The sequence below is a fragment of the Natator depressus genome, chromosome 13, assembly GCF_965152275.1.
Source record: "Natator depressus isolate rNatDep1 chromosome 13, rNatDep2.hap1, whole genome shotgun sequence".
NCBI classification, from domain to species: domain Eukaryota; kingdom Metazoa; phylum Chordata; order Testudines; family Cheloniidae; genus Natator; species Natator depressus.
The window spans coordinates 29,134,667-29,360,180 of record NC_134246.1 but is presented as its reverse complement, the minus strand read 5'-3'; the positions used below and the strand labels follow the sequence as shown (position 1 = coordinate 29,360,180).

At 48.2% G+C, this 225,514-nt stretch overlaps 3 protein-coding genes across 5 annotated transcripts; 1 reads left to right on the top strand and 2 right to left on the bottom strand.

Annotated features, from left to right (window-relative positions):
- The first annotated feature begins 15,197 nt into the window (after window positions 1–15,197).
- On the top strand, window positions 15,198–66,709 carry MYH7B (myosin heavy chain 7B). 2 transcript variants are annotated; one of them, XM_074970341.1, is made up of 43 exons: window positions 15,198–15,311; window positions 16,148–16,310; window positions 17,181–17,284; window positions 21,702–21,845; window positions 22,683–22,839; window positions 23,876–23,903; window positions 25,540–25,636; window positions 26,430–26,453; window positions 30,779–30,871; window positions 31,867–31,930; window positions 32,050–32,148; window positions 33,584–33,687; window positions 37,327–37,465; window positions 38,207–38,325; window positions 39,391–39,540; window positions 39,858–40,028; window positions 40,729–40,908; window positions 41,006–41,138; window positions 42,374–42,450; window positions 43,978–44,065; window positions 44,823–44,940; window positions 45,630–45,753; window positions 46,381–46,517; window positions 47,606–47,861; window positions 48,704–48,946; window positions 51,810–51,986; window positions 52,225–52,370; window positions 53,577–53,667; window positions 54,618–55,007; window positions 55,653–55,779; window positions 56,752–56,870; window positions 58,738–58,934; window positions 60,789–61,138; window positions 61,577–61,701; window positions 62,365–62,480; window positions 62,667–62,859; window positions 63,138–63,341; window positions 63,631–63,756; window positions 64,473–64,643; window positions 64,806–64,910; window positions 65,434–65,529; window positions 66,022–66,159; window positions 66,581–66,709. In XM_074970341.1, exons 1-43 carry the CDS (start codon window positions 15,213–15,215, stop codon window positions 66,590–66,592), a joined length of 5,994 nt encoding a protein of 1,997 aa, XP_074826442.1. In that variant the 5' UTR covers window positions 15,198–15,212; the 3' UTR covers window positions 66,593–66,709. The 2 variants fall into 2 exon arrangements, with proteins under 2 accessions (XP_074826442.1, XP_074826441.1); XM_074970340.1 differs by lacking the exons at window positions 15,198–15,311; window positions 16,148–16,310; window positions 17,181–17,284; ... (1 more) ...; window positions 22,683–22,839; window positions 25,540–25,636 and having other exon boundaries at window positions 66,581–66,707.
- Window positions 66,710–68,721: 2,012 nt separating this feature from the next.
- TRPC4AP (transient receptor potential cation channel subfamily C member 4 associated protein) lies at window positions 68,722–147,021 on the bottom strand. Of its 2 annotated transcripts, XM_074970339.1 has the most exons (20): window positions 146,890–147,021; window positions 121,009–121,137; window positions 120,604–120,720; window positions 113,379–113,436; window positions 112,330–112,385; window positions 110,318–110,446; window positions 108,661–108,862; window positions 103,273–103,461; window positions 99,729–99,871; window positions 91,199–91,330; window positions 90,676–90,734; window positions 86,594–86,695; window positions 84,473–84,556; window positions 84,069–84,159; window positions 83,407–83,547; window positions 82,749–82,857; window positions 82,213–82,325; window positions 81,775–81,981; window positions 71,674–71,848; window positions 68,722–70,898 (listed from the first exon to the last, which is right to left on the bottom strand). In XM_074970339.1, exons 1-19 carry the CDS (start codon window positions 147,019–147,021, stop codon window positions 71,711–71,713), a joined length of 2,331 nt encoding a protein of 776 aa, XP_074826440.1. In that variant the 3' UTR covers window positions 68,722–70,898; window positions 71,674–71,710. The 2 variants fall into 2 exon arrangements, with proteins under 2 accessions (XP_074826440.1, XP_074826439.1); XM_074970338.1 differs by having other exon boundaries at window positions 68,722–71,848.
- Window positions 147,022–162,718: 15,697 nt separating this feature from the next.
- Window positions 162,719–175,857, bottom strand: EDEM2 (ER degradation enhancing alpha-mannosidase like protein 2). The gene is made up of 11 exons (XM_074970336.1): window positions 175,708–175,857; window positions 175,206–175,316; window positions 174,390–174,429; window positions 173,271–173,376; window positions 172,088–172,213; window positions 170,876–171,087; window positions 169,475–169,616; window positions 168,847–168,971; window positions 167,927–168,071; window positions 166,571–166,692; window positions 162,719–165,624 (listed from the first exon to the last, which is right to left on the bottom strand). Exons 1-11 carry the CDS (start codon window positions 175,803–175,805, stop codon window positions 165,124–165,126), a joined length of 1,728 nt encoding a protein of 575 aa, XP_074826437.1. The 5' UTR covers window positions 175,806–175,857; the 3' UTR covers window positions 162,719–165,123.
- Between the last annotated feature and the right edge of the window lie 49,657 nt (window positions 175,858–225,514).

Genomic DNA, 225,514 nt, shown 5'->3' with positions numbered 1-225,514 from the left:
TTACACCCGTTACTTCCTGTCCTCCTGTCAGTGGACACAGACGCACAGTTCTCTTTCCCACAGGTCTTACCAGAGCGCTGGGGCATTCAGGTTGGGAGTGAAGACTCAGGGCCAATAAATGTAAAGCCCTGCACCGGGCAGAGGAAATAAAGCACAAAGCCAAGCAGCTGTGCCCAGCCCAGCCCAGCTTTTACCTGGATTCTGTCTCTTTCTGGCTTCTCCATGGAGTTAAGTACAAGAACCGCTGCAGGGGAGTTCAAGTGGGGAGAGCACCAGGGCGGATCTCCCTTAAGGAATGGTTTCCAGTAGGGAAGTGTGTGAGAACCAGTGCACTCCATCTGTATTTCGGGAGCTGCAGGGTGCTGGGTCACTGGGGCTGGTGTGTCTGAGTGGCCTGAGCAGAGGAGAAGATGAGATACAAGAGAGAACAGAAAAGGAATGCTGCCCAGATGGCTGTGTGCAGTCAGTGGGGTAAGGCCTGGCCGTGAGGAGGGAAGCACCAGTTCCCTCACAGCTCCCTACGGTGCAGAGGAGACAATGCAATCTCTCTGGAACACAACTGATGCAAGAGCAGAAAAAGGTAGCAAGCCACAACTGCGATGATGTCCTAACTACGGACTGGAGGCAGCCGTGGTCTGGGCCTTGGGTGCCTGTGGAGATCTGGGTGGTAATCTGAGCTCTGCTACTGCCTCGCTGTGTCCCAGGCCTCAGCGTCTCTAGCTGTATTATGGGGAGAGCACTGTTTAAGAACCGCGCCATCTAATGGCAAAGAGCTGTTACTAGGTGAGATTAATTTGCCCCAAGATCCTGAAGCAGTGACACCAGGTCATATTATCAAGTCCACGTGGCAGGCACCAGGCCCACTCCTTAGGGAACTGACTGTGTCTCCCACAGACAGGCAAACTGGCTCCCAAGGACTTGGGCTCCGCCTGATCACACATGCTGCATGGAAGCATCTCTGAGCCCTTATCCCAGAGTTGGCTTGATGCTGATGACACTCTGGAATGGCTAGATACAGCTGGGAGGACTTTCTGCTCTGGAGCCCGTGTCTTGCCCGGATACTCATCGAATAACACATGCGACATGGCCTAGGCCAGGCTGCTGCAGCTTTTGACGTGGCCCTTGGATGCACCCCACCGCCTGCTTCCTCACTCAGCACAAGGTCAGCAATGGGGGAGGGAGCCCCCGCCTCTTTGTGCTCTAACCTGCCCACTTCCACCTGGGTCTGGGCACTTGGTGGGGCACTGTGTGCTGCAGGCAAACACAAAGGCAGGATACTGAGTCAGGAAACCAAAGGCCAATAAGCAGGATCAGCCATGGGGGTGGGGGCAGCCCATCCCAAGAGCTCCATTGAAGTGGCTTTTGGGGGAGGGGAGGTGTCACAACTGGCTCACCCAGGGGGCTGTATAACCAGAACGGGGGCTGTGGCTGAACAAAGACTACCCTGTGCCCCACTCGGCAGCCCCGCGTTGGCATTGCATGCATGATAATCTACAACAACTGTATGTTTTACATGGATGACACCCGGCTGCACTCCTGGAATCTGACACGGGCTGCTATTCAAAATAACTCTGGAGAATGGAGACCTTAGAATAACTGCGGGTCTTCAGAACAACAGTAGCCCCAGCCGCAAGTGTCTGCGGCACATGCCTTAATTACACTGTCCAGACAGGAGTTTAAGGTGCTTAGCTGCCCTTCCCCAATGAGCAAGCAAGGCGCGTTAGAGGCTCACTTTCATTCAGTATCAGGTTCTTAAAATAAAGTTGATTGACCCCTAGCCTGAACTACCCAGTATCCCCCTGATCCCTGGGTGTCTAGCCCAGATGCCAGGCTTTTCTCTCTCTCTAGTCTACTTGAATTAAACACACTGTGGAAAGGAGAATTCCTTTAGCCAAGTTTAGAGTCCACTGGGAAGATCACATGGGCTAGAGCTGGACCAGAACCTGAGCATCACTGGTTCTGGCCAAAGACTGAGATTAGACCTGCTGCACCACGGGGTAGCTGTCCTAGAAACGGGACCAGAGTCTCTTCAAACAAGAGACTTGTTTGCATGCCCCAGAGTTCTCTTTAGTGAAAAGACATTTTAAAGAGATACTGTCAGCTTGGAATATAATCAGGTATTTAGAAACTGACCCGCACCTGACGTCGGGTCCCCCTGCTGAGCTTTGGGGTTTCACAATCACAATCCTGTATTTTTAAAAATGTTTCCTGCTCCCTGCGCTGTGTGACAGCCCCCACCCGGCAAATTCACCCCAGGAGAATCTGCCTGGCTGTAGGGGAAGCAGTCACACTGACCACACACCCAGTGCTGTCCAAAGAACAGAGTAGCTGGAAAAACAGAGTAATATACTGTCTTCCCTCATCTCTTTGAGATATAGCACCAGATCCTCCGCAGGTGCAATTCAAAGCAGCTCCATTTTAGTCATCTTGTAAAAGGAGCCGGTAACAAACATTTCAGACAAATGTGATTTTTAAATTCAGTTTAACATTACAATTGCATTCCCTTGGGAAAATGTTTCATGAAACCAACATTTGGCAAACTCCCCCTCCCCTGAAAGAGTTCACAAACCCCAAACACGCCTGGCTTCCCCTGCCTAATAGTCACTTTCTGGGATGCGTAGCTTAGCTGCCTCAGCTTCTAATGTCTCATAGAATTTCTCTATCTGTTTTCCCTGCCTGTTAAAACTAGGACATTTTCAAGGGCCTCGGTTTTACAGTGGAGGCTTATGTGTGCACCTACATTTATGTGTGCAATTAGCATGTTGTGCGTGTGCAATCACACGGACTGCATGTGTAAATGTAGGCATGCACGTGAGCACACAAAAAATGCACACAGACCTTGGGCTTCTCTTCTTTTAAAAACCCAGCCCTTATTGTGAGGCCCTCTGGGCCTATGGGGGCTAGAGCTGGGCATGTTTCTGGAATTCATGCTTGAACTGCTTTGTGCCTGACAGTAAAATTAACTATTTAAGGAAACAACCCCTCATTCTATTTAGCCAGGGTCTGGAAGTGTGGGTGCTGCTCACGCACTCAGTGCTGTTGTCATGGGAACACCGAGGGCAAGAACAACTTGTGTCTATTACTATTATTCTGCACTCTTGGTAGCACCTAGGGGCCCCACTTAGGATCTGTCGCACTTCTCCCCTCCCAGCCCCGCCCCGCCATCATGAAGCTTTATAAAGTTAACCCACGAATATACACACAATATATGGATCTCTTCTCTCGTGACCAAAATGCAGCCACCTCTGGGGTGAGAAGCAGCAGCTGATTAACAGCACACACCACCACCACCTCACAACAGCTAGGATGAGGAAAGAAAGGCACCTGCATTCTGCCAGAGTTTGACCTGGGGCAGGATTCCAGGGGTAGCACCCCCACAACACTTCTCTGGGAAGTGCCAGGAGATTTGTAATGACCACAGGTGATCTTCAATTTTACATTTCACCTCTGACAGCACGTGCCTCTTTGGCCCCATGCTGGGGCATTGCACCCCGCACCTCAGAGGGGCGGTACCTCTTTCCAAGACCTCAGCACTGTTTCCTACAGTACCAGTTGTCTGGCATCAAAGGACTGTCTCTGCCCAACCTTGCTTGGTTTGGGAGCTCCAATGGTCTCAGAGTCCATGCTGGTGGACCTGACTGTCCTGCACAAAAATCCACTTTTCATTCTCTCATAATCAAGAGCTTGGGGCCGATTCTCTTCTCACTCTGTCGTAAATCAGGCGTAACTCTGTTGATGTCAATGGAGTGACAGCAGCTGGGAAGATCTAAGCCCCTTATCTCTTATTTTCCCTCTGCCCCAGTTCCCATGGTCAGAAGGGGCAGGGACTATGCAAGGTGTATGAACGGAGCAGCCCCTGGAACTGGCTGCATTCCAGGCACTGTCATGCTGCGTTCCTGGAAGGTGGGATTGTGTCTAGGTGCACATGGGTTTCCTAGAAACCATGGGCTGAGGTTTTAGGGGGCATTTGGGGTTGTTGTTGTTTTTTGCAAGAATCCCACCTCCACCATCGCAGCCACACATTAGCTGGGTCATGATTCAGCCGGCTTGTTGTCAGCCTGGTGCAGCGTTGGGGAGCTATTGCAGGAATATGTCACCCCAGCCTTGTCTCCCTTGAAGTAGGTACTCTTACTAAATGGAAATATGCCTGAAATAGCCCCGCTGCAGATTGGGGCTATCTAATCAGCAGCCTTAGCACTTGCTCGCAGCACATTTCATGGTAGCTGATAGCAGCGACATGTTAAGTGTGGCACTCTTCAGAGAACTGCCCCTTCCTGCCGCTAATCAGAGATGCCTAATGGGAACTATTTCTCCAGCAGGGATTCGGGGAGCTAGCCCTGGCTCAGGGATGTCCTGGGAATTTCACGGGAGAGGTCATTCTTATTCCCATCAAATGCCAAAGTCACTCAGACACGAACTGTCTCAGAGGGATCAAAACTTATTTCGGGGCACATGGCAACTGAACTGATGGGAAAACACCTCGTTGAGCAGGGGCCAGTCTGGCTCCTTGCCACTGCCCAGTGATGCTTTAACTGAGGCTGGCCTCTTGTGGGAGGAGAGGATTGTGGGCCTGGTCATGTTCTGGAAGGAGAGGCCTGTTTCCTCCTGGGGGGGGTGTGGGGGGGGAAATAGCCCTGTACCATCCCAGTCACGCTACTGTCATCATCATGAACCACAGGCTTAAGCCAGGTGCCAAGCAGCTCCTGCGGGAGGGAGGGCCAGTCAGCTAAGACGTAGGGACACCAGAGCCACTGAGGAGAGCCAGGAGAGGTGAGCGAGAAGGAACTACTGTCTCCGGACAGGCTGCTTGTCCCAGGGACAAGCCACAATATCTCAAGTTCCTCTCCCCGCAGACCTGGAAGCAACGGGCCGGATTCCCCTCTGCATTGCCCCAGTGTCACTCTGCTGCTTTCAGTGACATCGCACCAGCCTGAAATGAGGGCGGTGCAGCGTCAGCCGCTTCTTTCCCTTCCGACTCCTGCTTCAGCCCCCACCCCGCTCCCCAGCCTCAGCAACAGGCCCCTACAAGCCCTCACCCTCTGGCCCTCACCCAGACCCACCCCAGGCCTGCTTTTCACCACGCGCAGGGCCTTGCCTGGGCCGGTGAGCTCTTCCCGGCCGCACATCGCCGAGTCCCCCACAGCGCCAGAACCACATCGCACCCCAAGCCTGACGCCAAAGGGATTCCCTCCCGCAGCTGCTGGATTCCCTTTCCCCTTCCCTCCTCCCTTTGGGCGGCCCAACAGAACGTCTGTGCGGCGGGGAAGGAACTGGGCCTGGCGGTAACAGCAGCAGGAGTCACCCAAAGCACACCGGCCTTAGCACTAATGCAGTGGAGGGGCTGAGCGGGGCTGCTCAGCCACTGTGCCTGTGCCAGGGGAGGCCGCAGCGCCTGGGGGAACGTGCATGGGCTGGGCTGGCTCCAGCCCTGGGTCGGCAGCTGACGTGCTGGGCGACCTCGCGAGAGGCACGTGCCTCCCTGTGCCTCAGCTGGCTAAAGCAAGGCTAAATGTGACCTGCCCGTGGGGGCTGGGCAGCTGGAGGAGTTAGCCGTAGGACAGCTCTTGGACCCAGGCTTTAAAGGGGCTCAGCCTAAACTCCAGCCGTCCATGGGATTTTGGTGCCGAAACCCCTTTTGAAAATGAGCTTTAAGCTCCTAAATCAGTTAGACATTGCAACGCTGAGCACAGCGACACCTAAATACCTTTCACTCTCTGGGCCTGTGGCTGTATAGGACCCGATTCTCCAGTGTAACTTCCGTGGTGTTTCACCCATGCTCTGCCACTGCAAAGTATCATCAAAGTATTGTCTCCCTCCCCTGCTCCCGCAGAGCGTAGCACACCACAGCAGCGTAGCCCGAGGGTCACTAGCCCGAGGTGGAGTCTGCCAAGGATGTCTCTGAACTGGGAGGGTGGAGAGACAGAAATGCATCAATAGGGAGATATGGGGCCCCTCCAATGTCTCCCACTTACGTCCATGGGCTGCGGGTCAGGCCCTTGGATTTTTAACAAATCGATTTTCACCCTGGACAGGGATGAACATTACCTGATGATTGGCTAAAGCAGAGATTCTGTGCTTCAGCCCATGCAAAGTGACCAATAATTAATCTCTTGCTATTATCATAGACCTCAAGCAGGGGAAACTGAGGTACAGAAAAACAAAGTAACCTGCCAAGGTCGCTCAACATACTAGTGGCAGAGCCAAGAACAGACCTCAGGTCTCCTGATGCCCCGTGCCAAACGCTATCCAGTTGGCCACACTGCCTCCCTAGGAAGAGGGCTGGATGCTCTCCCAGCCCAACCCAGAACACTGAAGGTGTTGGCTAGGGAAGGTAGATTCTTCTTGGTGTGAGCAAACTCTCAAGTGAACAGGTTATTTTAGGTTCCATCGCCGACACCTGGAAGGTAAAAATACCCAGGAAACTAGGGCCATTCCTTTTTTCCCACCCCCACTGGGTATATTCTGGTACCAGCAGAGGCCATATATGTATTAGAAAAGCCACTAGTGGTAACGTCCAGAAAGCGGAAATGGTTATCATTACTAGACCTGGCCATGCCCCCAGTCTGTCCAGCGGGGCTGAGAGCCCAGGATGCCGAACCTCAATACTCGACTCAAACCCCCAGTCTTAACAGAAGGTGTAAACAAGGAAGCAACTATTTCCCAAAGGTTCAGTGGTAATGCTGTCTGTGCCATGAGGGCATTGGGAATACAACCAAACCTGGCACAGGAGAAAAATCACATGGAAGAACCGCAGGATGTGAGAGAGAGAGACAGAAAGACGGGCTGGAGGCACTATGTGGGGAACTAGAGTGACAGCATAAGAAAAAGTGATAAGAAAAGAATCTCACACTGAAGAGTCTGAGATGCATTTTCTCTGTGTCCGATTATTAGAGTGCCTTCTGGATCCTCAGACAGGAGTGTTCGGAGAAGGGGGAGAGAGCTGATAAACATGTGGTCTATAGATTAATTTAAAAAAAAAGTCAGTCTAAGTGTGCCCCTTAGCAGAGACTACAATGGAGGGAGACCAAGAGGAACGGGTCACCTCTGGGATCAAAACCCCCCACCATATTCAGGCAAGTTATGGGCCTGCTGCCACCAGCCTTACTCCCCCTGAGTAGCTCTCCCAGAGGGGCCCACTGTGCATACTGGGTGGCCACTGTGAGTTCTGCAGTGCATTCCATGGCAACTCATCCTTATTCCAGTGGCTCCTGGCTTTGGGTTGGGCAAAGTCTGGGCACGGCCCCGCCACGCACACTCGTAGCCATAAATTCTGGGTTAAAAGAGGTCTGAGGGGGCAGCTCTGCTGGTATTTGCTGCTTCGGAGGCTGCTGCTGTTTGTTGTGCATGTGTCTGGGTCAGGGCCCATGTGCCCATGGACACACGTGGGTAAAAACGTCTTGGTATCAGCCAAGAAGTGAAGCTGCTTTGCAAACAATGCCCATCCTCTGACTTGCCAGAGGACGTGTCTGAGTGACAGATAGTGAACAGCAGCCGGCGGAGCAGCTGGATTTGGACCCCTGACTTTTTGTGACTAGGGCTGGATTACAAAGGGTGCTGCTCTTTGCCACATGACCGTGTCCACGAGCCACCATGGCTGTCTCAGAAGGGCCTGGCTTTGGAGGAGTGGGTACATTTCTCATGTGCTGGTATACAGTGGTGGAAACATGCCTATTCTGGCTTCCTTCTTAAACACGCCAAACCAAAGGTGCTAAAACCAGCCCAGCCCCCTGAAATGCTAAACGCTGCCCTGCTGTCAGCCCCACTCATCACAACTACAACTCCCAGCAGTGTCTGTGTGCCCCTCTTCCAGACAGTGCAGTGTGGCGGAAGCCTGTGGGCCAGCCTGCCAGCAGACAGCCACAGTGTGTGGGCCACGTTTAACTGCCAAGGTCCAGAAACAGACTCTGGCCTGTTCTGAGATTGGGATCAAATCTAGCAGACAGATCTAGCTCCAGCACTGCAGGTCAAGAAGCCCCACAGTCCAGGAAGGTGGAGACCTGACAGACTGGATCCCTACGCCCCATGGCTCAGGGGATGCCAGACCTGGGGGACTGGATCATAAGAATGACCATATGGGTCAGACCAACCGTTCGTCTAGTCCGGTATCCTGTCTCTGACAGTGGTCAGTGCCAGATGCTTCTGGCGGTTGGAGGTTTAGAGACATCCGGAGCATAGAATCATAGAATGTCAGGGTTGGAAGGGACCTCAGGAGGTCATCTAGTCCAACCCCCTGCTCAAAGCAGGACCAATCCCCAACTAAATCATCCCAGCCAGGGCTTAGTCAAGCCTGACCTTAAAAATATCTAAGGAAGGAGATTCTACCACCTCCCTAGGTAACGCATTCCAGTGTTTCACCACCCTCCTAGTGAAAAAGTTTTTCCTAATATCCAAACTAAACCTCCCCCACTGCAACTTGAGACCTTTACTCCTTGTTCTGTCATCAGCTACCACTGAGAACAGTCTAGAGCCATCCTCTTTGGAACCCCCTTTCAGGTAGTTGAAAGCAGCTATCAAATCCCCCTCATTCTTCTCTTCCGCAGACTAAACAATCCCAGTTCCCTCAGCCTTTCCTCATAAGTCATGTGTTCCAGTCCCCTAATCATTTTTGTTGTCCTCCGCTGGATGTTTTTCAATTTTTCCACATCCTTCTTGTAGTGTGGGGCCCAAAACTGGACACAGTACTCCAGATGAGGCCTCACCAATGTCGAATAGAGGGGAACGATCACGTCCCTCGATCTGCTGGCAATGCCCCTACTTATACATCCCAAAATGCCATTGGCCTTCTTGGCAACAAGGGCACACTGTTGACTCATATCCAGCTTCTCATCCGCTGTAACCCCAGGTCCTTTTCTGCAGAACTGCTGCCGAGCCATTCGGTCCCTAGTCTGTAGCGGTGCATGGGGTTCTTCCGTCCTACGTGCAGGACTCTGCACTTGTCCTTGTTGAACCTCATCAGATTTCTTTTGGCCCAATCCTCTAATTTGTCTAGGTCCCTCTGTATCCTATCCCTACCCTCCAGCATATCTACCTCTCCTCCCAGTTTAGTGTCATCTGCAAACTTGCTGAGGGTGCAATCCACACCATCCTCCAGATCATTTATGAAGATATTGAACAAAACCGGCCCCAGGACCGACCCTTGGGGCACTCCACTTGATACCGGCTGCCAACTAGACATGGAGCCATTGATCACTACCCGTTGAGCCCGACAATCTAGCCAACTTTCTATCCACCTTATAGTCCATTCATCCAGCCCATACTTCTTTAACTTGCTGGCAAGAATACTGTGGGAGACCGTGTCAAAAGCTTTGCTAAAGTCAAGGAACAACATGTCCACTGCTTTCCCCTCATCCACAGAGCAGTTATCTCGTCATAGAAGGCAATTAGATTAGTCAGGCATGACTTGCCCTTGGTGAATCCATGGTGACTGTTCCTGACCACTTTCCTCTCCTCTAAGTGCTTCAGAATTGATTCCTTGAGGACCTGCTCTATGATTTTTCCAGGGACTGAGGTGAGGCTGACCGGCCTGTAGTTCCCAGGATCCTCCTTCCTCCCTTTTTTAAAGATGGGCACTACATTAGCCTTTTTCCAGTCATCCGGGACTTCCCCGGATCGCCATGAGTTTTCAAAGATAATGGCCAATGGCTCTGCAATCACATCCGCCAACTCCTTTAGCACTCTCGGATGCAGCGCATCCGGCCCCATGGACTTGTGCTCGTCCAGCTTTTCTAAATAGTCCCGAACCACTTCTTTCTCCGCAGAGGGCTGGCCACCTCCTCCCCGTGCTATGCTGCCCAGTGCAGCAGTCTGGGAGCTGACCTTGTTCGAGAAGACAGAGGCAAAAAAAGCACTGAGTACATTAGCTTTTTCCACATCCTCTATGACCCTCTTGGAATTACCCTCCATGACCCTCTTGGCTTATAGCCACTGATGTCCTCCACAAATTTATCTAATTATTTTTTAAGCCATTTTACCTTTGGTCTTCACAGCATCCCCCCCGGCAATGAGTGCTACAGGTTGACTGTGCGGAAATACTTCCTTTTGTTTGTTTTAAACCTGCTGCCTATTAATTACATTGGGTGACCCCTGGTTCTTGTGTTGTATGAAGGGGTAAATAACACTTCCTTGTTCATCTTCTCCACACCATTTGTGACTTTGTAGACGTCTGTCATATCCCTCTTTAGTTCTCTCTTTTCCAAGCTGAATAGCCCTAATCCTTTTGATCTCTCCGAGTATGGAAGTTGTTCTATACCCTTAATCATTTGTATTGCCCTTCTTTGCACCTTTTCCAATTCTAATATGTCTTTTTTGAGATGGGGTAACTAGAACTGCATGGATTTATACAGAGGTATTATAATATTTTCTCTCTTATCTATCCCTTTCCTAACATTCGGTTTGCTTTTTTGGCTGCCAATGCACATTGAGAGGATGCTTTCAGAGAACTATCCACAATGACGCCAAGATCTTTCTTGAGAGGTAACAGCTAATTTAGACCCCCATCATTTTATATATATGTATTGTTGGGATTATTTTTCCAATATGCATTACTTTGAATTTAACAATGTTGAATTTCATCTGCCATTTTGTCACCAGTTTTGTGACATCCCTTTGTAACTCTTCAGTCAGCTTTGGACTCAACTATTTTGAGTAATTTTGTGTGGTCTGCAAATTGTGCAACCCTACTGTTCACCCCCTTTTCCAGATCATTTATGAATACATTGATCATCACAGGTCCCTGTACACTATTATGTATCCCACTATTTACCTCTCTCCATTCTGAAAAATGGACCATTTATTTCTACCCTTTGTTTCCTGTTACTGATCTGTGAGAGGAGCTTCCCTCTGATTCCATGACTGCTTGTTGAGGGACCTTGTCAAAGGCTTTCTGAAAGTCCAAGTACACTATATCCACAGGATCACCCTTGTTCAGATGCTTAACTCCTTGAAAGAATCCTAATAGATTGGTGAGGCATGATTTCCCTTTACAAAAGGCATGTTGACTATTCCCCAACATATCATGTTTACCTATGTGTCTGATGATTTTTTTCTTTTGCTATAGTTCAAATTATTCTTACCAGCCTGTAATTGCCAGGATCACCTCTGGAGCTGGTACAGAGGCTGATTTAAGCCATAGGTTACATACTAAAGTTAGTAGTTCTGCAATTTCATATTTGATCTCCTTCTAGAACTCTTGGGTGATGTCATCTGGTCCTGGTGCCTTATTACTGTCTAATTTGATCTGTTTGTTCCAAAACCTTCCATACTGATACCTCAGTCTCGGACAGTTCCTCACATTTGTTACCTAAAAAGAATGGCCCAGGTTTGGGGATCTCCCTCCACAACTGCTGTGAAGACTGATGCAAAGAATTCATTTATCTTCTCCACAATGGCCTTGTCTTCCTTTTTTTTTTAGCACCTTGATCATTCAATGATCCAACTGAATTGTTTGGGTGGCTTCCTGCTTCTGATGTACTTACTTTTTTTTCTGTTAATTTGTGTGCCCTTAGCTAGCTGCTCTTCAAATTCTTTATTGGCCTGCATTATTATATTTTTACACTTGACTTACCAGCATTCATGCTCCTTTCTATTTTCCTCACTGGGATTTGACATCTAATTATTAAAGGATGCCTTTTTGCCTCTGCTGTTTAGCCAAGGTGGCATTTTTTTGATCCTCTTACTGCCTTTCTTTTTATTTAGGGTATACATTTAGTTTGAGCCTCTGTTACAGTGTTTTTAAATCGTTCCCATGCAGCTTGCAGGCATTTCACTCTTGTGACTGTTCCTTTTCATTTCCATTTAACTAGCTTCCTCATTTTTGTGTAGTTCCCCTTTTTGAAGTTAAACGCTACCGTGGTGGGTTTCTTTAGTATTTTCCCCCCCGAAAAGGATGTTGAATTTAATTACATTGTGGCCACTGTTGCCAAGCAGTTCAGCTCTAGTGTCCTCTTGGACCTCCCGTGCGCCACTTAGAACTAAATCCAGAATTTCCTCTCTCCTGATGGGTTCCAGAACTAGCTGCTCCAAGAAGCAGTTGTTAATGGTGTCTAGAAATTTTACCTCTACATCACACCCTGAGCTGACATGTACCCAGTCAATATGAGGGTAGTTAAAGTCACCCATTATTACCGCTTTTGTAGCTGTCAGGACCCGATCAAGGACACTTCTTGGGACCAAGCATCAGAGCAGGATCAAACCTGAGTCTGGGAGTAGCAGTAAAGTGTGTCATCAGGTTCCAGACCAGGGTCACTACCAAGGGTCTAAGTCACGGTCTGGAGGCAAAGTCCAACTAAAGCCAAGGTCAAAGCCAGGGGCAGGAATGGTCATAGCAGCTACAAGAGAGCCACACTGTTACCCGGACACTTCCTGGAATATAGGGCAGGGGGCCAATCAGGGGCCATGGGGCTGCTGCTTGTCAGACCCCTTGAGGCGGGACTTCCCATGGTCTGTGTCCATTGTAAAATACAAGTTGGTTACAGTGGGGCATCGTATTGCCATTAGCTGCCTAGTAGCTTTACAAGTCTGGGGCTCGAGGGCTCTGTAGGGGCCTCTCTGTAGCTGCTGTAATCTCCTCTAGTATTTCACCGTCACTGTTACCAGCATAGGAGTGGTTGGGGATATATTCCTACTGCTGTACTCTCAGTATTCAAGCCTGGAATTTCTATCCCTAGAGATTCTACGGGATGGTTTGTTCTATCTAAGATTTTTGCCTTATTTGACTCTGTGCCATTTTAACACATGGTGCCACTCCCCCACTAGCACAAACTACCCTGTCCTTCCTGTATATTTCGTACCCTAGTATTAAGCGTGTCCGAATGACTATCCTCATTCCGCCGAGCTTCCGTGATGCCTGTGCTATCAATATCCTCATTTCATACCAGGCTCTCTAGTTCACCCGTCTTAGTATTTCAATTTCTAGCAGTTGTATATAAGCACTTGTACATTTTGTCAATATTCAGTTGCTTCCTTCATGCGTTATGTTTAAATGGGACACTTTTATGTTTGATTGTTCGTCACTGGCTCCTACCTGTACTTTACCAGCTTCTTTCCTATCCTCTTTACTAGGATATAGACTTCCTCCTTTAATAAATTCATCCCTAAGGGACGTCTGCACCCAGACCATGTGCTCTCCATACCTGTTGGCTTTCCCCCAGCCCTTAGTTTAAAAAATCCTCTAAAACCATGGGTGGAAGGTGAACCCTGGGCACGGGGAGGCTAGCCCCCAGCATGGCCCACCCCTTCTGCCCAAGGCCCCACCTCCCCTGCTGCCGCTAGAGCCCAGAGCCCCCTCTTAGCCCCGGGCCACCCTTAAGCCCCCAAGCCCTGGAGCTCCAGGCAGACGGGTGGCACAGCCCCCCTGGAAGTCCTGGAGTGCTGGGCAGGCAGGTGGCGTGGCCCCCCACTCCAGCCCTGGAGCGCCGGGCAGGCGGGCCGTGCGGTCCCCACCCCCAGCTCCAGAGTGTTGGGCAGACGGCCAGCACGGTGCCCTCTCCCCAGCCGCAGAGCGCTGGGAAGCAGGAGGAGGCCTGGGAGCAGAGTGTGGGCAGGACCACACAGGGCTGTTTGGGGAGGCACAGCCCCTCCCCTCCCGCCTTTGATACCTGCCACCCATGTCTACAACCTTTTTAATTTTACATGCCAGCAATCTGGTTCCATTTTGGTTTAGATGGAGACCATCCTTTCCCAAAAGGTTCCCCAGTTCCTAATAAATCTAAACCCCCCCATCCCTACACCATCGTCTCATCCACACAGTGAGACCCTGCAGTTCTGCCTGTCTAACTGGCCCTGTGTGTGGAACTGGAAACATTTCAGAGAATGCTACTATGTAGGTCCTGGTTTTCAATCTCTTACCTAGCAGCCTAAATTTCACCTCCAGGACCTCTCTCCTACCTTTCCCTGTACCTTCACATACCACGACCACCGGCTCCTCCTCAGCATTCCACATAAGTTTGTCTAGATACCTTGTGAGATCTGCAACCTTCTCACCTGGCAAGCGGTTCTCCCGGTCATCACAACTCCCAACTCTCTTTATTTCTAATAACTGAATTCCCCATTACTATTACCCAGCTTTTCGTGGTAACAGGGGATCCCAAAACTGGGGTAGTGGATCCCAATGCCCCACATCCCAGGGTGATCCCAGACCTCCGCTACTGGCCTGGACCAGCCCTATCATCTCCATTTGATATGGTTTTCAGAAAGTGCAGTGACTGAGCTGTACTCATTTATGCAGCTACCCTGTTGCATGTTAAATGTCAAATCTTTGTTTGTTAGTTACCCAGTGATCTGCTCTTATACGACCACCCAGGCTGTGTCAGGATTGGGAGAGCTTCAGTTTTATCAGCTAGACCTGGCCACACAGAACAATCCCAGATCCTAAGACCCCTCTGAAATCTGGGGCAGTTTGGATCCAGAAGCCCAGTTGGATATCAGAGCTGGCTGGTGTATCTCCAAAGGGCTGAGCCAACTCACGGGAGCTCATCACTATCAACAGTTCACATCTGGGTGCAAATTTCAAGGCCACAGCCCATCTGTACTGCAGACACTATCTGGGTGCATGGTGCTTTCATTCAACTGGCCTCACTGAATTCAGTGGGGTCGCCATGGTGTGATGGGAGATTTGGTCCCTTTTTCTTAAAAATATCACCTATGGCGATTCTGCTCCAGCAAGAGAAAAGGCACTTGGGGGTCTAACATTGGGTGCCAAACGTTCCAGAGTCACTTACCTTCCCAGGAACCAACCTGAGCCCTGTGAGAAGAAGGAAAGCAGAAAAGAGCTAAACCTACTGGTCCAAACGTGTACGCCTTCCTTAGCTCTGTGCCCATTGAAATCAATGGGAGCTTGGCCCAGGGAAAGGCAGAGGAAAAAGCTCGGGGCAAGTGTGGCTTCGAGATCAGTGTGGGAGCCGTTGTGCCCACCCAGGCTGTGCTTCTCCTGGCACTGAGGCGTGTGGCGAGACACAGACAATGTCAGGTGAAGGCAGAGGAGAGAGGTAGAGCCCTTGTACCTCTGTCCCCTGCAGATCAGCAAGGCACAGGCTGGCTTGGAGAGCGGTGCTGACTCCCAAGACTGGAGCCTCCCTCTGCCTTTGTACTCGCCTGACAATACAGGAGTAAAAATAACCAGCCCGCATTTGCAGTGAGATAAAAGCGAGGTTTGCCTTTTGTGTCTCTCTGGGCAGGAGGACAGCAGCACCAATGGAGCTGCGTGGACGTGACACATGGGAATTTCTGACATATCTCTTCCCACTCTGACCTTGACAGACACAATAAAAGGGGGCTTCACTGCACACCCACAGCCATTCAGTCCTATAACCAAGGTTGGTAATAAAGAGCATGTCTGTGTGCATGCTTCTCTGTGCTGCTAACCTGCTTCCCCGCCAGCAGGACAGGAGCTCCAGAGAGACAGGACTGGGTACTAACTGGGGGGTGTAGGGAGGGTGGGTCAGAGCAGCCTGTCTCCAAGATAGAGAGGGACATAGGGAAAAGCATATTTAATGAGATCTGGGAAATCTGGGAAGTTCCTGGTACCAGCACTTGTTACAATGTCTGTATTGATGCGGGGTTTCTCAGTTCTGTTGCATGGTGTTGTATTGTATGGAGGATAGGAAATAATGCAATAATATCGCTTGTCAGTGCAACTGCTATGGCAGCCACCTGGAAGGCACTCAAGAGCTTTCAGGGGTTAACGCTCTCACCCTTCTTTTTCCTGTTCTCCACTCCAGTATTAACTTTGGAGCAGGGACCCTTGTATTCTTATGGGGTTTGCAAAAGTGGTGCCTGCTTCAGAGGGGCTACAGAACAGGAACTGCGCTGCCAGAGGTGATCGTGAAAAGCGGGCTTCTCTTTGCCACCTTGGCTGCTGACAGAAATCCAAATGTGCAGTGGGTAGATTTCAACAGACTCAGGATCGAAGCTCAGTTTCCACCCACTAAGAGAGACAGGCGAGAGGTGCATTGCAATATAGATGGCAGGCGTACCGTGTGGTTAGTAATTACTTTGGCAGATCTGAGGCTGTTTATTACTGCTGTTATTCTCCTGGGCCCGCTTAAGTTCATGGTGTGTTTGAAAATTGTATCTGCCCCCTGTAAGCAGCCTGTGGACTGGCATTGTCTCTCTGGACTGACTCCTTGTCTCTACTTTCCCTCCTTTTCAGGGCTCACAAGTCTTTGGCTTCTTCTTTCTTTTCTGCTGCCCAGTCTTCTCCCTCCCAGGAGGCAAGATAGCCATGATGGACTTAAGCGAGTTCGGGGAGGCTGCTGACTTCCTCCGGAAGAGCTACACAGAGCAGCTCAAGCTTCAAACCATCGCATTCGATGGTAAGATCAGCAGCACCTTTGAGCATGGCACGTGCTGGTCACAGGGGCTCTCACATCCATGGCCTGGTTTGCAGAGTATTCCAGCTCCCTTCCCAGTGTTGTGGACCCTGGTAGGGTCTTGTAGCATCATTTTGTCCCGTGCTTCCCATATGCTCCTGCAGCAGTGGAATCCCCCCACCTGCAGCTCTGCTTTTGTGCTCACTGGTAAGAAGTCAGAGGACCAGAATAACTCAGTGTTAGTGAAAGGCGGCAGCTGCTTTTGGCAGTCACTGTGGTGTCTCCGTGTGGAGGGTAACAAGGTGGCTGTTTATCTGCGCCTAGGTAAAGTGCCCAGAAGGACTGAGGGAGCCAGCAATGCCTGTTCCACAGAAACAGATCTCAGCAAAGCCCTCTTCCCATTTCACTTTGGTGATAAATGGGGATCATCATAGATTTGGGTGACAGATTTTTCACATTATCCTTCCACTCATTCCATTATCATATTCGATTGCCATTGCTGCACAGCTAGAGTGTGCCAGGGATAAAAAAGCCCTGGGTTTGTGCCAGGATAAATTTTGGAGGGCTAATAAATAAATGGGGGGAGGGGGTAAATTTTGTATTCCCTAAAGTGTTTTCTACATGAGTCTCCAAAAATGCAGCAAACAACAGACGAAAGTCAATCTTAGCATTAATTGGGGAAAATTAAACAAGCATCCAGCATGAAAACTCCCAGGGAATCCAGGTCAAATGACCACAAACGCTGGAAGGAAAAAACAAATGTCCCTTAATATTGCTAGTTTGTGTTCTTACCTCTCTCTGAAAGCTATTGACAAGAGCAAACGGTTCCCTTTGCTTCAGACTGTTTTCTTCTCTTTTCTTTTGGACCTGAAGGAAAGAAACGAGCTTGGATCCCAGATGACAAGGAAGCCTATATCGAGGTTGAAATCAAAGAAATCTCTGGTGGCAAAGTCACCGTGGAAACCAAAAATAAAGACGTAAGCAAAACAATCTTGATTTTTGGTTTTCAAAGGGCAGCCATAGGAATGGGGAAAGAAGCACAGAGGAAAGGAATGCGGGCGGGGGGGGGGGGGGATGTGTGAACAGCTCATCTCTGAAACTAGACAAGTTCTTACTTAAGTGATCAACCTGGGATCAGTCAGCTCAGTAGTGTAAATGGCTTTTGTTACACCGTAATGTACTCGGTAACAATGTGCTATCTGACTTGCCAAACATGTCAGGGCTTCAATAAACCAGCATCAAATGTTCAGTTTCAAAAAGTCCTCTCTAAACAACAGACAGCAAGAATGACAGTAGGGCTTCCCCAGCCCCAGTGATCAGCTGGCATCTTAACAGCTGTAACAACAGCCAACAGGAGAAGTCTGCTCAGTTTGCAAACAGCCAGTTGCTCCCTTGGGCGAAATTATTCAGTCAATCCTGAGAGAAAACCATTCAAAGCAGGAATAAGGGGAACTGGTGCAAATCTAGAGTTACTCTGAATTTACACCAGTACTATAGAGAACAGACTTTGTCCAAAGATCAATATTTTAATGAACTAACTACATTGCTTAGAGGGATCACCATAGCACTCAGTGCTGCAATATCTGGGTACCTCAGTTTCATTATAGTGTTTAGATACATATGACTAAGAGGTTGTTAAATTGTTATACACATATAGCCAGATTCTGAACTCTGCTCCACCCATGTCAATCCATTGGGCCTGACCTCATTTACACCAGTGGCAATCAGGAGTGAGTCCTCAAAAATCAATGGAGTTACACCAGTATAGGGTAGCTGGGAGATCAGAATGAGACCCATGGAACTCAGTGGAAATATTCCAGATCTACACTGGTGTAAGCTCACAATCTGCTCCAGTCAATTTCTATTTACCAAAATAATATATGGTAAAAATAATTTCTGGGCTGGATTCTCCATTCCATTAGAACAGTTTTATGCCAGTTTTCAGAGTAGCAGCCGTGTTAGTCTGTATCTGCAAAAAGAAAAGGAGGACTTGTGGCACCTTAGAGACTAACAAATTTATTTGAGCATTTCCCCTGAATGCATCCGATGAAGTGAGCTGTAGCTCACGAAAGCTTATGGTCAAATAAATTTGTTAGTCTCTAAGGTGCCACAAGTCCTCCTTTTCTTTTTATGCCAGTGTAACACCACTACTCAACAGAGTAACACCAGTGTAAAACTGGAGTAACTGAATAGAGAGTCATGTCCTATGTACACAGTGAACTATGTATTTCTTTGTTTGCATTGCTATGGTGCTAGTCAATGTAATGAGCAATAGCTTACATCTGTCAAAATCTTGAACTGGTTGGAAAACAGATTTTCTGTCCCAGGGAAAAGTTTCGAGATTTCAAAACAACTTTCATTCTGAATTGTAACAAAAAGTCAAAACTCCGAAGTATTTCACAAAATGAAATGCCCTCCAAAACTCTTTCAGGTCAACTGAGACATTTTGTTTCAATAAGTTTCCTTCGATTTCAACCTTTTTTAATTTAAAAAAATATAAAATAAAGTAAATTTCAAAACAAAAAGGCATTTCAAAATGAAAAATCGAAATGGGATGTTTTGGTGTTTTCAAAACTTTTGTTTCCATTTTTTTCTAACTGAGACTTCATCAAAATCGATACAATTTAAGCAAAAAAAAAATCTGTTTCATTGCAATGGCATTTTCCAACAGAAACCTGTTGTGACTAAATTTTTCCAAGCAGGTCTATCTAAATCAGATCTAGTCTAAGCCTGCCTAAATTCTGCTTCTGGTTAAACCAGGGCTAGACTAGTTAGTACAGTGGGGTTGCACCAGTATATGCAAGAGCAGGATTATGAAGGGTCCGATTCTGATCTTGATTACACTGGATTTACATTAGTGTCATTACACCGACTCTGATGGCGTTTATCCTGATTTACACCAGAATAAATCAGAGGAGAATTAGCCCCAGGTTCTTCTTACAAACGATTCATGAACCATGTCACACCACCAGGCTGTGAAATCAGCTGATATTATTAGCCCTATTTTATAGCTAGTGAGACTTAGGCTATAAAATAGCGGCTAATAGTGGCACAGCTGTAAGCTCTCCTGAGTAGCCGCTCTCCCATCAGCATAATTAAACCACCCCCATAAGCAATGGTAGCTATGTGGGCGGGAGAGCGGCTCCCACCGGCATAGCACTGTCCACACCTCTGAGCGACAAAAGTTTTGCTGACAAAAGTGTTGATGCAGACAAAGACTGAGGCACAGGGAGGGTAAAAATGACTGACGAAGGGCCACAGAATCTAGGGCAGAGCCTGGATTAGAACCCAGGAGTCCTGAGACCCAGTTCCCTGCTTTAACTACTAGACTTTCTCTCTAATTCACCTAAGAGTGGCAATGAAACTCTCTTTTCTTCAACTCTGATTAACAGTGGCCTGTGCTAAATTCACCTTCTCCCAATCAGGCAGAGGGGCAGAATGTGAGAGCTATTCCAGTACTTAGATGTATAGATTTAAATGAAGACAGTGACAAGAGATGGTCTGTACATATCGGCCGTTTAACGCTCCCTGCACCATATTCTTTGAGATGAGACGTAACCGGACTGCCCCATGGGCCACTGCCCATGAAAGGAGTAAGGCCCATAGCAGCAGGAGCACTCAGCACTGAGCTGTACCACTGGATGGAGAAGAGCTGTTAGAGCAGCTGGGCCATGGGCCGGGGACCAGGGCAGGCCCATGCCCTAGAGCACACCTTCTCGTATTTCTGATCTCTCGCGGTGGGTTCTCAGACTGTGCAATAACCTTCCCCAAGAAGCAAGAAGGAGTCCGTGCCTGGGGGCAGAAACATGGCAATTTTGGCAGGGTAGTAGGGGGGTCTGGCCAGATGCTCATCACCAGGGTGACATGGTTGGCAGCTGGGAGGTCTGGCCAGAGGCAGACGGCACAGGGAAGGGATTGGCGGCTGGGGTGTGGACAGCAAGGCCACTTGTCCCTGGGGAAGTGGAGTGGCATGAGAGCTGGCAATGGCTGGTGGGGGAGGGTGAAATGCTGATCACTCCATGGCCCTCCCCGGTCCTGTGCCCGGTGTCCCTCCTCCACCCTCACATTGCTCTGCGCTGGCAGGAGCTTCACATGGCACCCCGGCTTGTCCTCCATTAGCTGTGTGTCCCTCTGGAAGAACCCTGCGGGGTGGGGTGGGGTGGCATGTTTGAGCAGGGCTGGCTGTGCAGGTTGAAAGGAGCAGACAGCAGTGACCACCCTGTTTTGCCATGTAGGCTCCCCTGTGCTCTGGCTCTGACCCGGGGGGAGCAGGTCTGCGGAGCCGGACAGGGCCAGTCACAGGGTGCATTCTCAGAGCAGTGCTGGGGACTCCTCTGGAGTGGAACGAGCTCACCCTGCAGAGCAGGTCTCCACTTCCACTTATGTCACTGAGGGGTGTGAAAAAGACTCCTCCCCCCACCAGCGACCACATTCCAGTGGGGGAGGATAGCTCAGTGGTTTGAGCATTGGCCTGCTAAACCCAGGGTTGTGAATTCAATCCTTGAGGGGGCCATTTAGGGAGCTGGGGCAAAAATTGGGGATTGGTCCTGCTTTGAGCAGGGGGTTGGACTAGATGACCTCCTGAGGTCAGGATTCTATGACCTAAGCGCTGTCCACACCAGCGCTATGTCGATGGGAGACGCTCTCCTGCCAACAAAGCATCCGCCTCTCGCGGAGGTGCAGTAATTACATGGATGGGAGAGCGCTCTCCCGTCAGCATAGAGCGTCTTCACCTGACGTGCTGCAGTGACACTGGTGCAGCCATGCCAATGTAGCACTTCTAGCGTAGACCTGCCCTTGGTCTCCAGCACAATTGTCTCCTGCCGGTGCCCTCTTGTGGCATGAGCTCAGGTGCCCAGCAAATGCCCCTTGCCCCCTTGTGTTCTGGATCCATATTAGGTCATTTGTGTCATTCTCCCCTTGGCAAAGGCCAAACTGCTTTTCCAAAGAGTTCCCACCGACGTATTCCGGCATTGAGCATCCTCCCCAGCGTGGGGGCACCTGTGCCCAACTGAGCAAAGACATCTCACTGCCTGCCCTCGGGAGGAAGGCAGGGATGGAGACCGGGCCGAGGGTGAGGGGATGGCATCAGAGATCTCCTTAGACACTGCCAGGGCAGCTAGAATCTGGCCTCAGAGAGTCACAGGAGGGCATGAGGCCCAGACATGAGACTGGGCCAGATGCTGCATCCCTTTACACTGAAGTGAATCTGGAGTGCTTCCATCATCAGGATTTACCTTAGTGTAAATGAGATCAGAATCAAGCCCTCTGCACAACAGATGGGAGCAAACAGCATGCTGCCCTGTCAATGCTAATGGCGACTGCAAAGCCTGGTGCCGGCTGGAAGGAACCAAGGACAAACTCAGGCTTCCCTGCTTTGCTTCCTCCCTGCAGAGCCGGGTTGTCAAGGAGGACGACATCCAGCAGATGAACCCTCCCAAGTTCGATATGATTGAGGACATGGCCATGCTAACGCACCTCAACGAGGCCTCAGTGCTGTACAACCTGAAGCGCCGCTACTCCCACTGGATGATCTATGTAAGTGAAGCTGGTGCAGGGCGTGAAGGTGACACGTAGAGCCCTGGCCAGCACAGTGAGAGGTCAATGCTGATTGAAATGGCACCAAGTCAAAACTACCACAGATTTCTCCCCTTGATTGTCCCAATTACTGGCTATCCCAGCCAGGGTCATGTCGAATGAGGACAGCTATGCCCTGGATTTGTCATGCCTCAGGAACCCATACCCATTCAGTATTCCTCGTGACATGGGAGTCATGTGGATGCATTAGAAATCCCCAGGCAGATGTAGGTAGATAGAGGTATAGATTTACGTGTACTGATTAGACTCACTTGGGAAACATATTAAAACGAAATAAGCCCCCAGGCTGATCTCGGGATGCCAGGTGAAGAGACTCACTCACCAGGGAGTCTGCAAAATGAAACTCAATTCACGATGCTTCCCAAAATTCCTAACGCTGGAAGGATTTCTAGATAAGGCTAAAGCTGGCGGCCCCGAGGACCTCCAGAGGAGATGCTAAAGGTGGCTTTCCAGGAGGGATGTCACTGACAAAGGCCAGCTGCCTGCGTGGAGGGGGTAGCGATGAATAGACCTGCTGCCTGTGGGGTGGGGGAGGAATGTCACCATTAAGGTAAGGTAGGTTGGCAGCACAAGGGGATGTCGCTGTTAAGGCTGGTTGCATCCCTGTTCTGTAATAGACTAAGGAAGCAGCATGGTGCAGACAGGTGGGCCCCACTGCGGCATCTCTAGCTCTGTGCTCCCTCACTGTATGAGCCCGGTGGCTTTGAAGAGTCTTTGTTCTGCTGTGTTGAGGCAGCTGTGTCCCTCTGCACTCACTTGCCTCCTCTCTGCTCTCAGACCTATTCAGGTTTGTTCTGTGTCACCATAAACCCCTACAAGTGGCTGCCAGTCTACACCTCCCCCGTGGTAGCAGTCTATAAGGGCAAGAGGAGGTCAGAGGTCCCGCCCCACATCTACTCCATTGCGGACAACGCCTACAACGACATGTTGCGCAGTAAGCGGCTATCTTTCCTCCCTCTCCTCCCTGTGCTCGCCCCCCAGCGGAGGCCAGACCTTGTTCAGTGGGAGGGGGAATGCTGCGGGGGAGGGCATTGGGGCATCGCCTCACAAGAGGAAACTAATGCACAGTAGCAGAGATGGGCCTGGATCAAACCCAGCTCCGGATAAACCCGACCGTTTGTGTCTGGACTGGGCTCAGAACGGGAGTTCAGGACCACTGTTAAAAACACTGATTACAGGCAATACTGATCAGTAACCAATAGACCTTTCCTCCAGCAAAACAGACTCTGGGTGGGTGTCAGAGCCTGTATCTCAAGGGATCACCACACACAGCCCTGGCATTTAGCTGTCCTGAACCAGCAGTGCCGTGTAACAATCCCCTAAAAGGGAAAATGATCCATAAATTACCTTAGCTGGACAGTCAGAGTGGTGAGGAGAAAGGGCACCTACCTGCATGGACCTTGGGCTGCTCTGGCAGGGCCAGGGCCTTGGCAGCACAGTGGGCTGGCTCAGGCTCATGCTGTGGGGCCAGGTCCAGAGAAGGAGGGGAAGATACAGCAGGATAAAAAGAAACACTCTAGAAATGTACAGACACCAGGATACTTCTTCCCAGGGGTGCCAGTCCCCTGGAGCCTGAGGGAACTCCTGCACTCACAGCCTCATTTTGGACCTTTCACCCTGGGAAAGCTTGGTGTTAATAAGTCAGGTGAACATAGTTGCTGATCCAGCCAGGAGGGGCTGTGGATGAAAGGGAATACCACGGTCACTGACCAGCCAGGAGGGGCTGTGGATGAAGGGGAATACCATGGTCACTGACCAGCCAGGTGGGGTTGTGAATGAGGGGGAATACCATGGTCACTGACCAGCCAGGACATGCTGTGGATGAAGGGGGAATACCCATGATCACTGACCAGCCAGGTGTGGCTGTGGATAAACAGGGAAAGCCCAGACCCACGGCAGGCCTGGAGAGTTCTCAGAGCGCCAAGCTATCTTGGTACATTTCAGTCTAACACTGGCTCTTTCTTTTGCAGATCGTGAGAACCAGTCCATGCTCATCACGTAAGTGACCCATGCTTCCCTTTGTTGGCCATTGTTCCCTGCCTGCATTGTACGTGTCTCTGGGTTAGGCTCCTGGATCCAATTCTCCTGCCCGTCACTGCAGGATACAAGTTGTCTTTAGGGTCCCTGGCAGTGGTTTATTCTCCCCTGTCATTTGGACTGACCCATTGACTGGTAGCCTTCCCCCTGTGAGATGTGATGCCCCCAGCTGCACCCCCTCACCAGCCATCAGACCACCTGGCCCCTCATGAGGCCCCCATCAGGCCTCGCTGGCTGCCACCACTCCCCAAACAAGTCTCCTTCACATCCCCACCATCAGCTCCCAGAGCCCCTCCAGGGTAGCCCGTCTGGTGACAGTGGCAAGGGCAGCTGCTCACCCTGCACTTGTTGCTGCTGGCATCACGGGGCAGGAATCTCCCAAATGGGCCCCTGGAGCAACCTGTTTCCCAGCCCCGGTGCTGGGGCTGGCCACATGCAGCGTGATGCTAGCCCACAGCTGGGGGAGCTAAGGCCTTGTCCCCAGAAGGAACATGCATGGTGCTCCTGAACAGGACTGGTGGGCAGAGGAGGCAGCCAGGCCCAGGAGGGTGATGGGGGAGGGGCAGGCAAGGTTAAGTTCAAGTGACATATAGATGAGGGCTATATAAAGTTCACTGAAGGGCCCTACCCTGCTGCCATGAGCCACTGACATTTTTAGCCTCAGCCATGGCCTAATTAGGTAATTGGCTCTTGTCCTGCGGCAGCTCCCCCCCACACTCATCCCTGCTCTTTGTGATCTGGGATTACAATAGAAGAGCAGCTAACTCTAGGAATGAAATCACTGCAAGGCCTTGTGAGCCAGTGCCAGCAGGCGGTGCAGATCAGGGCAGCAGGAATTGCCCAGCCCGCCTGCTAAAGAAGCCAGCCCCTGGGTCTCACCTGGACTCCTGGCCCTCCTCTGCAAACTGGAGTGGGGTCCCTGTGGGGGGTGGGGGAGGGCAGAGTACGTCCCACAGACCGTAGAAGCCCCTCGCTCCCCAGGGAACTGGGGTGAAAGTGTCAAAGCCTGAGCTGTAGCAGGAGGGGGCAGGCTCCTTGCTGAGCCCCCGGAGCACTGAAGTTCATACCAAGCGTGCAACAGACTAGGAGGAGCCTGGAGAGGGGGAGACTTCCCCACCTGATACTTCGTGGAGTCACTGGCCACGTCTGCAGTGGTGATTTGCCCCAGTGTCAGCCTTGGGGGGGCTGCCCCTGGTGGAGAAGCCCCATTACAGCCCCCTAATGCAGCCGGGCAAAGCCCAGACAAGCAGCGGCACTGCTTGTGCTGGGTTCACACCAGGGGAGATCACTCACTCCGCTGCAAAGGCCAGCAGCTTTGCCCGTCTGTTCAAGGGAATTGTGCCAGTGCAGCACCACAGGGGCTGAGCCCAGTGGCTGAAACCCCCACATTGCCCCCGTGCAGCGTGTTAGCCAATGGGAAGGGATCACAGACTGCCCAGGGCTGGGCAGGGCTGAACTCCTCCCTCGGTGTTTCACTTCTTTTACATGACACTGTTAGAGGGGGCTGGGCCGTGTCCTTAGTTTTCTGAGTCTCTGTGTAAAGGTTTTGCCTGACTCTGCCTCATTTTCTTGATCTGTGTATTTCTGTTACCCTAAGCGGAGAATCTGGTGCTGGTAAGACTGTAAACACCAAGCGGGTCATTCAGTACTTTGCCATTGTCGCAGCCCTGGGCGACACGCCGGGCAAGAAAGGAGTAAGACCCTCATTTGAAACACACTTTGGCTGTTTTCTTTTTCTTTTTTTCTTTCTTATTCTTTTTTTTTGTAACTTTTTGCATTTGGAAACATGTTTGGATCTGGCCCCTCATGGGCTTTGCTTTTCCTTTGACTTTTGAACAAGCAAGGCTTGAAACAATTGATCTTGGGGAAATGGAGTTTTTAAGTGGCTCACCAAACGGATCAGCCACACTGGGGTCTTTTCTTTCACCCCAACATATTTTCTTTTTCAGACGCTCTAAAGGGGACAGACCCCCCCCTCCCCATTTCCACCCCGTCTCTTTTAAGCCTTGCTTTTTGCTTTTTCCCCCCTTTTCTCTTTTTGGTTCTTGTGTTCATTTTGGTCTTTGTCCAGCTTCTGCTTTTTCTTGCTCTTGTTTTGATTCTTTCTCGCATTTCTTTGGTGTTGGTTATTTTTGAGATCCCTTGCAATTGCTTATTTCTTCTGGATACTTGATGCCCCAGCCTGCTTTCCCTTGCAGAAGCAGGCTGGCTGTTTCAGGTATTTGATAAGCAATTCTCCAGCATTGTTTTCCTTTCCTCTTCCCTGGGTTTGGATTTAACTATTCCTGCTTTTTGGTGCTTTTCTTCTTTTTCTTGAGCTAATCTATTTAACATCTTTTTGGTGTATTTTTTTAAATTTAATCCTTCGATTTTTTTGGACAGTTTTAGTAACTAAATTTTAACGCCCTGCTTTTTTAATTGATGCTTTCTGTGATTCTGACCTGTCCCTTCTGGAATTCTAAAGACAGTTTTCTTTCCTTTTTCTAGCAAGCTCCTGCCACTAAAACTGGGGTAAGTGTTACATGGAATAGGGGCCAATCCTCAAATGAGAGGCTAGGCTTGCTAAGCAGCACTTTGTTAACTCCCACTATGATGGGGAGATGTTGGGCCCTTTCTGAGCTCACTTATGCCAGTGCAAGTCAAGAGTAACTTGAGCAATGATGTCACTGGAATGGTAGCATTGTGAAACTGACATGAGATCAGAATCAGGCCCCTGTGCACAGGACTGCGTTTTGCTGATGGTGAGAAGGCAGTATTGCAGCTGGAAAGTGCTCTTGTGGTTGCTGAGAGGATCCAGGGAGGCTGCATGTCTCTTCGTAGAGCAGCTTCTCTCTCAGTGGAGGGATCACTGTCGCCAGGACTGGGATCTGCACATTGCAGGGCATTGAGTCAGGCTGGGATTTTCTATCCACTGCCCTGGGGATGGAATTTCTTTAGCTCCCAGCTCACTGCAAGCCTCAGTGGAAGGGGGCTGGAAGCTCTTGCCAGGCTGTGGCTCTGTGAGAGGCTGCATTGCAAACCAGAAATGTCTAAAAAGGGCCAGGCTTGAAGCAGTTACTCAGTGTCTGGTCAGGCCGAGCTCTCGCTGACTTCCTCAGGCATTGACCTGAGTATGGCCTTCAGTACCAGACCTTTGAGTCCAGATGCCAGTGGATGCTTGCTTTGGGAGGGTACCTCATTTAAATGAGAGTGACTGTTAAACTTTGGGGCCAGAACATTGAGTGGATTCACCCCGACCGCGGGAGCCTAGTTTCACTCTGTCACGCACATCCCCCGCTTTAAATCTGGATCGTTTGCCTCTGAGTTTTAGCAACAACACGTCCCTAATCCCAATGGGTAACAGTTTCTGTCCGTGGTGCTGGGGGAGGGAAGTGAGGCGCTAGGGCGCTGCATAAACAGTTACATTTACAATGGTAGCAGTACGTCGAAAATATCATCACCCAGAGCCCAAGTGGGTCCGCTAGGCAGTATATAACTCCTGCTCCCATGTTACACCTGCCCAACGGACCAGTGTGCTGTGCTCCAGAGTCCCCCAGTCCAGCTCTGTATCGGAGGGTAAAGTGCTTGTGAATAACAGTATTATGTAAAGAGCCATGTAATCAAAGGGCTGCGAGCCCATGGTGGGCTGCGGGCAGCCCAGTCAATAAGGCTGGATGAATCCATCCAGTTGGAGCTGCCCCTCCCCTCTCAAGGTTATACGTGAACTAGACAGCTGTTTTCTCTAACGTATCCCTTCAAAGGCAATCTTTGTTGCATCTGCTCCAATATTATCAGCCAGCTATCTTGGATTCAATGTGATCTCACAGCAACACAGAGAGGATGGGATGGGGTTAGAAACTGTGCTAGCTGGAGTTAAGGAAGTTAATCTGGATCAGAGACCTCAGGAAAATAACCTTCAGAGCACAGTGCAGCTACCAGAACCATCAGAGTTAAGGTTACATTCTGACCCCAAACAACCGTAAGGGCACATGCTGTGCACCCTGTATGCTAGGCAGAGGCGTGTCTATGGCCAGGATCGCTCTAGTTGACACTCAGCCCTGGAAATCATAGTGATTTGCCTTGGGATCCTGATAGCTGAGATACTTTAAACCCTGTACCTTGGTGTTTCATTGGTGGATGCAAACATCTGAAACCATGGCCCGTGCGGCTGAGACATTGGAGGATACGTAACCCAGTTGCAGTGAGATAAGAATTCAGCACTTCTGCTGGCTCAGGGAGCTGAGCCGTGTGGCTAGTAAAAGGTGCAAATGGCTGTCCAAAGTCCAGTGTGTGGTGTGAGGGCTGGCCAAGCAGGAGCTGGTCAGTCTTGGGCATGTGTATGAAGGGAAAGGGGAGGGCTATTGTAGATGGTGCCAGGCAGGGAGGTGGCCCATGTGTAGTGGGTTAATGGTGGCCACGGCTGTGTGCCTAGAATAGCAGTGCATTGGAGGCATGCAGCACTGGCGTACCATTGTCTCAGGAGTGGGGGCGAAGGGTGGCCAGGGGTACAGGTGCAGGGTTTAGGTTATTTGGGGTATTTTCCAAGAGTGGGGGTTGGTTGGGGTTTAAGCATATTTCCCAGTTTGCTGACTTTAAATTATCGCTAGAGATTTAAAACTTGAATTTCACCTTCTAGTTAGCAAAGTGTTTGTCTGGGTGTTTCCTATGGGGGCCATTTTTAACCCATGATGTACGTTATCACTGGCTTGGAAGCGACAGACTGGCTGGTCCTGGGGTGACAAGCGAAATCAGCTCACCCCTAGCCTCCCTTCTCCCAAGCCCCCCATCAAACAAAACCATCCAGGGTGTGTGGGCTGCAGCCTCTCCGCTCAGGGGCAGGTAGCACAGCAAGGACGCAGGGGAGAGGTCAGCACCCCCTGAGCAGTGCTGCTCTCTGCTCCTGCAGGGGGCGCCACCGAACATTTCCAGAGTGCCGGGCAAAGCAGGAACTAAGTCATAAGCTAATCTGCTCTCATGCACCAGAGGGTCCTGACTGGTGCAGTGTCCTAATAAATCCCCCAAGTTCTATAAGCGAGTGTTGCAGAACTTAGCTACCACACATGGGGATTGGGAGACCCAATTCACTCAGCTGTCTGATGTTCTTTGAGAGGAGAGGTGCTAATTAATAATAATTAACAAGGGATACACCGCCCCACGTGCAATATAAGGCCACATAGTGTGGGAGAGCTGCGAACAGGATACCCAAGTGCCTAGCTCCCAGCCCTCTCATCTGTCCACTAGAGCCGGCCACATGCTTGGGCTCTGCCCCTAGCGTTTATGGCTCAGTGCAAGGAGATGTAAGGGTCAGAAAAGACAGAGGGACTTACTCTAATGAGAGCCTTTGAAAAAAGAGTCTTTGGTCCAACCCCAAATACAAAACCTAGCGCCCAGCTTTGGAGTTTCCAGGCAATAGGGTTAGACTAACATTCAAACACTGAGATACACTTGTTTGAAAGGTGGGAGCCCGACTGTCCCAGGGATCTTTGAGGCTGGATGATATTAGAGAACAAACTGAAAGCTAGTGGCAGCTTTGACGCTGGAGAGCTGGCTGCTTCTCCGTGACATGGTCTTACCAGCACCACTCAGTGCTGTAGTTCTGGACCCACACCACCACCGGGGGAAGCTGCAGTAGTAGTTTAACGTGGCTAGGACTCCGACGTTTGAAGACACAGTGATGAAAACCACCAGCACTCTGTCTCCACTGCGGCTTCCATTGCTGGTGACTGTGGTGGAGCAGCACCCGTGGAGAATTACACGTCCTGGTTTCCTGGTGCAGGCAAGGCCCTGCATCCCTTTGGCATGACTAGGGTGTCAGGACAGCCTGAGCGTTTGGGGGGCTCTGCCTAGGTCCACCTGGGATAGTCAGCATACTGCTTGGCTGTATCTGGAGCAGTCGGTAGCAGGCAGATGATGAATCGAGTAAACGGACTGTAGCTTTCTGGAAACATTTGGAAAACACACCGTACCATATAGAGAGACAGTGGCTAAGACACGATGGTATGGTGTGGTACAAAGTTATAATGCCATGGTATAAAATTGCTAGGGCTCTGGGCTCTGTGTCAGGAAACATGAGTGCTAGTCCCAGCTCTGCTTTTTCTATGACTTCACCACTCTGTGCCTCAGTTTCCCCTCACACCCTTTGTCTGTCTTGCGTAGTTAGGCTTTAAGCTCTTGGGGCAGGCACAGTCTCTTCTGTGTGTTTGTACAGTGCCTGGCACACTGGGCTCCTAGATGCTACTGGCATGCAAATGTCATAACAAGAACATGAGTCTGGGGCAGAGGCAGTGCTGTGAAGAGGCCATCAGTGAGTTCTGAAGCTCCCCCCAGCCAGTGTCTATAACACTGTACCCCACACCACACCACCACTCTGGGGGAACGGTTCTGACACGCGTTTAAAGGAAAACTCACCTAGGAATGTTACAGAGGGTTGTTAATGTCTCTTCCTGGGCTATTTCCTGGACCCCTTCGCTTACAAAGGCAGGTTTTCTCAGTACCTCAAGCCCTCCTCTCCAGGCCTTTATAGCTATGGCCCTGTCACAGAGGACTCCCATGTACAGCTGAGCTATTAGCCCAGACCTTTATGGGCACCACTCACAGGGGAGGAGATGGCCACAGAATTCATGGCCTCAAAGCCCAGCTCTGTTCTCCCCAATGTTAATTAAAAATACGACGTGCCAGGTAGGAAGACGCCACCCTGGAGACTAAGGCCTTAAGGGAAGCGAGTGAGAGTAGCGGAGGTGCACAGCACTTCCCCCTGCCCTGCGTCCTGCTGCCCCTTAGCTGCATCTGTAGCAACAGAGCCACTGTTACTAATGCCACAGACACAAGCTGACCCATCCTTTGGCTGCATTTTCTAGGGTACCCTCGAGGATCAAATCATTGAGGCCAACCCTGCTATGGAAGCCTTTGGCAACGCCAAAACCCTGCGAAACGATAACTCCTCGCGCTTTGTAAGTATGCTAGGAGGATGTGTTTGTTAATACACGGGGTTTATATTTCTAGAGGCGGCAACGCTCAAGTTATCGATACCCATGCCTGTGTGAGGTGGCCACAGATATCCAGAGCTAGCTTTTACATAGGGAACAAATCATTGTCAGAACTAGCAACTCTCTCTTCTTTAGGTGGGTTGGATGTAGGGCCAAATCCTTTGCTGCTGTAAAGCAATGCCACTCCCTGGTGTTAACTGCCCAGGCTAGTTCACTGAGCTGTGCCATTTAATTTACACCAGCTGAGGATCTGGCCCTAAAAGGTGAGGCTGGAGTTAGGGGAGGCCCAAAGTCCGTCTCTGCTTGGATCAGGCTGTGGGTGATGACCGGCAGTGCCACGAAGGAGCCTGGCACAAAGGGAGAGCAGGGAGAGCTGGAAGTGCCAATGCTGGGAGGTGCCTCAGTGGACCGGTGGTGCAGTGTCCCCTTCATCGAACCCTGGCCCTGTGTTTGGCTCAACCAAACGCCTGGTTCCCATTTATCTCCATAATAATGTGCTGGAGGCCACAGTAGCATTCTTGGTCCTCTCAGGATTCCCCGATGCACCAGGGGCCTGGGAGTGTCATAGGGTCTCCTGAGCTTGATCAGCAGTAGCAGGCCATGACTATACAGGTAGTTTGTGCTGCAGACCCAGCATCATGCAGCTCTGCCCAGGAGCCAGGGGCTGTCAGGGGCCATCTGCAACTATCCTCTGAGTGCTGCACGAGAGCACAGCCGCATGGAGCAACGCTCAGGCGGATGAGCCCCCTCTGAGCCAAAAGGGACCAGCACAGGCAGAGAATTTCACCCAGCCACCTTGTATTGAGCCCCAAAGTTGTGTGACATTAGCATTTGGCGGAGAACAGACAGACCCTTAGCCCTCCCCCGCTGTCTGATTTGTAAGAGCTGCCCACCCAGGACAGCAGCTGTGCCTGCCTTAGTTCCTCTGTCCAGCCTAAGTATTTATCTCCTTCCCTTAGGGCAAGTTCATCCGAATCCATTTTGGCCCCTCAGGGAAACTGGCCTCCGCTGACATTGATATCTGTGAGTAAGCAGCCTTGCGCAGCTGCTAATTCAACACGCTCTTTTTATGCCCTGACACTGGATCAGCTCCGGAAAAAGCCCAATCTGGTTTTTGGGGGTTTTTTTCTGTTTGTTTCTAGACTTGCTGGAAAAATCCAGAGTGATTTTCCAGCAACCCGGTGAGAGAAGCTACCACATCTACTACCAGATCGTGTCTGGGAAGAAACCCGAGCTCCAAGGTAAGCAGCTTCAAAGCAACAGGCCCAGGGGAAACGACAGTGTAAATACATCTGGCCTGGGCAACCACAGCCCCCGGTGAAGTCAGTGCCCCGCAGGGGGAGGGAGCCCAACTAGATCCCTTGGAGGAAGGGTGCTGGGGGCAGAGCTGTCGTTACTCAGCACTGCCCTCTGGGACCTCGCGGAGGGCCCAGAAATGATCCCAACTGGCCCTGCCAGGCTCTGCCATTGAGCCACCTCTCAGGCACTGAGCGGGGCTGGGATCCAGGGGCCGCGTGACAGGAAACCTTTCCGCACTGGAGAGATGCTTGGCAGAGCCCCTGGCGTGATAAGCTTCTTGGCTGCCGCCTGTTGAGCCTGCTGCTGGATTGTGAGCAGCACCTTATTAGGCAGGTCTGGAGAGCCGGGGAACAGTAATCTTATCTGGGGGTCACGAGGGCATGCACAGCCACTTCTAAATCAGTCTCCAGCCCAGCAGCCTTCCGAAGATAGCAGAAGGGAGCTGGAGCTGCAGAAGAGATGGGCCTTGCGAAGGGCTGCCGGGCCTGCTGGAGTCAGCCCCACACGCCAGTCCCATCAAGGGAGCTAGAGCTGAGGCAACAGACTGGAATGGGCTGGGAGTCACACCCAGCCATGCTTCCCTCTTCTGCCCTCAGCCACCCAGCCCTCCCCCTGCCCTGCCCACAGAGACACAGCGTGCGCTGCTTAGCCGTGGGAACTGGGCACCAGCAGTACATGCCACGGCGCCAGGGGGCCAGTGCTGCAGTGAGGGGGCGGTATCCACAGCCATGCGATGGGCACAGTGTGGTGTGTATGAGGGCCTGGGCAATGAGACCAGGGTAGGGAGAGTGGCAGGGCACTGGCGTGCTGGGGCATTACCAGGACAGGTGGAGCGAAGGCAGAGTAGGGTAGCTTTCCACTGCTCTTTGGCAGCTGCTGCTCAGCAAGCTGCGGGAGATGGCAGCACACGGCCCGGGGCTCCAGCTGAGCCTCCCCAGGAGCAGTGGGTTTTGTGGTATGCGCCAGGGCTAGCTTCATGGCGCATGTTGCACTATGGGCGAGGATTGAGGGAGCCCGGGAGAAACAAAACATCCCACTGCACTTAGCCCCTGCCCGGAGCACTGCCCTCCACCCTCCCTGCGGCTCCAAGGGGCAGGGCTCCAGCCAGCCTCCAGCTACCTCCCGATGCCTGGGGTGTCCACCTGGGAGCCCAGCCCTCTGCCAGGTTTGCAGGTCCAGAGCTCAGCCAAGGGAGGGCATGTCCCACGGCAGAGCCTTGGTTACACTGGGCCCTAGGGCTCATTCCTGGAGCTGTGCAGAGCATTAGGCCCCTCTGGTCCTGTGCCAGCCTTGCCAGTGGAGTCTGCTCTGGAACGTAAGTCAGCAGGCAGAGGAGCCGACCGTACCTCACGCCCGTGCTCTCCCTCCTGCTCCCAGATATGCTGCTGCTCTCTCTCAACCCCTACGACTACCACTTCTGCTCGCAAGGCGTAACAACGGTGGACAACCTGGATGATGGCGAGGAGCTCATGGCTACAGACGTACGTACCTGCGAGACAGAGAAGGGGAGAGGCCTGGGAAGAGGGCAGAGGGGAGAACGGCTTCACATGCTCCTGGACTGAAATGGGGCCATGGCCCAGCTTTGCTTAGACACCGCTGGGCTCTGCTGATGTTTTATTAATAATCACACTGTGCACATCTCCAGCCCCTGCCCCGCAAGGGACCCCGAGGTTTGCAGACATTCACTCCCCAGCTGTCCCCCGCAGTGAGGGAGAGTGCATTCTCAGCCCCACTTATAGACTGGAAAGCAAGGCACAGCATGGGTAAGGGTCATGCATGGCAGTGTGTGTCGTTCCTATCACTACGCACCCAGAGGGGGTCAGTCCCATGCAAACGGCCAGTGAGACACATGGCCACCAATGATGCACACAGCCCTAGACATGTAGGAGTGAGCATCTCATTTTGAAAACCACAGAGGCTCAGTGACAGAACCGGGAATAGAACCCGGAGTCCTGGCCCCTGAAAAGGGGGCTGCTGGCGGGTGCTCTGCACCCACCGTTTTTCCCCTGTGGGTGCTCCAGCCCTGGAGCACCCACGGAGTCGGAACCTATGACAGATACCCCTCCAGGGGAGGGAACCCCAGTTTTAGGAAGAGATGGGTACTAGTAATAGTGGATTCAGTTATTAGAAATATAGATATTTGGGTTTGTGATGACAAGGAGAAATGCCTAGTGAATTGCCTGCCTGGTACAAACACCTAGACAGACTTATAGGTAGTGCTGGGGAGGAGCCAGTGGTCATGGTACGTGTAGGTACCAGTGTCTTAGGGAAATATAGGAGAGAGATCATGGAGGCCAAATTTAGGCCGCTAAGTAAGAGATTAAAGACAAGACCTTCATGGTAGCATTCTCTAAAATGTTTCCATCCTTTGCACAAGGCCAGTAAGGCACACAGAACTGCAGGGTCTCAATGCATGGATGAGACAGTGGTGTGGAGAGGAGGGATTTAGGTTGATTAGGAACCAGGGAACCTTTTGGGGAAGGATTGGCTTATAGAGGAGGGACGGGGCTCCACCCAACCCAAACTGAACCAGACTGTAGGCATGTAAAATTAAAAAGGTTGTAGAGGATTTTTTAAAGTAAGGGCTGGGGGAAATCCGACAGGTGTGGAGAGTACATGGTTTGCGTGGGGATGTCTCTTAGGAATGAAATGATTAAATGGGGAACTCTATATCCTAGTAAAGAGGATAGGAAAGAATCTCGTAAAGTACAGGTAGGAGCCAGTGAGGAAGAGTCAAGTGTAAAAGAGTCACATTTATATATAGCACCTGAAGGCAAGCAACTGATTATTGACAAAATGTACAAGTGCTTATATACAACTGCTAGAAGTCTAAGTACTAAGATGGGTGAACTAGAGAGCCTGGTATGAAATGAGGCTATTGATATAATAGGCCTCACAGAGACTTGGTGGAATGAGGATAATCAATGGGACATAGTAATACCAGGGCTTAAAATATACAGGAACGACAGAGCAGGCCGTGCTGATGGGGGAGTGGCACTATATGTGAAAGAAAGCAGAGAATCAAATAAGGTAAAAATCTTAGCTGAATCAAATTGTACCAAAGAATTTCTATGGATAGAAATTCCAGGCTTGAATAATAAGAGTATCGCAGTAGGAATATACTCCTGACCACCTGCCCAGGATGGTGACAGTGACTGCAAAATGCTAAGGGATGTTAGAGAGCCTAGAAAAGCAGAAAGCGCAGTAATGGGTGATTTCAACTATCCTCATACTGACTGGGTAAATGTCACCTCAGCGGGTCAAAGAGAAACTCCTAGACATCATAAATGCCTGCTTCTCAGATCAGCTAGTCCTGACACCCAGCAGGGGAGAGGCAATTGTTGCTTTCATCCTAAGTGGAGCACAGGATCTGGTCCAAGAGGTCACTCTAGCTGACCCACTCTGTAGCAGTGACCATAATGTAATTCAGTGTAATATCCATGTAGGGGGGATAATACAACCCCCCCCCCCATGGTAGCTGTTAACTTTAAATGCTTTCAGGGGAACTACATAAAAATTTGGACGCTTGTTAGACGGAAATTAAAAGGAGCTGCAAGCAGCATGTGGACTATTTAAAAACATCATCATAGAAGTTCACACTAAATGTGTACCCCAAACCAGAAAAAACGCTGAGAGGACCAAAAGACTGTCGCCACAGCTAAACAGCAGAGTAACGGAAGCCATTAGAGGTGAAAGGTGAATTTTAGATCCTAGTAAGGAAAATAGGGAGGACCACAAACTCTACCAGGTTAAGTGTAAAATTATAATAAGACAGGCCAAGAAAGAATTTGAGAATCAACTTGCTAAAGACACAAAAACTAACAGTAAGACATTTGTTAAGTACATCAGAAACAGGACCCCGCCAAACAGCCAGGGGGGCCACTGGATGACCCAAGTGTTAAAGGAGCATTCAAGGAAGACAAGGCCATTGTGGAGAAATAAATAAATTATCTGCATCAGTCTTCTCTGCAGAGGATGTGAGGGAGATTCCCACACCTGAGCCATTCTTTTTGGGTGACAAATCTGAGGAAATGTCCCAGATTGAGGTGTCACTAAAGGAGGTTTTGGAACTAAATGATAAATTAAACAGTAATAAGTCATCAGGATCAGATGGGATTCACCCAAGAATTATGACAGAATTCAAATGTGAAATTGCAGAACTACTAACTTTGGAATGTAACCTATGGCTTCAATCAGCCTCTGTACCAGATGACTGGAGGATAGCTAATGTGATGCTATTTTTTTTAAAAGGCTCCAGAGGTGATCCTGGCAATTACAGGCCGGTAAGCCTAACTTCAGTATCAGGCAAATTGGTTGAACCTAAAGAACAGAATAATCAGACACATAGATGAACATGATTTGTTGGAGAAAAGTCAAAAATTCTCTTTTGTGAAGGGAAATCATGTCTCACTAATCTATTGGCATTATTGAGAGTGTCAAGAAGCATGCGGACAAGGATGATCCAGTGGATGTAGTGTACCTGGATTTTCAGAAAGCCTTCAACAAGTTCCCACATCAGAGGCTGTTAAGCAAACTAAGCTGTCATGGGATACGAGGGAAGGTCCTCTCATGGATCAGTAACTGGTTAAAATGTTGGACTCACCCTACTCCAAGTGTTCATGTTGCCAACACTCACAATGATGTCATGAGTCTCTCAGTATTTAGTTTTTCTCTTAAAGCCCCAGCTCCTGGAGTCATGTGATTATGTGACAGTCTAAGCTTTTCCTTCCTTCCCTCCTTCCTTCCTTTCTTCCAAGAAGTGAGTTTCTAGCCCTCAAGGTTGCAGAGAAAAGATTGAAGATGTGTCCCAAGTAAAGGCTCCAAAACCAGACACCAGATGAAAATAGCCCCCAGTTTATGGTGTCTAAGGCAATCTCATGATTTCTCAGTGCCTGTCTCCTGATTTTTGATCACGCGGCGTAGGCCACGCTGCACAGGGGATGCGTTATGACGGGGCATGAGAACATGCTGAGCCTGCAGCACCTGGGACCACTGGGGAGTTTGGAGAGCCCCTTGTGGGTGCAAGTCAACTGCCAAACTTAGGTCTCTGTTCGCTGGTGGGGGGGGGGGGGTTGCTGTGACAGTGGCTAGGTTTACCCTCGCTGCCTGTCACCCCTCAGCATGCCATGGACATCCTGGGCTTCAGCAATGAAGAGAAGTACGGCTGCTATAAAATAGTGGGCGCCATCATGCACTTTGGCAACATGAAGTTCAAGCAGAAGCAGCGGGAGGAGCAGGCGGAGGCCGAAAACACTGAAAGTGAGTTTGCCCCATGGCCGAGTAGGGCTGGGGCAAGCTTTGCTGAGCCCAGCAGGGTGCGTGAACTCCTTCCACAGCTGTACAGGAAATCCCAGGGCTGGAGCAGTGAAACAATCCCCGTTAAGTTTCCCATTCATCTGCCCTCCATCCCTTCCCTTTCCCACATTCCTCTCATGTGGCAATGCCTATTGACTAGGGGCCATGCCTCCCACAGTGCTCAGAACTCCCCACAGCAGCCCTGTCTCTCTGAGCATCTGTTTGGTGCACGACACTTTGTCTGCTTCTGTCAAACCAGCTGCCCTGTGCAAAGATTTATTGTTCTCCCTTATTGCATTGTCCTCTCTCAGCACAAGAGGGCAGAGAAAGGGCTGTGCAGGGAACCTTAGCTTAGGCAGTTCCCGATATTTGAGCACAGCAAAGAGAATGTTGATCTAACACGAAACGATTCCCCTACGTCGTTAAGATGGAGCAAATCTTCCTAGACAGAGATTCTCTGGGTTGGTAATACCTCAGAGAGGCACATGTGCAAAAATCGCCAGATCCCAAAAGCCCCCTACAACCCCTGGAGAACACAATACAGACACTGCCCACTGGGGAGGTGGGCAGACTACAGAGCATTTGGGGGCTAGTGAAAGCCAGCAGAATTAGGACAGCATCATCTCAGCCACAGAACCCTATATTTTTTGTCTTGAGTATGCCCATCGCCTGGCTGCTTCCTCATGGTTTGATGATGTATTCCAGGTGCTGACAAGGCCGCCTACCTCATGGGAATCAGCTCAGCTGACCTCATCAAAGGGCTGCTCCACCCCAGAGTGAAAGTAGGAAATGAGTATGTGACAAAAGGTCAGAACGTGGAACAGGTGAGTGTGCTGGGACTGTAGTGTCCTGCCTGCATTGTTACCTAGAATCCCTTGGCTTTGTGCCCTACAGGAGAGCGATGGATTTGGGTGACGTTCCCAGTCCAGGGCCCTTAGGTCTGGAGTTCTCCCCTCTGGTGGCCCCACAAAGTCTGAGTTTGGGAGCCCCAAGGGCATGGTGTAAGCTGAGCCTGCTGTTGCTGGCTTTTAGCAGCTGTCTCGGTTATTCATTGCTAGTGTGACGTGGAAGCAGGGAGTGTGCTGGCTTGATGGCCAGATATTTTTGGCCATTGCATTTTACAGTGATGGGCCAAGGCTGGAATTTCAATTCGAACCCCTTCAATTTGTGGAGGGTTTCGGTTCAAATCCCTGGGCCCTGTGGTTTGGCCTGGGTTGGATTCACACACAAGAGGGGCCTAATTTCTGTGGTTCTTGCTTCAACTGCAGCCCCTATCTCATGAGTATGTTGGCTCAAGATGGTGGAAACCTCCCCAGGACAGCAGCTCTTGTGAGATTCCCACTGCCGAGGGCGGGAAGATTGCAAGCACAGCTCATGAGGTTTCCGCACCCTCAGCCACACACCCAAAGCTTGGCCTGGATTGCGCACCCACCTTGCACACCAGCCTGGGAGTCACATTTCTGATCATTCCTATCTGAGTCGTGGGCCTAGGTTCCATCTTCAGAAGTGACTTACGCACCAGGGAGCCTGGGGGTCAGAAAGTCCATGGGGGACAGGCTCCTAAGTTACTGGAGCACTTTTGAAAATGTCACCCTAGATCTCATCTGGACCCCAGCACATCCCCAGCACATGGAGCTTCAGGTATACTTAGTCAGGAAAGGAGGGCACAAGATAAATGGCTGCAGGAGCACAAACACACGGACTAATTCAATAGCTGAAAATGTGAACGGCCCTTGGTGGGAGCAGCACTTCCCTTGGTTCTGTCTGGCTATTCCCCTTCCTGCTCTGAGAGTAACAGGTCTCCACCACCTCAGGCTGGGTGTAGACAAAATGAAACTAATAGGGAGCAAGTCCCGATGTAACGAGCCCTTTCCGGTTTGCGTTGGCAGGTGGTGTACGCAGTCGGGGCCTTGGCCAAAGCCACCTACGATCGCATGTTCAAGTGGCTGGTGACGCGTATCAACAAAACCCTGGACACCAAGCTGGCCAGGCAGTTCTTCATCGGCGTACTGGACATTGCAGGCTTTGAGATCTTTGAGGTGGGTTGCAGGGGTGGCGTGTACTAAACTGACTCAGTGCCCTAGACGCACAGGCAGCTTTCCCACGGCTTCTGGCAGTTCTGCCATGAAGACATGGGTGTCTATGGAAAATGGAGCTCATGTGTCAATTCATTTACCTAGAGTACACCCACCACAGCCCCCTGAGGACCAGAGTGACGATTCAGTCCCAGCTGAGTTCTTTTCCGCCTGCTCTGGAATGGGACCCCAGCTGGGCCGGTCCACACGGGCTGGGTGGAATCACTGGGACCAAAGGACGCTCCCCTTTGCTTACACAGAGGTTTGGTTTGTGCCTGTAGTTTAACAGCTTTGAGCAGCTGTGCATCAACTTCACCAATGAGAAACTGCAACAGTTTTTCAACCACCACATGTTCGTCCTGGAGCAAGAAGAATACAAGAAAGAAGGCATCGAATGGATCTTCATCGACTTTGGCCTGGACCTGCAAGCCTGCATTGACCTGATTGAGAAGGTAAAGCATGAGGCGTGGAGATGGGGGTCAGTGACTCTGCCAGCCCGCTTGGGTGGCTCCGTGAGACAGGAGCGGGCTGTGCATACGGTTTGGCTGCATGGGCTCTGATAATCTCTGTAACCAAGCAGCCAGCTGAGCAATACCGTTTGGCGGATCCTTTTATTACAGGGGGAGGATAGTTGGCTGCCGCCAGACTGAGCTGTAGGGCTGAGGGCTCTAACCGTTCTAACCGGCTTGCTGAGCCCTCAGTGAGTTCTGGATTTCACCCTGGCCCTGACTGATCGAGAGGGAAATGAAAAACAAGTCCAGGGGAACGGGACGGCCTGCTGATTAGGGGAACCCCAGAAGGCGGTGGGCTGGAGGTAATGGGGCGGGAAGGGGCTTTCCACAATAGAGTTTATCCTGCCAGTTGGGATGTAGGGAGGGAATGAGGGGGAAATGCCGTCACAAGGTGGTGACAGTTTGTCCCATGGCACATTCTCCCAGCACCTCTCTGCAGAGGCCTGACTCTCCTTCCCTGGCAAGGGCCTCAGCACCTCCCCAGCCAGTAGTGCAGAGCAAGTCTCCCCTGCAATTCAGCTGCTAGGATGGCTGCATTTGTGCCAGGGATTGGTTGGGGGCCGGGATTGGGTGGGGGCCTTTCTTGTCCTTTCCCCGCTGTGCCGAAGTCTGAGCGGCTCATGGATATCCTTTCCTGCAGCCGCTGGGAATCCTCTCCATCCTGGAGGAGGAGTGCATGTTCCCGAAAGCCTCAGACATGTCCTTCAAGGCCAAGCTGTACGACAACCACATCGGGAAGTCTCCCAACTTCCAGAAGCCACGGCCAGACAAGAAGCGCAAATATGAGGCGCACTTTGAGCTGGTGCACTACGCGGGAGTGGTATGTCCCCCGCCGAGCCCTTCTCTTTCCCAGGCCTCTTGGGCCCTCTGTGCTGGGCTGCTGACCTGACCCGCTTCTCTTTGTCCTGTTGTGACAGGTGCCCTACAACATCATTGGCTGGCTGGATAAGAATAAAGACCCCCTGAATGAGACAGTGGTGGGAGTCTTCCAGAAATCACAGAACAAGCTCTTGGGCAGCTTATATGAGAATTATGTGAGCTCCTCCTCAGGTGAGCCATGGTCCTGCCCCACTTTGCCCCTCACCCACACCGTGACTTCGCCTGGGAACACCTCACGAGTTGCCCAGAACTGCTCTCTGCTGGCACCAGCAGGCCTGCAGCATGCCGTGGCTCTGACAGAAGGCCATCATCAGGGGCGGATTATGGTTTTGTGGGGCCTTGGGCCAGAGCAAGTGGGGGTCCCTCCCCACCCCTTCTGCCTGCAGTCCCCCCATGTTCCTGCCAGGGAAATAGGATCAGGGCATGGGGGCACCCATTTGCCTGGGGCCCCCCAATTAGCCGGAGCCCCTGGGCATGGGCCTCATTGGCCTAGTGGCTAATCCGCCACTGGCCATCCCCTGCTCACCAAGAGACCTAGGGTGCCACGCTGCACTGATTCCTGGGAGACCTGGATTTGACTCCCATTCACAACCTCTTGCTCCCTGGGCAATGGGGTGCTGCAGCTTAGTCCTGGGGAGCCCAGTGGGGGATGGTGTCATGGGAGTGAAGGGGAATCCCAACAGGGAAAGCTGGGCAACACCAGAGGGGAGCAGAGGTTTATCCCGGTCTACAGGTGTGATCCAGGGTAAGTGTTGCCATTTCCCCCTTAACAGAGACCTGGCGCCCGGTGCTGGCCCGGGGTTGCTAAGATCTGCATGATGGGGAATTCTGCCCAGGCCAGACTCACAAGCCACCTTCCACTCCCCAGTGAGGAGAGAGACAGGGGGACTCACACACAGCTCTGCCCCTTAGTTAACATGCTCACCGATCCTACACACACTTCCACTCTCCCTCCAACGTCTCTGCCCACACGCTCATAGGACTTCTGCCACCGCATCTGGGCCCAACACAGACCCCCTCCGCCTCCTGCCTCCCACACCCCTGGCTCCCGTGTCACACACCCCTTCCTCCCTCCTTGTACACCTTTCTCCCACCTCACACACCCATGTCCCGCCTCATGCACCCATTCTGCCCTCCTCACACACCCATTCTTCCTCCTTGCACACCCCTTCCTCCCGCCTCACACACCAAGTCCTTCCTCCTTGCACACCCATTCTTCCCCCCTTGCACACCCCTTCCTCCCGCCTCACACACCCTCCTCCCGCCTCACACACTCCCAAGAGCAGGCCTGTGGCTCATCTAGGTGCACTAACATCGGGACCCAGAGTCTTCCAAATGCAGCAGACACAACAGACCACAGATCAATACTTCACCGGCATCATGAATTTACCGTTTCCCTCCAACAGATGAGCCACCGAAGACAGGGGTCAAGGAGAAGCGTAAGAAGGCGGCTTCCTTCCAAACGGTGTCACAGTTACATAAGGTAAGAGCGAGACCCACACTCAGGGCAGGAGGGTGAAGACTCCCCTCCGAGAATCCATCCCAGCCCCTCACCCAGCCCGGGGGCATCTCCCTCACAAGCCCCTGACACTGTAAGAGACACAAAGACCCTACAGGGTTGGTGTTTCTTGCTGCATGGGCGCGACAGGTCCTCAGCCCTAGAGCAGGTGCTAGCTCTGTGCCGGGTCGGGAACAGTCTCAGCCCCCTGCTGCCAGCTCCTCTCCACGCTGCACTCGCTCAGCTAAGGACCCGTGGTCCCAGACGGAGAGAAAATGTCCCCCTTTGAGGTGGGGCTTGTGCCGCTGCTGAGCCCGCGATGGCAGTGCTGCCCAGCGCCCGGCAGCGTCTCCGCCTTTGGGAGAGCGGCAGTTAAGACTTGCAGTGATGTTTAGATAATGTATTACATGAACATCACTTTAAGTCTGTGCTACCTCTCTCCTCACTCTGAACTGCGGGAAGGACAGCCCTTGGCAGAAGACAATGAAGGTGGATCTTACGGGGCTCTGAACAGGGGAGGATTATGGAGCCGCCCTGCAGCTCTCCTGCCTTGGGAGATGGCTAGGACAGATTGCTAGCTCAGTGCAGCACAGGGCCCTGAACCCCGTTCACAGCACTCACTCCGGGGGTGTCTCTGTCTCTGAGGCAGCCAGGGGGACAGCTGAGAACCAGACCAGACTGGGGTTCATAAGCCTAAAGCTAGATCCTGCTGGAAGAGTCTTGTCCTGCAATGACAGGGGAGCAGCAGCTGTGCCAGTCTTCATTGGCTCCAGCGTCAGATGGGGGGGCTTTCAGAGCTGAGGGTTCTGGGTTCAACCCACTGCGGGGACACTTTACTGGCCTCCTTCCTTGTGCATTGGGAAGGCCTATCTGCCTTAGAGACACGCTGCTGTGAGTGGGTCAGTCTAGCTGCTGCAGGGTGTCTGCTACCGAGAGCAGGGGGCTGCCTGGCCTAGGAGAGGAGGCAGCTTGGCATGGCACAAGGAAGGGCAGGGCTTCTGGGTGGCTTGGGCCATTGCTCAAAGAGAAAGGAAGTCCCAGAAACAAACATCATGCATCACTCATGCTCTGAGTGAGACGGGGGGACGCCTCCCCCCCAGGTTGTGCCCTGTCCTTGCACTTTTCACAAGGAGCGTGGCTGGTGCGGGGGATGCCGGCGCGGCTGGCTCTTGTCTCCAGACTCCTGGGATCAAATCCATCCCCAAGCTGCAAGTGCAAATGCACTTGGTAGCCCCTACCATGCATGGCATACCCCCGTGGAGAATGGCACCACCCAGAGGCTGCTCAGGAGAGCCTCAAAGGAGTGCTGTGCCGAGCCCTCCCCCGCAGGCTGAAGGCCTCCAGGGCCCAGAGACCTTTCTATGGAAGCCGGGCTTAGGGTGTTGTTCCCACAGCCTTGGGAAAGTACAAAGACCCCTGAGGAGACATGGGGCAGGGTGATGTGAGGCGAGTGGTGACACCCGGCAGGGCAGAGGCAGCGTGTCCCGCCTCACCCTTGTATCTGCCCTACAGGAGAACCTCAACAAGTTGATGACCAACCTGCGGGCCACCCAGCCTCACTTCGTCCGCTGCATCATCCCCAATGAGACCAAGACCCCAGGTATGCAGCTGCAGGACTGGCCTGGCCCAGGAACGGGGCTGGTAGGACAGCACTCGGATTAATGGCAGCTCATCGTTATCTCCTCTGGGCTGCGTGTGCCACCTGTTCCCACCAGAGCTCTGAGGATCCCACCCCCCACCTCTAGTCACTGCTTCCCAGCTAAGGAGGCCTGACAGGTGTCTCTCCTAGGCCCATGAATTCCAGCTCCTGTCAGGAGGGGTCAGGGGAAGCACCCCCCTCCAGATGCACCATGTGCCCTAGGGCTGCCCAGAGGGGCCACAGGAGAGCTCCCTGTCTGCATGAGCCCCTTGGATGCAAAGGTGACAAGGACCTATACAAGGGGTCTAAACCCAGAAGCAAGTGGGTCGCTCCTCAGGAGCTGTGGGTAAAACACCTGCGCTTTGTGGATGCTGCTCCGACCCCTCCTAGAGTCTCCTGGCAGGAGCAGCAGAGATGGAAGGCAAATCCTTCCCTAGCTATGCTGCGAGCCTGTGTTCTGCCATTGCACAGGAGACACACATAGCACTGGCCACCCTCCAGAGAGCAGAGGGGGCCCAGGCCACAGCACTGGGTTTCGGTCCAGGCCAGCAAGTGGGGTAAACCTGTTATTAAAACAGGGGCCATGTGCAAAATCCAGGTCCAGCTGGAGGCTCAGCTTTCAGCTCCCCAGCCCCACTGGCCATGGGGGTTTGGTCCAGGCTATAGCCTGGTTGACGTGGGCCCTGTTGACGCAACCCCTGCCTTCTCTCCTCTGCAGGAGCCATGGACGCCTTCCTGGTGCTGCACCAGCTGCGTTGCAATGGTGTGCTGGAGGGCATTCGCATCTGCCGCAAAGGTTTCCCCAACAGGATCCTCTACGCTGATTTCAAGCAGCGGTAACGCCTCCCCTCTCTCTCCCCTGGCTGGTGGGGATTAGCTCAGGCAGACAGTAGATTGCCCCAGGCTCCGCTTTGCTCCCCAGCGCGTGGGGGTTCATCTGAATCCAGCATGTGTGTCACTCGCCTTCTGCCACTGGCCCTGCTGTGCACGGTGCCTTCATCCTGCTTCCCAGCGCAAAGCCGTCCGAGATTCCTGGATACACCTGGGCTAACGTGGATACATCAGGGTCTTGTGCTGCCCTCCCCCAAATGATGGTGTTCGGCGTGAGAGGCCGGAGCCCAAGGCAGAGGCTGAATGTCAGTCAGGGGCTAATGAGGCTCCCCGCATCAGATGCACAGAGCCCAGCTCAATTCCCTCCCTGCCTCTGTGAGCTGAGCTCGGAGCTGGTTAGAAGTGTAGGCCCAGGCACAATTGGCAGCCTGCTGGCCTGGCTCTGATCCTGGCAGTTCAGCCCCATGGTGCTTGTATCATGCAGATCCCAGCACAGAGGAGGCAGCTCTGAGCTGGCCAGGCATGCTACATACCGGTGCACAAGCCAGCACGCGACCTGTGCCATGGTGCTGCCGGTGTCTAGCGTGGCCACAGCACGTGTTGCACAGACATGTTCCTGGCTGGATCCCTCTTTGCGTGGGGTTAGGGGGAGCTACGAGCTCGGTGCTATGGCCCCTCTGCTGTGTCTCTGCAGCTATCGGATCCTGAATCCTGCTGCCATTCCTGATGACAAGTTTGTGGACAGTAGAAAGGCCACGGAGAAGCTGCTGACTTCTCTGGAGTTGGACCACACCCAGTACAAGTTTGGTCACACCAAGGTGAGAGGGGAGGGCAGCTGGGCTCCCGCAGGCAGGGAGGGAGCTGGGACTGGGTGGTCTGCCCTGAGGATGGGACTCCTCCTTGGAGAGCTGCAGGGAGGGGAAGGGTGAGAGCTCCCAGTGCTCTTCTCCGGCTCCAGCTCACTCTGCTCTCCCCAGGGCTCATCGCCTCCAGAGGTCTTGCTCCAAACCCCACCACCCCAGCGCTGTCTGGACTAGGCCCTCCCGCTGCAGGTCCCTGCCCTGCCTGCCTGCTCTTCCACCCATGGGAGGAGGCAGGCTGGGGGTGGCTCAGTGCAGCAGCTGGAGGTGGGTAGCTAGGGAAGGGCAGAGAGACAGGCTGGGAGGAGGTCCAGCAAGGACGCCCTTTCCCCAGGGTCCCATCACCCCAGAGCACGTTGTGGTATTTGAGTCGCTGGCTCAGAGCTCCCGTAGGCCCTGCCCTAGCAATCGGGGCACACGTCACCGAGCGGGCTGGGGAGCACTGGCGCTGTGAGTCCACACCAGGCAGCGCTAATGACACATACTCAGGCGCTGAAGAAATGGTGTCTAGGGGTCTGATGGCTGCTCAGAGAGGTTCGGGTGCCCGTTGGTCCCATAAGCTCACTCTTATTCCCCTCCTTGCAGGTGTTTTTCAAAGCTGGTTTGCTGGGCCATTTGGAGGAGATGCGAGACGAGCGCCTGGCCAAGATCCTGACGATGCTGCAGGCCAGAATCCGTGGGCGGCTGATGCGCATTGAGTATCAGAAGATGATCAACCGGAGGTAGAGCAGCTAGAGGGGCGGCCTGCCCTGCCAGCAGCGCTCACCCTTTGCTGTCCAATCAGAGCAGGCAGGGATGAACCTCCCACCACGCCCGGTTGGTCAGACACGTCCAGGGGCGGAGCTGGATGGAATTCCAATGAAACCTTTGCCAATCAATCAAAATGGAACCGTTCTGTGGAGATGGTTTGATGCTGCTGAAGTTCCAGCAGAGCCCTGCCTGGTTTCGGTGCAGCTCGCCTGCCCAGCTCCCGGGCAGCCTGCCTGGAGGGCTGATGGGGAGCCAAGAGCCTAGAAGTCCCAGCTCCCAAACTCATGGCTCTGCGGCAGCTCCGCCTGGCAGCCTGCCTGCAGCTCCGTTCCCTTTTAAGGAGAATTTCATTCCAAATCAGAATGAAACCAAATTTTGAAATACAACATTGTTCCATGGGACAGAATGCCCTTTCCCCTGCCCTGCTCCACTCAGGGGGGTCACTTCTCCCATTGCTGTACAGGCAGCAGTGCCATCCATGGGCGTTATTACTCCTGGTGAGGGAATGGAGACTGTATAAGGCAGATCAGTTTCCTCTCTGGGCTGCTCAGGCTGAGCGGTGGTGGATTTTCCAGGCGGCAGGCAAGGAAAGCATCCCAGCATGCGTGTCAGCTGTATTGCCCAGGGAGTGTTTTTCCATGGCTTGCATGACCTGCAAAGGGGGACTGGGAGGGGCCTGGCAGCAGGAGACAAAAAGCCACATCCCCATATTTGGGAAGTCTCTTACAGTCAGTGTGGAGGGCTCGCTAGGGATGCACCGGGATAGAAACCCCTGGGAGGGTTAATGCATTCCAGGCCATGGACCAGACCTGAGGCCATTGTTGACCCTTCTGTTGCTGTACATAAGCACCATGCAATGGTTGGGCAGTCCCGGCAATTGCTGCTGCAAGGGCCACATACCCCAAAGAGCTCAACCCCTGACATGCACCTGACATACTGAGCTGTTGTGAAAACCTATCTCCGCACCTGCCAGCCAAGAAGAAGGTGTTTGTGGGGTGGGAGCAAGCAGGGAGTCCCTGAGCATCACAGTTTGACTGAGCCTGCCCTTCTCGTGCCTCAGGGAAGCACTCTACACCATCCAGTGGAACATCCGCGCTTTCAATGCTGTCAAGAACTGGTCCTGGATGAAACTTTTCTTCAAGATCAAGCCTCTGCTCCGGTCGGCACAGAATGAGAAGGAGATGGCCACCTTGAAGGAGGAGTTCCAGAAGCTGAAGGAAGCTCTGGAGAAGTCAGAGGCTAAAAGGAAGGAGCTCGAAGAGAAACAAATTACCATGATCCAGGAGAAGAATGACTTGTCTCTCCACCTTCAAGCTGTAAGCCCCGTGTGCAGCTCCTTGGCAGGGGAGATGTGGGTGTGGGTGATGAGAGTGGGGGTAGGCATGGATATACCCCGCCAGACAGGTCAAATGTAATACCACAAGCGAGAAGTGTCCCTTAGATGGGAACCACTAGCCTTCTGGCCCCTTGCACCCGAGAGGGCTCAGAGAAGGACCTGACACTGTGGACAGGATTGTTCAAAGGAGCGAGGCTTGGGAATGGAGAATTTCTAGGTCACTGCTCAGTCTGGTCTAGGGCAGCCATGGTCCAGTGTCATCTGCTGGCCATTCAGCGGCTGGCATGAAATGAGATGGAAGGCCTTAGTCCAGTGCTGAGCAAATGCCCGTCTCACAAAAAGTCCCGTCATAAGGGGAACCCTTGTGTCAGGGCAGAGACTGAGGAATGAATGGGCTGCTCTGCAAAGGTGACCCCACCAGAACAGGCTGCAGCACATGGGTGGGAAGTGTGAGTGTCTGCTGGCCAAGCTGTGCCTGCTCCCTGGAGCGCGGTCTCCAGGCACTGTCAGTCCAGCACCTCCCACCACCCGATACACCTGAAGCAGAAGGGCCAGCATCAGCTTCGGCAACTCTCCTGTTCCCCTTTGGCCTTAAGGGATGGGAAGAGAAAGGATGGGAACGTGCCAGAAAGAAACAAAAGCTTCCTTCCATCTGCCTGAATGGCTTGTGCTTGCTCTCTACATTAAGTGAAGAGCATCAGCAGCTAGTGTCCAGGAGAATGAGGGTGTAGTGATCTCTGCCAGGGGCTAGGACCCCTGACTGGATGGTAATATTTCCTGGGGGAAATGGATGAGCATGTGTTTCCTTATGCACTCTCCCAGGAACAAGACAACCTAGCTGATGCAGAAGAGCGCTGTGACCTGCTGATCAAAGCCAAGATCCAGCTGGAGGCCAAGGTGAAAGAGCTGACGGATCGTCTGGAGGACGAGGAGGAGATGAACGCGGATCTGACCTCCAAGAAACGCAAGCTGGAGGACGAATGCGCTGAGCTGAAGAAGGACATTGATGACTTAGAGATCACGCTGGCCAAGGTGGAGAAGGAGAAGCATGCCACAGAGAACAAGGTAACAGGCACAGCATGTGAGAGGGGTCACTGTGCAACTGCTGCAGCCAGTTACCGGGGGCTCCACAGAGCTCTGTGGCTACACTCCCGATGGCTTCCCTGAGCGTTGTGACTGCTGTAGGAGCCCGGGGCCTACTCAGGGAGAAGAGGCTGCTGTTAGGGCGTGAGAGGAAGGGCTCAGTCTCTGGCAGGGCTGGCCAAAATGCAGCGAGGCTCTGTAGAAGGTAGAATCTGAAAGAGCAAAAACCTCCCTGGCCCCAGAGCATTGCACAGTCTGTGCAGCAATAAGGGAAGCCGGGGGTAATGCCACGACTTTCCACCTGCAAAAAATGCCTTCAGTTTTGCCTGGTGTAGCTGGTGAAAGCGTTGGAATAAGAAGCAAGCCCATGACAGACCTGCAAGAGCAATGGGGCTACAGGCAGTAATGGTGACAGTGACGGTGAGGATGCTTGACGGTGATGGAGGTGATGAAGGCGGTGGTGGGGATGGCAGTGGGTGTGATGGTGGTGGAGATGGTGGTGGTGCCTAGGGCAGCCCTCACTGGAAATGCCAGGGTCAGGACAGGCTGAAAAAGGAAGAGCAGATACTACCAAAGTCTGGTGGGTAACACTGAAGTACATTCATCAGTCACAAACTGTGCTTCTGATTCCCCACACTGGTTATCAAGAAGATTAAAAAAGAGAAATCACACAGCCCCCTTTATTGCATTCCAGTTCTCTGGCTCCCAATCGGCACCTAGGTCCAGCACAGTGAGAAGTTATTTAAAAACTCTGCTCACTATACAAAATGTTCTTCTGAACCCCAAAGGGCCAGCCACATTGCCAGGTCAATATTAATTTGGCTCTTATCCAAAATACCATGTTGCCAGCCAATCCTTTAGTGTCTAAAACTAAGAGTTTATTACAGGGGTGGGCAAACTTTTTGGCCTGAGGGCCACATTGGGGTTGTGAAACAGTATGGAGGACAGGGTAGGGAAGGCTGTACCTCCCCAAACAGCCCGGCCCCTGGCCCCCTATCTGCCCCCTCCCAGACTGCCCCCCTCAGAACCTGCGACCCATCCAACAGCCCCCTCTCGGGTCCCCCCACCCCTAACCACCCCCCAGGACACCACCCCCTATCCAACCCCCCTTATCCCTGTCCCCAGACTGCTGCGCCCCCTATCCACACCCCCACTCCCTTACAGGCCCCCCAGGACTCCCACCCCTATCCAATCCCCACTGTTTCCTGTCCCCTGACCACCCCCTCTCCCCCAGAACCTCTGCCCCATCCAACTGCCCCTTGCTCCCTGACTGCCCCCGTGGGACCCCCAGCCCCTTATTGAAACCCCCCGCTCCCTAGCCCCTTACCATGCTGCTCAGAGCGGCAGGAGCTCGCAGCTGCATGGCCTGGCTGGAGCCAGCCACGCCGTGCAGAGTGCTGGCGGTGCGGCGCACTGAGCCTGTGGAGGAGGGGGGGACAGCAGGGGAGGGGCCGGGGCTAGCCTCCATGGCCGGGAGCTCAAGGGCCGGGCAGGACAGTTCCGCGGGCCGGATACAGCCCATGGGCCGTAGTTTGCCCACCTCTAGTTTATTATAAGGAAAAAAGAAAGAACAAGAAGAGAGTTGTTAAATGGTAAAGCAGTCAGATACATACAGAGACTTCAGAGTCCATATATCAGGTTCTTAGCAGTATTGGTGAGTTTGCTGGCTGGAAAGTCCCTCTGGAACACATCCACAGCTTGGACAGGTCATTCAGTCCTTTGTTCAGAGCTTCGTTTGTAGGAAAGTTACTCCAGTGGGAAGCAGGCCTGAAGACAAAATGGAGATGAAGCAGTTGTCTTTTATATTCTTTTGCCATGAAGCTTGTATTTTCTGTGTCCCAAACACAAACTTCACAGCTGTGAAGCTTGTGTTTGGGACACAGAAAATACAAGCCTCATGGCAAAAGAATGGGGATGGAAAAAGCCTTAGAGTTCTTTGTCCATAGGCATGCCCCTACATTGCTTGCTGACTCATCAGGTGTATTCCCTGGCTTTTTCAATTGGTTTATTGTACAGGTGATGTCCCTTGATGGGCCATCAAGCTGGCTTAGTGCTGATGCCAATCTGTCTGGGGGTGTCACCCAGAAACACAGCACAAGATTGGAAATACAGATATACCCTACATATCTATAACTCACGATACGAAGGTGATACAAACATATAAACAAGATTATCATATTTGGCAAATTATAACATTTTTGTAGATACTTTACACGGCATATCTAGCATGATTCATTGCAGTTTTAAAATATTGGTATCCATAGTATCATTAAGTGTCTCCCACATTCCATACAGCATCGCACATGGTGGTGATGGTTAGGAATGTGGTGGTGATGATGGTGAGGAAGGCGGTGATGAGGGTGGTGGTGATGAGGGCAGTGATTGTGATGGTGGTGGTGGGGATGGTGAAGATGGCAGCGATAGTGATGGTGGTGGAGATGAAGGCAGTGGTGGTGATGGTGAGGATGGCAGTGGAGGTCATGGTAATGATGTCTGTGGTGAGGATGGTGGTGATGAGGGCAGTGGTGGAGGTGATGGTGAGGAAGGTAGTGGTGAGGATGGCAGTGATGGTGATGGAGATGAAGATGGTGGTGATGATGGTGAGGAAGGTGGTGGGAGGGATGGTGGTGATGAGGGTAGTGATGGTGATGATGGTGAGGAAGGTGGTGGTGGGGATGGTGGTGATGAGTGCAGTGATGGTGATGGTGGTGGAGATTAAGGCAGTGGTGGTGATGGTGGTGAGGAAGACAATGGTGGTGATGTGGTATTCTAGAGTTTAGCTGTCATCTGCCCCCAACCCCAGTCTCCTGAGGAGTTAAGCTCTCTTTTTCCTCTGCCTGCCTAGGTTAAAAACCTGATTGAAGAAATGGCGGCTCTGGACGAGATCATCGCCAAGCTGACCAAAGAGAAGAAGGCACTGCAGGAGGCGCATCAGCAGGCCCTAGATGACCTGCAGGCTGAAGAGGACAAAGTCAACACGCTGACAAAGGCCAAAGTCAAACTGGAACAGCAAGTGGATGATGTGAGTAAAACATGAATGCAAAGACCAGTGACAGCAATCCCATTGTATGGATGAGCCGTGTGCCCCCAGCGGAACCGCCCCGGTACAGAGGAGATGTGTTAGATGCCATGCTAGGTTTCTGCCAGCAATGGAGAAGGGACCTCTCATCAGAGGCAGGAGGATGTGGAGGAACAGGAGATGTCAGGGGCACTGGAGGGAGTATTTCCCTTCCGAATTTACATTTCTTCCTTCTCTCCAGCTGGAAAGTTCCCTGGAGCAGGAGAAGAAGATCCGAATGGACCTGGAGCGAGCGAAGCGCAAGCTGGAAGGGGATCTGAAGCTGACGCAGGAGTCTGTGATGGATCTGGAGAACGACAAGCAGCAACTGGAGGAGAAACTCAAAAAGTGAGTGCCAGCAGCGCCTGGGGAAATACCCCGCAGCCAACCCCAGCAGGCGCTGCTCCTGCCACTTGCTTCCTCCTGCACTGAGCACGCCCACAGGTGCAGGGGGCTGGTGTTCTCACTTCTTGGAGCTGTTTCCAGACTGGAAAATGCTGTTATCCTTTGTAGCATCTAGTGTCCCCAGCCATGCTCAGAACCCACTGCGTTGGGCACTACCCAGACACCCAGGGAGAGAGGGTCTAACCAGCCCAGCGCAGGAGGGGTTCTCATCCCCATGTTGCTGTGGGGCCTGAGGCTCATAGGGTGCAGTGACTTACCCAGAGGAGCCTGTGACAGAGGCAGATCTCCTGACTCGTGGTCCAGAACTCTACCCACCCCATCGAACTGCCTCCCAGCACCCCAGGCTTTAGGGAGCCCAGAAAAGCACTCAAAGCTTCAAGAGAGGCTGCTATGCAGAGCTGTCACCTGCAGCCCCCAGGGACTGCAAATGTAACCAGCAAGTCAGCAGGGTTGATATCAGCTGCCACATCCCAATTCATGGACGGGCTGTGCCCCCCTGGGAACCGCCCCGCTGCAGGGATGGGCTGTGCCCCCCCGGGAACCGCCCCGATGCAGGATTGGGTTGTGTCCCCCCAGGGGAACCGCCCCGATGCAGGATTGGGTTGTGTGCCCCGTCAGGGGAACCGCCCCGATGCAGGATTGGGTTGTGTCCCCCTGGGAACCGCCCCGATGCAGGGATGGGCTGTGCCACCCCAGGGGAACCGCCCCGTTGCAGGATTGGGTTGTGTCCCCACGGGAACCGCCCCGATGCAGGGATGGGCTGTGCCACCCCAGGGGAACCGTCCCGATGCAGGATTGGGTTGTGTCCCCATGGGAACCGCCCCGATGCAGGGATGGGCTATGCCACCCCAGGGGAACCGCCCCGATGCAGGGATGGGTTGTGTGCCCCATGGGGAACCGCCCCGATGCAGGGATGGGCTGTGTGCCCCCAGGGGAACCTGATGTAGAGGGGTTGTCTTAGGTGCTCTGCTACAGTTCTCCAAACAGTCTAGGTTGCAAGTACAGGTTCATTCATCCTTTGGTACAGGACAAACCACGAGTCACTAGTTTGCAGGGAAGTCTCCTACACTGGCCCCTGGGGGACAGGCTAGGAGGGGCCTGGCAGCTGTTCTCTGCCTAACCGCAGGCCTCTGTCCTGGTTCTGTGCAGGAAAGAGTTTGAGACAAACCAGCTGAATTCAAGGATTGAAGATGAGCAAGTGCTTGGCGCCCAGCTGCAGAAGAAGATCAAAGAGCTGCAGGTAAAGGAGTGTTGTACAGACAACACAGGCCTGGCGTTCCACAGTGAACCGCCAGGGGGCTGAGTAGGAGAGTGCCCCAGGGCTGACACAGAAGCTTGTCCCTGAGCGGGCCCCTCCCTGGGCCTGCTGCCACCTCTAGGGAGCTATGCGGAGAGGGCTCTGCTTTCCACCATCCCTTCCGGCTGGGCCGGTCAAGCTAGTGTGTCTCCCTCTCCCCTCTCTCCAGCCCTGGGGCCTCGATCCCAGTTCAGCTGGGCACGTTTCAGATCTAATGGAGCCAGCTGGCTTCCCCAGAAGCCCAGCAGCTCCTTACGTGCCCACACTGTGGGGGGGATTGTTACCCTGGACATGAGAGGGGTGTTCTTGTTAGCAGCGCTCTGAGCACGGACCTCACGGAGCCCAGCAGGGATGCCTGGGGAAAGCCAAGCCAGCACAGTGGGGCTGGTGCGCTCAGGACCAATCCCAGGCACGATCTGTAGGGGAGGCAGGTTAAACGGGGTTGGGTTTGGGGGTTTTTAATTAAAAACTCAAAGACAAGCTCCTGGCCTTTCAGCCGGGAGGGTGCTAGCCCTTTGCCCACACACCAGAACCTCAAATCCAACCCCCCAAACCCTGATGTCACAGTTTGTGAGAGGGGCCCAAAGGGCCAAACCAGAACCCCAGGGTCAGATCGCCCTAGCTGTGGGGGTGGGGCTGGGCTTGGAATCCTGATTCACAGCTGGACCCAGATTGGGTGGCTCAGGCCCAGCTCTCCAAAGGTTTTAGGGGTGATCGTGTTAGCAGAATCAGTGTTGGGACTGCTGCTAGCTCAGCCCGGGGGCCTGGGGCACTGGCTGCCTGTCCCACTGGGGTAGCTTGGTGCTGCAGTGAGACTCTCACTCCAGCTGGGACGGCGAGGATGCTAGGGCTGCCTGGCCCCATAGCACCTGCCCTGCTTTGCCCCCCGCCAGGCCCGCATTGAGGAGCTGGAGGAGGAGCTGGAGGCGGAGCGGGCAGCGAGGGCCAAGGTGGAGAAGCAGCGCGCGGAAGTGGCGCGGGAGCTGGAGGAGCTGAGCGAGCGGCTGGAGGAGGCGGGTGGCGTGACGGCTGTCCAGCTGGAGATGAACAAGAAACGGGAGGCAGAGTTCCTGAAGCTGCGCAGGGATCTGGAGGAGGCGACGCTGCAGCACGAGTCGACGGCGGCCGCCCTGCGCAAGAAGCACGCCGACACCGTGGCCGAGCTGGGCGAGCAGATCGACAACCTGCAGAGGGTCAAGCAGAAGCTGGAGAAGGAGAAGAGCGAGATGAAGATGGAGGTGGACGACCTGTCGTCTAACATTGAGTATCTCACCAAGAACAAGGTGAGGGACTGGGAAGCTGTGAGCAGGGCTGCCCCCCGCTGGGTGGAACCAGACCTGCTTGGGGGTGGGGGACTAGGGTGCCCAAGAGCGGGTGGAGGCCAAGGCAGGCTCTAAGTTCTAACCCAGCAAGTGTAGGTGGTTTGCGCAGGAGTCTTGGGCGCTGAACTCAGGTCTGATGTTCGTTTGGCCAAGTCACTAACCTCCCTGCCTGCAGCTGCAAGTGGGGATAACGACACGTACCTGCTCCGTGCTTGGGCCGGAGGGCTCTGAAGCTGCTAAGATCAGAGTAAAGGCTGGAGCTCTTGGCGTGGAAAGCCCTGGGTTCTATCCTAGATGCTGCATGTGCGCAGAATAGCAGCTGAGCTCTCTGTATTGAAGGCAGCTGCAGGACCTGTTCCTCTACCGAGGGGGACATGCAAGGGTCCCATACTAGGAGGGCTCTGTGTGAGAGCCTAATGGGAATCCCGTTTTGCATCACTCAGCTGAGAGTGGGTCAGAGAAAGGGGGATTTCCTAGTCTCAAACCATAGCCTAGGAGGCAGGACAGTTCCCGGGGAGGCGTGTGCAGCAGCTGAGCCCATTTGGAAGAGCAAAGTTGTCTAGCTCGGGGCTGCCGATCTGACGCTGCCCTGGCTGCTTGCTGCAGGCAAATGCAGAGAAGCTGTGCCGAACGTACGAGGACCAGCTGAGCGAGGCCAAGTCCAAAGTGGATGAGCTGCAGCGCCAGCTGGCCGAAGTGAGCACCCAGCGTGGCCGGCTGCAGACTGAGAACGGTAGGTTCAGAACGCCTTCGCCCAGCTCTGGGACTGGCTGAGAGGGGCCCCGAGGCTGGGCTTGCTGCTAAACCAGGGGACTGGGATCAGCCACTTTCCTGCCTCTCCGAGAGGTCAGTGTGCTCTTCTGGCAGGGAGCAGGTTGCTGAGTAATTACTGATGCCAAAGCAGTGCCCGGAGGAGCTGCAGAATGTACCCGCAGGGCCCACTCAGGGCGGGCAGCGCGGCCAGCCAAGACAGAACAGCGGAGGCAGTGAGAGGAGAGAGGTAGCGTCAGCCTCAGTGTGGCTACGGAATGTGCCATGACCACCAGTGTTGCCAGCAGGAAGCTCCCTGCTGGCAGAATTCCCCCTCCGCCCCAGCAGTGCAGCTGCTGCCTTTAGGTCCAAGGATGCCAGGCTGGAGAGCCAGTGAGGCTAGGTTCTGCCCAGGCTCTCCTGGGATCTGCGCTGAAAGGGCTGAGTGCATCAGGGAGCTGTGACATTAAGCTGAGATCCCTGCTGCCCAGGCGAGAGGTAAAGAGCCCCTGGCACGAGGGATAATAGGCCAATTGCCCAGGCCAACATCCCATCTACCAGCAAGCCAGGTTCTGCTACCCTAGACTGTGTGGGGACCATCCAGGGCCCAGACTAGTGGCTGGCTCCTCACAGCCTGGCTGAGAGCCAAGTCATTGCTTGGGGGATGGGAAGCGCTAGATAAAGTCCATTTCGACTGACTCCGAGCTAGTGATGGGCCATAACTGCAAGGCCAGGTCCAGACTCCTCTAGCTCTGCGGGAACTCAGAGATGGGCTCAGGCCTATTGCTGTGAGCGAGTGCATCACCTTGGGCCCCCTGGAACCGGAGGCAGTTGGGGGTCAGTTCTGCACGCTGGCGCTCAGGGGCCGCAGGGAGCTGAAGGACACGAGCACACGGCCTTGCACCGTTTCCATTTGCCCAGCTCCATTCCAGTTGTTTGGCTTTGTCTGCACTAGGGGAGCTAAGCCGGCTGCTGGAGGAAAAGGAGTCTTTTATAAACCAGCTGAGCCGTGGCAAGACCTCGTTTACCCAGACTATTGAGGAAATCAAGAGGCAGCTGGAAGAAGAGACCAAGGTAAGGCTGTGTGAGGGAGACGACTGGCTCTCTGGGGCCTCTCTCCTATGGGGGGGGGGGGCTTGTTGGCTAGCCAGGAAGGGAGTTGGGGAGCCCAGCAATGCGGATTTGCACCTAAGTGCCTAGAAAAGGATGGAAAATCATAGAGGCATAGAATATTAGGGTTGGAAGAGACCTCAGGAGGTCACCTAGTCCAACCCCCTGCTCAAAGCAGGACCAACCCCAACTAAATCATCCCAGCCAGGGCTTTGTCAAGCTGGGCCTTAAAAACCTCTAAGGATGGAGATTCCACCACCTCCCTAGGTAACCCATTCCAGTGCTTCACCACCCTCCTAGTGAAATAGTTTTTCCTAATATCCAACCTAGACCTCCCCCACTGCAACTTGAGACCATTGCTCCTTGTTCTGTCATCTGCCACCATTGAGAACAGCTGAGCTCCATCCTCTTTGGAACCCCTCTTCAGGTAGTTGAAGGCTGCTATCAAATCCCCCCTCACTCTTCTGTTCTGCAGACTAAATAAGCCCAGTTCCCTCAGCCTCTCCTCATAAGTCACATGCCCCAGCCGCCTAATAATTTTCATTGCCCTCCACTGAACTCTCTCCAATTTGTCCACATCCTTTCTGTAGCGAGGGCCCCAAAACTGGATGCAATACTCCAGATGTGGCCTCACCAGTGTCCAATAGAGGGGAAAAATCACTTCCTGCCATCTGCTGGCAATGCTCCTACTAATGCAGCCCAATATGCCATTAGCCTTCTTGGCAACAAGGGCACACTGTTGTCTCATATCCAGCTTCTCGTCCACTGTAATCCCTGGGTCCTTTTCTGCAGAACTGCTGCTTAACCAGTCGGTCCCTAGCCTGTAGCAGTGCATGGGATTCTTCCGTCCTAAGTGCAGGACTCTGCACTTGTCCTTGTTGAATCTCTTCAGGTTTCTTTTGGCCTAATCCTCCAATTTGTCTAGGTCACTCTGGACCCTATCCCTACCCTCCAGCGTATCTACCTCTCCCCCCAGCTTAGTGTCATCCGCAAACTTGCTGAGGGTGCAATCCATCCCATCATCCAGATCATTAATGAACATCTTGAACAAAACCGGCCCCAGGACCGACCCCTGGGGCACTCCGCTTGATACCGGCTGCCAACTAGACACTGAGCCGTTGATCGCTACCCCTTGAGCCTGACGACCCAGCCAGCTTTGTATCCATCAAACTGCCAATCATTGGCCAGACTGACACTGGGCCTGGCCATGCTCAGGGGCTCCCAGCCCAGCCAAGCCTGGCAAGGGGCTGAAGCCACTGCTCTGAGCAGGAAAAACATGTCTGGGAGGGTAGCTGTGCAGGGAGGCCTTGGCCAGCACAGGTACCGGGAATGGGACCCTGCGCCTGGTGCTGGGGTTGGATCCAGCCCTGATCAGTCGTGAGCAGTAGCTCAGCCCAGGCAGTGGCTTTCTGGGGCCCTCTGTGAAGGGAGCTGGTGGGTGTTGGTCTGTCGCCCAGTAGGCTGCTCTCTGCATCTCCCCACATGCACCCCCACCACTGCACAACTTGGCCCCTGGGGTCAGTCTCAGCAGAGAGGCCAGGGAGGCTGAATTCCCTTCTGCTAGGCTGCCCTACAGGGCCGGTTTGTGGCACACAGGAGGGGAGACCGGCACTGCTGCTGCCGGTGTGGGAACATGCCCTGCACAGAAAGCACCAGTCCCCAGGCCAGCAATCCAGCATCTTTCACTGGGCACTGCCCCAGCAGAGCCTGCCTGAGGGGGGAGAGGGGGTTCCGGCCTTGGGCAGCACTGACTAAGCGTGAAGGCTGACTCCCACCCAGGCCTGAGGGGAGCCCTCTGCCCATCTCGGCTCTCCTGCCTTCCCCTTTGCAGTCCAAAAACGCCTTGGCTCACGCACTGCAAGCCTCGCGCCATGACTGCGACCTGCTGCGGGAGCAGTACGAGGAGGAGGTGGAGGCCAAAGGGGAGCTCCAGAGGACCCTGTCGAAGGCCAATGCTGAGGTGGCCCAGTGGAGAACCAAGTACGAGACGGACGCCATTCAGAGGACAGAGGAGCTGGAGGAAGCCAAGTAAGTTCCAGCAAGGGTCATGCACTGGGCACTGGCTGCTCCATCCGCCTGCTAGGGCTGCTTGGGAGCAGATCTCCTGGGTGGCTGCTGGTCTCTGCAGAGGGACAGGGCAGCTCCTGAGCTGACACTCCCACGTGTATCTGCAGAGACACCTCTGCGTTCACACAGAGACGCGGCTGGCTCAGGGAACGCCCGTATGCTGGGCCTGGCCAAGCGATACATTGCCTATTGGCACTGTGTGAGAGCAGGGTGCTCTCTGCCCCAAGCTCCAACCACCAACGCTGCCCAGGGACTGCCCTGAATGTCCAGCATGTTGCTCCGTGGGGGCTTGTCTGGGGATCTGTGCATCAGCCAACATATCTGTGCGTGCACACACATCCATGTGCCTAATGGGTTTGCACGGGGGCTGGTGGCTGTCCAAGGGGTGATGTGGCATTTGTGGAAGAACATAAGAACGGCCATATGGGGTCAGACCAAAGGTCCATCTAGCGCAATATCCTGTCTTCTGACAATGCCAAGTGCCCCAGAGGGAATGAACAGAACAGGTAAACATCAAGTGATGCATCCCATCGCCCATTCCCAGCTCTGGCCAACAGAGGCTAGGGACACCATCCATGCCAATAGCTAATGGTGGACCTATCCTCCATGAACTTATCTAGTTCATTTTTGAACCCTGTTATAGTCTTTGCCTTCACAACATCCCCTGGCAAAGAGTTCCACAGGTTGACTGTGCATTATGTGAAGAAATACTCCCTTTTGTTTGTTTTAAACCCGCTACCTATTAATTTCATTGGGTGACCCGTAGTTCTTGTGTAAGTGGGGGAATGGTCCCGCTAGTGTGAGGAACTTTCCTGGCTTATACACTACCCTGGTGGAATTGGCTAGCGAAGGGATCTAAGTCCTTGCTCCCACTCCCTTTACCCAGAGAGGGAGGGCTCCACTTCCCCTCTCCTGTGTGGCAGAGTCCTCTCTCTGGGGCACCTGGACATCACAAACAGCTGTCTCTGGAATGTAAGGGAAGTTCATAGTCTGTCTCTCACATGTCCCAGGCCCTGGCTGTTCTGCAGGGATGCCGCAGGTTGGACACTTGCTCCTGCGGTGGCCACATGCCCTCGAGCTGTAGGTGGCAGGACCCTTCTTCCCAGAGTAGCGCCCTCTCTCCTCCCCCCTTTGGGGTTAAGATCCCCCTCCCAGTGCGGCCTGCAAGGCCTCTTGGCTGGGGCATCTCCCTGCACTGGGCCCTCTGCCAAGGGTCCCCCTTGCTCTCCCCAGCCGCTCACTGCACTTAGCTCTGGCCTGCTCCAGCTCCACTCTGCCTCCAGCTCCCTGGGCTGCTCCTCCGGCCCCAGCCAGCATGGCCCTGCCCCCCAGCTCAGCTCGGGCTCCTGCTCTCTCCTTAGCTCTGCCCCAGCCAGCTCCAGCTCACATGGAGGACAGGACCCCCAGCCTCCCTCATTGGCCTGCCTGCCCTGTCAACCAGGTTGACCTGGAGCATTGGCCTCTCCCCGTTGGCCCAAGGGACCGTCAGTCTCAGGGTCCTGATTTCTCATCAGCTCTTCCCCCTTCTTTTGGTACTGGGAGAGGGCCAACCTAACCCGGACTGAGTTTCATGACAGGCCAGCAGCCCCCTTACGCCTGGGCCTTCCTCTCCGGGTCAGGCCAGGAGAATCTCGAGGATGGGCTTGAGCCCAAGTCCATTGAGGTCAATGGCCAAGATTCCCCCCGACTCCCTGGGCTTGGAATCAGGTCCCTGTTGATGGAATTGGCCTGAGGCGCACGCCTGCCGGGCTCCGTGTCCACGCGTGGGGCCTGCTGTGCCCAGCCCCCGGCTCACCCTCTGACGGCGGTTGGCAGGAAGAAGCTGGCCATCCGGCTGCAGGAGGCGGAGGAGGCTGTAGAAGCAGCGCATGCCAAGTGCTCCTCCCTGGAGAAGACCAAGCACCGGCTGCAGACGGAGATCGAGGACCTGTCCATCGACCTGGAGAGAGCCAACTCTGCGGCCGCTGCGCTGGACAAGAAGCAGCGTAACTTCGACCGGATCCTGGCCGAATGGAAGCAGAAGTACGAGGAGACCCAGGCAGAGCTGGAGTCCTCACAGAAAGAGTCACGCAGCCTGAGCACGGAGCTCTTCAAACTCAAGAACGCCTACGAGGAGTCCCTGGACAACCTGGAAACCCTCAAACGCGAGAACAAGAACCTCCAAGGTACAGCCGGGCTCCGGCACCCAGCGCCATGTCCCTGGGGCTGGGCACAGCCAGGCTCTGGCACCCAGCTCTGTGTCCCTGGGGCTGGGCACAAGGCAGCATGGGGGCACCCCTGGGCCAGCGCCGTGCCCTGGCCTGCTGAGCACAGCTGTGTCTCTGGGCCCACTGGCCAGTGCGGGAACTTGGGGGGTGGCTGGCAGAGCCCCTGCCCAGCTGCTAGTGCCCAAACAGCCCACTTGAGGGTCTGGGCCTGCAGGTAGGGCTGGGAGGGGTCCGAATCCACATCCCCAGACTGCGAGTCTGGCCGTTTGCCATTTGTCAGGCAGGCCCAGGATGGGGGGAGGGGGGTCGAAGCTGGAGGCTTTGCTTGACAGTTGTGGGAAAGCTGGCGGTTAGGGGAATGCAGGCCCCCCATGCTCACCCTCTGTCACCCTCCAGAGGAGATCGCCGACCTGACAGACCAGATCAGCCTGAGCGGCAAGACCATCCACGAGCTGGATAAGGTGAAGAAGGCCCTGGAGAGCGAGAAGAACGACATTCAGGCGGCGCTGGAGGAGGCTGAGGTGGGTTTGGGCTCACGCTAATGAATGCCCCATCCCATGGCCTTGCACAGTGCAATGCCCTGTACAGCCCCCTCCCTGCGGTGCCCCAGGGCCGGGGCTCCAAACACAGCGCTCTCTTCTGGGTGCCATCAGCCTGTGAGAAACGCTCTCCGAGCCAAGCCACTGCCACCCCGACACCCCTTCACCCATGTTGCTTTTGGGCAGGCATCAGACACTCCCCAAACAACCCCTGCCCAGGGCGACAGCTGCCACCTGCCCAGAGGCCTCTGGGTTCGTGGGGGCTATGGGGCAGGACTCCTGGGCTCTGTCCCTGCTCCGGCACTAACGTGTTCTGTAACCTTGGGCAAGTCACCACATTTGGCCCATGGGCTCCCCATTTGCCAGGGTGGGGGTTGCGAGGATCCCCAGTGAGCCCGTTGCTTGCAGTGCAGCCGACGGCCACTCTTCTCTGTGGCCGAGTGCGCGGCCGGCCGGTTCAGCCTGCCCGCACCGGGGCTGGGAGAGGGTTACCACCTCTGACCCAGCAACTCTGCCCCTTGGTCTCTTCGCCCCGCTGCACCCAGAGCAGGCCGGGTCGAGCTTTTCAAAGGGGAGGCAGGGCCAAAGCCAGGAGAGGGACCCCAGCAATACGTGACACTAATGCCCATCTGCTGCTGCCTGTAGGGGGCACTGGAGCACGAGGAGAGCAAGACCCTGCGGATCCAGCTCGAGCTGTCCCAGATCAAGGCTGACGTGGAGAGGAAACTGGCCGAGAAGGACGAGGAGTTTGAAAACCTCAGGTAGCACCTGCCTGTGCCCCCCTCCCATTGCTATCTAGCCCACGGGGGTGGCTTGGCAGAGCTCTCTGCAGAGCTGGCATAACCCCAGGGTAAAGCCAAGGGCAAGGGGCCCACGCCGCGCCTGGGGCTGGCCCCCAGCAGTAAGCTTTGAGCACTGGAGGCGGATTAACCCCTCCCCTCTCGCAGGCGTAACCACCAGCGAGCCATGGACTCCATGCAGGCCACACTGGACGCAGAGGCCAAGGCCAGGAACGAGGCTATCCGGCTGAGGAAGAAGATGGAGGGCGACTTGAATGAGATGGAGATCCAGCTGAGCCATGCCAACCGCCAGGCCGCCGAGTCCCAGAAACTGGTCCGGCAGCTCCAGGCCCAAATCAAGGTCAGTGCGGCCCCGCACGGCGGGCAGGGCTCCAGCTGCTGCGCTGGGTGGGGGTGATCGCAGCGCTCTGGAGCTGTGCTAGCCCCCAGCTGAAGGCAGGGGTAGTGTCGGGTAGTGCCAGCTAGTGCACCAGCTGGCTCCCAGCCCTGGCCCCTGCCAGCCGGAAGCAGGGTTAGTCTGGCCGGATGCTCACGCCTGCCTGGGATGATGGCTCCGGGCCTGCATCCAGCCCGGTCCGTCTCCATCCCCCCTTGACTGCGTGTGTCGCTGCCGGGCAGGACTTGCAGATCGAGCTGGACGACACCCTGCGCCACAACGACGACCTGAAGGAGCAGGCGGCAGCCCTGGAAAGGCGCAACAACCTGCTGGTGGCCGAGGTGGAGGAGCTGCGGGCAGCGCTGGAGCAGGCCGAGCGGGGCAGGAAGCTGGCTGAGCAGGAGCTGCTGGAGGCCACCGAGAGAGTCAACCTGCTGCACTCCCAGGTGAGCGGGAGCCTGTGCAGGCCCAGCCCACGGGGCAGGGGGCACGCAGGGGGTGGGTTCCTGGGCCCCTTCACCCCGCACAGCGCAGCGCCCTGGGCCGCTGAGCTCCAGGCCCTCCCACACTGCGAGGACAGAGGTGACTGGAACCAGCCAGGGCACTGCCCTATGGGCACTGCCCTATGGGCACTGCCCTGTCCCCCCCACCCCCCCATGAACAGCCCACCCTGCTCCTGTGCAAACAGCCCCGTCCCCATCCCACGTGAATAACCCTGCCCTGTTGCTGCTCCAGAACACAGGCCTCATTAACCACAAGAAGAAGATGGAGGCGGACCTTGCCCAGCTGAGCTCAGAGGTGGAGGAGGCCGTGCAGGAGTGTCGCAACGCTGAGGAGAAGGCCAAGAAAGCCATCACCGACGTAAGGGAACCGGGGGTGCTGGCCACAGGCTCAGCAAGCAAGAGGGGCCCTCAGGGAAAGTGCCTGCGTGGTCACGCACCCTGGTGCTGGCATTCAGGAGGCAGCAGGCCGGTATTCAGAGTCCATGGCCAGAAGGGATCACTGTGATCCTCTTGTCTGACCTCCTGTATAACAGGCCAGAGACCAGCCTCACAACAGTCCCTAGAGCAGAGCGTGTAGAAAAACACCCAGTACGGATTCAAAACCTGCCTGTGCTGGAGCCTCCACCAGGCCCCTTGGCAATTTGTTCCAGGGAGCAAGTCCCCTCCCTCGTAAACACTTACGCCGTATTTCCAGTCTGCATGGGTCTAGCTTCAGCTCCCAGCCACTGGATCCTGTTTGACTTTCCTCTGCTAGACTGAAGAGCCCAGTATTAAATATTCATTCTCTATGCAGGTCCTTGCAGACCGTGATCAAGTCACCCCGAAGCTTCTCTTTGTTAAGCTAAGTTGATTGAGCTTCATGAGGCTCTCGCAATAAGGCAGCAGCTCACGTTGTTCGGGGCTCACTGCTGCCCTCCGTGTAGCACCTGGGGGGAGGGGGTGTCATGGATCAGCAGCCAGTGTGGGATGGACAATGAGCCTGCATCCCTCTCCCGCGCTCCTGCCAGCGGCACTGACTGACTGCATGAGGCCTGGCCCCGGCACTGACAGGCCCCCTCCCTTCGGTCCCCTCAGGCGGCCATGATGGCGGAGGAGCTGAAGAAGGAGCAGGACACCAGCGCACACCTGGAGCGGATGAAGAAGAACATGGAGCAGACCATCAAGGACCTGCAGATGCGCCTGGACGAGGCCGAGCAGATCGCCCTGAAGGGGGGCAAGAAGCAGATCCAGAAGCTGGAGGCCAGGGTAAGTGCTGGCAGGGACCCCAAGTGCAGAGTGGGCTCAGAGGGGGTGTCCTCTCCCAGCTCCTCCCACACTGCCAGGCCAGGGCCCGGCCCTCCCAGCTCAGCCTGACCTGGGCAGCTGGGAGCCCAGAGCCGACCATCACCACCCTGCTTCTGCCCACAGGTGCGTGAGCTGGAGGGGGAGCTGGACATCGAGCAGAAGAGGAACGCCGAGACCCAGAAAGGCATTCGCAAGTACGAGAGGAGGGTCAAGGAGCTGACCTACCAGGTACAGCTGTGCAGGGCTCCCCAACCACCGCACCCGGTTCCCTGCCTCCCCCTGCTTCCACACCAGGCTCCCTATGTCCCTCCCCTCTGCCTGCTCCCGACCCCTTCCCAGAGCTCCCAGCCCCACCTGCCTGCCCCCACACGGGACTCCGAGGCCCACCCCCACCCGGTGCCAAGCCTCAGCCCCTGCCCTGCAGGAGGCCCCAGTCCCTGGGCACAGTGCACGTCACCTGTAGGAAAGCCCAGACTCTTTCAGCCCTCCCCAGTCCCCTCCCCCAAATCCCTCCTGACTTCTGCTGCCCCAGGGCAGGCAGGAAGCAGGGGCTGAGCAGCCATGAGCCAGCCTGGGCTCCGTGGGGAGAGGGTGGGGTCTGTGGCAGTGGAGATTCACTGGGGGTCTATGGGGAGGGGAGATCAGCCAGAGGGGAAGCCGTGGGCAGCTGGCAGCCTGGCCAGGGGAAGGGTTAGGAGGCCGGGTGGCAGGGGCTGATGACTCACTAGTGGCCCTGGCTGGGCTCTTTCAGACCGAGGAGGACAGGAAGAACCTGGCACGGATGCAGGACCTAATTGACAAACTGCAGACCAAGGTCAAGAGCTACAAGCGCCAGTTCGAGGAGGCGGTAAGTGCCAGGCAGAGATCCCACCCCCCTGCCCTCCTAGGCAGGACACACCTGGCCCTGCTCCTGGGGGGCTAGAGCCTGGACTCCTCTCCTGCCAGGGCTCAGGCTGCTCCTGAATAGCTCGGGCTTCCCCATAGCCCAGCACTGGGACCAGAGCTATCCCAAGGCCCGAGCCAGCCGGAGTCCTTGCCACTTCTCCAGGGAGTCCTCCTTGCACTGGGGGTGCCAACATGCCTGCAGGGCAGGAGGGGACAACCCTACCAGCCCTGCCAATGGCCTGCTAGTCTGTGGATGAGGCCTGGGCTCCAGGGCTGGGATCCCAGCACGGCGCCTTGCCGAGGGAGATGCACAAAGCTGCCCAGGAAATGAGGGGCTGGGAATTCAGGCAATGACCCCCTCAAAGCAGAGGGCGCTGCTGGCACCTCAGTCCAGGCCACGGCTCATCCTCGCAGAGCCCTGCCCCCCTCACCCCCTTTGCACTGCCGGGTACAGGAGCAGCAGGCCAACTCCAACCTGGTGAAGTACCGCAAGGTGCAGCACGAGCTGGATGATGCCGAGGAGCGGGCCGACATCGCCGAGACGCAGGTGAACAAGCTGCGCTCCCGCACCAGGGACGTCATCACCTCCAAGGTAAGGCCTCAGCTGCAGGGCCTGGTTCCGTGGGGGAGTGGGGGGAACCAGCGAAGCCTGAACTAACCCTGACGTGGGCCCTCAGAAGGGAAGTGGGAGCAGAGAAGCTGCCTGGGGCTACAGCCAGCCCCATGTTTACACCAGCCCCATGGGCAGTGAGTCCCACAGCTGCAGGATTATCAAAGGGGCCAACAGACCCCACTGCCAGGCCCCTTGGGGCCAGGGCGAGACCAGCCACCAGCCAGGAGGAGCGGCTGCATGGGGCCAGGGCCACGCATGGGAACAGCATCCACTCCAGGGAGCGAGCCATGTACTGGGACTCAGACCCCTGCGGAGGTGCTGCTGTTGGCAGGAGGGTTGCACCCTGCTCCACCCCAGCAAGTCAAACGTCCCTGAGTCCATGTTTCTTTTCTGTTGCCAGCATGAGGAGTAGGAGCCACAGCGCCCGCCCCGCCGCCGTCACACCTGCCTGTTGTGTGAGGTGCAACTGGCTGCAACAGTCATTGTGTCTCTATGCTGAGTGAATAAACAGCTTCCAAAGAGCACAGGCTCCTTGCATCTGTGGGGTGGGAGGGAAGCTCTAGCGGAGCTCCGTGCAGCAGGGCTTGCATTGGCCCAAGAGCAGCTGGCTCCACGCCTGCAAGAGGAACGTGCCAAGAGCCAGGCAGTGAGGAGAATGGAGGCTGGGAGTTTGCTACTGGCTAGGACATAGTTACCCTTTGGGATCAGCCCCAGAGGGGGCTCTGGGGAGGCCGGGGCTGCCTGAGAGCACACATGGCTGTGCGGGGAGCAGCCCGATGGAAGACGTGGGAGCGAAGGACGGGAACATAGAGAGTATGGTACTAACAGTTAACACTGGTTTAGAATCGCACAGGCCAGGCCAGCTCCAGAACCCAGGTTTGTATCCCTGTGGCAGACAAACCCCCGCTGTCATTTAGCCCCTGCAAGAAGCACTGGCTGGGAAGTCCCAACCCTCAGCAGAACAGGCCCGGCTTTGGCAGCAGCTCAGCAAACTATGTTGGCTCCCTAGCACAGTGCTTCAGCCCTGCTCCTGAGGGACACGAGCCAGGGGAGGGGAGAGATCAGTTATTGGAGCAGGCCCCAGGAGGAGCCAAAGGAGTGGCTATTTCAGTGCAGAGCCAGCTCCATTGTCAGAAGAGCTCCTGCTACCCCTGCCCCAAGGCAGCCTTCATCAGGACACAGGAAGGCAGCGACTGGGGCAATGTGCTAGTATCTTAAATGTGTGACCCACGTTCACGTCCCCAGACTGCTTTTTGCAGCAAGCATGGCCTGACTCTGTCCTCAGGGCGAGGGATCAGCCCCGAGTGGCACTGGAGGGAGGGGGGAGGCTTGTAAAGCCTCTTGCCAAGAGGGGAACACAGGGCTGCTGAAGTCCCCGAGATGCAATTCCAGAGTCAGATCAGATATTGAAGGGGAAGCTACTGCAGATCACGCTCCTGTTCTCCAGCTGCAAGGAGTGGGGAGACGCTACTGAACGGGCCCTTTTCCTGGGGCTGCATGGACAAATCCATGCAGAGTAAGGGTGTGGCTATGCTGCAATAAAACACCTACATCTGGCCTGTGGCAGCTGATGCAGGCTCACGTTGCTATAAAATTGCAGTGGACACATTCGGGCTCAGGGACCCTGCTGCTGCTCAGGCTCAGAGCCTGGGCTCTAGCCTGAGCCAGGAAGTCTGACACAGGCCAGCCAGGGGCGTGATGTTGCAGTGTAGACATGCCCTAAGAGGGCAGGACTCTGGTCTCTCTTTCTCTGCTCTTGCAGGGCAGCTCCCAAGGAGGCAGCACTCAAAGGCATTTAAAACCCAGGAGAAACAGAATAGCCCTGCTAGGCTCCGCCAGTTTTCATGCTCCCCTGTGCCTGGAACAGTCCTTCCCCTATGTGTGAGGCAGCCTCCCGCTCCTCAGGGCTCACCGAGCAGCTGGCCTTACTTACCCCCATCTTTGCTCAGCCTCTCCCAGCACCCACCTGGCCGCTGTGGCAGGAAACTTTCCATGACAGCCGTTGCTCAGAAGCCCTTTCTCCTGTTCACAGCCATTGGCAGTTTAGACAGTGACCTTTTTGGGGTCACCACCCTGGCCCCTGCATGTGTACAAGGCAGTGGGCAGGTTTATGGTGCTCTATACAAGTACAGTCACTGCATAAGGCCCTGCCCACCAGTGGTTCAGAAATGGGGTACGCTGAACTGCATGCAGACTTTTCAGACCTGGTTTAGAGAACTTGTGCACAGCCAAATTGTGCAGGGGGACGAGCCAAACTGAGGTTAGGATCTGGTCAAACATGTTAAAGTCTGAAGCACTCACCCACCATCCAGCAGGGAGTTTAGACTTCAGCCGAGAGAGCACCCAAGGCACGGATGACCACCAGAGCGAGCAGAATGCCAGCGAGCCCATAGGCGTTTGGAGAGGACTGCAACATAAAAGGGAGCGCTGCACTCGAGCAGGGATGAGGCATAGATCCTATCACCACAGTAGGCAAGACCTCTATAAAGAAAGACGCCTCTCCACGCACTTCTTTTAAAATAGAGTTCTTTAATAGTTTCCATTTAATACGCTTGTTTGCAGTTAGTAAATTGGCAATAATCTGGGCAGCAAAAACCTCAGCAATGCATTTGGGATAGTGCAGAATTCCAGGAACATTAACCAGCTGGGATCCCACCGCCGCCCCCAACAGTCCATCACTTGAGCTGCTGGAAACCACACTAATGACAGCAGAGCAGCAGCGAGCTCTCTGGTCCATCACATTAACATTCCTGCCCTCGCACCATTCCTCTGAGACATCTTCACTGACAACAGGTTGCTACCACAGTAAGAATGAAGGACCGAGCCACCTCTGGCCACTTGCAGGGCAGGTTTATACGAGCGGCTAATGTGAACGAAGAGTTCCATGGAAGCCAAGAGAGCGTGAGTGTGAGCTTTAACCTCAACCTATTTAGTGCCTTAAAACAAAGCTAAAAAATTGTTAGAAACGTTCAGTTTATGAAGGATCCTCTGTCCCTTCACGTAAGTCAGACAGAACCTTCCTTCCAGGGAGGCCAGATCAGCTCCTTTGTGGGAGGAGAGATTGCTTCCTGTGCACCTGTCCGAACCAAGCCAGTTCAATCAGAACCAGGTGATGAAAGAGCCCTGGCTCCAAGATCAGTCCCTGGAGCTGCTAAAATACATGAAGAGGGGGATGTCTAAAACAAGGGCAAACACAGCTTGGCCCCTACCTGTAAATTCCAGAAATACACAGATCAAGTTAAGAATAAAATATATTCTCTGCAGATTTATAGCATCAATCTTTGGATGCAACAATTAGCTAGATTAGGGAAAAGGCATTCTTGTAACTTAAAAGCCTTTTCATTTGAAGCATTTATTTTAAGTGTACATCTATTACAGTTAAGAATAAGCAAAGATTCACCAAACCCACAAATATCCCAAGAAAAAAAACAAAACAAAAAATAAAAGGACGGATGGAAAAGAAATTTGCTCCCGCGGGAAAGCTGATGGAGAGTTGCAGCTGTCATGGCAAAAGGTTCTCCCAATGGGTCGCCTCGTTTTGGAGGAATGGCATCTGCTGGAGCTGTGTGTTTAAAAAAAAAAATCTCCCTAGGGGAAGGAAATCCCTTGGGGGAAGACATTAATAGCTCCTTATAAACTCGGTTAAAGCTCCAGTTGGATGCACTGGCTCAGCAGTTTTGGAACTTGTTTGCCCCTTGCTCCTCACACTCTGTTTTACCAGTCAGTCTGAATGTGAACTGCCCGGGGCGGACACTGAAGTGTGGATTAAGACTAGCCTGGGCATTGCAACATTCACTCAGTTCTAACAGCGTAGCCATTTCAAAGGCGACTCCAATTACAAACAGGTCAACACTCTTCAGAATCAAGTTTTTCAGACGGTACAATCTAATGTCAGGGGCTAAACATCTGCCCTGCACATTCAACCCCTGCTTCAGGGATCTAAAGATTTGTATTCCCTTTGCTGGCAAAGGTCCTACACATTCAGACAACCATTGTGTGTCTGTACCCAGACTGGCTACACAGTAGTTGCTCTCCCTTCCTTCTGGCTGCAGATAAAGTCTTGGGGAAGGAGGTACTGGTCACAGAAGGGGAGGACACTGCAGGTCAGAGATACTCTCACTTGCACTCACTGCAATATGTTTGAAGGATGTTTCCCATTAACTGTCTGAGCTACCAAATATTAGTGTAAACTTAAAACCTAAATAATTAAAATTCACAGGTAAAGTTTGGGGGAAGAATAGGAAAATGGGTCTCAGCGTAAGCCACAGAGGCATGAGATTTGCTTTAAATGCAGTGGCTCAACGATGCTTCGGCACTGCACTGACTTATTTCATTCCAAGAAATCTCGGGCCACATCCAGCATCTGGCCTTTGAACGACGTGGTCTGATGCTGTTGATTAGGAATCGCAAGCTCAGGCAAAGCTAAGCAAAGCAGTCAGATTTTTGCCAAACTTGTTTTTTTAAAACATAAATTACAAAATTATTTTGATCAAAGGTCTTTTATTCCCAGCATCTAGCACTGTTACTCTGATTAAAACAACAACTCTAGGAAAAACCTGACATCTCCAAGTCAATATTGCACTTCGAAATTATTGTTGGTATGTTGATTTAAGGTATTGAAGACTGCAAGCTTAGACTCCGGTGTTAGGTTTCCAGGCACAGCTGGTTAGCACTCGCCGTGTTCAAGAGCGGAGAACCTTGCAGCAAAAGCAGTGCTCCTGAAGGCAATTTTAAAACCAGATTAGTAACCCAAGAAGGGACAAGCCACAAGTTTAAAAATCAGTATATTTTAATCTATTAATGCCTGGTCAAGTCTAGGCCCCAGACTGCAATTTCCCCCTCACTGAAAGGTTGCTGCTCTCTGCAGCACTGAACACCACCTTCCGACAGGAAGGAGCCGCTGGGGAGAGCGGGAGCAGAGGTTACCTCCTAATGGAACAGCACAGACAGATGTGGGCTAAACAGATTTATCACCAAACAATCCAAAAGTGGATGGTAAAAAGGTGAACAGAGCTTCAGCACCCAGGAACTCAAAACCACAATCTAACCCACCCTGATCCCCACACCCCGACACACCCAACCCTGAAAAGATTGCTCCTAGTAGATGTGTGGGGGGCATCTGCATGCGTTTGGCCTGTCTGACCTTGGTTTGGATGGCCTGGGGCCTTTGCTGTGCTTTTTAACGTGCTAATTCGGGTGGCCACAAGGAGAAGCCACAACTAGTGTGGAGTATCCTTGTCTAGCCACACTGCACTGGGGGTGCCAGAAAAAAGGCTAGTTTTTGCAGGGGATTATTTTTATCCCCAAACAACTGGAAGCTCTGTCCCTGAATGTCGCCCAGATAGCTTATGAAGTCCTGTCCTTCAGAGATCAGAGGCGGGGGAAGAGTCTTTAACAAAGCAGTAACATCCATGGTTCCAAGCCTACACACACACACACACACACGCGCGCAACACACAACGTATCCCTGAAAATCCACCATCTGCCAGATACCCTCCAAGCGCTGTCCATTTGAAGCCAGTCTGAAGAATCACTCCTCAGTAAAATCTCTGTCAATGTCCATATACGCTTCGTCAATATAGCTAACTATGGCACAGGGCGATGTCTGGTCGGGACTAAGCAGTATAGACACAGTCTCTTTCCAGTAGGTAAAGCTAATACATGAACTCTGTGGGGAGAGAGAGAGAGAGAAAAGTCTAATTAGGTGACAGGCTGCAAATAACCCTGAAGTTCATTAGCGGGAACCTGAGTTGCCCCCAAAATATGAGCCATGAACATGAACCAGATCTCCCTCCTCCTGTGCACCAAGGAGAGAGAAACCTGAAAGTCATCTTACACTCGGGTCTGATTTGCTCATCAGGCCAACGTCGTAACCGTCAGTTTACCATTAATCCTGCTCGGCTCTAGGAAAGCTACCCCACACCATGGCAACGTATCCCGCACAAACCAGACAATGCGCGTATGTACGGAAGCCAGCCTGCACCAATGAGTCTCTGTAAAAAAGATTAATATGGGAAGCAGTTCTTTTTTTATAGCACCCCAAACCACAGGGCTCTTCCTTTCTTCTTGTCCCACAGCTGAGACGATATTTATAAACAGAACCAACTTCTCCTCCTCCAACCAGACAATGGTAGAGGGGATCCAGCCAAGGAAAGGGGAGAGGTGCAACAGTCCCACTAGATCTGCACTGAGAGATGGATGGCAAGGGGAGCCAACTCCACTGCCAGAGATCTACTGCAGGAGGAGGCATTAAGGTGCGGAGTAGGGATCCCTACAGAGCGTGCTCTCAATGGAGAGACCCATTGAGATGAACCTACCCTACTAAACTCTAGCAGGCCAGCAGTGCACCTTCTAGTCCAGGTGTAGGTGGGCAGGCTGAAAAAACATAGGGCCAGAGTGAGCCCGGCGGCTAGCTCCGGGTGTGCAGGACGGGCAGTGGGAGTCACGGGGCGAAGATGAATTGGACAGAACAGAGGGGTTACCGCCTAAGTGAGAGGTCTCCATGCGACAGGCCGTAGAGCTGCATGCAATGCATGGAACCTGCTGTCACAGAACAAGATGACAGGACTCTTCCAGGCTGCAGGAACAGCCGACATATGGCCCCAGCACTCTAAGGTCCTAAGCATGGTCCTGTCTCCTAAGTCCTGTTCGCTCACAATGGGGTAGCAGGCACCTGCCCCTGCTGTGGCTCAGCTCCATTCCCACTCCCTGGCAGGTCCGCAGCAGGGTAGGTGGGCATGAGGCAGAGGTGTAAGAGGGTGCTCCAACTCGGCCCACACAGGAAAGCCACGCAGGACTGGGTGCAGGGAGGTGATGGCACTGTCCCCTCATGCAGAGGGCAAGCCAGGGGAGGGCATAGGGTGGAGCACTGCTTCTGCCAAGGGCGTGACAATTATGCAGCCATGCGCACAGTGGAGCACACGGCTTCCCTTACACAGCAAACAGGACCAATCCTAAGAACTCCGTTTTTGTTCACATGCCCGATTTTTGCCTGGTCTCCGGCAATGAGCAGGTGCCACTGTGGTATCTGAGCCAGGAAGCTTGTGGCCGGCTACCCTGTGGTGATAACCAGTTATATGGTTCAAGCCCAGGCCCAAGGGGAGCTGAGACAAAGTCACCCTCTAGCTGAACAGTTGCGTATGCACAGCGCAGGCACTGGCTTAGGTGCACGTTTTCATTAACGTCATAGAACGGTCAGTTCCTTCACACAGCAGACCATGCACCAAGAGAGCAACGTAATGGTTATGGCAGACAATACCATTCTCTCATGTAGACGGCTCTCAGCTGGTGCCTACATGAGAGGGACCAGGCATGCCAGCATGTCAGTTTCAAGAGACAGGATGGACTGACAGCCATGAGCCACGCTGAAGTGGAACACAACAATGGCAGAGCGCGACATGCTATGGCAGTTTCAGAGATGTGCTAGCATCTCTAGCAAGACAATGAGGCACACAATGAGAAGCCGTCATTGGGTATTAACTGCACAAACAGATAAGACAATGCAGTGCCTGTGCATTGCAAAGAGCTCCATTGCGCACCGAGTAATCTACAGGCTCGAAGACTGGTTTTCGCTTGTCACTCAAGTCCAACAAGGAATGCCAAGCAGAAGTAAAGATCAGAAACTTCTCAAAGAAATCACAAGTCTGCACCTTGCATGCAGCATAAACTCTGCTCCTGCCCATCGCCGCATCCTTCCACTGACTCTCCCGCTTTCATTTTGTGCAGTTCAAGTGCCTCATCATCCCAGGCCCTTTTAGCTATGCCCCCTCCCAGCCCAGGCACATGGCTTTAGTGGTCTCACGTAAGGAACACAGGCTATTAAGCAAGCTTGCTAGCCTGCTCCTAGGATAACAGCTGTTTGGGAGGGGACTTGGGAGTGGAGTTAATGTACAGAAACCAACACTGATGGATTTTGTAGGGAAACCAACACAGCAGCATGTTGCAGGCTGCTGACCCAGACTCTTTCTGGCTCCTTGCATCCATCCCTGGCACTTCAGTGGCTAGATGCAACAGCCAACTTACTACTATAAAAATAATTAAGAAATAAGTGTCCTTACCTATGCAAACATTCATTAACATGGATTATATGTAAATATTATACCATCAATACTGGAAGTGAATTAGTATTATATATATTACACAAACCATGGGAAAAGAACAAAGACTGCTAGATCAAGCACTCAGGTTTGGAAGGGTTCCCTGGGTAACCCTAATTCAGCCCCCTCATGCATGTGTATTAGGACACAGATGAGGTGGGGGAGGGGATCTCTTATTGGACCAGGTTCTGGTGGTGAGAGAGAAGCCTTGGAGCTACACAGAGCTCTTCCTCAAGGCTGGGAAAAGCACACGGGGTACGTCTACACTAGAAGCGCTGCACTTCTGGTACAGATGCGCTAAGCCGATGCTCTAAGTTGTCAGCTTCATGACTCCACCTCCCGTGAGTGACAGCAGCCATGTTGGAGGGAGCTCTCCTGCCGACACAGGGCTGCCTACACTGGCACTTAGGTCAGTGTAATTTACGTTGCTCAGGGTGTGGATTATTCACACCCCTGCATGACGCAAGTCAAACTGAAGGAAATTCTAGCGTAAACAAGGTCCCAGCTAAATACAAGATTAAATGGATCGTTTAGCAGAAGTAGTTAGCATATACTCGAAGGGACCACTCAAGGTGATACAGACTAATTGCGTTTTTACTCACAGGACCCCATTCAGTGCACAGGAGGGACAGTGCGCACTGAATGAAGTGATTCCATCTTTTGATTTCTCATTGTTTAAGGTGGGGCCCAGGCCTTACTGGGCACTATTCAAGCCCTGCTCGTAAGACAGAATTATTAATTTCCTCGTGGGCTTTCTTAGGGCACTCATCAGTCTAGTAGTGAGTGCCTCAAACAGTTTATTTTCATAAAACACTGTCATCTGAGAGGGTGGTATTATCATACAGAAAATAAATATCCCATTTTACAGAGGGGGAAGAGAGACGGAGATTAAGATCAAAATTCTCCACGAATTGTGGATGACCAATTTGAGACACGGAGGACCTGACTTTTCAGAGTGCTCAGCGTTGTACAGCACTTAACGTCGTCAGGCTCCCAGTGACACAGCGGCAAGTGCCCAGGACTTCTGCAAATCGGGCACCAGCATTTCAAGTTGAGCACCCAGAAAATGACCCCCCCCCCATGACAGGTTTGATTTAAGTGACTTGCCCAGCACCACACAGGAACTCAATGGCAGAGGCAGAGAGAATATAATTCCCACTGCTTTAACCATGAGATTGGCCTTGCTCTTCCTGCAATGCCCAGTCTCATTCACTACACACCTTCTCTGACCCAAGGGCCTCTCGGTGCCAAGTGGCAGGGGCCACAGGGGTGCATAAGGCTTACAGAGATCCCCTGGGTCTGGTATTTACATACAAGTTTAACAAAAAGGGCCATGTATGGTTTGTGCTGAAAGCCTGTCACGATCATCTTAAATCGCTGCAAAGTGTATGTGTATGTATTATATAGAAAATTATGTTCTTAAAGCCGGGCAGTTACTGGCAGCTCACCCAGAGGTAACATGCCTTAAGACAGGTTCCACCAGACAGGAGACACTTATCTCCCTGGCTGACCATTGTGCATTGTGTGTCTTCCAATGGGAGTCTATTTGCACACTGAGTCAGGTGCTAAGGAGAGAGAGCTGAGATGTGGGGAGAAGAAATTAACAGGGGCAGTTGGGAATGATGATACTGTTTACAGGTGGCCCAGTATACCTAGGGGTGCAGAAAGATGCCCTGGCACCCTTTATTGGGGGAGGCAAGCTGCCAGCAGGGGGAGATTTATGAAAGGAGGGTCTCAGCCATCCAGGTTGAAAAAGCTGTGCGAAGGACTTTAGGTAAGCAGGATCTTATTAGACAAGAGGCATCTTCTCGGTCAGGTTTAGGCTCTAGAATGTGTTATTATTTTACTGTACATGTAACTCTGATGCCAACGTTTCTGTTTGCTATACTTTGACTCCCTGTTCTTTATTAAACAAACAGATTTGTTTATAAAGAAAGCAAGCGTCAGTGCTGCATGTGAAGCGGCGCTGTGTCCTAAGGTGTAACCAGTAAGCCGGGGTGTACTGTTCCTTTGGGAACAGCGGGTCTGGTAATTCTGTGAGAGTCCCGTGGAGCGGGGGCTGGACATCCCATGGGACACTTGGAATACTCCCGAGTTGGAGTGTGCCTGTTGCTTACCTGCACAGGGACAGCAAAGCCTGCCTAGGCTGAGAGGGGAGTGCTTGTGTTGCCTGCGGCTGGCGGAGACAGGGGGCTGACCGTTGGCAGGCACAGGCTAAGTCCTCAGGCTAAGGGCAGGTGGCAGCAAGGTGCCTCACAGCCCTGGGCCCCCCAGCATGCATCCCACCTTCCCAGGTCTGCAACAAATGAAGCAGGATCCCACAGACAACAGCCTCTTTCACTACACAACCCTGACTCATCCCCAGAGCAGATCCTGCCTCTGTGCTGAATGAGGCGGGTCCAGTGGGGGAAAAGTAGTATGTGATCATGTACTGAAGAGTATCAATGCATATGCACAAGAGGGCCATGTAAAGGTTGGACCGACAACCTTCATCCTGGCTTTTCCCATCTTCTGAGTGCTTGACTTCGCAACTTCATTTTTAAGCTTTTATGTGGATAATTTCCTACTTTTTTTTTTTTTTAATTAAAGAAAGAAAACCAAAAACCAAATTTCATGATGTGTCATCAGCCTGACAGCCCCAGAGTTCAGCAGCAGGGCTGGAGCCTTTAGATTCCCACCCAGAGTAACTGGGAGCAGGAGTAGTTTGTGGACCAGCACTTGGTGGATGGAACAGCAGAGGGATGGAGAGAGACTTGGGAACCTTGGGTTCCAATCTAGGCAGTGGAGGGAAGTGTGCTCTAGAATATCCCTTCTGTCCCAGTCCTGTCTCTTCCTCCACCCCGGCTCCTTGTCGCAAGCCAGTTCCAGTCTCAACTCCTTAGGCTTCTCAGGCCTGTTCCCAGTCTCCTTGCTGAGCCAGTCCTAGCCTCAACCCTCTATTCTTCTCCATCCCAGTGTCCTCATCCCCTTGTCCCCAGCCAGTCCCAGTTCCCTGTACCCTGGCTCCCCATCCAATCTGTCTCCCTCCACATACTCTGGCTTCCAGTTGTGCCCCCAACCCACATTTCCCCATCCCCACCTCTCTCATCCAATTTCCAGTCTTCTCACACCCTCCTTGTTCCAGTCTCTGCCCATCTCATCTGTCTCTCTTTCCCCTACTCGTACACATGGCTTCACATCTGATCAGTCTCCTTCCCCAGGCTCAGAGACCCAGACACCCCCCAGCTCCCTTCCCTCATCCCCACCAGCCTCCAATCCCAATTTTCACCTCCCCACTTAGATGGAGGCAAGAAGTCTATTTCCACCCACTCCCACCTGTCCAGCAAGGTCCTCTGCAATCTCAGGGCGGAGGAGGCTGCCTGATAACTGCCTGGGCACAGCGGGGGCGGGGGCGGGGTGGGATCATTGAGAGCACCAGAGAGGAAAGGCTTCCTCCCTGCTCTCAGTTCAGACGCCTGGAACTGGCAGGGCCCACAGAAGCCAGGAACTGCAAATGCAGGGGAAGTCCTGCTGAGCCCAAGGCTCAGGCATGCCCACTGTGGATGGACTCTTGAAGGATTATAGCTGTTAAAATCTATAGTCTCTACTGAGCATGTGTGAACGGATTTTTTTTCCAAAAACATATAACCAGACTTTGGTGCATTTTCACAGGAATGGCAAAAGGCACATCCCTGACACAAAGACCAGCCAACTGCCAAACCTCAAGTCCCTGCTCTAAAGCACGGGTGCCCTAAGCTTTTGAGAGAAAAGGTCACCGGAACTTTAACACAAGGAAAAAAAATTCCCCTAGGCTCATTCTCAGAAATGTCTAAACCTTTCTGGCTGAAGTTCTCCCCCCAAATAATCAGCCTGAGACAGGCCCCCAGCATGGAAAATTTCAGCCCAAACAGTTAAAAGTCTGGCAAAAAAAAGTTATGAGTCACTGAAAAAAGGGTCGTACAATAGGAAGTGTTGAACAACATGCCACCATGCTGCCAATAACACTAGCTGACATCCAGGATAGATGCCGTTTACATTTGTATCTCATATGAACAAGCAACCCAAATGGTCAGGTTCATATCTATTTATAGCCTGCCATTCCTAATCGGTTTCTCATTCACTTGCAGGAAGCGTGGATGCCGGGTTAGATACTACAGAGGATGTTTGCTTGTTCAGTTTCCCATTGGATTTTTTACTTCCTTTTCACGGAGATTAGGGCTGTTGATTAAACTGCAGTTAACTCACGCAATTAACTTAAAAATAAAAATCGCAATTTAAAAAATTAATCTCGATTCATCGCAGTTTTAATCACACTGTTAAACTATAGAATACCAATTGAAATTAAATATTTTGGAAGTTTTTCTACATTTTCATATATAATGTATTCTGTGTTGTAATTGAAATCAAAGTTTAAAAAAAAATTAAAAAAAAATAATTACAAATATTTGCACTGTAAAAATGAAAAGAAATAGTATTTTTCAATTCCCCTCATACAAGTACAAGTAGAAAGATTGCACTATTTTGTCATGAAAGTGCAACTTACAAATGTGGATTTTTTTTTGGTTACATAACTGCACTGAAAACCAAAACATAAAACTTCACAGCCTATGAGTCCACTCAGTCCTACTTCTTATTCAGCCAATCGCTCAGACAAACAAGTTTGTTTACATTTACAGGAGATAATGCTGCCCTCTTCTTATTTACAATGTCACCAGAAAGTGAGGACAGGCATTTGCATGGTACTTTTGTAGCCGGCATTGCAAAGTATTTATGTGCCAGATATGCTAAGCATTAGTATGCCCCTTCATGCTTCGGCCACCATTCCAGAGGACATGCTTCTATGCTGGGGTCTCAAACATGCGGCCCGCAGCGTTATTTCCTGCAGGCTGCCAAGCTCCCCTCCCCCCTGCTCCCCAGCGCGCTGCGTCCCTGATCCTCTGTCTACCTCCAGGCACTTCCCATCACCGAACAGCTGTTTGGCAGCACTTAGCGCTTTCCAGGAGGGAGGGGGGAGGAGCGGGGAGCTGCGTGCTCAGGGGAGGAGGCAGGGCAGGGCCAGGGATTTGGGGAAGGGGTTGGAATAGGGGCAGGGAGGGAGTGGAGTTGGGGTGGGGACTTTGGGGAAGGGGGTGGGAACAGGAGGGCGGGGCCTCATGGAAGGGGTGGAGTGGTGGCGGGGCAGGGGGTGTCAGTGATGCAGCCCCCAGGCCAAATGTACTAGTCCTCATGTGGCCCTCCTGGTGATTCGAGTTTGAGATCCCTGTTCTGTGCTGATGACGCTTGCTACAAAAAATGAGTTAATTAAATTTGTGACTGAACTCCATGGGGGAGAATTGTACGTCTCCTGCTCTGTGTTTTACCCGCATTCTGCCATTTATTTCATGTTATAGCCGTCTCGGATGATGGCCCAGCACATGTTGTTCGTTTTAAGAACACTTTCACTGCAGATCTGACAAAAACGCAAAGAAGGTACCAATGTGAGATTTCTAAAGATAGCTACAACACTCGACCCAAGGTTTAAGAATCTGAGGTACTTTCCAAAATCCGAGAGAGATGAGGTGTGGAGCATGCTTTCAGATGTCTTAAAAGAGTAATACTCGGATGCGGAAATTACAGAACCCGAACCACCAAAAAAGAAAGTCAGCCTTCTGCTGGTGGCATCTAACTCGCAACGAAAATTAACATGCATTAGTCTGCACTACTTTGGATTGTTACTGAGCAGAACCCATCATCAGCATGGATGCATGTCCTCTGGAATGGTGGTTGAAGCATGAAAGGACATATGAATCTTTAGCGCATCTGGCACATGAATATCTTGTGAGGCCGGCTACAACAGTGCCATGTGAACGCCTGTTCTCACTTTCAGGTAATATTGTGAACAAGAAGCAGGCAGCATTATCTCCTGAAAACGTAAACAAACTGGTTTTTCTGAGTGATTGGCTGAACAAGAAGTAGGTCTGAGTGGACTTGTCAGGCTCAGAAATTTTACATTGTACAAAAAAAAAACCTGCATTCAAAAATAAAACAGTTCTACATTTGTAAGTTCAACTTTCATGATAAAGAGATTGCACTACAGTACTTATTAGGTGAATTGAAAAATACTATTTCTTTTGTTTTTTTTACAGTGCAAATACTTGTAAGAAATAAATATAAAGTGAGCACTACATTTTGTATTCTGTGTTGTAATAGAAATCAACATATTTGAAAATGTATAAAACGTCCAAAAATATTTAAATAAATGGTATTCTATTACAGTTTAACAGTGTGATTAATCGCGATTCATTTTTTTTAATAGTTTGAAAGCCCTAATGGAGATATATCTATGGGTCTTGGGTTGGGTCAAAGCTGATAGACAAAGGCTGAATTTTAGACGTGTTTTGAACACTCCTCCTACCTCTCTATTTTAGAGGACTTTAGCTTGAGTACATGCTTTAAAAGAATCATTTACACATAGTGCTTAGGAAGAATATAAATGACATAGATGGCATGGAGGTTGAGAAGTGAGCTGTCGTACAAAGGGGCGGGGAAGCTAACATGAGACAAATGGAAAAACTGAGCACAAGGAAAATTAAGGCTTAATTTAATATTAGACTAAATATCAGGAAGACTTTGGACACCTAAAGTGGTTGAACCTACCCGGCATTTGATCCAATTAAGACAGAATTTTCTGTAAGTAAAGCTATTGAGATGGGGCTATTCCCTTCATACTGTCCAAGCTACCAATGACTACTGCCACCAAGGTGCACAGGACAATTCAGCTGTTTCTCCAGCCAGGGTATGTTACCTGGTACAGATATAAGGGGCAAGGAAGAGTTCCATTTAGACTTAACGGATCTGGACTTATAAGCCACCAAAGATGAGCATCATTTACTTTTAGTGTTAGAATTACATGGGTTAATATTCTAACACTGAGATATTGACAAGTTAGAGGGATTTAAGAGAACAGCACCATCAACAGATTAACGAGCAGGAAGGGCTGTGTTAGAGTGAAAGGTTAAGACCTGTATTTGAATCGCTTGGGTATCTGTGGGGGAAGCATGACCATGTGGGACAGACAGGTGCATTAGCATAAGTTAGGGAAAAGCTGGGCTGAATAGCATGAAAAGCTTCCGGATATTGAAATCTATGAAAATGGCATAATAGCTCCTCATACACACTCCTTGGGGAGGGATAAGTGGTAGAAGCCCATTGCTTGGGACACTTATGGCACAGCTCTGGAACAGTACACTTTCTAGGGAACAATTCTGCACTGCCTCCTCAGGAACCTGGCCAGAGTGCCTCAGAGGTCTTTGCCACCTCTGATCTGATCAGTGGATTGAACAGATCCAAGCCCTACAGTTGCCTCACGCTCTTCTGATCATGTGCACCCTGGCACTGGATTGCTAAGACACTATAAAAGCACTTTAGGAAGTTCCATTTCCTTACTTCCCTCAAAACTTCTCATTTCTCCATTTGTGCAGGCTGGGCCACTAAGACTACCATGGTTCTCCCCTAAGGCAGTAGGAGATCGAACACATACATTTTCTAAGCAGGTGCTGTCCTTGTCCTTGTTGAGGTAATGCTGTTGCCAGAATCGCAGGAGACTATGAAAGTTGTTCAGGATGAACCCTGGATATTTTTCCGTGTATTCCATCTCTTGCAGTGTGTGCAGGTAGAAGGGTAGCTTGTCTTTCCTTCGGGCCAGCATTAAGATAACTAAGCTTGTGTTCAAACAACTGACATTTTCCTAAAATAAAGGAGACATGGTAAATCAAGTTACAGAAAAATGCAGAGATCAAGTATTCCATGAAATGAACACACAGAATTCATTTAGGGTCCAAACCTATCCAAGAGAAATGCTTCTAATGCCTACCGCACAGTAAAAAAAAGCATGTCTTGAAAAGAAGTCAGACCCCCAAACCCATTAATACACGTAATGAATGATTACAGTGATCATATTTTAATGTCAGCTCTTTACCTGTGTGAGTGTCTGTACATGAATAATATTAATGAGGCGGAAAAGGAAGGACATTCTCATGGACATCTGAGACATGTATGATAACAGGCGGCACTCGGACAAGACTTCTGCAACTATAGGGAAGAAAACCAGATTATTAGGTTTGCAGAGTTTAGATACAAAAGAATGAAACCGTCATTCTTAAAAACTGGATGTAAGGGGAAGACAGTCATTCTTGAACCTAATGCAAGACTAGCCATCATATTCAGAGCTGCAGACAGGTTGTGCTTCTCTCCGAACAGAGACAAGGGAGACTTCTGGTTGAAAAAGATGGCTGTCCTGAGGACAGATTGTCTTCAGCCACAATGTTCTTTTACTGCTGGGTGGTCTGCAACTGAAGGCCATCCCAGCTGACAACGTGGGCAGCACAGAAAAAAGAACTGGTGCTCATACCCAGTAAGCACATGGGCCAAGTCATGCATCTGAGAGAGACACTCCTGCTAAGGATTTTAAAGCCAGATCACAATCTCTCAAAGAAATGCCAAGTCTTCCTTTACCTTTAATATCAGACTGGTTCTCAAATCGGTCCAGGGACAATGTAATGCAGCGAACCAACATGTTTGAGTCAACCAGTGAACTGTTGATCTGATTCAAAAAGATCTGAAACTAAAGACAGACATTTTAGTGCTATGTCTGCAAAAGCGATATACTCTATACTGGTAGGCACTTGTGGAGCAGAGTTTCATACACTTTGAGAGCATTGTATATGGTTAACAAGCTGGATATTACCCACGGCGTGAACAGTAATTAGGATTAGCTGCCCACTGCAGGTAGGTCTGCAGACAAGGCCCTGAGACAAGTACAATTATGTGACCACACAAATGGCCTTTGGAAAAGTTACTGCATAACTGTGCTCAAGAATTTGAGCTTTTGTTTTAAAGGACTAAATCTCTAGCCACATTGCTTGCAGTGATGCCAGGTCACATCCTGAACAGGTGTTGTGCATCCAAGTCTGTAGACTACCTAAAACAGTAGCTCGGAAGTACAGATGCCCTGTTCATTTCAGAGGTAACTATGAGCCCTCAACCCCCAAATTATAAATTGCTTCTGCTCCTGCCCAGAAAAAGGAAAGGGGCAAATTAACCCATGTACATCACAGCACTGCACCTGCTATTTGGCACAGAGCAGGGTGGCTGTTTTTTTGAAGAGATTTACCTTCTCATCTGTGTTGATATATTTGTTGAACCTCTTGAAAGCATCAATGTTGAATTTCATCAGTTCTCCCAGCAGATCGAAGTAACTCTGAAGCACATCCCGTGATTTGCACTCACTGTCAACAATGCAGTAGAGAATTTGCTGGCAAGAAAGAAAAGTGTGTGACCACCACATTTTAGCCTAAGTCACCAGAAAACTCAGATTCAAATGCTTGTGATCCAATTACTGCTTCAAAAAGTTTATCCAGATTTCATTCTTTTTAGAGTAGGTAAATCAGGTGATTTTTTCCATAGCACCCACAAGTGGAGTATTGAAGATAGATACAAATCACTTAGCATCTGGATACTGTAAGTAACTGTACCAGTTCCCAGAGTTAGATTGAACCAAACCTAGCAACTATAATCATGTACATTTCAGGTTCCTATAAATCACAGATTTACCGATCACCCCCTTAAAAGTTCATCTTGTTGTTGAAACCAGAGCTACACCTCTCAAAAGGTCTTGCATTAGGTATAAGATCTGCCTATTGCTGCAGTGAATTCTAGCACTTGTTTTTTAAGCTTCCTGGATTTTCTTAAAAATTAAGCCCACCAGTTCCCATGGAGACACATGCTAAGTTTGTTACAGTGTATTTGTGCCAGAGCAGTTATCTAGGTTATTACCTCCAAGAGTCCTCTCTTTAGCAGGAACATCTGGTCTGCATAAGAAGTGGCACCTCGTAGAAAACTCTCAACTGCCCTTGCTTGCCAAAACCTGAGACAAATATAAATTCAACTACTAATTCAACAAGGCTATAACTCATTGGGAAAAGTTACTTTACTACATACACCTCAGACTAAACTAAGTTTCCCTGTCCATTTAGTATCAACGTGAAAGTGAAGAGATGTAAAGAGATTCCATAGAATAGTAACTCTATTCCACTCACACTACCAGAGAAACCAAATCAGAATATTTTAAGTCTTCTCACGATGGATAATAAAATACTTCAGCTGCCATGAACTCTGAAGACTAGCAAGTCTTCCCACCCCACCAAAAAACCACATATACCAGTGTAAATGGAACCCACCTGAAAGAGGACTCAGCTGGTTCCTTCTTCATGACCTGTAGTAGCCTGGTCAACAAACCTCTTTTGCCATCGCAGACTAGACTTCTAAAGCATGTGGGGAAAAAAATTACAAATGTGCGTGGAAGGATGGCAAAAGCAGGTCACTACAGAGCGTACTTCTGGAGATCAAGCTAGATACTACTCACAAAGCTGAATATGAAGAGTCCAGTATTACACAGCAACGTCACGCATGAGCATTTCACATTGAAATGCTGATGACCACGTAGCTCTGATGCTGCAGTCTGCAAGAGCTGCAGCATAACTGGCTTTCAAGGAAGTTTCAAACAGCATTTTTGTTGAAACGTTACCAAATAGGAAAGAAACAGGAGCACTGTGACCAGAGGGAGCAGCAGGCCTGACAGCTCTGAGTGAGAATGGAGGGGGCTGGGTCTCACTGCACATTTGTGGAAGGGAGAGAGTTTGGTTCAGCAAGCACAACTTTTTGGCATCGAAATTCAGACCAAGGCAGCGGCCCAAATGAGTTAACAGTCTCCACAGGGAAAACCCATCAAACTGAAGCACACAAACATGAACAGCACCTTGACAGAAATGGCAGATGTATTTATGCAGGAGACCTATGCAGACATACTGCCGGAAAAATCACGTTATTCGGAAAGGGCGTGGCACCTGAAAACAAAGGCAGGAAATGGAATGGTTCTGTCCATGTGCTTAGACCATAAGCCAACCTCCAGGCGTAAGACAAGATAGTTTAGGGTGGGGATTCACTTTTTTGCTGTTCACAAAGATAGGCCACTCAGTTGGTCCATGCTGGTCACTGCTTGTGTACTGGCCAGCTGAGGTGCTGGATGCAGCCTGGAGTCTGCAGAACAGAGCTATTCACAAAGGAGGGCACTGGCTGCGGGATAGCTGGCTCCCCTTACTAGTGCCATCAGAAAATAGGGAAGGTTGCTCTGCAGATTACGCAGGATGGAAGAGGTTACCTGTGGCCTCACCCCTCCTCCTTCTAGCACACGTACAACACAAGGCAGTGTTTCCCTCTGAGTGGCTGAAGCAGGGCCAGAATGGCAGCAGTGCTCAGGAAGAGAGGATTTGGTCAACACCGGTGGTGGTTTCTCACCAACAAGGCAGATAACGAGGAAGCTGGCAACATTTAAGAATTGGGAAATCCCATTGTGTGCCAGAGATTCCTTTTCAAAGCCAATGGCACCTTCCCACTCACACCAGCTTCCTGGTCTGAAACATTAGCTGTAGGGTTTAGTGACCCAAATACGTTTGTTGGCTCTCTCTTCCGAGCCCTGCAGAGGGAGTGAGCTAGATTCTTTTGTGGAGTACATGAAGAGAACTGTTTACCAAGCACTTGTCTTCAGAAGTCATACTGATGTAACAAGATCAATATCACAGAACACCTTTGCGGGGCCACTCAAATGGGTTTACATGTGTTGTGTCAATTTAGCTTAATTTGGTTATTAGCCCTCTTAAATCGAACCCCTTTTGCAGGTATTCTCATCTGTTTCACTAAACTGATTTAGAAACCAATTTAGTTAAATTGGTGTAATGTGTGCGCGTAGGCCAGGCCTAAATCGCAACTGCAAAATATTACTGGTAGCTATTCATGAGCTAGAAAGATTCCATCTTGATTTACAACACGCAGTTTGTGAGGCTGGCAGTTAGAAAAGCATATAACAGAGATCATGGACACAAAACGTCAAACTCCATAGTGCCATTGTCATAGCCTCTTTTTAGAGTATAAAGTGCATTTTAAGATGTCAGCTAGTCCTTACCATGAAAATAGGGATAGCTATTTCTTCCTTTGAAAGATCTGGCTCTCCACCTGGCAGTGCAATGGCATTATAGAGCAACACTATTTGATACTGATGTGGCAATTTCACCTAGCTTCTTTTACATGTGATATATGGAAAATGCATCTCTTTGCATTTCTACAATTTCCTAGTGGTTTTGCTAGTGTAACCTATTGCTGAAGTTAAAGGAACGAGGCTTCATGAAGGATTTCAAACAGAGCAGAGAAAATAATAAAAAAATCTAGTGTAAGCACTTACCAAACTTTCAGAGTTTAAGAAAGCTTGAAATAGCAGGCTACAAAACCTATAGCTTCCTCCCTACCTGTCTGTGTTGACGACTGCATCTACTTCGGGGATGTTGGCTTTGAGGGAGATTGCACTCAGTTCATTAAGTTCTTGGCTGTTTAGCAGAAGATACTTGTTCCTGAACAAAAATCATTGAGAGAGAAAAGGGAAAATGAGGCCGGGCACATTCATTTGTCTCCTTAATTCATGACGTAGGTAAATGTTGCTAGTTATAGACACTGCAGCTGCAACCGGCAACTCCAAGCCGAACAAGACAGTGTGGCTAAGTTATTTGTGAAACTGGAAAGACGGGAACAGACCTTTATTTGTGCAGCCCACTACTGGGCTGTCGCCCTGCCTAAGAGTGCATGCTATCACATTGCCAGTCCTCCTGAAATTCAGTCCCTGTCGCTAATCAAAAAAGCAGTGCCAGGCTTCTTACGCTTGTCTTTTTTATTATACCATAACCATCCAAAAGCAAATTAGAGAAAAAAGATACAATACAAGGATTGCCTTTCAGCTCTTACAAAATAGAGGTATTTCATCTCCTATAATAGCTTCCAACAGATTAAACAGCAAGGACATTAACTTTCAAAAAAATAAATGGCAGCTTAACAGATTTCAGAAAATTCAGACAGCACAGCCTTCCAAGAATCCCTCAAAGAGTCTCTATGCTGCCTATCAATACCTGCCCAATAATATGAAGATTAACTAGTAACATTAATTTGTATAAAGCACTCAACTTTTCCAGTACTTGGTTACAATTTACTTGACTATGCTCCCATCCTACTCCTGGAAAGCACCAAAAAACATCAGGAAACAAACTAGAAAAACAGGGACGGGTATAGCAATGTAAAGAACTCACACAATAAAATATTTAGCCAAGTAACTATGTAAAAGAGAAAGTGTTTTTCCAATGTCATTCAAACAAACCTGAATTGCCCATTCCCCATTTTCGAGAACGCAAAAATCATTTATATACTCTATTCTACAATATTCACTGTGAAAGAATTTTTTTTTTTTTTTAAAGAAATGCATTACAAGAACTATTCTTTCAAATGCAACACACTCACTTTTGCTGTAAATCAATTTTAGTCTGTTTTAGTTGCAAGTGGCCAACAATGATTTTTAAACATAGTCCTGATAATGAAGGCCAGGAGGCTATCTAGCTATTTTCTAGGTCACACCAATTCCAGCCACCAGTTAGTCAAGGTGACTTCCAAGACTACAAAAGGCTTCCTTTCACTGGCTATAGTAACGATTGAGATCTCTCTCCAAGTATTGTTTAGCATCTGCCAGCACTTCTCCCCTACTTTAAGATGCTGGACCAAGACAAAATATAAATTGTTCCTCAGATGCCTTATTACTTTTAACACCTAACCCTGCTGATTAGCATCAGCTGGAGTTGCCACACGGTATCTCTGTTTCCTTCCAGGTCAACAGGTTTCTGCAACGGAATTCTAACATCTCTCACTATTAAAAAAAGGAATTCTCTGAATCCTTAGCCAGTAACTCAGGGATTTAGCTGAGTCTTCTCTCCCAGTACCAGCTGAGTTCAAGCACTCTTCAGTCTCTTGCTTTCATCAGGTTTTCAGGTAACTCAAGTTTATCAGTCATTTTACATGCCTTAACAGAGATTTTACTTTACTATTAATTTTAATAATCCATTTTCTTAAGCATGTCTGTTTTAGATTCCACACTTTCCATTCAGTTTCAGTGGATTCCAATGTTCATGATCTAAAGATGTTCAACTTTTAGATGTTTAACTTTATAATTTTTGTTTCAACCATGCTTGAGGTTTTTATAGTGATCGCTTTAATACAGACAGCATCTGAGGAGACTTACTGTACCATCTGGGAGTTGTTGCTGGGCTAATAGTGGCTGCAGAGGGAAAGTTTTTGATGGACTGAGATACAGATCTAGGTCCCAGCTTTCATGGCGCGAGATCTCTCAAGGTAAATGTGACACTTTTACAGCATAAGAATTGGTGTAAGAGCATTATTTACTGTCTAGTCCAGAAACTTCTGAGAGTGCAAGAGAACAGCATCTGGGTTCCCTCCACCTACCCCATTTTGACCTTTCGAGATGAGATGCATGTTTTTTCATTCTGAGCAACATATGCATGCTCTTAGGATAGTTTTGGTATTTTCTATCCTTGCATTTTTTCCCCTGAAACATTACAAACCAGTCAGAATCCAGTGCTATAGGTGTAATTTAGATCTCTCCTTGAAATGGGAATTACCTGCACTGTCTGTGTCTAGAAGTGAACATTTTATTTATCCTTGTCAGAAAGCACTTCCGCATTAGTTCTTATTAGAGCTCTACACCAGGCAGCACTTCCTTTCCCAGTCCCTATTTTCAGGAAATTACAAATTACAGATTGACATTTTTCATGCAGTGGGATGTTTGCTGAAAAGGTGTAAGAATGTAATTAACAAATGATCAGATAAAGGCAAGCATGACAGAACACTTCTTAATTTGCCCCACTACATGCATCCGACGAAGTGGGCATTCACCCACAAAGCTTATGCTCCAATACATCTGTTAGTCTATAACAGGGGTCGGCAACCTTTTAGAAGTGGTGTGCCAAGTCTTCATTTATTCACTTTAAGGTTTCGCGTGCCAATAATAAATTTTAACGTTTTTTAGAAGGTCTCTCTCTATAAGTCTATAGATTATATAACTAAACTATTGTCGTATGTAAACAAGGTTTTCAAAATGTTTAAGAAGCTTTATTTAAAATTAAATTAAAATGCTGATCTTATGCCGCCGGCCCGCTTAGCCCATTGCTGCCTGGGGTTCCGTTCACGTAGGCTGGCAGCGGGCTGAGCGGGGCCTGAGGCCGGGACCCCAGCTGGCAAGGGACCGGCAGCCAGAACCCCAGACTGGCAGTGGGCTAAGTGGCTCAGCCCGCTGCCGCTCGGCCCCGAGTCCTGGCAGTGTCCACATACAGTAGGTACCTACCTTCTCCCTGGTTCTAGCCACTTCCTCTCTCTGCACTGAGATGAGAGTGGGAGTGCACTGAGCATAGGGCTGGGGGTTGGGGTGCAGGGTCTGGCCAGGAGCTAGAATGAGGGAGGGGGCTCAGGGTTGGGGCAGGAGGTTTGGGTGTGGAGTGCTTACCTGGGCAGCTCCCATTTGGTGCGAGGGGTGCGCGTGTGTTATGTGCACGCGTGTTCAGGAACTCCCGTTTGGTGATCAGGGTGGGAGTGGGGATGTGGGGGGTGCAAGAGTCAGGGCATGGCGTATGGGGGGGCTGGGGGTGTGTGGGCTGGGGTCATGGGAGTGCTCCCCCATACGTCTACACTGCAATTAAAAACCCACGGCTGTCCATGCCAGCTGACTTGGGTTCACGGGCTGGTTTAATTGCAGTGTAGATATTCAGGTTCTGGCTGCAGCCCGGGCTCTAGTACCCTTTGAGGGGGAGGGTCCCAGAGCTCAGGCTCCAATCCGAGCCTGAATGTCCACACAGCAATTAAATAGCCCCTTAGCCCAAGGCCCGCAAGCCTGAGTCAGCTGGCACGGGCCAATCACGTTGTCTAATTGCAGTGTAGACATACTCTTAGAAAGACACTCAATTTTTGACATCCAATAAGCAAGAACTAGGATATTGAGACCACCTTCATCCACCTTTTGGAAGGAAAAACTGCATACACAGCACCTGAGATAGAACTGTTCATTATGTACCCTCCTGAAAACACTATCAATTTAAGCTACAGGAAGAAATTTAGGATGATTAAATACAATTCCCCAAGCCTGTGTTTTATCAGGACTAAATCCTCACTTGTGAAAAGTTCCATGGGATCCTTAATGATCACAAGTTGCCTAGCAAAATCAAGGTCTATCTAAAAAGACCTGCAGCAAAACCCTTGTGCCACACTACTGCACTGGCTCAGTACTCATTCTGAGGGAGGAGAGCCACCTAGTACTCATGAAACCTACTTTCACACTATTTCTCATTTACCAAAAAGCCTTTTTATATCAGCAGTGGAACATTTAAATACAATAGCTCGGGGCAAAGCATTTAAATACATTTGGGGTGCTCAATAATTTAGTTAAAAGGGAACAAGAGACACTACTAAATACAATTTACTGTAAGCTTATTTTTTCCATACTTACTCATGATGATCACTAAAACTTTGAAGAAGCCTCAAAAACTGTATCTTTAAAGTAATGTCCTACCAAAAAAAAAAAAAAAAAAAAAGGTGAAAAAACCCTTTAAATATGTATTATACATATTACAGTATCATCACTAATGATAAGCAGAGAAGAAATAGGTATCTCAGACTAGGCTGGAGTTGGACATCTTTCAAGACTGAAAAAGTATTCACAACATCCTGAATGTGACAAGCAATTGGAGTAAAGGAAGGAAGGAAGGAAGGAAGGAACTTCATCATGAGTTCCCCAAAACAGAAGAGAATGAAAAGGGTGACGGGATGTGTGCAGTGTACCATAAAGCTAAGTTTATTTAAAATAAAATAAAAGCTAAGTTTACCTCCACATTTCCAGGTATAAAGCAATGCCTCGTATCTGGTATCAAGGCTCTCAAATCAATGGACTACAGCAACTCCAAGGGTGGGGGAAATGTTCTATAACTGTAGCATCTAAATTACCATGCCAAATGTGAAACTAGGGTACTCACTGGACTACAGTCACAATTTTGATTATGCCCACGCAGAACAAGGGCTGATGCTGAATGCTTCCTCCAGATCAGTTTGTCAAACAGGTTATTAAGGCCAGGAATCAATTTGAATTCTGCTATCATTTTGTGAACCTGGACAAGAAAAGAAAAGTGTTAAACGTGTCTGGTTGTGTCTGGTACCTTCACAAAGGGGAAAAAGGCAGTTTAGAACACAGATGGGCCTGGCTACATCGTCTCTTGTTAGCAGAGACACTGAAATGCATTACTGAACAATGTGGGTTTTACTCCACACACAAGAAGTGGTGAATCCCAAGGGGAAGACTTCAGTCTCCTTCAAGAATTAATTCTGTCCACGTCCACTGAACAGAAACATTTGATCCAGTTTCTTTGGAGACAGCCTAAACTGATGCTTGAATTTATGGAGGTTCCTCTGAAGAATGAGCTAGGGGCAACAGCATACTCTGGAAGAGGAAATTTAGCACACTGAAGGTAAAGGGACACCCAACTATTTATGTATGCTGAAATTCTTCCTATAACATTTTAGTGCCAGTTCCCTAGTCTCTTTTCTGCTGATCCTAGGTCAGGCCACTGATTCTAGGGTGGCTCCTTGCAGGCAGGAATGAAAATAATGCCTGTGGCATTTTCCCAGGGTCCTAGCATGGGATACTATGTGCTGTGGAGAATGCTGTCCTGCAGCGCTAGCAGGGAACTGACCTGCAATGCACAAGCAGCACAAACGTTAGTCAGCAAACCAGTATGTTTTTCCTGATGCTTCCCACACTCCACCCCCTGTTCTTTTTTGTTTTTGTTTTTTTTAAAAAGAAAGAAAATGCAGATCATCTCTTAAACATGCCTCTGCCAGCCAAGTCCCAGATGTGGGACGCCATGTGACAAAACCAGAATGAGGGACAGTCAGTCATGCAGGAAACTTATGCTGTGGGATTTCTTCCTTCTGTGGAAAGGACTTCAATTAACACCTCAGATTCAGAATTCTCCATTTCTGATGTAAGTGATTTGGAGGGGGAGAGAGAAGGCCAAGTGTGTGTGAAATGTAGGGAGCTTTGGGACTAAAATGAGCAATGGCCCTGGAGATGAGGTGCAAGTCAGAGTTCTACTCACAAGCTTGACTAGGACAGTCTTATGAGTATTTGGCTCTGGTGAGGCCACATCTGGAGTATTGCATCCAGTTTTGGTCCCCTCACTACAGAAGGGATGTGGACAAATTGGAGAGAGTTCAGCAGAGGGCAACAAAAATGATCAGGGGGCTGGGGCACATGGCTTACGAGGAGAGGCTGAGGGAACTGAGCTTATTTAGACTGCAGAAGAGAAGAGTGAGGGGGGATTTGATAGCAGCCTTCAACTACCTGAAGGGGGGTTCCAAAGAGGATGGAGCTAGGCTGTTCTCAGTGGTGGCAGATGACCGAACAAGAAGCAATGGTCTCAAGTTGCAGTGGGGGAGGTCTAGGTTGGATATTAGGAAACATTATTTCACTAGGAGGGTAGTGAGGCACTAGAATGGGTTACCTAGGGAGGTGGTGGAATCTCCATCCTTAGAGGTTTTTAAGGCCCGGCTTGACAAAGCCCTGGCTGGGATGATTTAGTTGGTGTTAGCCCATCTTTCCTCAAATAGTTCAGCCGTTTAGATTAACCCAGGCAGCAGGTTTCTTAATTTTATTTGGATCAACCATTTCCATAGCTGGCATTTTGTTTAGCAGTCATAGTACTGAAATCCACGGATGGCCTGCAGTCACATTTTAACATGATCTCTCAGTAAATCAGGACATTTCCCTAACAGGGAATGTGGGATCCTGTTTCTGCAACCACACATGAAGTCTAACTCAGCAGTCCCAGAAAGTGGAATCCTCCCAACATTATATTTGCACTCTGTCCAACATTTCAGTCAGCCTTTTACCTACCCCCACCTCCGCCTTCACATGCTCCCACACGCCAAGAGCCTCCTGCACAGAGCAAGGGACTCTCCCAATCATTTCCAGAGACAGTTGCCAATACCTGTCCGCAGAAACTACTTTGGATGCACTAGCCCCTCACAGTGGCCAGTATGGCATAACTGCAGCAGGGTGAACTATAAAATGTATAAAAACTGCATGTGAAAATGCAGAACTTGCAGCTTCCCTGTTGTCTCCACCAGTGTTCACCGTTTTAACAACAAGAATCAGATTGTCATACTCCGTGCCTTTGTGCCCTGTGCCAACCAACACACCCCTAGATACTTTCCTGCCTTCTTAATATTAGCCTGCTGAACTGTAAGACCAAGCGGGGCTAACCTTTATATCCTATGACACCCATAAACCATAAGGGTTGCTTTCTAATTTCACTGTCCCTCCTAGAGACCCCATTTGAAATATAGCTATATAGTTCAGTTTAATGCCAGAACAAATCCTCTTTGGCATCTTCCCACTGCTGCTCAAGATTGTGCAGATAGTTTAATGCCCATTTCCAGTTCCTCATTATGCTAAACCCCATCACACTTCCTCTTAACGTGTGCAGCTTGGCCCCCCAAGAAAGGAGCAGGTAGAGCAGCAGAGTATCTTTCACCACTTAAGTAGAACCATGTAAGACAACCTAAAGAAATATGTGAAGTGACTACATGAGGGTGCGGTTATAATTACAGGGCATGAAAAGCCAACAAATGCAGTAAAGAGCCACTTCTCTACCCGAGTGTGATCATCCCAAGGGGGCAGTGAAGTGTGGTCACGGAGCCACTGCTAGCACTGCAGAGAAGAATTGAACAGTGTACAAAGTCACCAGGAAGAGAATCTAGAGAGATGCTTCAGTTTTGGAGAATTTAGTTTTTTTAGAATGTTCCCTTGCTGAAAAATTAAATGCCTATTTACATTTTTTCTCATAAATCAGTGATCCAAAAAGAGTTTTGTAACCTCCTGAGACAACAGCATAATTCTGCATGGAATTGCTGAAGCAAGATCTTTGGTTGCCCGAATTGGAAGACTGATGTCACAAACCTATGACCTTTAATCCCCTCAGCCTGGCAACTGCTGATCTATATGGTGGTTACCATGGCAGAAGCAGCAGAGGGAGAACACAGACAGCTGCAGCGGCCCAGGAGACAGCAAACAGAGCTGTGAACAGGGGAGTTTCAGTGGCAGTTCTGTTGGAGGAGAAGATTAACAGGGTTTAGGTGGGAAGGCTATGACAGATACAGAGGCAGCAGTGGGAGTGACCCATGTCGTGGAAGACACAATGAGGATGACTGGATGTGGAAGCTGCGGTGTGTCCATGATCCTGGAGGGGGTACCTGGTAAGAGTTTTGTCGGCATGAAATGCCGTCTGATAGAGCTGATGGAGGAAAAGATCCGAGGTTTGGAGATGCAGGTGGAAAGTCTGGTAGAGTTTAGGAAGGGGTTTGAGCAGATTATGGAGCAAAGACACGAGGTATCTGAAGGGAAAAGCTCAGACTTGCAGATGGAAGCAGGAATGAGGAATTCTGACGGGAGACTGCTAGGTGAGGAAAGTGGTCAGTGGAAGCATGTGACTAAAAGAACCAGGCAGAGGAAAAGATGGGCTAGTGAAGGAGAAATAGAGCTCAAGAACAGGTTTGCAGAGTTGGAAAATGAAGAAGGGGCTCAGCAGGTGGTCACTGAAGGTGGAAGGGCAAGAAGAGAAGAGAAGAGCGGCTAGTCCTATAGGAAAAGGGGAAGAGTCAATGGAGACCACACCAAATATGAGCCCCAGAAGGATACAGGATGGGTTGAAGAGGATTACAAGGGAGAACAGGAATGGAAAGAACTTGCAGCCAGAGGGATCAGGGGACAGACTGGAGAATAGCACCGTCACCAGGAAAAGGCAGGTCTATGTTATCGGGGACTCTTTACTGAGAAGGATAGACAGCCTGTAACCAGAGCTGATCCCGAGATTAGAAGGGTGTGCTGTCTTCCAGGTGCTAAGATACGGGATGTAGACCTGAAGTTGAAAAGGATCCTAAAGGGAGCAGGAAAGAATCCCTTAATTATCCTTCATGTGGGAACAAATGATACGGATAGATTCTGTCTGGAAAGTATTAAGGGAGACTATGCTAGGCTGGGGAAGATGCTTAAGGAAATCGAGGCTCAGGTGATCTTTAGTGGGATTCTGCCTGTTCCTAGAGAAGGGCAACAAAGGTGTGACAAGATTATGACTATCAACAAATGGCTTAGGCAGTGGTGCTATAAGGAGGGCTCTGGGATGTATGGCAACTGGGAGACATTCATGGACAGAGGACAGTTCTCTCGGGATGGACTTCATCTGAGTAGGGAAGGAAACAGACTTCTAGGATGGAGGCTGGCACAACTGATTAAGAGAGCTTTAAACTAGGAATTTGGGGGAGATGGTTGGGAGATGTCCAGGCAATCTCCACACCGGATTTTAGCATTGAGAGGGAAGAAAACGAAGTAAGAAAGGATACAGCTGTGGGTAGGAGAATGGACATAAGGAGAAAGGACAGTGTGGATACCAGTCTAATAGGTTATAGTGGCTGTAGAATGACTGTGCCTAATCGGGCACAGAATGTGAGCGAGGCCAAAGAGCAAAAATTAAGATGTTTGTACACCAACGCGAGGAGCCTAGGTAACAAAATGGAGGAACTAGAGCTACTGGTGCAGAAAGTGAAACCAGATATTATAGGGATAACAGAAACATGGTGGAACAGTAGTCATGATTGGACTATGGGTTTTGAAGGGTATGTGCTGTTTAGGAAAGACAGAAATAAAGGTAAAGGTGGTGGAGTAGCACTGTATATCAATGATGAGGTAGAATGTAAAGAAATAAAAAGCGATGGAATGGATAAGACAGAGCCCGTCTGGGCAAAAATTACATTGGGGAAGAAAAACTACTAGAGCCTCCCCGGGATAGTGCTTGGGGTGTGCTATAGACCACCGGGATCTAATTTGGATATGGATCGAGCCCTCTTTAATATTTGTAATGAAGTAAATACTCATGGAAACTGCATGATCATGGGAGATTAACTTCCTAGATATAGACTGGAGGACGAGTGCTAGTAATAATAGGGCTCAGATTTTCCTAGGTGCGACAGCTGATGGATTGCTTCAGCAAGTAGTTGCTGAACCGACTAGAGGGGATTTTAGATTTGGTTTTGGTGGAGTAGTGAGGACCTCAGAAGAAATGGTTTTAGGGGACAATCTTGGTTCAAGTGACCATGAGCTAATTCAGTTCAAACTGAACGGAAGGATAAACAAAAATAAATCTGCAACTAGGGTTTTTGATTTCAAAAGGGCTGACTTTCAAAAATTAAGGAAATTAGTTAGGGAAGTGGATTGGACTGAAGAACTTATCGATCTAAAAGGCAGAGGAGGCCTGGGATTACTTTAAGTCAAAGCTGCAGAAGCTATCGGAAGCCTGCAACCCAAGAAAGGGGAAAAAATTCATAGGCAGGAGTTGTAGACCAAGCATCTCAGAGAGGTAATTAAGAGAAAGCATACAGGGAGTGGAAGATGGGAGGGATCAGCAAGGAAAGCTACCTTATTGAGCTCAGAACACGTAAGGATAAAGTGAGACAGGTTAAAAGTCAAGTAGAGTTGGACCTTGCAAAGGGAATTAAAACCAAAAGTAAAAGGTTCTATAGCCATATAAATAAGAAGAAAAAGAAAGAAGAAGTGGGACTGCTAAACACTGAGGATGGAGTGGAGGTCAAGGATAATCTAGGCATGGCCCAATATCTAAACAAATACTTTGCCTCAGTCTTTAATAAGGCTAATGAGGATCTTAGGGCATGACAAATGGGAATGAGGATATGGAGGTAGATATTACCATATCTGAGGTAGAAGCGAAACTCGAACAGCTTAATGGGACTAAATCGGGGGGCCCAGATAATCTTCATCCAAGAATATTAAAGGAGTTGGCACATGAAATTGCAAGCCCATTAGCAAGAATTTTTAATGAATCTGTAAACTCAGGGGTTGTACCGTACGATTGGAGAATTGCTAACATAGTTCCTATTTTTAAGAAAGGGAAAAAAAGTGATCAGGTAATTATAGGCCTGTTAGTTTGACATCTGTAGTATGCAAGGTCTTGGAAAATATTTTGAAGGAGAAAGTAGTTAAGGACATTGAGATCAATGGTAAATGGGACAAAATACAACATGGTTTTATAAAAGGTAGATCGTGCCAAACCAACCTGATCTCTTTCTTTGAGAAAGTAACAGATTTTTTAGACAAAGGAAACACAGTGGATCTAATTTAGCTAGATTTCAGTAAGGCGTTTGATACCATGCCACATGGGGAATTATTAGTTAAACTGGAAAAGATGGAGATCAATATGAAAATTGAAAGGTGGATAAGGAAAGGGTTAAAGGGGAGACTACAGCGGGTCATACTGAAAGGTGAACTGTCAGGCTGGAGGGAGGTTACCAGTGGAGTTCCTCAGGGATCAGTTTTGGGACCAATCTTATTTAATCTTTTTATTACTGACCTCAGCACAAAAAGTGGGAGTGTGCTAATAAAGTCTGCGGATGATACAAAGCTGGGAAGTATTGCCAATTTAGAGAGAGACTAGGATATCATACAGGAAGATCTGGATGACCTTGTAAACTGGAGTAATAGTAATAGGATGAAATTTAATGGTGAAAAGTGTAAGGTCATGCATTAGTGATTAACAACAAGAATGTTAGTTATAAGCTGCGGACGCATCAATTAGAAGTAACGGAGGACAACGACGACCTTGGAATACTGGTTGATCATAGGATGACTATGAGCCGCCAACGTGATATGGCCGTGAAAAAAGCTAATGCAGTCTTGGTATGCATCAGGCGAGGTATTTCCAGTAGAGATAAGGAAGTTTTAGTACTGTTATACAAGGCACTGGGCGAGACCTCACCTGGAATACTGTGCGCAGTTCTGGTCTCCCATGTTTAAGAAGGATGAATTCAAACTGGAACAGGTACAGAGAAGGGCTACTAGGATGATCCGAGGAATGGAAAACCTGTCTTATGAAAGGAGACTCAAGGAGCTTGGCTTGTTTAGCTTAACCAAAAGAAGATTGAGGGGAGATATGATTGCTCTCTCTAAATATATCAGAGGGATAAATACCGGAGAGGGAGAGGAATTATTTAAGCTCAGTACCAATGTGGACATAAGAACAAATGGATATAAACTGGTCATCGGGAAGTTTTGACTTGAAATTAGACGAAGGTTTCTAACCATCAGAGGAGTGAAGTTTTGGAATAGCCTTCCAAGGGAAGCAGTGGGGGCAAAAGACCTATCTGGCTTTAAGATTAGACTCCGTAAGTTTATGCAGGAGATGGTATGATGGGATAACATGTTTTTGGCAATTAACTGATCTTTAAATATTCATGGTAAATAGGCCCAATGGCCTGTGATGGGATGTTAGATGGGGTGGGATCTGAGTTATTACAGAGAACTCTTTCCTGGGTATCTGGCTAGTGAATCTTGCTCATATGCTCAGGGTTCAGCTGATCACCATATTTGGGGTCAGGAAGGAATTTTCCTCCAGGGCAGACTGGAAGAGGACCTGGAGGTTTTTCACCTTCCTCTGTAGCATGGGTCACAGGTCACTTGCTGCAGGTGTCTCTGCTCCTTGAAGTCTTTAAACCACGATTTGAGGACCTCAGCAGCTCAGACATAGGTGAGAGGTTTATCGCAGGAGTGGGTGGGTGAGATTCTGTGGCCTGCATTGTGCAAGAGGTCGGACTAGATGATCATAATGGTCCCTTCTAACCTTAGTATCTATGAACACGTTTTTCTGCTGGCATTTCTCAGCATAGTGGAATTACAGAGAAGTATTTCCTTATAATGTGCCTCGATTTCAGTGGAACGCTTACTTCTCAAACAGCCATGCTTAACAAAAATAGTATTCAAATGGACACCTGTATGCAGCAAAGTTTGTGCCTTATGACAGCGAAAGGGGTTGGAGTGGGATAGAAATCGGAGGCAGCTTTTTGCAGCACATTCATGTATACTATGAAAGCTGCGTTCTTGCAATGGAAAAAGGCAGAAATGAAGTCTTTGCATTTACACAATACCCCCCCCCCCCAATCAAAAAGCCTTTCACAGAGTCCATGATTTTCTTGATCCCATAGCCCCAGCCTATCCATATATATTAGTTTCACTTTCTCTGTATGTCCTTGAACTATGAACTCCATGCAACAGAGACTGTGCTTTGCCCAGAAAGCAGTGAAGCGCACACTGTGTACTACCATGAACAATTCTTCTGTTCATTTTCATGTTCTTTTGTATCCGTACGTAGGTTTATAAAGTACCAGTTATTTGTGCTTATAGGATTGTACTTAAAATGTATATTTGTTTGTAGAACTTTCTTTAAATAAAAAAAAGTGTTTACAAACCTCACCATGAGGCCCAGAAGTAAAGGAACTCTAAACGGGAAAGTACTGAGTGGTTTCTAACCAGTGACTCCAATACAGCTTCACTAAACAAAAACTTGGAGCGCATGATGGTGGGTTCAGGTAGGCTAAACTGAATGATTGGATTTAAAGAGACAATGACTATTCTATGCACACATGAACATTTAGGTAGACACTCACCTGATTCCTCTGTCTCCCCATCAGCAATACACAGAGAACATACAACACCTCCAGCTTGTACATGATCTCATGCATGATCTTCATGGACTGCGGAAGCTGAGTTCTTGTTGAGGTGTTGGCTAATCCACTTTCATCTGAAGATTCTAAATGAGAGATCAGAGACATGAGCCTGAGGTAGTCCCCAAGGAAAAGGACTGGTTACTGCTTTATGTAATACCAATACTGCAGTACTGCAAACGTACGACCAGCACATTTGCTTGAAGATCTTCCTAGCAAAAATGAAGATGTGTCATGGGACTGAAATAAGCAATTCCAAGTTATCTGCAAGACGTTTTTCTCATTCTGGGAAAAACGCACCACTGAGGTTTAGATTAGGACAGTGTTAGGATCCTTACCTCAAATATTTTTTTTAAAATAGTTCACCTTCTGATAACAAGCCAAACAGCATTTCATACACAAAACTAATGGATTACAAATGTGAAATTCCTAATGACACTATGTCACTTCTACCCTTGTTCTCTTCTTTGTACACAGGAAATCATAAATTCGGGGGTGTGATTTTCATAAATGCTCAGCTTTGGCCTAACTCTCCTCTAACTATCTCCACTGGGGGGTTACAGGTAGGCCAGTGCTAAATGCTTCTGAAAATCCATTCTGTAAGTATAATGTTGAAGGACAGAGATAAAAATGTAACATGTTTGAGATGCAATGGAAGCCACGATATGGAATTATTTAGATCACAAAATTGACACACTTTAAATAAAAACAGGCCAGGATTTAAAGTTAGACCCATCATGGTGGCTTGACTTAAGGAGGTGCAAGTCATGCTGTCCCCATACTACATTTTTGTGAACCGGTTAAACATGCATGAGTGCTGGGAGGCATGCAGCCAGAGTCAGAGAGACACTCACATTGCCCAGAAGAGGAAGTTGCAGCCCTTATTCTGATGATCACAGAGATTATCCAAGATCAAGAGTTCTGTGAAATGTGTACTCCATTTCTGAGAGAGTTCTCTTTTATAGTAGCAAGCTTTTTCCACTTTACACCAAACCAAAATTGTGCACACATACCGAGATAACACACTGAACAGAGACAGTTCTGTGTGCAAGACCTACACTTAATTTTGTTTTAGTATATTTGCAGGATTTTTAATAAGAGTTTTTGCCACAATCCTGATCAAGTAGGATCAAGACGAAAGTTGCTCCTATGTATCTTCAGAAGCTATGTAAAATTTGGAGTTCAAGAAAACAACCTTATAAGGTCTACTCCACTAAGGAGACTACATTTTTGGGAGAGTAGTTCACCTCCTGTGTTATACAAGTGGTCAAACTAAGAAGATCAGAATGGTTTCTTCTGACCTCATAATCTATGTATTCCCATAGTGAAGGGAGTGTATATGCATTTTCATTACAATACTTCAGAGCTTACATAACACATCTTCAAAACAAACATAAAAAGGGGGAAGGAATGCAAGCAAAAATAGAGAAAGAATGGGTTAAAGAATATTTCAATAAATTAGATGTACTCAAGCCAGCAGGGCCTGATGAAACTCATTCTAGGGTACTTAAGGAACTGGCTGAAGCAATCGTGGAACCATTAGCCATTATCTTTGAGAGAACACATGGAGGACGGGTGAGGTCCCAGAGGGCTGGGGAAGGACAAACACAGTACCTATCTTTAAAAAGGGGAAAATAGAGGACCTAGGGAACTACAGACCAGTCAGCCTAAATTCAATACCTGGAAAGACAATGGAACACCTTATTAAACAATCAACTTGTAAGCACAGAATAATACAGTTATAAGGAAAAGCCATCACGGATTTGTCAAAAACAAACCATGCCGGACCACTCTAACTTCCTCTTTGACAGAGTTACTGGCCTAATGGATGGTGGGAAGCAGAAGACATGATATATCTTGAGTTTAGAAAGGCTTCTGATACAGTCCCCCATGACACACTCATAAGCAAACTAGCGAAACGTGGTCTAGATGAAATTATTGTAAATTGGGTGCACAAATAGTTGAAAGATTGTACTCAGAGTAATTATAAATGGCTTGCTGTGAAACTGGGATGGTGTATCTAGTGGAGTTCCATGCGGGTCAGTCCTTGGTCTGGTACAGTCAATATGTTCACTAATGACTTGGATAATGGAGTGGAGAGTATGCTTATAAAATTTTCAGATTACATCAAACTGGGAGAGGTTGCAAGCACTTTGGAGCACAGGATTAGAATTCAAAACGACTTTGATAAATTGGAGGATTGGTCTGAAAACAAGATGAAATTCTACAGTAAATGCAAAGTACTACATTTAGGAAGGGAAAAAAAATCAAATGCATATCTACAAAATAGGGAGTACTTGGCTGGGTGGTAGTACTGCTGGATCACAAACTGAATATGAGTCAACAAAGTGATGCAGTTGCAAAATGAGGCAATATCATACTGGGGTGTATTAACAAGAGTGTAGTATGTAAGATATGGGAGGTAACTGTCCTGTCCATATGGCACTGGTGAGGCATCAGCTGGAGTACTGTGCCCAATTCTGGGCGCCACACTTTAGGAAAGATGTGGACAAATTGGAGAGAGTATCCAGAAGAAAGCAACAAAAATGAAAAAAAAGTCTAGAAAGCCTGACCTGTGAAGAAAGGTTACAAAAGCTGGACATTTAGTCTTCAGAAAAGACTGCTGATGGGGAACCTGATGACAGTCTTCAAATACGTTAAGGGCTGTTACAAAGAGAATGGGGATCAATTATTCTCTGTGTCCACTGAAGGTAGACCAAGAAGTAATGGGCTTAATCTGCAGCAAAGGTCATTGAGGTGAGATATTAGGAAAAGCCTTCTAACTAAAAGGGTAGTTAAGCTCTGGAACAGGTTTCCAAGGAAAGAATGATGGAATCCCCATCGTTTGAGATTAGGTTGTACAAACACACACTTGTCAGGGATGGTTGAGGTTTACTTGGCCCTGTCTCAGCACAGGGGGTGAACTTGATGATCTCTCCAGGTCCCTTCCAGCCCTACATTTGTATGGTTCTAAGTTGTCTTAATTCAGTTGAAGATAGCAGATAAATGATTTGCTGGAACAATTAACAGTTTATCCGAATTACTTGCCATTGTGTGAAGACGAATCACTGAGTTGCCTGAGCATGGAGATGGATGCAAGAATGCTTAGATTCTAATCCCAATTCTACAGCCAGTTTGCTGTAGCTTTTGAGCAAATTGCTTAATTTGTGCCTCAGTTTCCCACATCTGTAAAATGGAAATAAAACTCTCCTACCTCTCGTGAGAGGGATTCAGAGGGTTGCAAGCATAACACTATATAAGGAGCTCTTTGGACAGCTGAGAAGTAAACTTCGCAATAGGATCTATTGGTAAGTACAAAAATCAAATCACTTTGCAGTAAAACAGGAGACAGATCTAAGCATACTGTGCTCAACATGTTGGTTTGGGTTTTTTTTTGGAAGGGGGAATGGGGAGGAGATAGAAGCGAAACCCAGCTATTCTACAAGCCATAAAGCAAAGCCATAGATTAGTAAATAACAACAGATACCTGTGCTGCTCTGCTCTGCCTCCTCATTTGCTACTCGCATCAGGGCATCAAGAACAAGTGCATTGTCCAGCCAGGTGTACCACTCCTCTAACTCCTGGAGAAAATTGGAAGTACCTGTTGTTTCTGATACTTTCCTTGTTGCCAGTTTGCATAATCGCTCAACAAAGCCTGGAATATTCAGGAGTGTAGCTACAACAGGAAAACACCACAACAAGTCAACAACCAACAAAAGACTCCATGCCAGATGGCAAATTCACTTTTCAAAATGCTCTTATCAAAGTATACAACAGTGTACACAACTGTATTCTATATAGCTGACAAGAGCCAAATATTGGCTTTTTTGATGAGTGCTCAACAGCAGCAAGAGGGATCCTAGACAGTTAGACCATGACAGGTTGGGTAAAAACGAATCGTTTTTAAAAAATGGATCTTTTTTAAGCCTAGAATGTCTGTTAAGTCATCATGAAGAGAAGGAAACAGCTACGTGCATTGGTTGAGAGCTCTTCTTGGTCAGAATATCATCAAGTTGCATCATCACTGGGATTCAGTCTGTTAATGTCCCACTTTTAAGTTCTCAGCCATTTTGACTTTATGAATTACACCCATGCAACAGCAAGGGCTTTCAGCAACTAGTTTCAAAATTAACATAGGCTGTTATAATTTGAGTTTAAGGCCTAAAGTTATTATATTTACTTATTAAAATCATTTAGGAAAGTAATTTAGTCTGCCATGTCAAGAATCCTAGTCCACTGTGATATCTGAAGTAACTCAACCAAACACCACCCTTACTCAACAGCTAATTAGAGGCAACAATTTCACTGGTTGTATGAGGAAGACTGCATAGATCAGGAGTCTCAAACACGCAGCCTGCGAGCCGCATGTGGCCAGCAGGGTTCTTTCGTGCAGCCCACCAAGCTCCCACGCGCCCCTCCTCCCACCCCGTGGCGCCGCAAGCCCTGCACCGCTCCCTGAAGCGGCCGGAACCATGCCCCTGCAGCCCCCGCCTCCCCAAGGGGGAGGGAGAAGAGGACTCCATGCATTACTCTCGCTTCCACGCACTGCCCTCCGCAGCTCCCGTTGGCCAGGAACAGGGAACCGCAGCTAATGGGAGCTTCGGGGGAGGTACCTGGAGGAGCAGCAGCAAGAGCAGCACACAGAGCTGTGTGCCCCCCTTCCACCTCCAGGGACATGGTTCCAGCTGCTTCCTGGAGCAGAGCAGAGCGGTGAGGGGCCAGGGCAGTCAGCGAGCCTGCCCTGGCCCCGGTGCGTGCCGCTGCCACTCCAGAGCCGCTCTAGATAAGCGGCGCTGGGCCAGAGCCTGCACCCTGAACCCGTCCTGCACCCCAACTCCCTGCCCTGAGCCCCCTGCTGCACCCCACACCCCAACTCCCTGCCCTGAGCCCTCTGTCGCACCCTGCACACCTCCTGCACTCCCTGCCCTGAGCCCCTGCCACACACTGCACCCCTCTTGCTCCCTCTGGGGGCAGGAAGGGGGCGGGCTTGGGGTAGGGACTTCGGGGAAGGGGTTGAAATAGGGGCAGGGAAGGGGTGGGGCCTCATGGAAGGAGTGGAGTGGGGGAGGAGCCGGGGGCAGCAAGGGTGGGGTGTCAGTGATGCGGCCCTCGGGCCAATGCACTAGTCCTCATGGTCATTTGAGTTTGAGACCTTTGGCATAGATGATGGATTACCTGGCCCAACTGCTACAGTTCTTCAAAACCATGCACAGGTCTATCACCAGTACATACAATAGCCTCAAACACCCTTCCCCTCACTGGAGCACCCAGTCCTCACTCACCACCTGCACAAATCTATACAACTCTCCCAGGACAACACAAATACAACCACCCACACACAACCACCACCAGCACATAAAAATAATCTATCCTCAACTCTGAACATCCGCTGAGTCAGTGTGAAGTGATGGAAACAGATACTTGTATGGCTGAGAACTCTTTGTTTAAAATATCACCAGATTCCATCATCACTGGGATTTGCGGTCTGTTACTGTTCAATTTTTAAAGTTCTCTGCCTTCTCTTAAAACAACAAAAACACCCCTACACCTCCCTTTACAGATTACATCTGTGCAACAGTGCAGGTTTTCATCTACTAGTTTAAAATTAAACTCAAATTATGACAACCTCTGTTAAGGCCTAAACTTACTATAACCTATTAAAATAATTTAAATAAAACAAAAACATTCACCTCAATCAATACATTTGCTACCGAAGTTTTAACGAAAGGCAGACCACTGAACTGGTGGAAGTAACTGGCTAAGGCCCTGGAACCAGCGTTTGTTGAATTGTTAAACTGGCTTTAACAATAGTTGCCTCTTCTGCAGATGCAAAAAGAATTTTTTTTCCCCATTTCACTTTATTCAACTAATTCAGTTCAATGACCAGCTCATTCAAAAGTTAAGAAATTGATTGGGAGTTGAAAAAGTAGGAAAGCTGGTTTTCTTTCTCCAATATATTAAAAGAAACTAAATGAGAGAGCATGGTATCTACTAGCTCAAAAATCACAAAGGACATGGTGCTCAAACAATCAGTATAATTCACAACTACAGATAATACTTCCTTTGTCTAATAAATCAGTTTTAAATGCACATGGTTTTGAAAAACCTTTTTCCTCTTATACGTATAGGATATTTAAGATAGCTTTATTTAATCAATAAAACAATGCTTTTGCATATTTTTAATTGAATTCCAATTTCCATCCAAATAGAGCTTGAAACAAGTAAAAAAACCATCTAATAAGAAATGCATTATTCACCATTTTCTAACATAACAAGGAAATGTAAAAATTAAGAATCTATATAACTGCTTAAATAAATGTAGAGATATAACGTATCCTTCTGGTTGGCAAAAAGTACCACCAAATTTAGCACAGAGACTATATTTAGTTGAAAATCAACGTTTTAATGATTACCAACCAATGGAGAATCAACTAAAGGAAAGTAACTAAAAAGCACAAAGGCAAAAGAAGATCAAAATTATTTAAATTGAGTTTTCCTGCTTGCTGGTTTAAATCATGATTAAAATCGGTACTTTAAATCCTTTCCCACGCAGGGTGGACTGATGTTGCTGCATTACACATTCGATTTGTTTTTGTTGATTCCTATGTCAACTTTGAATAAAAGCTGCACTTTGCCCTCAGTGTAAGGCTTTCACAAAGATACATAGTATCCGGTCTTCATCATCAAATAAAAACAGAGCTGTTAGATATAATCCTACGCTAAATCTTCATCCTTGTGCACTGAAAAGCCAAGGCCCTTAGTCCAAGTACCACCATTTTCAGTGGCTGCAATTCCAACAACAGCAGCATGTCAACCATGGAATTCTGAACTTAGAAAAAGATTAAGTTAACTTAAAATTATATGTGAAAAATAATATTTTAGGTTTATACATTTAGACCCGGACCCTGCAAACAAACGTGCAAATAGCTCACTTCAAGCATGTGCAGAGAGACTACTGAAATACTCAGATTTAAGCATTTGCAGGATCCGGGACATATTCAGTTAGTTTGCTTAAACAGCCTGAAGATTTGCACATTCACTTTAATATATTAGATGTCCTTGGATCTTCAGCCATAAGGGCTTATTTGCGGTAAAGAATACCCATTTGTCACCATCCAGTGGCACCACTCTCATGCATACATACTCTTTACAAAGAGCTTCTGAAAAGGCCACTCTGCTGCCCACAACCAGTGCAGAATGCAGCAGCATGATTGTTGAGAGGTGTGAGGAGAATCTTTTTGGCCAGCCCATTGCTTCATACTCTGAATTTGCTACTTGTAGATGTGGGCTAAGTTGAACATTTAGATATTGACATTGAAACCCCTAAATGGACTGGATCCTAATGACAAGAGCTTCCTGGAGAGTCTATATACGAAAGCCCTGGGCTCCTCATATTTCAAAAAGAGTTTCAGACAACAAAAGTGAAACCAATTCACCTTCCCTTTGCTGGCATTTTAATTGATTACATTGTCTGATAAAGCCTAGAAGGCTCACAGTGAAGTAGGAACTCAAGATAACATTCGAGTCAGAGGTACTCAAGGCAATAAAAAAAGCTCACACAGTGGCCTCAAGTTCCAAGATGCTGAGCACCTGCAACTACCAATGCCTCCCAAAAGGGCATCAGGCATGCAACACCTCTGGAAAAAAAAATTACAAACCATCAGGGACTTTAAATGTAAGCAAGGTCTATATACAGATCTCTCTGCTATTTGTTTAATTGAGTATACTTAATATGAGTCATCATTATACCAAAAAACTGAGGTCAAAATGTGAACCAAGATTTAGCCTAATACGATTTGAAACTGCTTAAAATATTAACTCCTCAACATTCAGTTTTATTCCAAAAATGCCAACTCAATCTGAAAAGCAGCACACGTGTTGCTTCAAGATTTCCAGCAAGAATTTAAGATTAGACAGATTTTGAAGTTTTGCCCAATATAATTTCTAGTTCAGACTTTGGTCTGGACTGTTCTCTTACAATGGTCCTCACCTTCTGATATCTAATATAAAAGGTTACTTCCCATAACATGGAAAATTAACTCCTGAAACTCTAAGGGAAGAGGTATTCTAGTCAGATCATCACACCAGAGAGTCTTCAAAAGCATGACTAAACGCAAGCTAGAAATCCTAGGTCCACAAATAGTGATAAATCCACACGTAGCTCTTACATAGCCCTTCACGAGCACAGCTCACTTGGACACTGACAGAGGTCAATGAGTTGGCTCACGGTCACAACCCAAGTTAGTTCAGGGACAGACACAGAACCTATGTCTGCTTCTGAGTGTAACGCTCTAATGCACTATGCTACCTCCTCACCAGTATGTATGAAATAGATCAAGAGTATCCCTCCCCAGGGAAGTTGTATTTTCCTCCACACTGGCATAGCAATTGGTAGGTGACTGGCCAGAACCAAAAACTGTATTAAACATTTTTTCCTTAATGAGAAAGGGGAAAAAGACTGATATATTGCTCTAGAGCAAGATATTAGATAAAGCCACCTGACACCAATGTAAATGCTTGCCTGGATAACAGACAAGCACTGGCTACACCTATGGTACTGAGACATTATAGCCCGTCATAGCATGAAAACATCTTCCCTCCACTCTAACCATCAATACCTACTCAACTAACTTCTAGGGTGCATGTGAATCAAACTAAACTGTTTTTTTTTTTTGTTGATAATGATAGTTTGGGTAAGAACCTACATGGAATGCAGAATTAAAGAAATAACAATCATAAATGCAGAAGGCTTACAATATCACAATACAGAAGCCTCAGACTCTTGACAGGATGGAGAGAAGGTTTATGGACTTCCTTTTTGATTCCTCTGCACCTGTGTTTAGAATGCAAGACTCTAGTAACTGGGACACTTTACCTTGATTAACTTCAGCTCGAGAAGGACCCAAATTTTTTTTCTGCTGTGCATTTTTAGCAAGAAGTGTGTGTTTGTCATCACTCCCTGTCTCAAGCTCTGAAATTGTGACTGCAAGGATCCTACAGAAATTAGCAAGTTGCTGTTGATCAAAACTGGATACTAGACTTGCAAGATTGGGAATATCTTCTAACTGTATCATTTCCTATAGAAAACAAAAACAATGCATTGATCGTTCGATGAAATAAACCAACAGTCTTTTAACCAAAAATCAACGTTAACAGAGGGAACATATAAAAATTAAAGAGCCTTCCCCAACAGAATTAAAATTGTTTTAAATTTAGTCAGACACAAGGGTAGATGGGTAGCAGAAATTCCTCAGAGTTTGAAAGGGGCTGTGAATCCCAAATCAAGGCTAAGATCCCATGTGTTCACCAATTCATAAGAGATCAAATTATTCTCAAGTCATTTTACTAAAAAAAACAAAAACAAAAACAAAACAGAATTGTGAAAAAATAAGCACTAAGCCAATTTTAGCTATTTTGAAATTTTAATTTCGCCCCCCAACTTTTGTTGGTTTGTACCCCCAAATTTATCGAAGTTAAATGCATCTAAAGATTGACTATGCTGTCAGCTATTTTTAAATTATAGTTTCATCTGTGATAAGGGAAGATTCTGAAAAGTAATCAGAAGGAAAGTTCAGACAGCGTCTAAGCATCCTTCAGCAAAGTTAATCAAAATATACAACTTAATAATTAGTCCGAATTTACATAAATATTGAATTTCAGGAAAACACAAGCCATATAACCCCCAAACCCTATCTAGGGGGCAGAAATTAGCTGGACACTGAAATCCAACTACTGTATTTCACCGCTGAAGAGATATTAGCAGAGGAAAGGGAATAATTAGGTTTGTAGCAGTGACACCCTCTAAGAAGGAATATTGGTTATATTATTCAGGGCTATCATTTAGAATTTATTAAAACAGTACTAGAGACATTTTTTAAAAAGGAGAGGTTTTGGCATTAGCAGGACTCACTGCACGAGAACCAGGGAGTAAAACTGACAAGTGTATTTTCATTGTTCCACCTACTATCTATGCTGTTTCAACTTTAATAGAACTTTTTCTCAACACAAGGAAGCTTGGCTACCAATATTTTAAATATTATATTCCTTTAAGGCAGAACAGTGACATTGGACAAAGTCCCGAACATTAAATTAGAGAAGACTAAAAGCCACCAAATGACTGACTAACTCAAGCAAAAAGGCTCCTTTTAGGACAATTTGGAAAGCAGTTTAGTCTGACATATGCATTCTTCAGTATTTAGCGATGAGAATGAAATTCCCAAAGACAAGACAGAGAAGTACATCTACCTTACAAATGCAACAGTGTCAAAAGATCAATTTACAACATTGGTCCCTGACCTGATTATAGCACATAATGTAGATGAGATCTTAAATGTATCCTGCCCAAGGTTTTACAATGGTTATATATCTCCAACAATATTTTATTTGTAACACTAAATGACATGTAACAAATGGCAAATTTTCTTCAATGCATGTTCACAAAAAAACCCCACTATTAACATAGATGACTTTTCCCCTCTAGCACACAACCCTGAACAGTTACGCAACCACGATTATAGGAAACATCCACAGACCTTTTTAACTCCTAGGATATCTTCAATAAGCGTTGCTGTTTGCAGAAATGTTTTTTTGTTTGTCATCAATGTAAACAGGAACAACACAAAATCATTTCTTTCTGCCAATCGTTTAGTGACTCCTTCAGTCTAGAAGAAAGCGAGGAACGGTAAAATACACCCAACAATGGCTGCACTGGCAAATCAGATGTGATAATCATATGTAGCAAGCCACTTTCAGACACTCTCTTGGTTACCTATTCGGCAAGTCCTAGAACTTGGTGACGTGCTGACCAGGAAGATCAACAATTCAGCTAATCCTCATGGGGCCTGCCAAAACTACAGGTCCCCGGGATGAAAAACTCCATTTTGACTTGAATTGTTTGCCTGCTTGGAACAAGATTAAAAGTTGCACAGCTGGATCCTGCGTTGCCTGTGGGCTTTAGCTCTCTATTGGAGCTGATAGCAGTTGCCTTAATCTCTCTTGCCTAACTGCTAACATAGTTCTCAGTCGAACAGAGTTTGCTCAAAGTTTCCACTGACTTCAATGGGGCTAGTATTTCACCCTGATCACTGGTAGGAGTAAGGTTGCTCTTTGGTTTAATTCAGTATTTTTTTTATTCCAGAAAATGCTACCCCAAATGCTTGAAATGCTGTCTGTTCAGAGTTCAGCAAGACTGACCATGTACTAGTGGCCGTAGCATAGAAACAAAACCTCAAGAGGTCATCGAGTCCAGGCCCTTATGCTGAGGCAGGGCCAAGTAAACCTTGACCTTCCCTGACAGGCGTTTGTACAAACTATTCTTAAAAACCCCTATCAATAAAAAGAAAAGGAGTACTTGTGGTGCCACAAGTCCTCCTTTTCTTTTTGCGAATACAGACTAACACGGCTGTTACTCTGAACCCTATCAATAAGGTATTGATCAAATGGATTAGATATCAGCATAGATATCATACCTAGATATAAAGAGAATTAGTCCAGAACTGCACCAAGACATTAGACAGTCTTACAATCCTGAAGAAACCCTCCACTCAAATCCATCCCAATAATCCAGAGAGGGCACTACAATTGAAATGAGTTAAGTCAGCCAGCAGCTATTCTATGGATTGCAAATGCGCTCGTCTTTAGATCGAATGCAGCTATCAAACTACCTCTATTTTTTCCCCCCTTAGGAGATCAAATAAAGAATGCTCAAACACCAGCCCTTGCCACTTTTACTGGGTCTCTGTATTGTTTTGAGAACACTGTGTACGAATACTTTTGTAATGTTAAGAGAAAGTCAGTTTCTCTAAAATGGCTTCAACTCAGTGATTACATGCAGCATTTCATTAAAACTACTGTATTTTAAATGTGCTCTCAGGCTTGTGATCATTTATCCACTGAAGGGTTATGACTAACTATACAATATTGAAAATACGTTCCTTATTGACAGTGTTTTAGTCATTAGATATGCACTTTAGGCCTCAATTTTTGAGCCAAGTTCTCTACAGACTTCTAACCTGCAGCCCTTCCTTGGCACTCAGGTTCCAGTGATTGACCAAGGATGTTCTGCATATGAATGGTCTGCAGGATCAGGCCCCTAATACCCTCAGTTGACTAGGGTATTGAACAGCACACAGGCAGAGATGCTCAAATTAATGGGCATACATTTTTCTAATTTTGATATTTATGTTTCTAAGTACAAGAGCTGAAAATAGCTCTCAGATGGGAACATGAATATGTAGACGAATGTCCACAATAGTGTGTCAGAATTACTGGGCACTCAGCTACTGCAGTAATGCATTATAGAAAGGCCTATAAATAAAACACTACTTAAACACCCAAAATACAGAGAGTGGCTGAATATAGTAGGTCCAGATATGTAACAAGACTTTGGAAAATGCTGCAAACTAGAGTTGCATTATGTCTTTAAATTATGTTTTAAAGCAAATATACTTTCATTCCTGGGGTATGTGCTGCCAATGCCGAAGCGTGGAACATGTTTGTTTGCCAAAGAAATGGAACAAAGTATTTTTTAAAAGTTAATACTTACACATATGCAAGTGTTGTACAATATGCTTAAGCAGTCCTTGATCAGGTCATCACTTACTACAAAGCAAAAATAAGACACCAATTCATTACACAGTTTCCAGAACACTTAATTTCTATGCTATAATCACAGAGCATTGTGTATGACATTTTATATATTCAGCTAAACAGCCTGAAACGTATATGCAAAAAAATTAAGCTGCAATTAGCAAGCAGTTAGAAATGATTAATGAGATACCCGAGCAGTATAGTCCAAGAGATTTAATGGCCCGAGGACATGTTATAGGGCATGCTAATTCTGACCTACATCCAACGAACATCAGTCTTCTAGTCTTTCCCTCCTCGGATTAACCGCAACCAACTAACATGGTTTCGAACAGGACACATTTTCCCAGCGTAAACAAAACCTTTGACAGATTTTATCTTGATATTTCACCTGTGAATCTCAGTTGCTTCACTTGAGAAGTGGGGAGGATATCATAATACTTGTCCTTCTCAGAGGTATTGCAAGGACCGGATAGTGTCAGGTAGATATGGAAGATGAAAAATACAAATATTGAGCCTACTGAGCTGCTCCAGCAGACAAAATGCTATTCTGAAGCACCTAGTTAGTTCACTTTGGCACACTCCCTTTATTATATAGTTAGGAAATTACTATTCATTACATGTCTGGAAAAATAGGATTCTCTTCATGACTCACTCAACTGCTCTGTATTCTAGGGACAGCATTCTGGAGGGATTGAATAGGAGCTATATAGGCACCAGTAACTTCAGTGGAAGTTTCTAACATTTGCGGACATGCCAATGCCTGGAAAACAAATTTATACACTGAAAAAAATACAGACACTAACAAACTAAGCCTTAAACACATACTGACTATAATTCACCCCCTCAAATTAGAACCACAAAGAATGACTGACATTAGTTTTCCTATTTCAGGAAAAGTGAATCATTTGTTTAGTAAAGAAAGGGTGAAAGATATAAATAAATGGAGGAGGAAACAAGGGAAGATACTGAAAACAGCTATTTAATCTTAAACCTTTATCTACTTACTTTTCGGTTTCTTTTTCTGTGTAATAAGTGTTGGTCTCATGAGAATTTCCACTAGAAGCTGTGAAAATAAGAGAATGAACTGAAGTGTAGAGTCATTTTAACAGACTCAATCAAAAAGACACCCAAGACCCATGTTTTTTTCTCTAAATAGCAAGCCCCAAATCAGTCCGATTTCTTACAGAGCTACAGATAACAGTGAGGGAACTAGTACAAACATGGCTGCTTCAATTTACCTCCTTTCTGGTTGCATGAAATATCAGGTGGCCTGCTGCTAAGCTAGTGCTCTGGTTTTGGAGGAAGTCAGGTACTGCACACGCACTTGTAGCGCTGCACACATTCCTACACCTTGCATTGTCCAAGCACAAAACAGCCGAGAGAGCACTTGGCACAATGGGATCCTGCTACTGGTTGGCCCTTTGGAACTGAAGTAATAAACATATTAAATGAAGTATTTCAAACTTACCAAAGTGTTTTTTGAACCAAGTGCCCTTTTCCACCCCTAAACAAAATCCCATTAACAGATATTCAAGGTCACAGATTGAAGTAATGCCTAGCCCACTAGATTTTAGCATCATTTCAATCCTACGGGAAATCACCCACAGCCATTGCCCTTACAACTGGAAGCAAAAAGAATTTTAGATAAAAAAAAGTTTTCCTTAACTGATTATGCTAGTTAGAGCAAGCGGATTCTCCTCCTTAACAGTGAACAAAGGTAACTAACAGGAGAGATTTGGAGGGAGTTTAGAGAAGGACCATGAAAGGCTTTCCTTCCAGGTTCTGCACTTGACATTTCAAACTGCTTAGTGATTCAACAGTGGCGGTGACCTGCTACACATGTGCATGTTCTCTTTCGTGCCTGAAGATGGAAGGGATTTCCTGTGCATAAAGTTCAAGTTGGTGGCTATGCTGGAGGAGAAAATTCCTGGATTGGAGCAGGAAGTAGGGATGTTACTGAGAATCAGAAAAGCTGAGTAGTTCCCAGTCAACTAGCTTCACAAAACATCAGTACTCCAGGTTCTGAAAGAATACTTGGGGGGGCGGGAAGGAGGGAAAAGATGTGCCATCAGAGCTGCTATTTCTCGTATTCTCCTAGCCAAGGTGACCACCACCAGGAAGGCTGCTTTCATTGACAGGTATGTAAGAGAATGGGTAGCCATGGGTTCGAAGGGAGGTCTAGTCAGGCTTTTCAACATTAGGTTTAGGTCCCATTTTGGGGTGGGATGTCAGGGTTGGGGAAAAAGGTTTACTATACCCCCAAGGAATCATTTTGTGGTTGGGTGCGATAGTACTGAGTATCCCTCTACTTCAGGGGTGGCCAACCTGTGGCTCTGGAGCCACATGCGACTCCTTGTATAGGCACCGACACTGGGCCTGGAACTACAGGAGCCAACTTTCCAGTGTGCTGGGGGGTGCTCCCTGCTCAACCCCTGGCTCTGCAACAGGCATTGCCCCCACTCCACCCCTTCTTGCCCCATCCCCTGATCCTGCAGTGCCCTCGCTCCTCCCACCCCGAGCCTCCTGCATGCCACAAAACAGGTGATCGGGAGGTGCGGGGAGGGAGGAGGAGGTGCTGATTGGCGAGGCTTTTAGTGGGTGGGAGGCACTGGGAGCGGGGTGGGGGAGCTGATGGGGGGCTGCTGATGTATTACTGTGGCTCTTTGGCGATGTACATTGTTAAACTCTGGCTCCTTCTCAGGCTCAGGTTGGCCAGCCCTGCTCTACTTGTTGGTGAAAGGCTGCTATAGCCACTAGGTGGACCCTGAGTGAACTGAGAGAGTCTCAATTTTTTTTTTTTTTTAAGAGTCACTACATAGCCTAGGAACTTTGGAAGAGTAGCAGATGTCGGAGAATTTTGTTGGGATTTACACCAAGTCTGAAACCGGAACCACTTTTGAAGGTAGAGTACGGAGTGTTGTGGATTTTTTAAGCATAGTAATACTTCTTGTACCTCATCCGAGCAGGAGCTTTCTCTGTGTTGGAACCATGAAGGAGCCAAGCCTTGAGGCAGAGAATCCTCAGGTTGGAACATAGAGTGCGTTCTTTGTTCGGCGAGAGCAGGCATGGAGCGGACTGGAGAGAGCTCGGTGAGCACATCGCAAGTTGTGACAGGTAAGGGTACCAAGTCTGTCTCAGCCAAGTGGGGGCAATCAGTATGACATGTGGGCCTTCTTATTTTATTTTTAATAGGACTTTCGACAGTAGGGGAAACGGAGAAAAGGCATACAGAAGGTCCCTGTCCCACAGAAGAAGTGTTGCGCATGGAGTATTGCCCCATCCCTGCTTTGGAGCAATGTCATGGACATTTCTTGTACAGGTAAGTAGTGAACAGGTTTGTGGTTGGTCCCGTCTCCCCCCACCGCCTTAATAGGTCATGGCTTTATCTCCCATTCATGGTCGTGTGGGAACTTGCGACAGACTGTGCACTATAGAGTTTTGCGTTCCTGGAAGATAGGCCGCTGATGGCGTGATGGGGGAAATGCACCAGTTCCCTAACCTTAATGCTTCTGCGTGGAGGGAGGGTGACCTGGCTCCTCCTTGTCAATATGTGCAATACATACATACTATGTTGTCTGTTAAGACTCATGTGTGTTCCCTTGATCAGTGGGAGGAAATGGGTGCAGGCATTCCTGACCGCCCTAAGCTTGAGGAGGTTGATGTGGGAGGACATCTCCATAGATGACCATTTGCCTTGTGTTGTAATGTCGTTTAGATGTGCACCCCATCCTATAAGGGATGCACTGGTGGTGAGAAGTAACGACAGGGAAGTTTGCAGAGAGATCTCCTTTTTGCAAACATTTGCTGTGGTTTTCCACCAGTCCAGGGAGTTTTTGACCTTGGTGGACAGTGACAGGGGTTTGTCTAGTCTGTCTATCTGGTCTGTAGACAGAGCTGAAACAACTCTGGAGACACTGCACATGAAATCTGGCATGAGGTATCACCGCTGTGCTGGCTGCCATATGCCCCAGGAGTTGAGGCAGTGTCTGGCTGATATTTGGGGGCTATTTCGTACTGTCTATGAATGTGGCCAAGGAGAGGAACCTTTGCTGAGACAGGAGCGCTTTGGTCTGTAATGAGTCCAGGTTGGCCCCTCTGAATTCCAGGTGCTGTCCCAGGGTGAGGGTTGATTTCTGGACATTGATCTTCAGACCCAGTTCCATGAACAAGTCTATTGCAATATTGGTAATCCAGCAAGCCTCGTTGAAGGAGACAATCGTCCAGGTAGGGGTAGGTCATGATCCCCTAGGAGTGTAGGTGAGCAGCCACTACTGAGCGGACTTTGGAGAATACCGTTGGAGCTATGATAGCCCGAAGGGGAGTACTCTGTACTGACAGTGGTCTTGTCCCAGGGTAAATCTGAGGAACCACCTGTGGAACAGCAGGATTGAGATATGGAAATAGGTGTCCCAAAGGTTGAAGGCCGAAAACCAGTCTCCCTGTTCCAATGATGGAATAATTGTTGCTAGAGTGGCCATCTTGAATTTTTGGGCTTTGACAAACTTGTTGCATGCTCTGATGTCTAGTACGGGTCTCCAACCTTCCTTCCTTCTTGGGTACTATGAAATAGCAAGAGTTAAAAAAAAAAAAAATCTTTGCCTCGTAGATGTCGAGATACTTGTTCTGGGGCTCCTAACTGGAGGAGGTGATCTATTTCTTGTTGTAGTAAACTCTTGTAAGAATGGTCCCTAAAGATGGATGGAGAAGTGTGCTGGGGACAGGGGTAGGTAAAATGGATGAATACCCCCATTGCGAATTATTTCCAAGACCCATTGGTCCGATGTTATATGTTCCCAGATGCTGCGGAACGTGGCAAGGTGGTAGTCAAATGGGTAGGATAGGTTGGTCAGCTGTAGTGGTTGAGGGGAATGGTTTGTCGACACCTTGACTGACATGTCAAAATTCATGTATGGAGGTGGATGGTTGTCACATGGAAGGCTGTGGACCTGATGGTTTGCGTTTGGAGAACCTAGATTTCTTTCTTTGAGATTTGTAAAAGCATTGAGTTGGGTATTGGGAGGTACAGGTTTTATGTTGGGGCTGTGGCCTAAATTTTCTCTTTTGTTCAGGCATATAGATCCCTAATGAGCAGAGTGGTCCTGGAATCTTTGAGGGTATGCAAGGATGCATCAGTCTTTTCAGAAAAGAACTTGGTGCCTTCAAAGGGAAAGTCTTCAACAGTCATCTGCACCTCTTTAGGGAAGCCTAAAAGGTGTAACCATGATGCATGTCACATAACCACTGCCATAGAGATGGACCGGGACACTTATCAGCTGGATCGAGGGCTGACTGGAGTGTTGTTTTGGCTGTTGTCACTAGCTGCCCCTCCTGGACGATAGCTAGGAACTGGTCACGCTGTGACTCTGGGAGCTGATCAGTAAAGGTGTTGAGTTTTCAATAACTAACAGTCATATTTTGCTGTTAAGGCTTGATAATTTGTGATTCAAAATTGCAATGTGGCAGAGGAATCGGCTTTTCTCCCAAAGAGGTCCAAACATTTCCCATCCCTATTGTAAGGGGATGATCTCATTTGGTGCTGGCGGCCCCGGGAGTTTACCGGGTCCACAGCAATGGAGTTGGGGTCGGGGGAAAAAGGAATTCCGTCTCCCTAGCCAGAATGTAATATTTTTTATCAGCCCGTTTACAAGTAGGCATCACCGATGTTGGGGTTTACCATACAGTTTTTGCAGGATCCAGGAGAGCCTCACTGAAGGGTAAGGCTATTCTAGAGGATGAGGAAGAGCGTAGGATGTCAAGGAGTTTGTGGTGAGTGTCCTTGACTTCCTCCAGGGGTATCTGCAGCATGTTTGCTACCCTTTTTGCCAAGGCCTGGAAGAGCTGCAAATCATTGGCTAAGGATGGTGGTGGAAGCATGATTGTCTCATCTGGAGAGGAGGAAGATATATTAGTTCTCGGTGTAACCTCCTTCTCATATCTGTTCCTCCATAATCTCCTCTGGAGATTCCGAGGTTCTGGATGCCATAGCCAAGGAAGAACGTCTCAGGGACTCACGGGTGAGGCTGGAAGCCCGAGAGGTGTGGGGGCGATATGCCACCCAGAGACCCCAGTAGGGTCACTCAAGTGGTGGGATAGAGCTTGGTGGTCGTGCCCATGGCTGGCCGTATCATGGTGGTGGTGCAGCAGGCTGAGGGTATGCCTGAGGAGCCTCTTGATAATGGGCATCATAGAGAGCATGGGAGGAGTGGTGGGAGATGACCTCCTCTGGCTCTCTGTCTGATTTGCCACTATACAGTGGCAGGTGCATGGCAGAGTACCGGAGAGGATTCCCACACTTGGAGAAGACTCAGTACCAAAGTCCTGGTGCTGACAAGAGGAGACTTTGGTTTAACAGATGTCCTGACATCTCCTGAGTGCTGGAATTCCCTGGAATTGAATCGGACCGATCCGGTGCTGTTGGTGGTACGGAGGGAGTCAGGGATCTTGCCTGCACCGAACGCTCCAGTGCTTGCTGGCTCACTGATGACAGTGCTGAAAGTACAGTGCGTACTGGAAGTGTCTTCTTACTGGTGTGCTCCCTGATCCTGTCTTTTGTCAATGCATCTGAAGAAGTGGGTATTCACCCACGAAAGCTTATGCTCCAATACATCTGTTAGTCTATAAGGTGCCACAGGACTCTTTGCCGCTTTCACAGATCCAGACTAACACGGCTACCCCTCTGATCTTTGTCAATTGTTACAGTTGGGGCTTGGTGCCTGTGCCCATCAGGTCTTTGAGCGTGTCTATAGTACCTGCAGCTCCAGACCCTCGTAAGCTATAGGTACCAGGCTTGGATGGTCTTGGAGCAGACACTACCGAGCTTGCTGGAGACCTTTTGCAGCTAGCTCACGGCTCACTCTGGAGACTCACTGCTCTCTTTTTTAGATGTACAAGAGGGGATTTCTTTGACCCATAGTTCCTGGATGTTGAGGCCTACGGGGGAAGACTCATGCCTTCTGGGGGACTCCTGGCATGGACCCAGGGAAGGTTGGAGGGCTGCCTCCATCAGGATGATCTTCTGTCTCAACTCCCTATTCTTTTGAGACCTGGGTTTATTAAACTGTTGACAGAGAACCACATTCTGCAGAATGTGGTTCTCCCCCGAGGCAGCCTATGCAGCGAGAATGTTTCTCTGCCACAGGGATGGCCTCCTTGCAAGGAAGGCACTTCTTGAAGCCTGGTGAGCTGGGCAAATCCTGTTAGAAAAAGGGGTCCCCAGTAAAAAAGGGGGGGAAATAAACAGTTTTTCTGTTTTCAAAGAGAAAATAAAGAGAAAAAACAATTAAGATTGAAGGAGATTAACTACTAAAAATGCTAAAGAAGTTAATCATCATGAACAAACTGCTAATTGCTGTGTCTCTAGCCAGGGGCAGCTGAGAAGGAACTGAAGGAGTTAGCTCCCATGTGCTGGTTAGCCTTGTGGAGGGGCACAAGGAGGACACTGCACGTGCAGGTCGAATGGAGAACTTTAGTAGTAGTGTCCGATCAGTTGCATAGGGACACAAGCACACCTACAGTGAAGCATCCATAGGGACACTGTTCAAGAACTTCTGGCCTCAATCCCCAATTCTGCCCCCACTTCCCTACCACATAACACAGAGATCCTTGGACAGAAGACACTTAAGGAGTGCCCAATACCATTTGATTAGGTTTTTGTTTTTCGGTTTGTTTTGTTTTTGGTTTTTTTGGGGGGAGGGGGGAGGTTTGCAGAACTTTAAGTATCCAAAGTATTGTTAGCATTTTCTTTTTTTTTCTTTTTTCTTTTGCTTCTTTTCATGTTATACAAGTTATGTATGTAATCAGAAATCTATTTTTTTTAAACTTAGTCTGGTATCTGTTTATCATTTCCAAGAATTTAGCTATTTTCTTAAACCCCATGGAAATATCAGGCAGCAATGTAAAAGAATATCATCTTTGTTATGTGCCCAAGAGCCCGAACAGAAGCTCACCAAGTATTTTTATACCACATGGAAAAGAGTCTCTTGCTTTTGAACACGTAATATCTTGGAAAGTACTTGCAAACCAAACTGAAAGCAGACGTAATCTTGTGGTGATTCTCTTATGAAATCAAACATATATGACAGTACAACCAAAGCTTCTAATGATATGTGATTTGCATTTATAGTCCCTCCAAACTGTTTGATTTAAAGACACTTCTCCCATTTACTCTCGTTAAAAGCCTCAGAGGGTTTCTCGACTATAGCCACGGTTAACAAAAACCCCAAACACTTACATCTACTCCTCCAAACAAATCAAATGTGTAGGTGTTTGGGAAAGTGGATTCTTGAGCAGCTTTTCTATCTTCCGTGACAAACGCCATGGCCTCCATTGAGAGAAGTGGAGAAATTTCCTGAGAAGAAGAAAAAAAATGCCACCACCACATTCAGTCAAAACACTAGCAATGTACAATTTCTGTAACTGCCCTAGAATAACTGGATGATCATCTGATCCCTAGTTGTGATTACATGCCTCTTTACTTATTCCACTTCACAGATGGGCATTACTCCATATGCCCGATTTCAAGGACTGAAGCTACAACTGCATGAAGTCAAGTTTCCCAACATGCAACAGTTGAAGAGACTGGCTTCCAAGAAGCACGGTGGTATTTCAGTAGAGTCAGTGACTGAGTATAGATTACCTTGAGGATGCTTTGGCACTGAGAGAAGTCGCTGTTCGGATGGCTGTTCTCATATAGTTTCTGCAACAGCAGGGGAATTCCATTCCATTTTGCTTGTTTATCCCTTTCCTTTAACAAGGCCTCAGTGATCTATGACAAGGGAGAATACCATTGGCTTTCAGACTAACATTTGCTTACCCCTTCCCCATACTGCATGCCACCATCAGGTGACCTCATGACTCACCATTGTTATGCTCCCAAATTTGGTGAGCTCTCGCTTATTTTACTCCATTTTAACCACTGAACGTTTCCATATAACACAAACAAAGGAATAATTGAAGGGGTTCTCTAATTTTAAGGTAAATAAACCATAAAAAGGAGAAAACAAGACTCTATATTTGGGTACCAAATAGATTATTCCAGCACAAACAGAGCGAGAGAACATCCGTATCAGAATACCCAATAGTAGAGATCAGCATTTCGCCTCTCAAACCACTGGTCCAGGACCAGCGTCTGAATAATCTTACTGATCCTGAAAGGTTCATACTGGTTTGCCAAGGTGTTGTAGGCATTACAGGATGAGAGATCTTTGTGCAAGGGTGTCACTTAGTATATTAAATATTTCTTTCCACACTTATGATATTGTCTATAAAATCTCAGTAGTTCCATTACATTTAGTAAGTTCATATTTCTCCCTGTGAGATTAGTAAAGCTTTGAGTCATATGTTGTTGCTGCCAGCATCATAAGCAGCTCCTGTTTCCTCTTTCAGGAATTACACTGGCCCAGCGAAGTGGAGAGAAGGTTGGAGTTAAAATAAAATTAGACATAAAGGCTCTACCAACAGCAAGTAACAAGGAAGAATAAATACTCCCCAAAAGTCCTCACCACCTCTTTGGCTGAAGTGATCCACACTTCCTCAAAACTCTGGAAGTTCCCTCCAAAATGATGTACCAACACTGCTTTGAGCATTGTACTTAATAGCCTTGGCTCAAGAGGTGGGAGGATCGACAGCCAGGGAGATCAATAGGAAAAGAAGGTTAGTGACTTGAGAGGCAGCCTGAAACAGTGAAGCTAAATTCTTGCCGCTGGAAGGTCCTTTCTATTTGTATAAGTTTTCTTTAGTCTTGTCTGAAATCTGATATCATAAGGCTCCCCTTGATTGTGGATACAAACAACTGTTTTTAATGTCAGAAGCAACACAGGACAGATCGCTTTGCAGATATCTACGGCTAAAGATTCATAGTGAAGATGTAAACAAACTACTGAAGTTTTGTGGAACTACGAGAGGTTTTCTAGTCATCGGGCAAGAAAAGTGACAAAAACAATCCAATGAAAAATTAAATTAAATGCCCTCTGTGCTTAAAAGATTATCAGTTACCATATTGCCTTCGATTCACCCTCTCCCCAGAAGCATTCAAGGGAACATGAGCTACTGAATGCTAGACTCATTAACACATACAGAGCGGAAATTTCAAGCTGCTTTCACAAAATAAAGAAGAGGCTGCTAAATTTATGCTGAAATTCAAGAGTGGGAGAGAGAGGATTCAGATAAATAGAGCCCTGCACGGATATAAAAATATGGATCCGCAGTATTTTACCTGTATCCACATCTGCACCCAGCAGCAGCAAGCCGTCTCAAGGGCTAGCGAATGAGAGGGATGGGGGGGGCGGGGTCTTGAAGGAAAGAGGCATCAAGAGGGTGGGGACTGGGAGTAAGGGGCAGCACAGGGGTGGGGTCTCGAGGAGACAGGACAGCGTGGAGGGAGGGCTGGGTGGAAGGGGCATTGCATCACATGCTGTTCCTGGGAGCTTGCGAGCGACACACAGCAGCAGCGCTGTGCTGCATCACAGTGGGACAGAGGAGTGAGGCACTGGGGCCCTGCCCTCTCCAATCCCTGTGGCTGGGGGTGGGCCCTACCGCCTAGGAGCTGGCGGGCCGGGCCCTGGACTGGGAGCACGTCCAATGTTGCCGGGCCGGGCCCTGGTGGGGACGCTGGCGCTGCCCGAGGGGCTCGAGCTGCTGGACAGGAAGCAGCGCAGCGAACAAGTGCTGGAGAGCCCCGACTCTGACCTGCCGCCCAGCCACTGGCTGTTGGCCCCAAGCACACTGTGCCCCCTGGGCTGCCCGAGTCGGACACCGCCAGGAAGAAGAGCCCTGCGTGGTTGTATCCGCATCCGATCCACTATCTGCAAAAATGGTCCGCATATGCGGGTATTTGTGGATTTGCAGGGCTCTTCAGATAAACTAGATAGAAAACAATGAGAGGTCACGAGAGAAATTTAAAACCATCCCAGGTGATGCTCAAAATTCCTTAAAACAATTGTTACAGTAAGTTCCTGGCATTAGTTTATGACTCAATATTTAGTCTGAGATACATTTAAAGACATCTATCAAAGGCTCTAGGCACCTTTGACCTATGTTTAACATACATACTCCAACTAGTACCCAAAACAGTAAACCCAGCATCCTTCCCAAAACCAGTGAGACAAGATACCCAACGCCCACACTGTACCCAAGAGACGGCCCTTAGCATACCCCTGCCTCTCCAAAAGCTCAGAAAAAAAGATGGACTTTGCAGCAAACCTAGGTTACCAGAATTAGGCTGTTATGGACTGGTTTACTGGCAGAAGGGCCACTGGAAAATGAATTCCAAAGCCAGAGGACCCTCAGATCACTCTGTCAGCAGTCCTTCAAAGTCACCAGTCCATAAATCCTAAAGTGGTAGGCCAGAAAAGCAATGCCCTACACTCAACTCAATGGCATTTCTGTTTGTATGCAATGCAATAACTTTGGAATTAATCACATGCAATTTTCAAAAGTTTCAGGCATGAAAGGGCAGAACTGTTGATTTTGATGGGGGCTGGGGGGAGACGAGAGAGAAAAGCCTATTGCCACAAAAACCAGGGGTTTTGATTTTCACTAACACCAACAACAATAGGGTTCTGACCAGAGAGAGGGGGGCCTTGCTATAGTGGGGGAGAGGGCCCAGCTGGCTGTACAGCTTGGCCTATATAAGCAATTACGTATTCAACCTTCTAGTAAGTTAGTGCTTTTCATGACCCATTTGAATACTGCGGTAGAGTCCCAGATTCTAAGCTGTTGTTTTAATGAGGGTAGCAATATCTTATACCTCTACCTATACATTGCTCTTTCTTTAGTGAAAAGAAAAGGAGTACTTGTGGCACCTTAGAGACTAACCAATTTATTTGAGCATAAGCTTTCGTGAGCTACAGCTCACTTCATCGGATGCATAAAAGCGGAAAATGCAGTGAGGATGTTTTTATACACACAGACCATGAAAAAATGGGTGTTTATCACTTCAAAAGGTTTTCTCCCCCCACCCCACTCTCCTGCTGGTAATAGCTTATAAGATAAGCTATTTGAAGTGATAAACACCCATTTTTTCCATGGTCTGTGTGTATAAAAACATCCTCACTGCATTTTCCACTTTTATGCATCCGATGAAGTGAGCTGTAGCTCACGAAAGCTTATGCTCAAATAAATTGGTTAGCCTCTAAGGTGCCACACGTACTCCTTTTCTTTTTGCGAATACAGACGAACATGGCTGCTACTCTGAAACCTTTCTTTAGTGAGTCACCAACATGCTCCTGTCCACATTGCGCAAGACTGAGCATTAATTGCACTTCAAGGAGTAGAAAAAGGGCCTGCTTATGAAATCAAATTTGTTCAGGGATATAAACTTCTTTTCTTAGTAGTTCCTTTTTGCTAGTTATGGCAGGAGGGACGATACTCAACAAGAGGCTGGACAGTGTTGATTGGTACCAACCGTGTCAACTTTCCTTTGTAGGAAAGCCTAAAGAGCATTGTAACCCGCTACACTTGAGTCAATTTACAGTATTGTGTAGTAGCTAGTCCAAAATAGAAGAGTGCTGTCAAAAATTGAGTCTTATATAAAGACCTTAATCCCAACAAACCAGAAATGGAAAGGGGGAGGGGAAGAACTGGAGATAACCCTATCTCCTTAATCTTGAAAGTCTATGAAGATTCTGAATGCAGTTTGATGCAGATTCCAGTAGGGATGCATAGCAGCAGAGAAAATACAGATCTTCCCCAGGGTGGACTACTTCCTGAGTGGATGGAGCGGGGAGGGGAAGTTCTTGGCAGGCTGTGAGGGTTTTTTAAACAGGGGCAGTGCCCCAAAATTAGACACACCAGGAAAACATCAAAGATCTCCCAACTTAAATTGGAAAAAGATGGAAGGATTTCAACAGTGTTTAGGTATCTCACGAACTAGAACCTGAAGAGTGGGGGGAATGGATGCTGAAAAGCATACATAAATTGCACCAAATGCACTCACTGTGCGAAACCTTCTACAGATTCTCATTTCTAAGTCTCTCAATTCCAGGAGAAGTATATGCCACAACAAAGAGCACTTGCTGGAGAGTCTGGAATGGAAAGAACCTTTACTCAATTCAATACAACCAGCTGTTTTTAAGAGAGTTTCCAGAGCCCCCCTGCCATGACCAAGAAGGAACTAGTCACAAAAAAGAGTAGGAAGCAAAGCTTCCTAGAACCTGGAAGCGGAGGACTCAGTATCATCCACCGCAATGTGGTCTGTGAATTACACCTTGCAAATCTAAATTACTGTATTGAGCACTTCCATACTACGACAGACACTAAAATTTTTACATACAAAAAACTACATTAAAATCTACCATAAAAAGAACATTACAGTTGCTAATTCAAGCACTCAAGTTACGAAATGCCAGAATTAAGGTTTCCCATGCAACCTTCATTTGACTCCCTTGTGTGTATGCATTATGATACACTCTAATTACAGGATCGTAGTCTATGTTTCCCCCACAGCACCTGTCTCATTCAATTCACAGGATGGACTGTGTTCAGAGGCTTCCAACCTGCTAACACTTATGCATATGCTCAACTTTGCTACCATGAGTGCTCCCACTGACCTGGGCATGTTGTGATAACTGGGCCTATAAATTTGCCCTAATTGTGAGCTCAGCCGTGAGGAGTATACATTCATAAAATGTCATAACCACCTATAACAACAAATGTTGATGGGAAAAAGTGAAAAAGCAAGACAGACAAACTGAATTAGTCCAAACAAAAAAGGCCTACAGCTATAACTCAAGGACTGTGTTATGGAAAACAAGAGAAGTGTAGAAACAGAAATCAGTAAACCAAAATTAGTGTGTCAGAAATTAGGCCTAACTGGTGGACACCATAGTAAGGGGAATGGGCTATTCCACCCATCACTCCCTTTAAGGACCCAAAAGAAAGACTTTAGGGAGAAAAATTGGCTACTGGAGTGAGCTTCACCATCATGACTTACACCCCCACCATCTCTTGAGACCCCAGGCCTTTGTTATCCTCATCCTGAAGGATGTCCTGACCAGACCAGGCCAGAAAGAGGACCCAGGTGACACTGCTACCTCTGCCAGCTCTGGCTGAAACCCAACTACTACCTGGGATGTGAGATTTCATTCCCTCCCCGTCCTTTTCCTTCCCAACCTTATTTCTTCTCTTTTCTCTCTCTCCTTTTGCCTTCTGTTTAATAAGAATCTGGCTTAGCCATCCAAGACTATATATTTTGCAACACTGCTGCAAGCCTGTGACCAGAAAGAGGCAGCTAAAAGCAATGCCCTAAACAGCCTCATCCTGGTACAAGTTTGCCAGGTCTCAGTGTGCCCATCCTAGACATTACAGGAATATTCCTACTGATACCCTTGCCAAATTTCAAGTTTTCTGTGACGAAGCTAGAGCTTCTCAACAAAATGGTTGTAAGATGTTTTTTTCCTAACCTCATTGTGAGAAAAAAGCTGAACTGTTTTTGCTGAAGTTTTCCAACAAAATTCAGCCTGAAGCAGACATCTGGTATGAAAAATTTCAGCCCAAACATTAAGTTTGGCTAAGTTTAAGCAACTGAAAACATGGTCTTACAATGGAAAATGCTAGGCAACCTTAACTAGAGGTGTCGCTACCAGCACGACCCCTAATACATTAGATAGGAAGAACAGTACAAAACGAAGCAGCTAATTCCTGAGACTTGCTGAAACTTTGAGTGTTGGAAGCTGCATGCCCGCAAAATTGTTAGTAGAAAGGTTTCGGCTCACAAGCTATGCGGATCTCACAACACTGCTGTGGGGCAGAGGCTTACCCTGTGTAAGGTAATTACAACCAGGTAATTGCCACTCAAATACTTCCTGAACCTCCCTTCCCAGCTCTCTATAATCTAAGGCTAAATCTATACTAAGGAGTTACATCAACCCAGCCACATCCCTGAGCAATATAATTACGCCAACCTAACTCCTGGTGCAGACAATGCAGTGATGACAGAAGAACTCTTCCATCAACCATTGTTGCCAAGAAGGCCAACGGCATTTTGGGATGTATATGTAGGGGCATTGCCAGCAGATCGAGAGACGTGATCATTCCCCTCTATTCGACACTGGTGAGGCTTCATCTGGAGTACTGTGTCCAGTTTTGGGCCCCACACTACAAGAAGGATGTGGAAAAATTGGAAAGAGTCCAGCGGAGGGCAACAAAAATGATTAGGGGACTGGAACACATGACTTATGAGGAGAGGCTGAGGGAACTGGGATTGTTTAGTCTGCGGAAGAGAAGAATGAGGAGGGATTTGGTAGCTGCTTTCAACTACCTGAGAGGTGGTTCCAAAGAGGATGGTTCTAGACTATTCTCAGTGGTAGCTGATGACAGAACAAGGAGTAATGGTCTCAAGTTGCAGTGGGGGAGGTTTAGGTTGGATATTAGGAAAAACTTTTTCACTAGGAGGGTGGTGAAACACTGGAATGCGTTACCTAGGGAGGTGGTGGAATCTCCTTCCTTAGATATTTTTAAGGTCAGGCTTGACAAAGCCCTGGCTGGGATGATTTAGTTGGGAATTGGTCCTGCTTTGAGCAGGGGGTTGGACTAGATGACCTCCTGAGGTCCCTTCCAACCCTGATATTCTATGAACCTAGCTACCACCTCTCAGGGAGGCGGATTAACTATAACAGGAAAACCCCTTCCATTGTTGTAATGAATGTCTACACTGCAACACCGCAGCTGTGACACCGCATTGGTATAAGGCCTGGTCTACACTACAGTTAGGTTGACAAGGCAGCTTACGTTGACCTATGTCAGTGTACACACTACAGCCTTGCTCCCGCTGATGTTAGTGCCCTACTACACTGGCAGGCATAGGGCTTATGTTGGTGTAGTTAGGGCGACACAGTGTCAACGTAAACACTGCATTATTTACATTCGCTGTGGGCAAGAAAGCCAAAATTGACAAGAAAGCCCTGCTCCCCAGCTGGGTTACTGCCGGGTCTTCGCTCCAAACCAGGCCGCCACCCAGGCTCCCCAGCTTGGGCTGCCCCCCCCCCAGTCCCGGCTTGGAGCTCTGCTTTCTTCCCCTCCCCCGCCCAGGCTGTATCAAGACTCCAGGCTCAGAGCCCAGCTCTCAGCTTCCCTGCTGGGAGCACGGTAGCTGACTAGACTCAGAGTGTAGCTCCCCACTCCCCAGCTGGGAGCGGGAAGCCCCAGGCAGCTTCCTCCCTTCTCCCCCCACCTGCGAGTGGGAAGGCAAGCAGCCCCAGATGGCAGCTTGGTTCGTGGTGGGTAGCTGCGCAGAGCTCAGAGCCCTGGCTCTCAGCACCCCACACTGCCCCTCTTCAGTCGGTGGAAGAGCTCCTTGTGAGGATGCGCCCCACCAACAGATAGAGGGCAGTGTGTACATCAGCCACCACAGTTATTACTGTGGTGGCTATAGGTCAACCTAACTTAGGTCAATTTAAGATTGTAGTGTAGACATGCCCTAACCGTAGACATAGCCTAAGATACCCATCTCTATGCATGGCTTCAGTCTTCTTCTTTTATACGGAAATAGCAACATTTATAAGTTAATAGGTCTGAAATCCATCTGAGGGCTTCAGGAACTGCAGAATACACCTTTGCTAATCTTCCTGGAAAGGAAAAGATGGCTCCATTAACTCATAGGGAGATGACTCTTTATCCCCACGATACTCCTTTCACAGACAGTGCACCTTTGGCCAGCTCATGAATGGCACCAACAAAACCACGTCCAGCCTCCTTCTGTAAGGAGGATCAGCATGATGTGGGGCACTGAAAAGGGAGACAACCTCTCACACAAAGAAAAGGGGTTCTTCAGTAGGATTATTCTACCCTCCTTCATCCCCCGCACATTCATACATACATTTAGACTGAGCTCCACAAGGAAGTTTGCCCCTGTTGTGTTGAGTCAGATGGGCAGTCCACTGCAGGAGAACCTGCTAAGAAATGCTTACAGAACAATGGCATACCTATTGTAATCAGAGAACACTCAAACCCAGGCAGAGTCCACCATCACATTTCAAAACACTCTGGAGTCTCTTTATCCTAGAAATGTAGCCTCTTGGACATCACTGTAGACCAGTAGTCCCCAAACTGTGGGGCATGGAGGAATGTTGGGGGGGGCACACAGCAGAGCCTGGACCAGCCCCCACAGTGGGCAGGGAAGGAGCAACACCCAGCCCCGCTCTGCCCTCTGCCCCCTGTCCCCAGCCCAAGCTCTGGTCCCACTTCCAGTCCCCTGGTCCCAGCCCCAGTTCCGGTCCCAACAGCGGCCCCTCGTTCCCAGCCGCAGCCCCCAGCTCCCGGCCCCTGGCAGGCAGGGGCGTGGGACAAGTAATGGGGGGGGGACCCATGACCAAAAAAGTTTGGGGACCATTGACAGATTAAGACAAACAGAAGTTCCAGGCTATGACTACCAGACTTTCCCTTGGGATGGGATTGTACTGCTTTCATCTGTTCTTCCAGTGAACACAGACATGTCTCAAGCAGGAACATTTTGGATTTTATTGTTTAATTGTACCCGAGGCCCATTATTCAACAATCCACTGAATTTAGAATACATAATATGCACGCACGAGCATACAGCCCCTCTTGAAGCTTGAGCTTTCATATCAAGTACAACACTTATCAGCTACATCTGGTCAGCAATTTTAACAAAGTGTTCTTTTCCATCAGAGAATGCTGATTCACCAGAAGTGAAATACCTGTTTCTCTGCTCCAAGATGGAATTTTGATCAACATCTGACACACCCACCCCAGAATAGCCACTAGTTCTGTGGTTAAGGCATTCACCTGCAATGTGGGAGACCCAGACACAAGACCAGTCTCTGAATCAGGAAAAGCATCAGGTAAAGCAGGGACCTGAACCTGGGTCTCCCACGTCTCAGGTTAGGGACTTAACCACTGGCCTATGGATATTCAAGGACGGGAGTCCCTTGTTTTCACAAAAAAATTCCAAGAGGTGTTGGTTCATCCTGATGCACAACACCGAGGTTTCAGCATTTGGCTTTGATTCACAAATAAGAATTTTTGCTTTCCACCTTGCCCTATTGTCAGCAGCTAATTTAGGCTTGAGCTCCTTTGGGCAGAGACCTTGTCTCCATCTGTATGCACAGTACAGTGCCAAGCACACTAACAGCACTTACCCAGCATGCTCTTCAGACAAAACAAAATCTTATCAAGCTGAACTGAAGCTCCTGAGATAGAAAAAATTCCATCTCTAATTAGAAATCCGACAGGCATTCGCTCCTGTAGATCGCCCCACACCCCCACAGTAGGGCTCCTTTCTCATTGAAGTACTTAACCCAAGGTAAGAAGCTTGTTCAAGAGGCTTACATTTCATGGCTTTCAAGCTCTATCTTTAGTTAACTAGTATATCAGAGCTGTGCGAGAGCTACAGTACAGACGCGTTTACACGCGAATCTGCTTATCGCATGGTAGCGCCATGCTTCCCAGTGCTACCTATTTAACACACGAGACTCGTTAATACGCGGTACAGGAACTTGCTATGTAGCGCTACAGATTTGCTCACTAACTCACGGACATAGAAATCGACAGGAAGTACAGAGCAGAAATGTGTTGTACATCTTTACCGATATTGGTAAAGACATATCATGCACGCTTAGTCATGGTCACGCTAGAGAGAGAGAGAGATTATATACATATATACACACACACACATATATATATATATATACACACACACACACACACACACACTCTACATTAGAAAATTTTAACCCTAGGCCTAATCCTGTATAATGGCAGAGGGCAAGCGTCAGCGTTCCTACACGGTAGAAGAAAAGCTAGCTGCAATAGATCGAGTAAATAGTGGAGAAACCCAGGTCAAAGTTTCAAAAGATATTGGGACTGCCGAATCTACTCTCCAAGGATGGCTAAAAAACTAATCTAAACTGAATGGCTTTGTACAAAATATCGATTCTGCCGCGGAGCTTAAGCAAAAACCTGTGCGCTATTCAGCAAAATCCACAACAGACAAAGCCATGTGCACGGGGTTTGCTCGGGAAAGTCTGAAAGGAATGCCACTAAGTGGGCCAATTCTTCAAGCCCAAGCGACAAAATTTGGAAATTTAATGGGGGATGAATCATTCCAAGCCAGCAAGGGGTTTATAAGTCGTTTTAAAAAGCGTCATGGCATAGCGCAGGTATCGATTTCTGGAGAAAGCCGATCAACCGATGAATCGGCCGCCAACGCGTTTCCCGCAGAGTTAAAATCTATTTTACAAATGAAGACTACCATGAAGAACAACTTTATAGTTGTGATGAAACATCTTTATTTGCAAAACTGCTACCTGATAAGACTTTAGCCTTTAATTACGAGACACAGAAAACAGCTGGATTTAAAAAGATAAAAGATTGTGTGACTCTTCCTTTTTGTAGTAATAAGACAGGCAGCCATAAGCTTGCTCCCCTTCTCATTGGCTACTTTCATAACCCTCGCTGCTTTAATCAACTCAATAGATCCAAACTGCCAGTAATATACGCTAACAGCAAAAATGCTTGGATGACTGGTTCCACAACAGCTTTGTTCCAGCTGTTCGTAAGCATCTGCGGTTGAAGAAACTTGAAGCCAAAGCACTTTTGCTACTTGACAATTGTCCAGCCCATCCTCCAACTGAATCACTGGTATTGAGCAATGGAAAAATTCAAGTGCTATATCTACCGTTCAACAAAACATCAAAAATTCAACCTTTAAACCAGGGCATTATTCACAATTTTAAAAAGAATTATCGACGGGAGCGGATTTCGGCGATCGTGTCATGCACATCTTCAGGCATTTCTGAATTCCTGAAACAGTTAAACATGAAGGAAATTATTTGTTTAGTTAAAGTTTGGGAAGGAGTAAAACAAAAGTCCATTGAAAACTGCTGGATGAAGGCTCTCGGTGATGCCTTTCCCATCAAAGACGGCTCAGACTCGGAAAACTCCAGCAGTGGCACTGATTCAGAGCCAGACTTCGAAGGATTTTCAGAAGAAGACGCCCTACAAACACGCACACGACCAAAGAGGATAAAGGAAAACTTCTCTTTCAAATGATAAAAGATTTTAGTTTGGATACATGGCTGGAAATCATTACCGAGTGAGTGGCTGGAGATGGATGAAGACTGCCTGACTTCAGAATTTCTGTCTGAGGAAGAAACGTTAACGGGCTGCGAGGCTACGTCAGACCGCGAAAGTGATGGCGAGGATGTCGTTGAAAAAGTCAAAATTTCGCCCACAGAAGCCCATAGTGCTGTAGAAACTATTGTAAGATTTGTGGAGGAGCAAAATGCGGAAATATCGAAATCATTCATCTGCGGCAAACGACAGACTTCATAAGAAAAAAAAAAATGCGAGCCAGAAAGAGCAGAAAACAACAGTGTTTTTTCTAAGTGAATCAGAGACACTTTTTTCAGCATGGCCCTCTTAACCCGCGGTCCATTAACACGCAGTCGTGACTGCTTGACTCCCGACATCCAAGCGTAAATGGGTCTGTACTGTACTTCCAAGAAGCCTGACATGAGTGGATACTAGCATAGAAGTAAGCTAGGAAGAAAAAAGTTTCAACATGTATGACGGACAAATTTGAAAACAGTAACCTAAGAGGGAACATTACACATTGAACAATGACAAGAGCTCACTTTCCTTTGAGGGGACAAACTTTATTTTAAAAAAATACATTATGCCTGTACACTGTGATTGCTTCGCAGAAGTCCAATAGACCTCATGGTAACCTATTTTTAAAAGTTACAATCTGATGGTGAATTTGTTGCTGAAAGGAGGGATTGAGGTAGACAGTCAGTTTACATTTGAGAATCACACACTCAGTCAAGCTCAGCACAGCAGCATGAAAGAGGAGTATTTTCACCATGAATGAAGAACACTCAAGTGTAACTGGCATGTCTGAGCTAACTGCTAGGGCAGCTATGCCAGGAATCTAGAGTTTGTGACACTGGCTGGATACTCCATGACACCAATGAAACAAATTATTATTTTCTTTAATAAAAGGGTGACACACTGGCAATAAACTCTGTAATGCTAATTATTATTAAATATTTGTAATTACAATTCAGTTTACATATGGTAAGGCAAAGTATACTTCTCAGTATGGTTAATAGTGTTAGGCCCCAAACCACTTCTGTCCAAGAATATTTAGTGTGACTGTAAAGCATGGAAGATACTCAGCAAAGTATATACAGCTAAGGAGATCCCTTTAGCTTTGCAAATGTTTCAGTTCTCCTGAGCAAATAGGGCAGTTTCACTTAATAGCAGAAACCTGACATTATCCTGGGAAGGTACAAAGACAAGGAAATGAAGAAAGAGGAAAGAGAAAACAAACAAAAAGAAAAGGAGGACTTGTGGCACCTTAGAGACTAACAAATTTATTTGAGCATAAACTTTCGTGATCTACAGCTCACTTCATCCCATGAAAGCTTATGCTCAAATAAATTTGTTCGTCTCTAAGGTGCCACAAGTCCTCCTTTTCTTTTTGCGAATACAGACTAACATGGCTGCTACTCTGAAACCTGTCAAAAAGGGAACAGAAAGTGATGCCCCATCCTCACAGTCACCATGGTTTGGATAATGGGAACTAGAAAGAAGCGTTCTTCACCCTAATGCCTAGTGGAGAGAAGGAAGAGAAAATTCCTCACTTAACTACAATGGAGTGGAGACTACTCCTTTGCATCTGTCTTGCAAAATGGGGAGAGGGCACACTCCCACAGTGGAAGAACCCTCAGGGAAGTCTTGCATGGTAGACGAGAAAGACACCAGGCTACCTATTACGTAGCTGCCAGAGGGCTTTCCCCCAGTCTAGTAAGCACCTAGTAAAGTGTTTCAAAACCAGCTTTTTCACCAATACAGTTGCAATATGCAACTGAACCAAGAAACAGATCATTTTTTCCATGCAGACAGACACTGCTTTAGACAGTTGTGGTAAGCTGAGTTGTTTGGAAAGAGAGGTTCTAAACTTCCTTGGGAATATACCAGTGGTGAACAAAAGGAAGTCCATATGAATACATCACTGTATGAAGGACACATGGCTAAGTAAATAACATACATAGAAAACATCAGAACTTCAAAGCTAGAAATCTGATACATGAAAGAGAATAAAACCCAGTGTACGCTAAAGTCGCAGTTTATCATTTTCCTTAATGTACATGCATCTCATGTGAAGTAGGGCTCACTTTAGAATAAAGCACAAATTGTTTTTCACCTGGAACAAAAGTTTGGGGAGTGTCCCAACTAGATATAAACCAAAGTAGTTTGTATATACTAACAGGCAATCAATTAACCCAAGTTAAAAAAATTCTAGCACACACATCACTGTGTGTGTGCTAGAATCTCAATGCACACGCATCACTACTAATAACCAGAGTTTGAAAAACGTACCAGCCATCTGTTGCCAGAGGACTACACCTAATAGGAACAGACCAATATCAAAGGAGGAGTCTGTAGCAAGGTCCAGGGACAATGCCCTGATATGAAGCCCAGATGCCAGCCTCCAGGCCATGGGAAAGGTGCTATAATGATGCCTAGTTCAACTCAGAAGACATTACTAACCAGACAAGCAATCCAAGCACTGCAAGGTATAAGGACAGATACCTCTGTCAAAGCATCTGCCCAGGACAGGGTTTTAATGTGCAAGAGGTTTTTACCCTGTGTCCATTAGTCATTATTGCCCTTTTCAGATTCAGTGATAGGATGCTAACAAAGGCAATACTATCTGTCCTCTTTCCTTGGGTAATAAAGTCCTCCCTCTTACCCCCCTGTCTCCCCCGACTCCCACACAAAAATTAACGGCAAGTTAGAACATAAGAACAGTCATACTGGGTCCGACCAATGCCCCATCCAGCCCTGTATCCAGTCTTTGACAGTGGCCAACGCCAGAGGCAAATGTACAGAATAGGGCAATTATCTAGTGATCCTATCTAGTGTCGGCCAGTCCCAGCATCTAGCAACAGAAGTTACTTCTGCTAATTTGAAGAAATCTCTCTAGCACTGCCCCAATATTTTGAAAGGGAGAGAAGGAAGTATGTGTCAATCTCTCTCTGGGTTTGCAATATGCTTTGGGTTTTCCCTTATCTAACTTTAGTTGGTGGTCCATTATTCTGTATTTGTTTGAGTCTACCTTGGCTTTGCATATTTCTACTGAGGTGATGTCATCTGCTAATGTGCAGATTTTGTACAAGCAGCTGCACCAATCCAGATTGCTGGCTGGTTCTTCTTTGCAGTTGTTTTGGTTTAGGTCTTGGTCTTGTGATTTTGGTAATAGCCTCTGGCTAATGGATTTCTAGTAAATGTGAAGTCAGCTCCCTTCCCCTGCCACTCCTTTGGGCTGCTGGAAGGAGATACAGTAACGCCTCACTTAACATCGTCCCAGTTAATGTTGTTACGTCGCTGATCCATTAGAGAACATGCTCGTTTCAAGTTGCACAATGTTGTCTGGCAGCCGCCTGCTTTGTTCACTGCTTGCAGGAAGAGCGGCCTGTTGGAGCTAGCTGGGGGGGGTCTGGGACCAGGGTGGACCAGCAGCCCACCATCAGCTCCCCTAAGTTTCCTGCGTGGTAGCCACCCAGCAGGCTATCAAGTGCCAGGCAGTTCAGGTGTCGCACCCCGCACTGTTGTGTGCTGCTCCGGCCCTCTGCCTTGGAACTGCTCCTGGGAGCTCTTGCTTGCTGTGCAAGGGGTGGGGGGGGGGGGAAGAGGGGTGCTGATGTCAGGGTGTCCCCCTCCCCCTGTACCCCATCTCCACAAAGCAGGGGGGTGGGGACATGACAAGGTTCAGGATGGAGGGAGCTTGCTGGCAGCAGCTGCTGTCTCAACTTGCTGATATACTTAAAGGCAGTGTACTTAAGAGTGGGGTCAACGTATTTAAATGGGCAATGTGCGCATCTCTCTCATACACACACCCACCCACCCCCACACCCCTCTGTCTCTCTCTCACATGCACCACCCAGCACTTTGGAAAGTGGAGGGAGTGGCGTGCTCCAGTGGGATAGCGTGGGTTCATCATCACGTTCAGTTTCCGCAGGGAACGTTCGCAGCCACTGCCACGCAACTATTGTGTCTCCTCCCTCCATTTGTGCTGCCTTGTAGAGTGTGAGGCTACATTAACAACGTGTTAATCCTTGAGGGCTCAGCCGAGTGTTAGTTCATCATTTAGCAGCGAGGCATTCCTGGGAAATATCCCACCCTCTGACTCCACCACCTCAAGCAAGCGTCACAGTCATCATTGCTGTGTACAGTATTAAACTGTTTAAAACTTATACTGTATATATGTGTGTGTGTGTGTATTATATACATGTCTCTTGTCTGGTGAAAAACATTTCCCTGGAACCTAACCACCCATTTACATTAATTCTTACGGGGAAACTGGATTCACTTAACATTGTTTCACTTAAAGTACCATTTTCAGGAACATAACTACAACGTTAAACGAGGAGTTACTGTAAAGCCCTCTCTAAGGCAACAGTCTACAGTAGTGACCAGCTAGCAGGTGTTAGTAACACAAAAGAGAACACTACCTTCTCCAAGCTCTTACCTCCCTTCGCTGGGGGGAGGTGCTTTAGCAGTGGGCAGGCTTCCGCCCGCCCACTTCCTGGATCCCAACAGGACTACTTTACTATAGCCATCTGGCCTTGCCCTATCACACCCCATATTGACTGGGTACATATCGCCTCAGGACAGGATGCAGAGATAAAGTTCCTTGACACCTTAAATGACTGCTTCTTGGAGCAGCTAGTCCTGGTACCCACAAGAGGAGAAGGTCCTATTCACCACAGATCTCTGTTACGGAATGGGTTTTTGTTTTGGTTATTAACCTATACTAGGTTGGACCTGTGAACCCCGAAAAGCTTATGCCACGAAAGCTTATACCCAAATAAATCTGTTAGTCTTTAAAGTGCCACCGGACTCCTGGCTGTTTTTGTGGATACAGACTAACACGGCTACCTCTCTGATATATGATGTGTAGCTTGAGATAAGAAGGTCCTGCATAGCAAGTGAATGTGGTTTCTCAGGGAGTATAACTAGACAAGACAGCATCCATTAAACTAGACAGTCCAATTCTCAGTTAAAGGAGCTATGACTATATCATGCTTTAACTGGCATTACAGAGGAAAGAAGTTTAACTGAAGTTAAAGCATAACTACACTAGATGAAAACTAGAGTCATCCACACACTATAATCACCAAGCTTTAGAACTTTTAAACACTTGTGCTAGTTTTAATACTGGGTTACGTACAGCGGAAGTATTGAAGAACCTCTCTCTCAAGGTACTATTTTGCTTTACTTTAGATATTACAAACAGACTTGAAGGTATGTGTAAGGATTTTCAGGTCTTCCATGTTTTTCATACTCTGCAGAGGATTTCAACCAGAAAGCAGACAACCTGCACTATTATGGAGGACGTCCCAACTTAATGGCACGTGCTAGGCTGAAAGAAATTCAAAATGGTCAGTTTTTATTGCCAGCTAGCTGTACATTGTTCTACATACCACACCTAATCAAATATTAGCTCTGTGTTTCCAGACAGTGTAAAACTGAAAGCATAAAAGTACAGCTTCATTTGAAAGCTAACAAGCAGAATATATTTAGAGAAGACTGTAGTTAAAACACAGAGCTATAAAATACCTCAGCCATACAGCCCACCCAGGACAGTTCATCATCATTTCCCTTGAGATCATTCCAAAACCTGATAACTCAGTCACGAAGCTTTTCCCCCACTATTTTGTCTAAATAAATCTATTCCTATGTTTATTTCTAAACTATGTTCAGCACCGTGTGCTTTCAACAGAGGCGTTTTAAGAACAAAGTTATACATTTCCTTTTAATTTCATCCCATTCTTCCTATTTATAATACCCCAAAGACTATCACTAGTACTTCCAGCTTTCAGATGATCTGAAACAGCCGCCCAACCTTAAAATATTTACTTAAAATCAAGCCCTTGATCAGCTTTGTTCCTCTTTCGGCACTCACTCCAATTTGCTAATGCATTTGTTAAAGTGCCCAGAAATGGATGCTGTATTCCAGGTGCAATCTGTCATATGGAGGGGATTATCCCATCCTCTGCTCTGTGACAGGGCCACTGTGTTTGCACTCAAAACTGTACTTTCTTTGCAAATACATTTATCTGACTGTCTGCTATCACCCTGTAGTCTCTTTCAGCCATTCCTGCTTCCCATGTTCTTCCCTTCCAGCGAATCTTTTCAGATTATCCCCCAGCGTCCCATGTTTGTTAATGTGCATTCCCTCCTTGTCATTTCCTATCCCTGCTTCTATTATCTCTAGTTCCCAAAAGATGGGCACCTAACCATCCTTTAACCATTACACCTTGCACTGGAGACTGAATCCTTAGGCCACGATCCTGAAACTGTAGCACTTGTATAAAAAAAGGTTAGTGTGGTAATGACGCATCAAACATAGATTGGAAGCCTTTTAGAAATGCCAAGTCTCCCACTTTTCCAGTATTTCACCTGTCAGCTTTTCAAACACGGTCTTCTACAAATTTAAGAGAAGACTGTAGAGCTGATGGTACTAATCAACAAAATTAAGGTTGTTTGATTATCTCAGATATGCTTTTCCATTCTTTAAAAATTCCACATTATTAAAAATAAGGAATCTTCAAACTTTTTGAAGGTTTGTTTGTTTTTTTTTAAACTTGATATGTTCTAAGCATTTTATCTGGAGGAAAAAAAAAGGGAATGTTGATGTCTGTGCAACTAATCATTTAAATCCTTTACTCAGACTAGTTAGTATTCCTTGGCAAGCACTCACTGGAAAACTGCCAGAGGAGTGCTATTCTTTATTTTAGGGAGTGCCCGGTCATCTCAGTTGATTTAGTTGTAGTTTTCCAGTCACTAACAACGACAACGTCAGCTTGGCTGTTTTTTCTCAATACAACTTTCTCTCTACAGAAAGAACTACAATTCGACTGAAAAGGTGAACAAGACCACCCACTTCAATTTACCACTACACATGGTAACAGAAATACTAAATCAGGATTACACAGTAATTTTCAGAGCAGTTTTAAGTGAACAGGGATGAATTGCTTGTCCATAAGTAAATGGTAAATGTTGCGATTACAGCAGAGATTATTGATAACGATATAACTGGGACTCCAGTAGGGCAGCTCAACCAACATATGAGAGCATTAAACCTGCACGAGACTTTCCAAATTCTGTTAAGATTACATGTAATATATCCTTCGGTCTTTTAAATATCAGAGGGGTAGCCATGTTAGTCTGTATCCACAAAAACTTAGTCTTTAAAGGTGCCACCGGACTCCTCGGTCTTTTAAAGAGTTTCATGTTTATAGCGCTCCATTAATTTTTACTATTACTTGAGAGGCAGCATGATCTAGTGGCTAGGGCACTGGACTGGGATTCAGGAGACAAGGGCTCTCTTCCCAGCTCTGATACTGACCTACTGCAAGACTGTTGGCAAGTGACTTCACCTCTCTGGGCCTGTTTCCCCTTCTACCCTTTGTCTGCCATGTCGATTTAGACTAATATCTTCAAGGAAGGGACTGCCTTTTACTACGTGTTTGTACAGGCACTACCATAACACAATGCTATATTTTCTTTCAAAAGTTACTTTACTTTAGAAAAGACTATGAAAAACCCCTGCCTCTCATGCTCTTGTATGCAGAACTGCCCATGTGTCCTATTCTATTGCATGTCAGATTCAAGATGGTGGCTTCTTACTTTTAATTATACAAAAGATTCTTTTTAAAACATTAGAAACGTACTTTTTACATTTACTTATACCGAAAGTATCATATTATGCTGCAGTTTTCATTATTATAAGCAGCTCAGTGCCTGAACATTTTAGGAGATTTCTCTTTTGCTGGATTGCCAATCACAGATGTGCCTGAGCTGATGCTAACCCACTATCACTGAAGAGTCTGCCTTTCAAGATGAATAATGGATCCAATATTGCAGCTGCTCCTCATGTGGAAATCCCACTAAAGACAATGGGGTTTGTGTGTGCACAGCAGCTACAGAATATTGCCCTTAATTACAGTAGCCTTCAGTATTGAGCAGACTGTGATAGTTTGCAGAAAAGGCCAATGATATTTAGACATTCTAATGCTCAGAACAAGGCAAGTATGTTCTCTCTAAAGAAAACAACCCCATCCATTGGTTAGTTTACCTTTCAATCCCTGACTGTTCTTTCACAGGATAGCAAAACTGGAAAGTTTACTGCCTTGAAACAACTTCCTGTGCCCTTTTCACAAACCAGAACTGTGCACAAGCCATGGCTCTTTCCGTCGCTGCAGCGAGGTCCTCCTTCAGACGGGGAATCAGCAAACGAGCAGGTGCTGCACTTCACCGCACTCACATATATTCGTGTCATTAGAGTAGCCCCATTTGATCACAGAAGGATCACAGAATACCAGGGTTGGAAGGGACCTCAGGAGGTCATCTAGTCCAACCCCCTGTTCAAAGCAGGACCAATCCCCAATTTTTGCCCCAGATCCCAAATGGCCCCCTCAAGGATTGAACTCACAACCCTGGGTTTAGCAGGCCAATGCTCAAAGCACTGAGCTATAGACTTTGATCTGCTTGTTTGCATGCACAGGCGGTTCAGGCATCGCCACGTTGACCAGTCTGTATCAGCCCCTCCGGGAATGTCCTCCTAGGGTTCCAGATCTATTTCAGCACATCCAATTGCGCGTAGTCTTTCATTCCATAACCACAGTCATGCCTTGCCAGCTGGCATATCCAAAGGCACTACACTGGCTATAAAACTCTTGTGATTTAAGGCATTTGATTGCTCCTATGTGACCGTATAATGGATGCCTTGGATCTTCCATCTGCCGTGATCTTTTCCTTTGGCTTGCTATCTTCCTCCTGACATCAGGTGGTGCAATGCCAGCCAGTACCGGTTATCCTTTGGTGTCGGCTTTAGACATCCTGTTATTCCATGACAACTATCATTTAGAACAGGGTCTAATTTCTTAGCATGGATGGATCATTCCGACACTGGACATGCATACTCTGCTATGGATTAGCACAAGGCAATAACAGTGGTTCACAAAGTAACTGGATTGGCTCCTCACTTTGAGGTGACCAATTTTTGGAAGATGTTGTTATGGGCGCCTTGAAACTGACTAAAGTTTTCCCTTTTTACTCACTTTTATGCATACTAAATAAAGTAAGAGTACTAACATCCAGCACTTATTTCATAGCACTTCTACAGCAGGGTATAGCCATCAGGCATGCTCTCCCTTCTGCCATACATAAGCACATCCCCAGGCTTCCTATGCCCACAATCCTGAACAGGCAGCAATCTACCAACAGCAACTGCACTGGGGCCAGCCAGGTCCTTTCACCAGTAGGAAGAGCAGCCTGAAGAGGAAGCTGTCAGAGGCCTCAGGCTACAGCCAAGCAAGACTACAAGGGAGTCTCAGATGCTCCTCTGTCTGTAGCCCGATCCCTCCCTTTTGCATGAACTTGTGTGAGGCTGTTGATTGGCAACAGAAATAGTGCTTTTTGAGTGGGTGAGGTGGATGTGAAGAAACTTCCCTTTTTTAAAGGGCCAATACTTGAACAGGGCTGAGAAGACTGTTTAGAAGAAAAAAAAATTGTAGGTGATGCTGGAGGGAGAGGAGAAGAGATTTGTACAGAGTATTGATAATATGTATATTTTTAAGGAATTAAACATTTTCTTTGGGAGTGAGGGATTTGATATAAGTGGATAAGAATGGCACTGTCAGCTTGGAGACTTTATTCCCAGGAGCAGCAGATCATACGGCATGGGTAGAGAATGGCCTTTTGAACGTCATTCCAACTGTTTCAGCTAGACCTTGACAGTCCTGCAGGGTTTAAGACCAATTTGATAGCCTGCTCTCAGAGACTGAGGGAGCATAAGTGTGTTGCCAATAGACCACCGTGAATGACCTGGTTGGACTTTCAATAATGATGGAAAAAATGTCATTGTAGAGAGGCCCCTAGGCAACTTGGTTTCACCCTCACATTACACCACTGTTTACAGATGATTTGCACCAGATAAAGGAAGAGGAGAGACTGTTAGAACACTGGTAGGGGAGTCTCATTTTGAGTTTGATCAATTGCAACTAAATGTTTCAGGTCTTATGCCATGACTGTACAGAAGGCAAATAAAGGTCTATTGGCAGAAGCTATGGTGGAGGAAGAGTTGCATAGAGTGGAAATGTTCTGATGGGTTGATAATTTATCAATGTTCCTTTACTTTGTTAGCACCCACTTTTTCTTGTTGTGAGGAATTTTTTACTCGAAGAAAACCTGTTTCAAACTGAGGCAAGACTTAAGACAAACACAGAGTCTTTTCTGTTTGAGTTTCTGGCACTACTTTGCTCTATGTCTCTATTATAGGACCTTATTAATGCAGCACAGTGGATTGACCTAGTCTCTTACTGGTGATTGGTGCCTGCCCGCATGAGGGTTAACTGGCTGAATCTCAATCCAGATAAGATGGAGATAATGTCAGTAGATTTGAGAAGTAGCCAGGAAGAACTGAAAGGAATTATATCAGCACGCTTGCTGAGAGAACGTGACACAATTTGTTATAGGATGTCCATAGTTCACGGGTCTGGCGAGACCCAAACTGCTGCTAGATATTAAGGTGCCAGCTGCAGCCAGACAAGCTTTTCCATCTGTTCCTGGTAAGACTAGAACTGTACCTTCCAGATGCAGATCTTGCAACATTTATCTGTGCCTTTGTCACTTTTAGACTAGGCCTCTATATTGTCTCTTATGCGGGGCTGGATTTTGAGATTGCCCAGAAACTGAAGCTAGTGCTGAATACAGGAATCCATTTACTAATTAGAGCTTCATGTGGAGACCAAATACGAGATGCTCAAGGAAGGTTACTGCCTGACTCTCAGGGTCTAGATGGAATCGGAGGTGTTGGTTTTGACTCATATAGCTCTAAATGGTTTAGGTAACCAGGTCCTGAGAGACTGCCTGTCCCACTGCTGTACTGCCTCACCCACAGTCAGTGGAGGCAGTTGACATGGAGCTTCTCTGCTATGAACAGGAAAGAATGACCCCTGTGCCATTATCCTTGACTTTAAAATTCATCTCCACTCTCGGGTTGTCAGAGCCCAGCTCAGTTAGCCTTCCATATACCTGCAAAGCCAACCATTTCTCTCAGGCATCTAGGAGTGGATGAATTGACCATCTGGGGAAGGGAGGGAAGGATAGTTGAGAAGCCTGCTCAGATGAGGGCTTAAGAACTAAATGAACTAAGAGTCTATTGGGAAATATTTGTAATACTTTGATAACATGGAATTTTAACTGATTACAAGGCACCTAAAGATTGTTTTTATAAGCAGTAAATAAGTGTCCAAACAAACAGAACAGGAGTCACACCCAAGTGCTTTACACATGGACTTCCCACAGAAACAGAGGAGAAACTCAGACGGTATATTAGAACAGTGATTACTCCCTCCCTCTGCCCCTGTTTGGTGAACTGAACTGTTTGGTGAAGTCTTTCACACAATAAGTGAAAACTCATGAGTTTAAAAGAGCAGCAACATTTGCCACAACACAAAAGAAATACATGCCAGGTTGAAATTATGACACTTGCTTGAGTATCTCCCAGCTCCAAGCAAGTGTACACAGGTACGTGGCATTTAACACTGCACCACTAAAATCATTTTTAACGCCATAGTTAAATTCTAATCCTATGCCAGTTATACAGTTCGTAACCTGTCAGGCAATTAAATTGCTCCCTCAATCCAAGTAATTTAATGAAGTGTTCTTGTGGCCACTTAAGCACTTGGAGCTCTCAGCCTTCAGCTTTAAGCCTCTCAATGCAGCCAAGTCATGCTGAAAGCATTTCAGAAAGTCAGTTTTATAAAAGGAGTGAGGCAGCTAGCAGAAAGATTCTGACCAAGTATTGTGGGTAACTGCACAGGTCTAGTCTCTCTCACACTCACACACACACACACTTTATACAAGCATTGACAACAAAAAATGCACTAATGCGGTCATCAGCACTTCTCAGCTATGTGCAGAGACAGGGGCTAAAGTGAAGCTGTACAGATATCTAAAGTGACAGAACACCTTACTGTGCATTCTCTTATTACATGCACACCTGAACATTTACTTAAATCTGTATAACATGAGATTAGTTGTGGTGAACACAGCACAAGGTATGACTCAGACCCCAAATGTATTACAGATATGAAACAATCTGTGGAAATAAAAACTCATTTTAAAGAAGCCATGTCAAGGTTAAATTAATATGTTAACAAAATATAAGGAAAAGCAAAAGCTGGTGAAAAGTCATTTTGCTCAGATTGGACAATATCCTGGACAGGTCAAAAGTGCCTAAACACAAATACCCGTTTCCACTGAAATGATCTCTCGTCCCATTCCCCTCCCAACAGCAAGGAAGTTAAGTGTAGAGGCCATGTCTCATTAACCAACGCTCAGTGAACCTTTTTTGCGGGTATTTCTACTTGGGGGAGGAGGAAGGGCTTGCCAGAATAGTATAAACAAATTCTCAGTCTGCAATGTCCATATAATTCTTCATATTTCCCTCCAAAATAAATGCTACTTTCTTTGTAGCAATAGCCGCTTGCCATCCAGCACCCATGCACAGCTTTCCAAAACAGAAGACACAGAGTAAGCAATGTCCCAGTGAAGAAACAGACGTCGTTCTCAATAGTCCACGAGACCAACAGTGAAAACAGTGATTTCAAACAGTCAAGATCAGTGTTATTTTAATAGAACACACAAACGGGCCTCCTACTCAACAGGTGCAGAACCAGAGTTCTGCTCAGCACTAAAGTCACCAGGTCATGTGCGCCAACTGAATCAATAATGGGCTTAACATATTAAATCATAATTCCATGCAGGGCTTCATTTCTCTTCAGAACAGAGAGCTACCCATCCCCACCTCCAATCAAAATGCTGCTGCAGAACAGCATTTCTATGTTGTGGGAAATTTGCCCTTCTCCTCCAGTTCTTTTACACAAATACCCTGGTGGCAGGGAAAGAGAAAGCAAGTCACAAAAAATAAGTTCATTCTCCTCGCTACAGGTGATGCTTAGGTTCCTAGTGCTGATGGCTTGCAATGCTAGACGGACCCAGAAAGCAGACAGGGGAGAAAACCTAGTTCCTGGAAGGCCCAAGAACTAATTAGAAAAGTGGTTAAGAGTTTGGGGACACGGAGGGTTGCTTCTTCAGTTGCTGCCACTAAATAAGAACTCAGCTACAGTTTTCACAAAAACAACAAGGAGTCCGGTGGCACCTTAAAGACTAACAGATTTATTTGGGCATAAGCTTCGTGGGTAAAAAAGCCCACTTCTTCAGATGCCTGGAGATACAGATGTCTCCCTGCATCTAAAGAATGGGGGGATGGATAGCTCAGTGGTTTGAACACTGGCCTGCTAAACCCAAGGTTGTGAGTTCAATCCTTGAGGAGACCATTTAGGGATCTGGGGAAAAAATTGAGGGTTGGTCCTGCTTTGAGCAGGGGGTTGGACTAGATGACCTCCTGAGGTCCCTTCCAACTCTGATATTCTGTGATCCCATGAATGCAAGTGGGTTTTTTACCCATGAAAGCTTACGGCCAAATAAATCTGCTAGTCTTTAAGGTGCCACCGGACTTCATTGTTTTTATGGATAAAGACTAACATGGCTACCCCTCTAAAACCTCTGATACTAGTTACAGTTTTGCTGTTCAGCAGTTGACTTTTCCTCTAGTTTCCACACAGACCCACTAGAGCAGCTGTGGTGAGGCCCTCCAGACAACCTATATGCTGAAGATATATAGTGTTGTCGTAGCCATGCTGGTCCCAGGATATTAGAGAGACAAGGTGGGGCAGGTAATACCTTTCATTGGATCAACTTCTGCGGGTGAGACACAAGCTTTCAAGCTTCCACCTAACTCTTCTTTACCCACCTTGTCTCTCTATACACTGAAGAGTCCACCAAGGGGGGGAACCAGAGGCCTCCCAGCCAGGCAAGAGTCTTCCAAGTGGGCAGATGTAAAGTAGCCAGGAGAGAATTTAAAAACCTACAGTCCTGGCGATGGTGAACTTGAATCCTGCATCCAGCAGGGGAATCAGAGACCTTCACTTCTGCCGCACACAAAACCGGAGCGCAAAGCCCAGGCTTCTCCCAGCCCAGGGGAGATTTTGCGATCTCCACCTTCGCAGAAGGTGCGAAGGCTCGAGGCCAAGCAGAGCCAAGGCCAGAGCAGCACGACCCCGGGCTGGGAGCGGGGAAGGAAGTGTCGGTGCCCTGCTGAGCGGCTGCTCCGGAACAGGCCTCCAAGGCTGGCCCTTGCGCCAGGCCAGGGACAGGCAACTGGGGAAGCTCGAGGCAGGAGGGCTCGGCTGGCCGCCGCCCCGGACCCCACGAGCTGGGGGAGCCCAAGGCCCCTCTGACAGGTCTCCAGCGGCGGGCCTGCCCCTCCGCCCGAGGCGGTTCCCCCCGGCCTGCCCCCGGCGCTGACTCCCTCCAGCGCCCAGCCGACTGGGCCCGCCCCGTGCGGGGACCCGCGGCCTCCTCAGCCCGCCGGCGCCGCCGCCCCCCACCCGGCCCGGCCCGGCCCGGCCCGCGGTACCTGCGCCCCCCGGGTCAGGCCCCGGCCGCTCAGCTGCCCGTGCCGGAGCTGGGCCAGGATGTTGGCCGCCCCCCTGCGGGCTCCGCGGCGGCCGCCCCCGCCGAACCCCGTACCCCCCGCCGCCGCCGCCATGGCCGCTCCTGCCGCTCGGCCTCGGATCGGACGGAGACAAACAGGAAGAAGCGCCCCCCGCCGCCTCCAGCGCTTTGTACGGAGCGGCGCAGGGCCCTCCCCACAGCGCCAGCCGCTGGGCCCCGGCCGCACTGCACGGCTGGGCGGAGCGAGGGGCAGCGCCCGGGGGCCGCTGGGAAACGTAGTCCCGACCCAGCCCAGGAGGGGACATGGCGCGCATGCGCACTAGGACCGCCTATAGGCAACGGGTGCTCGGTTGGGCAGGGGTCTGCCTCCAGATTCCAATCTAGAGCTGTAGGGTGGACAGTACAGGGCAACTCACAATGCCATCCTCACTGCAACACCCATCACTGCAATCTCACCCTCATTGTAACACCGCAACACCACCCTCACTGCAACAACACAATCCAAACCACTCTGCAATACATCACACAACACTGCAAGTCACTACAGAGCACTGCAGTACAGCACCCACAAACCATACTGCAACATAGTGCACAACACAACAGAATGCCACAAAACACACAACTCAGACTGCTGCACAGAACACTGCCTAATTGCAAAACCTCATAAACACTACAAAACAGTAAAATAAATTGCAACACAATACAGCCAGACCTTCATAACCACACTGCAACACAGCACACAAAACTGCAACACAGGGCACAACATGTCATAGCACATTCCTGCACATCACAAAACCACCGAACAACACAGCAACCCACATCACACGATCCTGGGTGGGGTGGGCCAGGGCTCTGAGGTGGCACCGAGCATTCTCTCTCTCAGGTGTTTGGTTGCCTGATTCTTGTTCACACACTTAGGGTCTATCTGATTGCCATATGTGGGGTTAGGAAGGAATTTTCCCCAGGGCAGATGGGCAGTGACTTTGGGGAGTTTTGCCTTCCTTTGCAGAGTGTGAGTGCAGGTCACTTGCCAGAATTATCTGGGTAGATCTCATTTAATCATCTCTGTCCCACTATAGGGGCCTCAGACACTGGTAAACTTTGTCCCCGTCTGTTCTCAGCTTGGGGCACATCACAGTCTAGGCTCCTGTGGGTGTTATTTACTTTGGGCTCATTTCAGCCATTGGGGTTAGTGTGCAGGTGCTGGATGGTGCTGATGGTCAGTGACATACAGCTGGCCAGACTAGCTGATCTAGTGGTCCCTTCTGGCCTTAAACTCTTAAGACTCTATGACATGCCGCCCCACAGCACCAAAGTACTACATAATAACAACACAACACAATGCACACAGCTACTCTCAGCCCATTCTGCCAGCATTAATATGAATCCTGTTTATTACAGTGGTGCCTAAGCGTCAAGAAAAAGTGGGGCTCATTGTGCCAGGCTCTGTCCAAACACAGAGTCCCTGCCCCGAAGCCCTTACAGTGTAAACAGTCATCGGGTGGGGGAAGGGGTAGAACACACCAGCAGAGTGAACAGTGTGACAGCAGCAAACGACATCTGGCCTGATTGAGCAAAGAGACTTACAGAACTTGTGTCAGAACAGCTCTTTGAGGGAACAGGAGGACAGCAGGTCAGGACTGAGGAAAAGTGTGGGGGCCCAGCCCAGGACTGGAAGAGCTTGGGGACCATAGGTGCTGACTCCATCGGTGCGTCAGGGCCAGAGCACCACAGAAAAAAAATTTGTGCTTAGCAGCCAAGTTAACCCCTTCTCCCCAGCACCTCCTGCCTGCCAGTGGCTCCAACGATCACCTCCTCCCTCTCCCTCCCAGCACCTCCCACCTGTTGCAATCAGCTGGGTTCTGCGGCATGCAGGAGGTGCTGGAACGGGGCGGGGAGGAGCGGGGACAGGGTGCGCTCGGAGGAGACGTTGGGAAGAGGCAGGGTGGGGCATTGGGGGAACGGGTGGAGTGGGGGTGGGGCCTGGAGCTGAGCAGGAGGATTGAGCACCCTGGTGGACAATTGGAAGCCAGCGCTTGTGTTGGGGACATGTATGAGTGAGTGAGGGAGAGATTTTGCCCTCAGATACATATATGCATGCAGCTGTTCTTGACTTCAGGGGAACCTTAGTATGCACATCCAGGGACAGAATTTAGCCCAGGATGTGGCAAGTGAGGATGGAAGTGCACTGGCAGAGCTACAAAGAAGCCTATGGTTGGTAGAAAGAGGAGGAGCTGCAGGTGCACTGCACAGCTACACCAGAGCCCAGGACTAGAAGAGCAGGGGATGCTACAGGCCAAGTCTACAATACAGTGGTAGAGTTATGTGGTGGCCCACTATTGGACTAGCAGAAGGTACTGAAGGTCAGGACTGAGGTGCATCATCAGAGCTGGGTGTGGAGTGGGACCGGGTCATGACTGGAGAAACAGACAATAGTGTTAAGCAGAGTGGAGTGGCTGAAGCTTTACCCAGTACCTAGCTACTCTATACTATGCTGCAATATGCTATAACCATGGCTATCAAGCCTCAGCTATCCTGGCCATCTAATTAACTCAATTAATTAAACCGCTATTTCTGTTCAGCTTTATATTTAATTATGTGAATGTGTGTTATAGGTGGAATTTGCAGCAATGCCTAGAGTTGCCTGACTCTTTCCATGATAAGAATCTGGTTTCAGTTGATTTAAACTTTGCCACCCTTCAACTATCCAGGCTGAAATTTTCCATACTGGGTGTCTGCCTTAGGCTGAACTTTTCTGGAAAGTTTCAGCTAAAATAGTTCAGCCATTTCTCAAAATGAGGTTAAGGAAAAATACACTGTTTTGCCCACATTAAAAAATTCTTACAGCCATTTCACTGAGAAGCTCAAGAGTTTCCATGCTTTGATGCAGAGACGTGAAATTTGGCAGAGTGGGGAGATCATCCTGGTGTCAGGGATTTCCCCAGGAAAATTGCTCAAATTTGACCAAGTTATAAAGCTTTGAAAAAAATCTGAGTTTGCACATGCTCAATAAAGACTTGATAGAATTTGGCATTTAAATTCTCTGAAGAGTCCATCAGCACTGAGCTGGCTTCAACCTGGGGTTGCAGGAACTGACTAGGACTTTCCCTTTAGTTGCAGCTTCTGCAAGGTAGGGGTCTATTGGAAAAAATAATTTGTGATCATATAATTAATGACTATCAAAATGCATCATCTGCCCAAAGAGGCCAACTTAAGGTTGCCCAAGGAACCTTAATTCTGGCAACCTTGAGTGCTTGACTTTGCAACCTTAACTTTCTTTTAACATAGTGCTTTTGTATGTAGTTACTCATATGAAGCATCCATTATGTTTCTTTCTTGACTAGAACTGGGTCAAATATTTCCAAAACAGTGTTCATAAACATTCCTTCCACTTCTGAACGGCTATTTGGTGCCATCTTGCGTCAAGCCTTTCATTAATTGCTATTTGCCCACATTTGCACAACTGGGGTTTGTTCACATGAGCGTTTGGGAAACAGTTGTCCTTTGTGCACGTACATGATCCCAGAGATTCACTATTTGTTATTCTTTATTTTTCTGTTTTAAAAGTTTCAGCTCTTGAATTGGGGAGTAGAAACAAAACCACGTGACTTACTTTATCAATCATCCACCACGCACACAGATACTAGTAGAAGTCATCATTTTACATCTATCCCACTGGCTGAAAATTGTTCAGCCTATTTGATGAATACTTATGAATAACCTGATAGATTCACACAGAGCAGATTGGGCTTTCAGATGATCTGCTGACAGATACACAAAGATTAACTTCATCAGCTAATTAATTCCTAGTGAATAACGAGGCCGGCACTATTCGAGGCCGGCACTATGTTACATGGACACTTTCTGGAAACTGTTATAGGGACATTCACAACATCTTAAATAAACCAGAGCAGGTAGTGCAGGAGGTATCAGTGGCCTGTAAGTCATTACAATTTCAGTTATGCTACTTCTCCACTAGTCCTCTTAGCCTAATTAATATGCCTCTGTCCAATGGCATGTGCCTAATAGGATTTATTACACTGATTACACATGTGGCACATTTCATCCAGAACAAATGTCATATCGAAAAATAGAGCTGGTGTCTCTTCACTCAGTTTGGATCCTGTTCTTCTCAGGAGTTTTATACCAAGCAACCTTGCAATAAAATGTTTGACTGCCTGGAGCAGCACAGCCAGGCCATCAGAGTCACTGCATCCTTCACGCTGCTGCCACAGGACAGGAGACGGACAATACTGCAGAGTAATGTCATGGAACACTAGTCAGAGATAACCTTAATCAGCCAGCCACAGCTCTGGGGTCTGATTTTAACAGAAGCTACCCTGACTCTGTTCGTTTTCTGCATATCAAGCCTCCTTCCAAAACACTGCTAGGTATATTTTGTTGGCATCCTTTTGTCTGCGAGAGACGGTGGGAATTGCAGCCTATGAGGTAGATGGTTTGCAATGTCTCATGTGACTGAATAGGCCAATCTGATCTTTGGCAGGTATTACAAATGTATGTATCTTGGTTGGGAGCTGCTTGCTTCCTACGGGCTCTTTCCTCTTCAAGCTGAAGGAGCCAGCTTCTGTCATGGACTTTGATACCCTGTTGGAGACGATGGCACCACTTGTTATGATCACTTGCCAAGATTTCCCATTGGTCAGGATCAATTCCAAATTCCTTCATATCTCGCTTGCATGAATCTTTATAGCAAAGCTTGGGACGTCCTGTTGTTCTTGTTCCCTCTGATAGCGCCCCATACAGCATGTCCTTGGGTATGCATCCGTCTTTCAACCTACTCAGATGGCCCAGCCAGCTCAGTCGTCTTTGCTTGAGCAGGGCTGTCACAGTTGGTAAATTTGCCTTTTGAAGAACCTCTGCGCTGGTGACTTTATCTTTGCCATTTGGTGTTGAGTATGCGGCGTAAACAATGTAGGTGGAAACTGTTCACCCTTTTCTCCTGATGAGCATAAGTTGTTCATGTTTCCCCACCATACATGAGAGTGCTGAGGACGCAAGCTTGGTACACTAGCATTTTGGCCTTGATGGTAAGCTTTGAGTTGTTCCATGCTCTTTTAGTTAGTCTGCTAAAGATGGTGGCAGCCTTTCCAATGCAAACATTTAGTTCTTCATCCAGTGAGAGGTTGGTGGTCACTGTAGAACCTAAATAGCTGAATTTTTGAACTACTTCTAGCTGGTTTGCATTTAAGGTGATTGTAGGATTGGTGTCCCTAGCCTCTGTTTCCCAGAAGCTGGGAATGAGCAACAGGGGATGGATCACGTGATGATTACCTGTTCTGTTCATTCCCTCTGGGGCACCTGGGACTGGCCACTGTCAGAAGACAGGATACTGGGCTAGATGGACCTTTGGTCTGACCCAGTAGGGCCACTCTTATGTTCTTATGATCTTGTGGAACCCCATGTCCTAATACAACCGTTTTCTTGATGCTGATGGTGAGAGCAAATGCCTGACAGGCACTTGAAAGGCAGTCCATGAGTTCTTGTAATAGATCTTCATTATGGGCTATGAGGGCATCAGCATCAGTGAATAGAAGTTCCCTGATTAGCACCTTTTTGACTTTGGTCTTTGACTTAAATCGGGACAGACAGAAGCGTTTCCCATCTGATCTTGTGTGGAGATACACTGCATCTTTCATGTCCTTAAATGCGCAGTTCAGGAGTACAGAGAAGAAGATTTCAAAGAGTGTGGGGGAAAGAACACATCCTTGCTTCATTCTGCTTTTCATCTTAAAGCTGTCCGAAGTGGACCCGCCAACCTGGACAGTTACTCTCATGTTGTTGTGGAAGAAACGTATAAGACTTAACAAGGTTGGTGGACATCCTATCTTTTCTAGTATTGCAAATAGACCTGCTCTGCTGACTGTGTCGAATGGTTTGGTTAGGTCCACAAAAGCGATGTACAATGGTCGGTTTTGCTCTCTGCATTTTTCTTGGAGTTGACGCAGAGAAAATATCATGTCTATAGTTGATCTTCCAGCCCTGAATCCACACCATCATTCAAGGTAGACAAGATTTGCCAGCTGTTGTAGTCACACTCACATGACTTTTGTGAAAGCTTTTCCTGCTACTCTTAGTAGCAAGATTCCACTGTAGTTGTTGCAGTTGCCCTTTTCACCTTCATTTTTATACAAAGTGATGTTTGCATCGCACGTCTCTTGTGGTACCTCACCCTCTTTCCAGCATTTAAGTAGCAGCTGATGAAGATATGGTAATAGGCTGTCTTTCCCGCACTTGAGGATTTCCGCTGGGATGCCATCTTTTCCAGGAGCCTTGCCACTAGATAGCAAATTAATGGCTTTGCTTAGCTCTTCTACAGCGGGCTCCACATCTAGCTCTGGCATGACCTGTAGAGCTGGTATTTGGTCCAGTGATTCACTGGTGATGTTTCTTTCTTGTCCGTAAAGCTCTGAACAGTGTTCAACCCAATGAGACAACTGCTTGCTTTTATTTGTAATGATTTCACCGCTGTGTGATTTGAGACGGGCAACCTTGTTGACAATGGGACCTAGAGCTTTCTTCAGGCCATCATACATGACTTTGAGGTTTCCTGTGTCTGAGGCTCTCTGTATCTCTTCACAGAGCTTGATCCAGTAATGATTTGCACAGCGTCTGCTTGCTTGCTGTATCTTGGTTTTTGCATGTCGAAGTCAGCCACAGCTCTGGGTCTGATTTTAAGAGAAGCTTCCCTGACTCAGTTTGTTTTCTGCATATCAAGCCTCCTTCCAAAACACTGCTAGGTATAACAGACACAGCAATCAGCGTAAAGAGTGCCAGAGAGAAACTAAAGTCAGTTTCACTGCAGTGGCATAAAACATTGCAAACGGCAGTTTGCTCACTGTGGGATACCAGCTGAGTTGATAATGGATAATGACCCACAACCCATGTGTGACTCATTTTGTCCATTCTCTTTAATATATCAGTTCAAGCCCTTACTACATACAGTCAAAGGGTCAGTAGACCAGTCAGTACAAAAAGTTGAGTACTGGAATTTAGAAAGCTCTGGTAGTTCAAGAGATGCATATCAGCTGTAAAAAGAAAAGGAGTACTTGTGGCACCTTAGAGACGAAGAAATTTATTAGAGCATAAGCTTTCGTGACACGAAAGCTTATGCTCTAATAAATTTGTTCGTCTCTAAGGTGCCACAAGTACTCCTTTTCTTTTTACGGATACAGACTAACACGGCTGCTACCCTGAAACCTGTCATATTTAGCTGTGATAGAATATCACAGGGTTACTAGTTCAGAGGCTTATGGAACAAGGACTAGGATCCAGAGTGCAGCATCTGAAAAGCATCTTGAGCCAATTGACATTAATTCTGAAGTAGTAACAAAAGAGCTGTATGAGAGGAAACTAGAGCAGGAGAAGTAATATGGCAGGAGTGTCACATGGTTATCACCCCCACCCACTCCCCAGCAAGCAGGAGATAATAACTGGACATTTTAAAATCAAGATTGGCTGTTTTTCTAAAAGATCTGCTAAAGGGATTATTTGGGGGAAGTTCTCTGGTCTGTTTCTACAGGAGGTCAGACTAGATTATCACAATCGTCCCCTCTGGCTTTCTAATCTATGAATGTATGAAAACAGAAGGTGGATGGCAATCTGCTAAAATAACAGTTACTGTCCTCACTAAGACCACACATCATAAAAACCCCTGAGGGTTAGTGAAGATACTGAAACCAAGTGAAAGAGGATGTTGGCTCTCTGTTTCTTGGGGCCATGCAGAATGCCTCTGACAGCTCTCCTGGGCAGACAAAAGTGACATGCCCATTGTCATGCTGTCTGGGGTGGCTCACCATTGAGAGCGCCTACCTCATTGCAGACTGTCAAAAACAGGGCAGACACCCCAAACTGATGACAGTCTTACCATGGAGTCACAGACAGTCCCCTTAGATTCTCCAGGCTAAGCAAGTGAAAGCAAGCAAACGTACACACAAATGAGTTACTACTATCTATGATTTCTAAAGATGACAAAGATATGGGAATCTGTCAATTCAAAATGTCTTTCAGGGCAGACCCAGGGGAAAGTCCTGGGGATCTCTGGCTTCATATAATGTCTCTGGCCCTGTGAAAGTTCAAACAGCAAAGAGATGAAAAATCTTCATGTCCACTATTTTTATTTCCCTCTTCCAGCCTTCTGCATATAATCCTCCATGGGCGGATGGGGCAATTAACAAAACTTTTGTCTTATAATGGCCTACTTAATTTTGGATAGTCCTTCTGGATGGGTGGGAGCTGGATGGACAATTCCCATGCCTGGGTTCACAAGTTCATAGCAAACATTTTCAAAGTTATAAAGAATAATTTACATATTTCCTTATAGCATGGAATACAGACACTGCAAGTGAGGTTAATGCAGGCAGCAACTTACAAGCATTTCACAGTCTGAACACTAAATACATTCGTATCAGACTACTACCTATTTTGAACAAAACTAACATACAGGTGAGTTTGTCTGGTTTCCAGCTATAAGTTTGTCAGTTCTTAGCTGACACCTATGGCCTTGGCCAGAGCTAGCACCTGTTTTACCAGCATCACACCCATCACTACCAACAGTGTAAACCACGAGAAGCAACAAATACCGGCTCCAGTAGGTGGATCCATGTCATTGGCTGAACAAGCCACTGCCAAAGAAACTGTTCTGAGACCAGAAGTGGCTCCATGATAAGAAGGCCCTTGAGGTAATATGTGCATTAACAGAGTGAACACGGCTTTCCTTTGTCGGAAGGGTCAGGTTATCTCCCCGCCCTCCATGCCAGACATAAATTATTGGGCTCTATTTGTTTGTGTCTGTGGGATTTGGCTTATGTTGCTCTGGGTTGGGTTAAACCTTGTTGTTATGGGTAAGGGGTAACTACTTCCTTACATTCAGGATGAACATAAGAACCTGACTGAAACCACAGCAGTAGCACCCAAAACATGGGCACCTGGAAAAAGCCTGAGAAGAAGCTGAACCATGTGGCCAGGGGGTTTCAAATGCAGGGGCTAGTGTTTGGGTTGGTGGAACTGTTTTTGTGTCCATGTGTGAGACACACAGCCCAGGCTGGCACACCTCAGAAGCAGAAGGAACACCAAGCAGCCACAGCCTGGTCGCATGGTGTGTGGCCCTAGGAGAATCCTGGAGAGATGCTTTGTGCCGAGGCGACACGTTGGGGGGAGCATGTGGGGTCACAGGCCCACCCCTACCAGATTTGTGGCTTAGCTTGTAGTGAGTATGCTGCTCACATGGATTGAGCATGCTCACTAACACTGCTGAAGCCTGCTGCCCTCACTCTGCCCCCCCACTATCGGTAGGCGCGGTTTATCTATGGCTTTGGGTCAAGGTGCCATATGGAAAGAAGCTTGGACCTGTGAGCAAGGAAACTGTCTTCCATTCTTGAATTCCTCCCATGTTCAGAGAAGCAGGGTTTTGTACATTCTTCGTAAATAAACACACTTGCATCAAAGAAATACCCAACTCTCACCTCCTAATTGGAACAACCTACAAGACCCTGAATTTTTGGCTCGCCGCTTGGGTCACAAGGGGTAACAATATTTTGTTTTATTTTCATTTGACGTGCAAAAGAAAAGAGGGAAGTTGAAAGAGCAGCCACTGGAGTCCATGGAGATGGATGTGGCAGGGTCGTTTAACCGTTTGTAACACTGGCCCGTGTCATGTGACTAGCCAGGAAACAAAAGATTGCTCTCTTACTGACACTGCAGCACGTCTCTGGTGTATCTCCCATTATGTGCTGTTTGTGAACAATCCACAGGCCCCAACACGCTCATCAAATCTATTAACCAAACTGTTTCGAATTTGTAACAATCATGATCTGCTGATCGACAATTTGCTCAAGTAAATTGTTCACAGCAAAGAGTTCAACCAGCTATAAATCTGGCACTGTGCAAACATGTCCTGGCAAGCTGCTCCTGAAATATTACAATAGTGTCTGCTTTGAGTTTCCTGCTTGTGGGGAAGAAGAGAAGTAACGACATTACAGGGGGAGTAGCCCTGGCCCCTATATTTAGTTTGTGGCACCTTAGAGACTAACAAATTTATTTGAGCATAAGCTTTCGTGAGCATCCGATGAAGTGAGCTGTAGCTCACGAAAGCTTATGCGCAAATAAACTGGTTAGTTTCTAAGGTGCCACAAGTACTCCTTTTCTTTTTGCGAATACAGACTAACACGGCTGCTACTCTGAAACCTATATTTAGTTTGCCTGTCATTGTCCATGAAAACAGTTCCTGCGAACTTTCTGCGAAGAGCTCTGCCAACTCCACAATTTGCACCAGGACTCTGAGCATAGCCTGGGAGCAAGGTGGAGCCTCATGGAAATCAAGTCAAGTTTGGCTGAGCTGTAAACCACTGAAAATCACCATTGCCCACCTGTGTTTCACACAGCATAGCTTGGTTTTGGCTTGCTGCCGCTATCCCTCGAGATTCTGTTAATGCGGCACATACTCCACCCTCTTGCCTGACTTCAGCAGTCCACAGAGCCAAACCTGTCCCCGATTCTGATAGCCTCTGACCTAGGGGAAGATGCACTGTACTGGGAACCAGGAAATCTAGACTCACTTTTTCAACTAACTTGTGTTAATAAATCTGTAGCCATCAGAACCCTTATTATGAAGAAGGCCTCATGGGTTACACGACCTGGGAATGGAACCAGACCATTCCCAATATGGCAGAACCAAGCATCAGCCACTTAATCTAATTGTCCCTCTGAAAGAGTCTCCCAAATACTGGTCCTTGCCTAGGCTGTCTGTAAAATGGTGCTACTCATGCACAGGTAACCTCACAGTTTAAATGTGTTATATGTCTTCCTCTAGTGGCTAGTCCACAGAGGATAATATTAGCCTATTGCTAATGCAGCTACCTTTTAGCTCAAGTCTGTGCTGCAGTGCTGGAAGTTGACAGTTCACACAGTGATGCTGATGGATTGAAGGGGTGACTGTTAGAGCTGCACATAGTATAATTTGCTGTTTCTGTTTTCTTTCTTTTTAAAAGAACCTAGGAAATTACTCCCCATCCTTCCCCCCGTTAAAACACTGTTATTAAGGCTGCAAAGTCAAGCACTCAAAAGTTAGGAAATGCCAAAATTAAGTTTTCCCCTTTCTTGTATGGATTACCCATTAAAATGTAGCCTGTAGGATGGTTTAGGTTAAGAAATAAGTGGAAGTCAGGTTTGGGACCTAAGTTAGCTGAAGTGAGGAGGAGTCTGGGAAACTGAAGCTGCCCGTGTGAGACGTTGGAGTCAGAGTGTTATGGGAGAGTAAGAGTTAGAAGGCCATGACCCAGGGTTATGTTACCCTTATGTTGTGGTTATAACTGGGTTAAGCAAGGTTTTTAATGAGAGAGCTTTTGCAGGAGAGCTCCAATTAACATCAGAAAGGTACTATTAGGTTCCAGGATTATAAAGGGTACTTCACTCTGTTGCTAGTGGATGATCACACCTTGATACACTATTTCATCTTTGAGTGTACAGGTAAATATAATTGTAGTATTGTGTTAGTAGTAACTGCATCCCTACTAGCTTAACTAATCATTATTCTTTTTAATAAAGTTTAATTATATTATTCCAAGTGTCACCTAGTGGTCCTCCACTAAATAAATGTTCTGTAACCAACCTAGAGGCTCAAATCAGAACACTAAGTAGGGTTTTATTGCACCCTTATTTTAACAACTTAATATTAATTGGGAACGTTTCACAGAAAGGTTACAAAAGGTTTACACAGGCTATAATTGCAAGATCTTATCCTATAGTTTCCACAATCCCTCTATCTCATTCAGTGCACAGGATGGATGGAGCTCAGGGATTGAGTCAGGGAATGAGGCTCCTGTTTGTAGGATAGTCCTGCTTCGTGTGTTCCAAAAGTTAGCAGGTATGCAGCAAACGAGGCAAGGATTGCAGGAAAAGGAAGTATGATCTTGGAGTTACACAAATGATTGCTACTCAGGAAAACTCAATTATCTTTGCCAAAGCTCTTGCGGGAGGCATTGTGTGTGCTTCAATTTCTGGATGCCCAACTTGAGCCACCTGTGTCCTCAATTTCAGAAATGCCGAGTGCACGTATCTGCAACTGAAGTGAAGAGAAGCTGGGACTGCTCAATATTTCTGGCAGCGGGCCCTGGTGGACTGAGCAGTGTTGGGAATTAAGAGATTATGAGTTCTGAGGCATGTTTTGCTACTGGCTCACTGTGCAACTTGCTGTTTTTCTCAGTTTCCCCATCTGTAAAATGGAAATACTCCTCTCCTACTTCCCTGGGTGGCTGAGGATCAGTTGCATCCCCTCGACACAGTGCTTAGGACATAGAAAAGTACTCTGAAGAATGAAGCCTGGTGTGCTGCAATCACTCAAGCATCCAAGATTAGTGGAGACATTTGCAAATTTTGGCCTTAATTCCTTTGTGCCACAGTTCCCCATCTGTGACCTGAAGAGAACATTCTGTCTCACAAGGAAGAAGTGAAGAGAAATGCAAAGAAATCCTGGCCTAGTGGTTAGAGCATTAGGTCTTGGGAGGCCCGTGTTTAATTCCCTGCTCTGTCACAGACTTCCCATGTGACGCTGGGCATGTTACTTGATCTCACTGTGCCTCAGTTCCCCATCTGTTCAACGGGAATAATTTCTCCTCACAGAGGGGCTGTGAGGAGAAATACACAAAAGATTGTGATGTGCTTTGAAATCTACTGACAAAAAACACGACATAAGAGCCAGGTATTAATACTTGTGAGGATGAGACATGGTGATGAGTGGGATGGAAAAGACCATGAGGCAATTAATATTCCCTAGTCAGTGCAGGGTTTGAACAGTGTGTAGTAAATAAGATATGGGACCACAGCTTGAATGTCAAGGACAAGCAGAAATATTGAACAATAGTCTCATTCCCTGAGAACAGCTCACTGCATGAGGCAGGGGTCCCGTGGAAAAAACTGTACATAATCATGCAGTCAGAGACTGTATCATAAGGCCTACCCACATAGGGAAGAACCTTAGTTCTGGAATGAGTGTTTCACTTTGCAACCTAATGTTTTAAAATAGGGTTTTTTAGTACGTAACATATATTTAGAGGGGATAATAACACTTGTTGTTACTACAATATGAGAGCACCTGCATCTCCTCCATGGGCAGGCATCTGCCTAATTCCAGAAACCTGGCCTGTTTTTGCTTCTCTTATACCAGCTTCTCTTACATTTCTGGGGGGATAAAAGAAATTGGGAGAGGGGGGTTTCTGGGGCAGGGAGAACTGGTAGTGCCAACCTGGTAGAGCCTGGTAGTTTCTGACCCTGCACCATGGAGGTCTATGGTAGGGTTTTCTGTAGGGCTCTGAACACAGTTGCAGGATGCTTTCCAACACCAGAGGCATGGATTCAAGCTGTGTTTGGGAAACAGCAGTAAGCCATTACAAGCATCGGTGTGGCCGGAAACTACGTGAACCTTACCCCACAGCCTGCTCTGAAGGGTATCTGGTCTGACCCCCTCTTGCCCAGGGATACAGAAACTCAGCAATACACTGGACTCCCATTCAGTAATAGACAGACCTATGGGGCCTGCCAAAATCCCACAACCCCTCCTCCACAGGCCGCTGAGCTGGTAACAGCATTCACTGCCCCATCCGCTAGAGCCACAGCTGGTGCTTTGGCAGCTGGAAAAGAGGATGTTAGTGGAAGCAAAGACTGAAAAACCAAAGCCCACATGTCCTTCTCCCACACCTGGGCTGCACACACTGCATTCTGGAATGACTCCAGGAAAAGGAGCATTATGGGAGGCACAGGAAGTAGCCATGGTGCATGGGAGGATCTGAGTTTCCTCTATCCAATGTCTAATTAGTGTAATCCAGTATAGCTCAGAGATGTTCCCATACAAACCCTACTCCTCCTGGGCTGCAGCCAGGCAGTCTTGCTGAGATGAAAATTAGCATTACAAAAGCCAATTTGGAGCCTCCCTCACTGATTACAGCCTTGTTTACGCCTGTTCCAGCTGGCTGGGTGTGAAGGCAGGTGACATGCAATTCCTTTGCTCTCTGTTCAAAAGTCTCCTTTTTTACTCTTTATCAGTGGTTCTGGTAAGAGCACTCTGTACAGTCACCAAAGAGGGCAGAGAATTGACTAAGCTCCCAAAACGAGTGGAGAAACTTTATAGGCATACAGAGAAAAGCATGCCTTTGTGTTTGTGGAGTGAGTCAGCAGGTGCAACCTCACACTCAAGTCATCAAAGCAAGCCCTCAAGACAGAGAATATATCTTCATATGCATTTCTACACCACCCTGGGGGCTGTGCCATGGACTATATGGGACAAAGGTGTTAACAGAGCAGTTCCCAAACTGTGGATTGTGACCCCAAATTGGGTTATGCCACCACCAGCAGATGGTGGTGGAGGAACATATGCTCATGGGCCCAATGGGCCAGATTTGGCCTGCAAGACAATACCACCTGTCCCGTCCCCGATCCCCCACACCATGTCCAGACCTGCTCCACAAATGCCACACCAGGAGGCTGCCTGTTTGACCTACAAAATGGTAGCCCCTACCCAGCATGACCTGGCCACCAGGCTGTAGATCAAAATAGCAGCCTTCTCATGGTGTGACCTCACACACACAGTGCGACGTCACACGTATGGTGCAGTTCTCAAAGACATTCTGTTCTGTCTCCCTGCATGGTCTTTTTGCAAAACTGTGTGAAGACCTGGGGTCCGATCATGCCGTATTATTATTCCACAATGAAGCTTGTTAGCTCTCAAAATGAAAAGTGCTGGGCCAATTTTCTGAACGGAGAGACGAGCTGTGTGCCCGTGCAATGGACTGTGAACAGAGTGAATGTGTTGATTTTCCTGCGTGCCTACAGGAAGAGGTGCCTTCTTGCCTTGTCACAGATGTATTTGGGAATCTGAATGAACTAAATACAGGTCTGCAAGGAAAGACTCCCCTGGCCCCCCCGTCCTTCAGCTGAGTCAATCAAAATCACAAGATTTATGAATTGTTTTCTGGAAGTATAATCTATTGAAGACAAACTATGAATCCTTCCTTCAGCTTTGCAAGTTCCTGGCTGACAATGAAATTATTCAGCCTCCTACACAGGTGATGGCCGAGCGTCTCAGCTGGCCAGAACAGTTTACATCCTTTCCCCCTGACCTGGACGTGACAAAGTATGACTGGGTGCGAAACCCTTTTCAGTACAAGCCTGACACCATGGAGTTGCCAGCAGCTGAAACTGAACAGCTCACTGAAATTTCCTGTGATAGATTCTTGCGAGGAACACGTGCTCAACTTTCTCTCTGGGAATTTGGCTCACTGTCACAAGAACGAATATCCTGCACTCTCAACCTGCACCTTCAAACTGATGGTGCCATTTGCAAGCCTGTATTCGGGTGAGGCTGGATTCAGTGCTTATGTCCATCAAGTCTCAGGGTTGATCTACTGTGGATGTCACAACTGGAGATTAGATGTGCAATTTCTACCATGCCACCAGACTTCAGGAAGCTGTGTCGCAACACACAAGCCCCTGTGTCACATTAGAGAGCATTAAATAATGTACTTCATGTGTAAATTCCTTGGTTGCTATGATGTGGTCTGGGGGCACTGGAGACCATAAGTCTCAAAATGGGGTTATGCTGGCAAAAAGTTTGGGAATCCCTGTGTTAACATAATCTAGTTACTGTTTGGGGCTTGGTATACAGAGACCTTAGCCTGCCTAGTATCATGCTAAACATGACAGTAAAAATCATTTGAACCTTTTATTAAAGATAAAGAAGGACAAACAGTTACAGTATTTGGAATGTAAAGCCTTTAATTTTAACAACATCCTTTCCCCCTTTCCCTTAAGCTGGAGAGTTTTTAGAAGGAAAACATCCTTGTCTGACAGTCTCTTAAATAGTATCAGATGGTAATAACTGTCCTTTTGGGGAAAAGAGAAGAAGTTGAAATGAGCTGGAGCCGTCGATGCTGTCAAAGTCTGATCCCATTTCATCCCAGCTAGTGTCTGAGATTCAGCTGGGGCCAGTACAGGTGGCAATGTCATTGGGGTCCCTCTCTCTGGTCCAGTCTGGTCAGAACATCCCTCAGGATCAGGATGCTGAAGGCCTAGGGTCCCAGGAGATGGTGAGAGTGGCAGCCATGATGAAGTTCCTCCAGAAGCTTCCGAGAGTTCTCTCTGTATCTCCCCTCCGCCAAAGTGTCTTTCTTCAAGGACCAAGAAAAGGGAGCGTTGGGTGGAATAGCTGATCCTCTCATGGTTTAATCCACCAATTTGGCCTAATATGCAACACGCCAACTTCAGTTCATTAACTTCTGGCTCCACATCATTTGTTTTTAATGAGCATAATTTCAACAGTCCTTGGATTATATCAATCATGGCCTTTTTGGTTTAGGCTAATCTAGGTTGTCTGGTTCTCTTGCACCTATTTACAATGTTCTTTATTGAAAATAACTTGACCTATTTTCCATGGCCAATTCTAAAACAGGCAAAAGTTATAGACCTATTGCCACACCAAGGCTCCCATTCTACTTAACACTGTGGCGCACTGCTGGCATAAAAATGAGTGTAGAGAGCCCCTGCTTGGTCAGCTTCTGCTACCCCAAGCAAGAACAGATGTATTGCACATGCAAAGAAAGGTAGAAGGGAAGCTAGGAATGGCTATATGGAATCAAACCATCAGGCTATGCCATCTGTAGCCTTGGGCAGTTTGGTTCCTGCTACATCAAAATGAAACTCTTGCAATGCACCTGGCCACCATGATAGAGGTGGGGACAGGCTCCCCAGGGGACTCTGGAAGATCATCTCCCCTGCTGAAGCAGAAGGGTCAGGGTTCTTTATATCTCCTGAGACTCACAGAGCGGTAGGGGTTGTCAGATCCCACCAACAGCCTGTTCATTCAGGAGCAAGGCTTTTCACTATTAGAAAGGGAACCATCATGGTTCGACTTCACTTTAAAAGAATGTGGCCATTAGAAACCCACCCTCCCCCACTTTTAGAGGAGTTACATGTCTATTCAGCCTCTCCTCTGTATTGAGGGGCTGGAGTATTCTATACCTCACTCTGAACAAAACTGGTGTTCTTCCCTGGCTTTGGTCCCATCTCCCCACCCCACACTACCCCTGCCCTACCAATGGGCTGCCTGCCTCATGCTGTGTGGATTCCTGCTGAATGCCACATTAGCTCCCAACAAGAAGGTCCACGCAGCTGTTAGAGGGAGATGGGTCATATTAGGCATTGAAGGCAGGGAAGGAGGAAGGGTTTTTCAGAGCAGAGGCAGGCAGAACACTTGGGGAGTCAGTCAAGCCTCGTCCCTTGGGGTTAGAAGGGTTTCTAATCCACAGCACAGTCCCTCCTTCCGCACATCACAGGCCCCAGAAAACTACAGAAATTTAATCAGCTTCTAGGTGACATCCACCCAGCAATCAGCCAGCCAGCCTCCTAAGGGACAGTGTCACACACAGGGTACTAATGAGCACTAGTGCTAGATGTAAGGGAATGTGTGATGTGAAATGTTCTATGACACAAATTAACTCATTTCCTGACACTTGACAGATCCTCCCATGTTGGTTTCCCCCCAACTGCCAGATGTACAGTTCATTTGTCCAACAGCCCAGCATGGAACTGAAAACCTGTTATCTGGAATAGAGGTTGCCCATGAATTATTCCCCATCTGGGAGCTCTGGGTGTTCAAGCCTGTGCCCACATGATCTCCTGGGACCAGCAGTAAAATTTAAGGCTAATCAGAGAAAATCTGCAATTTAAGGAGTAAGAGAAGTAGCTGCTAGTAATTCGCTTCTGTTCTTATGTTGCTACAGCCAGGTAGCTCAATTTCCTTTCTTTTCTTAAGCAGGAGGCACTGGAAACTCTGCATATGGTCGAGACTTTAAACGGCCTCAGAACATTTAACACAGCTGCAAATGAAACAGCAAAAGTCACAGGCTGCAGGCTCTTCCTTCTCAGAGATTTCTGCTTTCCAAACTGGCGACTCATTCTGGTATAACACTTTGAGCTGCGTTAACAAACGGAACAGTAACCCTGATTCACGCAATACAAAAGGCAAGAGTGCAAGGGGATCTAATTGTAGGATATTTTACATAACAGTGGAAATCCTGTTGTGCATTTTTTTCCACCACTGAAAAATATTTCCCACAGAATAAAAAGGTCCACAGAGTGCAAATCTAAGCGGATTTATTAACTTCAACAACTCGGACTCGTAGTGAAGGAGTCACGTGTTGTCTAGAAAGACCTGTCCCAGAACTGAAAGTTTGGAGGTAAAGGGCTGATTAGGGCAGCTCAGGAGAGGGATTCTCCTTTTGGTGTTCTTCTCCGGGTTCATTTCCACCCTGCTGCTCTCTGAGGAAGTATCTGCAGATGCTGTCTGGCTTTCCCTCCCACTATGGTCTGCAGTTCTCTTGAACGTGGACTTTTTGCTTTTCTTCAGAAAGTAAAACGCTCTCATTAAGTCTTCCACTTCCCACTGCTCTTCCTTCTGTTTCCTACAACAGTGCAGGGCAGCAGGGTCTATGGGGTGAGCTTCGGTATTGAAGACGTATCCGCCAGCACCAAGGATGCATTCCCCATAAGGCATAGACACCACATCAAAGGCTGACCCATCGTTGTGAATGAAGTTATCTGGGTCAAACAGCAGATATAAGTATTTCACTGTTTCAGCCAAGAAAAAGGATTCCATGCGATTATCCAGTCGGTGATCCCTCAGGTCTTTGATCTGTAAGAGAGCAGATCAAGTGGATTACATCTGTCCTGAACCCAGAACCTCACAGAGTACTCCAAGATGTCATGAACTTGGGAAAACAGTCAGCTTGGAATTCATCCCTACAGCTAAGCAATACATGGACTCACCAGTCCACTGCCAATCCTTACCCCGAGGAGTTGCCATTTGGCTTGATGGTGCACAACATTTAAAATTAATTACTTCTAACAGTTTCTTTTTGGCTGTTTTATCCAGCTGAAATGTCTGCCAGTCACTTGCTCTAACTGCTAATCAGGAGAGAGGAGTTCTGTGCTAAGGATTTCCCATGTGACTTAGTGACATGAAGCGACTTACCCACCATTTCCCAACCTATAAAATGGGGACTTATCTACTTCAGAGTTGTGAGGTTGAATTCTCAGTGTTTGTGCATTAACGATTCAGTGCGAGATCCTTGAATGGCAGGTGTTAGAGAAGTGTAAAGAAATCACTCGTACAGGCTCAGTTGTATCTGATCAGCACAGGCCCATGTCAGGACAATGCAGACCTGCACCATTCCAGCAGATCGCTGAGAGGTGCAGTGCCCTACATGCAGCGGGAACATGCCCTGGCCCTGCTTTCTCCCCAACCCCTTGCACCCACAGAGGCACCAGCAGGAAGTAGTTCCTGTGCTGAGGGCAGAGGGAGGTGGGGAGGCTTTTTGTGCCATCCCCAGCTCTTACCCACAGAGTAGCAGGGCACAATATGGCCCTAACTCCCTTACTGCTCTGGCAGTGGAGTTACTCCCTGAAGCATGAGCAGGGTTACAAAATTGAGTTTTACCACGGGACTGTTTGATTGGTCTTTAAAAAACAAGAAAACCTCCCCACAAGTGATCAGCCAGCCTACAGACATCACCCTCTTTGACAAACTATCAAGAGACCAACACTTGCTGGTTGAAAGCTGGTTTTCAGCAGATACTTACTGTTGCAAATCCACACTCCACCTTACTGATTTTCTCTATGGACTCCACAGCATCTCTCCCCAGTTCTAAGAGGGTGGGATCTCGTGTGGCACGGTACAGATACATGGCACTCTCGATCAGCTCTGCAAAATCCAGCAGCAAAGACTTTGTTACAGTGCACAGAAGACACCCCTGCAGTTTGCATAGATTCACCAATACAATTCAAGAGGATCAGATCAGTTAGCCCTATATATTGCCTCTGGCTCTCACCCATCTTCCCAGAAGACAAGCCAAATCTGAAATTAAACCGTTTGAATTGAGATGACATGTTAACTATGCATTTCCCGCCTCACATTTAGGGGATGGGAATGAAGTGAAGTTAAAAAAATTTAAAATTAAACTTGCCCTAAAAAAACCTAAATTTAGAAAATTCTTTGATACCGCAATTCTGCATCAGACATTTCAGCCCCATAAAAAAAGCTGTATATTTTATAAGCTACTGAAAGATAGGGTTTCCTGATGTTTAGATACAGGGATGGGTAATATGGATACATCCACGGCAGACATCAGGTGCACCTTCTCTTTTCCTTACTCTAGAAACATTGCTACTGTGATATTGTGATACATGCTAAGTTTACATGCCACATGGCGAATGCTGTTATGCTGCTGTAACAGCCATTCAGGAAACTCAAATTAACAAATGCATTTGCAGACCTACATGATGCAGGTGCACAAGTAAATGAAGTAGAACCATGTGTGTTGTAAGAAACGGAAAAGGGAAATCAATGGTTGTGGAACAGAAAAGGACAAAGGAACGAGGGAGAAATGTTATTTTCAAGTTTCACAGAGGATCTTACATCACAGGATCATTAACATTATTTGTGTTACTCAACTGCAATAAGGTTAATAAAACTGGAGGAATAGCAAAAGTCTGCTTTACTCTATGCACTTCAGTCAGCAAAACCAGACTGGTCTGTTTATAGTCAATTTCACTTTCTAGTTACACTAGTACAGAATTCATGTATGCAAGTGAACATTTACATTAAAAAGCCTTTTACTGACAGACTTTGAGAACACTTAATACTACACTTGATGCATCTTTTTCAATAGCACAAACCCTATATTTTGGGCCTAATCCATTTGACAGGGCCCCTTTAAGAAGTGGCACAGTGGTTAGGCTCCTTTAAAATGTAGTCCTACCTATAGTGAAAGTCAGACTCTTGCCGGAAATGGAAAATGGGAGTGCACTGAGAATGAAGTTATTATTGCAGTAGCGTAAGATCTTGCAGGTTAGAGGTTAGGTAACATTTAATTACTACACTAGAGTAAAAGCAGGACTCAGTGTCAACATGTTTGTTATTTGTTGGTTCTGTTTACCAGGTCTGAGTGGGTATCCTTCTCGCTTTTCCACTGTATAGCCCTGGGGAATGTTGTAAAACTCAGGCAGCCCACCAAACTGTTTCCAAACAGTGTAATAATTGAGGAATGTTCGCATGGCATTATTGATGTCCCCTATCAGGCTCTGGGGAAAGAAAAAACACCTAGTGAAGCAACACTCAGTTGGGAAAGAACAAACTACACAGGACTTAGCTTAAAAAAAAACACAAGCTTTCCTACAGTCATTAAATGAGAAGCCAATGGACTGCTCACAGAGTTTGAACATAGTCATATTCAGACAGGGTACCTTAAGAATAGCTGGAACTAACAAGGAAGCTGGTGACACTTTTCTGTTGGATCATATTCCATGTGATCTCTGAATTCATACCAAGTTTTCTACTCCCTTCTGGCTGATGTGGGTCTCAGAGTATTCATTTTAGAGCTTCCCTGACTCATCTAGAAGACACTGTTCCTTTCATTTCAGCAGCAGAGGGGCTGTTGCTGCGTAGTCAACTACAGGACACTAGGGAGTTGGAACTACTCAATAAGCAATTCTCATTGCAAGAAATAAACTCAAACATAAAAAGTGTTTAGGAGGAGATGGGGAAGGGATTTGGGTCTCTTTTCTTAGGGCCCCTCCCCACCCCAACTTCATAAGAACTGTGTTAGGAAAGCAGGTTACCATATGGCTGTCCCCATTCACACTTAATCTATGGTTCTGTATGTAGCACTTCTGGAGTCTAATTCAGCTCTGCCAAAGGCTGCAGGAGGTGAAGTCCATCTACACTGCGGAGCAGAGCCAGGCTTTAACCAGGACAGAAGATAAAAGTTATCATCATATGCCCTGGCACAGTATTTGTGGTGCAGATGGACCCAAGACAGGGAGGAACAAGATTAGTGTATGTTATTTCTCTTCCTACCTGTAAGCCTGGCCAGTAGGCCTCTAGGGACTGAAAGACAGGCATGGACACTGTCCCTTTGTACATCTGGACCCACAGGTACCAATCGTCGAATTTTGTGTAGTTCTTAATGGCTTTGTTATATTCTAAAAAGAAACGGAGAAAAATAATTTAATACAACTGAATTTTTAAATAGCAGAAGAGAAGCCCCTTTTTCCACTGTGGATTAGTCAAATTAACACTAAGAACATTCATTTCTCCCAAGCACTGTCATACAGAACACTCACAAATCTTACAAGGCCTTATTGTAACAAAAACCATCACTACAGGAAACAGTCTAGAAAGGAGTTTTGTCAGACTTAGCATCCGCTTGTTAAAAGGAGTCTAACACACCAAATGATGGAAAAAGAAATTTAGCTCCAAAAAGACACAGGTACTAGCCTGGCTCTACTGAGGTCAATGGGAGGCCAGAATTTCACCTACAGAGCTGAAGATACCTCAGAAGTGAGTCTGCACCATGGAGTTGCTTAAGGTCACATTTCCAGGGGCCTCTCTCTGCACATACAGATATCTGCAGGTGCACTTAAGGAGACACTTGAGAAAATCTGGTGAAAAAAGGCCCAGTCATCCAGGAGAAAAAAGCTCTCACCTAGGAACATGGACATCAGCTCTTCATCATGCAGCAGAATGGCTCCTTTAACAAGGTATTCAAAGTAGGAATCTACCCCTGCCCCAATGCCAGCATCTTGGGCTACCCATTTGGCAGTTACCACATCAATGTGGTTACCCACCTGTGGGAAAAGGAAGAGTTTAAAGAAAAGCCAAAGCTTGCCTGTTAATACTAGATTCCGAGGACGACCTTCTCTTTCTACCGTTTATTTGAAAGCCACGGATTCCAAAGCACTTGGCAAAGACTTTATGAACTACAGACACATATAGCAATACACCATTAGTATTGCTGTCCTGATTTTATGATGAATTTGCAACCTTCAAGTTAAATTAACTGTTTTCTGCATTTCACAACTACACCTGGTTTGTCAATAGGCAGACATGAACAATGCTATGGGAACCACTACTTTGCATTTTTTATTTGCAACATTAATGCCTCATTGGTATAAAGTTTTACGTAGGATTTTATTGATTACAATGCCATAAAGTGCAGCTTTGTTAGGTATTATCTGACCGGAACTCTGGGACTACAGAATAGAATAACTGCATTTTTCTGAAATTCCAGAGGGTTTTAAGCTAGAAAAAACTCTTTAGATACAAGGAAAAAACCTATTTGTGGCACTCGAGTTCTACAGCGTGGCATTATGGAGCTGGGCAAGACCATAACCGTATGCTTAAAGATTTTTCTCTGTTACAGTGCATGTGTGGAAACAGATTTGTAGTTATTCATAATTTTTTTCTTTAAATTTGCCAAGGTCCTCATTGAGGTCTAGTCACATGTGGAGACAGACATTTTTAAACTTCAGAAATGTCCAAGTTGTGTACAAAAATGTAAGTGTCAAGAGAAAATATTTATATTTATATTTTAAGTATGGGGAAATTGTGTTCCAATCCTCCTCTCCAAAGCCTAAATTATAAACATCTGAACTGACTAGTCTCATTTAAAATAAATAAATAAATAAATCCCCCTTCGACAGAGACTAAACTTGGAATAGCGGCGCTTAAGCAGCATTTTAAGGAGGCTGTGAGTCAGTAATGACAGGATCATAACGAAAGCAGAGTTATAAAAACTATAAAACTGTGAAAACCACATCATATTTGTCCGCCAGCTTCTTCTGGGTAGAATACAAGAACCGTGTAATGTATCCGAGGTGGATATAGTCTGTAACTGAAGTTACCAGTGTTCTGGAACAGTAGGCTACGTGCCACCTACTGCAGGATTACTGGTATTGCAGTTATACTCATGTAGTACTATAAGGTATCACTTATTTAAAGCTAACGCATGTCCTCTATCTATCCTGGCTTACCTAGTACTGCCTCCTGTACACTGTTTACAAAAAGGATGTAAGCATAACATGAAGGGCATTTCCCCCCCACTCACCAATCCAATATCGGAACGATTTTTCCACAGGGCCTTAATGGCTTTTCTGGCCACATCCTCAAACACTAGGTTACCCGTAAGATGGCTTAACGTGGCAAATTCCACTATGAATGTTCCGATACCAGCAGTACAGGTAACCGGGGTCTCTCCAGGGTTTACTCCATGCAGCAAGTTCACTGTCCCATATGGCATCCCAGTTGGGGTCTGAAAAGCTGAAACACGTCACAGTCGTGATTCACAGGAGAACGTTCGGCATCCATCACCAGACAACATTTAACAGGCTGACTGTTACTGCCTGTGCCTCTCATTCAAGCATGGATGCCAGCAAGAGACCAGGGTTTGGAGTAGTCTGAAGTGCACTGAAATAAATGGGAGGTGGCACCATAGCCCAGTATGGGGGAGAGAGGTAGAACCCAGAAGGCTAGACAAGAAATGCTGGACATCGATTGTGGAGACCTATCACTTAGCATGCAGTGTTTGAGGGTATGCCTGCCTCACTGCACAAGCGGGATGATCTCTGTGAGGATGCAAACACTGAATAGCTGCCTCATTAACTGAATGCAGTCCAACCTGTGCCCAGGACGAGGCACATAAAACCAACACAACAACTCACGTACTCTGACTGTGTATCCTAATGGAAGCCCACAGTGGGGCAGAGTTGAGTTTGCACATTTTCTGCCTCTAGAGACCATCACTTGACCACCTTAATGTTCTTTTAACATTTTTTTTTTTGCTTGGAGTAACTAATATACATGATGGCGTACGTTCATGTGACCGATAGCACCACATTCCGGGTGTTTCCTACAGACATTACATATACCTAATGCTGTCATTTCAGAAGAATACACTCACATTTCCTGCGATATTTTGTCTCAAGTGACCCAGAGTCCTGCATTCTGCTTCCAACAACCATCCCACAGCTGCTTTGGAAGCTTCAGAGGTTTCCATGTGGATTGTAAAGGATTTATTTGAGCCTAGGCTCATTCCCCAGACTTCAGTAACACCAAAATACTTGTACATCAGTGCAGCACTGACAAAAATATGGCTGTTTAATACAGCTAGTTAGACTTCCCCTATGATTCCAGTGATCTGGGGACTATTTTAGATGCTGAAGTGATGGCACTTGTATTACTACTGGCCAGTTAACTCAGCATCTACTATGCAGAAGAGTGCAGAGAGAAGTTAGATCTGCAGCTCTGGAAAGGTTCTCACCTGGTAGGAGTTTACGAGCAGCTTCTTCCGCCATCCTCAGAAGAGGCCCTGAGCACGGCCATCCTGCTTCCACTTCAACACCAGCTTTCTTAGACAGCAAGTGAGCAGACAGGAGACCACCTACCACTGGAACAGTGCAAAGTGAGGGGCTCATTAGGAAGTACAGGGAGAAATGAACTGATAGTTTTGCCCACAAAACCCCCAAATCAGCAGCATTTGATTCCATAACTAGGAAGTTGTGGCGGGGAAGGGGAAGACAGATGGCTCATCTCTAGTGTCTAAGAAGGTGCTAATCAAAGATGCTTTGCAAAGACAAAAAGTTGGATTTATTCTTGTTCTTGCTTCTTTGTAAACTGTCAAAAAGAACTGGAAGCACTTCTTCTACCTCATTGCATTAGAAACAGCAGATCTTACCTATGCCCATTTATCTGTACTAGTCTATAGACAACTGAAGAACTACTGGGATTATGACATCAGGAGAATAAAGTATGAGCAACTGAAAGGGAAAAAGAGAGTGGATGGGGTTGTCTTGTATTTTAAATGAGCCCAGAAATGCGTAACATAGCAAGTGTAGGTCAAAAACTATTAATGTGTAAAATATTTTACCAGAAACTGTCTCAGGATGCAGAAACTAGCAGAGCAGGAGAATGAGAATAAGCTTAGCACAGTTTTCTTCTCTGAAAGTGTCATTTAGGTGGAGGGAATTGAAGGAGTAAAACAAGCAAGTAGTGCTGAAGGCAGAGGTCGTCATGATTTTTCCAGAGAAAGAGGACTTTAATCATAGCTTCTTAAATAGACTAAATTACTCTCCATTCCAGAGCAAAGTCTGCCTCAAGGGACACAAACTTGTTCTAGAAGCAACAGCAGATTTGATGTGTAACTTTATGACTTCAGCATGAAACCTCTCATTCTGAAACTCAAAACTAACCTTAAACAAGAACACAAACCGTAGTATGTATAGTTTACATATGGAACCATTCAAAAGGGGGCTGGGAAGTAATGCACAATGAAGGAAGGGAGGTGTATTTTTCTTTGTTTAATTTGTATGCAGCAGAATTCAATTCCCACTGTGTTCTTCTGCATTGCCCTTCTGCATTAGATATAAAATTATGAATTCACAGAGACTGTGATTGTGACACACAAACGACTTTCAGGTTAAGCCCTACTCCAGCACCCAGCTCACCTCGGATGTTGGTTTCAAAGACAGATGCATTTACGTCAATATCAAAATCCACCCCCTCCTGCAGCACATTGACAACCCTCTGGAACTCTGAAACATTTCCCAAAATCTGGAAAAGAAACCAAGACAAATGAGAGGGAGGCTCATGAGGCAGCAAATGACTACACTCAGGAAAACAAAGGAGCAATTATAAGGAATGCATGACATAACAGACTCCTCAGCAGCTTCACTGTAGGGTTAGATGCTGTTTTAAACCTTTTTCACTTGACCAAGCTGCAGGGGCGGCAGGTTTGTATAATTTTTGGTGGTGCCCAGAACAGGTCCAAATCCTGCCCACGGCTCTGGGAGGGAGTTTGGGTGCGGGAGGGAGTTTGGGGTGCAGGCTCTGGGAGGAAGTTTGGGTGCACGAGGGATGCGGGCTCTGGGACGGGTGCAGGTTCTGGGTTGGGGCAGGCATGCAGGAGGGGGTGCAGGTGGGGATGCACGCTCTGAGAGGGAGTTTGGGGGGACAGACGAATGGACTGCCATGTGCCTCCTCCGGCGCAGCAGCTGCCTCAGCCTGCCCCTGGCGCTGCTCCCTTGTAGCCGGGAGCGGCTGGTGATGGAGCGCAGCACGGAGCTGCAGGGGACAGCTCAGGGGAGGCGCGCGGGGGTGGCAGGCAGAGCCGGGGGAGAGACCCGGCCCCGAACATTGGTGGAACTGGGCCCTGAACTTGCTGGAGCCCGGGCACCACGGGCCCATACAACTTGCCGCCCCTGACTAGCTGGGAGCACAAGCTGCTGATTCACGAAACTGAGGTTATAAAAGACACTAAGAAAAAGATTCCTATTTGATTGTCTTCAAAGCTTTCCCCCCTCATTCTGGGTCCTTATGCCATATTTAGAAGGTGTCAGAGGCTGGGCACTCCAGGCACCTGCATCTCAGTGGAGTGAAGTCAATGCAGGTTCTCTCTCTCTCAGTTAATAAGTTACTCTCACAAGTAGGTGAAGAGCACCTGAGAGGAGCAGAGATAAATCGAGGCCTCTAATGCAGGATATTTAAGAAGTGAAGAAAGTAATATTGTATGAAATAAAACAGAGGGAAATTAACAAGAAAAGGTTGTAATTGAGTGAGGTACTTACTAGTAGAGTGTCCAAAGCATCAATCAACGTGAGAGAAAAACTAAAAGAGAAAAGAAGGCAGTGTGAGGAAATGTCAAGTGAGATAAGTAGCAGCCAGGGTGACAGACAGTAACAAATATAACCCTTGAATATTTAACAGCAAAAACAAAAAATGTCCAACTACAACTCCAGTTACTGGGAGACAACAGCATGAGCCAACCTGAGACCCCTAAGCTGTGTATAGAGAAGGCTGGGAATTCTACCCACAGGACATCTATCATCCTGCTGAATCTGTCAGATCACAACCATTGCCACTGATAGCATCAACACAAAATTATGACTCCACTGGAGGGCTAAGCAACAGGTGGAGCTAAGAACAAAAATATACTGTATTCCAACAGCAATACCTGCAGCCTTAGTGGGAAAAATACTTCCCAATAATATTTCATGACATAATCATCTTATTTAAATAGTTGTTTTAGCCACGTTGGTCCCAGGACATTAGCGAGGCAATAAAAAAATACTACCTTACCCACCCTGTCTCTCATCTTTTCCTTAAACAATTCTCTTTTACTGGCAGGTGCCTGGCTTGTGTGATCCAATTGGTTTTTCTCCTTCACCAACATAAACGATTCAAGCTAATGCAGTTTGAGACTCCACCTTTACCAAATGGCTTGGCACAGTTACAGCAGAGACCATGACAGCGCCCCACAGAGTCATCAGAGCTAAAGATGAAAGTCTTTTAGATTTTTAAGTCTAGGGAGAGGTAGGGACACGCCAGCACCCTGGACACAGCAGGCGAACAAGCTCATAGGGAACATTAACTCTCTCCAGTACCTTCCCCAGGTGTCCTGTCCATCGCACGTCAGAGGCCGCAGTTCATCGTAGGGAAACGCGTTTTCCAAGTAGCTGTCGTAGGCATGGTAGAACATGGACTTGACCCGCTCCCTGAGGGCAGAGGCGGCATTGGAGCACGGACACGGCTACGGGCCCATCGGCGCGCGAGGGCTGCGCCCCCGGCTTGGCCAAACCGGCCGCGGGGTTCCCCCGCCCGCCGCCCGCACTGCCCGGGCCGCTGGGCAGCCGCACCTCGGGGCTGCGGCTCGCCGCGGCGGGGACGGGCGCGCGGCTCCGCCCGCGGGCGAGGCCGGGTCTCCGCTTAAGCGCCCAGATGCGCGGCGCGGCCCCTTCCACAAGCCTGGGCGGGACTCGCCTACTGCCCCCAGCCGGGCCCGAGCGGCGCCCGCACCGAGCCCGGGGCTGGAGCGGGGCCCGCCAGGCTGAGGGGGCCGCTCCCGGCAGGGGGAGGTGGGGGGAACCGAGCCGCCCTGAGCCTCACCGGTAGTGGGCGGTGTCTATGCCGCGGGCCGCCCCCTCCCCGGCGCCCGGCAGGTGCAGGGCCCAGAGGCAGCACAGCAGGTACCAGCAGCGGAGCATCGGGGGGTGGCAGCGGAGCCCGGCCGCGCCGCCACTTCCGCCCCTCACGAGGGGGTAGCCACGCCCCTTCTGCGCGCCTGTCCCACTACTTGCCCCCCCCGGCAGTAGGCCTTAATGCGCCTGCGCACAAAAAGTACCTTCCACTTCCGGCTTCTCTAGCTACCGTGGCAAGTCCCCGCCCTCCAGAATCCGTCGTGTGTCAGGACGAGGCTGCGGTTTCCCCTTCCGGGGCATAGGGCAGCACCTGGAGCTGCTGCCAGGCTAGGGGTCTTGACCCTAGAGGTAGCCGCGTTTGGTTTCCCTCGCGGGGAGGGGCGTGTCCCAGCCACCGGCCTAGCGCCTGGCCCAGCCCGTTACAGCCACGGTCAGGGACGGGCCTCGCCCTGGGCGTGGTGACCCAGCCCTGCACAGGCCTCTCAACAGCGTCCCTGGCAACCCGCGCTCTTCTCCCCGCCCTGCGCGGGATGCCCGGGGGCAGGTCCTATTGGGATCCAGGAAGTGGGCGGGCAAAGCTCGCCCACTGCTAAAGGATCCCACCCCAGCCTAAGGGGGGGATCCACAGGACCTAGAAACCAAATGATTACGTGGGACAACTAATGAAGAACAGGAACGGGAGTGCGGTCAAAGGGTCAAAAAAAGGGAACCGGACGGGGACACCGAGCAGAGGACCCCGGACAGCGCCCACTGCTCCTCAAAGGCGTCAAGGGAGTCGGTGGACGCCGCCCAGAGGAACTCTGCCCGGAGGTGTGAACGGACTGAGGATCGGAAATAGGCCCCGCAGTCGCAGGAGACTCCATCGGCCAACCTCCTCACCCTGGTTTTATAGATGGCCACTTTAGCCAGGGCCAGGAGCAGGTTGACCAGGAGGTCCCGCGACTTAGTGGGGCCACGGACAGGGAGGGCGTAAATGAGAAGGTGAGGAGAAAAGTGCAACCAAAACTTTAATAAAATATTGGTGAGGAGCCGGAATAGGGGCTGCAACCTGGTGCACTCCAGGTAGACGTGGCCCGGGGGCAGGTCTCCGGCAGGAAGCGCATTCCGGGGCTGCGAATGAGAGGGAGGGTTTTAACCCCCGGCCAGTCAGCTTTGAGTTGAACCAGTGGCTTAATTTCCCGCCAGTTCTTCCGGCACTGCAGGAGCCTTGGTACGCAGCTTTTATCGTGGCCGTTGCCTTACCTCGAATGCCCTGTCAGTCTGCTGCTTTCCCTGAGACGTCTTCAGCCTGAATCAAACGTCTTCTCTTCCGGGGTGCCTTCCAGACCAGTGAGCGGTGGTGCCGCTGCTTTCCCTGTAACCCTGAGTGCCTCAAAACACCTGCCGCTGGAGCGCCTGTGTCTGGAGGCGTCCATCCATCACACACGCAGGCACGAAGTGACTGTGTATTATGCAGCCCGGGTTCAGTCTTCTGATTCTAGGAATCTGCTCCTTAGACCATGTCCCCACTCTGGCCTTCACCGGCCTTGTTTATACCTGGCACGATGAACGCAATGCCCCCCCCCAGTCCTGAATTTTCCCCAAAACATGTGCTCTGTAATGTCCAGCCCTTTCCTGGAGAATTCAGAGAGAGACTAAGAACATAAGAACGGCCATCCTGGGTCAGACCAAAGGTCCATCAAGCCCACTATCCTGTCCTCTGACAGTGGCCAATGGCGGGTGCCCCAAGAGGAATGAACAGACAGGTTATCATCAAGTGATCCATGACCTGTCACCCAGTCCCAGCTTCTGGCAAACAGAGGCTAGGGTCACCATTCCTGCCCATCCTGGCTAATAGCCATTGATGGACCTATCTTCCATGAATCTATCTAGCTCCCTTTTGAACCCTGTTATAGTATTGGCCTTCACAACACCCTCTGGCAAGGAGTTCTAGAGGTTGACAGTGCGTTGTGTGAAAAAATACTTTCTTGTGGTTGTTTCAAACCTGCTACCTATTAATTTCATTTGGTGGCCCCTTGTTCTTGTATTATGAGAAGGAGTAAATAACACTTCCTTATTTACTTTCTCTATACCACTCATGATTTTATAGACCTCTATCATATCCCCCCTTAGTCGCCTCTTTTCCAAGCTGAAAAGTTCCAGTCTTATTAATCTCTCCTCACATGGCAGCCATTCTATATCCCTAATCATTTTTGTTGCCCTTTTCTGAACCTTTTCCAATTCCAATATATCTTTTTTGAGATGGGGCAACCACATCTGCATGTGGGCATACAGGGATTTATATAGAAGCAATATGATATTTTCTGTTTTATTATCTATCCCTTTCTTGATGATTCCCATCATTCGGTTTGCTTTTTTGACTGCCGCTGCACATTGAGTGGATGATTTCAGAGAACTATCCACAGTGACTTCAATATCTCTTTCTTGGGTGGTAACAGCTAATTTAGACCCTATTATTGTATATGTAGTTAGGATTATGTTTTCCAATGTGCATTATTTTGCATTTATCAACATTACATTTCATCTGCCATTTTGTTTCCCAGTCATCCAGTTTGTTCCTTTAAAAATGTATTACCAAGCGGCTTGCCACTTTAGCCAGAGTTAACATTCACTTTACATCAAACACAGCACTGGAATGGTTTAGATTAAAAGTAAAACAAGTTTATTAACAAAAGGCAATAAGATTGTAAGTGAATTCACGTATAAAGGATAGAGTTAGAAATGGTTACAAGCAAATTAAAGTGAAAAATGCTTTCTAGAGGCTAAGACCTTACAAAACAAGCTACAGCCTTTGTTCAAGGAAGTTTCCTTACCAACATATGCTCCAGAAAGTGGCTGACCAGCCCCTTTGGTCAAGATCTCCCATAAAGTCCAAATGGTTTCTTTGTTGTCTCAGGTGAAAGATAACTTGTGGTTCTTTGTTGTCTAGTGAGCCTTTGAAATGGTTTCTTCTGAAGATTACCCCTCAAAGTAAAGTTCATTAGAGCCTAACAGCAGCTCCCAACACAGGTCCTGGCACGCAACTTTGGGTTCAGAGCTGCTCAGCTACTTTTTCAGAGCACCAGTTGGGCTTGTGGGGGTGGGGGGCAGGAAGTGTGAGCTTTCTTTTTTGAATCCTGCTTTTAGTGCCTCTGTGCCTCAGAAACACACCTGTCTCTGCCTTCTTCCGACCCTATGAAACCAGTCTCCTTGGTCCAGTCCCTGAGGGAAAAGTGTTTCCTTCCCCAGGTCCTTCAGCCTTGCTTCCTTCCAGCCAGCCCCCAGGAACTCAGCCCATCTCCCTCTCCATGCTCCCATGTTCCCATGAACACTCTTCATCTCCAAATTTCTATCCTTCCTTCCATGCCACTCAGTAATACACCCTCCACTCAAAATCTCTCTTAGGCCTCTATTGCCCATGAACTGCCCCCTCTGCAAAACCAATTCACCCCTCTCCTTGTCAAATAAAGTAATTCACTGAGGCCCTAGAACCCTCCCAGAATCTACTGCAGTGGGGGCACCTCCACCTCAACAGTCAATTGCTCCTTCCCCCGACCTTTCTTTGGGGGCCCTCTGCTGCCCCTCTTCCTGGTGCACCCTCTCGTGGAAGACCCAGCTTGTTGTGCACAGGCTGCTATGCTGCTTTGCTCTCCTCCTGGGAAGACTCCAACACAGCACCTTCTGCTCTCTCTCACTGCTCACAACCCTGCTCTCAAAGGAGCAGCAGCTCAGAGGTTGCTTGGCTCATCACTCCCCGCTTCCCCACTCTAACACTTGCTTGTTTTTCTTACAGCCCCAGTTCCCAGAGCCATGTGATTTCATGAGAATCTTAGCTTTGGTTTAAAACAAATTATAAGTTTCTCATCCTTGTGGTTGCAGGGAAAAGCTTGGAAAATATGAGCAACTCCACCTCCAAAGGACAAGTAAGCCACATATTTATTTTTAAAATCTCATGATTTTCAGTTTCACAATCACATACAAACACATATTTTCTTATAAACACAGCCCCAGCTGATGGTTAGTAGTGCTGCTGGGCAGTGATGAGTCTAGTTGGATCATGAACCAATGTGGCTATTGGAGGTCAAGCCTCCTCCAGACCAAGTGATGCTATGTAGCTAGCTTTTCATTTTCACCACCGTTCGCTCCATCTTGTTTGAGTTCATCTCCAGGCAGCTGCTTCTCACCCAAGAGTGGAGTCTAGATTGGAACCAGGATAGCTGCATGATGGCACCATGGATGTCAGAAGTTAATCTTTTCTTTTCTTTTCTTTTCTTTTCTTTTCTTTTCCATTAATGCCCACAGCATGCGGCTCATGAACTCAGGAAGACACAGCCCTGCCCTGCCCAGAAGAGCTCAGTCTAAGAACAGGAGACAGAGCAGTTATTTGAGGTTGTACAGTCTCATGATTTCCTCCTGTAGATCTTGAATAGGATAGGTGAGAGCATGGTGCCTCTGGAGCCCCACAGGTGAATGATCTGCTGAAGACCAGCGCTTCATCACTCTGAACGCAGGCTGCAAAGAAGAATCGGTAGAATCTTAGAGCATTCTCTTCCAGGCCTGTATTAGTGCAGTACACTGCAGCTGACAGTACCAGGTGCCACAGAGGGACTGTGGGTCATGCAAATAGGCACCCTTGCCTTGTGTGGGGATAGGAGGAGGTCACTGATGCCATTTCTGCTCTATGATCTGGCTGGGAGCTGAACTGGGAAGATTCCTGTATATTGGGGATGGACAGGTGAAGTTGGAGATGTCTCTTCCCTTTCCTGGCCTTCCAGATTTCCTCCTTCCAAGTGCTCTGCCTCCCTTCACTTCAGACTGAGCCCTTGCAAGATGCCCAGTGCCCACAGGGACATGCTTCAACCAAGCTGGAGGCTGATGGCTGGCCTGAGCTATACTGATGTGCTGTTGCCAGCATTCCCCACTGGCAGCACATTGTAAATCCTGACCCACCCTGGTTTTGAATGATTGGCAGTTACCCAATGTTCCCAACGTCACTCTTGGTACGGTCCATTAAATCTATGTTCCCCCATGCTGATTGTGAGCTCTCCCTTGCAGTATGGGTGTTTATTAACAGCGGCTGGTCTCTCTTCTCTGTGCCCCCATGTCTCAGAGGGTTCGATTGGTCCATAATAGCTCACGTTCTCTCTCTAAAGCAGTTATTCCCGGAAGTGAGTGTGCATGCACATGGTGAAGGAGTGCAGGCGAGGCACATGCGCAGGAAGGGATGGTAGGAAGGTCAAGGCATTTGGCAATCTAGGTCTTGGCCTGCCAAAGCTGTGCTCTGTGGAAACTAAACCTATCAAGCAAATTGCTCTCAGGAAAGGGAAGAGTACGGTCAGCCTGAAAGCCAGCTGTGTGTTGCTATGGTGCATCACATTGTTGCCAGCTGTCACTTGTTAGAATGAAAGGTGCTTTTACTCTCAGTCTTTAACGGGATACATCTTTATTTGAAGAACCCACAGCAGTGGGCAGAGGGGGGTGACAGCTAATTTTGGTGCAGTCTTTTGCAAACTGGTGTTCTTTTAAAGAAAGCGGAAGTTTCATGGACTGACAGCTACAGTGCTGGTGGGTTGGTTTCTTGGCTGGGTGTGTGACCACTAGGTGTCACTGCAGGCTTGTGTACAAACAAAAAGCCACCGAATAATTTCCACATATTGTTCATTTGCTGCAGTTGTAATTTAGTCTTCTAGGGCCATTTATCATAAAGCCGTCTGCTCTCTTATTCCATGGCTGAAGGCTGCTAGAGTATGTCTCACTACGCTCCTGGGAGGATCAAAGTACTGGAGTTGATTTCACTAAAAGCTGTCACAGCACATTGTTGGAGCACATTTTATTAAAGTTCATTTTCCAGACTTAAATTTAACAGCGTTCTAGACCACTGTCATTTACCATGCACTGGAACAGTCATTTCTCTATCAAAGTCAGTTATTGAATTCTAAAAGTTGACAAACATATTTTTAAACAGATACAGTATGTGACTTGAAAGAAAAACAGGAGGACAAGATGCTAGAGCAGTAAAATGCTCCAGTGTCTTTCATACAGTGAGATGCTGGAATCTGGGACACAAGACAGCAACAGTGAGACTACAAATAACGGAATATGAAAAAGGCAGATTCCACAGGTGAAATTACACAAATACCCATCGGAGCATGTTAATTGCACATTACTCCAGTGGGCACCTGCGAAATATGGTGGAAAAAAATCTCCTTCTTCCTTCCTATAATGTGGTATGAAAATATTCCAAACAAAAGAGCTTCCTATCTTTTGACCTGCTAAGGCCAGAGTGTGTCCAAGACCAAGAACGAGACTAACAGAGGAGTTTGCAGTGGTGTTGTAGTTGTGTCGGTCCCAGGATATTAGAGACAAAGTGGGTGAGGTAATATCTTTTATTGGACCAACCTCTGTTGGTGAGAGAGATGAGCTTTCAAGCTCCAGAGAGCTCTTACTCATTGCTAAAGATATTCCTCACCCACCTTGTCTCACTAACAGAGGAGGAAGCTGTCAATGATGTTGAATCATTCCTTTAAGGTGTGATGATGGGAGAGCAGAACTGTTTAGGATGGAGGAATAGGTGGTTCTAAAATGAGTCTTGCTTGTAACAGACTCCATCCTGTGTAGTGCTAAGACTCTGGACTTCTATTATAATAGCAGCTCATCACCATGCAGAAGGCGCTTACAGGATCAGGCCCGCTATATAACATTTGAGAGGCAGATGGATCCTGTATTGTAGGAGCTGAGGTGAAGTAGCGCTGGAACTTTGCATCATTTCTGAACTCCTGGCAGTCCTCATCCCCTGACTGCTTTGCCTTTTAATCATGTTAGACACTTGGGAACCAAACTGCCAATTTACCCTATGGCCTGGTCTACACTACGAGTTTAGGTCGAATTTAGCAGCGTTACCTCGATTTAACCCTGCACCTGTCCACACAACGAAGCCCTTTTTTCCGGGCTCTTAAAATCGATTTCTTTACTCACCACGACGAGGGGATTAGCGCTGAAATTGGGTTTGCCAGGTCAAATTTCGGGTAGTGTGGACGCAATTTGACGGTATTGGCCTCCGGGAGCTATCCCAGAGTGCTCAAATGTGACCGCTCTGGACAGTGCTCTCAACTCAGATGCACTGGCCAGATAGACAGGAAAAGGCCCACAAACTTTTGAATCTCATTTCCTGTTTGGCCAGCATGACTAGCTCACTGGCACAGGTCACCATGCAGAGCCCATCAGCACAGGTGACCATGCAGTCCCAGAATCGCCGAAGAGCTCCAGCGTGGACCGAACGGGAGGTATGGGATCTGATCGCTGTATGGGGAGACGAATCCGTGCTGGCAGAACTCCGTTCAAAAAGATGAAATGCCAAAATATTTGAAAAAATCTCCAATGGCATGAATGACAGAGGCTATAACAGGGACCCGCAGCAGTGCCGCGTGAAAATTAAGGAGCTCAGGCAAACCTACCAAAAAACCAGAGAGGTAAACGGCCGCTCCGGTTCAGAGCCCCAGACATGCTACTTCTATGATGAGCTGCATGCCATTCTAGGGGTGCAGCCACCACTACCCCAACCCTGTGCTTTGACTCCATGCAAGGAGTGGGAGGCAACACGGAAGCGGGTTTTGTGGGCGAGGAAGATGATGATGATGATGAGGTTCTAGATAGTTCACAGCAAGGAAGTGGAGAAACCGTTTCCCCCATCAGCCAGGATCTGTTTATCACCCTGGACCTGGAGCCAGTACCCCCCGAACCCGCCCAAGGCGGGCTCCCGGACCCTGAAGGTGGAGAAGGGACCTCTGGTAAGTGTACCTTTGTAAATATTATACATGGTTTAAAAGCAAGCGTGTTTAATGATTAATTTGCCCTGGCATTCACGGCCAGTATAGCTACTGGAAAAGTCTGTTAACGTGTCTGGGGATGGAGCGGACATCCTCCAGGGACGTCTCCATAAAGCTCTCCTGGATGTACTCCCAAAGCCTTTGCAAAAGGTTTCTGGGGAGGGCAGCCTTATTCCGTCCTCCATGGTAGGACACTTTACCACGCCAGACCAGTAGCACGTAGTCGGGAATCATTGCAGAACAAGCATTGCAGCGTATGGTCCTGGTGTTTGCTGACATTCAAACAACATCTGTTCTTTATCTCTCTGTGTTACCCTCAGGAGAGTGATATCATTCATGGTCACCTGGTTGAAATAGGGTGGTTTTAGTAATCGGACATTCAGAGGTGTTTGTTTCTGCTGGGCTGTTTGCCTGTGGCTGACAGAAATCTTCCCCGCTGTTAGCCATGCGGTGGGGGGGAGGGGTGAAGCCATCATCCCAGAGAATTGTGTGTGTGTGTGTGTGTGTGTGTGCGGGGGGCAGGGTGGGAGGTTAGTTGGGTTTCTGCTGCACGTTAACCCGGAAAGCGCAGCCCCTCCTTTTCAATTGCCAACCCATTTTAAATGGCCAACCCAACGGCTACTTCGTATGGGAAACGAGGGTGCTGCTGTTTGAAACCATTCCCACATGTTACGAAGGTTAAAGAAGCCAAAAGACTGTGGCTTACCATGGCTGCCTGCAAGCCGAATTCTGCTGCCCGGCCCTGCATGAGTGATCTCTCACACCAAACCGGCATACTCAATAAGAACTTCTCAATAAGAAGCAGAATGCGACCTTGTAATGAAAGCACATGTGCTATGTAATGTTAACAGCAAGGTTTACCGTGAAAGAGTGTACCCCTTGTTCTATAAAATGTGTCTTTTTAACTACCACTCTCCCTTTTTTCCCTCCACCAGCTGCATATGTTTCTCCTTCCCAGAGGCTAGCAAAGATTAGAAGGCGAAAAAAACGCACTCGCGATGTAGTTGAACAGCTCCTGACTACTGTCCAGGCTGCCTATGTATGGCTTCATGAGCCATGTCATTAAGGGGTAGGCTGGGTCCCCAAGGATAACTATAGACCTTTCAACATCCCCAACGGTTATTTTCTGGTCTGGAAAGTAAGTCCCTTGCTGCAGCTGTTGAAACAGACCAGAGTTCCTGAAGATGTGAGCATCATGTACCTTTCCTAGCCATCCCACGTTGATGTTGGTGAAATGTCTCTTGTGATCCACCAGTGCTTGCAGCACCATTGAAAAGTACCCCTTTCGGTTTATGCACTCGCTTGCCTTGGTGCTCCGGTGCCAAGATAGGGATATGGGTTCCGTCTATCGCCCCACCACAGTTAGGGAATCCCATTGCAGCAAAGCCATCCACTATGACCTGCACATTTCCCAGAGTCACTACTCTTGATAGCAGCTCAGTGACAGTGTTGGCTACTTGCATCACAGCAGTCCCCACAGTAGATTTGCCCACTCCAAATTGATTCCCGACTGACCGGTAGCTGTCTGGCGTTGCAACCTTCCACAGGGCTATCGCCACTCGCTTCTCAACTGTGAGTGCTGCTCTCATCTTGGTATTCTTGCGCTTCAGGGCAGGGGAAAGCAAGTCACAAAGTTCCATGAAAGTGCCCTTACACGTGCAAGAGTTTCGCAGCCACTAGGAATTGTCCCAGACCTGCAACGCTATGCAGTCCCACCAGTCTGTGCTTGTTTCCTGGGCCCAGAATTTGTGTTCCACGCCATGAATCTGCCCAACTGACACCACGATGTGCACACTGCAGGGGCCCGTACTTTGTGAGAAGTCTATGTCCATGTCCTCATCACTCTCGTCACCGTGCTGCAGTCGCCTCCTCCTCGCCTGGTTTAGCTTTTCTTGCAGGTTATGGTTCTGCATATCCTGCTGGATAATGTGCGTGGTGTTTATAGTGCTCATAATTGCCGTGGTGATCTGAGCGGGCTCCATGTTCCCAGTGCTATGGCGTCTGTGCTGAAAAAAGGCGCGAAACGATTGTCTGCCATTGCTCTGACGGAGGGAGGGGCGATTGACAACATGGCTTACAGGGTTGGCTTGCAGGGAATTAAAATCAACAAAGGGGTGGCTTTGCATCAAGGAGAAACAAAACGGCCCCCTCAAGTATTGAACTCAAAACCCTGGGTTTAGCAGGCTGTTGATTTCATGGAGGGAGGGAGGGGGGAGAAAATGAATACAAAACAAATCTGGTCTATTTCTTGTTTTGATCCACTTCATCAATCTTTATACATTTTAGCTGGCAGCAGACGGTGCAGTACAACTGCTAGCCATCGTCATCTCCTGGGTGCTCGGCAGAAGACGGTGCTGTATGACTGCTGCCCATCGTCGTCTCCCGGCTGCTCACCAGAAGACTGTGCAGTACGATTGCCGGCAGGACTGAATCTCCATGAGACAAAACTTAAAAAGGGAAATGACCTGGCTGAGTCACTCCCATGTCTGCCCAGGTGCCCCTGATCTACGTCACTGAGGTCGGCTAAAAGAGCACCCAGGAGTACGGTGATGATGGCTACCAGTCATACTGCACTATCTGCTGCCAAAAGGCAATGAGCTTCTGCTGTGTAGCAATGCAGTACTGCGTCTGCCAGCACCCAGGAGACATACGGTGATGAAGAGCTGAGCGGGCTCCATGCTTGCCGTGGTATGGCGACTGCAGGGGTAACCCAGGAAAAAAGGAGCGAAATGATTGTCTGCTGTTGCTTTCACAGAGGGAGGGAGGGAGGGAGGGAGGGAAGGGGGGGCCTGACTATATGTACCCAGAACCACCCGCAACAATATTTTTGCCCCATCAGGCATTGGGATTTCAACCCAGAATTCAAATGGGTGGCGGAGACGGTGGGAACTGTGGGATAGCTACCCACAGTGCAACGCTCCGGAAGTCGACGGTTGCCTCGGTACTGTGGACACACTGCGCCAACTAAATGCACTTAGAGCATTTCTCTGGGGACATACACAATCGACTGTATAAAAACGCTTTCTACAAAACCGACTTCTATAAATTCGATCTAATTTCCTAGTGTAGACATACCCTAAATCCCATTGAAACAAAATGAGTTTGCGGGCAGTGCTACGCCCTCCGCTGCATGGAGTTTGGCAGCGTCGCTGTGAAGGAATCTGGCTCTGAATAGCTCATGCTTCCAGAGCATGTTAGAGAAACTGAAATTGCTGGAGCCTGCGTAGCACCTGCCTTTAGGATATAGAGTGAACGCCAGGTAGTAGCACAACCAGTGCCTTAATGTTAATAAGCACAGATGTGCCCTGTGCAAACAGAAATACTGTGGAGAAATGGAAACTATTGGTCTGATTGTGGTGGAATACCTCATATATTCCCCTAGATCATGCTAGTTACGTATGTCTGGCTCCAATGGATGCAAAAAGGAATGTTGAGAACAGTGCTTTCAAATGGACATGGTACATTACTAAAATATTTAGGCCACATCAGGCTTAAGTGCTTCTTCAGCTATCTCACTATACTGCTCAGGCACTCAGTCTTTATCAAAAGACCACTGGTGAAGTCATAAAAAGTTTCGTTTGGCTGTGGGGGAGGGTACTCCCTAATTATTATGAGGGCATTTAATGCTTCGGTTTATGAAATCCTTAAGCTGATGACTTGTTTACTACATACTATTATCATAAGTAGTTTTGTTGCCCTGCCTGCAGATCTGATGCCCATTAAGATGGAAACTGTATGTAAATCAGGATACCCCATTAATATCTATAATTCATGCCGGAATGCAGGAGTTTGCTTGCTACAAGAAGAAACCATAAACAGGAGTTTTATGAACACTAAAAATTGTTGCAAAGGTGGTTCTCTTGGAATAATTTTCACTTGCAGGCTCACATCAATCCTTAATTTTAGTAGCACCCGTAGCAGGATGGAAATGATGATTGATTTTTCTCCAAGTATTGTGGGCTGCCGAGTTGAGATTTCACTATAAAAGACTAGACATTTTCAATTGCTTTTTATACGTTCAGAATTGATTTTATTTGCTTAGCACGAGACTAAAATAATGAAAGAAAAAAACAAAGCACAGCCAAACACTAGAGCTGACTGTACAGAAAATACAGTGGGACCCTGTTTTCTTCTTTTGGGTTCCTTGAAATTATGTCATCCTGTAGTTTAAAAAGAAAGAAGCATGCACACAGCTCTTCACTTATAAATGACAGGACATCCTATCGCTGCATTACAAAATAAAGTCCTTGGGGAGCAAGGGGGAAGGGTGTATATCTTCAAAAAGGATCAGAAACTGACAGAAAGTATGTGTGGGGAGAGGCGGCAGTTGACTCAGCAGCATTCCAGGGTGGCATAAACAATGCAACTCCATAGGCTTCAACTGTGCCTCCTTAAATCTCCTTTTGCTTTTTAATAAACGTTGATTTTCAGAGATTGTCCGTAGACAATCACCTTTCACCTGTGCCCAGCTTGTCCTCGTCCATCCCTCCACAAAGGCAAGTCAACGCCACACCATTCTATTTTGTTGTGAGCATGTTCTTTCCATTTCTGTCCAAAGAGTTTTTGTCATGGGATTGGCTCAGCGCGTTTTCGGTTTGCCCAGCGGTCCCTTGTGGTCTCTGGGGATCCAGTCACTGATGCGGGTTGTCCACCCATTGTCGTGCCCGCAGACTACATGATCTGCCCATGTTTGCTTTGCGTCGTACATTGCCTGCACTACATTGGTCACCTCTGTACGCCTTCTGATCTCCTCATACGGTATATGATCATGGAACGATATATTACACGTTCACCTTTCCATTGCTCTCTGGGTTACAGTGAATTTTTCTTCCTCTGCTTTCGTCGTTGACCAACTTTCCACTTCGTATATCATTGCCGGCAGAACAGTTGAGTTAAACAGTTCTTTCCTTTTCTTCATCATCCATCATCCATCCATAGACAATACCCAGAGAAAAAAAGGATGTTCCCTACATTATAATAATGCAGTGAGCATTACGAAGAGCAGGTACTTTACAAATAGCAGGGTACAGTGCAATAGGTCATGGCGAGACTGTTTATGTGCATCACACAAAGAATTATGGATCTATATAGAATATGAATATTTTATGCAGGTCCAGTTTAGTGCTATGTTTTTGGCAGGTGAGCTAGAAATATAGACCAGACTTAATTGTTAACATGTCTAGGTTTTTAGGATGGGCATTTCTGGTACTCGCATTGCATGACTTCAATAAAGTCCAGGGCTGCCACGCTTCTGTGAATGGGGTTTTGTTTTCATTAGCCAAGTACTAGGGTTTTCCCAAAGGGATTATGATTTTGGTCTTCTTTACCCAAGCAGACTTGGAGGCACTAGACACTGTGGAGCTGGCCACTATATGAGTAACTAGATAGATTGATGTGGTGAGGCTCCATGCCCATTGCAGGGTATTTCTACAATTGGCCAGGAGAGGTGCCAGACGTACAAGCCTCAGGCCCAATCCTGTGGGGTACTGAGTGCCTTCAGCCCCGAGTGGCTCCAGCAGTGTGTTAGCACGTTCCAGGATTGGCCCCTCCATCTTTGGCTGCCTTGTGCACAGATGGGGTAGATGAGCTTTAGGATGAAATGGCGCATTCAGTCTCTATGTCCTATCCATGTGCAAAACCTGAGACCAGATCCTAAACTGTTATCCACGAGCCTGTTGTGAGTTGGTAACATGGCATCTCAAGTTGCCTCCCCTCCTAGGCAGCAGGTTTGGGGTTGTATTGTATGATGGGGAAGTCAGTTCTGAACAGCAATTGTGAATTCAGTGTTGAGAACTGGAGGTTCCATTGGTGAAGAGTACTCCACTGGAGGGCCGGGAGTCCCTTTCACTATCATGTCTAGCCGGGGGGGAGGGGAGAGAGTTGTTTTGTATTGGATTTGGGAAGTGCCCTGTAGAGTCTAGGTCCCAGGTCACACAGCTGGCATGCATAGATTATTACAATTCTGCAGAAACTCATGTTTTTATCTTTTTGCTTTTTTTTTCATGTACATTTTTAGCCTCTCATGGTTGCAAACTTAATCCCAAATGTGACTGAGACAAACCTGCCCCGTGATCTCTGCCTGAGTCTGCAGACAGCCTGAAACAATGGCCCATGTGTAGGATATTCATGTGGGAACAGAGAGACTTGAACCTAGATCTCCCACATCCTTGTGTTTTTAATTAAAATGTTCAAAAGGTCTTGGTTTCATTCTGATACAGAATGGGAAAAATTTTGGAATCGTGAAAACCATCTTCTGCCCAGCTCTGCTTGTTTGCCTTTCTACATTTAACAACTGTGCCCCTTGTCGGGAGGGGTGTTGGAACAATTTGTATAATGTGAGAGCCATTGAACCAAACTGTAAACCCTATATATGATGGAAACCACTTCAAGCCAGGAGGTGCTGCTGCACCCCCAGCACCCTAGTTCCAGGATGTATGTTTGCAGGAGAGACGCGGTTTCTCCCTCCCAGTGTCTTTGAATCAGGAATGCTTTGTGGAGCTCCTTTTAGTAGATGAAAGAGTCTTGGACCATGCAGACTTTTCTAACCTTGATCAATGCTGTGCACAGGAGAGCTAGGGAAGAGGAGCTGCCATGAGGGGTGAAATCCTGGCCCCATTGAAATCAATGGGAGTTTTGTCATTGGCTTCAGTGGGGCCACTGTTGCATCCTAGATGTTTAAAGGCTTTGCACCTGTTAGCGTTTCCTTTCATGACCACATGGAAACATGGTGAGATCGCCCGAGTTTAACATGGAAGTGGAGCAGAAGTGTTGAGTTATTTCTCCCTTGGCTACCTTAACACACACTTTGGATACAGAGAGGTTTGAGTTAGTAGGCTAGGACCATGTAAAATGAACTCACTGGCCCTTGGATTCCCCTGCCAACAGGATTTCCTGCTGTTAGCTAATGGTCAGAACAAGGAGGGGTTGTTTTTTAAAGCAGGAGGCAGTGATTGTGCAGAATGTGCTGTTCCATTGACTCTAAGGCAGTGGTCCCCAAACTTCTTAAGTCGCACTTCCCTTACCCCAATGTAATTTGCCCCTGCCCTCGCTGGGAGCTACAGTCAGGAGCCAAGGCCCGGGGCAGAACTGCGGCTGGTGCCAGAGCCGCAGCTGCGACAGCAGCTGGGGCCAGAACTGGAGCCGGGAGCAGAGCCGCGGCTGGGGCCAAGAGTGGGGCCAGGAGCCAGACTGCAGTTGAGAGCCGGAGGCCGAGGCTGTGGCTGGGCCAGCAGCTGAGGCCGAGGCCGGGGCCACGGCAGGAAGCCAGGGGCTGAGGCTGGAGCTGGTAGCCAGGGGCCGAGGCAGGGGGTGGGCCAGGAGCAGAGTTGGGGACAGAGCAGGGCTGGGTGATGCTCCCTCCTCGCCCCCCCATGGGGGCTGGCCCGGGCCCCACTGTGTCCCCCTGAATGTTCCTCCATGCCCCTCAGGGTGGGGTGTGCTCCCCACAGTTTGGGGACCGCTGCTCTAAGGCCTACACATACACACTGGATTTTTGAGATCAGTGTGGTTATATTGTTGTGGACACTCTCAAATCAGTTTGAGTGCCTTATGCTGATGTCACCTCACTGGGCTTGCTACCAGATTAAATAAACTCATTGTAAAGTGTATGTGTCTCTGCATAGAAGTGACACCAGTTTAACTACATCTATGTCAACAAAAATAAGAACTGGTCAAAATTTTTCATTGGTAAGTTTTTTCAGTGAAAAATGTCTTTTTAAATGATACAAAAATTTCTCATGAAAATGTTTTTGTCATTTGAAAGTTTCTGATTTTTCTTGTTAAACCAATTTTTGTTTAGTCAAATCAGAGCAGAGTTTTCAATTTCTATTTTTTGTTATCCCCTCCCCTTCACTCCATTTTATTTCCCTTGTCTAGTGGACAAAAAAGTGAGAGAACGTAGGAGGAAAAGACCCAAAAAATTAAAACCATTTTTTTCATGGAGGTTCAGAGCAAATAGAATTGAAATGAAATGGTTTGTTTCAAACCTAACTGAAATGAATTTTGAAAATAATTTTTAAAAATCTGAAAATTTTCTAACCAGACAGCAATTGCTTTGTTTCCTTAGAAACGTTTCACAAAAATGAATAGTCATTTCTAGGAAAGGCTCCCATTAATTCTCAGGAGCTTTGGATCAGTGCACTAGAGCGAGGCTAAAATCACCAGGCTAAATGCTTGCTCCTAACGGTACCATTAGAGAATAGCTGGATTGTAACTGATCTAGGCTGGGATTTCCAAAGGAGCCTATGGGAGTTAGGCACATGAAGCCCCCCTAACTGCCTTATGGTCCTTTGAAAATCCCATGCTTAGAGAACAGGGGTGAAATCCTGTCTACATAGAAGTCAATAGCAAAACTCCCACTTCACTGGGGCCAGGATTTTCCCCAGGATTTTGCATGTGTCACTCACTCAGTCTGTGTTGTAATCTTTTGAATCAGCTGATGCCTGGCTTATTTAGTATTAGTGAATAATTCTTGTCAGCTATCCCCTAACATGATGGCTGACTCCAGTGCATGGTGTTACACTTTAAGGGTAAACTCTTGCCCCCAGTGAAATCAATGGGAGTTTTGCCATTGCCTTCAATGGAGACAGGATTTCAACTCAAGTGTTGAGGGATGGGATTATGCTGTCAATGCAGAACACTGAAGCCTGGTGGCAGGTTCTGCTTCATGAAGGTTCTTTGTGAAAGTATTGCTAGTAAATATGCATTTAAATACATGTGGCTGGAACATGCATTGAATTACAGCATATGCCTTCAGAGACAGCATATGCCTTCTTTTTTCTTGTCTCAATATCTCTGCTTTCAAACCTAAAATTACTTCTTTGCCTTCACATGAAGTGTGTCACATTAAAGCCAATCAGAGAACATCCTCTTGGCTACATCATGTCTTCAGACTTATTTTTTGACAGGAGTAAATAGCAAGTTCCTCCCTGATGCTGTTGTTTTAGTCTGCTTGCGATAATAATCTGACAGATGCTGAAACCCGTTATCCTCTGTGAAAATTACTTGGATGCTAAATAATTTCCAATTTTGTGACATCCAAATAACTGTGAAAGCAGCACAAGTGAATCGCCACAAGTAGTCACTGAGAGAATGATGGAGCCCAGCCAGATCTGTTGTTAACGGGGAATGGGATGCTCTGTACAGTAGAGCCACACTGGAGGTAAAATCCTGCCCCTGTTGAAATCTATGGGAATTCTGATGTTGACGTCAGTGGAGCCAGGATTTCACCCCAGGAGGGACGTCTGGGTTGGCAGAGGTTGCTGAAAGAGCTGGCCTGGCTCTGTAGTGATGTACCTTCCAGCCAGCTGAAGAATGCGGGTTGTCTGGTTTCAGAGGGATCTGCAGCCTTATCAAATGGTGTGTTTGAGTTCCATGATAGAAACTATGAGCCAGATCCTAAGCTGGTGTAAATCAGCATAGATCCACTGTGCCAGCTGACACCAGCTCAGAATCCAGCACAGGGACTTTTAGGGTTTTCTCACTAATATCTTATGAGCTTTTTCTTTGCCTGGCTTAGCAAGACTTTCTCATGGATGTCTGGCTCGTAGGAAGGAAGGGTGTGCTTACAGTTAAGGTGTTTGATGAGGACTTGGGAGGTCTGCATTCAAATCCTGGTTCTGTTCATATACATCAGAATGGTCTGTTGTAATCACTGGGGCCCTGGGGAGCTACACCAGTTGTGAGCCCTACTGATGGAAAATGGGTTAAAATTTATAAAATGTTCCAATCTCCGATAACAGCAAATGTTAATAAAAAGGTGCAAAAGGGAGCCAGACAGACTGAATTAGCCGAACAAAATGGTCTCCTAATACAACCCAAGGACTGCATTGAGATCACGTCTGGTAAACCAAAGGAGAATGGAGTCGGAAATTAATGCACCAACTTTGGTGTGTCAAACACTGGGCCAATTGGTGAGCAAAATAATGAGGGGAAAAGCCATCCTGTCCATCACCCCCTTTTGGAGACCATAGAAAGGAGACAAGGTGGGGTGTCAAATAGGGAATGACTGCCTGGGTTTCTGACTTGCCTCCGTTTCACTCCAGAGACCCGGCATCCATTCATGAACCTCAAGGATCATCATGGCACCCAGATTTCAGTGCATCAGTAGGGATGTGCGGCCAACACTGCTGTACCTGCCAGGACCCAGCCTGATACACAAGGTCCTGCTCGCTCTGCCCTTCCTTCATGTGTTCTTCTTTTCCATCTCCCCCTATCCTCTTCCCTTCCTCCCTCTCTCTTGGCTTTTCACTGATCCTAAGACCAGCCACACCACACGTCACTTGCATGACGGGATGACATGGCCCGTCCAATTCTGCCTAGCCCAAGAAGGACCAGCGAAGGAGAGGGACCTGACCAGACCAGCCAGATGGCTTCCCAGACTAGGGAAGTGAGTCAGAGTCCAGAGCAACAGCTGTTGTGGCTGATCTGCCAACACAACATCTGTGCGTGACAGGCCAGCCAGTTTGTATTCTGAGAATGTCAACAAATAGCTGTCTTTCCCCCACCTTTACTCGCCTATCTCTTCTCTCGCCTTGTCCCTGTCTTCTTTGGCAAAGACACGAAAAGTGGCTGTCATCCACAACTCAGAATTCAGCAACAGAACTAGCTCTCTTCATTCCCACCATGGAGGACTGCTTGAGAGCATAAGAGAATCTAACTGATATACTCTCTCTGAAAAAGGGACTTGGTGCATTTTGATTGTTTGTTTTGCAGATCTTTCCATTTTAAAATGGTTTAGGTTTTCTGTTTGGTGCTTATTCTCTTGTGTATCCTAATCAATTCAGTTCCAAACTTTGGCATGAATTTTCTAGTGTGTTTACCATTGGACGAAGCCAGCTGTGGTCTCTGTACCCGGAACACATTAACACTTTTGAATTGCTGGGCCCATACATTCCAGCAAAATTAACACAAGTCCCACTGACACTCGCAACTGCCTGAGTCTGAGTTGCTGAAAACGCGTAGTTGTTTAATACTATGACACAGTGTTTGTTTAAAACTGGAGGAGAGCCCAATGACAGACCTGTTGCCCAGACACCAGAACACAAACTGAGGGTAAGCTTACACTGCAATGAGTGGTGTAATTTCTAATGTGGGTAGAAGTACATGCACTAGATTTGATCAGGATAGCACGCTATAAACAGCAGCGTTGCTGAGGAGGCGTACAGGTCAGCCCCCCAAATATGTACCTAGGATCTCGAACAGGATTGTAGCTGGGAGGTTAGCCCATACCACCACCTGCGCCCCTATGGCTATGCTGCTATTTTTAGCACACTATCTCCAGTGGCTTTAATTTTCCTGATATTTGCTGGGAGAGCAATACAGCGGTGCATAGACAATCCAGGAAGTTTTTGGAAAGCGTAGGGGACAATTTCCTGGTGCAAGTGCTAGACGAGCCAACTAGGGGGGGAGCTTTTCTTGACCTGCTGCTCACAAACAGGGAAGAATTAGTGGGGGAAGCAAAAGTGGATGGGAATCTGGGAGGCAGTGACCATGAGATGGTCGAGTTCAGGATCCTGACACAGGGAAGAAAGGTGAGCAGCAGGATACGGACCCTGGACTTCAGGAAAGCAGACTTCGACTCCCTCAGGGAGCAGATGGGTAGGATCCCCTGGGGGACTAACGTGAAGGGGAAAGGAGTCCAGGAGAGCTGGCTGTATTTCAAGGAATCCCTGTTGAGGTTACAGGGACAAACCATCCCGATGAGTCGAAAGAATAGTAAATGTGGCAGGCGACCAGCTTGGCTTAATGGTGAAATCCTAGCGGATCTTAAACATAAAAAAGAAGCTCACAAGAAGTGGAAGGTTGGACATATGACCAGGGAAGAGTATAAAAATATTGCTCGGGCATGTAGGAATGAAATCAGGAGGGCCAAATCGCACCTGGAGCTGCAGCTAGCAAGAGATGTCAAGAGTAACAAGAAGGGTTTCTTCAGGTATCTTGGCAACAAGAAGAAAGCCAAGGAAAGTGTGGGCCCCTTACTGAATGAGGGAGGCAACCTAGTGACAGAGGATGTGGAAAAAGCTAATGTGCTCAATGCTTTTTTTGCCTCTGTCTTCACTAACAAGGACAGCTCCCAGACTGCTGCGCTGGGCATCGCAACATGGGGAGTAGATGGCCAGCCCTCTGTGGAGAAAGAGGTGGTTAGGGACTATTTAGAAAAGCTGGACGTGCACAAGTCCATGGGGCCAGATGAGTTGCATCCGAGAGTGCTAAAGGAATTGGCGGATGTGATTGCAGAGCCATTGGCCATTATCTTTGAAAACTCGTGGCAAACGGGGGAAGTCCTGGATGACTGGAAAAAGGCTAATGTAGTGCCAATCTTTAAAAAAGGGAAGAAGGAGGATCCTGGGAACTACAGGCCAGTCAGCCTCACCTCAGTCCCCGGAAAAATCATGGAGCAGGTCCTCAAGGAATCAATCCTGAAGCACTTACACGAGAGTAAAGTGATCAGGAACAGTCAGCATGGATTCACCAAGGGAAGGTCATGCCTGACTAATCTAATCGCCTTCTATGATGAGATTACTGATTCTGTGGATGAAGGGAAAGCAGTGGATGTATTGTTTCTTGACTTTAGCAAAGCTTTTGACACGGTCTCCCACAGTATTCTTGTCAGCAAGTTAAAGAAGTATGGGCTGGATGAATGTACTATAAGGTGGGTAGAAAGTTGGCTAGATTGTCGGGCTCAACGGGTAGTGATCAATGGCTCCATGTCTAGTTGGCAGCCGGTGTCAAGTGGAGTGCCCCAGGGGTCGGTCCTGGGGCCGGTTTTGTTCAATATCTTCATAAATGATCTGGAGGATGGTGTGGATTGCACTCTTAGCAAATTTGCGGATGATACTAAACTGGGAGGAGTGGTAGATACGTTGGAGGGCAGAGATAGGATACAGAGGGACCTAGACAAATTGGAGGATTGGGCCAAAAGAAACCTGATGAGGTTCAATAAGGATAAGTGCAGGGTGCTGCACTTAGGACGGAAGAACCCAATGCACAGCTACAGACTAGGGACCGAATGGCTAGGCAGCAGTTCTGCGGAAAAGGACCTAGGGGTTACAGTGGACGAGAAGCTGGATATGAGTCAGCAGTTTGCCCTTGTTGCCAAGAAGGCCAGTGGCATTTTGGGATGTATAAGTAGGGGCATAGCGAGCAGCTCGAGGGACGTGATCGTTCCCCTCTATTCGACATTGGTGAGGCCTCATCTGGAGTACTGTGTCCAGTTTTGGGCCCCACACTACAAGAAGGATGTGGATAAATTGGAGAGAGTCCAGCGAAGGGCAACAAAAATGATTAGGGGTCTGGAACACATGACTTATGAGGAGAGGCTGAGGGAACTGGGATTGTTTAGTCTGCAGAAGAGAAGAATGAGGGGGGATTTGATAGCTGCTTTCAACTACCTGAGAGGTGGTTCCAAAGAGGATGGTTCTAGACTATTCTCAGTGGTAGAAGATGACAGGACAAGGAGTAATGGTCTCAAGTTGCAGTGGGGGAGGTTTAGGTTGGATATTAGGAAAAACTTTTTCACTAGGAGGGTGGTGAAACACTGGAATGCGTTACCTAGGGAGGTGGTAGAATCTCCTTCCTTAGAAGTTTTTAAGGTCAGGCTTGACAAAGCCCTGGCTGGGATGATTTAATTGGGGATTGGTCCTGCTTTGAGCAGGGGGTTGGACTAGATGACCTCCTGAGGTCCCTTCCAACCCTGATATTCTATGATTCTATGATTCCATCACAGCTAGTGCGTGTATGTCTACGCGAGCTGGAAAATACACGTCCAGCTGCAGTGAATGCATGCCTCAAGAGGGATGCAGAAGCACAAACAAAGCAAGGGTTGAGTCTGAGGCTTCTATTCTCACACTGTGATTGGCAGGGTGGGCCCGATAGTGATCTGTGGAGCACAGGGAACGAGAGACACCTGACCATCCGCTTCAGCTGATGACAAGGGGAGCTGCAGATGCTCGGCGCTTCTGCAAATCAGATCCACAGAAAGGGGAAACCCAGACAGAGCGAGTAGCACAGGAAACAGCCTTTCCACTGGAACATGGCACCCTGCCTGGTCTAGGACAGTGACAGTGGGCTGTGTTTTCCAAAGGGATTCATGAGAGTGGGTACCCAGCTGGAGACCCCTCAAAGGGGTGTGGGTTTTAGAACTAGCCAAGCACCTGCCCTCTGAAAACCAAGCCCTTGTAGGTGTCTTAAAATAAGTGCCCTTTGGAAAATAGGAGCCCATCTGTTCTGGCCCTCTGGGGATTGATAAGGGAAGCTGAGGACTGAGTTGGCTGCATAATATTCATCAGTAGTTTCTGGGTAAATTAGTTGATGACCTTCTCTATTCCTTAATCTCCCCTTCTCGCAGAGAGAATTTGGGGAAAGCACCACAGAAAATAAAAAGCAAGACTAATTTAATATAGTAGAGGTGTTTGCCTCGCTGTGAGTAGGTGATGTAATATAAATTTTACATAATTGGATCTCGGTAGCTGTAAACAGCCCTGCTTTTCCAGGAGCTGTTTAGTGCTTTGCTTAATGGACATTAGCTATTTTTACAGTAAGGAAGAGTATTGTTAGCCCTGGATTTATTTTTCTTGAAAGACAGGGCTCGGCACGAACATGCAGCAAATTCCTTGGCCTTCCTGCTGCACAGTCACAAATGAGGGATCTGAACAATAGGTCTAGTCAGGTGTCCTTTGCGCTAAACTGGCCTACAGCTGATGCTTCAGAGGAACCACAAATCCCGGTGTACGAAGGCAGTTGGCCAACGCTAGTGAAGGTGTGGAGTATTATCTCCTGACCTTGGCTCCCCATTGCCTGTTCCTTTATCACGAGCGTAAGCAAATATATTTCACCTGATTGAGTTATCGCTCTTTTGAGTAGTATTAAAATGATCCAGCCTTATCCAAAGCCCACTAAAGTCAATGCATGCAACTGATTTCATTGATCTTTGGATCAAGCTTTCAAACCCAGCCATGGAATCTGTCCTTTCTCCTGCTCATGCTGTGAAAGAAATGCTGTAGAACAACATTTGTCTTTTATTTGTTGGAAAGATATTACTCCTGAATTTTGAACTTGTTGTAGATCTTGTGCTATGGGACATTTCAGTTTCTCCCAGACAATCCTGGCTTTTCATATGATGTGCTGGTACCCTGAGAACTTCTGCCAGGATGCCCAAAATGTCCTCGTTTCTCATTTCATCAGCGAAAGCCTCGGGGGTTAAAATAGCTATAAAATGTGTCTTCAGGACATATTGCTCAGCCTGCACCCCGAGTCACCCCATCACTTAGTGACAATGGTTCTGTGCCAACCATTGTTGAGACCAAAGTTTCTCATAATGTGTCAGGTGGCAGCATTGGATATGACCCAATGGAATTAATGCAATCCTTGCACTGGGCCCTCAGGGAGGGGCGTTTGGGGTGGGTTGGACACTGTCACAGATCCACAGGAGTGGTGCTATGCCCTGAGCTTTGGAACAGGGTTTCACCATCCCCTGAGACTAAACCTGTAGGGCTTCAGCGCCGTGAGCTCTGACACGGGACACGCAGGAAGCATTTTCACCTGGCACCCAGCACTGGCAGCCCTGAGGGTAGCACGGAGAACTGAAGGTTACAGCACAGTCCATTCGGGTCAGCCCAGAGCCCAGCCAAGCTGTAGCAAACTCCGTTTTCAGGCTTTGTCTCTCTCAGGGCTTGGCTACACTTGCGAGTTAGAGCGCATTAAAGCAGCCCCGGGCGCCGTAGTTCACGGCCCGTCCACACTGGCAAGGCACGTAGAGCTCTCTGACTCTGCAGCTAGAGCGCTCCTGGTACTGTCCCTCAGCAAGAAGGTTAACGCTTGCTGCCTCTTGGCTGAAACACCTGGGTGCCAGCGTGAACGAGGTGTTGCTTTACTGCGCTCTGATCAGCCTGCGGAAACGTCCCATAACCCCCTTAAGTCAAGTGGCCACTCTTGTCATTGTTTGGAATTGGCAGTAGGAATGCGGAAATGCCCGTTGAAAGCTCCGTTTCTGACAGCCGGCTGCTTATCTGCTCCGAGACAAAGCAACCTTTTGTGTGGAATGCTGGGTGAGAGAGAGACAGGTGGGGGGAGGAGGGGTCTGCTGCTGTCTGAACTTACAAGACAGCACGCTGACATGCTCTCAGCCCCCCCCCCCCAACCCACTCTCTATCCTCCCCCATACACACAACACACTCCATGTCACACCCCACCCCACCCCCATTTGAAAAGCACATTGCAGTCACTTGCATGCTGGGGTAGCTGCCCATAATGCACCACTCCCAATGCCACTGCAAGTGCCGCAAATGTGGCCATGCCAGTGCGCTTGAAGCTGTCAGTGTGGACAGACTGCAGCGCTTTCCCTACTGCGCTCTCTGAAGGCTGGTTTAATTCAAAGCGCTCTACATCTGCAAGCGTAGCCATGCCCTCAGTCTGACCTCTATCAGTTTCCCAGGTCAGAGAGCTCCCAGCTTTCTTCATCCCTGCATACTTCCCACTTCTCAGTCTCTTGTTCTTGAGCTGGAGTTTTTGCTCAGGTTCCCTGCTGAGAGGCGGGGAAATCCATGAGTGGCAGCTTGCATTGTCTCTCTGTCCCCCTTGCTGATTTGGGTCAGTTTCAACCAGTTCCTTAAGGACTCTTCATTGCAGCCAGACTGGGGTGGGGGGGGGGGTGTTGTGTGAGAGAGACACCCACCTGTGTATATTGGTCTGCCCTGAAAGCAAATTTAATTCCTCCCTCCCCTCCCCCTAAGTAAGAATACAATGTACAGGAGAAACAGAGGCACACATAGGCTCCATAAAAAAATACAAAAATTCCCACTTCATCACACAGGGTACCCACCATCACCCTGTTCTTGCTTCCCTCCATTCGATGGCCATCAGATGGGCACCAGGGAAAAGGCAGGGATCCACCTTTCTTGGATCAGCTTTGCCTAGCTCTTATATAGCGCTTTTCAGCTGCAGGGTAATTATTATAGCTGCTCAGTGCTAGAGGCCACCAAACTTCTAGGTAAGAGTTGTGTCCCTGGTGCACTGAGGCAAGTAGGTGCTTCAGCAGCTAGGCCTTGTGAGTGCTAGCCCTGGTGGGTCTCAGTGAGCGCTCAGAAACACGGCTCAGGGAAAGAGCGTTTTTACTTGGGCTGGCAGGAAAGGGAAAGGTTGCAGATCCTGTAGGTATTGAGACAGCTCCAGTTCAAAGAGAGCAATAGCTGTTCTTGTTGGGGCCCCTCAGCACTGGCTCCCTGCCACATCATTTTACAGATGGGGAAACTGAGGCACAGAGAAGGTATTTGCCCAGGGTCATCCAACAGGCCAATGGCAGAGCTGGGGATAGCACCCTCGTCTCCTGAGTCCCAACTCAGTGCACTATCCCCTGCACACCACTATCCCACAAGGAATGTTGCCCCATCAGGGTCCCTCCTTCGTGTGCGCACTACCCTTTTAGTGGGGCTGATTTCAAAGTCCAACTGGTTTTTTAAAGATTAGTTTTCACTGGAGTTGTCATGCAATTAAAAAAAAAAATCAATCATGATTAACCATGCTGTTAATAATAGAATACCATTTATTTAAATATGTCTAGATGTTTTCTAGATTTTTAAATATTGATTTCAATTACAACACCAAATACAAAGTGTACAGTGCTCACTTAATAGTTATTTTTGATGACAAATATTTGCACTGTAAAAAACAAAAGAAATAGTATTTCAGTTCACCTAGTACAAGTACGTTAGTGCGATCTCTCTATCATGGAAGTTGAACTTACAAATGTAGAATTATGTACAAACAATGAATGTTTAGCATATCTGGCACGTAAATACCTTGCAACGCCAGCTGCAAGAGTGCCATGCACACACCTGTTCTCACTTTCAAGTGACATTGTAAATATGAAGCGAGAAGCATTATCTCCTGTAAATATAAACAAACTTATTTGTCTTAGCGATTGGCCAAACAAGAAGTAGGACTGAGTGGATTTGTAGGCGCTAAAGTTTTACATTGTTTTGAGTGCAGTTATGTAACCAAAAAAAAAAAATCTACATTTGTAAATTGCACTTTCACCATAGAGATTGCACTACAGTACTTGTCTGAGGTGAATTGAAAAATACAGTTTCTTTTATCATTTTTATAGTGCAAATATTTGTAATAAAAATATAAAGTGAGCACTGTAGACTTTCTATTCTGTGTTGTAACTGAAATCAATATATGAAAATGTTAAAACATCCAAAATATTTAATAAATTTCAATTGCTATTCTATTGTTTAACAGTGCAATTAAAACTATGATTAACTGTGATGAATTTTTTTAATTGCAATTCATTTTTTTCAGTTAATTGCATGAGTTAACTGCAATTAATTGACAGCTCTAGTTTTCACCTATTACATTCTATGGCAACCTGTGCAGAAAAGCCTTCATTTCTGGCAGCCTGGCTGCAGAGATCAGTGACTAATTGCAGGGTAGCTTACTCTGCAGCAGCTAATCTAGTCCATGGTGCCTTGTGAAAAGGGGAGAGTGGCTGGCTCCAAGCCCTGAGGTTTGATGCTGGGACAGCTGTCACAGAGTGTGCCATGGAGGATTAAATCCACTGGGGCTGAAACACTCACAGGAACTGCAACAACATGCTGGTTTGACAGCTGCTGCCCAGATTTACCCTGATACGCAGGCTGCTTTGCCCCGTTCCAGCACGTGTAGCCGGAGCATCCAGGAGGTAAATGCAGTATTGCCAGCCCAGCGCTGCAGATACCATGAGTGGACACCACTCTGAGACTGGCCCCAGAATCCGGATTTTTTTTTTTGAGTTTGTTGTGTCTGTGGTCTGGCTTTACTTTCCCATCCTACAGTGGGTGTTGCTGGTGTGGGCAGTTACAGTGTTGCTAACTCCCACTGATTCTGGCCCCCCTGCAGGAGCTGCCAGCTTCTACCCAAGCCCCAGGGTTCTCCTTAATTCAATTAAATCCTCCAGCCCAGCAATTAATTCTGCTGCCCCCAGTCCCACACCTGCCCCTTGCTCCTCACCACACAGCAGCAGAGCCCCTCCTGTAGCCCCATGAGTTCATGACTTCCTCTTGGCTTGGAGGGCAGCAGTGGGGTCCCCTTTTCCCACTTCCCAAGACATAGGGAGAGCAGTTTCCAGGGGTCTTCCCCCTCCTCTTTTCCCTCCTCCACTGGCACTGTAGGGAAGGGGATGGGGAGGATCAGGGAGCAGATTAACCCATTGTTCACAGTAGTGAAGGGAAGGAAAGGGAGCAGAGCCATCCTGAGCTGCTGGGCTCCCTCTCCCCTGCTCTCATACCCCAAACCTCCTCTTGGTTCCTGAGGGGAGAAGAGTGGGGCCTGCCTCCTGCAGGATCTCCGATTGGTTGCTCTTCCCCAGGAGAAGGCAGGGAGGTGGGGAAGGCAGCCAGTCAAAGGGGGTTTTCCCCAGGGCAGGGCTGGTAATTGCAATAAGGCTTGATGGTCTGGAGTTGTCCACACAGGAGCTGCAGTGGCAGGGACCTGATGCAGGCGGGCATGTTGGCAGCACGTGACCCTGCCCCTCTCAACTGGAGGCATCACTCGAGATAATTTGGCATTACAGATGTGTGCCTGACATGTTTTCCTTCCTAAAGGCATTGCAGCTCATTGGAGATGGCTTAGTTGTAAGTGGCCCAACTGAGCATTTAGTGTAGAGTGAAGAGATTTGCTTTGTTGGCGATCAGGGAAATGAGCCCTTAGTGGTTTCAGAAGCCAAGTAAATCCAGTTTCCAATTAATGGACTGCTGCAGAGCGAAGCTGGCGGTACATTTGCCGTGACACAGTTAGTACAGCGGCTGTGCTGCTTTCCCCATGAGGCCCATAACTCCTTTCCCATTAACATGGTATGGGGTTGCGTAGATCGGGCCTGATCCAATGCCCCTTGAAATCAGTGGGAATCTTTCCAATGACTTCCGTGGTCTTTGGATCAGGTCCAGCATGCCTGATCCTGTGTGACGCTGATGGGAACGGAGGCCGCCTGTCGAGAGAGCCTGCACCAGTAATAGTTTGACTCCTAAAAATCCCTTTGTAAGTTTCCTAAATGGTAACTAATTAAATTATTTAGTTTGCTAACCTTAGACTTCAAGAACCTTACAGGATACTGACTAGACATGGTGCGGCAATACAGCTGTGAATTATGAATGGCAGATTTTTAGCAGTTCAGCATCAGTCATAGTCCTGTTCCACTGGAAACCACCACGCTTAGGCGCTTGCTTGCCCCCTGCCTACACTGTTAGCTACACCAACCCCCCCAAGAGAGGGCAGACTCAGCTCTCAGCAGCAGGGGCTCAAACTGGAAAAGAAGAGTACTGGTACTCTCCCAAGCTCCATTTGCAAACCTGTATCCACCCACCACCTCAGCTCTGCCCATCTCAGAAGCCAAAAAGACGCCACGTGTAGCTTGTACAGATCTTCATAATCTGTTCATTCTGCTCCTTCCCTGCATGCCCCAGTGAGCAATGAAAGAACAAACAGTGTTGACTGTCACATTATCATCAGCCTTCCCTACTGGGATGAATGGGGCAGATACCTCCAAGTCATTGTTTCAGGCAGACTTCACTGCATTGGTTACACCCTGGTCACCCTTTGAAGGGTTCTCCACAACACTCAGGGCTAGCACCTTCATTGCTCTGAAACAGGAATTGCCACAGGGGATCAGACCAGTCAGCCAACTAGTCCAACATCAAGTCTCCAACAGTGACAAGCAACAGTTCTTTCAGAGGAAGGTACAAGAGACCCCCCCCCCCCCCCGGTGGACAGTTCTGGTATAACCCCTTATCAGAGCAAAGGGCATGTGAAATCTAGCTTTACTGTATTTAAATACATTCTCCAAATGGATTCCATCCCACTCAGCCACCCATCTCAGGCCAAGAGAGGAGCCTTGCACAGTGCTCAGAAGGTAACAGAGGCTCGCTGATCTGTCCCAATGGGGGAAGTGTGTTCCCACGTTGCGGGCCTTCCCTGAGTGTGCACTGAATATGCCCAAGCTGGAGTCTGGGGAGGCAGCAGAAGCATCCTAGCTGATAGAGCTCTCTGGAGGGATGACGGGAAAGAGAATCAGGATCCAAGCCAGGCTTTACAGAGCAGTGACTACACCCTAAACTGAATATGGTAGCAAATGGGCAGCCAGTGAAACCTATAGAGCGCAAGTTGCTCAGCAGGGGCAGTACCACTAAGCAAGTAGGTAGTTACTTTCTGTACCAGCATAAGCTCTGAGGCCTAGATCCTCCGTGGTGTTTAGGCACCTAACTCCCATAAACTTCAGGGGACTAATACAACTGCCTGGAAATCCAGGAGTAGCTAAGGATCCCAGAGGGCATCTAGACCAGGATCCTTGCTAACAAATGGGGGACACAGCCACTCCCCTTACTGAAGGGGTGACTCCTCTGCCACCTTCCCCAATCCTCCACCAATCACTTCTGACCTGTCTGGATGGAGCTTCATCCAGCCTGTCAGAAGCAATGAGATCAGGCAATAGAAAAGGCCTGTTTCTCTCCCTCCAATAGCTGAGCACCCCACCATCATGAGTGGATTTCTCCTCTCACAGCACCTCTGGGATGCTGTCCTTGTTTTACAGATGAGAAACTAAGTCCCAGAGCGGGAGAAGAATTGCCCAAGGTAACCCAGGGAGTCTTTGACAGAACCAGGACATGAAACCAGGTCTCTGGAATCGTCAGTCCTATTCTCAGTCCCCTAGACCAGCCTTTCTAGCCTCCAGCCACAAAGTTAAAGTTTTCTTCCATAAGTAATGCTTCCTAACATTTCTGGTTGGCTAAGAGACTCTATCCCATCCTGGGAGGTGATGACCTGGCCTTGGATATCCACACTTTTGTTACCGCTGGTCTGGACTAGAGCAGTGCTTGGCCTGCATATAAACCTCCTCCAGTTTAACTAGAGGATTGCTTTTAAATCAATGTAATTAAATTGTGGAGACTCTTGAATTGACTTAAACCTGTCATATCTGGTGAGAGACAGTCATGAGTCAAAAGGGTATGAACCAGGTTTAAACTGACAGACACAAAGTTGCACCAATATGACTAAACTGGTTTTTAAACAGCTTAATTTAAGTAAAACCAGGACACCCTGTGTTGTGGAGAAGCCTTAGTTAATTGGATGCACATCTGTGCATAAAGCAGCCCTCAGGTACAACCCTTGGAAGGGGTATTGCACAAGCTACATTGTCCCAGGAGTAGCCCTGGGGGGCTGTGTGGGCTAGTGAAAAGAGACTGGTCTAGAGCTTGGACTACTGGGTTTCTATTCCTGCTGCTACCAAGGGTGACCTTGGGCCAGTCATGTCCCTGCTCTGTGCTTCAGTTTCCCCAATATGTATAACAGGGCTAATGACACTGACTTCTATTGTAAAGTGCTTTGAGATCTAATGGTGAAGAGCCCTGCAGAAGAGCAATGGATTATTCTTATTATAGACACGCCTCGGGGGTACAATGTCCTCCCTGCAACCCCCTTGCTCTGAGAGGAGGGCGGCTATAAGTTGCCGATGGCCCATTTCAGGAGCTTTTGTTTAGCTGCCGACCAGGGAGGGGTCAGATGCTGGGTCACTAGCATGGTAGTTTTGTCTGAGAAGGGTAAGAAACGGAGAGTTTGCCATGACTTGGCCCAAGCCAGCCTGGGAGGGATTCTTCATTGGTCCCTGCTGGGGCAGCTAGATAGTATCACTGTGCATAGTCATTAGCATGAGTTGTTACTGGCCTGATGTTCAGCGTGGCTAGGAGCCTGCAGTGCCTATTGACTTTAGTGGTAGGAGCTCTGCACTTCTGCAAATCGAGCCCAGTAGATTTTCAATTTTGAGCAATTTGTTACTCTGTTCCTCCTGGTTTTGACTCATGGTTGCGTTTTCGTGGCTTCAGACTGAGATATTGGGGGCACCAGTTTTGCACTGGGGTGTCAGGGTGGGGAAGCAGAACCTCAGTGGAGAATGCTGACAACAGAGGGGACAGGTCTGCAGGTGTTAGTTACAGGCTGACTATGGCCAGGTCTGATCTGGGGTCCTATGCAGGGTCTGAAGAGTCCTGTATGTGGAGTGTGAACTGCTCTGTTCACGGGGTTCATACTGCGGCCCTACACGGGGTTTGACCTGCCCCTCTATGGGCCTGCTACTCAGTTCCTACAGTGCACGGGGTGGGGGTGCGAGCAAGGAGGCAAGCGCGTGCTGGCTCAGAGCTAGGCAGAGGTGCTGGGGTTCTAGGCTATGCTGCCCAACTGCTGACTTCTCACCCAATGACCCTCTTGCACTGTTCTCATGGGGGGGGGGGGAGAAAAAAGGGGGTTTGATGTGCCACACAGGCATTGTGCTGGCCCTCTGCAGAGAGGCCAGTTTCCTAGTGACCCAGGGCAGGATAAGAAAGCAGCACTGGCTCTTCTCACTGCTCCTGAGCTTCCTTTCCTGAGAGTCCCAACTTACTGAGCATCCATAAGCAAAGCCCTGCGTTGTCTGCAGCAGGCCTGGAGGGCAGAGCAGTCATGGAGGGGCGGGGGATAATGAGTGAAGGGTCCAAATGCTTCTTTTAGCTTGATCAGCAACAAACGTGATGCTGGGCAAATCACTTACCTGCTCTGTGCCTCTGTTTCCCCCTCTCTGAACAGGGGCTAATCAGACATTCACTGTGCTGCCATCTAGGGTCAGAAGGAGACCGGGGCCTATCTCCTCTCTCAGGCCCCTCCTGTAGAGTTACCAGACTCCCCTGCCTCTGTGCTGAGGACACATAAGGACCTAGATTGTGTCTTGTCCTCCCACCCCCGACATAAGGGTCAGCAACACCAGTCCCGGGAGGTTAGTCTCTGCTCCCCACAGGTGTGGCTCCTTTACAAAACCCAGCTGTGTATTTCCTGTATTCTCAGGCATCTGAGGAAGGGGTGAGGCAGTGAAGCTACAGGAATGCACAGAATGATATTACTTGTTGCCTACCCACAAAACATTTAATCTCCACATCAGGGAGGCATCAGTTCAACTGCATGCAGGCCCTGCTGCAATCCCGCTAAGATCTTCACCCTTCCCCTTCCCGCTGAATGAGCGTAACTGAACTATCTTGGGCTGACAACAGGATTTGAACCTGGGCTGCCTGACTTCATATAGGGTCACCAACTTTCTACAACACCCTTGGGCCACCTCTTGCCCCACCCCTTCTCACTCCATCCCCCCTCCCTCTGTCACTCGCCTTCAGTACCCTCACTCACTCATTTTCACCAGGCTGGCTCAGAGGGTTGGGGTGCAGGAGGGGGTGAGAGTTCTGGCTGGGGTGTGGGCTCAGGGGTGGGGCCAGAAATGAGGGGTTTGGGGTGCAGGAGTGGGCTCTGGGCTGGGGTTGGAGCCAAGGAGTTTGGTGTATGGGAGGGGGCTCCCGGCTGAGGCAGGCAGCTGGCGTGTGGGAGGGGTACAGGCTCTGGACTGGGGGTGCAGGTTCCAGGGTGGGCCAGAAATGAGGGGTTCAGGGTACAGAAGGGGCCTCTGGGCTGGGGCACGAGGCTGGGTGCAGGCTCTGTTGTGGGGCCAGGTATGAGGGATTTGGGGTGTAGGAGGATGCTCTGGGCTGGGACCGAGGGATTTCTGGAGGGGGATCAGGGCCGAGGCAGGGGGTTGTGGTACAGGAGGGGGGAGGGTTCTGGCTAGGTGTGAGGGTGAGGTGCTTGGGGTGCAGGAGGGTGCTCAGGACTGGGATCAAGGGGTTTAGAGGGGGATCAGGGCTGGGGCAGGGTGTTGGGGCACAAGAGGGGGGGCCAGGGGTGCAGGCAGCACTTACCTGCAGTAGCTCCCAGAAGCAGCAGCATGTCCCCCCTCCAGCTCCTACATGGAGGTGCGTCCAGGCAGCTCTGTGCCCTGCCCTGTCCACAGGTACTGCACCCGCAGCACTCAATGGCCACAGTTCCCAGCCAATGGGAGCTGCAGAGCTGGCGCTTGGGGTGAAGGCAGTGTGTGGAGCCCCCTGGCTGCCCCTACCCATAGGAGGGCGAGTGGGGACATGCTGCTGCTTCTGGGAGCCACAAGGGCAAGCAGGAAGCCTGCCTTAGCCCTGCTGTGCCACCGACCAGACTTTTAATGGCCCAGTCAGCAGTGCTGACCGGAGTCATGAGGATCCCTTTTCGACTGAGCATTCCACTTGAAAAACCAGACACTTGGCAACCCTAACTTCATAGCACAGCTCTTCTGTTAAAGGACTAAGGCCCTGATTCAGGAATATACATAAGCATATGGGCTATCCCATCCCTCTTCAGCAACTGACTTCCATGAGAGTCAAGCACATACTTTGCTGAAGAGGGATGGAATTACTCACATGCTTAAGTGCCTTGTTGTATCAGACCTCAAATCCACTGGATGGAAGCAGCCACCAGCTCAACATTTTAGAGGGGGTGTAATGAGGTGCACTCACCTCTTACGAGTAACCCCTTTCTCCATGCATGTGCCTACACGCTCTCTGTTTGTGCTGGGTCTTCACTGACCCAGCCCTCCGGCCGAGTCACACCCCGCCTGTCTGTGACAGAAAAGCAAAGCAAACCCCTTCAGGGATACAAGTCTAACAGGGGCCTCTCTCGGTAAGTAATGTCTCTGCTCCAGTATAGAGCAGTACCCCATGGCTCCCTCCCTGGAGGTAGTGACTTCATCCTCTCAGGGCCTTTCTGGTCCCAGCTCTTCAGCTGGGCCACTAAAAGCATCTGATACACCTCAGAAGGGGAACTGAAGTCCAGACCACTTTCCCAGTGGCTGGTGGGGGAACCCAGGCCCATCCACTACTCCAAGTCCCAGCCCAGGGACCCTATAGATAGCAGCAGTACGCACTGCTGCTCTAATCCCCTGGGCCACATCCCCATGGCTCCAGCGCATTCCTCACCCTTACCTCAGGGCCTTGTCCTGCTGGAGTTCCAGGAGCCCCACGCCCCTCACCAGCCAGGCACACCCTCCTCCAGGTCTAACAAGAAACTGATCTCACACTAGCCCCGCAGCTCTTCTTATAGTAGGCTGCTGGACTCTGATTGGCTGCTTCCCACACAGCCCCTCTAGGTAGCTTGGAGGATCTCCTGGGGGAGGGAGGTTGTGGCAGGGTCACAAGGCCTCCAGTAGGAGGCCTCTGGACCTAGTCCGCCCATCACAGGGGGCAAAGAGCCATGCTCTGTCACCTTGGGAAACACATTAGGTTTGGGTTCTTCAATGAAGTCATCCAGCCATCCCAGACAGGGCATCTTCTGCACTACCAGGCTGGCCTGACCTAGCCCCAGAGCGGCTCTAATACCTGTATGTAGCACAGGTACAGGGACAAAGCTCTGAGCTCCTTTTCTCTGGCACTGCCTCTGCCCAGGGTCACAGATGGCAGGTGTCTCTCCTGCTAACTAACTGGGCTTGCTTCAGGCTGTTTCTCCAGCAGCATCAGCTGCACTTTCCTGGGTGAAGCTCACATTGGGGTTTCCTGCCCACACATCCTTGACCTCTCTGTGGCAGGTCTGTGTCATGAGGAGTGGGGGTCTCTGAAGCTGCTTGAGTTTGGTGAAGAGTTTTTTCTCCATTTTTAAAGACCGTTTCTCCCTCTGTGAGAAGAAAGAGGAAGCGAGGCAATGACGGTGACTAAAAGGCTAGATCCTCTCCCCTTTTGCCAGCCCTAGGCAATCAAAAACAATGAGCCAGGCCCCCAAAATCCTGAGCTTGCCAGAAATAATACATGCTGGGTTCTGTTTATATGTCGTCTGGTTGCTGAGCTTTGCAGATGCACTGGGGCCACAGTCACACGCTTTTCTCTGCAACCACAAGAGCTAGAAACTTTCATTACAAAAAAAAGAAAAAAAGAAAAAAAAGCAAGCTGAGATTGTGATGTAATCACCTGACTCCAGGAGCTGGGGCTTTGAGAACAACATCAAATATTGTGAGATTCACAATAAAATCACAAGAGCAGGCAACACTGCAGTCCCCTCCCCCACCACTCCCACAGTTTAATTTTGTTTTGGATTCAGAACCCACTCATGCAGCATTTAAAAAGAAAACATATCTAGACCTTTCAGTGCTACCATGATTCCATATTTACTCATCTTCCAGGAGTGGACAGCGGGTGGCAGGCGACCCAGCCGTCTGCACCAGTCTGAAAAGCTTGGGCTCCTAGTTTATTTTATCTCACCACATTGTGGTTCAATTGTGTTCTAAAAATCCCACGCCATGGGAGGTGAGCGGGACTGCGGGGGAAATGAGTGGCTTTCTTGGCTTCCGTGCAGTTCTGTGCTAAACGCGGTATACCCCAAACTCTGAGAAGAGCAAGGGGCAGGGAAAGCAAGTTACACAGGGCGTAAAAGCCATGGGCCTGATCCTGCATTGCTAATGGTCAGTATTCAGAAGCCAGGAGTCAGGCCCCCAAAATCATGGGAATGACTTAAAATCAATAGACAAAAAAACCTCCCGACAAACATTTGGGGCTCTTTTTCTTTCCCTTCTGGTCTCTGAGCCTTTCAGGGGCACTGGCTTCACATCTCCCAGCTTTTATCTGCAGCCCCGAGGGCTAGCAACTGGCTTTTGAAAGGAAAGCTGAGATTCTCGTGCAATCTCTTGATTCCAGCGGGGCAGCAGGGAGCTTTAAGAAAAGCTTCAAATACCAGTCGACTCACAGTGAAACCATGAGCACTGGCAACAGCGCGAGCCCCAGAAGCCCTCCCTGGATAGGTAGACGGACTTGTGCCACCACTCTAAGAATAGCGGTGTGGGCGGTGTGGCTCCACCTTACCCCTGGGTCCGAGTTCAGGTGGCTAGCCTGCACCCCTGTCAGCATCACAACTTCCACACTGCTGTTCTTAGGATGCTACGTGTCTGTCTACCCAGGCTGGGAGGCTCACTCCCAGCTGCAGTGTAGACACACCCATAAAGCCCGCTGCTGACTCTACTCAACTCACTGCTGTTGCACACCAGCTAGGTGGAAGCACCTGAAGGGCTATGCCCTGGGGCTGGAGGTGGAATCTGCAGCTCTAGCAGGCAGACACACTCGCACTAGTTCTGATCCAGCTGGCATGCTAAAAATAGAAGTGTTGCCATGGTGGCCCAAGTGGTGGCAAAGACCAGCCAGACTGAGTATATATCCTGTGTGAAACCCCAGCTATGCACTCAGGCAGCTAGTCCCTCCTGCCACTCGCACTGCCACAGCTACACTTCTGTTTTCAGTGCACTAGCTTGATCAGGGCTTGCACGAGAAGTTCTGCCCACGTTTATTACACCTCCAGCTCCAGTGTAGACATACCCTCAGTGAACACTTCTTCCAAAGCACCAGGACAGGGTGCTCCGGCCCTCCCGCATGCCTCCCATACAGACTAGATAATGCTACGTGGTTTGAGAGCAGTTTGGCAGCCTGGCATCTGGTCGCAAAGCACGTAGCATCACCTAGTCTGTATATGAGGTAGTGTGGTCTGCGGACTGGGAGCTAGGAACTCTGGTGCTCTATCCCTGACTTCACTACTGATTGGTTGTGTGACCCTGGGCATGTCCTTTCCACTTTCTGTGCCTCAGTTTCCATATCTGTGAAAAAGGGACAGGACGACTTGCTGAACCCATCTGCCTTCAGTGGGGCTGAGGGTTAGTCAGACAGTGTTTGCAATGTTGCCTCTCCAAGTACTGTGAGGGTAGAAGGTTCTGTGTAAATACTGAGGAGGGCTTGAACTGTGAAAAAGGAAGTGGAGCTCTCCCAAGTTCTGCCTACAAACTAGACTCCACCCAGAAATTAAACTCCACCCGAGAGACCCACATGAGATGCCATTCACAGTAGGGTGTGTGTGGAGGTTCAAAATATGATCATGCATGTTCTGCTGGGCTCCTCAGCCTCAGCTCCCCCTCCCCGTGGTTTGGTTACTCCCACTGCTTCTAGTGTTGCCAGCCTCCAAGTTCAAATATCATGAGTCAGGCCCCCAAATCATGAGATTGGCTTAAAAAAACCACAAGATTTTATAACACAAAAGATGGAGAGCGGCTTTGGATTTCTCTGGGCTTTGCGCCTCGAAGGGCCCCAGGTTCCATCTTTTTTCCTCAGCCATGAAGGCCAGAAACTTAAGTTTAAAAATGAAAACGAAGATTGTCGTCATCTAATCAAAGGACTTCAGGAGCTGGGGCTTTAAGAAAAACATCACATAGAGCAAGTCTCACAATACAATTGCCAGAGTTGACAACACTGGGTTTTGCTGGGCTCCTGGGGCTCAGCTGGCCCTCTGCTGGGCTCAGATGCCCAGCTGAACTCCTCAGACTTGTCTGTCTCTTGACTGGGGTGAAAAATAAATGGTGGACACTGTGTACCTCAAAGCAGCACCCTGGAACCCCCATATTCACCCTGTCATATAGTTATATTTCATACAAAGCATGCCATGTAAGGTATCATATGAAAGGTCACGACCTGATGAAATCCATTGTTCTGTCAAAATATGTATATAATTAATGTGTATGAAGCTATGAGATTTTTGCTGTATGGTTGTTACTGAAATATGCTGTAAATTTGCTAGTGACATACAAAGGAGGTGATTCCCACCCAGGATGGTGTGCAATCACCATTAATCAGCAGGGGAGTTGTAAAGAAGGTATTTACAAGCAACACACAATGGGGACTGCTTAGCTCGATGACTTATTTGCACGAGACCACACCAGGGGATTGCTCAACCCTGTGACTCAGCAAAGCCCACCAGGACATGTCTAGGCTTGTGTTTTCCAGGCACATGGACTGAGGATATAAAATAGGGGAAAATGGCATCATGCTTTTGCCTTTCTCCTCCCCCCACCTATGCTGGAAGCAACAAGGATGCCGAGCAGACAAATTACTTCAACAGAGGAGAGTGGTCCTAGGTTTAAGAGAGAGAAACCTGTGTCTTGTGAACTGTAACATCCAGTGGGGTAAGAAAATTGCTTGATCTAAATACTGCCTGCTCTAATAAGGTTTAAGATTTAGACTGTGTGCTTACCTTTTATTTTTTTTTGGTAACTATCTCTGACCTTTTATGCCTACCACTTATAATCACTTAAAATCTATCTTTCTGTAATTAATAAATCTGTTTTATACTTTACCAAAAACAGTGTGATTTGCTTGAAGTGCTTGGGAAATCTCTGCTCAGTTTACAGGGGCAGACTGGGTAATGAACTTACACTAGTCAGGCTTCTGACCAGGGCAGGGCAGTACAACTCTGGGGTACAAGGCTGGGGAGCTGGAGAAAGTAGCTGGTACCTTTCTCTGTGTGACTCATGAATGGCTCTGGGAGCATTTATGCAATTTAGCTGGGTGTGAGGCTCTACATGCTATTGTGCAGAGCAATCACAGTGCCTTGAGGGGTTTGCTGCTTGTCACGAGCAAAGCATTGTGAGATACAGCCCAGGTTGGAGAGTTAAGGGGGCACAGCAATACCCCAGTTCCAGGTTGACCCCCCGGGATCTGTGTTCCATCTAAGCTGCGCAGCTGCCCAGGAGCGAATCAAGTGCCATGCACTTGATTAGCAGAGCCCGGTGGCGTGTGTTCAGGTGCCCCTCTCCCCGCTGCTCTGCTCTGCTCCACTCCTCCCTCTGCCTTGGAGCATTTGGCCAGCTGCTCCCAGGCTCCTCCTGCTTGCTGTGCAGAGCAAGGGGTTCTGATGTCAGGGTGTCCCCCTCCGCCACCTCCCTTCTGCCCATGTATCCTAGCTCCGCAGAGCAGCAGGCTGGGGACAGGGCTCAGGAACAAGAGAGCTCAGCTGTTGTGGTCTGAACCTTCTGGTCTGAGTGCCTTAAAGAGACAGTGCACAGTCTCTCATAGACTTCGCCAGCAGACACACACACATTGTCTCTGACACACAGAGGGCTGTCCCTAGCAATTCTGGGGCCCTAAGCAGCCCCTCTGCGGGGGGTGGGGGGAGGCTTCTGCGGGGCAGAGTGGGGGGGCAAGCCCCAGGCCTCTGTGGGGGGGGGCTGGCTTGGGGGGCAGGTGGGAACCACCCCCAGCAGCGCGGCTGGGGCCTCATCCCTGCACTTCCTACCATGGGTGAGTGCAGGCCTGGCCCTGCTGCAGAGCTCAGGGGAGTGGAGGCAGTGCTGGGCCGGAGCAGGGGTGGAAAGAGGTGGGGCGGGAGCAGAGCAAGGCAGAGGCCCTGGGGAAGAGCTTGAGCAGTGGCTGGGGCATCACGCAGCTGCACAGGGCACCAGGAAATTTGGGGCACCAAATTTCCTGGTGCCTGTAGCGGGGTGGTCACCCCGCTCTGGCCCTGAAGGGGTTAAAACAGCCCTGGGAGAGGGCTGCCTGGGGGAGCCAATAGTAAAAGCAGCCCCGGAGAGGGCTGTGGCTGGGAAAAGCAGCTGAGTGAATCACTGGCCACAGGTGTGGCTGGCTTAATCAGGCCACAGCTGGCCTGGATAAAAGGGGCTGTGGCCCAGGCATGGAGGAGTCTCACTTTAGCCCTGGTGTGGGAAGGGCTAGCTGCTTAAGAGTGAGGTATCTGAAGTGGAGCAGTGCTGGGGAAGGGCATAGGAGCTGGGGAGCTCCAGCCCGGTAAACCCCCAGGCTGCAGGCTTTGGTGAAGGCCTACAAAGGTACTGGGGCTACAGAGGTGCAACCTGGGAATAGGCTGAGTCAGCTGGTCCAACCCCCTTGCCAATGATGAGTGGCTATTACAGACTGCAGTCTGCCCCAGTGAGCAGGGGCTAGGTGACAACTGGCAGTAGCCACTGAGGCAAGGTGGGCTTAGAGGGTTGGGGGTTCCCCTGGGAGGGGAGACCCAGAGTGTGGGAGTACTGCAGTGGGCAGAACCCCAGGGCAAAGTGCACCATGGTCCGGGAGGGACACCGGCCTGCAAAGCACACTCTGTAAGCTGGAAAAGAGCTAATTCCCAGATGACCAGCAGGAGGTGCTGCACCAGTGAGTTGTCGCTTTGCTACAGTGCCCAGTGCAGCTGCTTGCTTTGCACACACATACTCTGTCTCTGAAACACACACACACACTTTGTCTCTTTCACACTCACCTCCCAACACATACCTGTGGTGGTGTTTTTGGTACTTCCTGCAATGCACATATATTCGCTGTAATTTCATTCTTTCAAAGTGCTGTTATTTTAGTTTTTTTGACTGGTCTGTACATTTCATAATTTTATTTCTCTTTGATGCTTAAATTTAATTCTTTGACTAGTGAGTTCTAAAATGCCTAACCTGTCCTGGCTGGAGTAATTATCCCTATTAAACATATATATATTATAGCTAGGTTTTTGGTTTCTACCGGGGCGCACACCCACACAGTACCTTGATACAGGTGCACATAACAATATTCATTCTGCACATAGATGGAAAAAATTAGAGGGAACATTGCCTGGGATCCCATCACAGAATCTCCCAAGTGCCACCCCCTCAGGGTACCAAGCCGAGCAGCTGTTCAGAATCTATTGTGGAGATCTTCGTAATATGATCCTCACTCACCTTTCTTCCGTGCTTTGATCAGTAATGGAACAATATTGCCATTTCAATTATCATTAATGGGCATCTGCGTTAACAACCCAGTGAGAGGAGTAGGGCAGGTCTGGCTTCCCTGGGCTAATGGTTCAGGCTGTCTCACACTCAGGCAGGCATCTTTGCAGCGACTGCACTCAGTTCCTGTTTTGGAGATTTTCTTTGTCACCACAACAGCTGGACACTTATTTTTCAATGAAAGCTGAGATTCTGGAGCCCAGGATGGTAGCTCAGGGAAGGGGTGGATTGTGGTGCCTCTCCCCACGTCCCCCAGTTTTAATCTGGGTACTAATGTTATTACTACTCCAAGTAGGGGCTGAAATGTTCTCACCTACTTTCACAGCAAAGCCCGTGTTCCTCCAAGTCCCTGCCTTCCTCACCGGTGAGGTGCAGTTAGACCTGTCACAATGGCTGAAGGGAGCCATTACTAAGGCTGTGGGGTGAAGGTGGCGGTGGATAACTTGGGCTAGCTATTGAGCAGGGTGCAGCATGAACAATGCATCATGTCTTTGCTCCCCTGACCCTACGGACTAAAGAGCATTGGTGGGATTCTGTCATAACAGTGGTGAGAATCAGGAGTTGCCCCGTTGGAGACCTGAGCTATCAAGGAATCCTGCAGCGGGTGTCTACCTTTCCCATCCTGCAACAGGAAAGTGTTTCAGGCCCCTTTTCCCATTGTTTTGGGATTTCCCTCCCATTGAAGTATCAAGAGAGAATGGTGCTGAGCCCTGGCAGAGACTCCATGTGCTAACAGAGTGCTGGCCCTCGCCGAAAAACAAAGAAAATGCTGAGTGTGTTTTTAATGCTGAAGTTTGTCATTTTCCTGTAGAATCCCCTATGGATGGGTCCCAATAAGGATGTGCAAATTTCCCACGATGTAGGGAAGCGTTGCGCTGTGCTGCCTTTATCTTCAATCGGTATTTTTCCTGAGCAGACCCTTCACTTCTAGGCTTTGTTTCCCTTTTAATTTAACATGAGCTTGAGCTGCATGATGAGAATTTCATAGAGCAGGAACCTTCCACAGAGAGTCCATTAAAATGTAATGGCAAAATTTACGAACATTACATTACAGCCCTAAACACTAAGCATTCAATTTCCAGCATGAACAAATTGCCACAAAAGCATGTCAGAACAATTCTCCAGTGACAGCCTTTGCCTCCAGCAAGAGGAGGCTTCGTGTCACCTGGACGAGCAGAATGACACACTCCTTTGTAGTGAGCATGTTTCTGTCTGAAAGCAATAGGCCTGGGACTGGAAGTACACTTTACTAGGCTTCTGCTAAGGAGCCTCTGCTTTGCAGAGATGCTGGGCTGCAGCTGCCATCCTTCTGCAAAGTGACTATGTGGCAAATTCTTCAGAGCCCGTCAGCTCGGTCCTTAGCTGACCTGAAGCAACTGTTGTACCTCACAGGGAATCCCCTCAGGCATCTGGCCAGATCCCCTGTGATGGACACATTGTGGCAGTGTTCCAGTAGAGTTTTGTACCTTTGTGACAGGAAAGATAACAGGGGATGGGGAGGCCAGGTCAACAACCCTACAGCTGGTTGTGGGGAAGCTCAAGAGTAAAGGAGGCCGTGTGGACTAGTGGATCGTACACTACCATGAGACTCAGGAGAGCTGGGTTCGGATCCTGCTGTGACCCTTTAGTGCCAGCTAGCAAAGGGTTCACTACTGTGTCAGCAACTCCTATCAGGCCTGGCAAACTTACTACACCCCATGGGATTTATCCAAATAGTGTCTTGTAAAGTATCAAATGAAAGCTGGTGACACGTGTGTCATTAATATTATTGTGACATGTACGTACTGACACCCTGCAAGGAGTTGTGGATACACACTGAAATGATGTTTCAAAGTCTGTAACAAGGCAGAGCTGACAAACAGGTTTTCTGCCAGACGAAGCATAACTATGCCCCGTCTCTGATGTCAATTATGCATTGGAAAGCCACACAAGGGAAGCCCCATTTACATATGAAGTCAGCAGAAAAAGAGGTTGGCGGGCAGATATGAAATCAACAGGGGGAAGCACAGTGGGGCACAAATAATGGGGGAGAAGAGTTGTCATGGTGTCTGGAGTAGTTCACGCCCATGAGTGCAGACCTCAGGGCAGACTGTCAAAAGCAGGGCAGACACCCCGGACTGGTGGTGTGTTCTATAATTAGACTTCACCAACTCAGTACCCAGTGTGAACTCTTAGATCACTCTACCAGTCTTACCATGGAGTCACACTGTCCCCTTAGACCCTCCAGTCTATCTTGCTGCCCAGACAAGCTGGACTTAGTGATAAATGATCACTTACACCAATAAACCAAACCAAACCCCACCACATTCATGTTGCTTTCAGTCCCAAGAGATCAGTAACTAACCCCAGATCAATTGGTACCCTAGATCTTACACCAAAGACAACACATGCAGCCAGCCCTGTAATAAACTATCTAAAGGTTTATTAACTAGGAACCAGAAATAAGAGTTATTGATAGGTTAAAGCAAGTGAACATATACACAAATGAGTTGCAATCTAAATCCTAAGAGTGACAGAGTTGTGGTGATCTGTCAATTCAAAGTGTCTTTCAGGATGGACCCAGGATCTCTGGCTTCAGTTTGGTGTCTCTGGCTTTGTGAGCATTCAAACAGCAAAGAGACGGAAAATTTTCCTGGGTCTTTGTTTTATTTCCTTCATTCAACACCAAGTCCCTAGTAGGAGCCTTCCTTGCATGTAGCATTTCCCAGGTGTAAATTGGACCGTTAACCATCCTTTGTGTTGCGATGTTCCTTGATGGGCCATCTGATTCTGATAGTTCTTCTGGAAAGGTGGGAGGAAACTCATCTGAGTGACAAGTTTAGAGCAAAAAGAAAAGGAGTACTTGTGGCACCTTAGAGACTAACCAATTTATTTGAGCATGAGCTTTCGTGAGCTACAGCTCACTTCATCGGATGCATACTGAGTAAACTTTAGAGCAAAGTTTAGAGCAAACTTTTTCAAAGTTATAAAGCAAAACATACATATTTCCTTATAGCATGGAATACAGATATTACAAATAAGATTAATACATGAAGCAACTTACAAAACATTCTCTAGTCTAAGCACTAAATATATTCTTAGGACTAATACCTGATTTGAGCAACACTAACACATATCTGAATTGGTCTGGTCAACAGCTGTGAGTGTGTCAGTTCTTAGCAAGTACCTGCAGCCTTGGCAAGAGCTGGCACCTGGCCTGGCACTTCAAAGGTTTCCTGGACTATAAGAGGAAAGCAAAAGGACCTCTTTTATCCATCACTGGGGGAGCAAGAAGGACAGCACTTTTTGTCTCCATGAACACTGGATCCCAACCATGTGGGTTGGTGATGCCAGAAGATTTCTTTAGGTGAGAAACTATGTTAGACAAGGATTTTAGCCTGTTAAAGGTAAATTTAGAATTTTAGAGGCATGTTGTACTTTGTTTTAGATGTACTAGATCACAGTGCTGTATTGTTATAAAGGGACTGATCCTGAACTGTGCCAGCCAAGCTGTGTGTACTCTGTCCCTTCAGGGTCAGCTTACCTTGGGATTTCTGTGAGGGCCAGTGCCAGGGGCTGGATACTATAGTGGGGAGGCTCTGGGGACTCAGGAGTTATGTGTGCCTGTTACTAGCCTGAGCTGAGAGCACAAGGTTTGCACAGGCCTGGAAGGAAGGGCTGGTGTTGCCAGAGGCTGGTGGTTTCAGGGAGCTGAGCTGTGGCAGGCACACACAAGACTGCTCCACGCTAAGGGCAGAAGGTGGTGAGGTGCCTCAGAACCCTGGGGAGTGTCACACCTGACTCTTTTAAAATGGGCACTGGACACGATAACACAGGAGGTCCCTGTGACGGGTTCCCCCCAGGGTGCCACCTGGAACTGGGGTACAACTGTGCCCACTGACTCACCAGCCTGGGCTCCCTCTCACACTGTGCTGCTGTGACAAGCTGCAGACCTGCTCCTGGTCCTACGCTTCCACCAGCATTCACACAGGTAGGGACACACCCAGCTGCAGTTACATGCAGGCTGACCAGCCACTGCATGAACCAACAATAGAGAGACTACAGCCAAAATAACCCCCAGCTTCCCAGCCTAGGACCCAGAGCTGTACCGTCCTGCCCTGGCCCACACTCCAACCAGTATGAATTTATTATCCAGCTTACCTCCCCCTCAGTGTGGAGAGGAAATGAAACAGCCTTTGCAGCCTTGAGCTAAGATTTCCCAACACTTCATTCAAACTCACTGGTTTAGATAAAGCAAAAACAAGTTTATTAACTACAAAAGATAGATTTTAAGTGATTATAAGTGACAGCAAACAGATCAAAGCAGATTACCTAGTAAATAAACAAAAATGCAAACTAAGTTTAACATACTAGAAGGATAGCATTTGAATTAACAATCTCTCACCCTGACTGATGATACAAGCAGATTCTCAGCTTGGGATCCTCAGGTTTTCATACACAGGCTAGAAATCCCTTTAGCCTGGGTCCAGCACTTCCCCCCAGTTCAGTCTTTCATTCCTTAGCGATTTTTAGGAGTCTCCTTGTGTGGGGAGTGAAGAACAACAGATGATGTCACTCCCTGCCTTATATTCCTTTAGCATATGGTGGCAACCCTCTGTTTTAACCTTGGTTCCCAGACCAGTTTGTGGAAAAATACAGACATCCCAAAATGGAGTCCAAAGTCATGTGGCCTGGTCACATGCCCTTGCATACCTTGCTGAGTCATAGCAGCCATTCCTTACAGGCTGTCTGGAGTGTTCTCCGAAAGGCTCACGCAGTGGGGGATAAACTTCTCCTAAGGCCTATTGTTTTTCCTAACGGCCCATTACCTTGAATAGGCCCTTCACAGCCAGCTATCTAGACTGGAAGCATTTTGCCTAGTGGGTGTCGGCCAGGTGTAACTACATTTGAAATACAGATACATAGTCAATATTCATAACATGCATACAAATAGGATAATCATATTCAACATGGCCCATCTTGTACAAAATGCATCATAATTATGCCATAACAATATCATCATAATATCACGGTGAAGAATATGGGGTGCAATGTCACAGTCCCTTCCAGGCCTACATCCTAGACATACATCAGGAAGCACTGAATTTCCAGTGGCAACCATCGCATGAGGTAGAGGGGAAGAGGTGTCAATATTGTTACAACTAACTGGGACTAGAAGGCTGTGCCATATAAGGAGCAACATTTAAAATGGAGAGTCAACATTTCTTTTAATTCTTTTTTGAAATGCAAGTGGTCAAAACACTTAAATTTTGTAGTTGTAAATTTGTAATTTTTCATTTTTGGTCTGACCTGAAACAAATTTGTTGTTTGACTTTTCCAAATTGTCAGTGAATCGAAAAATCCATTATTTGCCCAGCTCTAACTATAGATCCAGTACTAGATGTGCAAAGGAGAGGTTAATGTGGATGAACAAGGCTATGCAGGAAGCAATCCAGAAGCCAGAACCTGCTTTGAGTTAGGGCAGCTTTGTACTGCTCTGCTAATGCCAAACTGCCTTAATGCTGGCTACCTGGCCCTCTCAGGTCCACCTCTGCCTACAGCAAATGGGTGGAATTTGGTAGGAAGCAGTAGTCTCCCCAGTCTGGCTGCAACTTGTGGCAACCTCATTGCCGAGTCATTACCATGTTTGGTCTTTTAAGAGATCTGGTCCTGAGCCTGGCTCTTGATGTAGAAAATAACTTTAATCTAAACTGTGTCGACCCTTCCACTCTGCTCAGAAGTAAACATCGTTCCTCACCAATAGGAAGTCAAAAACATCTCTTGCCTCACAACGATGTGCTTTGTTTTGCGTTTTCTTATGGGGAAAGTGATTAAACTGCTAAATCACAGCGGCTTTTCTCATAAAGAAGACAAAGTGCCTTTAGATCCCGACATCGTTTCACGAGCTGCAGAAAGCTTTGTGTACACAGGGATGATTAGATCTATCTTGGTTTTATCGCTGCACCTCCTACTCCTACAGGCTGCCGAGCAGGGTGTATTTACTGTCTCATGGGCTAATAGCTTCCTGTGTTACTCATAAGTTACACACCAAGAGAGCGATAAGAGATCAGGTTTGGTGTGTTTTGTTTAAGAAGAAATGAGCATTAATAAATATCTCTTTACCAGAAAGTGTTATATTGAAAGTACAGAGCTTCCTCCAGGTCCACAGCTGGAGCGCTAATTATCACCACAGTTAATAGAACACCATGAAAACCCTGAGTGGGGATTGGAGCTGAGCAGTTCAATAAATACAGGAACAGATAGGCTACAGCACTTTACTCCACCTATGCTCTGCACAATGACCATACAGAAATGACCATTGGTGAGAATTTGCAGCATGAGCTGCATTTCATGGCTATCAAGCATCATGTCTGGTTGCTAGGAGCAGTGACTTCTCTGTTAAGCCACTGCCCATTGTATGTCCTGCAGTGACTGCCTCCAGTAGCTTTTCTTGGCCAGAGATGTCCACTTCCGAGGCTTTCTTCTACTCTCCCGTTTTGGAGGGGCAGCCTTTTGGGGAGGACTGGGGTATAGCCTCATCTATAGTTAAGGGTTACTTTAACCAGTTACCCACCCCAAGGTGAGGGTTTACACCTAGTTTAGTCTGTGAGAGTTCATCCCCCACGATCAACTACAGTAGAGAGGTTATCAATAGAAGGGGGACCCCATGGTGCACAACCGAGACTACACGGTGCTTTTTCTGTAATAATTACTTCTATAAACCAACCAAACAATATGCACACTGCAATCTGGTAAAGGAGAGAGACCAATTCAGAATGCATAATATTTGCATGACTCACACCAGGCCTTGCAGAAAAACCCAAAGTTTTAGTTCTCATTCTCATTATCTTCCTCAATATCATCTTCATCATCATCACCACCAGTAGTTGTCATATTGGTGTCTCCCCTCCCCCCACCAAGGCACACAGGCCACGATACAGCTTTTATAATGTATTAAGCTAATCCCACTGGGGTTCATACATATTTATGAAAGTTTTAACCCCTTTTCCTTATTTGAACATCCAACCCCACTACTTCTGGGGTACCCCATTTCTCATAGGCTAACTCATTAGTTCCCCTTATGCTCATTAACATTTATGTCACTTTATCGCCATAGCAGCAGGCAGACCTTAAGGAAGTCTCTAACATTTCATCTGGGCTACCAACAGTCATCTTGTGATGTCTGCTGATCTGTGGTAGACAATATTATGCAAACTCAGCAGTTATTTTCAACACATCAGCAGATCACAGATATAGACAGAAGCTCAGCAGGTTTATTATTAATTTACTTATGCTAATTTATCCTAAAGCCTAATTTGGCTAAGTTAAATATTTTACAGGCCTGAGGCCTTGTAGGCCCTGTGGAACATTCATTAATATCTATATTTCCCCTCTCTATACCTGATACCTTTTAGCCTTGGCTACAGGGGAATGTTAGTGACACAAAAATATTTGTCACTCCTGGAACTGGGCAAACAACATGGTCTCCTGGAAGGTGCTAATGGTTGCCATCAAGCATGGTTTTGATCTCCAGACAATCGCAGGCCTGGTCAAAGCCGATGGGTGTGCTAAGCAGTCTTCTTTCAGGCTAAATGGAAGGAACAGTTAAGGCCTTTTATGTATCGAGATATCTAGAAACGCTAGAAGCCACTACCCAAGGCAATGGGCTGCACGGCAAGGACTGATCAGAAGCTAAAGTGTGACTGCGAATGCAGGTGCTAAGGGAAAGCTGTGTGTGTGTGTGTGAGAGAGGCAGAAAGCCAGCAGATAGGGAGAGAAGCAGTCGTTAGCTTGAACCTGAGAGGGAGCCGAGAGTCGGCTCCTAGGGGCACAGAACTGACTGGAGAAGAAGGCTTGGAAATAGGGAGCAAGGAACTGCCTGATGTTGTTTATCTCTACCGTGTTGAGGGAAAAGGGACTTTGTGTCCTTTCTTTGTAAATAAACTGGATTGCACCAAAGAACAACCTGACTCATAATCTGTTTTGTTTCCATTAGGAGGAGAAACAATCTGGCAAGGTCTCAGATATTTGCTAATAGCCTGGGCCAAAGGGGCAGCAAATACAATAAATTCTACATGGATATTTGTTACAATCTATTTGTTACAACTCACTCTATGTTGATTGTGTTCCCCTCCCAAAAATATTCCAGAAAATATGGTCTTTGGCAGCGACGCTCACTGGAAAAATCAAACATTAAACAAAGGACTGGAAAATATCTGCAGGAAGTGAAATTCAGATTGATCCTTATGAGTGTTGCACTGTAAAGCTGACTCTCAAGTGATGCCTGTTCCATCAGGGCACAGACGTATACCACATGATTAGCGCACTCAATCAAAGCTGCTCACGTTTCGAAGGGAGAATATCAAATACAACAAAATGATCATGAATAAGATACTGACTGAATGTCAGTGTCAGGAATGATTTGACGCATGATGCCAGATGACAAATGCATTTCAGAGAATCACTCTCTGCTCCCTGGCAACTTGCAACCAGAAGAAGCATCAAATAAACTCAGTGGTACTAAGTCTTGTGATATTTTGTGTTTTACTAAAAGCTCCAGCTGCTGGAGTCAAGCATTTACATGTGAATCTCAGCTATCATTTAAAAACTAAAAGTATGTTTCGAGCCCTCAGGATTGTGGAGAAAAGCCTGAAAACATAAAGCAAGTGAACTCTAAAGAATCAGAAACTTAGAAGGCAAATAAAAAACCTCCCAATTTGTATTATTATTAAAAAAACCTCATGATTTCTAAACTAATTTCATGATTTTGGGGCCTGACTCCTGATATTTCAACATGTGGAGTTGTCAATACTGTAAATTATTTGTTACAAATGATTCGCAGGACCAGCAGAGAGAAATAGATTTCACAGGGCAATCACTGATAGAAAATTTTGTGTATCTAAGTATTGCCAACCCTAAATGTTCAAAAATTATGAGTCAGGCTCACCAAACATCATGAGATTGGCTTTAAAATCATGAGATTATGTAAAAATAATAGATTTGGTGTTCTTTTTATTTGCCTTTTTGAGCCTTTAGGGCAGTGGTGGGCAACTTGCGGCCTGTGGCCTGCACGTGGCCCGTCAGGGTAATCCACTGGCGAGCCGCGAGACAGTTTGCTTACATTGACCGTCCACAGGCACAGCTGTCTGCAGCTCCCAGTGGCCGCAGTTCACTGTTCCCAGCCAATGGGAGCTGCGGGAAGCGGTGGCCAGCACGTTCCTGCGGCCTGAGCCGCTACAGCAGCTCCCATTGGCCAGGAACGGCAAACCGCAGCCACTGGGAACTGCGGGCAGCCGTGCCTGCGGATGGTCAATGTAACAATCAGGGTCCAGACATCCCAAGGGGGAGAACATGTGGACTGAACCCCAAAGAATACGTAGTTGAGTGAACTCTTTGTATACAATAGTATTGTGTATAAATCAGGGGTGAAAGTGAGCCGGTACCGGCCGGTACTGCGTACCGGTAAGAACCCGCACCGGCCCATACCTAGCCCACATCAAAGCGCGGCAGCCCCTTTTGTCCCTGCCCCTTTTGCCTCCCCTGTTGGGGGCCCTGTTGGTAGGGTCTGTACCGGC

Excerpts from the sequence above, each read along its gene's own strand:
- MYH7B (XM_074970341.1), top strand. The coding sequence starts at position 15,213 with ATGGGAATTTCTGACATATCTCTTCCCACTCTGACCTTGACAGACACA. Across the intron at positions 25,637-26,429 it reads ACACGCCGGGCAAGAAAGGA|CAAGCTCCTGCCACTAAAAC; the intron begins GTAAGACCCTCA and ends TCCTTTTTCTAG. Across the intron at positions 32,149-33,583 it reads GAAGAAACCCGAGCTCCAAG|ATATGCTGCTGCTCTCTCTC; the intron begins GTAAGCAGCTTC and ends TCCTGCTCCCAG.
- TRPC4AP (XM_074970338.1), bottom strand. The coding sequence starts at position 147,021 with ATGGCGGCGGCGGCGGGGGGTACGGGGTTCGGCGGGGGCGGCCGCCGC. Across the intron at positions 91,331-99,728 it reads TGGGGAGACAGAGGAATCAG|GTTCACAAAATGATAGCAGA; the intron begins GTGAGTGTCTAC and ends TTTCTTGTCCAG. Across the intron at positions 81,982-82,212 it reads ATGTACAGACACTCACACAG|GAAAATGTCAGTTGTTTGAA; the intron begins GTAAAGAGCTGA and ends CCTTTATTTTAG.
- EDEM2 (XM_074970336.1), bottom strand. The coding sequence starts at position 175,805 with ATGCTCCGCTGCTGGTACCTGCTGTGCTGCCTCTGGGCCCTGCACCTG. Across the intron at positions 173,377-174,389 it reads ATGCTTTGGACACTCTACTA|ATTTTGGGAAATGTTTCAGA; the intron begins GTAAGTACCTCA and ends TTTCTTTTCCAG. Across the intron at positions 166,693-167,926 it reads AGGATACCCACTCAGACCTG|AGCTGATCGAGAGTGCCATG; the intron begins GTAAACAGAACC and ends TGGATTTTGCAG.